The following is a 288,358-nucleotide window of genomic DNA, read 5'->3' as shown; positions in this document are numbered from 1 at the left end:
ATGTAAGCAGCTATGGATGGTATCAGAAAGCTAAGTTGTTTTTTGTTACTTTTGGGGTGGGTCAAAAGCCTTACATTGTAAACTTTGAATTTCAGGTAGATCTGGGGCGAATTGTTCTGGCCCTGCTCCCGGAAGACGACCAACCTCAAACTCGTCCCAGGCGTAGGCATCGTAGGCATGCAAGGCCCCAGATATTTCGAACACGTGTCACCCTTTTTGGAATGCCCGATGATGAGGTTTTAAGACGCTACCGTCTACCTCCCAAAATCATCATAGACACTCTCTCATTAATAGAAAGTGATCTTGAGCGGCAAATTGACAGTCCAACAGCAATACCACCACTGACGCAATTTATGGCGGTGTTACATTTCTGTGCCTCAGGATCGTTTCAAACAACGGTGGGAATAGTGGCGGGCATCTCCCAATCCTCCTTTTCCCGGATCCTGAGGGCAGTGATGGAGGCACTTTTCAAGCACCTCCATCATTTTATTAAAATGCCTTTGGATATGGGTGCCCTTAGTGTGGCCAAGGCCAATTTTTACCAAATAGCTGGCTTCCCACACATCATAGGGGTTGTGGATGGTACTCACATACCACTTCAGCCTCCAGCACGGCTGGAGGCCATATTTAGAAACAGGAAACACTATCACTCCCTGAATGTAATGGTGGTATGTGATGCCTCCCTCCAGATCCTGTCCCTGAATGCTAAATTACCCGGAAGTGCTCATGACTCCTTCGTCATCCGGCAATCAGGGATATGGCAGAAATTAACCAACCTACAAGCTGGTGATGCGTGGCTTCTGGGTAAGTGGAGACCTTTAGTACATAACAATGTTAAGCTTGATACACAGTGTTCCTGATGTGGTCTATTTTTGTTCACAGGAGACAGTGGATACCCTTGCATGTCCTGGCTGCTCACTCCTTATTTGGCTCCCACACCAGGGCCACAAAGTGCGTATAATTCCGCACTTACAGCCACCAGGCAAGTGGTGGAGCGCTGTATCGGCCTTTTAAAAGGCCGATTCAGATGCCTCCACCGCTCTGGTGGCGAGCTCATGTATGTGCCGGATATGGTGTCGAAAATTGTGGTCCTGTGTGGGATATTTCACAACATTGCCATAAGGAGTGGTGTCCCAATGCAGCCAGAGGATGCCTTACCTGAGGATGGCCCCCCCGAGGTTGGTCGAAGGTCAGTATGTGGGGGGGCCATACGCGATGATGTGGTGGCCAGATTTTTTAGGTAAGTTTGAACAAAACTACAGTGTTTATACCTAATGTGTTTGTGTTTTTTGGCGAACATCTAATTTATTTTTATTTTTCTCACCATCTTCTGTTTGTTCACATAATCTTTGGCACTCCAACGCTCACTACTTCCTGCTACCCTTACCAAACCTGGATCTGGTCCTTTTGGGCATATATTCTGGAACCCATATCGCAACGCCATGTTTGTGGAATCATGTTGGCATGGTCCTTCGTCAACCAGTTCTTGATTTTGTGTTTTTATTTAATTATTTCTTGGTATGTGTTGTATTTGAATTTATCACTGTGTATTTTTTTTGGGAGTGACCACTTTGTTTTCTCTGTTATGTTGTGAATAAATGTTTGAAGAGTGAAATGGTCTTCCTTTTTTGGGACGTTAACAGCAAGTGTAACCAGGTTAACACAAGTTACATTTGACTAAGGGGTAAACCAGTACTGACGCCAGTTGAGCAAAACTGAAATATGTTTTCAGCTTCCCAATCCACACCAAAAGGAAGCCTGGCCCAACCTTGGGATTTGTAAGATTGGCCTAAGCAGCTTGCGCACCAAGTAGGAACCTGGAAAATGTAGAAATCTGTAATTGACACTACACCCAAAAAGGGAAATGACATTGTTACTGTTATGTGTTTCTGGTGTCTGTTTGACATACAAAGACAAAACACAATCTAACTTTTAAAAAAGGGAAATCCTTGCAGGAACAGTCTACTTATGTCAGGCTAAACTATCTTGGTTTTGGTTTTTAAAAATGAGCCACAACGTATATTTGTCTGAATAAATTTATTTGGAAAATAGAACCAAAAAAAAAAAACTAATGCCGAAGGAGGCCAGACAGCCGGTCGAGGGCCACCAGAAGGCCGATTACATGTTGGCGCATCTGCCCCACAACATCCGCCACCTCTTGCCGACGCCTCTGTTCCTCTGTGGGTGAGAAAAGTGTGTGGGTTAATACAACAATAGGGAATCCACAGAAAAATTAAAAAAAAAACCCAAATCACTCCTAAACCCAAAAACAAAAATAAAAAGGGTGGGCTGGCAAAAATACAAGGCCTAGGTACAAATTCCCACAGGTATGATATGTGTATGCTTAAATCACCAGGAAGAGGTAAAGGCAAACCTTCACAATCAACAAAAGTCAAGCCACAAAAACACGAAGAAAGGCACGACACATGATTACATACAAACAGTTTGTGCTTTAAAAAAAAAATTAAAAAAACATACCGGGAGACAAATCGGGAGCTCCGGCCAAACCTCCATGATCCTCCTCGGAGGATCCGTCATTCCCCAAAGAATGGGGCGGAGTTATGCTGGACTCCGGGGAGGGGGTAATTGGAAGAGGGGTGGGTGGAGGAGAGGGGGAAGTGGGACGGAGGGGAAGGAGGCCCGACATTTCCGGGAGAGGGTCTGGGAAGGATGGGGAGGAGTGGGGAATAGGGGAAAGATTTGGGATGGAGTGTTGGCTGGGGGTTGGGGAGAGTGGGCGGGAACGCCGTCTGGACGGACGTTGACGGCGGAGTCTTGGCTGTCCCCCTAAAATATGTCAAAGAAATTGCGTTTAGTTTATGGACAAATCCGGGCAACCAAACAAAAAAAAAACAAAAAACAAAAAACAAAAAACAAAAAAAAATAGCAGTAGAATTAAAAAATCAGAAATAGAGGGGAAACATGCAGACGCAGATATGAGTACAAATAATAAATAGAACAGACAGGAAAACATGCACACGCAGATATGAGTACAAATAATAAATAGAACAGACAGGAAAACATGCACACGCAGATATGAGTACAAATAATAAATAGAACAGACAGGAAAACATGCACACGCAGATATGAGTACAAATAATAAATAGAACAGACAGGAAAACATGCACACGCAGATATGAGTACAAATAATAAATAGAACAGACAGGAAAACATGCAGACGCAGATATGAGTACAAATAATAAATAGAACAGACAGGAAAACATGCACACGCAGATATGAGTACAAATAATAAATAGAACAGACAGGAAAACATGCACACGCAGATATGAGTACAAATAATAAATAGAACAGACAGGAAAACATGCACACGCAGATATGAGTACAAATAATAAATAGAACAGACAGGAAAACATGCACACGCAGTTTGCCCCACAAACACAAACATTAAAACCACAATACATAACACTTACTTGCCAGGATCTGCATGCGAAAGCATGCCAGCAAGCGGGGCGTTCGCCGTTGCAGGTCGGACCACCTGCGCTCCAGCTGCCCGATGTTGCGGCGTGAGCCGAAGGACCGCAGGCGGGACCGTACCTCCGCATACGCGGAGCGCTTCTGCCGGTTGGTCATGGGTTGAGGCTGGCTGGTGATCCGGCGATCCATGACCTCCGTAAGCACCAGCAGCTCACGCCTGGTGAATGCGGAGGCTCTCATGATGGCAATGGTGTTTTTCTTAAAAATCATTTTTGATAAAGTGTGTAAAAATTTTCTGATTGGCTAATGTATTTTGGAAATTAACAGGAGCAATTTTATTGGTTAGTGTATGAGTCATGTGTTCGACAGGGCCAGAAATCTCTGGAGAGTTATGATAGGCTTGATGCAGTGACATGCGTAAGCAAATTTAAATAAAGAAATCAACCCAGGGAAATATGCGGGGATCCACAGCAATAGTACAATTGTTTAATTGTGGTTCACATGTTTTTTGAACAATAAAAGCGAATGTTTCATCCGTACGTATTCTGCGGGTAAACACAAACACGGACAAGAGTAAAGTTTCTTGCATTGTGTTGAAAAAAAACAAACAATTAAGCTAATTGATACATTGATTGGCATGATACGATTGATGGAGGTAGGCAGAATAAAGGAGCAGGTAATCGACATCTGACAAGGCCACTTCCTGTTTATACGTGTGCGTGCGTTCCTTTCAAGCCATTTCGGGGATGTACGCTCGCTATTTCGTACGCTCGTTAGTTAGAGGAGGGGTCGTCAGAGTTTAGGGAGGAATTTTAGATGCGAACGAAAATACGAGCGAGCCATTGAATTTAAATATTTTTGTACGTACGCCTAACGTACGTGCGCCCGCTTGCGAGTGGGTCTGAATGAGGGCCATAGGTCCTTGAACTTATCACACATTTTATGTGTTTTCTCTACCCAATCCGTGAAAACGGGATAATTAGCAGGGATTTGTTTTGTAACCACCTGAGGTCCCGAAAAAAAATCCCAGATAAGTGCTGCAGCCGGCCGCTCTTTGGGGGCTAATTGGATAGCCCGGGGGGGTCACTAACCCCACGGTAAATTACCACGACGAATTGAATTCCTCCCTGGATCTTTTCATTGTTTCACTGTTCTTTAACGTTGGTGTAAAGTAACTGCAATGATGTTTGACCATCAGTAACACTATCTATCTGCTTTTGATCAACTACTTGTGTTTTGACCCCACCAGCTAATGTTATTTAATTCTTTAGCGTGTAGGATACTTTATATCAAGTTGTGATTGTCTATTCAGTTTACTTATTATTCCCATTCAGACTTTAACTGTTGTTTATAAAAGTCACAACACTATTGCCTCTTGTGAATTAAACACTGCAGTACATTATTATATTGTGTACAAATAGGGTAATACACGTTTATATGCATGACACAGAAACACTACAGGTTTTGAGGTGGAAGTATCCATAAGTGAGTGCAATTCAACATCCATACAGAATTTCTATGGAAACTTTGGGAACACAAAATACATCAAACACTAATTTGGCCTCTTTACAATTAACATTAAGCATTAAACATTGGGATGTCTTATGTAAATCTGATATAGGAGGAAATAAGCCTTTATAGTTATGTGTATTTTGCCTTCTTACAATGTTACCATCCAAAATTTAAGGTCAATACTTTAATCACATGATTTTTTATAAATGTACATAAATTATATATTAAATGTGTTGTTAACAAAGTTTTATAAACATCAATGGAAACAGTTATAAAATGCAAGAGCCTCACACTGTTCTCATTATGGCCAGGTATATTGTCCGTTTGCCTTTTAGTAAGGGTACACCATTCACCTCATACACTAATAGTTTCCCTTTAGGAGCGGCTGTCTGTGCCATGACAATACAAGCACATGACAAACTTATGATGAGTCTGAAATTTATGCCCTGAACATAGTTATGAGAATAATAATATAAGGAAGCTATGACTAATAATAACTATCCTGTTTTTATTCAAAATAGAAAGCTGTGTCATTAATAATTCATTACTGATGTAATAATCTTTAACCCTCATGTAGCATTGTTTGTGTTTTAAATATACAAAGTTTTTCTTTAAACAAGATTAAAAAACGAAAACGATAAAAATCCCCTAATGGTAAAGTAATGACGGTGGATAAAAATATCTACCATGTCAGAGATTCCCAAGCTTTGCCATTACAGTTCAGGTTTTAAGCATATCCATTCTTAAGTACATGTGTCTTAATTAGTACCTCAGTCAATTTGATTTAACCATCTGGACTCAAGTATAGATATCTGTAAAATCTGGACTGTAATGGCGGAGTTTGGGAACTTCTGATATATGCAGGGCTGCCATCAGGGGGGTACAGTCGGTACTAATGTACCGGGCCCGGGCTCAGAAGGGCGCGCCGCGTGCAAATGATTCGGCCTGTGCACTGCTACTTCTGCCTGTGAGTACAAAGCAGTTTGCGGTCAGGATCACTGACACGCTGTGGCCCCACTATCAGTATCAGTCACGCCCCTTATATACGTCCCCTACAACTACCACCATGGAACAACACTGACCTCAGGACCTCCAGGCACAAAGAGATGGAATATAACACCAGCCCATCGACAAGAGCTCTGCTGGCGGTAAACGACGGTAAGCGGACATCGTGGCAGAGCATCTGCTCACACAAATGCATCCCTCCAGCCATTTCACCCAAGGAGGCACCTTCACTGAACTTCTTTATTCTCCTCCTCTCCCTGCTTCCATTGTATCCCTTCCTTGCCTGCTATTATCACTGCTTCCACAGTGGCACACAAAAGTTTCCTATGTGTGCCTCTGCCCCAACCCTCCAGTGTGCCTCTGATCCCCCTTCCCAAGTATGTCTCTCATGCTCATCCCTCCAGAAGTGTGCCTCTGCCTTCCCCTCCCCAAGTGTCCATCTGAGCTAACTTCCCAAGTATGCCTCTGCTCCCCCTCACCAAATATGCCTCATGTCCATCCCACCCGAAGTGTGCCTCTGCCACCCCTCCCCATGTGTGCCTCTGCCACCCCCTCCCCATGTGTGCCTCTGCCACCCTCTCCCAATTGTGCCTCAGATTTTCGCATCTCATGTATGCCTGAAACCGTCATTCCCCATGTGTGCTTCTGACTACCCCTCCCCATGTGTTCCTCTGAATCTCCCCCCTCCCCATTCACAACTGTGACATTGACTCCAATCCCCATGGCCTAGGGTTGCTGATCAGAAGTACCATGGATGAGCGTAGACAAGGTTGTGTTCAATGCAGCATAACTGAACCTAAAGATAGCAGGAAAGCACAATTTTTTGTTTAATAAGTCATTTGGACTTTTTCTCATGTTAAAGGATTACCATTGTCTATAACCCTGCTATCACCCAGGCTTTTTGGACCTCACCTTTAGGATGAGGGGAGAGACCCTGCCTCTTTAGTCTGGACTGGGCTCCATAATTTCTGATTGCAGCCCTGGATATATGTAGTAATATGAACTTGTATTTTTTTAGTGTATTGTAAACAAAAACAGGCGATTTAAAAATGTCTCCATGCACATTTTTTGGCCAGCCAGTATAAATATATAAGACTTAGTAAACACGGTATGTGAACTGTAAACAAATACTACAAATCAATAAAACATGGACTACATAATAATTATTAAAAAAAAATTCAACAAAGATACTAAGTTTTGCTGAAAACAATGCGTCAAAGCTTATAAACATTTGGGGGGTATATTTACTAAAGTGCAGGTTTTTATAAGTGGAAATGTTGTCCAAAGCAAACAATCAGATTCTAGCTATTATCTTTTAGAAAGTGCTATATAAATGTTAAGTAGAATCTGATTGGTTGCTATGGGCAGCATTTCCACTTCTAAAAACCTGCACTTTAGTAAATATACCCCTTGGACTATTTAGGCTTTGAGAGGACAAATTTTGCCAAACCAAATTTTGCCAAACCACACATTACATATTAGAATAAGATCAATAATAACATTTATACAAATGATACTCATCTTGACATTATAGAGACTGTGTAAAGAGCGCCATAGGTTGGGTGTGTGACCAATCCACTGCCTGGCCAAAGGAACCAGAAGTGACATAATTGTCGGCAGTTCCTGCAGCCAGTGTACAGGTGGTCAGCGGGTAGCTGGTGCACAAATGCAGATGCACTAATATATCTGCATGATCGGCATCGGCTGCAGGGCCAGCCTGGTATGTCTGTGAATTATGTAATTCACAGACATATTGGCTGTACACACCCACCGATGCACTACCGATATATTGTTTGTTCAAAGACCAGGCACCAACAGTTAAAGCTTCTGCTCCCAGAATGCCCTGCTTCCTCCCTCATAATATACCAGACCCCTAGCCATAGGACTTCAGTTGTTCGTTTGGTGCGGCAGGATCAAGACGCACCTTTGTAACAGGAGGACTGCTTAGAGCAGTCCTAAGCTTTTATCTTATTTTATGTTTTTTTTTGAGTTGGCAGTACCAAGCGTCTGAATTAAGATGCACGTACTGCGACTCCATCTACCTCCGCCGGGCCGCAACATCAGTAATTGTGCTTGTGATTTCGGCGGGTCGTGGCTGAGCTTAGATAGCAGCAATGCTGTGACCTGGACTGCACCGGATGCTCGGAGATGTCAGGTAAGGCTTACGAGGAATCGCGCTCAGCAGTCCCTGCTTTTGGTGTCAGAGATGCACCAGAAGCCGCTGCTGTCAGGGCCCGGGATTGTCCGCGTCCTTACTACACCAGCCGGGGCCTTATTGTCTGATGCTGGGGATTGACAGTAGACGCTATCTGCTGCCACAAGGCCATCGTAACCGGCTGGTTAACGCAGCTATGGAGAGGTAGGCGCTCCCCTGGCAGCTCTGACCCAGACGCAGCCCCTACAAAGGGTTTTGCGCATCTGGGTTGTTCTGCCTACCCTCCACGTGTATTTGAGAGGCTCATGGTCCATGCTCAGTGCACTCTGTAGCTGTGGTCTCAGGAGGATCTGGGTTAGTCTCCCTGTATACCTGTCCCTTGGTTAAGGTATATGGGGGGAGATGTACGAAGCCCAGAAACGGTATCAGCGCACGTTATGTGCGCTGATACCGCTTCTCCCCGATGTATGATCGGGGGTCTGGGCGGTAAATGACAGGGGCGCTGTGCACCCGTCATTATCGGCGCTGCTATCTATAAGATAGCAGCGCCGACGGCAGGGCCATGTACGAACGGTCATAACGTATGACCGGCCGGCTGTAGCTGTCGTTATCGACAGCTACAGCCTGGCGTTAGCCTATCCCCACAGCAGGGACAGCGCTGTCCCTGCTGCGGCGGCTGCCGGCTCCAGGGCTCCACGCGGAGATCTCGCGATACTTGTGAGATCCCGCGCATGCTCAGTGGAGCCGGCCGGGAGAGAGACACAGCGCATCAGCACTAGGCTGATGCGTTGCTGTCTCTAGCGGGTAGCGCCGGAGGGGGGAGTTAACGCTCCCCCTCTCCGGCCGTTGAGATATTTATACATCTCATCGGTAGTGCTTCCTGCTTCGCCTCGGTAAAGAGGCGAAGTGGGAAGCGTTATAGCAGCACGTTAAGTGCCGCTATAATACATCTACCCCATGGTGCTCTATGTCCTACCATTCCTCTGTGTAGTTGATTTAGAGCCGATTGTAATTATATTACATATGCATTGTATGTGACTGTTTGCTAGCGGCTGATTGACATTGTCTTTTATTTCTAAATCTGTCAATTGTAACTATCACTGTTTTCTCTCTATCCTCTTGGGGTGAAGGTTTCTTTGTGAGTACTTCACATTCATTAGGATTTTGTGAAGGCTGTCACATAACATTGCAATTATTGCCTTTACTTTGGACATGTCAAAAGATAAAGGGAAACAGGAAAGGGAGCAGCCTGTGCTGGTTTCATGTAAATCATGTATGGCTTATGTGTCCTCTCAGGAGGTAAAGGATGGTTTCTGTATTGTCTGTTATAAAGAGCCATCTCACCAGTCCAGTTTACCTGTCCCTGGACAAGAGCCGTCTTGGGTGTCCTCTTTTTCCCAGCTTATGATGAAGTATGCTGTGTTTGCACCTCGTATGGAAGGATGTTTATGACCATTCTAGTTAGAGTATTGCACCATCTATTGTTGATAACAGACCGGTAGTGACCAAAGCACCTAAGTGCAAGTTATCTTTCTATCAGTCTCCCCAACATATGGATTCAGACGCATCATCAGGGGAATCAGATGATGCACAGGGTTCCGCTCCAGGATATAGTTCTGGGGAGGAGGATCATCCATCCACGGTGGATGTTCCTTCTTTGGTGAGGGCAGTTAGATCAGTCCTAAATATTCAGGATGATGAACCAACTCATAGTAAGAAGGCTCCAATGTTTAATCACCACCGGAAGGTGGTCAAAACGGAGTTCCCTGTATCTGAACAGCTTACATAGCTTATCAAGGAGGCATGGGGTAACCCTGATAAATGATTTTATGTGAATAAAATAATAAAATCATTGTATCTGTTCCCACCTTCTGTATGTACAAAGTGGGAGGTACCTCCTACTGTGGATGCTCATGTAACACATTTAACCAGAAATGCTACATTGCTTTTTCCATCAGCGTCTTCGCTGAAGGATTCCACAGATAAAAAGATTGTAACCTGTCTTAAAGCAATATTTTCGTCATCTGGAGCAGTTGCTCGTCCAGCTATGGCTGGAGCCTGGGTAGCCAAAGCTGTTGAAGAATGGATAGGAGCATTGGAAGATTCGCTTCCAAATGCTATCACAGAATAGATGATAAATATCTCCCACATACGGGAAGCAGCTTCCTATCTGGAAGGGCTGCAGTGGATTCTGGAATTTTAGCTTCTAGGGTATCAGCAGCATCAATAGTGCCACGCAGGACCCTTTGTTTAAGATCTTGGAAAGCTGATACAGGATCAAAGAGGGCACTGGAAGTCTTACCTTTCTATGGAAAGGTACTTTTTGGAGCAGAGTTGGATAATATAATCACTACTCTGGCGGCTTCAAAATCTGCAGGTCTGCCATGTAAGTCAAATACTAAATCTAGGTAGGTTTTCTTTCAGTCTTTCCGTCCTCAGGGACAAACAAAAGAACAGTCTTCTTCTAGGCTAACTAGTTTTCGCAAGTCTAAGCGACAAACTAAGAGGTCAGGTCCGGCAAGACTTCCAGCTTCTAAGCCGAACAAGTCCTTGGCCTGATTGAGTGGGCCTCCTCCTGGGGGATCCCAGGGTGGGTGGGAGGCTGACTTCTTCAGTTTTTGGATTGTTGGCATCAAACAACAACAGATGCCTGAGTCTGAGAAGTGGTCTCTCAGGGGTATGCCCTCACTTTCAGGATACATCCCCATCAGAATTTTTTTGCACAGATTCTCCATCAGATACGGACAAGGACTACTGCTGCCTGCTACAGGCAGGGGCAATAGTCCCAGTTCCTGTGTCTCAACAAGGAAGGGGTTATTATTCCAATCTGTTTCTGGTTCAGAAACCGAATGGGGCTTATCGCCCTATACTAAATCTATAAACCCTCAACAGATTTATCCATGTACCCAAGTGTACCCAAGTGTTGTATGGAAACTCTCCGGTCAATTATTTTGGCAATAGAGTTGGGGGATTACATTGTTTCCCTGGACATTCAGGAGGCATTTTTGTTCCTATTATACCATCCCACCAACAATTCTAATGGTTTGCTGTCCTTCAGCAACATTACCAATCTCATGCTCTACTCTTTTTGGCCTATCTATGGCACCCCGGGTATTTACCAAAATAATAGCAGTCATGATGACTTATCTCAGATGTCAGGGAGTCAGAATTCTGCAAAATCTGGATGACCTTCTGATATTGGTGCAGACTTTATTTATGTTACAAAACCATCTTCAAATTACCATAGCCTGCTTACAAAGGCACGGCTGGATAATCAATTAGAAGAAAGAGTCACTTTCTCCAACACAGCAGATGGTACATATGGGAGGGTTTCTGGATTCTCGGGCACAAAGGGTGTTTCTGCCAGATAAGATTGTGGATCTATCATTGCAAATATGCAAGCTGCTACGCAAGTGAAGGGTATCCATTCTGTTAGCAATGCAGGTCCTGGGATCAATGGTATCCACCTTTGATATGGTGGGGTATGCTTAGTTCCATTACAGGCCTCTACAAAGATTGATTCTCTCCAGGTGGAATGGCCAGCATCATCTGATAAGGTCTCGGAGTATCTTTCTCACTCTGGAGGTTTGTCACTCCCTCCTCTGGTGGCTGAGAAAGGATCATCTAAACAAAGGGCACCCGTTCTGGATTCCAAATTGGGTGCTTCGCACCACAGACGCCAGCCTTCGCTGCTTGGGGGCAGTGACAGGTCATCATACCTTTCAGGGAAGATGGACATATCAAGAAATTAAATCTGCCAATAAACATTCTGGAACTGCGAGCAGTCTACAGAGCTCTTGTCATGGCACAGGACCTGCTCCAGGACAGGCCGGTCTAGATCCAGTCCGACAATGCGACTAGAGTGGCCTACCTCAATCATCAGGGAGGCACAAGAAGTTATGCAGCCATGAAAGAAGTGACAAAGTTTCTGATTTGGGCAGAACGTCATCTTCCAGGGATCTCGGCAACATTCATAATGGGCGTACTCAATTGGGAAGCAGACTTCCTAAGTCGCTAGGACATACACGCCGGATAGTGGTGTTTAGAACTGGCCTAATATTACCTGCAGCAATTGAGAAAAAAAAACTTTTCTTCTTCAGGGTCCATAGGGCTCCACAGGGAGACAATGGAGTGTGGGTGGACCTGGAGGACCGGACACCAACAGCAAAGCTTTTCAATCCCAGGATGTTCCGGTCCTTCCCCCTATACCCCGCCCACAGCCAGCGTTGGTGTCCGGATGGAGCTGGGTACTCCCGGCAGGGCTCTGAGGGGAACTAGCTACCATGCTCCCCGGACCCCAGACTGCAACCCGGAATCCAGGGGACAGGTAAGGCAGACCCCTCTTGCGGGGGCCCGAGTCTTTACACAGTCTAGGCGCTGATGTGGACACTTGTGTGTCCACAACTCCACTAGACCACTGGGGCATTAATATACTGGCGCAGGGCATATTTCGAGGACAGGGGACCCGGTGGTTAATGTCAGCACGGGGAGAAGGCACTCTCCTTGCAGCCTCTCCCCCAGCTCATGGCGTCATTGCACTGCAGTCTAGCTGTTCCCTGAGCTCCTCCTCCCTCACCTTCCATCACCTCAGAGACATGCGGTAGCCATTTTCTGCTTCACAGGTCCCCAGGTGTTCACTGCACTGTATCATACTGTGTATTTTATTATTCTTGTGTCAGGCAGAGGAAAGAATAACAAGCAGGCTGATGTCTGGTAAGTCCTGCTCAGCGGGCTTAGCCCCAGAGGACCTCATTCAGGATGGTCTTTGTATTAATTCTTACACAGCCTCAGGCCCCTCAGCCCCGGTGTCTCCTCCTCATGACCCACCCTGGGCTGCCTTTTCTCAGGTGCTGGCAAAGATTGCGGGCCACTTAGCAGTCCCTGTGGTAGCCCCCCCCGTGGGATGGCCAAAGCAGGTACTCCCTGCAAATCCTTTGCCTCCCCCATGGGTAGACGTACTGTCTACCTCAGTACAGAGTTTGGCTAATACCTCTACAGTTTTTCAGCATGCTGCAGAAGGAAAGGCCTTTACCTACTAAACTTTCTAAACATACTGTGTTATCTTCCCAGTCCACCCAGTAATTAGTTATCTGATTCTGATATATCATCTTGGGAGACAGAAGACGTAGACCTCTCTCATTCTGACTCCGTCTCAGGAGACGAGGAGCCACCACCTAAATTAAATATACTTGCTCTTGTGAGAGCTGTAAAATCTATTTTACAAATAGAAGTGGATGAACCCGCTCCTAAGAAAAAAAACAACCACTTTTTAAACGACAAAAGTTAGTTTTACCAGTTCCCTCACTCTGACCAGCTATCTGATTACATGAGTGAAGCATGGAATATGCCCGGTAAAAGGTTTCAAATTCCAAAACGTTTAAGTTTCTTTTACCCTCTTCCAGCTACTGATTGCACTAAACAGGAAGTTCCCCCAGCAGTGGATTCTCATGTAACACATCTGGTTAAGAATGCCACCTTACCCATTCATACTGTAACCTCTTTGAAGGAGACTACAGATAGACTTGTAGAAGCTTGTCACAAATCCATATACTCTCTACTATTACTTATCCTGCTAGGGCTACGGCCTGGGTGGCAAAAGCCATTGAGATTTGGGTAAGGGCCCTAGAAGAGACATTTCCGCCTGATGCTTTAAGGGACCAACTATCCTACATATCTCACATTAAGAGATGCAGCCTCCTACTTGGGAGAAGCAGCTATGGATATGGCTCTCTTAGCCTCCAGGATATCTGTCACTTCAGTAGTGGCCCGCCGTATTGTTTGGCTCCATTCCTGGAAATCAAACTCTGACTCAAAAAGGGCTCTGGAGTCTCTTCCTTATTCTGGAGAAATCCTATTTGGTCCAGAATTAGATAAAATTGTGACTACTTTGGCAGCTTTCAATACAGCGTTCCTGTCCTCTGCATATAATAAAAGTCCAAAAAAAACCAAAACAAAAACCGGGCGCTAATGATAAATATAAATAAATGATCGTAGCAGCAGTACACCCATTGAGCTTGTGAGAGCTCACTAAAATGTACAAAAACTATAACACAAATAATGGTGATGTGCTAATATAAAAAAATATACATTACACACAAATCATCTTGAGATGACAGAAATAAAAATTCAGGACACCAAGTAATAAATAATGAACAATTTTATAATCTAAAAGAATACATAAATAACCCTAATACAGTAAACATTTCAATCACATCTCTGCATATAATACAAAGCCTCGGAAATCATCCTTTCGGTCCTTTTGCCCTCAAGGAAAAGCTAAGGATCAGTCTTTTCCATGGCAGCAGGCATCAGCCAAGGCCTCCAAGCCTAGGGCCAAACAAGCCTGGGCTACTAGACATCCACCTGCCAACTCTGAGGACAAGCCTACAGCCTGACAGAGTGGACGCGAGTACACGAGGCAGCAAGAACTCCCAACTTAAACAGCGGCTCTCTGCTTAAAGCCTGGGAGAGGACACTGGGCCTGATTCAGACCCGGTCGCAAGCGCTGTGCACTCGCAACCGGGTCATGGTGGGCCAGTGCGCATGCACACGACGGAGCCGGCTCCATCGTGCGCATGTGCGAGACCCGGATAGCGACGGACACTCCGTTGCTCCGGGTCTCGCAACAAAGGGGGTGAGCTGTTGATGTTGAGTGACAGCTCGCCCCCTTTGGTGGGCGGGCCGGGGGAGTGGCTGCCCAAACAGAGGCGTTCCCATGTGAACGCCTCCGTTTGGGGGCAGCCCCACTGACATCACGAGTGATGTCAGTGGGAGAGATTTCGGCTCTGTTAGAGCCGAAATCTCTCTGGGGCTTGCGGCAACGAGACCCTACCACAAGGGTCTCATTGCAAGCCCGATGGTCGCGATGGTTTTGATCATCGCGACCATCTTCTTGGCCGCTCGCTATAGCTGTGGGTGGTCTGCCAGAGCGTCCGGCTCTGAATCAGGGCCACAGTCTGGACGAGTGAAAGCGGAAGTCAGACCAGGGATGGCGAGAGGGGGGGGCGGGTACAGATTACCCGGGCCCGGGCTTCCTGAGGGGCCCGGGTCCGGTGCCACTCCCCCCCCCTCACAGCAGCCCAGCACACAGCAACCACAGCAGTCTCCTATGCCTGTGCGGGGGAGCGATCACACTGATCGCGCCCTCCCTGGCTTTGCGCTGGGCTGAGGGGGCCCAGAGCGCCCCCCCTCACCTGCGCGCAGCGCCCGCGGCACTGCAAATCTTTTTTTTTTTTACTCGGCAAGGGGGCGTGGCCACGCCTCCCGCGATTAGGCCACGCCCCCTATTACCGGGGCCCGCCACGGCTCTTGGCGGGCCTGAGTCAGACGGGCCATTTACACAGCAGACTGAGCCTGTTCCGACTGCTGCAAGACTCCAGCAACCATCAGCTCATACCGCCGCTAGGGAAAAGTATGGTGAGTTTATCAGCAGGTGCTCCGGACACAGCCCCATTGTCAGTTACGGGAGACCTGGACTAAAACACATATTTTCACAGAAAAGAGCTATAAACACCCTTATTTAATGTTATATATTGAGTACACTGTATATTCAGACATTGCCGGTACTAGACACATTTTTAATAATAATTTTTATTGTTTTCATTGTATTTATTTATGTTTATATATTATTTCTTTTGATATCAGTTCTGACATTTCCATACCCATATCTATAGATATTTATTGCACATGATCTTCATCTTAGATGCATTGGTCAGCTAAGCACCATAGAGATTTTATTTAGTTAAATACAAGCGCGTCTATCAAATTGCATTTGCAGGTATCAATTGCCTTCCTACAAACGTACAGTTGGCTGAACAACTGGAAAAAGTGTTCCCTGACACCTTCTCAAACAATGGTTCATTTAGGAGCCCTCTTGGACTCTCGGGTTCAGAGAATCTTCCTAGCAACAGACAAGATCTCATTAATACAACACAGAGTGCGCAGACTGCTCCGCAGTCGTCGAATGTCAATTCACGCTGCAATGCAGACATTGGGATCAATGGTGTTCACCTTCGACATGGTGGAGTTTGCTCAGTTTCACTCCAGGCCCCTACAACACCTGATCCTTTCCAGGTGGAATGGGCTACCCCATCTACTTTGATTCCAGATGATGGGCCTCCCTCCAGAGGTTCGCCTGTCCCTAGCCCCTTTTGGATCCTGGACTGGGCTCTCCTCACCACAGATGCAAGCCTCTGAGGGTGGGGTGCAGTGACCAGCCAGCACTCCTTCCTGAGCAGCATGGCCCCCAGTCGAGGCCTGGTTACCAATCAATGTCTTGGAACTTCGAGCCATCTACAGAGCTCTCACTCTGGCTCAGCATATTCTTCAGGGCAGGCCAGTACAAGTACAGTCCGACAACGCTACAGCAGTGGCCTACCTCAATCACCAATGAGACACTCGAACTCGGGCAGCAATGGCAGAAGTGTCCCACATTCTCACATGGACCGAACATCATCTCCCAGCCATCTCCGCGGTATACATCCCGGGAGTTCTCAATTGGGAAGCAGATTTCCTCAATGTGCATGCAGGAGAGTGGTCTCTACATCTAGAAGTTTTTCAGCTCCTGGTGGACAAATGGGGTCTTCCAGATGTGGATCTCATGACCTCAAGACACTACAACAAACTTGCAGTATATGAAACCAGGACAAGGGACCCTGATGCAGACTTCATGGACGCATTGTCAGTGAAATGAACCTTCCATTTGGCATATCTCTTTGCCCCAATATCCCTGCTTGCTAGAGTTTGTTAAAAGTTCAAACACGAATGGGGCACAGTCCTGTTGATAGCTCCGGCTTTACCCAAACGCTATTGGTACTCCGATCTTCAAAGTCTCATCATAGACGTTCCTCTTCACCTTCTTCTATGAGTAGACCGGTTGTTTCAGGGTCCATGTTTACATCTGGACCTAGCTCATCTGTTTTTAATGGCTTGGATTTTGAGACATCCCTCCTAACGGCTAAGGGATTTTTCAGCTCTGTGGTCCAGACCATGCTCAGGGCCCGTAAACTGGCCTCAGCCAGGATTTATCACAGAATATGGTATATCTATTTCCAATGGAGTGCTCCGAGAAACTATGATCTTCAAGTATTTAGGGTGTCTAGAATTCTTGCCTTTCTTCAGGCTGGATTGGATCTAGGCCTCCGCCTAGCATCTCTGAAAGTGCAAATCTCTGCTTTGTCCATCTAGTTCCAGTGCAGACTTGCTCCTATACCGGATGTTCACACCTTCCTGCAAGGTATTCTACATATATAGCCTCCCTTTGCCCCTCCTGTGGCTCCATGGGATTTGGCAGTGGTGCTCCACGCACTTCAGGAACCTCCATTTGGAACCTTTAGAATCAGTGGATGTCAAGTGGCTCACTGTGAAGACTCTGTTTTTTCTGCTGTAGGGTATTGGATTTAGGGGCGATTTCATGTTGCTCCCTCTTTTTAATCTTTCATCGGGACAGGGCTATTCTTAGAACACGTCCGGGCTTCCTACCCAAGGTGGTTTCTCGTTTCCACCTAAATGAGGACATTGTGGTTCCGGCCTTTCAATCACCAGACCTCTCGGCAGGTGAGGCCTCTTTGGATGTTGTCCATGCTCTGAAGATCTACGTGGATCATACTATTTCCATCAGGAAATTGAACTCCCTCTTCATCCTATATGGATTCCACAAGAAGGGATGGCCAGCTAATAACTCTGGCCAGATGGATTCGCATGACTATCTCACAGGCTTACACAAAGTCTGGCCTTCCTGTGCCGGCTACAATATCTGCTCATTGTACTAGCTCTGTGGGTCCCTCGTGGGCTGCCCGGCATGGCGCCTCAGCTGAACAGCAATGCAGGGCGGCCACCTGGTCTTCTGTCCACACCTTTCTTAGGTTTTATGCCTTTGATACATTTGCCTCTCAGGATGCTTCCTTCGGGCGTAGGGTTCGTCCATCAGCTCAGGAGTGTTCCCACTCTTGAACAACTGCTTTGGAACATCCCCATTGTCTACCTGTGGAGCCCTATGGACCCTGAAGAAAAAAAGGAGAGTTATGGTAAAACTTACCTTTGTTAACTCTTTCTTCGAAGTCCATAGGGTCCACAGGGCACATGCCTTGATGCACCTGGCTTCTATGGGTTTCTTCTCTTGCCCACTTGTTTCCTTCTCTGTGTGAGAGTGTGATTCTTCAGTGTACCAGTCTTCCTTCTCTCCTCTCCTTGGGCTTGTTAACAAAACTGAGTTGTCCTCAGGCTGTGGGCGGCATATAGGGGGAAGGACCAGGGCATCCTGGGATAGAAAAGCTTTGCTGTTGGTGCCCGGTCCTCCAGGTCCCACCTACACTTCATTGTCTCCCTGTGGATCCTATGGACTTTGAAGAAAGAGAGTTAACAAAGGTAAGTTTTACCATAAGTCTCCTTTTTTTCTTCAGGGTCCATAGGGCTCCACAGGTAGACAATGGGGATGTTCCAAAGCACTAAAGAATTTTTCGCAAATATGGTCTCAAGTGCATTCCGCTCTACGAAAAACCTCAGACCGTTACAAAGTTGGAGCCAATAGGAAGAGAAGAGCGGTGCCCAGCCTAAAGGAGGGTGACCTTGTCTGGCTTTCTACCCGTAATCTTTGCCTGCACTACCTGAGAGTACTAAAGGGCTGTCAAGAGGTCCTTTAGTTGTGCAACGTTTATCACAGCATAGATGTGAGCTAGTTCCTGTGCTCCCTTGCTCCGTACTTGCTGCAGTTCCAGAGTGTCTCAGTGTTACCACCTCATAGCTCTGTACCTCGCCTGCCTCTGCGTTCCAGCTTGCCACCTGTACCCGCTACCTGCTGCGGACCAAACGAACCCGGTCACTGAGCATAGTCCGCATCCCTTCAGCGGCACCTCGCCCTCCGAGTACTCACTCACCTCATGAGTCATATTCCGTTAAGACCAGCTGCCTTTCAGTACCAACAGACAAGCCTCCATTCCGCATCCGACTCCACTCCGGGTCCAAGCCCATGCCATACCGTGACATGGAGAACTTGATGTACAAAAATATATATGTATGTGTGTATATGTATATGTGTGTGTATATATATATATATATATATATATATATATATATACATATATACATACACTGTGTATATATATATATATATATATATATATACACATACACACACACACACATACATGAGTATATATGCATTTGAAATATATAGCAGTCTCTTATTACTATACAAATTAATAATGCTCCCTGAAGAAATACACCTGAAGTTAGGATCACCTCAAAGATCACTGTCTCCTTGTATTTATTTTTTATTTTGATTAACAAATTAGTTATTACCACTGTAAAGGTTTCACATTACTAATTTTTTTATGTATTGAACCATACTCACTGTATGTCTATGTGTAGCGCTATTACTAATTACTTTTTGCATATATGCAAATCTAGCCAGAGAAAAAAAAAAATAACAAGCTCAATATCACCGATCATAATAAGCCCAAATTCACTAGTGCACAGGTTCCCAAACTCTGTCCTCGAGGCACCTTAACAGTCCAGGTTTTAAGGATATCCTTGTTTGACCCTAGGTGACTTAATTAGTACCTCAGTCAATTTGATTCAACCACCTGTGCTCAACCATGGATATCTATAAAACCTGTACTGTTGGGGTGCCTTGAGTATTGCTTTTGGGAACCTCTGCATTAGCGTAAGCTCCAAATACAATTGTATAGAGCTACACATTAATTCATCATCATAATCAATTCATTTATCCACCCCAACTGAATCTGGGATGGCTAATCTCGAAAGCTGGGCCAGTGCTGACTCTATGGGGACCTAGGTGATGGCTTGGGGTGCAAATATTTAGGGTGCACACACCACACATTGAATTAGTGGCATCACGTCACGCATTTAATGTGTTTATTTTCCTGGCGGCACTTCCACATTGTTCACCAACCACTGACATGGAGGTGCAGTAGCCAAAAGCTACATACCTGTGATACGCTTGGGAATGTAGTATTGGGCTATATTCTGACTGCCCAGTGCCACCCTCCCAGTCTGACAGAGGAGAAGAAGATGGTGTCCCTCTCCATATGTGCTCCCACAAGGGGTCTGAGACAGCAGGATGCAAAGAGTGCTAGTTAAAAGCATAGTTCTTATACTACCAAGTCATCCACATAGATGACTCTTGTTCTGTTTTAGCTAAAGCCAGGAGTCTGACTCACAAGGATATATCATATAGGCTGATTCAGTTGTACACAAACCTGATGGTTTGAGTACAACTCTGATGTTTGAAGATCTGTGCATACGCATGAACTATACTACGCAAACGCAGATCTCCTGCTCACTAGCAGTGCCCAAGTGCCGTATCCTGATTGACAGGCAACGGCCACTTGAGGGTGTTTTGGCCCCATTTCCTGGTTTGTGCTAATGCCAGTGGCTGTGCCCTTGTATGCACCTTCACTGGCTTCAGTTGCGTAAAAACACCAGCCATCCTGATTACCCAGATGACTGCAGGTCACAGAGTGATCTGAAGCTGTGTCCTCAGACGCAGCAGCAGAACACAGAAGCAGACAGGAGGCGTCTATTTACACATTGCTGCTGCATCCAAAGAGGCAGAAGTGATGCTAAGAGCGTACAACTCTGAATCAGGCCCAATACTAGCTCGGGTATGTGTAGTAGGGATGAGAGTAAAAATATGCTATAGGGCAGTGGTTCCCAAACTCGGACTTCAAGGCGCACTAAGGGCCTGATTCACTATGGATCGCTATTGCAATCACAACACTATCTTAGAGACGCCTACAACCGCTTTCTCATATCCGTAATACCTTGCAATCATGTGTATACATCAGGAACATCGAGTAACATCGGCCACTCACGCACAATTACAACAGGTCTGACCTTACTCAGAAATTGCTAACCTCGTCACTAATTTATGCACGCCCAAGTAACGGCATTCAAACGGACAGGCACGTCTCCCCCGTCACCACCCCCAAACGCTGAGCTGGCGTCACCCACTCTGCGATGGCTTTGTATTTGTGTAGGTGAACGCAGAGTGATCACAATGCTAACTCGCGCACGTACACTGTGATGCATATGCATGCGCAGTATGCAACAATCGGCCACCTATGTTCGCTATTGCAATAGCGATCTTTGATGAATCAGGTCCTAAGAGTTCAGGTTTTAAGGATATCCATGCTTGAGCACAGATGGTTAAATCAAATAGACTGAGGTATTAATTAATCCACCTGTGCTCAAGCATGGATACCCTGAAAACAGACTGTTAGGGGGTATGAGAGATGAGTTTGGCAACCACTGCTTTAGAGGTTGTTCTACCTTCCTTGCGGTTATGAAGTTGTCTTGCAAATTCTTCCAAAATGTTATAGGCCAGGATGCAAGGTGTCACGGCGCCCTAGGCAAAGTTTTTATTTAGCACCCCTCCTCCCACGAATACCCTCACAAGTGACTTTTGAAAAAAAATTATAAATCTTACCTGCTCCTGGCTGGCATGGGTGCAGTCCAGAAACATAAATGTCTGATGCAAAAAGGATTACCAGGATTAAGTTGGTCAATGGGGCGGGTGTGGCTGAAGGAGTGGGCCGGTGTGGGGTTGCGTAAAGTGACCTCTGACATCATGCTGTGCACAGCCGGGCAACATCTCAGCAAGTGCTGCAGGTGCTCAGTGCTGCCCGGCATAAAAAAAACCTAAACAGCGTGTACGATCATTAGTTCTGAAATCCTGGGATTCAAATTCCTCCAATTTTAGGCCGAAATTCAAGAGTCCGGCGTCTGCAGCGGCCCCGGTGCGAAAATCGCTGCATTTTTTTTTGGCCATGCCCATTTTCCTTGCGATTCGCGCATGCACAGTATTGCTGGGAAAATGTTCACTGCAACAATTTTCCGGAGAACTGAGCTGTCAGTGAGCTAGTTTACTCTTTTGCGCCACCGGCTAAAGAGGAGTAGGCCTGGATGGAGACTGCACCATACTAGCTGACAATCTGGCTGCTTCCTCCAGGAAGAGGCAGCTAGGTTGGCACAGTGGTGGGTGTGGGGTTTCACCCACTGATGGCTATCCCTGCTCTATTACTCACCAGGCAGTAAGCCAATATGCGATAGGGGCAGGGCTTTGAGGGTCACATCAGGGGCGGAGCTAGGCTCTGTGTTACGAGACATTGTAGAGAGAACAAAAAAAGATCGGGGACTGTGTACCATCGGCGGCCGAGAAATATTAGATTTCCGTCAGCAATGGCAAAACCATCTACCATCAATGATTAACCATCCCGGTAGCCATCCCTAGCTGCTGTTGACTGTGCTGCATCAGACATGTCAGAATGTGACATGTCTGCAGTCTCGGCAAGACAGCAGTTGATAAGTGTGGGGGCCACGGCCACGTCTTATGCAAACCATGGTCGTCGCCAGTGTGCAGTAAAATAAGAGTGTCTTTCAGAGACAACATTATTGTTGTGCTGGCAGCCTCAGTGCCATCCCCTGGGGTGCCGGCATCCTAGGTGTGCTGTGAGGTAGGGAAAGACTATAGGGCCCCATAAATCTGGCAGCTGATTCACTGATCCCCCGATCGGACTGAACCGCCGATACGCTGGTCGGAAATGCTGATCAGCTGCCATCGATGGTCGCCAATCGGTCTGGGAATTGGTCAGAATCTACATGTTATAAAACAAACTTGATTTGCTGATCATGTTAATATTTTGATTGTGATCGGCATATCCGTGAATTTTTAACATGTTATGTTTCACCGATACCCTGACTTTCAGAGATCGGGGAATTGCAGCAATTTGTCACTAGTGTATCAAGCTGAGACCCTGGGACCCTAGCACCCTGGGATAAGGTGTCAATGTCAGTTAGTAGAGTCTGAAATATACCTGCAAGTAGTAGGAGTGCTTGTAATGAAAAAAATTTAACCCTTCCGATCCAGAAAATTTTCAATCCAGGGTCAGTGCAAATGTCAATTAGCTGGAACTGGAAATGTCTGGACAACTGAACACCCACCCCTTTGTTTTGTTTTTTCATTCAGAGAATGGAATAAGTGTCATGTGATTTGAACATTTTAAATGTGTTTCTTAGAAATAGATTAGATATGCTGATGTCGCCTTAAGTCTGATAGAGCAGTTCTGCACATGTACTGTATGTGTTACTGAAAGCCTTAATATTATGAGCTGTTTAATACACTCCGGTATAGAAACATAACCAATGTACAATTGCACAGCTAATAGAGAAGAGGGCAGAATGGGGAATATAATGCAGCAATAACTACCTGAACATTGGTGTGACATTAGACTGACCCTAAGCATGTGTAACCCACATTTAGAATCATGGAACATGAATATCAATCCAAACACTGGTATAAAGATGCATGTATGAGTAAATAACAATTGGATAATTAAATAGTATAACAGAATACATACTTACCTTCTTTTAAAGAGACATTTCAGGGAGATTATCAAAGCAATACCTAAGTGTGCAGTGTTCAAGAGGGCGAGTCATAAAATTGACTTATGCCCAAAAGTAAATTAACTCCAAAGCAGACAGACCTATCTATCTATCTATCTATCTATCTATCTATCTATCTATCTATCTATCTATCTATCTATCTATCTATCTTAGAATGTAAGCTCTTTCGAACAGGGCTCTCTACCTTCTTGTGCTTCTCCCTACTGTATTTTCATTTATATCTTACTCCCCACTAGGGCAACTAACACTTGGCTGCTTATGTGGGTGTAAAGGTCACTAATATACTGTATAGCTATGTTTATTATCCAAGTCCATATCCTGAATTGTATTGTATTGTAAGTCGCTGGTTACTTATTTGTTTATGTGCTATGTAAGGTGCTGAGGAACACTTGTGGCACCATATAAATAAATAATAATAATCTTAGCAGCTCTTCCAAGTTCCAACACACCCATGAGGAAAGTTCTGGCAGGCGCATTCTGCAGTGAGGACCTCAACCACTCCATTAGGCATCCCAGGCCAATTGCCACCCCTCTGTGACGTTTTCATCCAAATCCATACAGTGGAAGGCCCAGAACAGGCTCCATGGGGTCAAAGTTATGCTCAGCATACACCAACAGGGAATGGGTATGAAATACCGCCGGCAGCATGACCGGCGGTTCGATTGCCGTCAGCGGCAGCCCGACAGGAGCAGAGTGCGACGCAGCGGAAGCCTGACAGCGCTGGAAATCCCGATCGTGGATAGGTAAGTATCCACTAACCTAACCCCCCTAACCCTCCTTAGGGGTGCCTAACCCTAACTTCCCCCCCAAGTGCCTAACCCTAATCCCCCCTCTAAGTGCCTAACCCTAACCACTCCCTTCCCCGCTGCCTAAACCTAAGTCCCCCAGGGGGGTGCCTAACCCTAAGTCCCCCCCGGGGGTGCCTAACCCTAACCCTCCCTCCCCCTAGCCTAACCCTAACCCTCCCTGGGGGGTGCCTAGCCCTAAGTCCCCCCCGGGAGCCCTAAACCTAACCCTCCCCCCCCGCGGCTGTCCGCTCGCGGCGCCCGGCATCACTACGATCGTGATGCCGGGCGCCGGTCTCCCGGCCTACATCTAGATGCCCGGCAATTTCACCCTTGCCGGGATAAGACAGTCGGGAAGCCGGCTGCCGGTATATAGGCAGTCGGCTTCCCAATTGCTACCCCACCAACAGGAGGTCCGACTTGGACTTCAACTCCCTTGTATGGCTTATGGGATTCAATGTTACCACTCTGTAAAGTTTTCGTCCAAATGGTGTGATGTCATCCAAATCCATCCAGTGGAAGGCTCAGAACAGGCTCCTGGGTCAAAGTTCTGCCCAGCATACAGCAACAGGAGGTCGGAAAGTTCAAAAAAGTTAACAAAGTCTTCTTTTTTATGTTGATCCTCTTCCACTCGTTCATCTAAGACCCGGTAGTCCGTCTCCCATCAATTTCCTCTCAAATGTGGTGTATAACCTTGGTTGTATAATCCTGATCATATGTACCTCAAAAAATGGTTATAAACAGAAAAAATCCATAGTGTAATTCTAAAAGGATTTATTTCACATATATCCCAAACAAATGGCATTTGTTTGGGATGTTGTATGTGAAATAAATCCTTTTATGATCAGGATTATACAACCAAGAATATACACCAAATTTGAGAGGAAATTGACGTGAGACGAACTACCGGATCTTAGATGAACGAGTGGAAGAGGATCAAATTTCAAACAAGATTTGGCGGCACAGTGCGGGATGTTACATGTGGCACTTGTTGCACTCAGCCACAACTATGATGTCCTAAGAACAGACTTCCTTGCAAGTACTGTAGATTAAAAACTATGTACAGTATATGCAGGATGTACAGCCATGGCCAAAAGTTTTGAGAATGACACAAGTATTGGTTTTCACAAAGTTTGCTGCTTCAGTGTTTTTAGACCTTTTTGTCAGATGTTACTATGGTATACTGAAGTAAAATTACAAATATTTCATAAGTGTCAGAGGCTTTTATTGACAATTACATTAAGTTTATGCAAAGAGTTAATATTTGCAGTGTTGACCCTTCTTTTTCAAAACCTCTGCAATTTGCCCTGGCATGCTGTCAATCAACTTCTGGGCCAGATACTGACTGATGGCCGCCCCTTCTTGCCTAATCAATGCTTGGAGTTTGTCAATATTTGTGGATTTTTGTTTGTCCACCCGCCTCTTGAGGATTGACCACAAATTCTCAATGGGATTAAGGTCTGGGGAGTTTACTAGCCATGGACCCAAAATTTTGATGTTTTGTTCCCCGAGCCACTTATTTATTTATTTACTTATATAGCGCAGCAAATTCCGTTGCGCTTTACAATTTGGGTTGTAAAAGACATACATACATACATACATACATAAAATACATATATAAGAGGGCCTTGCTTGCAAGCTTATAATCTTATCACTTTTGCCTTATGGCAAGCTTCTCCATTATGCTGGAAAAGGCATTGTTCGTCACCAAACTGTTATTGGATGGTTGGGAGAAGTTGCTCTTGGAGGATGTTTTGGTACCATTCTGTATTCATGGCTGTGTTCTTAGGCAAAATTGTGAGTGATCCCACTCCCTTGGCTGAGAAGCAACCCCACACATGAATGGTCTCAGGATGCTTTATTGTTGGCATGACACAGGACTGATGGTAGCGCTCACCTTTCCTTCTCCGGAAAAGCGTTTTTCCAGATGCCCCAAACAATCTGAAAGGGGATCATCAGTGAAAATAACTTTACCCCAGTAAATAATGACTGCACGTGTTTCCTTGCAGGTAACCATGGTTAACAGTGAAAGAACAATGAGCTTCCAGTCTGTTATTCTAACTCAATCAGCATGACAGAGTGATCTCCAGCCTTGTCCTCGTCAACACTCTCACCTGTATTAACGAGAGAATCACTGACATGATGATAGCTGGTCCTTTTGTGGCAAGGTTGAAATGCAGTGGAAATTTTGTTTTTTAGATTAAGAGTTCGATTCAGACCCGCTCGCTAGATGCATGCAGCGCTAGTAGGCAAATCTGCGATCGCACGGCAAGGCACTAGCACACCCACTATGTCTTGGCATGCAATCGTGGTGTGTATGCAGACACCCACCCACCAGCCTGTCTTAAGATGCCCACTTATGCACGTCATCTCCAGGATGAGTATGCAACCATCGGTAGCATCGAGTAACATCAGAAGGGAACGCAGCACTTGTGGTTGACCATACCCTACCGCAAACACTGTGAGTGCTTTAGTGTGTAAAACAACCATGTGACTTGTACTATGATGCTGTGTCTTATTTATGCACGCCTCTGAAACGGCGTTAAGATGCTCAGACACGCCTGCGTTCGCACCACCACTCCCCCGTTTCCATTGACCATCCCGTCTCCACTCATAAATAGCTTGTCCTGTCACCCATTCTAGTGAGCTGTCTATGTGCAGCGAGTGAACGCTTCCCAATCACATGGACTAGTTCATACACGCACACTGCGATGCATATGCATGCGCACATTGCAAACATCGGCAGGCTGCGTGTGAACGCAGCCTAGTGAGCTGGTCTGAATCGGGCCCTAAGTTCATTGTCATGGCAAAGAGGGACTTTGCAATTCATCTTCTCACACTTCATGACATTCTGGAGTATATGCAAATTGTCATCATAAAAACTGAAGCAGCAGACTTTGTGAAAACCAATACTTGTGTCATTCTCAAAACTTTTGGCCATGGCTATACATTTTACAGGAACACACAATGCTAGTCTCTTCTCTGTTAGGTGTGCACACACCTTTAAAATGCCCAAACCCCTCTGCGCTGTCTGTAATCACTGGGATTGACAGACAGCAACCCTAGCCGTGCACCTGGTGCCAGTGCGTTCCTATCCAGCGCTGCTACTGTATCTCATCGGCAGGCCCCCAGGAAGAGGTGAGCGGTCTGTGTCAGGGGATGTGGCCATGTCATGCACACCCCTCACAAAGACCCTGCGTATGTCTTTGATTATGTTCTTTTAGCATTTAATATGGTTTGGTTTATTCAGTATCTTTAGAATATACTACACTATTTATTTTGTATCCTTTTATGATACACTTGGATTCAAGGCTAAAAGTTAAGGATCAACATCTGGACACAGAGTAAAGATTTATTAGGGTCTGACTCTGTATTTGCTTTGGACACTGCTGATTAGAAATGTGTGCTTAGGTTTGTATTGACACTCCGTAATTTATACTTACTCTATTATTTGTTGGTCTGTGCGATGGCACACAGGCAGTTTTGATGTCATAATGCAACAGCGTTTCATCAGGAGGCAGTGGTTTTATGGTTGGAAAATTCATGTATTCTAAAATGCCTGTGTGGCATCATTATATTTGTGTTAAAAAATTGCAAGTTTAATTGTATTTCCTTGTCTTAACATTTGAAAATAATAATTGACAATAGGGTTTTTTTTTTCATCAAAATGTTCTATTTCTGGTAAAAAAAAATTATTTCTCTTTCACCTATATATGAATTACTGGTATAGAATAAATACACTTGTTTCCTCTGAAGGAAACAGGGTTAATATGTCTGTATCTCCCTAACAAGTACGAAAATATTTTATATAATACTGCCCTCCCTTCCAGATTTTCTGGCCCAAAGCCTAGAACACAAGACACTGAATGTATTGGTTGGAACAGACATTTGCAGTTCATAAAAGACACAATGCAGGATTATTCAGGACCGTATTAAGAAAAGTAGGGGATACTTTCTCGTCACCCTCTCTGCATTACACCAATTCTCTGCCTTAAATACAGCTGTCTCTCAGAATCCTGGATCATACTGTACATCATACTGGACTGGACACTGGTCTAAGAACAAATAACTCAGAAATACCCAGGTGAGTATTTACTAGATATAAATTCAGTTGTATTTGTTGATTGTACACAGATTGTGGAGATCACTTCAGAGAATCATTTCAACTTTTATAGACAAGTTTTCTAATAAATGCTGTTCTGTAAATAAGTATATTTTTTGTCTAACAACAAATAACATAATATTTAGTTTTAACTATTTCTGTATACAGTATGTATGAGCAAAACTCTTCTGGGTATATTACTTGTGTAGCACTTTACATAAGATAGCCCATTGTTGCTATTAATCTCTCTCATTTTGAACCTGCAGCTATATAATTATAATTATATAGTAATTAGAGTGCAATCTCTTCTTTTATGGAGCTTTCATGTCTCCTACAGCTGACAAAAGGAAACATAACCTGCACAGGTTACAACAACCTAATATAGAACACTATAAAAAACAGTGGGACAATTTAGAAAGTTTGTTGTATGATTATACATACATATTAATAATACTGTATGTGCTGAAAATTATATTCAGCATGCATAACAATATACCTCCTAACTTTTTAAAAAGCCAAATTAGGATGGTCTCATGCCAAGTGCCTGGTCTCCAGGGGGCGTTTTATAGTGCTTACAGAGTAGACACAACACACCCCAGTACATCTAAATTTGTGGTAGCTGTGCTCCAAGGGGCTGGTCTACGATGGGCATTGTTGCGGTGCTTACATGGATAGGCAGAACTTCCCCCAGTGCTTTATACAAATGTATGGTAACCCTGCTCGCCACTTTCCTGTCCTGCAACCATTTCATTGTGAAAAAAAAAGGCTGTAACCAAAGTTGCCCAAAATGCATCTCAGGGTCATTTATTCATGTTAGCGTGTAATGGTGGGGTGTGAGCTGATCGGCCCAGGCCATTTATAAACCTTGCTCCCATGTTTATACAAATGCCCAGTGAGGCTTATACCACACTGAAAAATGTATTGTCTAGCTGGAGCGGAATGGATTGCACAAACAGACCCCTCATGCCTATGCTCAGCCAGACCCTTACCCCAACCAAGAGAAGTCAAGTCAGGAGCCACCATCAAACTGTTTAAATAAATGTATTATTTTAAGTCAAAATACATTGTGGCCATTGTTTCCTTCTGCACTCACCATAATGTAATGTTTTCAAAGCAGGACCTCTATTGCCCTCTGCTAAATTTGTACTCTTTATTAAGGAGCAGTCATGCAGTCTCTGCACAAGCTTTCAGTACTTCTAAGAGATCACCACTAGATATATAGGAAACTAAGGGGGCTGTGTACTAAGCCTTTGAGAGAGATAAAGTACCAACCAATCAGCTCCTTTCACTTTACAGTCTGTACATGCGTCAAGGTATATTACCATAGTTTTTTGTAGCGACTATTTATTTACTATGATTGATGGTCAGGGAGCATTTGGGGAAGGTAACGGGGAGTGGCGGCATGGAACGCAGGTGTGTCACGACCATTTCAGTGGAGTGTCTCACCATGTGACTGCGAGCCCGTACGCACAGAATATGGCTTTATTGTTTTAATTCCCATGGCCGTTCTTCGGGACCATAGACTCACTCAGGATTGCGACCAGAGCTGTAACTAGACATTTTGGTGCCCTGTGTCAGAAGGAGCATTGGTGTGTGAGGAGAGAGAAACCAGGAGAGGGGAACAGCAGGGTGGGGTCGGGGGTGCCGCAAATGGGAGGGAGAGGAATTTGGAGCTGTTTGAGGGAGAGGAGAGGGGAACAGGTGTGGGTGAGGTTAGGGGTACCATGGATGAGGGTTTTTGAGCTGTGGGGGAGGAGCAGGAAAGAGAAACTGAGGTTGGAGAAGGGAGGAAAGAAGAGGGCGGGAAGTAATAGGAAGGAGAGGGATGGATCTGTATTCTGTAGCGATGTAGGAGGGGCCAGCCAAGAAATCAATCCACACACTGTCATGTGGCCAGCTTGTAATAGTGCAGGTCCGGACACTATGAACCTCGGCCCCCAGTCAGCCCCCTGCCAATGAATAAATATGAAGGTGGGAGGCGCCCTGGCCTCTGCTCCAATGACTCCACCCACACTACGCCTCTACCCGGCAGGCGTGGGGGGAACTGGGCCGTCCCTGCTAGTAACAACAGCACAGCAAGCGCCCGGCAAATGAAGATTACGGTGGTGGACGGTTCCGCCCCCAGGGCATCCTGCTCTCTGTGCGTTGGCACGGGCCACACCACCCTAGTTATTGTCCAGACTGCAACAATCTAATAATCTGCATTTGATGCTGCATCTTTATACCCAGACGCTGCAACATTTTATGCAGATGCTTGGAATTGCAAAGTCACAGGTGGGCGTCTCAAGACATTTCATGGCCGCTGCAAAATCTGCATATTACCTGGGCCCAGGCTGCTGGAGGGGCCCGGCGCCACCCCCCCCTACCTCTTAAATCACAGCAGATCAGCACACGCTGCTGTGTGCTGGTCTGCAGTGGGATCAGCAGCCGCAGCAGTCTCCTATGCCTGTTTGGGGGAGCAATGACGCTGATTGCGCCCCACGTGGCTTTGTGCCGGGCTGAGGGGCTCACCGCACCCGACTCACCAGCGAACCGCTGCAAAAAACTTTTAAATAACCTCCTATGGGGGCATGGCCATGCCTCCTGCAATTAGACCACGCCCCCTTTACGCGGGCCCATCCGGCCTCTCTACACCCCTGTACACAGATGCAGCAGCAGTGGCATTAGCATACAACTCTGAATCAGACCCAAAGTACGAAATACAAACTACGACCCACAATACACACTGAGGGGTCTATTTACTAGGCAGTGTTAGGAGACAGAGTGAAAAGTGGTAAGAAGGTGATAAGGTGCCAGCCAATCAGCTCCCAACTGTCATTTTTCACACACAGCCTGTGACATGACAGTTGGGAGCTGATTGGCTGGCACCTTATCACTTTCTTATAACTTTTCACTCGGTCTCCTAACAATGCTTAGTAAATAGACCCCTGAATCATCAACTCAATGGCATGTTCAACCTACAATACATGGAGATGTCACACACATTGGAAGACATATTACATACAGAAAGCATACATACTAGAGTCAAGATAAACACTACGTATAAAACTGGAAAGTGAGGTAGCTGATTGGGGTGCACTACATTGTTATATAAGTTTATATTTAAATATTACAAATCAGAAACTTGAGCTATTTTTAAAATTTTTACCCAAGAGATGTATGCAGGCACATAGAATATTACAGAAATATAGACTTGCCATCAAAATGGTATTATTGTAAGATTAATAAAGGTGCGCATCCACTGCCCGACTATGGAAAGACAGTACGATTACATCGTAATCGTATAGTCGTTCCTGATCCCCTGTAGTGCCTACACTGAATGATTAGTCGTTCAGTGTAGGCACCCTCCCTCATTCCCAAACATAGCCAATCAGTCGTTATCGGCAGATTGACCGGCATGTTCGGGTGATGATTGATGTCGGAAACGACTAGTGGGAGCGCGCATCGCTGGTCGTTTCCATCATTTTAGTGCCCGATTCATGCACGATTTATGAGCAATTGAACGGTAACTATATTGTTATCATTCAATTGCTCATTTTAATCGCCAAGTGGATACGCAGCTTAATTGTTTCTATACTTCTTAAAGAAAGGGTATATTTATCATTGGTGATAGAGGGATCAAAAAAATATAATTTGTCATCTCTATATCATGGCGATAAGAAATGATTTTAAGGATTAGTTAACAAAAACCTGTCCTGGGACAGGATAATTACCCAACATGCATGTACAGAATGGTAACATGCCAGCGGTGTCGTGCAGAATATAGTTTCTGTATGGGTTCAAATGCACACTAACATTGTTTGTATATTCCTTTTGTACCTTGGTAATGTCAATATTTTGTCATTACTGTATTAAAGGGCAGCATAGTGGCAGAGTAGTTAGCATTGCTACCTCTCAGCACTGAGTTCATATGTGTTTCCTCTCACACTCCGAAGACATACTGATTGGTTAGTAGGCTTCCGAGTAATGTGTGTAGTAGAGACTCTACTGAGAAAGGAACTGATGGGAATGATTACATATTCACTGTAAAGTACTGCGTAACGGTATATTAAGAATTAGGGATGTGCGCCGACCCCAGTGTTTTGGTTTTGGATCAGTATCTACTTGTGTTTTGGATCTGGATTTGGGTTTGCCAAAACCGCCCCTTGCGTGTTTTGGTTTTGGATCTGTATTTTTCTCTAAAAAAATCATAAAAACAGCTAAAATCACATCACATAATGTGGGCCTGTTTTTGTTCCTACAGTATTTATAATCTCAATAACATTTATTTTCAGTAATTTCCAGTCAATTTTGACCACCTCACAGCTCACAATATTGATTTAATCTAGTTTAGGCCAATAGGTTGCATCTAGCTCTCTGACTAAGCTAAGTGACAGCAGTGGGCGGCACTAACATGTGGCAGTTCAGCTTCCAACATGGCACAGAGTGGCATTGCAGTGGTAGATGGGATCTCAGTTTAATAAACTGTACGACCTCTAGGAAGTTTAAAAACCAAGAGTGCTTTCCTTAACTAGGTCAGAGGCCCGACGGAGTTGGAATATGTTTATGGACTGAAGACAGGGAAAGGACGGAAGGATTGATTAGTTTTTAATTTATTTATTTTAATGTTTTGATTCTTAAAAAAATGTATGAGGGAAAATCAATCTAGGATCAAGTTCTTCAGTTCCTACAAGACATCTTTGATCTGGAGGAGGTTTTTAAATTTTTATACATCTAATAGAAATGAGGTGGCCTTGCTTGTGGAGGTGCTGATAGAACATACTGTAAACAGATGTTACTTTGTACTCAGGGAGGTTGTTAGGGATAATGGGATGAAGACTTGCTGGTTACATCAGAGGAAAGCAGTCTGTAGTTCTCCGACCACCTGCAGAGTCACAAATACATGGATTATAAACTGCGGTCTGGCCGGCAGTGTCACCAAACAATAATAGCACAACTAGGTTGCACATACACACACACAATTTTTTTACACTGGGGAAGAGCACCCATGAACGAGGCAGCAGCCCCTTGATGAACAACACAGACAGGACCCCTTCTTTATGGACAAGAAAGCACCCCTGCCGAGTGCGGACAGACCACCTGCAGAGTCACAAATATGTGGACGATAAATTGCTGTCTGGCCGGCAGTGTCACCAAACAATAAGATCTGCATTGGTTTACTGCTTCAAATATATCTTACCTTGATACCTTACTTAACCAATATATAAATAAATAAAGACACGGACACCAGAGCTTGGCTAAAAAAGGTCACAGCTTTTTATTTATAAATTATTAATCAACCTAACCAGGGTGGCTAAGAGACGCTGCAAACTCAGTTCTAGCTTTCACGCTGATCACAATACTCGGAGGACTAATTAAAAGTCCCCCCTCTAGACGTACTAACGATGTGAGAGTCTCACTTCCCTCTAGGGCCAATCCGAGGTGCTACCGTAAAGCCAGCACCCGGGTCCCCCGTACAAAGCAGGACAAATTCGCCAGGGGCAACGAGGGTCAGTGCCCCCACAAAGTTGTCTTACGCCCTCTAAAGCCACTGAGTTGCAGCGTACTCTCGCCAAAGCCAGGCCCTAAAAGAGACTGGCCCGCCACCCAAAAATCAAAATCCTAACCTAGGAACGAGAACAAGTCCCTAATAAACAAAACTGTGCCCACAGCATTAAGATGAACCCCATCATGCCGAAAAAACTTCCCAAGCTCTCCGACCAGAAAAACATGTCTAATCGCCCCTTCCACCCAGAGACTCAACATGTCTCGTAATTGCCACATTCACCTTCTTTCGTGACCTATCCAACGCACCATGCTTGCGCACACCTCTCCAATTCAAACGCGGCAGCATATCCGACCAAACAATCTGAATCGTCGGCCATCTGACACGAATCTCTTCCAAAACTTCACGCAGCCTCACAATCAATTCAACTCCTTTCAACTGACCAAGATCATTCCCTCCAACATGGAGCACCAAGAATTTGGGAATTCCCCATTTGGAAACAGATGAAACAATCAATCCTAGCACCGACTCCACACGTAAACCTCTCACACCAATCCAGCGAGCACTAACACCCCTCGGCCACAAATCCTGACCGTGTGACATGACATGTTTTTCTGCCCCAAAAATATAAGAATGGCCCACTAGCCACACTGTCACATCTTCCTTTGCCAAATCTGTGGAAAAAGAGAAAAACCCTAACCTTAAGAACCGCGCCATACCCAAAACACAAACACAACTTTAACAACACATGGCAACTAACTAGCAGGGATGCAATTTGGGGAAACTGGAACCCGAGTGAAGAAGAAAACCCAAAAAACCTTCCCGTGAACCAAATATGGGCCAAATCATGGCTAACGGGAGGAAAAATTAAAAAATCCCTTCACACCCCCAATTGCTCAACGCTAGCCGTTGAACAATTGGCGGGTAAGCAACGCTTTCCGGTTGACGCCAGGAGCGCATCTATACCTTGTCACAGCGCACATACTTCTTAAATGCGGCCGACTTCCAACGCCCTACTTGCTGAATGGAGTCTGCTGAAGCTCCAGCGAGAGCTGCGCTAGTAGCAGCCCCAATTCGGAAGGAATGAGTACCATATTCTGACGGATCTGCCCCTAATTCAAGCAAGCCTTTCCTAAATACTGCTGCGAACTGGTATTTCGTGAGGGGTGAATTATCTGCATGTAGCAACCATTGCGCTCCCCCCGAAGGGCGCATTACCATGTAATTTGCCGCTAAGCGCACCGGACAAATATTCTGGTCCTGCTGTTGTTGCAAGGTAACCCACTTGCCCCTGCCTGTTTGATCGGTTTTAGAGAAACGAAGTCGACAAAGCACCGACGAATCTCTAAAAACGATATCGCCCAACAAAAGTCCTGAGGAATTGGACGCCTTGCTGGAAGCTACCAGCTCACTAACTCTAAATGCACCAAAAAATGCCGCTGCAAATGTAATACGAAAAAGACAAGCCTCAAAATTATCAGAGGCCACCCTCCCCATAACTGATAACAAACTTGCCAACAACTGTAAGTCCACAGGCCGCCGTGAATCCGAACGAACGGGGAAAACCTTAGCCCAACCTTTCATGGCCTTCGTTAACACAAAAGACTTGGTGGGGTCATGCAAACCCTTTAGCTTACAAAAAAAAGAAATCCCTGTAAGCGCGGATCCCATGGAGGCCCTGGACCTACCCCGCTGATATCTTTCCCAAACAAAAGAAGAAATCAACTCCTCCGCCGACTTACCCTCCTTCTCAAGGAGTGCACCATGAGTGCACCAATCCCGCCAAGCGGCCGAATAAGCCTTGAGAGTCGACGGGGCAAGCGATTGTAACGAAAAACCTTCTAAGCCGGCCTGATGATCTGCCACACAAAAGGGGGGCACACCAAACCAACGTCAGAAGCCGACGGGACAAGAGCTTTAAAGCGCGCGAACTGAAAGCGAGACAAAGCATCAGCAATCTCGTTACAGACACCCGGTACATGTCTAGCTCTAAATCTTATATTGCCCTCGAGGCAGCGCAAAACTAAATGCCTAAGCAAACGTAAAACAAAAGGTGAGGACGAACGTTGATTGTTGATGGCGTGAACCACTCCCAGATTGTCACACCAAAATACTACTTGGCAGTTACTCAGTCGTACAGACCAGAGTTCCACCGCTACGACAATTGGGAACAGCTCCAACAACAACATATTTGTCATCAGTCCCTCCCTGTGCCAATCAAGCGGCCATGGAGCAGCACACCACTCCCCATTGAAAAAGGCCCCAAAACCAGACGACCCAGCCACATCAGTAAAAAGTTGAAGCATGCTATTCGCCAACGGGGGTGAAGGCCAAATGCGTTCACCGTTGAAACTCAACAAAAAACGCTTCCAATTTCCAAGATCCTCTTTAATCTCTCCCGACAGGCGAATATACTGATGCGGCCGCGTCGCACCGACTGTGGCCCTCTCCAATTTTCTGCAGAAAACTCTACCCATGGGAATGATCCGACAGGCAAAGTTTAAGGAACCAAGAAGCCATTGAGCCCTGCGTAACCTAACTGATTCTGCTGCTAAACACGACTCAATTAGTTCCTGCAGTTTCTCAACCTTATCCTTAGGTAACCTGCAACAACCCGCTGCCGTGTCTATCTCTATGCCTAAGTACGACAAACACGCCACCGGACCCTCCGTTTTGTCATGGGCAATGGGGACACCTAACACTTTGAACAAAGCCTGCGCAGAAAAGAGAAGATCAGCACAAACTTCGCTCTATCCTGGGCCTATAAAGAGAAAATCATCCAAATAGTGCGCTATACCCATCTGACCTGTACCGGCATGCAGACACCATTGAAGAAAAGAGCTGAATTTCTCAAAATAGGCACAGGAAACCGCACAACCCATGGGTAAACATTTGTCTACAAAATAACCTGAATCCAATCTAAAACCCATGAATTGCATGGCCTCCGGATGCATCGGTAACAAACAAAATGCAGCTTCTATGTCCAGCTTCGCCATTAAAGCGCCACTACCAAAACTGCGCACTAAGTCTAAAGTAGCATCAAAAGATTCATACACTACCCTACAATAGCTCTCAGGTATGGCATCATTCACTGATCCGCCCCGAGGATGAGAGAGATGTTGAATCAAGCGAAACTTACCCGGCACTTTTTTGGGAACCACCCCCACCGGGGATATACAGAGGTTATGCAAAGGAGGACAGGGAAAGCGACCCTCCATCCTCCCCAGCAAAACCTCCGCACCCACTTTACTCCTCAACTCCCCTGGAAAATCCCTGGCGGAACGCAAATTCTGTGACGCCCTTATTCGCAAAGGCCCCTTTATAGGCAAACGAAAACCAACAGTAAAACCTTCTAACAAAAACAAAGCATCCTCTCTACAAGGATATAACTTTAGCCATCTGGTAAGAGAAACCAAGCATACCGGAGAAACGGCTTTAACCATTTCCTTTGTGACCCTCTCCTCTATCCTGGGACACACTTCCTGTACCCCGTCGACAATCCTTGGCTGGATGCTCCCCCCCGCAGAGACGACAGGAGTGGCGAAAACGACAGCCTGCACCCCGCGTACACTTGGAATCATTATAGGCGAAACATTTTCCTCTCCCCCCTCCCGGCGTCCCCTGCCTGTTGTTTGCAAGATTCTTACGAGGGGGGGGCCGACGTTGCTGCGACACCTCTAACCAAACCTCTACGTCTTTTACCCCAAATGGAATGAGGAGAGCACCATCATGCTTCTTCCGGAATTGAGAATCACATTCGCGCCAGGCCAGATTACGAGACCTGACGAACATGTCAAGAACCAAGAATAAATATCTTAGAATGTTAACATGCTCGGCTGCCCTGGTCTCCAAATAACATGTTGCGAAAATGAGCATTCCTTTCAACCATGCGTTAAAGCTGCAAAATGCATCTTCGCCAATGCAGCCCGACTTCTTCGCCTGAGTGAAACCATTTTTCATATCATCTGTGAGCGAAAAAAGGTCCACGAATTTTCCTCTACGAATCCTGTTTCTAACACTTTTACGCAAGCCCCTGAGAACCGCCGTATTTGCACAGTGCACCGTGTCAGTGCCCGCTTCTTGCTCTATTGCCCCTATCTCATCAACCTTCCTAGCATTGTTACTGGACTTTTTTGCTAAACGCCGCGCTACCATAAGGGCAATTTTGCGGGGGCGTGCAGGCGAACCAGAAGAGGAAGAAGAAGAATCAGTAGAAGACATGTCCTTGTCATACTCACCGGAACCTGATGGACCCGGAACCTCTTCGCCCACTTTATCCCTTGATTCCGCACCTGTCCCGTTCGCCGGGGTAGAGGGGTCTTACGCAGTTTCAGACAATGAAGGCATCCCAGACACGACGGTAGTTTGCCCGCTAACCACATCTGTACCTGAAACTGAAAGAGACGTGTGAGGCACCGGCAACGTGGACAAGGTAGCGATGGTGGACGAGGGCGTCGGGTCCACCACCGCAGGTGCAGAGCGGACCTTGTATAGGGGGAGCCTGACTGGTGCTATCCACAGCAGGGTTCAAAGGCAACGCATGTGAAATTGGAGGATAAAACGTCGGCCGAAGAGGGGGTGCGGCCGGGGTGGAGGGGTAGGTTTGCCATGGCGCAAGTAGGGGTAATACAATTGATGCTGTGGCAAAGCTGACAGGTAGTAAATAGGGGGTCCCGTGAAGTGAGCCCCGTACACAGACGTGGAAGGAGCCACCGCAGGGGAGGATAAAACAGGTGGGGCAACACCTGAGCTCCAGGATGCTTGGCCCCATTTAGGCCCGGACATGGAAAGGGGCATTGAAGCTGCGCTTGCCGCAGCCTGACTACCAGCTGGTGTAAACCACGGTGGCTGTTAAGCTGCCTGCGAAATGACACTAATGGGTACAACCCCACCATGAGCGGGGAACCAGCTGGGAGCTGATAAACGCGGTGCAATGCTGCTGTGCAGCTGACTGGCAGTACCGTCGAAATAAGGGGAGCCCATCCCCAAAAAGGCGCCCGGCTGTAAGATGGCCGCCGTACCTGCCGCATGAGCCAGGCCGACGGGACCACCTTGTGCTATAGAGACAGGGGAGGAGGTAAGCGGGGAAATAAGCCCAGCACCCGTGCCCGCATAAGGCCACGTTGAAGGGTCTGCTATGTGCCCGCCCGCCGCGCGGGAAACTGCCGCCGATGTGTAACTCGCGGGAGGAGCACCCGCCAGAACAGGTAAAAGAGGCGTGCAAGGAGGGGGAGAAACGCTGGCTGTAATGGCCAAACCTTGGAGCGGGGCAGGCCCTGAGGCACCGGCAGGTGAGCCCGGCGATGAAGCGGGCGTGCCGACAGACGCGGAAGGAGGACACTCCGCCATGGGACCCGAATAGTGCAAGGTATGGCAAGGAAGAGGCGCCGGGGAAGCCTGCCTGCCGGAGGGCTGTAAAACCAGGGTGGGGGCGCGGTCACAGAGGGAGAGCCTATGTGTGGTGGGGAACTGCCGGGGGGGCGATGGACCCACCCGGTGACAAACTGCCAAGGGAAGGCTGAGGAATGGGGGATGAGCCGCGGGCGGGAGCAAAGCGAATGGGGCAGGCAAAATCAGCCAGCCGGCTGGGAGGAGGAGCAGAGCGACGGGGTCGTGACATGATGGGTGGAATAGGGGAATGCTGCAAGCAACTACTAGCAATGTGGCACAATGAGTGGACAACTCAGATACTTAGCTCTGTAAGAAGATCACTAAAGAGACTGAGCTGAGTTCTGGCAGACCTTTAAATAAACAACCCCAGCTCCTCCTACTAACATCCTATAGGATAATCCACTCAATCTGACACAAACAGTTTAACCCAGCAACAAGGCTGTCTCACCCACACACAGCAGAAAACCAGCAATCTTACCTTTCCTCAATTCTATTCAAATTTCGTCCTCCATAATAGCGCAGCTAAATTGCTAACGCATACACACAAAAAAGAAAAGAAAAAAAGCACTTTTTTTACCACTGGGGAAGAGCACCCCTAATTGACAGAGCACCCCCCTTGAACAACACAACACCCCTTTATGGACTTTGCAGCCCTAGCCCCTTGATAGACAGGACAACAACACAGCACAGCTCTTATGTATAATACAGCAGCAGCCCGTTGATTGACAGGACAAGTGACACAGCAGCTGCAGCACCCACTGAAGCCCCCCTATATATACTGCAGCCCCAGCCCTTTTATGGATAGCAGCAGCCTTCAGCCCCAGACCCTGACAAGACAAGTTGGACAACACACAGACACAGACACAGACAGTGACAGTAAAATGTCTGTTCAGTTAACCATCCACAGCCGGAGTGAAAATGGCGCCGATCATGAGACCTTTATAGAATCCAAAACCCGCGAGAATCTGACACTGGGAGGATGACGACCCGAGCTGGTCTTGGATCCAACTTGGAATTGCCATGTTCGGATGGGTCCGCTTCTCAGACAACTGGACCCACTCATCTCTAATAAGAACTGGTAATAAATAATAGATTTATTTTTGCAGGATTTTCATTCTTATTATTTGTATCCCATAATCCCTTTATCAACTTCCCAAAGCCTTCGTGTCAATCTTATTGAAAGTCAGGTGTGATTATTTTCTTCAATAAGAAAAAAAGGAATTGTATCTGCACTCTAACCCTTATAGTATTATAGTTTAATCACATAGAGGACCCCAAATTAATATCAATTAATTTATTTTTTATTTTCGATTATGGGGGTGCTGCCCTATAACAACCAAATAGTACTGTAATATAAAGAAAGAGAGTCAGGGGTTATATTCTCACGGGCGCACAAAAATATATATATACAATAAAATCTAACTTTTATTATCATTGATTTAAAATAATCCCAGTAATTGGGAGATGAGCAGTGAAATATATAGGTAAAATGATAAAGAAATTAAACAAAATTGTGAATACAAAAAACAACAAAATTATTTAATTAAATACAAAAAAAATTATATAAAAGTAAAAAAGCAAACTCCAGCATTAACTCTCTACTAATCTAAAGTACTGTCTATTAATAGGAGACAAGATATGTGAAGATATCTAAGAGATAATCTCTATTGTTACAATAAAGCCTGTTGTTGGCTGGAATTAATAATTTATAATTAGTCATAGAATATGGAAGTGCATACACTGGCACTAGTGATCTCTATTCCATAATAAAGAAATCCTCCAGTAAATGATTAGTGCCCGCACAGACAACTAACAGATAGAGGGATATCTATGGTAAATTAGATCAAATTAGTGGGATTGTATGTTACAAAATACAGTCTGAATAGGTAATTCTTGAAGCAATATAGCTATATGCACTTATACATGTGTGCTGGTAGTTTCATATACCTCTCTACAGAGAGAGGGGTAGCGGCACACCTATCTAACTTAATTAAGTCTGTTGTGTGCATAAAAAAGCATATAACACTTACATGTAGCTGTTATGCTTACCGAGTATACAGGGTACTCTCCTTTACATTTAATGATGATGGTATGTTATTAATTGGAAATAGTGTTTTTATTACAAAAATGTGCCAAACAGCAAACAGGCTGTGTATGTTACTTTCATTGGAAAACATACACTTCAGACTGTTTACTGTGAGCACTAATATACTATTCACAACATAAAACTATTCCCTGGCAGTTGATATAATCATCTCCATTGAAGGCATTAATAATAAACTTGTTGAGACCCCAGCACTGAATGAATTCTCAATAGAGCTATTAATAGACAGTTTACATATTCATTGTAATTAGGACATTGTGGACATGCTGAACACCGACGCGCGCGTTTCACTGCATGTACAGCTTTTTCAAGGCTAAACCCGATTGTCTCACCCGGCAAGAAATTTAACAGAGATGACCTCCAATCACGTCATTACTCTTGATCACGTGACATGACCAGCCAATGAAAGCTTTTGTTTATCTCTATTGTGTCATAAGTCACGTGATCGATCCTTCAGTGTGATCCGACTAGATACTTGTAAGTATAGCAATGTTATGTCACGTAGCAAATTATTATCACGTGACACAGCTGTCAAGTGGAAGTCATTATTCACTTCCTTAATATCGAAGAACATATACTATAGTTTTGGTATATGTAAGGTAAATCCCGATCACATGACTAGAATATTTATATTATGGAAATTACAAAGACTTGTCCTTCAATGTGTATAATTAATATATGCCTATAACATAAGCCCCGATCATGTGACCAGACCTGCATTCATCATAAAAAGGGGTATTTATTCTCTTAATTAGAATAGTGTGAAAAGTATTCATTAAAATAAATACAGGTAAGTATTATTCCACATAGAGACATTTACATATCTAAATTCCATATATGAAACATTTCATCGGGTGTAGGAAGTTTGACAGAAAGAGCTAGTATTTATATAGATCAACATCTACGTCAACATGTTATAGCACTTCCTTCCTACACTCGAGACACTATGGATGTTTTGACCAAATTACAGAATTTGAGTGTCAACCCAGGAGTATGGCTTGTTTGTGCAAATAGCTATATTGCTTCAAGAATTACCTATTCAGATTGTATTTTGTAACATACAATCCCACTAATTTGATCTAATTTACCATAGATATCCCTCTATCTGTTAGTTGTCTGTGCGGGCACTAATCATTTACTGGAGGATTTCTTTATTATGGAATAGAGATCACTAGTGCCAGTGTATGCACTTCCATATTCTACGACTAATTATAAATTATTAATTCCAGCCAACAACAGGCTTTATTGTAACAAGAGAGATTATCTCTTAGATATCTTCACATATCTTGTCTCCTATTAATAGACAGTACTTTAGATTAGTAGAGACTTATTGGTGGATTTTGCTTTTTAACTTTTATATAATATTTTTTTGTATTTAATTAAATAATTTTTTTGTTTTTTGTATTCACATTTTTGTTTAATTTCTTTATCATTATACCTATATATTTCACTGCTCATCTCCCAATTACTGGGATTATTTTAAATCAATAATAAAAGTTTGATTTTATTGTATATATATATATTTTTGTGCGCCCATGAGAATACAACCCCTGACTCTCTTTCTTTATTTATTATTTAATTATTTTCTTAACATTTTGGGGTCTATTCACTAAGCCTTAGAGAAAGATAAAGTACCAACCAATCAACTCCTAACTATCATTTTTCAAACACAGAGGCAGATGTACTAAGCTCTGGAAAGTGATAAATTGGAGAGTGATAAACTACCAACCAAACAGCTCCTAACTATCATTTTTCAAACACAGCCTGTAACATGACAGGAGCTGAGTGGCTGGTAGTTTATCACTTTCCAATTTATCATGTTCTAGAGCAGGCTTGTCCAACCCACGGCCCGCGGGCCGCATGCGGCCCGCATACCTCTCAAGTGTCCCGGATTCAGCGGGACATTCACGGTATGTCCCGCTGTTCCGGGATTGCTCACTGTAGTCCCGGCGCCCCCAGACCACGCCCCCACGCTCTCCTTCATTCACTGTGCCGCCAGCGTAATCACCAGTGGCGGGCTGGGCCGGGGGGCAGGGTGCCATGTGCCCCCCGGGCCGCAGCGTCATGCGGGCCGCGGGCCGGTGCAGTCTGTGTCACTGTGACACAGACTGCACCGCGTGTGTAGCGCTGACCGGACGGAGTCCGGTCAGCGCTACACAGCACAAACACACAGCCGCCGGAGCCGGCAGCTTTGTGTTTGCTGTAATCAGCAGCCGCTGAGAGTCTGTCAGACTCTCAGCGGCTGCCGCTGCTCCCACTGCGGGAGCCATCTTCCGGCTCCCGCAGTGGGTAATGGGAGAGCCGTCGTCATGACGACGTCTCTCCCATAATGCAAAGCGGCCAGAGGAGCCGGTGGAAGCGTCGGGACCAGGAGCGGGAGTTTCAGGTAAGTGTTTTTTTTTTTTTTAATTAAGTCTCTCTCTACTAGGGGGGGGATTACTATGGGGGCACTACCAAGGGGGGGATTACTATGGGGGCACTACCAAGGGGGGGGGATTACTATGGGGGCACTACCAAGGGGGGGATTACTGTGGGGGCACTACCAAGGGGGGGTTACTGTGGGGGCACTACCAAGGGGGGGATTACTATGGGGGCACTACCAAGGGGGGGGATTACTATGGGGGAACTACCAAGGGGGGGGATTACTATGGGGGAACTACCAAGGGGGGGATTACTATGGGGGCACTACCAAGGGGGGGTTTACTATGGGGGCACTACCAAGGGGGGGGATTACTATGGGGGCACTACCAAGGGGGGGGGATTACTATGGGGGCACTACCAAGGGGGGGATTACTATGGGGGCACTACCAGGGGGGGATTACTATGGGGGCACTACCAGGGGGGGATTTCTATGGTGGCACTACCAGGGGGGGATTACTACTGGGGGCACTACCAGGGGGGTGGATTACTATGGGGGCACTACAAGGGGGGGGACTACTACTACTGGGGGCACTACAAGGGGGGGACTACTACTACTACGTTACTGTTATTTTATTTTATGTGCGGCCCAAACCAAGTTTTCATCTTCTAATGTGGCCCAGGGAAGGTGAAAGGTTGGACACCCCAGTTCTAGAGCTTAGTACATCTCACCCACAATTTGCAGTGTGACAGTTTGCAGCTGAATGGCTGGTATTTTATCTCTCTGCACTTTCTCGCTCTCCAAGGCTTAGTGAATAGACCCCAAAATGTCTTGGGGTATGAATCATTGACATTATGTGGATTATATTAGTATTGGAGTTTGGGATGATGTCATTGGGCAGTGTAACCAGGATAGAAATGTGCAAGAAGACTGCAAGCCAAGAGGCCTCTATATGTGCCTCTTGGTCATATCCTATTTCCTAAGTAAAAGTGTATCAGGCAAAAATAAACAAAAAACATTTTTGGAGGATAATGTTCCTTTAAATGCTGATGGTAAGGAGTGGACTCAATGAGTACTGTGCTGTTAGGTGACTGCTCCTTCCAATAATTAACCCTCAGGTTGTGGTATCCTGATTAGTCCCCAATTCATCACACTATAGGGCCGTATTCAATTAGTTTCGCACCCGCGATAAAGTTTTGCCTGCCGGACTTTTTGCCTACATCGCGTATTTTAGCCGCGGAAACTTATTGTGCGTCCCCCCCGCTATTCACCGTATTCAATTCCAAAAAATGCAAAAACGGAGACACGTGAAGTCAGAACAGGCAAAAAGTGGTATCAGAATCGGGGAAATCAGCCTGAACCCCCCAATAATCTGCAGAAACATTGGGGATCAATGTAGTAATGCACAAATAGCCCTAATAAAACTGTTTGGGGTACTTAAGTTCGCACAATTGCCTCTAATTAGCGTCATTGCACAAGTGGTGAAGAATGGCATAAAGCAGTTTTTTGTGCAGAAGAGAAGTAGTCCTGTAAAATTTGGGGCCTGAAAATGGGTGCAAGCATCTTTTAATGTCTCTAAAGTGAACTTTTAGATAAAGTGAAATTCCACCAACAAAAAAGCACCTGCAACCCCAAAACACTTGTCCCCTTCTTAGTGCACCCCCAGAACCTTATTTCGCTAGTTTGCGAACTTCTCCCCCCACTTTGCACTTTTTCGCACCCAAATTCAAACTACTTTGTCGGGGCGGTTTTTTTTTTTTTTTTTTGATGCAGCTGTCTATTGGGGGGCTGTCCCAAGGGTTCTGAGTGGTTTCCCCACCTTTGCACCCAAGAAAACAAAAATGTTGCACTTCTTTTCTTCACCTATTCAGAAGCGAATATTTTTCGCCTATTACATTGCATTGACTTTCCGCATACGCAAAAAGCGGATGGAATTGAATACGGCGATGCTTTTCCGACAGGCGAAAAGTCGCAATTGGCAATACTTTTTTGCGGCTTTTCGACTTTAATTGAATACGGGCTATGTTTGTAACATCCAGCACTATCCTCTGCAGGAGTAGAGACACAGGTCACTGCCTCTCACAAAATCAACACATTCCTATCATGAATCTCTGTGGCACTGGGACTGATATCTGATTAGTTACAGATACTTTTATCCCTGCCCACTTCAAATTTCAAAACTGTTGATAAACAAGTGAACAATAAGTAAAGAATGATACCAAGAAAGGTGCTCTAATCCTATCCAAACGCACCTCCTTAATAAATTAATATTCTGCAGTGTACAGTACATAATGCTGGGCATACACTCTATAATTATCGGGCTGATATCCGCGGATCGCCCGGATAATTGTAATGTGTGTGTGACCGACCGAGGTCTTCGATCGGTCCAGCATGCCCGTCCGATGCGATATCAGCGGCCAACAGCCAAACATTTCTCCTGTTCATTCCCATGGAACATGCTTGCCAACGCTCCCTGAAATAGTAGCGATCTCCCTGACTCCCTGAAGAGTCTAGTAATCTCCCTGAATTCATCTTAGCCCAATCATGAAGCTGTTATATGCAAATAAAAACAGAGATATATACATTCAAATGGGATCATTAATATCATTTCCCTGCATTGGGTATAAGACACAATGATCCCTATGGCTGCATGCATTTTTTTAAAAGTATCAGTGTGTTTTAATCAACAAATAGATATTACTAACTGCTCTGGGGCTCATTTACATTTGGATTCAAGTCAATTTTATAACACGCCTCTCTGATGTAGCCATACACGCCCACTTTACCACCGCGCTCATAGGTGTTACTTCTACAATCTCCCTGAAATGCTTTTTCAAAAGTAGGCAAGTATGCCATGTAAGGAACGGGGAAATGTCTCCTCCTCCAGGGTGGAGTGCAGATTTCGGGGCCAATACAGTCTGAGACATCTCACAGTGTATGCCCACAATATCTGGAGGCTGACAGGCATTTTATCTGGCAATGTATGTAAAAGTGATTAGCTGGCACTTCCCTGCGGGAGGCTCATGAGTTTTCGGGTAATCCCCGCACCCCAGGAAGAGTAAGCACTTCTCCCACACCCAGTGGCGTCACAAGGGGGGTGCGGGGGGTGCGGCCCGCAACGGGTGTCACCCTTCAAGGGGGTGACACCAAAAACAGCAGCACACACACCCGTGGGCCGCACCCCATCCACAGAGACGTCTGCCCCCTTCCCCGACACCACCGCCGATCATGGCCTTGAACGCCGCCGCTGCCGGGGATCACTTCATTCCCTCACCGCAGCCGGCGTCCAGAGCCACACATAGGCACAAAGCACAGAGTATCTCTCTGTGCCTGTGTGTGGCTCCGGACGCCGGTCGCGGTGACGTCATCAAGCATGCGGCAAGCCGAGAAGACGAGGAGCGCGCCCGGACACCTCACTGCAAACCAGCCTGGACGTCTTCAAGAAAGGTAAGTAGTAATACACAGCGGAGGGGGCACAGCATAAGGGGCATTATTGGGGGCATTCTGGGGCTACTGCATAGGGGCACTACTGGGGGTACTTTATAGAGGGCACAGTATAAGGGCACTACTGGGGGCACATCATATGGGGCACTACTGGGGGTAATGTAAAGGGGGCACAGTAAAAGGGCACTACTGGGGGCACTGCATAAGGGGAGCTCCTGGGATAGTCTATAAGGGGCACTACTGGGAGTATTGTATAAGGGGCACTGCATAAGAGCACTACTAGGGGTACTGTATAAGGGGGCACTACTGGAGGTATTGCATAAGAGCACTACTGGGGGTACTGTATAAGGGCACTGCATAAGGGGCACTACTGGGGGTATTGTATAAGGGGCACTGCATAAGAGTAGCTACTGGGGGTATTGTATAAGGGGCACTACTGATGGCACTGCATAAGGGGGCACTACTGGGGGCACAGTGTAAGGGGCTCTAATACAGGAGGCATTGCAAAATGGGCTTTAATATAGGAGGCATTGCATAAAGGGCTATAATACAGGGGGCATTGCATAATGGGCTCTAATACAGGGGGCATTGCATATTGGGCACAACTATAGGGGGCACTACTAAAGGGGGAACTGCATAATGGGCACAGCTACAGGTGGCATTGAATAAGGGGCACTACTACAGGTGGCATTGAATAAGGGGCACTACTACTGTGGGCATTGTATAAGGGGCACTACTACTGTTGGCATTGTGTATAAGTGTCAATAATATGGGTGTTGTGTAAAATGGGCACTACTGTGTGCCAGAACATAAATAAGGGACACTACTTGATGGTGTAATGTGACTCAGGAGCACTATGTGCGGTGTAATGTGGATACGATTGTGCTACTGTGTGACATAATTTGAATTGGGGATAGTATTGTGTGACCATGCCCCTTTCTTTCGAGATCACGCCCCTTTTTGTGGCACAGGCCTTAGGCGCACGCTGTCCTTTTTTTGATAAATCGTCGGGGGAGAGGGGGGAGGGGGTCATTCCACCACGTCTCAAGGACCAATTTAAGCACTGCTACCCAGAATATCGGGCGTGGCATCATCACGCCCGCCGGGTGTGCCTTGCATTCTGGGAGGAGCACAGTGTGACTGCTAGACTGGTAAGGGGGCAGAGTTCGCGGAGCTGCGCACCTTTGTCCCAACTTTTTTTTTGTGGAGGGGGGTGTCACCGTGCATTACAGCACCGGGTGACACCAACCCTAGTGACGCCTCTGCCCACACCCTGCCCTTTCTAGTGAAGTGGGCAAATTGGGGAGAATTTTCCTGGGGGTCGGTGGTCTGCGATTAGGGGACGGAGCCTAATGATGCGATTCTATAAAAATTGCTTCATTTGGACCCACCTCCTATTTAAATATATGGTATTCACGTAATTTGCAGTGTAGGGCCGGTATTAGTGATGCAAAAAAGCCCGTCCAGCTTCCCAGCACCGCCACTCTCCCGGGGACGTAAAAAAAAAAGGTAAGTATGACGTAGGGACAGGGCCTCTGAAAGGAGCCCGTTTCTGCAATGTGTTTGGAGTGAAGTGACCGCATCAACAGCTGCATCACTCCTCTATCGGGACTACTGCGCATGCGCTGTCTACTGACCACACATGTGCGGCAGCCATTGCTCTGTAATTTTTGAGAAGTGTAGCAGCACAATGCTGTCTTCAGATGGAGGGGCCATGCTTGGTAAATCTGACAGCTTCGCAACCCCCATAGAAACCTATGGGGGTTGCGATTGCTTTCTGAAATAGATGGAGCACAGCAGATATCTGCTGCGACCCCTCCATAATACATTTGGTGTTTTCATGGAATATGCCGCAAATATTTCATAATAAATAAGCCCCTATATCCCAACCATCACAGAAAGCCTGGCCCCTTACAGGCAAAGTGAAAACAGTCGAGGAGTGGACCAATGGAGAAGTTGTCCATAGCAACCAATTAGCTTCTAGCTATTTTTTTTTTTTAATTAACCGTTTCTTATAAAGCGCAGCATATTCCATTGTACTTTGCAGATGGAAACAACATTAATAGAACAACACGGGTCCTGCTCACAAGCTTACAGTCTATAGGATGAAGTAGATTCTATAAAATGATAGGTAGATGCTGATTGGTTGCTATGGGTAATTTCTCCACTGGTCCACTTATCCACTCTTTTCACTGCTTGATACATCACCACAATGTTAGCAATCATGTAAGAAAGAACACAGAGCAGTAGAGGTGAGGAGTACTCCTCTATACCACTGAGCTCCATCATATGTAAACTATACTTACCGACTTTCTTTCACTCCTTTCCGGGAGCAGTCAGAGAGGAGCATCTTCTCTCTGCTTCGGGGGGCGGGGCCAGACTATTGCCTGCATTTGGCCACGCCCCTTTTACAGGAAACCCCTTCGCGATTCGCGGATCCGCGTGGAGGGGACGGGGCTAAATGGCGCGATTCACGTGATTTAGCCCCACCCCCTCCCTAAGGACCCGCAAATTTCAAGCAAAATCTCCCCATCTTGCCCACTGCACTAGGAAGTGGGCGGGATGCGGGAGATCTGCTTACTATCCTGGGGGTGCGGGGGGCTACCTGAAAAATCGGAAGCCTCCCGGGAGAGTAGGCAAGTATGATGTAAACGTGTTGCTGTATGTAAGTTGGTTGGATTTTATGAATAATAATACCTATAGAAATGTATTTTCTAGAAAGGTCATATTTGCCACTATAATTTAAATACTGTTTGCTTTCATGCCTTATATTCTGGGCACAAATTTGTACAATATGTTGGGCACTGTATACAGCAGGGATGGGGAACCTCAGGCCCGGGAGCCATATAAGGCCTGCGGAATCATTTGGTCTGGCCCTCTGAGCTTTTTTCTGCTGGCCTCATCTGGATAGCTCTGCGCCTAGAATTGCACCCTGCAGCCAGAATCTATGCAGCAGTGCCGCCTGGAGCGTCCTTAGCCCCCCCCCCATTTTTTAAATAGGGACATAAGATAGTGCACCAGAAAAGGGCCATGGCCTCATGGGAAAGGGCCAGGAAAGAGATAGTGGAGGACAGGACATGCTGGGGATAAAGGAAGAGGAAGCTACAAGTGAGAATGATAATAAACAGGAAAATTGACAGGCCCAAACAGCGCCCCCTGCCCTGGCACTGGTTGCACTACCCTACTTATGGCCCTGTACAGGGTTATGCCTTAGGGGGGCCCAGGCACTTAAGACCTCAGAGGGGCCCTCCCCCTCTTGTAAGCACAGTGCCCCTGGCTGTGCCCACTCCGTGTGTGCCTCCTCCCCCTGATTCTCCATGAGGCAGCGGCAGCACAGGTCCTACCTGCATTCCTGCAGCGGGGGCCAGACGCCGGAGCCTCCTCTCAGACAGCGCAGGGGCTGATTCTGCTCGTCTCCAGTCTCTGCCGCCAGCGACAGCTATCCCTGTGGTACCAGCTCCGGATGGGGGGTTCCTAAGAGAGGGGGGCCCGGGGGTACTCACCCCCTGTAGGCCCAACCCCCTTAATCCGGCTCTGGGGCACTGGTATGTGCTATCTACTGGACAAAGATGAAGATAATATAATGTGTGAGAGCAGTGACAGCTCCAGAGGTGAGGCTGCAGCACAGTCCAAAATTCAAGTAGGGAGTCACACCAACTGCCAGGGAGTCCCAGCTAGTGATGTTTGGCAGCTGCTGACAGGGCAGTTTGTGTGGTTCCCCTATTTCAACTTTCTACTGCGCTGCAGCCCCACATCTGGAGCTGCCCTGAGTGGGAGTAACAGCCTATGTTAGTATGCTGCACAGTACATGCAGGTTTCCTCTCAATGCATATTTGTCCTAACTCCTTCTGGCCCCCCCCACATACTATAAAAGTGAATGGTCCAAGCTGAGCACTGCACATAAAGTAACTAAAAACATCAGATATTGTACAAAAATACTAAGAAAAGAAAGTATGTAATGTATGTAGAGATGTGCGGTTCGGTTTTCCTGTAATACAAACACACTGGTACTTAGGGGTTCCTAGTCGCTGTCAGTTCAGAACTCGGATTTAAAAAAACAAAACTCAGGTTTGCATGGCATGTGGACAGGTCCAAATTACATAATTTCACACTTTTTCATTGATTTTTTTAAAATTGATTTTTATTGATTTTTAAGGATTCCAAAACCGAATTCGAACCAAAACACTTAAGGGTGGTTTTGCCAAAACACTATTGATGAATTAGAACCAAAACCAAAACACGGGGGTCCGTGCATACTCGTATCTCTAATTTTATGTATGTAATCCATCAATACTGTGCACGAAAGGGGAAGAGACTAGCATTGCTGCATTCAATTTACATCTGAGATTTTAATATTTGCCACAAGGGGTCGCACTAATCAAGCAACTTATTCAGTAGTTTTATTTCCAGAATTATTAGTATTGTGAACAATTTAGTACAACACCATGTACTGTACTTACTTTGTAATGGTAGACTAAATATAGGCCTTTTTAGTATCTAAAAATAAATTATTATGTATTTGATTGGAACACCAAACATACGCTGAAATAAGATAGCTATGCATTACAACATTTTTCTTAGCTTTCTGCTTAAAAGCATTTAACGTATGCAATAAAGAGAACTATAACCAGCTTTTATGCTTGCAGACCACAAAAAGTGCTTCACAGAACCATTACTTATAGATTTTCAAATTATATTTAAGCTTTGTCTTTTCTCAAACTGTGAACTCATATTGGGCTCTATTTACTACAATCCGCATTTAAAATGCGGTTGTAGTGTGATATTTGCATTGTGAATTTAGGAAATATCACAGGGATTTATAAAAAATCTGTTGCAGGGACAGAGCTTGCGATAAAGCTATGGCCCTGATTCAGAACCGGACGCTCTGACAGAGCGCTCACTCTGAATCATGGCCGTCCCTCAGTTTTTTTTGAGTGGCCTCCTGGCCGCTCGTATAGCTGTGCATGACCACCCACAGCTATAGTGAGCGGAAAAAAAGATGGTCGCGATGGTCAAGACCATCGGGCTTGCGACGAGACCATTGTTGTAGGGTTTCGTCTGCCGCAAGCCCTGGAGTGCTTTCGGCTCTATCAGAGCCGAGAGCACTCCCACTGACATCACTTGTGATGTCAGTGGGGCCGGCCCCAGACGGTAGGCGTTCCCATGGGAACGCCTCCTTCTGGCCAGCCACGCCCCCAGCACGCCCACCAAAGGGGGCGTGCTGTCACTCACCATCGACAGCACGCCCCCTTTGTAGCAAGACCCGGAGCAATGGCTTGGTCGTCGCTATCCGGGTCTCGCGCATGCGCACTGGGCCAACATCGACCCGCTTGCGAGTGCTCAGTGGTCGCGAGCGGGTCTGAATCAGGCCCTATGTCCCTGCGAATACAGGGAGACTTACAGCATGCTTGCCAACTCTCCCTCATTGTCAGGGAGACTCCCTGAAATAGCAGCAATCTCCCTGTCTCTCTTGAGAGTCTAGTAATCTCCCTGATTGCATCTTACCCACATTATGAAGCTGTTATATATATATATATATATATATATATATATATATATATATATAACAGATATATACATCCAAATGGGATAATTAGTATAATTTCCCTGCATTGGTTAGAAAGCACAATGATCCCTATGGCTACGTGTATTTTCTGAAAAGTATCAGTGTGTTTTCATCAACAAATAGATCTTACTAACTGCTTTGGGGCTCATTTACATTTGGATGTAAGTCAGTGTTATGACACACCACTCAGATGTAGTAGTACACACCCACTTTACCGCTGCGCTGATAGGTGCTGCTTTTACAATCTCCCTGAAATGCTTTTTTAAAAGTAGGCAAGTATGACTTACCTACTACCGAATACCACGGCCATCCTCACGACCCCACTCAGTCACACTTACCTCCAGTGATCAGTGCTCCGGTGATGTCCTCTGGGGCTCCGGTCAGCTGGTCTCCAGTCTTCTGCACTGTGACCCAAGTCAGCTGTTCTATGCAGCAGTTGACCAGGGTCACAATGCAGGAGTTGGGAGACCAGTTGACATCACCGGAGCACCGATCACCGGTCCTTGGAATCAGGTAAGTGTTTTTTTGTAGAGATGTGCGCCGACCCCGTGTTTTGGTTTTGGATCTGGATCTCCCCTGGTTTTGGATCTGGATTGGTTTTGCCAAAACCTCACCTCCGTGTTTTGTTTTCGTGTTTTGGTTTTTCTTAAAAAAAATAAAAAAAACAGCTAAAATCACATAAAATGGGCCTTTTTTTGTTCCTACAGTATTAATAACCTCAATAACATTTATTTCCACATTTCCAGTCAATTTTGACAACCTCACAGCTCACAATATTGATTTTTTTCATCTAGTTAAAGGGCCAAAAGGTTGAATCCAGCCTGCTGGCTCAAAACTGATTGATTATTATTATTATTATCATCATTTTTTTATATGGCGCCACAAGTGTTCTGCAGCGCCTTACAAAGTACATAAACAAATAGGTTAATTTAGAGTGACTTACAGAACAATACAATACAGTACAAGGAAAATGTACATTGCTACATTCGCGACCATAACATCCAGATAAGCAACAATGCAAAGCAACCAAGTGTTACGAGCCCTGGTAGAGTGTAAGAAGTAGATGAAGGTAGAGTAAGGAGAAGCACAAGAGGGTAGAGGGCCCTGCTCATAGGAGCTTACATTCTAAAGGGGAGGGACAGACAAACGGGTTGGCACAGATGGGGTAGGCAGGGAGGATTGAGTATGCAGCAGCAAGTTAAGAAGAGAGCTGGAAGGCTTTGATGAAAAAGTGGGTCTTGAGAGCCCGTTTGAAGGATTGAAGAGAGGTGGAGAGTCTGATATAATTATTACTAGAGTTGAGGACTTTGAAAAGATGATGGTTGAGAAACCCTTGAGGATTGAAGAATTGATAGTTGGTGCAGCCCCTGGCTGTAAAATTGATAATAAATTAATTAAAAAACAATTCAGTGGTGCAGCCCCTGGCTGTAAAATTGATAATAAATTAATTTAAAAACAATTCATTGGGTGCCGCCCCTGGCTGAATAATTAATAAAAAGAAATTCATTGGTGCAGCCCCTGGCTGTAAAAATTATAATAATTTAATTGAAAAAACAATTAATTGGTGCAGCCCCTGGCTGTAAAATTGATAATAAATTAATTAAAAAACAATTCATTGGTGCAGCCCCGGGTTGAGTAATTAATAATAAAAAGAAATTTATTGGTGCAGACCCTGGCTGTAAAATTATTAATAAATTAATTTAAAAACAAATCATTGGTTCCTAAACCAACCATAACATTAATTCAAAATGTCAGGCAGCAATGCCCCAACCAGCACATAATGGAAAGGAAAAAGGTGCAAGATGGAATAGTCCTTGGGCGGAGGGCACCCACCCTTATCTTGTATACGAAACAGGACATTCACAGTTTAACAAACCAATCATTTCAGCGACAAGGACTGCCAATTGTGGCTGAAATTATTGGTTTGTTTGGACCCCCATAAAACAAGCTGCCAATGTGCATTGGACATGGAGATGAAAATGATTCCATACTAGGGGTGAGCGGGTTCGGATTTCTGAAATCCGAACCCCCCCGAGCCCCCCCGATCCGAGTCCGATCCGAGTCAGGCTCGACTTTTCCCACCTGACTCGGATCTGAAATCGAGGCAAAACGTCATCATCCCGCCTTCCGAGTCTCGCGGGTTTTGGATCCTATATAAGGTACCCGTGTCGGCGCCATTTTCTCACTCGGCTGTGGACAGTGAAGAGGGAGGGTGGGAGTTAGGGCTGGCTGGGCTGTGTAGTGTAGTGTAGTGTAGTGCTGCTGTTGTCCACTACTTCAAAGTCCATAGGGGCTGGCTGTGTTGTGCTGTGCTGCTGTTGTTAATAGGGGCTGTGTCCACAACTTCAAAGTCCATAGGGGCTGGCTGGACTGTGTTGTGCAGTCAGTTCTCCATAGGGGCTGTGTCCACTCCAAAGTCCTGTGCAGTGTCCCAGTCCTAAAGGGGTGCTGTAGTGTTGTCCAGGGGGTGCTCTGTCCATCAGGGGTGCTCCCCCCAAGTGCTAAAAAAATAATATATTTTCTGTGTTTGTGAATTGTGTGCGCAGTAGCCGCACGTGCATCAACAAAGTAGTGCCAAGCATGCGCCTGTGTCATAAGTAAAGGGCCGGCTGGCTTGACTGTTAAAGGGTGCTGTAACCCCCAAAGTACACTCCAGTCCAAACCAAAAAAAAAAATATTTTCTGTGTTTGTGAATTGTGTGCGCAGTAGCCGCACGTGCATCAACAAAGTAGTGCCAAGCGTGCGCCTGTGTCATAAGTAAAGGGCCGGCTGGCTTGACCGTTAAAGGGTGCTGTAACCCCCAAAGTACACTCCAGTCCAAACCAAAAAAAAAAATATTTTCTGTGTTTGTGAATTGTGTGCGCAGTAGCCGCACGTGCATCAACAAAGTAGTGCCAAGCGTGCGCCTGTGTCATAAGTAAAGGGCCGGCTGGCTTGACTGTTAAAGGGTGCTGTAACCCCCAAAGTACACTCCAGTCCAAACCAAAAAAAAATATATTTTCTGTGTTTGTGAATTGTGTGCGCAGTAGCCGCACGTGCATCAACAAAGTAGTGCCAAGCGTGCGCCTGTGTCATAAGTAAAGGGCCGGCTGGCTTGACCGTTAAAGGGTGCTGTAAACCCCAAAGTACACTCCAGTCCAAACCAAACAAAAATATTTTCTGTGTTTGTGAATTGTGTGCGCAGTAGCCGCACGTGCATCAACAAAGGAGCAGCGCCAAGCGTGCGCCTGTGTCCCATAAGTAAAGAGCCGGCTGGCTCATTTCTTAAAGGGTGGTGTAACCCACAAAGTGCACTACTCTCCAGCAAAAATAAAAAAATATTTTCTGTGTTTAGCCGCACGAATATATCAAATCGATATAACATAAATGGAGGACCAAACTTTCTCCGATAAAAATAAAATAGAGAAAGATCAAGAACCACTTCCTCCTAGTGCTGAAGCTGCTGCCACTAGTCATGACATAGACGATAACATGCCATCAACGTCGTCTGCCAAGGCCGATGCCCAATGTCATAGTAGAGGGCACATACAATCCCAAATGACAAAGTTCAGGAAAATGACCTTGAAAAAAACATTTAAATCATCTGAAGAGAAACGTAAACTTGCCAATATGCCATTTACGACACGGAGTGGCAAGGAACGGCTAAGGTCGATCCCTAGTATGTTCATGACTAGTGGTTCAGCTTCACATGACGATGGAAGCCCTCCTCCCACTAAAAAAATCAAAAGAGTTAAGCTGGCAAAAGCACAGCGAAGAACTGTGCTTTCTAAGAAGATATCACAAATCCCCAAGGAGAGTCCAAGTGTGGTGGTGGTTGCGATGCCTGACCTTCCCAGCACTGGACGGGAAGAGGTGGCTCTTTCCACCATTTGCACGCCCCCTGCAAGTGCTGAAAGGAGCACCCACAGTCCACTTGCTGATATGCAAATTGAAGATGTCACTGTTGAAGTACAACAGGATGAGGATACTGGTGTAGCTGGCGCTGAGGAGGAAGTTGGCGAGGAAGATTCTGATGGTGATGTGGTTTGTTTAAATCAGGCTCCGGGGGAGACAGTTGTTGTCCGTGGGATGAAAAAGCCCATCACGGTCATGTCTGGGCAGAAGACCAAACATTCCACCTCTTTGGTCTGGCAATATTTCTATCCAAATCCGGACAACAACTGTCTTGCCATATGTACCATATGTATAGGTGAAATAAGTAGGGGTAGGGACGTCAACCACCTAGGAACATCCTCCCTTATACGGCACCTGCAGCGCGTTCATAAAAAGTTACTGTCAAGTTCAGAAACTTTGGCTAAGACCGTAAGCAGTCCAGGGACACCTAAATCCCATTGTCCTTTTGTATCCAAGCGCCTGCAAACCACACCGTCAACTCCCTCCTCGTCAATTTCCTCCTTAGTCAGGATCGGAAGTAGTCCTGCAGGCCATGTCACTGGCATGACTGACTCTCCTATCCAGGATTCCTCCGGAGGATCCTGCATTGCTACGCCTCCTGCTGCCGCTGCTGCTGTTGCTGCTGCTGGGAGTCGTTCATCATCCCAGAGAGGAAGTAGGAACACCACTACTTTTACTAAACAATTGACCCTCCAACAGTCCTTAGCGAGGAGGATGAAGTACGACAGCAGTCATCCTGAAGCAAAACGTATAACTGAGGCCTTGACTGCTATGTTGGTGTTAGACGTGCGTCCGGTATCCGCCATTAGTGCAGTGGGATTTAGACAATTGATGGAGGTAGTGTGTCCCCGGTTCCAAATCCCGTCTAGATTCCACTTCACTAGGCAGGCGATACCGAGACTGTACAGAAACGTCAGAAAAAGTGTCCTCAGTGTCCTGAAAAATGCCGTTGTACCCAATGTCCACTTAACCACGGACATGTGGACAAGTGGAACAGGGCAGACTAAGGACTATATGACTGTGACAGCCCACTGGGTAGATGTATCACCTTATGCAGCAACAGCAGCAGCGTCACTAGTAGCAGCATCTCAGAAACGCCAGCTCGTTCCAAGGCAGGCTACGCTGTGTATCACCGGTTTCAGTAAGAGGCACACCGCCGACAACCTCTTAGAGAAACTGAGGGAAATCATTGCCCAGTGGCTTACCCCACTTAGACTCTCCTGGGGATTTGTGATATCTGACAACGCCACCAATATTGTGCGGGCATTACATCTGGGCAAATTCCAGCACGTCCCATGTTTTGCTCACACAATAAACTTGGTGGTGCAGAATTTTCTGAAAAGCGACAGGGGCGTGCAGGAGACGCTTTGGGTGTCACGAAAAATTTCTGGCCACTTTCGCCATTCAGCGACTGCGTGCCGAAGACTGGAGCGCCAGCAAACACTCTTGAACCTGCCCCGCCATCACCTGAAGCAAGAGGTTGTGATGCGGTGGAACTCAACCCTCTATATGCTTCAGAGGATGGAGGAGCAGCAAAAGGCCATACAAGCCTATACATCCACCTATGACATAGGCAAAGGAGGGGGTATGCACCTGACTCAAGCGCAGTGGAGAATGATTTCCGTGTTGTGCAAGGTTCTCCAGCCCTTCGAACTTGCCACACGTGAAGTCAGTTCAGACACTGCCAGCTTGAGTCAGGTCATTCCCCTCATCAGGCTTTTGTAGAAGCAGCTGGAGAAAGTGAAGGAGGAGCTAAGACGGAGCGATTCCGCTCGGCATGTGGGACTTGTGGATGAAGCCCTTCATTCGCTTTGCCAGGATTCCAGGGTGGTCAATCTGTTGAAATCAGACCACTACATTTTGGCCACTGTGCTCGATCCTAGGTTTAAAGCCTATGTGGTGTCTCTCATTCCGGCCGACACAAGCCTGCAGAGGTGCAAAGACCTGCTGGTGAACACACTGTCAGCTGAAGCGGAACGTGACACGTCAACAGCTCCTTCTTCATTTTCTCCCGCAACTGGGGCTGCCAGGAAAAAACTTAGGTATCCTAAGCAACCCGCTGGCGGTGATGCAGGGCAGGCAGGACCAAGTTTTGACATCTGGTCCGGACTGAAGGACCTGGCAACAATTTCTGACATGTCTACTGTCACTACTTATGATACTGTCACCATTGACAGAATGGTGGAGGATTACATCGGTGACAGCATCCAAGTAGACATGTCAGACAGTCCATACCTGTACTGGCAGGAAAAAGAGGCAATTTGGAGGCCCCTGTACAAACTGGCTCTATTTTACCTGAGTTGCCCCCCCTCCAGTGTGTACTCCGAAAGAGTGTTTAGTGCAGCCGGGAACCTTGTCAGCGAAAGGCGTAGGAGGTTGCTTCCACAGAATGTGGAGAAGATGATGTTCATCAAAATGAATTATCAGCTCTTCCAGGGAGACCAGCCTCCAGAACGTACAGAGGGACCTGTGGTGGTGGATTCCAGTGGGGACGAGTTAATACTCTGTGAGGATGAGGATGTACACAACACTGAAGAGGGTGAGGAATCGGTGGATGAGGAGGATGAGGATGACATCTTGCCTCCGTAGAGCCAGTTTGTGCAGGGACAGATTAATTGCCAGCTTGTTTTGTGGGGGCCCAAACGAACCAATCATTTCAGCCACAGTTGTGTGGCAGACCCTGGCGCTGAAATGATTGGTTTGTTAAAGTGTGCATGTCCTGTTTATACAACATAAGGGTGGGTGGGAGGGCCCAAGGACAATTCCATCTTGCACCTCTTTTTTTTCTTTGCATTATGTACAGTTTGGGGCCTAGTTTTTCAAACTGCCATCCTGTCTGCCACTGCAGTATCACGCCTAGATGGGTCACGTGTTTGTGCCGCCCACTCGTGTCGCTTAGCATAGTCATCCAGCTACCTCGGTGCAACCTTTTGGACATAAAAACACTATTGTGAGGTGTGAGGTGTTCAGAATAGACTGGAAATGAGTGGAAATTAAGGTTATTGAGGTTAATAATAGCATAGGGGCAGAAAAACCTACAAATTCTGTGATTTTAGCTGTTTTTATGCTTTTTTAAAAAAAAATACAGATCCAAAACACAAAACCCAGAACCCAAAACACGGAAGGGTGGTTTTGGCAAAACCAATCCAGATCCAAAACACGAAGAAAGATCCAGATCCAAAACCAAAACACAAAACACGAAAAGTGGCCGGTGCACACCCCTATTCCATACACAAACTGGCTTTACATTAGAAGTTGTCGTCGTCCTCGTCATCCCCATCAGTGTGTACATACTCTTCTTCACAGAATATTAATTCGTCCCCGCTGGAATCCACCATAGGCGCCTCTGTAATTTTTTCATGTAATGGTTGGTAGAGGTCTTCCTTGTGGAATTTGTAATTCATTTTAATGAACATCATCTTTTCCACATTTTGAGGAAGTAACCTCCTACGCTGATCACTGAAAAGGTTGCCAGCTGCATTGAAAACTCTTTTGAAGTACACACTGGAGGGTGGGCAACTTAAGTAATGCAAAACCAGTTTGTGTAAGGTACTCCAAATCGCCTCTTTTTCCTGCCAGTACTGAAAGGGACTGTCTGACATGCCTATTAGGATGTTATCTCTGAAATTTTTATTTAAAGTACCAGCAAGAAAACACAATACGTGAAATTCAACAAACCACCAAGTTAGCAAGACCAGATTTTTTTTTTTTTATATTACAAACAGCAAAGATAACAGAAATAAAAATGAAGGACTAAGGGAGGAATGGATGGAACAGCTCAAACCCAATACAGGCCCGTACACACATAACAAGACTTATATTTATCTCTCTCTTTGAAAAACAACCAATAATACCAAGTTGCTTTGAATTCTTGGTACTTATCTAGAGAGGACAACGTCAGATGGGCCATAGTCACATAAAATGCTAGGCACTGAAACCAATCTCTAATCGCTGGAGGGGATGTCAGCTTCCACTTAACTGGCATTACAGCTTTCGCTGCATTACTGAGATGTTTCAGAAGCAATTTCTTAAATTCGGGAAATCGGAGTATCTGTAATGTTCAATAGCCAAAAGCCAGGGTCAGCCTGAATATCTCTCCTTAATATAGCCATGGTGATCTCTAAGACGTCTGTCCAAAACGGGACAAGTTTAGAGCATTCCGACTATGGGCCATATTCAATTAGAAGTGAAAAGCCGAGATCCATGAAAAAGTATCGCGGATTGCGTCTTTCTCCTGTCGGAAAATTATCGCTGTATTCAATTCCATCCGCTTTTCGCATACGCGGAAAGTCAATGCAATGTAGGAGAAAGAAGCGCAACATTTTTGTTTTGGGGTGCAAAGGTGGGGAAACCACTCAGGACCCTTGGGACAGCCCCCCAAAGGACAACTGCGTCAAAGAATTCCTGGAAAAAACTTAAGAACAACCCAAAAAGTACTTTGAATTTGGAGGCGAAAAAGCACAAAGTGGGGGGACAAAATAAAAAACTAGCGAAATAAGGTTCATGGGGTGCTCTAAGAAGGGGTCAAGTGTTTTTGGGGTTGCAGGTCCTTTTATGGGGGTGGAATTTCACTTTTATTAAAACTTCACTTTACAAACATTAAAATATGCTAGCACCCATTTTCAGGTACCACAAATGTGACTGGACTACTTATTTTCAATAAAAAATACTGCTTTATGCCGTTCTTCACCACTTGTGCAAAGATGCTAATTACAGGTGTTTGTACCAACTTAAGTACCCCAAACAGTTTTATTAGAGCTATTCAGGCACTACTACATTGATCCCCAATGTTTCTGCATCTTTTTGGGGTGTTCAGACTGAGGGCCTGATTCAGAGCTGGACGCTCTAACCAGAGTGCTCGCTCTGAATCAGTGCCCTCCTACCTAAAAATGGAGCGGCCTCCTGGCCGCTCGCATAGCTGTGGGTGACCACCCACAGCATATGCGAGCGGCCAAAAAGATGGTCGCACATCTTTTCTCCTGCTATTCTCAGGCGAATCTTTTTCGCCTATTACATTGCATTGACTTTCTGCGTAGGCAAAAACCCGCTGGAATTGAATTTGGAGACAAGTTCCGACCACGTGAAAAGCCCCGTCCGTGATACTTTTCCGTGGAAAATGGTTTTTTACTTCTAATTGAGGGCCTGATTCAGAGCCGGACGATCTGACCAGAGCGCTCGCTCTGAATCAGGGCCCTCCTACCTCAACTTGGAGCGGCCTCTTGGACGCTCGCATAGCTGTGGGTTACCACCCACAGCTTATGCGAGCGTCCATGATGATGGTCGCGATGGTCAAGATGGTGGTCGGGCTTGCGACGAGACCCTGCGGTAGGGTCTTGGTGACCGCAAGCCCTGTAGTGATTTTGGCTCTATCAGAGCCAAAATCACTCCCACTGACATCACTAGTGATGTCAGTGGGGCCGGACCCAGACGGTAGGCGTTCCCATGGGAACGCCTCCGTCTGGCAGCCACGCCCCCGGCACGCCCACCAAAGGGGGCGTGCTGTCAGTCACCATCGACAGCACGCCCCCTTTGGCTGTCGCTGTCCGGGTCTCGCACCTGCGCACGACGAAGTTCCCTCCGTCGTGCGCATGCGCATTGGGGTAACATTGACCCGCTTGCGAGCGTCCTGCGCTCGCGAGCGGGTCTGAATGACCCCCAGATTTCCCTGATTCTGACACCACTTTCCACCTGTTTTGACTTCGTGTGTCGCCGTTTTCGTGTCGTTTGGAATTGAATAGGGCAATAGCCGGGACGCGCTCGATAAGTTTCCGTGGCCAAAATACGCAATGTAGGTGAAAAGTTCGGCATGCAAAACTTTTCCACGGGTGCAAACCGAATTGAATATCGCCCTATATATGCAAAGCCATGCCCAGATCTTGGTGACACTTCCAGCAGAAATCAGACACCACATGAAGCATTTTGCTCAGGACGATAGGGCACCTATACTATCTTGGCACAAGTTTATATTGAGTCTCTCTCCACCACAGAAAGACAGTGTGAAAAAGCGTATCTAAAGTAAAAAACTGTCAAAAACCCTGCCTCATCAATATCTGTTTACACTTCTCTCTCCCATGCCTTAGTAATTCCCTTTAAGGTGCTAGATTTATCTTCTACCAGAATATTGTAGATAAATGAGATTGTTTGTCTTGGCGCGGAGGGAGTGATACAAAGCTCCCGTCCCAATAATTTGTCTGTATTAGGCATTTGTATATAATGGCGGAGGTGTAAATATTGTTAAAAATTCAGTTTTGGGTAAGACAAAGATATCCTGAATGGAACAAAAGGAGTGGATGCCTTCACTACTAACCAGATGACAGGCTCTTAGAAAGGTGGCGTTGAACCAGGGGGTAAGGACAATGAATGTAGGCCCGATGGAAAGCTATTAAATTTGAGCGACATAAGTAGAGCTGGTGTTGTGGCTGACTAAGTCTTCCAACAGGCCAAGGTGGTGCTCATAGTTAAGTGAGATATTCTTGGCAGATCTGGAAACCAGGTACAGCCGCTATGGGGCAAGAAGCAAAAGCTCCTCTCTATCTCTACCCACTTCTTAGTATTTTTGGGCCTTGTCTATTCCATAATCCTAGTAAAATGTATTGCGTGATAGTACAACTTAAAATTCTGGAGTTGCAGTCCCTCATGATGCTTTCGTTAATACAAAAAATCATGGTGGAACCGTGGGCGCTTCTATTACCAGATGAAGTCACTAATCAATTTGTGTAACTCTTTAACAAAAAATGGCAGAATTAGGATTGGTAATGTTTGAGGAATATTTTGGTAAGATATTTAATGACATTTAACTTGTGGTCAATCCTCAAGAGAACTTGTGGTCAATCCTCAAGAGGCGGCTGGACAAATTCTGACAAACTCCAAGCATTGATTAGGCAAGAATGGGTGGCCATCAGTCAGTAAGTGGCCCAGAAGTTGATTGACAGCTTGTCAGGGCGAATTGCAGAGGTCTTGAAAAAGAAGGGTCAACACTGCAAATATTGACTCTGCATAAACTTAAAGTAATTGTCAATAAAAGCCTTTGACACTTATGAAATGCTTGTAATTTTACTTCAGTATACCATAGTAACATCTGACAAAACTGTCTAAAAACACTGAAGCAGCAAACTTTGTGAAAACCAATACTTCTGTCATTCTCAAAACTTTTGGCCATGGCTGTACATAGATCATAAATGCAAAAATTGGCACAACCAAATACAGTTATAAGTCTAAAGGGGCCTATCCATTAGCAGATACATTTGAACGATGAACAATATATCGTTCAGTCATTCAATTTATCTGCCATGGATAGGCCCTGAACGATGACAGATGCGCATTCCCGCAGCTGACAAATGTGTCTTTCGTCTCTCCAACATGTTGGTCAATTATCGCTTATCGCTGACAGATATTAGAAATATCTGTCAGTTTATAAGCGGTAAACGAGGAACGACTAACAATATTTTTAATGGAAATTAATAGAAACTTTAAAAAAAAATCCACTCCCTGAATGATGTCATGCAATATCGTTCGTCGTTTGCAAAAATCTGTCATGTACATGATAGATATCTATCACCGAAGCCCCAGGAATTTTCAAGGGATAAATCTTTTGTCTTTCATCGTAGAGAAAGATCTGCTAATGGATAGGCCCCTTAAGACCCGCACCAGACTTTACCAGGGATCCCCACAATATATGGGCTTTACTCATTTGGGACCCAGAACTTAGCTGGTATGAGGACTCTGGGCCTGATTCAGACCCGGTTGCAAGCGCTGAGCGTTCACAACCAGGTCGATGGTGGCCCAGAGCGCATGCGCACAACGGAGCCAGCTCCGTAGTGCACATGCGCGAGACCCAGATAGCGAGGGGCAATCCGTCTCTCCGGGTCTCGCACCAAAGGGGCGTGCTGTCGATGTTGAGTGACAGCACGCCCCCTTTGGTGGGCGGGTCGGGGGCTGCCCATACGGAGGTGTTTCCATGGGAACGCCTACCATTTGGGGGCAGCCCCACTGACATCACGTGATGTAGGTGGGAGAGCTTTCGGCTCTGTTTGAGCCGAATGCTCTCTGGGGCTTGCAGCCACGAGACCCTACCACAAGGGTCTCATCGCAAGCCCGATGGTCGCGATGGTCTTGACCATCGCGACCATCATCCTGGCCGCTCGCATTAGCTGTGGGTGGCAACCCACAGCAATGCGAGCGGCCAGGAGGCCGCTCCATAAAAAGAAAAAAAAAACGCCCTGATTCAGAGCGAGTGCTCTGTCAGAGCATCCGGCTCTGAATCAGGGCCTCTGCCTGGAAGCACCGCCTATGAAAATGCGGATATAGATGTGCTGCTGTCCAGGAGTCCGAACGGAGTTGAAACAGCACTGGAAGCAAACTATACTGAAAAGTATAGGTCTGAGACAGTAGCATCTATGAAAACACAACAGATACTCAGGCACTGTAGAAATGGTAATATGTATTAATAACTGTAGATTGAAGATAAGCTGGGTACACACTAACAGATAGTATGTGCCAATCAGATAAATGCTCCAATTTGACGGAGCAATTATCGGATGAGTGCGTACCCCAAACACACTAAGCAATTTCTTGCTCGGTGTATATTTTTTTTGAGCTCTACATTGGGATCAGGAGGTCTGTAACGATCTGACTGTTGCAGTAGCATTTAAAGCCAGTTAATGGCTTCTGGTGCTCCTGAATACATACAGCGATCCGCAGCTGCGGCCTCTCTATTTTGATTGGGCAATTCAAATGTATCAAGCTAAAAAAATCTTAGCTTTTTGATGTTTGACTCTCAATAGCTAACGTCATCTTTTCATGGCGTTAGTCAATGTGGCCTATCGGCTACAACATCTGCAACATGTTTATGAAAGGGAACCTTCAAATTCCTCTATGATAGTGGCCATTTGCATTTGAGCAACTCGATAGTCGCTCATTTGCATTACAGTACATCTGCCCGGTCCAAAACCCAGAAGTAAAGGCTTTGATGGGACAGCGATTTACCACAGCCGCTGTCCCAGCAAGACTTAAACAATGCATTACATTGGACTAATTGATGTTGAGTCCATGATGATCAACAAGCATGATCAGAATTGTTTTGCGATCATTAATACAATACTTAAGCAGGAATGTCCATGGCGTGCATGACATACCTTAAGAGAACAGGACTGCATGACAGTTGCACTTTTAATAGACATTTATATCTCAGCCTCAGTAAATTGTAACTGCACCCAAATACTGAAAAATGTGTGTTAGATGGGGTTTGAAAAGCACAAAATACAGGATGAATATTACTTGTGTTTTTCAGAAAGGTAGAATTTTATCCGTGTCAGGAACTGGGGACCCATTAAAATTGGTAATATTCCTAAATTATACGTTGCTTATCGTATTACACCCAAAACAAAGTTTTTAATTTTAGGTGGAATTAGCCTTTAACATGTTAGTACATTTTACAAATGAAAAAAATAGTCTGGTCCATTAAGGGTTAATGTTGAACTGTAGAACTTCTGGTGCATCGCCTGTAAATGTTAGAAACACATCAGGGGTTAGGTTATTATAACATTCTGTAGCATCAGGAGGTACCAATGAAACAAGATTCTCTGTTTTAGAAAGTAAAGAAAATACTGTAATTAGAATATGAGAAACAGAGAGCCAGGAAAGTAAGAAAAGAAAAGCTATAAAGAAAATATTCCTGGAAGAAGACAATGGATGGATGTACAAACAAGAAGGGGTCCCCAGACTTGCCACATGCAGTAACTAAATAATACATTCTCCATCCTGGAAAATGCTCCATAAAGTTTTAGATGAGAGATTTTCTATAGTAGCATATGGGTTAAAGACTGCATCTCATAAAGGAGGGTGGGGGGCTAGTTGGGCTGTGAGGGGAAGAATCTGGATTGAGTTTGGGGATATTAGCAGGGAGGAAGAAAGCTTTGTACAGCCCCAAATATCCATGTGTCCCCTCCCTCTCTGGAGGGACAAAATACACTTTCTGAAACAAACTGCTTGGCTCGGGTAAAACATAGGATCTAATGCTGCTGTATTCATCTGCTCAGCTGGCCTGAGGCTGGATAGGACCGTGTCAGGTATGTGGGATGCTGTGTACAGGACAGTGTGAGATATTCCAAAAGCAACAGGAGTGTTTGATGGGAGCAGTGGAACAGAACAATAGGAGGCAAATGGAATGTTTATATGGGATCAGTGCAAGTTATAGAGCAAAAAGACAGTTAAAAAAGTTATTAACTGGCACTAAATAATTTGTTATATGCAGCATGCTTTTACAGCTATGCTAATACTACACCATTTGTTTCATAAAAAGTCTTTAGAAAGACACAATAAAAAATGAATTGTACTAATGGTCAATGTTGGCTCTGCACAGGGTACAGTGTAAGCGTAGCAGTTACATTGATCAATCTTGCTGTTCAGTGTTGACTGGTGCATTGGTGGTCTGATGGCAGAGGGTGGTGAGGATGAGGGTGTCTGTGTCACGTTCCAAAGATTGTGAAGCTAAGGTGCATTGTCACCGTGCTGACCAGACAATCTGTACACATGGCGCAATGTGCTTAGCTGTAAAGTGGTATGAGATGCCATGTGGGCTACATGTGGTGCTAATAATACCTAGAGCCTGGATTACACTGTATAATAGAATATCACAATATTTTTGTATGATTTCAAAAACAGGGAGGGGAAGCATTATAGTACTGTAAGCATTGGATTGTGTCATTGTGTCATTTCTCTGGTTACTCCTAAGAAAGGGAACAATAATTGAAATGTATTTATCAACTTCTCTGACTGATATCTGCTCCTTATTACTGTTACTTCTTCCTATTTCTAGCAGCTGTGCACACAAGCACTTTGCATGTAACCAATGTGGTGCCAACATGTCTATTCATGGTATTTGGGAATGTACCAGCTATGCAGATGATTAAATCATGTGCAGCTTATTCATTTCTATCAAGTGCAGGGCATTTACTACATGTCTGAGAAATAATTTAGGTCTAGTGAATACAGAATTATTTTGGAAACGGTTTCCTTATAGTCTGAGCTTTGCTTGCAGTGGAATTACTAAGAAATGAACTTGCAGCCACGTGAATATGTGCAAAGTTCATATCTTGATGCAAAAAAGTTTTTATGTCAATGTTCAGATACAATGTTAAAATAAACCAAGCTTGTGTGTTTTGCTTAAACTGGTTCTGTCCTGGAAAATGAGGTCATGTAAGGGTGTCCTGGTCATTGGGTAAACTGCACATTGATAGAAAAAGACAAGGGCAACAGTTGTTTATTACTTTTGTCAACTAACATCTAAAAGCAGAGCCTACAAAGTGTTAAAACAATCAACCCTTCAAGAGGCGCAAGAAATGCCTGCACACCACATTGTGGCTCAGGGTTTGGTTTCATAAGCTGATCCCACGGACAGTAAGTTAGGAAAATACACACTTCTTCCCCTCCAGATGTTTTGCAGTATCAGGCAGCTGTTTGTGTCCATCCACCACCAGGGAGGCTCCATCGTCATAAGAGAACGCAGTAATACAAAGTAAAATGACAGCAACATATTTTTCGTGTAACTGGGTCAGTGATGTGTAGAGGGCGATAGTCTGGCCAGGAGATACAGTATATTTACAACATATACATAATTTATACAGTACTATCTGTAAAGCACTGCAATTACTGTTTTGTTGTGTCTTGAGTTTGTGTTATTTATTTTTGTAAAAAATAAAGTTTAGTTGCTGTGTGTTGCCATGGACTGAGATAGTCTCCACAGTAAAGATGCGTATCCACTTGCCGATAGAAGAACGACAGTATGATTACAACATTGTAATCGTACAGTCGTTCCTCATCCTGTAGTGCCTACACTGAACTATATGTCATTCAGTGCAGGCACCCTCCCTCATCCCAGAACATGCACAATCTGTTATCGGCAGATTGGCCGGCATGTTCAGGAGATGATTGATGTCGAAAACGATCAGCGGAAGCGCGCATCACTGGTCGTTTTTGACATTTTAATGCACGATTTGTGAATGATTAATGAACAATTGAACTATGTCGTTGTGCAAATCTATGTAGAGTGAGGATCAAATGCAGTAATTTGTATTATAAAAAGTAGTTACTGAAGCTGGTTTATAAACCATCAAGCAGCTGCACCTACAATGTGATGATCGTGATAATGGAAACATTGAGAAAATGGAGTCTAATAATACAGATTATAGGTAAATTATACTAGCAATATTAATAGCAAGCCATGCATATACAGTACATGTGATGGCTAACACATCACATACAGTGTACTAATACAGAGTTTGGCCATTCTGATGCCATGTTCACACTACAATGCCACTATTTCTTGTTAGGTTGAGATTTTAACTTATGATCAACCTTACTCATGTTTACCAAGACACTCCTCATGCTCACCTAAACAGTGCTGGGAGGAGAGCCTGGTGGCAGGAGTGACTGGGCTCAAGACATTGACAGCACTGGAGGGAGAAGAGAGGCTGTGTGTCTGGAGTCAGGCAGCTAGTGAGAGCTGTGATGGATTGGGGCCTCTCACTGCACTTGTGCAAGACATATATTTAGTGTAGTAGTATTATATAATAGATAACTTACACTTAAGTAGGAATTCAATTAGCTGCTATAAGATGCTTTTCTGCGAAAAATGGCCTAGCCTGCAAATTTGTTCTTATCGCACAATCATATATAAGCCGTGACTTTGCGCGGGTGCGAATTATCCATGCCATTTGCATCAAAACGTTTTCACCACCTCCTGAGTAGGTAAAAAGTTGTGAAAAATCCCTATTTTTGGCAAAAAATGTTGGGACATAGTTTAGAACCACAGGGACATCCTCCTTAATGACTAATTAGGCAAAAAGTATTTTTTTTAAAATTAGGTTAATCTGGCCAATAATGATATGTAATTTTTGATGTGGGACAGGTATATGGGGGTATATATGAGTGGGACAGGTGTTTTTTAAGATTGCAGGTGTGTACAAGATGCATTATTTCAAAGGTTAAGTATCTTTAAATGACACAAATATATACTTATAGGCATTTTTATGCACCCTAATTTAAAAAGAACATTTATTTTACCAAAATAACCTTGCTTTCTATTATTATTTCACTGTTTTAGAAACATGCATGTACTGTAATAGCCATTTGATGCATTTTAAGAACCTCAAATACTTGCATTAAGCCCCTGATTCAGACACGCTCGCTGCCGGAGGCAGCTCACAAGTCTGAAGGGCGTTTTATGTTTTTGGGGGGTCCGGCCTTCTGGCCGCTCGTTAAGCTGTGGGTGACCATCCACAGCTTTTGCGAGCGTCCAGGTAATGGTTACAATGGTCGCGACCATCGGGCTTGCGACAAGACCCTTGTGGTAGGGTCTCGCCCGCCGCAAGCCCCAGTGAGCTTCCGGCTCTAATAGAGCTGGAAGCTCACTACTGACATCACTGGTGATGTCAGTAGGGCCGCCCACAGGAACGCCTCCGTTTGTCCAGCCACCCCCCCACCCCGCCTACAAAATGGGGCAAGCTGTCGATCAACATCGACAGCCGCCCCATTTGTAGTGAGCCCCGGAGTGCACTGCCCGGCCATTGACCCGCTTGCGAGCGCTGTGCGCTTGTGAGCGGGTCTGAATCAGGCCCTAAGGCCACTAATACACTTTTATATTGTTATTCTATATCAGTTTAGCTTTTTTTGAAATACAGACAGATTTCACCATTTTAACCTATACTTGTCGCGGATACCACCATGAAAAATGATTGCACGAATGCCACTTGCATCTTTTGAAATAGAATTGCGCAAAAAACGTGAACATGCATAGTTGCAATAAGTGAAAATAGCCCAAGAAGGGTGCGATAACGTGCATTAAGTTATTGCATTATCACCAATAATTAGCATCTAATCATTTGAACTATGAACTTAGTGGAGGCAGAATTTTTGTTTGGACCTACAGAAACACACCAAACCTGGGCTACTTGTCCTACTAGGAGGCACCATGAAATAGAAAAATATTTGAATTAAGTAGTTGTTGTATGTATCACTACAATACATATGATGCAAAGACAATGACTTACGTGTGTGTGTGTCTATTAAAACAAAAGATGATGGGAGTAGTGATCAGAACAATAATAATGGACAGAAAGATATGTAAAAGATGAGGGGAGGAGTAGTAGTGTTAGGCAACGGAAGGAGGTGGGCTGCTGCACTCACGCAGAAGGCAACCGGTTACTCACACTTGTTGTGGACGAGTTGGGTATGGGATCCCGTCGATCGGGATGCTGGCGGTCAGAATACCGGCAGCGACATCCCAACAGTCAGAATCCTGACACCATCCTGTAAGTACCCTAATGCTAACCCTTACCCCTAACCCTCTCTCCCCGGTGCCTGAACCTAACCTCCCCCCCCTAATGCCTGAACCTAACCTCCTCACACCCTAAACCTACCCTTCTCCACTTAGTGCCTAACCCTAAACCTAACCCTCCCCCTAACGCAAGATGCTTACCTTCGGGATGCCAGCGGTTGGGATTCTGGAGCCAGGATTCCGACACCAGTATTTTGACCATCGGCATCCCGCAGGCCAGGATGCGGACTACCTCCCGGCAAGAAGAGGTCAGACAGGAAATAATAAACTATATTTTCAGTTAAATTAAAAGCATACCTCTGTTCCTATTTGGATTCAAATACCCACTTCGTTCTTTTTTCATAAATTGTTCCTGTTTTGGGTTGTAGATGAAATAGATAAATATCTCCTCTAGCCTGAGGTAATAATGCTACCCTAGACACTGGGTACTACACATCCCAAGAAGTTGAGAGACCAGAAGTGAACTCTGGTCCTACTACTTGCAGACAAGTTCACCTCATAGAAGAAACACCTCAGAAGTGTGGCCAGACAGGAGGGATACCCTTGCCAAACAAAGCCAAATCCACATCAGCTACTGGGAGAGTGAATACTGTGGAGAGGACAGAGGCAGATTCCATTACAGGAAAACTGATTATGGAGTGCTATAAATCCCTTCTACAAAGAGCTGCAGGACTTGTAGAAACAGCTGGCAATCAAACAAGGAGAGCTGCCAGTTTACTAGTGATGGCTGAAAGTATCACAACGGGAACTGCCAATGTCATAGTTAGAGCTGTCATTCACAGAGGGGTCTGTAAATGCCAGACATTAAACTGTCTGCGTGCAGTGCAAGATTACAGAGCTACAGTGGAAGTCGAGGTTCAATACAGAAATCCAAAGACCAGGTACAATCAAAAGGTCCATATGGAGTCCATGTTCAATCCAGATGGAGGTTAAGACCATTCCAGTTGTTTCCAGTGTCTCATTTGTTTCTAGTTGATCCAGGTGTCTGCATTTGCTACTACTCTTATCTTATGGCCTAGTAGAGACCTATTGGGGATTCATCCAATACTTTGTTCTATATTTCCAGTGCTAATCATGTCAGGGGCAGAACTATGGGAGACAATGGAGGCGCCTGCCGCCGGGCTCCAGCTCTGAAGGGGCACCCTCTTCATTGTCAACAACACATTCACCCCACTTAGGGCTGTAACTATGTACCTGGAGTGTACTGTCACAGCCGCCCAATACATGGCACCCCTTCCCGGCACCTGAGAAGCCACCATACACTAGTGGAGAGCTCCATGTCAGCTGCTGTCTTCGTCTATCTATAGCCTGTCTGCATGCGAATTGCTACATTACAGTGTCAGTGGCTGTGACGGCGGGGCACCAAATTGTAACTTGCCGCTGGGCGTCTGGGATGAACTTACGCCACTGAATCAGGTCTCTATAACTATCCAGTGTCCACAACAGGAGGTGGACAGCACCCTGGCGTGTACTATGACGCTGCGTCTTAATTATGCATGCCTCTGGAACTGCATTAAGACGCTCAGACATGCCTGCGTTTGCACCTCCACTCCCCTGTTTTCATAAGGGCATTCAAATGGCTAGGGACGCCTGCGTTTCGGCGACCAACCCCCAATCAACACCCCCAAATGCTCACTTCCTGTCAATCACTCTGCGATGGGTCTCCGTGGCCTACGTGATTGTACTGTGATCGCAGAGCTGCCTTCGAGCATACCCACTGCGATGCATACGCATGCGCAATGGCAAACATTCACTCGATCTGCATGAAAATTGTATTAGCGTCCATCTCTGAATCAGACCCAGTGTACAGAGACACTATACAATTTGGGATTGACGGGATCATATAGAAATGAACAATTATTGACTAGTGTGGACATTGGGCCTGATTCAGAGCCGCTCGTAAGCGGCCGCTCGTTCGTTCCGAGCGATGTTTGCACAACTGCGCATGCGTACGGATCGTAATACGCATGCGCGAACCAGTCAGTGCGGTCGAAAATCGTTTGTTCGCTAAATAGCGAATGCCTGCTATTTTGAGTGACAGGAGGAGGCGTATGTGGGTGGTAACGGGGGAAGGTGCTTAAAAACGGGGAATGGAGATCTGAACGCAGGCGTGCTTAAAGGTCAAAACGGGCGTTTTAAGGGTGTGCATAATTAACAAAGCAGCGTCATTGACCACGTCACTGGGTTATTTTATAGTCAGAACTGCTCGCAAGATTGCGGTAGGAAAAACCAACCACAAGAATAGCGAGCAGTTCATACACTGGTCGATGTACTCGATTAATCTAATAAATAGCTGACATGATGTAGGATGCGAGCGGCCAGGGGGCGTAGTTTTCCAAAAAACAACCGCATGTTTTGTTCGCTCGTTCAGACCTAGAGGCGTGAACAGACCGCAAAGAGCGAACGGTTCATTTGAATAGCCACCCCTTTTTCCTGAACGAGTGAGCGCAAATAGCGTCCGGCTCTGAATGAGTTCCATTGGTCGTTTTTGGGATCACTAGGGTTGGTCGGAATTGATCTGAATCGGTCAGAATCTAATATTATGTACCCAGCTTTAGGTTACATAGTACTTTATCTAAAGTAGGTAGATAGATAGAAAGGTGCCATACAAGGGTTTATTAGTGCCGTACAATTGGAGAAACAGACAGCAAAATACATATGTACAGACTAATACAGGCAGTATATAATTTCACATAGATAAATACTGGGCCTGATTCAGAGCCGGACGCTCTGACCAGAGCGCTCGCTCTGAATCAGGGCCCTCCTACCTAAACTTGGAGCGGCCTCCTGGCCGCTCGCATAGATGTGGGTGACCACCCACAGCATATGCGAGTGGCCAAAAAGATGGTCGCGATGGTCAAGACCATCGCGACCATCGGGCTTGCGACGAGACCCTGCTGTAGGGTCTCGGTGACCGCAAGTCCTGGAGTGATTTTGGCTCTATCAGAGCCAAAATCACTACCACTGACATCACTAGTGATGTCAGTGGTGCCGGACCCAGACGGTAGGCGTTCCCATGGGAACGCCTCCGTCTGGCAGCCACGCCTCCGGCACGCCCACCAAAGGGGGCGTGCTGTCAATCAACATCGACAGCACGCCCCCTTTGGTGCGAGACCCGGAGCGACGGCTTCCCCGTCGCTAGCCGGGTCTCGCGCATGCGCACGACGGAGCAGCCTCCATCATGCGCATGCGCACTAGGGCACCATCGACCCGCTTGCGAGCGCCCAGCGCTCGCGAGCGCCCAGCGCTCGCGAGCGGGTCTGAATCAGGTCCACTGTGTGCATTTGGCATAATTATGTAGAGAAGACAAAGGGGAGAGTGCCTTGCTCATATGGACTTATCATCTATAGGGGATATTGGTGGACACAATGGTGAGAAGAGGGCGGGAAGGAGCTTATAGTGTAGTAAGTAACAACAACCCAATTGGTATAATATAGTGGTAATGTGTTTACTTGTATTAAATCAAAGTGTTCTTATCTGATCTCTTGAAACATAAAAACACTCCTTCCTTCAGACCAGCTTCAATATGAGGGAACTCTCCATGTCCAATGGGTTTCATTTAAATTACACCCATTACCAAAAACACCAAACGAAAGACCCAAGGCTACCATAGTATAGTATCCATACATAAAAACAGCTTTTGTATGCTTATCTGGTGGTCATTTAAATCAGAGGAGCAGACTGTTACAATAGTCAGAACTTCACCTTGTTCTAGCTGTGAACCCTAAGTGGATGTTCTAGCTCTGACGCTGAATCAGGCGGTTCTGCCACAACTACTCTAAGTTAATTCCAAGTGTTCTGATGTAGAATTTTATGGATTATGGTAAGATATCTGTATAACTCTCCCAGACTTAAAAGAATCAACCTGCATGGGATTACATGCAAGAAAGGAAATAACGTTTCTCCAGTAACATTTTTAACTGTGGGCACACTTGCTACCCATCCTTGTTGAATTGTCTTCATTATTGGTGCACAAGTTGCAAGCAGTAACTTCTTACAACCCCTGGTCAAACGTTGGCCCTCTGAGAACACCCCTAATATAGAGCACTTAGGGGTGAAGGGAACAAAGTTAACAAGATGGAATTCTGCATATTTCCTAACTAGGTGCCACAAATCTCTAACCATGGGACAGTCCCAAAAGCAATAATTAATGTCTGCTTCAGCTTGATTGCATTTACAGATGTGTTCTCATACACTTAGCCTGAACACGCCATGATGAGTGAGGACGTCTGGAATGACTGAGCCACCAGGTCCCGTGTGACTCCAGTAACTAAGACGCACTAGGAGACTGCACTGATTAATTTGATATTTGGCACTTGTTTATCTGTGTGCAACTGAGTCTGTAGATGAAGCATAACGGAACTTGGTGTGGATGCCACGGCCGCTGCATCGGAACTTGGTGTGGATGCCACGGCCACTGCATCGTCAGTTGCACACATTCTGGCTGCCGCTCCAGGCATCCTGCTAACCAGATGCAGGGGCCGTGGGGCAGCGATGGTACCGCCCTCAGGGCTCTGTACTCTTTTCAGCTGCACTGCTCGCACACCCCTGCAAGCCCTGATCTGACCCGTCCAAATCAGGTGATTCCAGATAGGCAGATATTGAGGTACTAAGGTAGGAGGCAATCCCAACCTCCTGCACTGCAAACCCCCTCCTCTGCGGTGCTTAATAAAAAAAGGTCCAACTGCACTGATGCAGGGGGGTGGTGGCAGCCTGCTGTGCCGCCCCTACACACGTGCCTCATGGAAAACCTGCCATATATTGATATTTAAAAAAAATCTGTGTGCATGCTAACTGGGAGAGAATTGCGAGAAAACAAAAGTGCCCATTTCAAAATGAGTACCTTACCATTGTTTTTAACCATTGTTTTATTTAATCCATCAGCATTAGCACGTAACTGTGTGATAGGATGGAGAACTCGTAAAAGATAAGCTTCATAACAGGCATATCTGTAGCTGTGCCCACCTTTAATAAATAGACAGCAAGTATGTGCTGTCTATTTATTTTTAAACTCTAAAAATATCTTTATGGCCAACTCTAAAGATGCCTACACACTAGACGATTAAAATGAGCGTACGATAATCGTTAGAACATCGTTTGAAATTTGGTCTTTTAGACATATATCATCGTGCAAACATGCTGGTCAACCTGATGATATCGTCAGGTTCAGCATGTTTGCAGATGATTGATTGTGCCTGCACTGAACGACATGTCGTTCAGTGTGGGCACCCTGCAATGTAGTGAATGACTGAACAATGACGATATCGTTATTGTTCAGTCTTTTCACTGTCGGGTAGTGGATACCCGCCTTTAATGAGCCAAACCATTTTTTTGCAACAAAAGGAAAACGGGGGAACAGACCTATAATATCACCATTTGAGTTTCAACTGAACACAATCAGTTTTCCTCAGGGGCTTTGCAAATACTGTTTTGAAGCTGGCCTAAGTAACAAAAAAGGCGGCAAAACAGGCTTATTAATCAGCAAACATCTTGCACACTGTGGGCCTGATACAGACCCGCTCGCGAGCACTATGCTCTCGCAAGCGGGTCGATGGTGGCCCAGTGCTCATACGCACGACAGAGCATGCGCAAGACCCGGATAGCGACGTGCAAACCGTTGCTCCGGGTCTCGTACCAAAGGGGGCGTGCTGTCGATGTTGAGTGACAGCACACCCCCTTTGGTGGGCGGGTCGGGGGCATGGCTGCCCAGGCGGAGGCGTTAGAGCCGAAAGCACTCTAGGGCTTGCGGAAACGAGACCCTACCACAAGGGTCTAGTCGCAAGCCCAATGGTCGCGATGGTCTTGGCGTTGGCCGCGAGCCAATCACAGCTCGCGGACCAGCAGCCAATCAGGAGCGGCCATCGCAGCCACTCCTGATTGGCCGCCGGTCCGCGAGCTGTAATGCTCGTCGATGGTGCCATGTTTGAAATACCGTCGGCGGCGCTGCGCTGTTTCTCCCAGGCGGCCGAAGCCTGATTCTTCACATCTTCTGCCCTGCTGTCACCGGGTCCCCACTAGATAGTGGGGGCCCGGGACTCCAGGCCCGGCAGACCCCCCCTGATGGCGGCCCTGCTACTTTACTGCAAACTCAGGGCCTGATTCAGAGCCGCTCGTAAGCGGCCGCTCATTTGCTCCGAGCGATGTTTGCACATCTGCGCATGCGTATGGGTCGTAATGCGCATGCGCCAACCAGTCAGTGCGATCGGAAATCGAGCGCTCGCAAAATAGCGAGTGCCTGCTAATCTGAGTGACAGGATGAGGCGTTTGTGGGTGGTAACAGGGGAAGGTGCTTGAAAACGGGGAGTGCAGGCGTGCCAAACGGTCAAAACGGGCGTTTTAAGGGTGTACATAATTAACAAAGCAGCGTCATCAACCACGTCACTTGGTTTTCTCTTAGCCTGAACTGTTCGCATGATTGCGTTAGGAAACTCCTACCACAAGCACTGCGAGCAGTTCAGATGCCTTTCGATGTACTCGATTAATCAAATAAATAGCGGAGATGACGAAGGATGCGAGGGGCCAGGGGGCGTCTTTACAAAATAGCGAGCGCATGTTTCGTTCACTTGCTCAGACATAAAGGCGTCAACAGACCGCAAAAGAGCGAGCGCTCAATTTAAATAGCCGGCCCCTTTTTCTGAACGAGCGAGAGCAAATAGCGTCCGGCTCTGAATCAGGCCCTCAGTACAAGTTTGTTATATTTTTGATCTGTATGTGGGTTGAATCATGAGGCACCAGCATATGTTTAGCTAGAGAGAGTAAATGTTTTGTTTTGCTTTTTAGTATTAAAAGTAATCAGTAAACCACACATGCACATCAGAACTTTTGTAAACCTGGCAAACTTTGGTCATTTTATCACATCTTCCTTGGTAAAAAATAAACTGTTGATTGTCCAGCATGCCCGACCGAGCAATATTTAACCCTCGGTCGCCCCCCACACGCTACAATTATCGCCCCGATAATTGTAGCGTGTATGGCCAGCATTAGATGTACCACTGTTTACATTATTTAATAAAGTGAATGTTGGTTGAATAAAAAGTATCCAATGTTCTTTCATTTGCATAGCTAACCAAAACAGTGAATTGGAAAGTTGAAACATTTCTATCATTTAACCTTATATTAATTTAAAATATGGTAAAAAAAACCTGAACTAGAAACACCTGAATTAGACCTCAGGTTTTAGCCTTATTATCAGACTATTTTATTAATAAATACATAGGTGGTTCTACGGTCCTGATTCAGACCCGCTCGCTAGGATGCGTTCGCTCGTAGCCAGCCAATTTTCCCATTGTGGGCATGCGTACGCAATGCAGTGCGCGTGCTGGAACCAGTGCGAGAGACCGGAAGGCGTACGCTCGCTGAGCATGGACTACCCAGCAGAGTGAGTGACAGGAGAAGCCGATTGTGGGCGGTGACATGGGCTGACTGCTAGAAATGGGGGAGTGGAGGTGCGAACGCAGGCGTGCCTGAGCGTCTCAACGCCGTTCCAGAGGCGTGCATAATTTATAGACAGCGTCATAGAACACGTCACCTGGCTGGATTTTACACTGAAATGCTCACAGTGCTTGCGGTAGGGTATGGTCAGCCACAAGCGCTGTGACCGCATCAGATGGTACTCGATGGTTGCATACACTTCCTGGAGATGACGTGCGCAAGTGGGTGTCTTAAGACAAGCTGGGTGGCGTCTGCATACACAATGCGATCGCACACCAAGACATAGTGGGCGTGCTAATGCCTTGCCATGCGATCGCCTGCCTTCCCAAGTTTGCATACGCATCGAGCGAGCGTACGCATCTAGCGAGCGGGTCTGAATGAGGTCCTATGTTCACCGATGGAAGTAATCCATTTTCCTTCATAAACTCATCCATATGAAATTGTTTTGCACTTTGGGGTTGAAGACCCAGAACATACAGTATCCATTTTGCCTATATTAAACAAATGTGCACAACCTTCCCTCTTATGGGCTTCCATGCAGGCAGCTGTCAGAATCCCTGTTAGAAAAAGTTCAGGAGCAGATGGAGAAGTGCGGAAGTAAACACAGCTCCAGTCACTCTATTTACAGCTTAATTACAACTTTACTGAAGATCATATGGAGAGTGGGCTACATTCAGGGCTAGTGGAGTCTTCTGGTCACCTCACAACTTCCACCATTTTGGACCATGTGATTGCAGCTATACAGAAGACTGTGCAGCAATAATGGTAATGAAGAGCTAAAATCTTTAAATAGACAGGTGTAGGAAATGTAGGTCTCTCATCCCAGCTTTCTCGCTGTCATTCACTACATTAATAGTTTCTTCCTTCATGACAGTTCTCTGAATTGTGGAGATGTAGGCTATACAGCATGAAAATAATAGACAAAGGCCCTCATTCAGAGCCGTTCGCTATTTGCGGTCGTTCGTTTAAAAACAAGGGGTGGCTATTCAAATGATCCGTACGCACATTGCTGTCTGTTCACACCTCTAAGTCTGAACGAGCGTGCCAAACATACGCTCGTTTATTTCTTAAAAACGCCCCCTGGCCGCTCGCATCCTACGTCATGTCCGCTATTTATTAGATTAATCGAGTACATCGACCAGCGTATGAACTGCTCGCTATTCTTGTGGTTGGTGTTTGCTACCACAAATTTGCGTGCAGTTCTGGCTATAAAATAACCCAGTGACGTGGTCAATGACGCTGCTGTTTTAAATATACACACCCATAAAACGCCCGTTTTGACCTTTAAGCACGCCTGCGTTCGGATCTCCACTCCCCATTTTCAAGCACCTTCCCCTGTTACCACCCACATACACCTCATTCTGTCACTCAAAATAGCAGGCACTCGCTATATAGCGTACAAAGGATTTTCGGCCGCACTGACTGGTTCACGCATGCGTACTAAAACGCGTACGCATGCGCAGATGTGCAAACATCGCTCGGAACGAGCGTACTGCCGCTAACGAGCGGCTCTGAATGAGGGCCAAAGTCCTTCCATGGATCAGGAGTCATAGGGACAAGAGAGTCAGGTGGCTGAACCTGGGGTGTGACAGGAGCAGATGGTTTTCTCTTCCCTTTCAGCACTCAGCAACAGATGGCATGAGTTTGGGAAGATTGATATTGCTCTAACCTGGGGACAGCTGGTAAACAGTAGATTCTTGCCCCTGCTCTCTACTTATAGACTTGATGCAGCTCTTGAGAACTATACAGATTTCGCAACTAGGCCTCTTCTTCATTTTGTTCTCTATCAGTCTAGGCTGCAAGGGTTACACAAAGGCGACATTAGTCACCTCTCTTCTTGGTTCATTCCTGCACCTCAGGGTCATCCATCAAACCCTGCATTGAAGCTAGAGAGCTCTGTCACAAGTTTTTTTTACACCTCTAGAGTGTCTCTGGCGCTAATGTTACAATACTTGTTATTTCTGCACAAAGGGCCTGATTCAGCAAGGAACGCAAAGGAGAGAACGCACACACTAGGCCAATGTTATTGCACTACGTATGCATCGCACTGTGCGTGCACGAACTAGTATGGTACGCAGACCACACGCACAGGGTTGTCTTAACAGCAGTGTGGGCCCTGGGCAAAGCAATGCACTGGGGCCCCTACCCACCCATTCACGGGAAAAAAATATAAATGGTCAATAAAATGAAACCCTCCTGCATGCCCATCAGACCTGCCACACATGCAGAGAGACTCTGTCTGACTGGTCTGAAGCCGGCAGATGAAGTGAAACTGGGACTCGTCACCGGGAGGGATGGGGGGGGTTAGATCAGAATACAGTGCACCGGCGGCCGGCTTATAAAAATATTACAAATTTACCGACTGTCCGCAGGTGCAGGGGGGTGGGTCGGCGGTCCCCTACAAGCTTTGGGCCCTTATGCCACTGTCCAACAAACCCAATGGGAGAGATGGCCCTGTGTGTACGCAGACCCTTCCAAAATTGATTGACAGGAAGTGGCATTTGTGGGTGGTGATGTGGGGTGGTCAGACGTACGCAGGCGTTATAACACCGTTATAGGGGCGTGCATATTTAAGGAAGTGTGGCGGCATATGCAGCCATACTGTAAGCTTTATACAGGAAGCGGCCAAATTCCTGCGGCAGGTCAAGTCAACCACTATTATGCTAATGGATCCGATGGTTCTCGATGTTACCAATGTTTACACTATCTTGCGTGCTGATCAGGCTGTGAGTAAAGGGAGATGGGCGGCTTAGTATGAGGCTGGGCGTCTGCATCTTGTGCTGCGTTCTCCGTGCGTATACCTTGATTAACATACTCTCACAGCAGACTGGTGCGTGCACCTGCATCCGTGCGTTCCTTGCTGAATCAGGCCCAAAGTCACAACCCACACATAACAGATACTAACTCATGCCAGGTAATCCGAAAATGAAGTCTTTCTAATGTGAGGGAGGCTCCAGATGTTGTAAAATATCGTACCTGTGATGTTACAGCATACATTTATCACATATTGCCTCAGATGTAATGAGAGTGGTAAAAGCATATGACTATTTGTAGTTTAGTTTCCATTTTACTGCAATCATGTGACTGTCTCTCATTCCCCACCCATGAATCTGATGCTGTCTGTCCATCCATGCTGGGTACAATATTAGTGAATCCTGATTAACTTCTTACTCCTCCCCCCCTCCTCATAAAAATTATCATTACTTGCTTTTACCATCCATAGTGAATCGCTCTGCCCTACCATTCATCTCCCCAATACCCTCTAACCTTCTCCCCTGTGTTTCATTGTATAATTGTGTTAATAGTTATCCGATGTATTGATGCCTTGTTTACACCTTGTAGTCATGTAGTGCTATATAGCAGGTGTTATTGGATAATTCGATCTCATTCCAGCTTTGTTTCAGGCATTCCCTGTCATGATTATAAACATAATAACTAATTGCTGCCACCGGTGGCGGAACTAGAGAGTGGTGGGCCCAGGTGCAAGAATATGCTTTGGGCCCCCTATGCAGTGCCCCCAGTAGTGGTCCCCTTATACAGTGCCCCCAGAAGTGGTCCCCCCTATGCAGTGCCCCCAGTAGTAGTCCCCCCTGTGCACTGCCCCCAGTAGTAGTCCCCCTATGCAGTGCCCACAGTAGTAGTCCTCCCTATCCATTGCCCCCAGTAGTAGTCCCCCCCATGCAGTGCCCTCAGTAGTAATCTCCCCTGTGCATTACCCCAGTAGTAGTCCCCCCTATGCATTGCCCACAGTAGTAGTCCCCCCCATGCAGTGACTTCAGTAGTAGTCCCCCCTGTGCATTGCTCCCAGTAGTAGTCCCCCCTATGCATTGCCCACAGTAGTAGTCCCCCCATGCAGTGACTTCAGTAGTAGTCCCCCCTGTGCATTGCTTCCAGTAGTAGTCCCCCTTATGCATTGCCCCAGTAGTAATCCCCCTATGCATTGCCCCCAGTAGTAGTCCACCTGTGCATTGCCCCTAGTAGTAGTCCCCTTGTGCATTGCCACCAGTAGTAATCCCCCTATGCATTGCCCCCAGTAGTAATCCCCCTATTCATTGCCCCAGTAGTAATCCCCCCTATGCATTGCCCCCAGTAGTAGTCCCCTCTATACAGTGCCCCCAGTAGTAGCCCCTCTATGCATTGCCCCCAGTAGTAGTCCCCCCTATACAGTGCCCCTAGTAGCATCCCCCCCATAAAGTGCCCCCAGTAGCAGCCCCCCTATACAGTATTTACGAATGTATATATATGAATGGCGAATGAGACTCAGAATGGTGGAAAATTCAATAACAAGACCCTTCATGTTCACAGTGGCATTAATAGGATTTTGGCACCCATGGTACAAAACTTTGTAAACATGACATAATAACATCAGAGTTGTATGTAAAACATCGAATCAGGACCAATGTTACCATATAACCATTTTCACATGAAATATGTAAGCAACAAGGGGCCTGATTCAGACCCACTCGCGAGCGGCTGTCCGCTCGCAAGTGGGTCGATGGTCTGCACTGAGCATGCGCACGACGGAGGGAGCTCCGTCGTGCGCATGCGCCAGACGCGACGAGCGAAGGACTTTCCTTCGCTCGTTGTGTCTGATCAAAGGGGGCGTGCTGTCGATGTTGATTGACAGCACGCCCCCTTTGGTGGGCGTGCCGGGGGCGTGCCACCCTGATGGGGGCGTTCCCAAGGGAAAGCCTACCGTCAGAAGCCGGCCCACTGACATCACTAGTGATGTCAGTGGGAGTGATTTTGGCTCTGATAGAGCCAAAATCACTCCGGGCCTTGCGGTTGAAAACCTCAACCGCAGGCTCCGGCTCGCAGTGGCGATGGTCGCGATGGTCACGACCATCGCGGCCATCAAACTGCACGCTTGTATAGGCTGTGGGTGGTGACCCACAGCTATACGAGCGTACAGGAGGACGCTCCATAATTATGGAGGGCGGCCCTCATTCAGAGCGTGCGCTCTGCTCAGAGCGTATGGCTCTGAATGAGGGCCAAGGTTGTTATCATGAACCTGATGTGTAAACAGTTCTCACAGACTAAAGCTGGGTACACACTGTCAGATATATTGGCCGATCAATCGATCGGCCAATATATCTGATGCCCGTCGGCCAGTGTGTACCAGCGATATGTATGTGTTCGACGTCGTTCACAGACATATCGCTTTGGCTGTGCTGCACAGCCGATGGCAGATATATCTGCAGACATATCTGTCCATTGTATACGGGTGATCTACAGCAGCCGCAGGGAAGGGGGTGGACCCGGCCTGGGAGATTATGGTCGTTCAGTGTATCTGAACAACCATCATTTACAGATATATCTACAGATCACTCTGCATCCAGATTATACCTATCTTGTGCCGGCAAGTGGATCCCTCCTCCTCCATAGCACCATCTTCCCAGTGAAATCTTCGGGGAGGATGGCACCGCAGTGAAAGCAAACACTCTGGTACCATGCCAAAGCCTTTGCTCTCTTGCCATATTCCTAAATATCACTGTGAAGATGGGGCAGCGAAGGAGGAGGAGGCAGTTATGTGCGGTGAGGTCAATGGCTGGGGAGGCACACCTGTAAGAAGACACAGTTTTTATATCAATAATCTGGAGCATGATAGGGGAGGGAGTATGACAGGGGAGGCTCTGCCTACCCTGACTGCACGTCACCTGTGAGGAGGGACTTGCTTTTCAAGCGGCGCACAAGGTAAGATGTGTGGCTGCTCTTTGTTAAAACACTCCTGGCTGGAACGCCTGGGAGGAAAGATGAGCCAACAGGGAACGCAGGAGCACTAGCAGATGTCAGACTTCAGACCTTACCTGTCTACTTTTGAAACAGTATTTTGGGGAGATTGCAAAAAGTAACACCTATAAGCGGCGTGGTAAAGTGGACGTGTACTGCTACATCTGAGAGGCGTTCGCAGTGCAATAGTACCTAGTTATCCATTTGGGTCTATTGCACAGCCAAAGGCGCTTGTGCGATTGGTGAAACCCAAAAGTGCGATTGGCGAAACCCGAAAGTGCCGGGAACGAGGGACCGGAGGGAAGGTATTTAAACTTAAAATTGCATATGATCTGTTCACTACCCTTGAAAAAGTTCCACAAACAGGACGAAAAGCATTGGTAGCATATAGCTATCAAATACCATCTTATTTTTTATCTGACCTGTAATGGTAATTTGTATCAATTTTATAATCTGGTGCTATCATAATAAAAACTATTAACAATACTGAGTAGTGATACCATTAATCAAAACTTTAAGGTAACACACACACATATAAAGGGCCACCTTCCCCCACTCATTCTGGGTGAGTAACTTTTAACTGCCACTCTGTGCTACATATTGTCTGTTTGGATAGTGATACTGTCCTTGTCCTTAAACACGAAAGGTGCTGGTTTAGGAAGTGGATTCTGGAGGAGGTTTTAAAGGTGGACACAGTGTGTAGAGTACCTGAAGGAACTGGTGTATGGTGTATTGCAGTGTTGGCTAACCTTGACACTCCAGCTGTTATGGAACTACATAACCCAGCATGCACTGCTACAGTTTTGCTATTAGGGCATGCTAAAACTGTGGCAGGGCATGCTGGGATATATAGTTCCACAACAGCTGGAGTGTCAAGGTTAGTCAACACTTGTGTTTTGCATGGTGGGACTAATACAAGGTGTACATGTGAATATCCAGGATGGTTCTAAGACTTTGTGGTCATTTATAAACACAAGGAAAGACTATACAGGACTGAGTTGGAGGAACATCAAAGAGTACTCTGGATTATTGAGGGTACCGTAACACACTTATGGGGTTATAGCCCTAAGTACTGGATGAGCGCAGCATTGATCTGTACATTGTGCCATAAAATTGACTCACATCCAAATGTAAACGAGCCCCAAAGCAGTTAGTAAGATCTACATGTATTGTGTTTTACAAGTGGTTCCCTATACGTGTCCACAATAAACCTTATATGGAAATGCATGTAGCCATAGGGATCATTGTGCCTTCTAACCATTGGAGGAAAATGGCATTGATGATCCTATTTGATCTCTGATTTCTTTTTTTTCTTGTGTATAACAGCTACATAATGGGGCTAAGGTGCAATCAGGGAGATTGCTAGACTCTTCAGGGAGTCAGAGAGATTGCTGCGATTTCAGGGAGTCCCCCTGACAATGAGGGAGAGTTGGTAAGTATGGTTCAGATCTCCTGCAGAGCCACAGCGGGTCCTAGAGACCGCTGACTCGCGTTACCTTGCAGGCAGTGCTGAGCACTCCTCATCCAACACAAGAACTGCATAGATTACATGTTTAAAGTAGGAGAGATTGGTAGGAAAAAGTTCAGTGTGGGAAGGGGGTGCAGAGGGGGGAGTTTAATGCGTAACCTGGTTCAGATGACAGGGCCTCACATTAACATCACTAGGCTACTTAGTTATGATATGCAGCTGTTTTGTCACAGCCAGAAATTAATCCCATAGGGAAAAGAAAAAAGTTTGCAGCTATTCAGCAAGAGTAAGTGGTGTTTATATTGCTAGTATTGACCCTCATAAGTCGTGTTGCTGCCTCTACTGACTACTTATCAGACTAATAGGTTTGGGCTTTCAGTTCCATTCATTGAACAAAAAAAGTAGGTAACAAATATAAAAAAAAATACAAAATATTGTAAAAGAATGCTAAATTATAAAAGTGCTTAATTTAAATAAATGTTAATAAAATTTTTCATGAAGATTTTTGTTCTATATATCGGGAGCCGGGGCCATTCTGCGTATGGTGATCAGCAGACCACGCATGCACAGCGGAATGGAAGTCTGACGGGAGGAGATCCCAACGCTGGCTGGTAAGTATCCTAACCCTCCCCTCTCCCTCCCCTTACCCTAGCCCTCCCTTGGTGGTGTCTAACCCTAAAGCTCCGAAGTGGTGCCTCACACTAAGGGCTTGATTCAGAGCCGGACGCTCTTTGCGCTCTCTCGTTCAGAAAAAGGGGCCCGCTATTTAAATTGAGCGCTCACTCTTTGCGGTCTGTTGACGCCTCTATGTCTGAGCGAGCGAACGAAACATGCGCTCTCTATTTTGTAAAGACGCCTCCTGGCCGCTCGTATCCTACGTCATCTCCGCTATTTATTTGATTAATCGAGTACATCGAAAGGCGTCTGAACTGCTCACAGTGCTTGTGGTAGGTTTATCCTACCGCAATCATGCGAACAGTTCAGGCTAAGAGGCAACCAAGTGACGTGGTCGATGACGCTGCTTTGTTAATTATGCACACCCTTAAAACGCCCGTTTTGACCGTTTGGCACGCCTGCATTCGGATCTCCACTCCCCATTTTCAAGCACCTTCCCCTGTTACCACCCACAAACACCTCATCCTGTCACTCAAATTAGCAGGCACTCGCTATTTGGCGAGCGCATTACGACCCATACGCATGCGCAGATGTGCGAACATAGCTCGGAGTGAACGAGCGGCCTCTTACGAGCGGCTCTGAATCAGGCCCTAAGTCCCCCCGGGGCTGCCTAAACCTAAACCCCTCTTTCTGCACCCTAAACATAACCCTCCTGAGGGGTTCCTAACCCTAACCCCCCCTTTCCCTAGCCTAACCCTAACTCTCCCCGGTGGTGCCTAACCCTAAGTCCCCCCTAACCCTCTCCGCCACGGCTATCTCCTAAGATGCCCCGGACTTACCTCGTTCGAGATGGCATCTGTCAGGATTCCGGCATCAGGATTAAGATAGGCGTCGGTATTTTGGCGCCTATCTTAAGTCCTGTGTCGGGCTTAAACCGTCGGCATTTAGACTGGTGGCATCTCATCCGACGGTCTAATAACTACATCCCATGTCCAGTGCTCATTGTCGAGGAGGGTTCCAGAGAAACCATCTCCTGGTAATTTTTGCGAAATAGTAGACCATAGGCTACTGTAGGTTAATGCCATTTGGAGATGGCATTATCCTATCGGGGCCAAGCTTTGTAAATCTAACAGCTTTGCAGCTCCCTGAAAACACAGTTTTCAGGAGATATCCACAAATATTAAGGATCCCCCGATGGGTATGAATGAGAGACCCTCTATTTCCACCTATATAATACTCATGTAGTGAATGGTTACTGCAGTAAACATTCAGAAATTGCTGATCTACCTTTTAATGCATTACGTATCTCTGTTATTATGCCATGTATTGCAAATTGCAGATGAACCTTAAATCTGTCAAGCAAAACAAAGAAATGAGATCGCTTTGATGCTATCTGGCAGTGAACTTTTAATCATGTCACTAGCACCAGGCTGCTGCCTTATTACATAGTACTGACCCTTTAAGCTCTTAGGGGAGGAGAAAGATGGAGAGGAAACAGGGAAGAAAGAATAGGAAAATATATAGAGGGGAGACTGAGCACAGAGGCAAGGACCCGACTACATCTTCCAACTGTGCTCACATCAGCATCACTAAGACACATCCCTGCGGCAGAGCCATTCACTGATGGAGAGAGAGAAGGAGAAAGAACAGAAAGAAGAATAAACAGAATTATGAGATGAGGAAGAGAAGAATTGATGAGGCAAATGGGACAAATAAAAGGAGAGATGCAGAAAGGAGAAACAGGATGTGAAAGAAAAGGACATAGGGAAACATAAGACAAGGGAGGGATGCAAATTGCTGGCTGCTGTGTGTGGTGTTTAAATAGAAGAGAGGGATAGTGAGAAGCGGAGAGAAGGAGGGAGGGAGCTGTATGCAGTGGTGATGTGAGGAGGGGTCTCAGCACAGAGACGTATGTGAACAGAATAAGGCAGTGAGATAAGAGGGTACCAGATACACAGGGAGGGGAGTGCGAATGGATCATTGCTGACTGGTTGGTCTCTGCAAAGCAAGGCCAGAGCAGGGAGAGTCAGTAATAAAAAGGAAGAGAGACAGTACATGGGGTGGGAGTAATAGAGAGAGGGGCGAGAGACAGGAGAGGTGTATAAAAGAGCACAGGTGGGTCAAAAAGAAAGGGACGGTAAGAATGTGATAATGGAGGCAAATTAATGGGTAAATAGCAAGAAAACCAGAAAAAGCAGCAAATAGGAGGATGGGGATGAAATAAAATACATACAGAAGAGAAAGAGAGAAACACAGACAAATAGATAATGGGAGAGAGAGAGATAGAGCGATAATATTGGGGGGTTAAACAAGGAGGGAAGAAAAAGTACGTGACATAGAAATAAAAGATAGAAGGGAAAAGGATTGGAGCATAGGAAATAGACAGAGAGGGGGGAGCGATGGTGAAGCCTGCAGACAGACAGAGGTGATGTAAATACCTGGAGGGGGGAGCAAGGGAGCAAAGAAAAGAGGGAAGGAAAGAGAGAGGACCAGCTCCTGCTGCAGAATGATGGGGAACTCACCGCACAAACAGAGGAGCAAGAAGCATCACAGAATGCAGCCGGCAACAGGTACAAGTCTCCATCTTACTCCATCCCCACCCTACACCCACATCTGGATGTCAATATGATCATGCTGCCATTATGTTACCGACAGGAAAGGGATTAATACACGTGTGTGAAGAGATTGTAAATACTGTTATGTGAATGAAATCTGGTACTTGGAAATGCTAACACCAATGTAAACACAATATGTATGTCATTTATTATCAGACCCCCCCCCCCCCCTCCTTTCCCTCAAATGACATTATAGCAGTGTACAGTGCTCAGGTTCCTTCCTACATTTCAGGAGCTTACATACAAAATGATTTGGCGCCTCAAGCTCCGCCTCTGGAATGTCAGGCCCACCTTAAACCCACCTCTTCTTTTTGCATTCCCGCCACACAGACGATTTCACTCTTATACTTTATAAAGCATGCGGGTATATACTATCACATCAATCATACGGCGTTTAGTAAATTTACCAGTAGTAACCCAATGTAGTCACAAGAAGAACATACACATAACAACCAATGCAGTGTAAATAGAGAAATGGAAGAACGCCTATTAAACAAACTTGCATTGCATGTGTAACAATAGCAAACACACATTGTAGGAAAATTAGCATTACCCTATTATGATTAAAAAAAATATTACATTATTAATACATTTATAATTAATAAAACGCTATTGGAAAAAAAATCTGAATAAAGACAAAATGTGCTGTGACGGACAACACACTTATAATCCAAATACATATTTAACTTTGATCTTCTACCAAAACCATTTTGTCACTTGAAGTAAATGATTATGACCTACTGTAAAAGTTACAGAAATGCACAATTTCTTAATAATCCACTACAATATTTTATTTATTACTAAACAATACAGTTAAATTAAATATAGCAATTATCCATAAAGAAGGAAACAACAAGTATCTTTCATATTACTATTGAAACCCTTCTAACTGCCTCTTTTAAAAATAACTTTTTTAACTCAGGCCCTGGCCCCTTACATTCCAAATCGTCCCTTACTGGTGCCTGATACTCGTATATAGATCTGTATGTAAGTCCTTCAATTGGCTCAAAATGTGTCAGTTTACTCTCTCTATGCCATATGCTAACATTTGCTTTGGATATATTATATATATGTGGATGGTGTTGTTTTGTTGTCTTTTTAGCTGTAGATAGTTAGATGCATCTTAAGTACATCTGTATGCAGTAAAGCATGTTGATTTTATTTACTATTTTAAAAGTCTATATGATAATTTTAAAGGTTATCATATGTATGATATTGTTTGTGGAGCGTATCTTGCATGTTTAGTAGCTGATGCAGAGATGAGCGTATTCCTGTTTGTGGTGCGTATCTTACATGTTTGGCAGATGATGCAGAGATGAGTGTATGTCTGTTTGTGGTGCATATCTTGCATGTTTGGCAGATGATGCAGAGATGAGCGTATGTCTGTTTGTGGACCGTATCTTGCATGTTTGGCAGCTGATGCAGAGATGAGCGTATACCTGTTTGTGGAGCGTATCTTATATGTTTATAGCTGATGCAGAGATGAGCGTATGCCTGTTTGTGGAACATATCTTGCATGTTTGGTAGCTGATGCAGAGATGAGCGTATGCCTGCTTGTGGAGCGTATCTTGCATGTTTAGAAGCTGATGTAGAGATGAGTGTATGCCTGTTTGTGGAGCGTATCTTACATGTTTGGCAGCTGATGTAGAGATGAGCGTATGTCTGTTTGTGGAGCGTATATTGCATGTTTGGTAGCTGATGCAGAGATGAGCGTATGCCTGCTTGTGGAGCGTATCTTGCATGTGTGGCAGCTGACGCAGAGATGAGCGTATGTCTGTTTGTGGAGCATATCTTACATGTTTGGCAGCTGATGCAGAGATGAGCGTATGCCTGTTTGTGGTGCATATCTTGCATGTGTGGCAGCTGATGCAGAGATGAGTGTAGGTCTGTTTGTGAAGCGTATCTTGCATGTTTGGCAGCTGATGCAGATATGAGCGTATGCCTGTTTGTGGAGCGTATCTTGCATATTTGGCAGCTGATGCAGAGATGAGCGTATGTCTGTTTGTGGAGCGTATCTTGCATGTTTATTAGCTGATGCAGAGATGAGCGTATTTCTGTTTGTGGTGCATATCTTGCATGTTTGGCAGCTGATGCAGAGATGAGCGTATGCCTGTTTGTGGTGCATATCTTGCATGTTTGGCAGCTGATGTAGAGATGAGTGTATTTCTGTTTGTGGTGCATATCTTGCATGTTTGGCAGCTGATGTAGAGATGAGCGTATGTCTGTTTGTGGAGCGTATCTTACATGTTTGGCAGCTGATGTAGAGATGAGTGTATACCTGTTTGTGGTGCATATCTTACATGTTTGGCAGCTGATGCAGAGATGAGCATATTTCTGTTTGTGGTGCATATCTTGCATGTTTGGCAGCTGATGTAGAGATTAGCGTATGTCTGTTTGTGGAGCGTATCTTACATGTTTGGCGGCTGATGTAGAGATGAGTGTATGCCTGTTTGTGGTGCGTATCTTACATGTTTGGCAGCTTATGTAAAGATGAGTGTATGCCTGTTTGTGGAGCGTATCTTGCATATTTGGCAGCTGATGCAGAGATGAGTGTATGTCTGTTTGTGGAGCGTATCTTGCATATTTGGCAGCTGATGCAGAGATGAGTGTATGTCTGTTTGTGGAGCATATCTTGCATGTTTGGCAGCAGATGCAGATATGAGTGTGTACCTGTTTGTGGAGTGTATCTTACATGTTTGGCAGCTGATGCAGAGATGAGCGTATGCCTGTTTGTGGAGCGTATCTTGCATGTTTGGCAGCTGATGCAGAGATGAGCGTATGCCTGTTTGTGGAGCGTATCTTGCATGTTTGGCAGCTGATGCAGAGATGGGCGTATGCCTGTTTGTGGAGCGTATCTTGCATGTTTGGCAGCTGATGCAGAGATGAGCGTATGCCTGTTTGTGGAGCGTATCTTGCATGTTTGGCAGCTGATGCAGAGATGAGCGTATGCCTGTTTGTGGAGCGTATCTTACATGTTTGGCAGCTGATGCAGAGATGAGTGTATGTCTGTTTGTGGAGCGTATCTTACATGTTTGGCAAATCATGCAGAGATGAGTGTATGTCTGTTTGTGGTGCGTATCTTGCATGTTTGGCAGCTGATGCAGAGATGAGTGTATGTCTGTTTGTGGAGCGTATCTTGCATGTTTGGCAGGTGTTGCAGAGATGAGCGTATGCCTGTTTGTGGAGCGTATCTTGCATGTTTGGCAGGTGTTGCAGAGATGAGCGTATGCCTGTTTGTGGTGCATATCTTGCATGTTTGGCAGCTGAAGCAGAGATGAGCGTATGTCTGTTTGTGGAGCGTATCTTGCATGTTTGGCAGGTGTTGCAGAGATGAGCGTATGCCTGTTTGTGGTGCATATCTTGCATGTTTGGCAGCTGATGCAGATATGAGCGTATTCCTGTTTGTGGTGCATATCTTACATGTTTGGCAGCTGATGCAGAGATGAGTGTATGCCTGTTTGTGGTGCATATCTTGCATGTTTGGCAGCTGATGCAGATTTGAGCGTATTCCTGTTTGTGGTGCATATCTTGCATGTTTGGCAGCTGATGCAGAGATGAGCGTATGCCTGTTTGTGGTGCATATCTTACATGTTTGGCAGCTGATGCAGAGATGAGCGTATGCCTCTTTGTGGTGCATATCTTGCATGTTTGGCAGCTGATGCAGATATGAGCCTATTCCTGTTTGTGGTGCATATCTTGCATGTTTGGCAGCTGATGCAGAGATGAGCGTATGCCTGTTTGTGGTGCATATCTTACATGTTTGGCAGCTGATGCAGAGATGAGTGTATGCCTGTTTGTGGAGCGTATCTTGCATATTTGGCAGCTGATGCAGAGATGAGTGTATGTCTGTTTGTGGAGCGTATCTTGCATTTTTAGCATCTGATGCAGAGATGAGTGTATGTCTGTTTGTGGAGCGTATCTTGCATGTTTAGCAGCTGATGCAGAGATGAGTGTGTACCTGTTTGTGGAGCGTATCTTGCATGTTTAGCATCTGATGCAGAGATGAGTGTATGTCTGTTTGTGGAGCGTATCTTGCATGTTTAGCAGCTGATGCAGAGATCAGTGTGTACCTGTTTGTGGAGCGTATCTTGCATATTTGGCAGCTGATGCAGAGAGAGCGTATATGTCTGTTTGTGGAACGTATCTTGCATATTTGGCAGCTGATGCAGAGATGAGCGTATGTCTGTTTGTGGAGCGTATCTTGCATGTTTAGCAGCTGATGCAGAGATGAGCGTATGTCTGTTTGTGGAGCGTATCTTACATGTTTGGCAGCTGATGCAGAGATGAGTGTATGTCTGTTTGTGGTGCATATCTTGCATATTTGGCAGCTGATGCAGAGATGAGCGTATGTCTGTTTGTGGAGCGTATCTTGCATGTTTAGCAGCTGATGCAGAGATGAGCGTATGTCTGTTTGTTGAGCATATCTTGTATGTTTGGCAGCTGATGCAGCGATAAGCGTATGTCTGTTTGTGGTGCATATCTTGTATGTTTAGCAGCTGATGCAGAGATAAGCGTATGTCTGTTTGTGGTGCGTATCTTGTATGTTTAGCAGCTGATGCAGAGATGAGCGTATGTCTGTTTGTTGAGCATATCTTGTATGTTTGGCAGCTGATGCAGAGATAAGCGTATGTCTGTTTGTGGTGCGTATCTTGCATGTTTAGCAGCTGATGCAGAGATGAGCGTATGTCTGTTTGTTGAGCATATCTTGTATGTTTGGCAGCAGATGCAGAGATAAGCGTATGTCTGTTTGTGGTGCATATCTTGTATGTTTAGCAGCTGATGCAGAGATGACCGTATGTCTGTTTGTGGTGCATATCTTGTATGTTTGGCAGCTTATGCAGAGATGAGCATTTGCCTGTTTGTGGAGCATATCTTGCATGTTTAGCAGCTGATGCAGAGATGAGCGTATGTCTGTTTGTGGTGCATATCTTGTATGTTTGGCAGCTTATGCAGAGATGAGCATTTGCCTGTTTGTGGAGCATATCTTGCATGTTTGGCAGCTGAAACAGAGATGAGTGTATGCCTGTTTGTGGTGCGTATCTTGCATGTTTAGCAGCTGATGCAGAGATGAGCGTATGTCTGTTTGTGGAGCGTATCTTTCATGTTTGGCAGCTGATGCAGGGATGAGTGTATGTCTGTTTGTTGAGCGTATCTTACATGTTTGGCAGCTGATGCAGAGATGAGTGTATACCTGTTTGTGGTGCATATCTTACATGTTTGGCAGCTTATGCAGAGATGAGCGTATGCCTATTTGTGGAGCATATCTTACATGTTTGGCAGCTGATGCAGAGATGAGTGTTTGTCTGTTTGTGGTGCATATCTTGCATATTTGGCAGCTGATGCAGAGATGAGCGTATGTCTGTTTGTGGAGCGTATCTTACATGTTTGGCAGCTGATGTAGAGATGAGTGTATACCTGTTTGTGGTGCATATCTTACATGTTTGGCAGCTTATGCAGAGATGAGCATATGCCTAATTGTGGTGCGTATCTTGCATGTTTAGCAGCTGATGCAGAGATGAGCGTATGTCTGTTTTTTGAGCATATCTTGTATGTTTGGCAGCTGATGCAGAGATGAGCATTTGCCTGTTTGTGGAGCATATCTTGTATGTTTGGCAGCTTATGCAGAGATGAGCATTTGCCTGTTTGTGGTGCATATCTTGCATGTTTGGCAGCTGATGCAGAGATGAGCGTATGTCTGTTTGTGGAGCGTATTTTGCATGTTTGGCTGCTGTTGCAGAGATGAGTGTGTACCTGTTTGTGGACCATATCTTGTATGTTTGGCAGCTGATGCAGAGATGAGCATATACCTGTTTGTGGTGCGTATCTTCATATTTGGAAGCTGATGCAGAGATGAGCATATGTCTGTTTGTGGAGCATATGTTCATATTTGGAAGCTGATGCAGAGATGAGTGTATGTCTGTTTGTGGAGCGTATCTTACATGTTTGGCAGCTGATGCAGAGATGAGTGAATGTCTGTTTGTGGAGCGTATCTTACATGTTTGGCAGCTGATGCAGAGATGAGCGTATGCCTGTTTGTGGAGCATATCTTACATGTTTGGCAGCTGATGCAGAGATGAGTGTATACCTGTTTGTGGTGCATATCTTGCATGTTTGGCAGCTGATGCAGAGATGAGCGTATGCCTGTTTGTGGAGCATATCTTGCATGTTTGGCAGCTGATGCAGAGATGAGTGTATGTCTGTTTGTGGAGCGTATCTTGCATGTTTGGCAGCTGATGCAGAGATGAGTGTATGTCTGTTTGTGGAGCGTATCTTGCATGTTTGGCAGCTGATGCAGAGATGAGCGTATGCCTGTTTGTGGAGCGTATCTTGCATGTTTGGCAGCTGATGCAGAGATGAGTGTATGTCTGTTTGTGGAGCGTATCTTGCATGTTTGGCAGCTGATGCAGAGATGAGTGTATGTCTGTTTGTGGAGCGTATCTTGCATGTTTGGCAGCTGATGCAGAGATGAGTGTATGTCTGTTTGTGGAGAGTATCTTGCATGTTTGGCAGCTGATGCAGAGATGAGTGTATACCTGTTTGTGGAGCGTATCTTACATGTTTGGCAGCTGATGCAGAGATGAGCGTATGCCTGTTTGTGGAGTATATCTTGCATGTTTGGCAGCTGATGCAGAGATGAGTGTATTTCTGTTTGTGGAGCGTATCTTGCATGTTTGGCAGCTGATGCAGTGATGAGCGTATGTCTGTTTGTGGAGCATATCTTCATATTTGGAAGCTGATGTAGAGATGAGCGTATGTCTGTTTGTGGAGCGTATCTTACATGTTTGGCAGCTGATGCAGAGATGAGTGTATGTCTGTTTGTGGAGCGTATCTTACATGTTTGGCAGCTGATGCAGAGATGAGCGTATACCTGTTTGTGGAGCGTATCTTACATGTTTCGCAGCTGATGCAGAGATGAGCGTATGCCTGTTTGTGGAGCATATCTTACATGTTTGGCAGCTGATGCAGAGATGAGCGTATGCCTGTTTGTGGAGCGTATCTTGCATGGTTGGCAGCTGATGCAGAGATGAGCATATACCTGTTTGTGGAGCGTATCTTTCATGTTTGGCAGCTGATGCAGACATGAGCGTATACCTGTTTGTGGAGCGTATCTTTCATGTTTGGCAGTTGATGCAGAGATGAGTGTATTTCTGTTTGTGGAGCGTATCTTGCATGTTTGGCAGCTGATGCAGAGATGAGCGTATGTCTGTTTGTGGAGCGTATCTTGCAAGGTTTTATAGTGTGCATTCTCCAGAGCCAAGCACACACCAGTGAGAACCGTATGCATTTGATATGAATCTCCACTTGCGACTGAATGAGTGTACCTGGGTAGAAATGTGGTATACGCACATAAGTAGCGAGGTCTTTGGCCTATTTTGTTTCTATTATTTATGTTTTGTACCAAGAGTAGGGCAGGTGCAAGTGTGAATTTATGATATGATGACAGGTGTCAAACCAAGTGTACGAATAAGTCGAATATACACAATAAGTTCCATGCACGCAATGCGGCCGATGTGTACAACTCTGCATCTAGTGCAATAGTTGTTACTGTATATAAAGGGCATTGTTTTGGATAGCTTTTCTTTATATCACATTAGTGTTCTTTTCTTAACCACTGTATTTTGCTTTTGAAGGTTGTCGGCAAAGTATTTATTTATCATTTAAAAAAAAAAATCATACACAGTTTTCCAAAGATTAGATTTAAATTTGCATGGCTAGATGTGTGGCCTGATACAAAGAGCTTGCTGCGTGGAGGGGGCACTTCCATTTCCACTCCACGAATGGACTCATTTTTGGACAAGGTCTGACTTGGCAGAAATCAGGTTTTGTCTTATACTTATAAATTATAATGGAATGCATTTTACCTCTTCATTTTGACAGTGTTGTGGATTTCTAGAGGCACTTTTGCCGAATGTAAAACAGATATACCTTTTAAATGAAAGGATGGTTTTACAGTAGTAAGTGTTTCTTATGGTAGTAAGTACAACAGGTTCTACAGTAGTAAAAGGTTCTACAGTAGTAAGAGTTTCTATGGCAGTAACAGGTTCTACAGTAGTAAGAGTTTCTATGGTAGTAACAGGTTCTACAGTAGTAAGAGTTTCTATAGCAGTAACAGGTTCTACAGTAGTAAGAGTTTATATGGCAGTAACAGGTTCTACAGTAGTAAGAGTTTCTATGGTAGTAACAGTTTCTACAGTAGTAAGAGTTTCTATGGTAGTAACAGGTTCTACAGTAGTAAGAGTTTCTATGGCAGTAACAGGTTCTACAGTAGTAAGAGTTTCTATGGCAGTAACAGGTTCCACAGTAGTAAGAGTTTCTATGGTAGTAACAGGTTCTACAGTAGTAAGAGTTTCTATGGTAGCAACAGGTTCTCCAGTAGTAAAAGGTTCTACAGTAGTAAGAGTTTCTATGGTAGTAACAGGTTCTACAGTAGTAAGAGTTTCTATGGTAGTAACAGGTTCTACAGTAGTAAAAGGTTCTACAGTAGTAAGATTTTCTATGGTAGTAACAGGTTCTACAGTAGTAAGAGTTTCTATGGTAGTAACAGGTTCAACAGATGTAACTGTTTCTACAGTAGTAAGAGCTTCTAAAGTAGTAAGAGGATCTACAGTAGTAAGAGTTTCTATGGTAGTAAGAACAGGTTGAGTCTCCCATATCCAAATATTCCGAAATACGGAATATTCCGAAATATGGAATCATTTTGGCATGACTGAGATAATGAAACCTTTGATTTTTGATGGTTCAATGTACACAAACTTTGTCTAAGACACAAATTACTAAAAAGTATTGTATAAAATTACCTTCAAGCTGTGTGTATAAGGTGTATATGAAACATAAGTGAATTTCGTGTATGTACACAAACTTTGCTTGAGCCACAAGATTATTGAATATATTGTATAAAATTACCTGCAGGCTGTGTGTATACAGTGTATATAATACATAAATGCATTCTGTGTGTATATTGAGGTCCCATTTCCAAGATATTTCATTATGATATGCAAATATTCCAAATTACGGAATATTCCGTTATCCAAAATACCCCTAGTCCCAAGCATTTTGGATATGGGAGACTCAATCTGTAACAGGTTCTACAGTAGTAAGAGCTTCTAAAGTAGTAAGAGGATCTACAGTAGTAGGTTCTACAATAGTAAGAGGTTCTACATTAGTAGAAGGCTTTACAGTAGTAAGGGGTTCTACAGTAGTAAGTTGTTTTTAAGTAGTAAGAGGTTCTAATGTAGTAAGAGGTTCTATAGTAGTAAGATGTTCTAAAGTAGTAAGAGGTTCTACAGTAGTAAGAGGTTCTAAAGTACTAACAGGTTCTACAGTAGTAAGAGGTTGTAAAGTAGTAAGAGGTTCTACAGTAGTAAGATGTTTTAAAGTAGTAGGAGGTTCTATAGTAGTAAGAGGTTCTAAAGTACTAAGAGGTTCTACATTAGCAGAAAGCTTTACAGTAGTAAAGGGTTCTACAGTAGTAACATGTTTTAAAGTAGTAAGAGGTTCTCCAGTAGTAAGATTTTCTAATGTAGTAAGATTTTCTAATGTAGGAAGAGGTTCTAAAGTAGTAAGAGGTTCTACAGTAGTAAGAGGTTCTAAGGTAGTAAGAGGTTCTATAGTAGTAAGAGCTTCTACAGTAGTAAGAGGTTCTATAGTAGTAAGATGTTCTACAGTAGTAAGAGGTTCTACGTTAGTAGAAGGCTTTACAGTAGTAAGGGGTTCTACAGTAGGAAGATGTTTTAAAGTAGTAAGAGGTTCTACAGTAGTAAGATGTTCTAAAGTAGTAATAGGTTCTACAGTAGTAAGAGGTTCTACAGTAGTAAGATGTTCTAAAGTAGTAGGAGGTTCTACAGTAGTAAGCGTTTCTATGGTAGTAACAGGTTCTACAGTAGTAAGAGGTTCTAAAGTAGTAAAATGAGGTTCTAAAGTAGTAAGAGATTCTACAGTAATAAGAGGTACTACATTAGTAAGAAAGTTCTAAAGTAGTAAGTGCTTGTTCTACAATAGTAACAGGTTTTACAGTAGTAAGAGATTCTAAAGTAGCAAGATGTTCTCCAGTAGTAAGATGTTCTAAAGTAGTAAAATGTTCTATAGTAGTAAGAGGTTCTAAAGTAGTAAGTGGTTCTACAATAGTAACAGGTTCTAAAGTAGTAAGAGGTTCTAAAGTAGTAAGAGGTTTTACATTAGTAAGAGGATCTAAAGTAGTAAGAGGTTGGACATTTTATAGTGATGTTTACACTTGTGCTGTTTCCTCAATTAACCAGGTGCGGTTTGTTTGTGGAAGGGTCTTCAGAAAGTAAAGAGGTGACATGCACAATGTGCTTTATTGGTGCATGAGTGCTAAAATAAAAGCCTTATGTGACACATTAAATGGCTGATTCTGAATTGAGAGCAAAACAAAAAATGCAAGCAACTTTACACCTTGGCAAAACCATGCTGGGGTATATGTAAACTGTGCAGAGAGATTTAGGGGGAGATGTAAGAATAAGTAGTATGTGCCAAATGCACATGTGTATTCATGACTCACAAAGGGCTCTATTTATTAACATTATTTTTACTAAAATAAAGTTAAAAAGTATGTTTTCACACCCTTTTCACATTATTTTAGTATCACCTAAAATTACTACAGGGCAATTGATGTAGAATTCGTAAAATTCTACTCCAAGCCCTAATTATCACTTATTTTTAGTAAGCAGATCGCATTTCCCATAATTGTAATGGGAAATGTGATCTGGCCAAAGTTACTAAAAATAAATTGTGAAAAAATAGAGGGGAAAGCACTGTGTTAATAACGCCACCAGGGTCTCCCCTGGTTACCGGACTCCTGCTCTGCTCTAACGGGCCCAGTGATCAGCTGTATGGTCTAAACAGGCCACACGCTGATCTCTGCTAAAAAAAAAGAAAAAAAATAGTAAAAAAAAAAACTTACCTGAGTCCAGGGACCGGTGATCGGGGCTCTCGTGATATCCTCCCCCCGTCAGCTGGTCTCCCAGCCTGCACTGTTGCCCGGTCGTCACCTGACTGGGTCCCAGTGCAGTATGAGATGCCAGCTGACAGGAGCCACGGAGGACATCACCGGAGCACCGATGACTGCAGGTAAGTGTAATTAAGGGAGTGGGGTCACAGGGTGGGGGGGGGTCACAATCGTGGGGAGCGGGCTTATCGACGGTCGGTCGGCGCATGCGTCAGCACTTGTCACAGTAGTTTTTGCTAAAATACCGTGATAAGTCTGCAGATGGGATTCGCAGGGACAGAGCTTTATCGCAAGCTCTGTCCCTGCACGGGATTTGTAGTAAATCCCTGTGATATTGCCTGAATTCGCAATGCGAATTCAGTCGGTAATATCACACTACAATCTGCACTACCAATGCGGATTGTAGTAAATAGAGCCCTAAAACATTTTAAAATATCCACAGGTGGAGCTAATTATTTCACTTGTGATTCTGCGAGGAGACCTGGAAAACATGCACTGTTTGAGGTCCTGAGGACCGAGTTTGAGAACCTGTGTGGCTTCTGTGGGGATCTTGTGCATACGCAGTGGAACGCAGTGGAACTGGCCAGATGGTAACTAAGATGATGCGCTGTGTGTCTTGCATGGATCGCCGGAGGAGGGAGTTTTCTCTCTCCCACTAGGGTGGGCGAGATGTTAATATTTCTTCCTGCATCACCTCGATAAGAGCTATAGCAGCATGATAAAGGACATGTCCAAATTCAAATGTATATTGCAGTCTAAAAATAAAAATGGCCATCAATTGTTGGCTGCATGCAAAAGCAGCCAATATTTACCGTGCATGCAAAAAAAAAGAAAGAATATTTGTACCCCTTGCACTGCAACATGGTTTGTTAGTGTAAAGTTACTTGCATTTTTTGTTTTGATCCCAACTCAGAATCAGGCCCTAAGAGTGAATTATAAATAACTTAATTGATGACTTATAAAAAGGGGAATAGCCTGTTGCTGGCCATAATGGGAATTTTCTCTGGTGATAGGGCTCATTTTCACAAAATACATAAAAGGGCTTACAGCCGACGATAACATTGTTATTGTGGGTGACAACTCAGCTGGATTGGGTACGGTCACAATGCCAGCTGTCAGAATACCGTCAGCAACATCCCAACGGTTAAAATCCCGATGGATTTTGCTAAGTATTCTAACCCCAATCCTAATGCTAACATTTTAGGGAGTTATGCGGAGAGAAGCCTATAGGCTTTTATAGGCAACGTCATCTATAGAAGGTTGTCACGGCTTGGCGTGCACGTGGACCCGGAGTGGAGTCAGATGATGAATGAGGATTCGTTTGCTGGTACTTGAAAGCAGCCGGCCTTAGGGGAGTATGACTCATGAAGGAGTGGTACACGACGGGATCAGAACGAGACTGCGAGACACTGGCGGAACTCAGAGACCCGGGATAGGCTGGGTAATAGCAGGTAGTCGGGATCAGGAGACAAGTAGTAACAGGAGCAAACCGCACTAAGGCTGAGAGGTGACTCTGCAGAAACACAATGGTAATGGCACTTTAAATGAGCAAGGGAGCACAGAGAACTAGCTCACAGCATACGCTGTGATAGACGTTGCACTGACAACTAAAGAGCCTCTTGACAGCCCTTTAGTACCCTCAGGTAGTGCAGGATTGGTTGCTAGCCTCCCCAGCCCAGACTGAACCTGATTGGCCAGAAACGACATGTGACCCAAATCCAAGATGGCCGCGCCCAGTGGTCACCGCGCGGAAGCGCTTCCGGTCTCAGCCCCTCTCACCTGCCTCCAGATGGAAGCCCTTGGTCTGCGGAGACTCACAGCACCCAGCGCTGTTCTCCAGGAACCTGCACCTCTGCTGGAAACGCCATGCCACAGCGCCCGGAGCGGTAAGCACCGTGATCTCGGCAGCCTGTCACCCCTGGTCGTGACAAAGGTGTTGCCTATTGGGTACAGTCTCCGGGAGGTTTTGCTTTCTGGAGCCTGATATACTTATGGGGAATGCATTAAAATATCCGAAAACAGCAGTTTTCAGAGTTTTGACCCATAGTCACACACATATACACATACATACATACAGTCACACACATATATATAGAAATATATATATATATATACATATATATCCAGGAAAGACTAAGCAAATAGCCAAATGAGGGCACTCACCGCACTTGCAAGATAATGATAAATCAATCGGTTTTTAATAAGGCAATAGTGTATCACCATAAAAGTAGTCGACGTTTCGACTCCTGAGGGTCATTATCAAGATAGGTCATCCCATACAAATGTCCAGCATGCTGAGAGAAAGCATGCTGGACGTTTGTATGGGATGACCTGTCTTGATAATGACACTCAGGGGTCGAAACATCGACTACTTTTATGGTGATACACTATTGCCTTATAACAAACCAATTTATCATTATCTTGCAAGTGCGGTGAGTGCCCTCATTTGGCTATTTGCTTAGCCTTTCCTGGATATCTATTGGAGTACCTTTGTGGTTTTTTTTCCTCAGTGGAGCACCCTGCTGAATGACATTATTAAGGGATGTGAGTGCTGTATTTTCCGTATTTTATATATACATATATATATATATATATATATATATATATAATTATATATATATAGTACACATATATATAAATACCTAGGGGTCACTACAATTTGGTGCGAATTGCGAGTTTGTTTCATGAAACTCGCAGACTTTGCATGAATGCTGTCACCCGAGAATTCTCCAATCCAATTCAAAATGCCTAATCGCGGTACTCGCAGCGGAGGTTTGCAAATTGACTGCCAAATGCGATGTGAGAGAAGTGCATGAAAAAGTGGGGAGACAATCCTGGACCCCCGAAAATTGATTTAATTAGCAGGGGGCGGGTCTACAATGACGCGTTTCAGCAGGAAACTCATCATTGGCCCCTTCCAGACTGCCCATTTTCAGATGGTAAGTGGGGGGGGGCTCGTGGGGAAGAATGCAGGGGGGAGGCGGCTGGACCGGGAGACTTGCCCTCTAGGGAGCGCCACCCAATTACAGGGAGCCTCCAAACCATTTCGGGAGAGTCCGAAAGTGCGCCTTCTTCTTTCTCACCTTACAGGGTACACTATACACACTGTCTATAGCACAGTAGCTCCTCTGTCCCCTCCTCCCTCCAAAAAAACAAACAAAAAAATTGCTTTACCATCAATGGCGGAGAACCAATGGTTCTCTTCCATCAATGGCAGAGAGCCTCCCATGAACCCCCGCCCCTTGGTTCTGATTGGCCAGCTTTCCAGTATGTCATAGAGCAGAGATGAGCATCGATGGTTGAAACTATCAATGGTTTCCCTTTGAATGTTTGTTGTACCATCAACAATAACCACCGATAGTACCATCAATAGTGACCATCGATGGTTACATCAATAGTTACCCACTAATGGTCATCCCTACTCTCCAATGCTTCTGGCCTGGCACTGGCTGAGTGCCATGTAGCCCTGCCCCCAGCCTCCTACAGCTGCACTGCTGCTGTAATCAATGGCTGGGGGGGGACCTGAGTGAGAGGGGCCCGGAGTAACGTGCCCCTTGTGCCCCCCCTCTTAATCCAGCTCTGCCTAACCCTAATACTTACCATCTGAATCTGTCAGGATTGTGACCGCTGGGATGCTGCTGTGACCGTCGACATTCTGACTACATCCCAACTCTGCTAGTTATATAAGTTTTATCATGTGGCTATAAAAAGAAAACACAATTACAGACAACCTGAGTATCAGGATAAATGACACTAACTGCACATGCTAAATTACACTTTACAAGCCTGGTACAGACTTACCTGGAACCTGTTACAGAAGAGGAGCAGTCAATATACTATGGGCCTGATTCAGCATGGATCGCAACTGCAATCGTGGCTGCGATTAAGCAAGCAGTCTCACTGTGAAGATATGCTAATGTCTGTGATCACTATGCGGTCGCAGCACTATATAAGGACGCTCACCTTACCTTACACACATCCGTAATATTTAGCAAATCTGCGAAAAACCATTGGTAACATCGAGTACAATCGGAGCCACACGCACACTTGCACAAGCTCTGACCTTACTCGGGAATTGCTAACCTCATTGCACGCAGTGAGAGCTCAGGCTGCGTAAGGCATCGCAGTGGCTAATTTATGCACGCCCCTGCAACGGCATACAACCGCATTGACACGCCTGCGTTTCCCCGACCACCCCCACGTCACCACCCCCAAATGGTACTTCCTGTCAATCACTCTGTGATGGGTCTGCGTAGTCACTGTGATCGCAATCTAGATCACAGTGGAGTGTTCGCATCATACCATGTGCAGAACGCAACAATCAGGCCCAATGTCTGCACATGAGCTTTAGTGATCAATGATAGAGAAGTGATAGAGAAAAACTTTAAGAGCATGTGTTACAGGGCGAGAATGGGGAAACACTCTCCCTCACGAAACGGAGACAAGACAAATCTCTGGGAAAAGAACACCAGAGAAAGGCTTCTTTAAAATGAAGAATCTAACTTTGGAGAAATCTGGCGGATAAATAATAGGGGAAACGTATCAAGGGCTGTGTTAGAGAAATGACAGTTGGAAGCTGATTGGTTGCTTTGGGCAACTTCTCCACTATTTCTCTCTCCAACGCTTGAAACATCTCCGCCATATCGCTCATTCCTTATTTCAGTGCTCACTGCCCATGTACCGAAGGTGCCTGCCTAGGTTCTCTTAATGGAACTGCAGAACCTGCTCTGTATTTTCACTTTCATTTGCTTTACATTGTTCATTTATCATGTAGTGAAAGCTATATATCAATACACATTTGTTAGAAACTTGATACTTCTAATCTGTCATGTACTGTGTATTACAGTTAGTCTGATGTCTCTCCAATTTAAATTCTTCTTAATACACATATATATTAATTCCTGATTTGTTTAAACATTTATTTAATTATGCTATATATACCTCAGGCTCCGCTTCAGAATTGTACAGTAAATTTAATTATCAACAGGGTCTCCCTGGGATCCTAAATCTTTATACATATTTATAAATGGCTCCCAAGGGGCTGATATTTCTAGGCTTGCTTAACCAAGACAGGTCTGCTCGTGACAATACCCAGAGTCTTATTTTACACTTTCTTTCAGAGTAGGACTGTGACATATGCAACTAATAATGTGTTGGTTTGGGATCGCTTTAGGTAACAGGCAATTTTTTTAAAAGTTAACAAATGATTACAAAACCGATATTCAGTTACAATTGTACTGACGTGATATCTAACTACATACTTATCGATCTTTTCTTAAATGTGATGAGTATTTTGCCTTCATTTATTTCATTGTTGTGATAGAAAGGGAGGGAGAATTTGTACTGGTGACTATACTCAAAATAACAGACAATTTTTAGCTGAATTACCTGAGACGTAGCCGGTGAGACACTGCTGAGTGCCCACACAACAACCTATGCATTGTCACTTCCTGTTGTTGTGTCATTAGTTGCTCCCTTCTTGGGACACACTCACTCACAAAGACAGAAATATACACTATAACAGTCACTTCATTAACACAGATACCTCAATTCCCAGGTATAGTGTTTAGTCCAACTATGGGAACTGTGCTAACAGACAAAATTAGTGAGATCACAGGTGAAATCTGTGATTTCTTCAGTAGCCATCTTGTTAAATAAGAAGAAGCCGCAATAACCCCCTTCGTTTGACAAAAAAAGGGGATGTGACTGCTTCATAAATAGACCCCTAAGACCTGGCCCTCATCACTACTACACAAAGTCTAACCCCATGCGGGTGCCACTTTAATCCCTGCCAGTTTGTAGGTGCCACAGCACCTTGTGCATGTTCCATCAAGCCCCACCTCTTTATACCTGCTTCATGGGTGCATAGCAACGAGCTCAGTGTAAGAGGGGGTTTGTGATGATTTCATTAATGCAAAGAGGACTTTCTCTTCTATAGTGATGGCAATCGAAGACTGTACCTTCAATAGTCGATGGTTGACTGGTTAGCGCGACGTCCAAAATTCAAATAGGGGAGCCACCCCAACTGCCAGTGGTCCCAGCCATCTATGTTTGTCAGGGTTTGAAATGACAGATGGTGTGGCTCCCCTATTTGAATTTTGGACTGCACTGTAGCCTCACCTCTGGAGCATCCACTGGTTGTAAACCATCATTAGAAAACCAGCCATGGTTTAGCCATCGATGACTGAGTGCTGCGCATGGACCTCTGCTGCCGATGTTTTTTCTCAACAACGGGCACCACCCATAGATGGTCAATGGCCATTCCTACTCTTATAATATAATCCCTCCTGTTCATTAATCTCAAACACAGCTTTTCATCCTCAAAACTACATATCAAATTTATTTTTGAAATATTGCACCCCATTCCTTCCATGATTAGTGCATTAGTTATCATTCGCTACTGCCCATGTTCTTAGTTTTCCCCTCCCCAGCTGCAGCTTACCATGTAACATTCCAGGCACCTCAGAAATGTTATCTCCCTCCCACCTTCACACATCTAAAAACCAACCTTGACCAGCAAACTGTTAGACCACAGGCATGACCGGATCACTGTAGCTAGTATATAATTATTTATGAAGTAACATGGTACCTTTCATATAAGACGTCCACCCCTGGCTATAAACTACTGCGTGTGGTGTCATTACAATGCAACTCTTTTATCATACTTGTCTCATAAATGATATTTAGATACTAAAATTTACAACAAAGCCATGTTCAGTCACATACAAACAAGACTAAAGTAATGATATTAGGAATGTTTTGTTTGAAGGTTTATTCAGAAGGGAAACAAACAGACTGTAGAGGCATTTCCTCTTTATAGAGGATAATATTGTATATTTTTAATATATTATACTGTACATCTGCCAAGAGCACTATAGGTAAGGTCTATATTCTCTTTACTGTTCATTTCACATTTTTATCTATATATTCACATGTATAAATATGGCATGGTGCTTGTTTGGCTTAAAAAAAATAGAATATATAAATATGTATTATTTATTGGCAACATGATTTACTTTTTGGAGGATTGCACATACATTTTCTGAGGATTTCAACATTTATTTTTTTACATTAAAATTGTTAGTGAGAAAAGGGGGAATTTTATGGAAAAAAAAATATGAGTGAACATTTTGGATGACAGATGTACTTGATTATATATGCCATAGATGCAAGCAGATGTGTACAGTGCATGATAATGAAACAAAGGAGTATTTTTTTTGTGTGGTGTGGGGCACCTGTATTTATTATAGATAAGATGGGGTTGACATCTGTTGTTGGTAAATTTTCCTGTACTCAAAATAGATGGTGGTACCCCCCTCCCCTCCCCCTTGTGGCTCTGGCTTGCTCCAGCTCTCCAGTGTCCCTATAGCTCCAGTCAGCCTCCGTGTCTCACCAGCCAGAACCCCAAGTGTTTCTCCAGCCTCTGTCTCTCCAGCCAGCACTCAAATGTCTCTCCAGTTATCCCCCCTCATCTCTCCATTCAGACCCCGCTGTCTCTACTGCCAGCCCCCACTGTCTCTCCAGCCACCCCCCCTCTATCTCTCCAGTCAGCCACCACTGTCTCTCCTGTCAGCCGCCCTCTGCCTCTCCAGGCACCCCCTATCTCTCCAGCCATCCCCCCTCTGTCTTTCCAGCTAGCTCCTCTCTGTCTCTCCAGCCAGCCCCCATCTGTCTCTACAGCCAGCCTCCTCTGTCTCTTCTGCCAACCCCCATTGTCTCTCCTGCCAGCCCAAACTCTCTTCTGCCAGCCCCACATGTCTCTTCAGCCAGCCAGCCCCCCACTGTCTCTCCTGCCAGCCCCCACTGTCTCTCCTGCCAGCCCTCACTGTCTCTTCAGCCAGCCCCCCACTGTCTCTCCTGCCAGCCCCTAGTGTCTCCCAAACCAGCACCCTCGGTGTGTCTCTCTAAGCCATTTCCCCTCTGTTTCTCTAGCCAGCCCCCCTCTGTCTCTCCAGCCAGCCTCTACAGTCTCTCACAGGGTCCAGGGAACCACATGTTTCATCTTCAGTCACCACCACCAGCGGTTGACACAATAAAGTTTTTTTTGTTTATTGCAACTTGCTATAAACAAAAACATTTACCAGCCAGCACCGGTAGTGCCAGAAGATGAAACTGCGACTCTTTGGACCCCATTTTCTGTGGTATGGGGGACTTGTAAGTATTATAGATAAGATGGGGTTGACATCTGTTGTTGGTAAAGTTTCCTGTACTCAAAATAGATGGTGGTGCCCCCCTCCCCCTGGTGGCTCTGGCTTGCTCCAGTCCTCCAGTGTGCCTGTAGATCCAGTCAGCCTCTAGTGTCTCTCCAGTCAGCACCCCCAGTGTTTCTCCAGCCAGCACCCCCAGTGTCTCTACAGCTAGCTCCCCTCTGTCTTTCCAGCCAGCTCTCCTCTATTTCTCCATTCAGACCCCACAGTCTCTACAGCCAGCCCTTCTGTCTCTTCTGCCAGCCTCCTCTGTCTCTTCTGCAAGCCCCCACTGTCTCTAATGCCAGCCTCCACTGTCTCTCCAGCCAGTCCCCCCTCTGTCTCTCCAGTCAGCCTCCACTGTCTCTCCTGCCAGACCCCAGGGTCTCCCAAACCAGCACCCCCAGTATCTCTCTAAGCCAGTCCCCTTCTGTTTCTCCAGACAGCCCCCCTCTGTCTCTCCAGCCAGCCTCCACTGTCTCTGCTGCACGTGGTCTGGGGAACAGCTGTTTCGTCTTCAGTCACCACTGCCAGCGGTTGGTGCAATAAAGTTTTGTTTTGGTTTATTACGACTTGAAATAAACAAAAAAATCTTTATTCTACCAGCCAGTGCCGGTAGTGACTGAAGACGAAATTGCGGCTCCCTGGACCCCTGCAGTTTACTGTTAATCATCTCCTTGTGAATGAGGGGAAAAACTGACAGGAAAAATAGATACACAATTGACAGATCTGAGAAACGATCCACAATTCCTTTTTGATAGCTGAAACGATCCAGAGATCATCCGATTTCGTTCTACAAGAACGCAAAATTTCCCTAAAGATCGTTCAGGTGATGTTTTTTATATAACGACGGGAATCGGTATGATTAGCCGATGGCTGAATAGCCGCCGGCTGAAATCACGACAGCGGAAGGCCGGGTGGATCAGAACGCCGGCAGCGGTGGGTAAGTAGGTTAAGCTACCCCTACCCCCCCCAACCGTCCCTTGGTGATGCCTAACCCTAACCCCCACCCGCAGTGGTGTCTAAACCTAAGCTCCCTCCCCACACCCTAACCCTAACCCTCCCGGGGGAGGGTGCCTAACCCTAACCACACCCCAGTGGTGCCTAAACCTAACCCCCTCTTCCCCGGGGGCTTTGCCGTTACTTACCCATCCGGACGATTGGGATTCTGCTGCTTCGTGATGCCGGCATCGGTATCCTGTTTACTGTCGGGATATCGGTGTTGGTATTTTGCCAGGTGGTGGGAGGCATTCCGTCCGCCGGCAATTGATTGCATACCGTTCAGACGACGTCTACCCTACTTCTGATGTCGGAAGCGGATCTGTCAGGTTTACGAATCACAGTTGGCTCTGTGTGCTGTGTGCAATAATCAGATTCACCAGCCGAGAATTTACTAATTGGTCCAATTATTGCACAGGCAGTACCTAGCTTTACAAGAGTTGGGTACAGGATGCCAGCTCTTGGGATCCTGGTGGTCAGAATCTCGATGGCGGCATTCCGACAGAGTTAGGATACCAACACCTGTCGGTAGGTATCCAAACCCTACCCCTAACTCCACCCGTAACATTCCCTCCCCACACCCTAAACCCAACCGCCCAACCAAGTGCCTAAACTTAACCAGTGGTGGATCCAGGGGGGCGATTGGAGCGATCGCCCCCCCTAGCACAGTTTGTCCGACCATTAGCATCTCTCTCCTCTGCATCATTAAGTTCAGAGGAGAGAGATGATAATGGCTGCCGGGCTGTGCTGTGATCAGAGCTCCCCGCGTCTCCCAGTTAGGGGGATGTGTCAGTGACAGGCTGTCACCTGACCCAGGACCCGGTTAGGAAGCGATCACAGCCAGCTCCTCACACCCTGTGATCAGCTGTGTGGTCTAAATAGACCACACGCTGATCACTGCTAAAAAAAAAAAAAAATTACCTCTGTCCAGGGACCGAAGATCAGGCTCTGGTGATGTCCTCCCTCCAGTCAGCTGGTCTCCCGGCACCTGCACTGTGACCCTGGTCAGCTGCTGCATTAAACAGCTGACTGGGTCACAGTGCAGGATGGGAGAGCAGCTGACCGAAGCCCGGAGGGAGAACATCACCGGAGCAGCGGAGGTAAGTGAAAGTAAAGGGGGAGGAGGGGGGGTTGCTGCGAGGGGGGGCGGAGTTAATCATTAACTCGCTCCCCCTTAATACAACAGTCTAGAGCCGCCCCTGAACGTAACCCTTCTCCCTAGTGCCAAACCTTCCCCCTTAGTGCATAACCCTAAACCTCCCCCTAGTGCCTAGCCCGTACCCTAACCCTCCCCCTACTGTTGCTACTTACCGTCAGGATGCTGGCGCCGGGATTCCTGCATCCCGGCTGTTGGGATTTCTGCTACCTCCCATTTACAGATATCGGCACTATCTGCTGAAACATCTGGATACAGGACATGGAACCCTCACGGTTCTACTACTTGGGAAAAGCCTACACGAAAAGTACTGGTCCTAGTTTGGGGTTCTCCATCTGATGGAATCTTTTCAGTAAATATAAGGGAGAACTTACAAGTCACACAGGCCCTGATTCAGAGCCAGACGCTCTGACAGAGCGCTCGCTCTTAATCAGGGCGTCTTTTTTTTTTTTATGGAGCGGCCTCCTGGGCTCCTCCACAGCTAATGCGAGCGGCCAGGATGATGGTTGCGATGGTCAAGACCATCGCGACCATCGGGCTTGCGATGAGACCCTTGTGGTAGGGTCTCGTGGCCGCAAGCCCCAGAGAGATTTCGGCTCTAACAGAGCCGAAAGCTCTCCCACTGACATCACTTGTGATGTCAGTGGGGCTGCCCCCAGACGGTAGGCATTCTCATGAGAACGCCTCTGTCTGTGCAGCCACCCCCCGGCCCGCCCACCAAAAGGGGCGTGCTGTCACTCAACATCTACAGCACTCCCCCTTTGGTGCGAGACCCGGGGCGACGGATTGCCCGTCGCTATCCGGCTCTGTCGTGCGCATGCGCTCTGGGCCACCATCGACCCAGTTGCGAGCGCTCAGCGCTTGCGACCGGGTCTGAATCAGGCCCACAGTCCCATCATGTAACATGCACATTAGAAGACATTTCATTGCAGATTATCATAGCTCATCCCATGACATCTGTCACCAAGAGGAAGAAAAAGGTGCTGCGCTGTCTTGGGCAATCAAAAAATCTTTCCAAAAATAATTTGCTTAGATTATAATAGAAGAAAAAAAATATTAATTAAGAATTAGTTTTTCCCAAAGTGTTCATTAAGAGTTAAGGACTTAATTTATTGTAAACACAATCACAATTGTCTGCATATAAGCCACACAAATGTGTACATAATTACTCAAAACAGTAAACCAAGAAGATATTGATAAGAAGTACTATATACTATATTGCACCTAACCGGGCAGCCATCAGAAATTGTGGGGCACCGGACTGACAAAATAGACAGGACTCCACCGTGTTTCTGCAACTCTGCAAATAGATCCAGGACGCCGAGTCCCTCCATCTCAAGGGTCCGCTCTTACCGAGAGAGCAGTTCTTCTCGTGATCATCATGCTTACCGGCGTTACCAACGCAGGCATGCATGCGATGACCAGCGGAATGCACCGCATCACGAGTGCGATGCGTCATGCATCCCGCCCAATGTCCGGTTCAAGTCTCCAGTTCCACTCCAACTACTCTGCAGTTACCTTCGGTTCCAGTCCAGTTCAAGCCTCTGGCTCCACTCCAGCTACTCTTCTGTTACTTCCGCTTCCAGTCCAGTTCAAGCCTACGGTTCATCTAAAGTCTGCAAGTTATTCTTCAATTCCAGCCTGCTTATATTCTGAAATCTCCTGGGCATCTCAACTTTCAGTGCCATCTTGTGCCACAGTGACCTCATCTACTAGCAAGTCCTGCTCGTAGTATATTTCTCCTGCTCGATGCAGGTTCTAGTGGACTTTAACCTCACTGTACTTCAGTTTACTCCTGACCTGCATTATACTGCTTTACCCAGCATTGCAGCTCTCGACCTACTTTGGGACTCACTCTCACCATCAGTACCTCTAACGATGGTGGTTGTTGCCCTGTGTATCCTCTCCTTCTGCTACAGCGTTTTTTCTGTTTTTTGGCGACTTGGTGCTGGATCTAGCTTCCTCTCTGAGAATTTAGGCTCCAGTGACCCAGCTCTGATAATTGGTCTGCATCATCTGTTAGCAGATTCCAGATGGGCTAGCGAGTACCTGAGTTCTCAAACACTGGTTCCATCCCCATATCCCTATATTCAGGATAAGCAGATTTATTTCTATTCAATTGGTTCCAGGGGCAGACTGGAAGTCTTGCAGGTGTCACTGACCTCTCTGAAGGCCCCAGGCATTTACCACATGGGTATCACCCATGAGTAGTGCTTAAAGTGGTCCTAGAGACGTGGTGGAACTCACCCCCCTCCCCCCTCTCGGCACTACCTTAGTAAAGAGACAGCGCGTGCCACAAAAAGGGGCATGGTCTCAAAAGAAAGGGACATGGTAATACAATAGTATCCCCAATTAAATTTATGCTACACAGTAGTGCCCCTGATTCGCATTACACCATTGATGTCATGACACACAGTAGTGCCCATTTTACACAATGCACACATTAGTGCCCTTAATACACGTAATGCCCACAGCAGTAGTGCCCCTTATACAATGCCCACAGTAGTGGTGCCCCTTAGTGCCCCAGTAGTAATACCCTCAGAAGTAGTACCCCCAGTAGTAATGCCCCCAGTAGTAGTACCCCCAGTAGTAATGCCCATTAGTGCCCCAGTAGTGGAGACCCCAGTAGTAATTCCCCCAGTAGTAATGCCCTTAGTAGTAATGCCCCCTGTAGCAATGTTCACAGTAGTAGTGCCCCCAGTAGTAATGCCCCTAGTGCCCAGTAGTAAATCCTCCTGTAGTAATGCCTCCAGTAGTAATGCCCCCTGTAGTAATGCTCCCAGTAGTAGTGCCCCTTACACAAAATAAACAGTAACACTCACTACTTAGCTTAAGCCCTGTTTCTGTGTCTGCTGCCGTCCGACTGGCTGCTCCTCGGAACTATAGGAGAGACGCCATGACGGGATCTTAATTGTTCTTCATATTTTCTTAGTTTTTTTTGTTTTTCTATTATTTTTAAATCTCAATTTCCGATATCTAAACTCGATAAACCCGATATCTAAGCACAATCACTGACCTCCCCTAGGGGCCTGATTCAGACCTGCTTGAGAGCGCATAGCGCTCGCAAGCGGGTCGATGGTCCCCCACTGCGCATGTGCATGCTGGAGCCGGTGTGCGTATGCGTGAGACCCGGCCAGCGGCGGGCGCTCCGTCGCTACTGGTCTCGCACCAAAGCAGGGCAGCTGTCGATGGTGATTGACACCTTCCCCTTTTTGGAGGCGGGCAGGGTGGGTGGCTGGGCAAACGGAGGCGTTCCTGCAGGAACGCCTGCTGTTTGTGGGCGGCCCTACTGACATCACTCGTGATGTCAGTAGGTGGACTTCCTGCTCTGTTAGAGCAGGAAGTCCACTGGGGCTTGCGGCTACGAGACCCTACCACAAGGGTCTCGACGCAAGCCCGATGGTCACGATGGTCTTGACCATCGCGACCATCACCTGGCCACTCGCATAAGCTGTGGGTGGTCACCCACAGCTATGCGAGCAGCCAGGAGGCCGTCTTTAAAAAAATAAAGGGACACCCTGATTCAGAGCGAGCGCTCTCAAAGAGCGTCCGGCTCTGAATCAGGCCCTAGGTGTTATACTAGATTCACTATACTTTGGTATTGCACTTGTCTCCTTTTTTCACAGTATGTACCCAATTTTAAAGGCACTATATAAATTAATGCTAAAAATAGTAACATTCTAGCACTGCTCTAGCAAAATTAACTTCAACTAACACTAAATTTTAACATACTGCACTCTTTCATATATCATTATTTACTCTATATGGGCCTGAAGAAGAGCATAAACTCGCCCATTCTGAGGAAGTGTTGTAGCTCTATACATTAATTCCTTCCTTAAACATGGCAGTCTCTCACACTGCCACATAGCAATTTGTCTCATTGTCAATCGACCACGTGTATGCCTGCCTTGGGCCGTAGCAAACCTTGGGGCACACTACCCATCCCTGCCAAGCCTTTTTCCATACAGGCAGTATTACAACACTTTATCAACAGGTGCAAGAACATCTCGCCCTTATGGAATGCTCACATCTGGGTGTATGCAGACTGCAGCACAGGTGACTTTCACAGGGCTCTTGCAGGGTTAACATCCATTTGCCAGTCTATCAGCAGATCATTCAATGTCAGGTTTTATACGTTCAGTACTATTTATGAAAATACCTGGTACCTTTCATATCAGAAATACATTTCTGGTGTGCAGCAACCATGGGTTAGAACTGAGGATCTTGTGTAGAAGCAGAGAAGATGCAGACGGAATTGGTATGAAATACCGATGGACGGGATGCTGGCTGTCAGTACACTGACAGCGGCATCCCAATGTTTCAAATCCCAACAGGATCCCTCCTTTCTTGCACCCTTATACTAACCTCCCTACCCCGGAGTCTAACCCTATCCTCCCCCCTCCCACAGCCTAACCCTAAGCCTCCCCGGGCTGCCTAACCCCCCCCCCCCTCCGCAGCTGATACTTACCTCTCCCTGGTGTCCTTATGATTGGGATGCCGAGTCATGTCAGGATTTGGTGTGGTCTCAGCAATCAGAATTTCGATTCCAGGGTCCCGGCATGCGGCATCCCGGTTGTCGGGATGTTATCCGGATCCCGATGCAGACAGCCAGGAGTCAGGAATTCTGCTTTGGGAATTGGGGCCCATAGTTTAGTTTTCATTTAGTGTATTTTAATACAATTATTTAACTTCAAGGTGGAACTAAGGGGTTTGGCGCACAGGGCAAGAGAATTAGCAGGCATCCCCTTATCATTGCCACAGGCCTAATTACCCCATGGGCAGGCTCACTGAGAGCCATGCCGGGCCCCCGGGGAAAGGGTCGTGACCTAATCGCTGGTCCGACGGGCAACATCGTCAGTTGGAGCCATGCTGCTGAATGTAGCATGGCCCCAGCTGCCACGCTGTGGTTTCCGACATCGGCAAGTGTATATGCACTTGCTGATGCCGGGACCCCGCCAGGTGCCACTGTACGATAGGTCGGCTGGGTACACATTGTTAAATGTGTACCCAGCTTTACACTTACTTCACAAACCAGTGACCGGCACATTTATCAACAAGTTTTATCATACGCAACAAGTTTTAAAACTCGTTGTGTATGATAATGGTGCTGTTAAATTACAGTTGGGAGCTGATTGGCAGGAGTACCATTTATCATATATAACTCGTTGCGTATGGTAAAACTTGTTGATAAATGAGGCCCTGAGTCTTTCTGGCTGCAGCTCCTCCTCCTCCCTATGAGTCTGACAGGTGCTGCTCAGTCTCAAGGTGCCCACACACATACCGACTTGCTCCCAATCAGCCGATGTACACGATTTCCCCTGAACTCTCCCCAGGCAGTCGTGGTCATGATTTGGAGTTAAAAATGTACAATCTGATTTAGGATCTATCTTGCAGCCAATGCATTGTATCCCAGATTGGCTAATCTGCCCTACAGCGCGGCAGATCTGAAGATGCGAGGTACGACGAGCGGGGACGCGCATCGACATCGTGATCAAGAGTAGAAACTCACGATTGGGCCATTTTTTACATGATCTGTCGTCACGATTTGTCGATATCGGCCAAATTGCATGAAAAGTCGGTATGTGTGTGGGCACCTTAAGTTGCCCACCCCCATGCTCAGACGTCACTCTCTCTCCCTCACCTCTCATGAAGCTCAGACAGCCCTGCGGGAGCCGGAGGTACACTGCAGAGAATGAGCTGAGCGCAGTGCACTACTTATGAAAACATTGCAGTGAGCTCCCGGCAAATGGACTTTGCGGCCAAACCACCCTAGTTATGGTCCTGTTACCTAATTTATGCTATTGACCTTTAAAAGTGTTCAGTTGTTCATGTAAAAAAGTGATATTTTAAAATGTATTCATACAAACAAAACCTGTTGAATGTGTACAAGCATGAGCATTGTAATAAAAAACAATTATAAATTTAAGTTACCTAACACACCAATTCCTCAAGTAAGTGATGAACATCAAACAGTCCAGTACAATTTCCTAATTACAAACAAACTTTTCCCTTGTGAAGCGGAAAATCTCAAAGACAACTGAGGCTCCTATGTGTCTGTGTGCATAGATGCATCATGCACAGAGAGCAATAAGCACACGCACCGCTGCGCGTTATGCCAGTTTTACTAATGAACATGTTCAGGCGCTAGGTTTGAACCTTTATTACTTGGAAATTGGCAAATTATTAAATGGATAAGTACATATATATATATATATATATATATATATATGTATGTAAAAACAAAGTTGGGACACAAAAAGAACAAGTTGGAAACTTATAAGGCCCCTTGCCAGTTGGAGGCCTGGGGAAATTTCCCCCCTAGCGCCCCCCCCCCCCCCTCTGGTAGGGCCCGACTGGAATGACGTCCTGCAGCTAGTATCCTGAAGACGCTCCGGGCAGTGCTGCACTTACCTGTGCTGGCGTTCCTGCCCCTCTGCGTTACATAATGTGCTCAGGGAGCAGGGGCAGCACTGGGCTCTGTTATATTCTGAGTTAGTTGCCTAATACGAGAGATATCTGTGATATCTACTGTTATGGTTTTCATATATAATCCTGATACCTAAATTTGCCTATGCCATGCTAAAATGTCTGTTTCTGCGTGGTTTTAGACCACTAAGGTACTGTATATTATGTAATTTGACCAGCTGGCCTTAAGCATTGATTTTGTAAAGAATACATTAATAGCAAACCATCCCTTATAGGGATACAGTTATAGGGCATGAGTCACAAAGGATATGTAAACGTCATACATGTGTATAGAATAATGGAAAGCTGTTTTATTACCCAGTCTATGGTGAGAATAGAATGATATGATGACATCAAGGAGCAGTTGAATAATAACTGGACACTTTAATATTAAACATTAAGAATACCATGTAGGCATAAATTTGTGACTATTGAAACTTGGTCCTCAAAACAACCAGGTTTTAAGGCTATCCATGATTGAACACAATTGATTAAATCAAATTCACTGAGGTACTATTTAAACCTGTGGCCAAGGATGGATATCCTTAAAACCTGGACTGTTAGGGTGCCTTGAGGACCGAGTTTGGGAACCTCTGCTATAATGAATAGTACAGAGATCTAGGTTATATCCATTTTACACTGCCAGCAGTAACCCGGGTTACTGCACGTAAGTGCGCAGCAACTCAGGTTACTGCGCAGTGTGAAAGGGCCAGGTTGAAACAAGCTGGGTCGAGTGACCCGGAATTCCAACCCTGGTCACGAGAAGGGTTGAATGTGTGTTCGTGATGCAGTGTGAATGGATAACCCGGGTCCCGTTCTCTGCATAGGAAGAGCCGGCGCTTGGAGATGAGATCATCTCCAAGCGCCGGCTCATCACGTGTTGCAGATGACGTCATCGGCCCTGCATTAGTGCCATGTCTTGCCGCCGGTCTGTAAGTGGTCTCAGTCGTGTTGCACCCGGGATGGGCGTGTGAACGTAATCCCGGGTGTAACCCGGCAGTCAGATGGAAAAGTAGTATTAGTCTTAAATACTTCTTTTTATGAAGGTTCTTTCTGATTGCGATTATAACATATTTCCGTTTTATTTAATGGTTTACACATTGTAATGAAGCTGATTAAATCATCATCGGCGTGTTCCAGAATTGTCTCTTTACATGTAGATTTCAAGAATGAGTCTAAACACATTTCTTGGAGTGTTTGCACAAGGAACATGATACCTGGAAAATGTACAAGAAACTTCTAGAAGAAATGTCAGGTCCCAAAAGGCACTGGCCTTATGATAGCATAGTTGCTTTATTTGATTAAGCATTTGTGGCCTTGCTATCGGTATGATTTACCGCCGGACCCATGCCCGGCGGTTGGAATCCCAACAGCGTCATCCCGGCAGAGGAGGAAATCCCGATCGTCCTAAAGTAAGTACTAACTAACCTATTTCTACCCCCTAACCCTAACCTTCCCTTAGGGGTGCCTAATCCTAACCTTCCCCCCCAGTGCCTAACCCTAATCCCCCCCCCTAAGTGCCTAAACCTAACTCTCCCTTCCCTGCCGCCTAAACCTAAGTCCTCCGGGGGGGGGTGCCTAATCCTAAATCCCCCCCAGGGGTGCCTAACACTAATCCCCCCCTTCCCCTAGCCTAACACTAACCTCCCGAGGGTGTCCCTAACCCTAAGTCCCCCCCCGGGAACCCTAAACCTAATCCTCCCCTCCCCAGCGGTTATCTGCGCTCTGCGCCCGGCGTCCCTTCAATCGGGATGCCAGTGTATGTCTCATGACAGGCGTCGGCATATCGACGCCTGTCTTTAGACCATTACCGGGAAATGACAGTCGGGAAGCCGGCTGTCGGGATTAGGTCCGCCGGCTTCCCGACTGCATACCGTGGCCTTATGTTTATATTGCTGTATAGGTATAGGCAGAAATTCTGATCATGGACATTCTACCTCTGCTGAGCCAGGTCTATGATGTGCCAGAGTGGTGACCGGGCGGCACATGCTGGTGGTGACTGGGAGATGCCAGAAACTCACAAGGGCATGGAAAAGTATATTTTTAAGTATTTTTGCACTTCTCTCTTATGCTCAGGCCTTATTGCTGGGCAACAAAATGGTTATAATTGCAGCTGAAGATGTCATTATGCAGTACTTAATTTTTGTCACTTGGATTGATGAGTGCAGTTGACCCTAATGGGTTCAGGGTTGATGGCGTGGCCCTTAGATGACCACCTTCATTCCCTCTTGAAGGCTCTCCCTTTTGAAGGAACTGAAAGGTTTTAGTCTACTGGCGAATGCTCCCACTGGACTCCTTTGTGTCATGCTTCATCCACAAGATGTCATACCAGGTTTGGAAGCACTTGGAAAGGAGCAGTAAAGGTCACCATCTTTCCTATAGCCGTGAGCACTTCTCAATGTGCCAAACCACACCTCTGTGTAATGTACTCCAGTGTCCTTATCATACTCGCATGTGTGATGTCCTAACATCACCACCGTGTGCAGTGCTCCAGTGCCTTTATTATACTCCTGTGTGCCATGATCCAGTATCATAACATCTCCAATACCTTTATTATACTCCTGTGTGCCGTGATCCAGTGTCCTTACGTCTCCAATACCTTTATCATACTCCTGTGTGCCGTGATCCAGTATCATAACATCTCCAATACCTTTATTATTCTCCTGTGTGCCGTGATCCAGTGTCCTCATGTCTCCAATACCTTTATTATACTTCTGTGTGCCATGGTCCAGTATCATAACGTCTCCAATACCTTTATTATACTCCTGTGTGCCATGATCCAGTATCATAACATCTCCAATACCTTTATTATACTCCTGTGTGCCATGATTCAGTATCATAACATCTCCAATACCTTTATTACACTCCTGTGTGCCGTGATCCAGTGTCCTTATGTCTCCAATACCTTTATTATACTCTTGTGTGCCATGCTTCTGTTTCCTAACTTCACCACTGTGTGCTGTACCAGTCTCCCAAGCATAAACATGTGTGCTGTGCTCCAGTGATCTAAATATCACCACTGTGTCCTATATCCCTCCTGTGTGATCTCATGTACACTGTTCCCCAATGTCCAGACTCCAGATATACTCCTGTAGGCATCCCTGGCCACCATCTCCCCGAGTCCTCTTTACTACTGTGTGTCTACTGAGTTCCAGTTCTACACCTCCTCCACATGTCTCCACAGGTTTTAGACTACAGAGGTTCAGCCTTGTTACTGTCCATCTGCTTCCTGACTTTCTTCCATTATAGCTCAGTGCCTCCTATACATTTATACCCACAGCTGCTCCATGGTGCCTCATACCTTCTCATGCCTTTCTTCCATCCTCCCTATAGTCTCTTCTGGTATCTGCAGCAGAGCCCAAACTTCTTTGCGAGGGTCCCAAATGAAGATCAGTGCCCCTTTAGACTCCACACCTCTGGCAAAGCTACGTCAAACCAGAAGAGACATCATGAATCCCCACATTCCAGTGACATTCTGCCACTCTACCACTGAGAGTTAGGATTAAAGGCCCCTCTCTCTTTAGAGGAGCGTCTGAAGACTATATTCCATACGAGTCTAACTAGAATTTAAAACTAAGGCAGATCTTTGTGTAATCTGATTACATCTGTTAGCAATGGGATAAAGAGGATTCTAAACATTACAGATTATAGGCTGATCTCTTCACGTCCACACAGGAAAACTCACAGATACAAATTTAGAAAGCCAGAAAGAGGGTTTAAGCAGGAAATGCAGTTCCATCCTCAGTAATAATCACTTTCTAATCCAAAATTCTAAATTTATTAACGCTTACATTTTTATCCAGATGGGCCAATATTGTACAGTAAATCAAGTGTTTGCATCACAATTAACTACGGAAATTAAAAACAGTGTTTTATTTTTTCAAAGTTTCCATTTGGAATTTTAATTCATTTCAATAATTAAATTGTTTAATTTGGCAGTGACAACAATAATTAAACTGCATGATGAATTGCAGTGTGGAAAGGAACATGGACAATGGAATATTACACTATTTCCAGATTTTGAAAAGCTTTTGAAACTGTGAACCACACCGTGTTATTAAGCTAACTTCATGTTCTTGTAGAGGAAGATTTGTGCTATAGTAATTTCCTTCCTATTTATCATGAAGATCACAGTTTTTATCAACTTCTGGCTCCTACTTGAGCCATCTAGATATTACTTGTGGATCTCCTTAAAGTGCTGTACTTTGCTATTACTGTTTTACATTTTTAGACATGACCTATCAACATTCATAGAATCAGTTTCTATCCATATGTATGTGTATGATACTATCTTGTATGCACACAATCCTCTGATTTTCTCTAATTTACTCAGGTGGAACAAACTGTTTTAGAACACAGATTATAAGTAGTTGGGTAAAATGCTAAACTTGCAAACATATAAACCTATTCTACTGATTATAGCAAATACCAACATTTATCTGTCTAGATCCTAACCTTAATATGGTTTACATGTGGTCACTCTGACATAAGAGTTATTCCTAACTGGCCTTGTTCTATAGAAATAAATCCTGCCTAATCACTATGGTCAGAAAGCACATCACAAGTCTAATGGCAATTATAGATGGGATGAAGTTGACATCACAACTGTCGGGATGCTGGTGCCGGAATCCCGACACCAGTCTGAATCCCGGCGCCAGCATCCCGACGCTGGCATCCCACTGGTAAGTATTGGGGTTAGGGTGAGGGTTAGAGTTAGGTACTAGGGAGAGGGTTAGGCAGTGGTGGTGGGCAGGGGCGGTTAGGGTTAGGCTGCGAGGGGGGGTAGGTTTATTCTGCAGGGAGGGAGGGTTAGTTTTAGGGGTTGGGTACTACCTATGTCGGGATGCCAGCGTCAGGATTTTGACCTCTTGGATCCTGAGCACTGGCATCCTGTACCCAATCCATTGTAGACTATGGAGGTGCAGTTTGTGGTACAACCTCCAAAATTCACCTGGCTACCTTGTTACGCTTTGCAACTGACTCTACAGTTTGATTTGCTGTAGGACAATAAAACACGCCATTACGACATGTAATCATATCTCGTTTGGAGTATACTTGCCCTTTTGTCCTTAATTTTTTCTTCTCAACAAGTTATGTGACTACTCAGACTTTTACCCCTGCAGCTAATAACACGTGCCACCTAAAGTCTACCTCCTGGTAATGGTTTCTTAATGCCATAAGGAATCTGGATACTCTGTCTTCACTTACTTAGCTCAATCTTTTTTAATGGAGCATCCAACCTGAGTCACTTATATGGGCCACCTCTCTTTCAAAACTTCATTCAGTTTAAATTATAAACATGTTTTTGTACCAGGAGAAAATGAGGACTTTGAATATGGCAGTAAACTCTAGGGCACTAACCTAGAAGATGTTAGCAGAATAACCCGAATGCATTTTACAGCTTCCCAGACCCTTACAGGATCACACAATGGGCCACAAAAATGCAGATCTTCTACTAGAAGAAGAAGAAAAATAACTTTTTTGGCGAGGACTTGGAGGTGACCACCTCAATGCTTCACTTGTAATCTTTTTAACTTGATATTACATATGCATCAATTATATTTCTATTGCACCCACTGATATCTGATTTCTGCTCATTTTATGAAAGTGCTTCAAAAAATATATAATTGTATTAATCAAGAGATTTAATCTGGCTGTCAAATTTTTAATTGCTTTTCAAACTACTTCTCTGTAAACTTGGCTCGTGTTAAAAAGCATGGTGGAATCTGGTTATTCCCATGGAAAGGAAACTCCACACTGAATGGCTCCTTGTGGGGAACAGCCCAGGCTATCTGGTGTAGGGGCATGATGAGTATTATTATTTTCTATTTTTTGCAACAAAACAGAGTATGTTTGTGTTAGAAGTGTTTTATTAAATTCCGTTGAATAAAGTTGGAAATGTACTTCTCCATCAAAGTTCTACATAGAGGCACAAAACAGATCCATTAACATTATGGGATGAGACCTGATATCCATTAGCTCTGAGCTGGTTTAAAATTCAAGTACTTTTACAGAGCAGCAATAGCCCATGAATCCCCATGAAAGGGACATTTTCACTTCATTCAACATTCCTGTCCTCTCCCTGTGCAAACCTCTACTTTGCTCTCACTGGTCTCCATACCCTGGGGGAAAGCTAGACATTCAGTACTTGCACAATTTCAGACACATTGCAGGTCCATTACTGTTTTTGCGCTGCAGAGTGGCCTCTTTGCACTTTGTAAATAGTCTCTACTGAATACATGTTGATGTCTGTCACTGGTAAAGAGAAAAAAGTGCCATTCAGCTTCCAGTTAATTCCAGAAAAAGTGAGCAGTTCTAAATTTATAGAATGCTTATACATTGCATCATGTAACCGGACAAGTGTTTCTTGGGTTTTGTATAAAACAACAGAAATGCTATTGCTCAAATTAGTTTTTTCTTTAAAGTACATAGAAATATATGCTTTTTTAATAAAACTGCCAAAAAAGCCTTAACGCCACCCCTACCCAATGATAAAAATACATCTAAAGTATTTTGAGTACCCAAAGTAAGGACACACTTATTCTTCATTTAATAGACATAGAAACTTGCTAGACAGAGGAATTGATAATTGGCCTAATCATTAATGTGTGACTACCCTCTCGAAATGAAGCAGTCACTGTTTGTATCCCAACACACAGTACCATACTTACCGACATTCCTTCCAGGAGGGAGCTGAATGTCTGCATACAGCGCGGGGCGTGGCCAGGCAATGACTCCGTATTGGTGGTGGGGCCAAGGGCGTGACCACACAATCGCGACATCGTGGCCACGCCCCCTCTGCACAATGCTGAAAATAAAGGCATTGTGAAGTAGGGGGCGAGGTCACAATGACGCGATTCATCGCAAATTGCGTCATCGCCCCCCCTCCTCGCTGCGAGGGTTTCTATTAGGGAAGGGGTCGGAAGGGGGTCGGGAGCGGCACCCGATATTTGGGAGGCTCCCGACCAAATCGGAAGGGTAGGCAAGCCTGCGCAGTACCAATGTTTGTGCAGTTGAGTGATTATGTGTTACTGCGCATGTGTAAAAAGTCCAGGAAACCCTTACTACACAGGAGCGGACCAATGTGTGCGATGTTGTACACATTTGCGTACCATGTGCCTCTCAGGGTGGAGACTGGGAGGTGACTTAAAGTACACACAAAATGAGGAGGAGGCATGGGTGTGGTATGGGATTGGCATGGGCTTGTTTTGGCATGCTGGTTAGTTCTCTTTTGTAGCACCGCAGCCACAGTGTTATATTTTGAGAGGCTGTGCGCCAGGCAGGGGCTGCGTGAGGAGTCAATGTTGAGACCAATGGTGTGTCGATAGTAGAGTGATCGGCACCTCCAGCGTAGTTGAGCACTTTGCATAAGTGGGCGTCACATGGAAGTACACAAGAGGAATGCTCAAGGTGACATTTGCACGAAAACTTCATAAAGTGGTAACATTGGATCCCAGAAGACATGCTAAGGGGTTGAGGCCCCAGTCAGACGACCTTCAGTTAGGGCAGAACTTTGACCGGGGAGCCTGTACTGGGCCTTCCACTGGATGGATTTGGATGAAAACTTCACAGAGAGGTGGCAGTTGATCTGGAATGCCTAAAATAATAACTTGAAGATTAGGTCCCACTCGGACCTCCCAGTGGTGTACGCTGGCTAGATCTTTGGCCTGGGGAGCCAGTTCTGGGCCTTCCACTGGATGGATTTGGATGAAAACTTCACAGAGGGGTGGCAATTGGTCTGGAATGCCTAACTTAATAACTTGAAGATTTAAACCTTCAGCTAGTGCTATATGTAAAAAAAACTAAGTATTGTTTTTTATTGTTTATCAAATGATATGTTGATATTTATTATTTTGTATTGGCTTATTCTTTTAGCCTGAACTGTATTAATCTCCTATCTTGGGCAGAAGGTGTTAAATGTGTGTCTCCCATATCCAAATATTCCGAAATACTGAATATTCCGAAATACGGAATATTTTTAGCATGACTAAGATAGTGAAACCTTTGGTTTCTGATTTTTCAATGTACACAGACATTGTTTAAGTCACAAAATTATTTAAAATATTGTATAAAATAACCTTCAGGCTGTGTTTATAAGGTGTATATGAAATATAAATTAATTTAATGTATGTACACAAACTTTTTTTGATGCACAAAATTATAAAAAATATTGTATAAAATGACCTTCAGGCTGTGTGTATAAGGTGTATATAAAACATAAATGCATTCCGTGTTTAGATTTGGGTCCCATTCCTAAAAAAATTTCAATATGGTATGCAAATATTCCAAAATACGGAATATTTCGATATCCAAAATACCTCTGGTCCCAAGAATTTTGGATATGGGAGACTCAACCTGTATATTATTTACTCTATATTATTTTGTTACTGCAGTATTGTTACCCAGAAAGATAACAATACAGCGTTTTATGCACTGGAATTAGAGAGGCGCCAGGAGCACACTGAGGAGCTCATTCAGACCCGCTCGCAAGTTGCGGTCGCTCGCTAGCAAAAAGGGACCGGATATTTAAATGAAGTGCTCACACTGCGTCACGTAAGGACGCCCACTATGTTTCAGCGAGCTTCAGCCAAGTGCGCTCACAAGTGTCTAAAGACGCCCCCTTGCCACTCGCAACACACGTCATCTCCAGAAAATTAAGGATTAATCGGGGCCATCGTGAGCCATCAGAGCTGCTCGCAGCCCTTGGGGTTGCCTTAACCTTCCGCAAGCACATCGATCAGTGCTGGCTGAAATACATGCAGGTGACACGTACAATGACGCCACTTTGCTAATTATGCACTCCCTTTAAACGGTGCTTTGACACGCCTGCGTTGCACCTCCACTCCCCCATTCACAAGCACCTTCCCCTGCTACCTCCCACAAACGGCAATATCTGTCACTCAAAGCAGCGACCTGATAGTGGCTTACGAGCAACCAAAATCAGATCGCAACGAATGGATTGCGCACGCCCGCAATGCGAATTATACGCATGCGCAGATGGACGAAAATCGCTCAGAGCGAGCGGGTCTGAATCAAGTCCTGAGTGCATTGCAGTCTGCACAAGTGCAGTGCATTACTGGGAACTGAGTAAGTCCCATAAGACATCACAAAAGGTCAGAGAGGCATGTGCTGATTGGTAGAGCTCATCACATGCTTCTCTGACCCCTTGAAGGAAATCAGCAGCAGCCTCATGGGAGGATGTATCAGAGCCAGTTAGTATCTGCTGGGTCTGTGTTTCCTTTGCTGAATGCTGAGGCAGAATGCAGCCCCTGTAATGGACAGAAGCAGTGAGGTATTTACTATGTTGGAAACACATACTGTACACAGCTGTATGTAAAATGTCTGACTTATTAGCGGATAAAGTTTAAAGAAACTGCATATTTGTTTATGTTTGACCATATTGGCAACTCACAATTCATACTATTGACACTTCCTAGGACAAAACCAACTTAAATGTGCAACTAGTTATATCCTACTGAAATCTGAGTTTTTTGACTAAGAACATTTTTTGTTGATGTTGGTTTTTGGCAATTATAAGGGGAAGTCTGAGCCTGTATCCTCCTCTGGGTGTAACCAGCCCTGCATAGTGTGTGTAGTAGGGTATGATAATAATTTCCATGTGTGGCATGAATGGTGTACTGCACCTACTGTGCAAAACTTAATGCAATTTTAGTTGTTGCATAAATTGCTGGATTGGAGGGATTAAGAGTCCCTATCAGGGGCAGAACTATGGGAGACAATGGAGGCGCCTGCAGCCGAGCTCCAGCTCTGAAAGGGCACTTCCTCCATTGTCCGCAACATATTCACCCCACTTAGGGCTCTAACTGTGTACCCGGAGTGTAGCGTCACGGCCGCCCAATACATGGCATCCCTTTTCTGCACCTGAGAAGCCACTATACACTAGTGGAGAGCTCCATGTCAGAACATCAACTGCTGCCTTCATCTATCTATAGCCTGTCTGCATGCGAATTGCTACATTACAGTGTCAGTGGCTGTGACGGGGTGCACCAAATTATAGCTTGCCTTAGGGCGTCTGGGAGGAAGTTACGCCACTGGTCCCTATGTCTGTATTTGGGTGGAGTCTGACGTTGTATATGTGCATGGTCATGTCTGTACTATGCATAGGGAAGCCATATGGAACAAAGTTTGCAACGTGTATATTTGTTTTTCATCCTTTACATTTTTTTCTTGTTTTATACCTACAGAATATTGACAGTGGTGTGTGTATAGTACAGGGAATAGCAGGGTGCATACACTGGGCTGGATCCTATTAGTGCAAACTCACGTTGAATGGTGATCTCTGTAGTCCTAGAGCGAGGTTCAGTACTCTGTAGTGATAAGCTCCTAAAGCTGGGTACACACTAGACAATTTTATGAATGAATTGGCGATTCAGATGCATTGGAACGTCAAATCGTTCATATTGTCCAGTGTGTATGCACTATGTCATTGATGCAGGTCCGACGGGTGATATCGTTAGCGGGAGCCATGATGCTGGATGCAGCATGGCCTCCGTCGTACCCAAACAGATGATTTTGACGGTATGTAGTTATATTGCCGGCGGGCGTCGAAATCCCGCCGCCGGAATCCCGCCGCTCGGCATAATGCTGATGCCAATATCCCGAAGAACAGGATAGCGTTGTCGGCATCCCGAACTGCTGCAATCCCGATCGTCCGGACGGGTAAGTATTGTCCATGTCCCCGGGGAAAGGGGGTTAGGGATAGGCACTACCCGGGGGAGGTTAGGATTAGGCACCACCAAGGGAGGGTTAGGGCGGGGAGAGGGGAGGAATAGGGTACTTACCACCCTCGTGATCTTCATCTGTCGGGTTTCCAGGGTCGGGATTTGAATCGACAGCTGTTCAGCCGCTGGTATTTCATACCCATTCTGATTTTTACATTATTTTAAAAAATTATGCCAAAAATCATCTTTTAGTAAATGTATGATTTAGACCCTGAAATCAACTTTTAGTAAATATACCCCGGCCCAAATCTGTAAAATATAAATGTCATGTGCATTTAAAAAACATGCCCAGTTTATGGTATGAACTTTACTTTCCTCAATTCATTAATTGATGTAAACAGAATTTCTGAATGTAACTGTGACGGCTGACAGTTTGTGACCCCAAAGGGCAGGTTAATGCACTAGCAACAATATCATACTATGCCCTACTGATATATCAGCCAAAGTGACAGAGAAATATTTCATAGGACAAAGGGTAGTTATGAGTTAATAAGCGTTTGTGGACACAGGGCCTGATGCAGAGATGTACACTAATGCAATCACAATTGCATTCTCTCACGGATCACAGTTGCTAAAATATGCTAATGCTTTCCAAAGCACAGCCGGACATAGGGACGCCCACTGCTGTCTTCTCATATCCGTCTGATGACATACAACAGCGTAAACATTGATGCAGATCAAGCACCCATGCAGCATATGCAGAAAGTCTGACCAGCCGCAAACACTGCAGCTCTCATGACACGCAGAGCGCTCTCATGCTGCAAAGGAGATCACAGTGACTCATTTATGCACGCCCATGAAATGGCGTTTAAACGGTCAGACACGGCTGCGTTTGTCTAACAAGCCCCTATTTCCTCCCCCAAACAGTGACTACCTGTCACTCACTTTGCAAATGTATCCTCTGTGCGTGCATAATCGCAAACCAATCGCTGCGCGTACACAGTGCGGATGACATGCTTGCACAATGATAACCAATCGCTCGGTCTGTGTAAAAATCGGCATTGTGTACTTCTCTGAATCAGGTCCACAGCTCACAATGCTCAGATATTGCTTTAAGCATGTCACTTTATGAAATAGGTGTTTTAACTGGAAGTGGGCTAAATTTTCTCTGCTTGTTTTCTGGCAGTTCAATAAAGTTTATCCACATTAGTTGCTAGGATACGTATTCGATTATGGCGTGGGAGGATGCTAAGCAGGGATGTATCAGACTGAGAGAGAATGAAGTGTAAGAAGAGATGCTATACATTTGTCACACAGGGGGGAAAGGCAGAGTTTCCATCCCATGTAATGACAGTGTTATGTGTGCCGTACCCATTATAGGACATCGATATTTGTTAGACCCAAAAAAAATCATCATTCATTAGAATGAAACAAATGTCTGATGTATGAATTGTGAGTACAAGTAGTGGTATGTGACGTGATAAATGATAAGCAGTGAGTGACGAGTGGTTAGAGATGTCTGATGTATGAATTGTGAGTACAAGTAGTGGTATGTGACGTGATAAATGACAAGCAGTGAGTGACGAGTGGTTACAGATGTCTGATGTATGAATTATGAGTACAAGTAGTGGTATGTGACGTGATAAATGACAAGCAGTGAGTGACGAGTGGTTACAGATGTCTGAATTGTGAGTACAAGTAGTGGTATGTGACGTGATAAATGACAAGCAGTGAGTGACGAGGGGTTACAGATATCTGATGTATGAATTATGAGTACAAGTAGTGGTATGTGACGTGATAAATGACAAGCAATGAGTGACGAGTGGTTACAGATGTCTGAATTGTGAGTACAAGTAGTGGTATGTGACGTGATAAATGATAAGCAGTGAGTGACGAGTGGTTACAGATGTCTGATGTAAGAATTGTGAGTACAAGTAGTGGTATGTGATGTGATAAATGATAAGCAGTGAGTAACGAGTGGTTAGAGATGTCTGATGTATGAATTCTGAGTACAAGTAATGGTATGTGACGTGATAAATGACAAGCAGTGAGTGACGAGGGGTTACAGATGTCTGATGTATGAATTATGAGTACAAGTAGTGGTATGTGATGTGATAAATGATAAGCAGTGAGTGACGAGGGGTTAGAGATGTCTGATGTATGAATTATGAGTACAAGTAGTGGTATGTGACGTGATGAATGACAAGCAGTGAGTGACGAGTGGTTACAGATGTCTGATGTATGAATTATGACTACAAGTAGTGGTATGTGACGTGATAAATGATAAGCAGTGAGTGACGAGTGGTTAGAGATGTCTGATGTATGAATTGTGAGTACAAGTAGTGGTATGTGACGTGATAAATGATAAGCAGTGAGTGACGAGTGGTTACAGATGTCTGATGTATGAATTATGAGTACAAGTAGTGGTATGTGACGTGATAAATGATAAGCAGTGAGTGACGAGTGGTTAGAGATGTCTGATGTATGAATTATGAGTACAAGTAGTGGTATGTGACGTGATAAATGATAAGCAGTGAGTGACGAGTAGTTACAGATGTCTGATGTATGAATTGTGAGTACAAGTAGTGGTATGGGACGTGATAAATGACAAGCAGTGAGTGACGAGTGGTTACAGATGTCTGATGTATGAATTGTGAGTACAAGTAGTGGTATGTGACGTGATAAATGACAAGCAGTGAGTGACGAGTGGTTAGAGATGTCTGATGTATGAATTATGAGTACAAGTAGTGGTATGTGACGTGATAAATGACAAGCAGTGAGTGACGAGGGGTTACAGATGTCTGATGTATGAATTGTGAGTACAAGTAGTGGTATGTGACGTGATAAATGATAAGCAGTGAGTGACGAGTGGTTACAGATGTCTGATGTATGAATTATGAGTACAAGTAGTTGTATGTGACGTGATAAATGACAAGCAGTGAGTGACGAGGGGTTACAGATGTCTGATGTATGAATTATGAGTACAAGTAGTGGTATGTGACGTGATAAATGATAAGCAGTGAGTGACGAGTGGTTACAGATGTCTGATGTATGAATTGTGAGTACAAGTAGTGGTATGTGACGTGATAAATGACAAGCAGTGAGTGACGAGTGGTTACAGATGTCTGATGTATGAATTATGAGTACAAGTAGTGGTATGTGACGTGATAAATGACAAGCAGTGAGTGACGAGGGGTTAGAGATGTCTGATGTATGAATTATGAGTACAAGTAGTGGTATGTGACGTGATAAATGATAAGCAGTGAGTGACGAGTGGTTAGAGATGTCTGATGTATGAATTATGAGTACAAGTAGTGGTATGTGACGTGATAAATGACAAGCAGTGAGTGACGAGGGGTTACAGATGTCTGATGTATGAATTATGAGTACAAGTAGTGGTATGTGACGTGATAAATGACAAGCAGTGAGTGACGAGGGGTTAGAGATGTCTGATGTATGAATTATGAGTACAAGTAGTGGTATGTGACGTGATAAATGATAAGCAGTGAGTGACGAGTGGTTAGAGATGTCTGATGTATGAATTATGAGTACAAGTAGTGGTATGTGACGTGATAAATGACAAGCAGTGAGTGACGAGTGGTTACAGATGTCTGATGTATGAATTATGAGTACAAGTAGTGGTATGTGACGTGATAAATGATAAGCAGTGAGTGACGAGTGGTTAGAGATGTCTGATGTATGAATTATGAGTACAAGTAGTGGTATGGGACGTGATAAATGACAAGCAGTGAGTGACGAGTGGTTACAGATGTCTGATATATGAATTGTGAGTACAAGTAGTGGTATGTGACGTGATAAATGACAAGCAGTGAGTGACGAGTGGTTAGAGATGTCTGATGTATGAATTATGAGTACAAGTAGTGGTATGTGACGTGATAAATGACAAGCAGTGAGTGACGAGTGGTTACAGATGTCTGATGTATGAATTATGAGTACAAGTAGTGGTATGTGACGTGATAAATGATAAGCAGTGAGTGACGAGTGGTTACAGATGTCTGATGTATGAATTATGAGTACAAGTAGTGGTATGTGACGTGATAAATGATAAGCAGTGAGTGACGAGTGGTTAGAGATGTCTGATGTATGAATTGTGAGTACAAGTAGTGGTATGTGACGTGATAAATGATAAGCAGTGAGTGTCGAGTGGTTACAGATGTCTGATGTATGAATTATGAGTACAAGTAGTGGTATGTGACGTGATAAATGACAAGCAGTGAGTGACGAGTGGTTACAGATATCTGATGTATGAATTATGAGTACAAGTAGTGGTATGTGACGTGATAAATGATAAGCAGTGAGTGACGAGTGGTTACAGATGTCTGATGTATGAATTATGAGTACAAGTAGTGGTATGTGATGTGATAAATGATAAGCAGTGAGTGACGAGTGGTTAGAGATGTCTGATGTATGAATTATGAGTACAAGTATTGGTATGTGACGTGATAAATGACAAGCAGTGAGTGACGAGTGGTTACAGATGGTATGTTACGTGATAAATGATAAGCAGTGAGTGACGAGTGGTTACAGATGTCTGATGTATGAATTATGAGTACAAGTAGTGGTATGTGACGTGATAAATGATAAGCAGTGAGTGACGAGGGGTTAGAGATGTCTGATGTATGAATTATGAGTACAAGTAGTGGTATGTGACGTGATAAATGACAAGCAGTGAGTGACGAGGGGTTAGAGATGTCTGATGTATGAATTATGAGTACAAGTAGTGGTATGTGACGTGATAAATGATAAGCAGTGAGTGACGAGTGGTTAGAGATGTCTGATGTATGAATTATGAGTACAAGTAGTGGTCTGTGACGTGATAAATGACAAGCAGTGAGTGACGAGGGGTTACAGATGTCTGATGTATGAATTATGAGTACAAGTAGTGGTATGTGACGTGATAAATGACAAGCAGTGAGTGACGAGTGGTTACAGATGTCTGATGTATGAATTATGAGTACAAGTAGTGGTATGTGACGTGATAAATGACAAGCAGTGAGTGACGAGTGGTTAGAGATGTCTGATGTATGAATTATGAGTACAAGTAGTGGTATGTGACGTGATAAATGACAAGCAGTGAGTGACGAGTGGTTACAGATGTCTGATGTATGAATTATGAGTACAAGTAGTGGTATGTGACGTGATAAATGATAAGCAGTGAGTGACGAGTGGTTACAGATGTCTGATGTATGAATTATGAGTACAAGTAGTGGTATGTGACGTGATAAATGATAAGCAGTGAGTGACGAGTGGTTAGAGATGTCTGATGTATGAATTGTGAGTACAAGTAGTGGTATGTGACGTGATAAATGATAAGCAGTGAGTGACGAGTGGTTACAGATGTCTGATGTATGAATTATGAGTACAAGTAGTGGTATGTGACGTGATAAATGACAAGCAGTGAGTGACGAGTGGTTACAGATATCTGATGTATGAATTATGAGTACAAGTAGTGGTATGTGACGTGATAAATGATAAGCAGTGAGTGACGAGTGGTTACAGATGTCTGATGTATGAATTATGAGTACAAGTAGTGGTATGTGATGTGATAAATGATAAGCAGTGAGTGACGAGTGGTTAGAGATGTCTGATGTATGAATTATGAGTACAAGTATTGGTATGTGACGTGATAAATGACAAGCAGTGAGTGACGAGTGGTTACAGATGGTATGTTACGTGATAAATGATAAGCAGTGAGTGACGAGTGGTTACAGATGTCTGATGTATGAATTATGAGTACAAGTAGTGGTATGTGACGTGATAAATGATAAGCAGTGAGTGACGAGGGGTTAGAGATGTCTGATGTATGAATTATGAGTACAAGTAGTGGTATGTGACGTGATAAATGACAAGCAGTGAGTGACGAGGGGTTAGAGATGTCTGATGTATGAATTATGAGTACAAGTAGTGGTATGTGACGTGATAAATGATAAGCAGTGAGTGACGAGTGGTTAGAGATGTCTTATGTATGAATTATGAGTACAAGTAGTGGTCTGTGACGTGATAAATGACAAGCAGTGAGTGACGAGGGGTTACAGATGTCTGATGTATGAATTATGAGTACAAGTAGTGGTATGTGACGTGATAAATGACAAGCAGTGAGTGACGAGTGGTTACAGATGTCTGATGTATGAATTATGAGTACAAGTAGTGGTATGTGACGTGATAAATGATAAGCAGTGAGTGACGAGTGGTTAGAGATGTCTGATGTATGAATTGTGAGTACAAGTAGTGGTATGTGACGTGATAAATGATAAGCAGTGAGTGACGAGTGGTTAGAGATGTCTGATGTATGAATTGTGAGTACAAGTAGTGGTATGTGACGTGATAAATGATAAGCAGTGAGTGACAAGTGGTTACAGATGTCTGATGTATGAATTGTGAGTACAAGTAGTGGTATGTGACGTGATAAATGATAAGCAGTGAGTGACGAGTGGTTACAGATGTCTGATGTATGAATTATGAGTACAAGTAGTGGTATGTGACGTGATAAATGACAAGCAGTGAGTGACGAGTGGTTACAGATGTCTGATGTATGAATTGTGAGTACAAGTAGTTGTATGTGACGTGATAAATGACAAGCAGTGAGTGACGAGGGGTTACAGATGTCTGATGTATGAATTATGAGTACAAGTAGTGGTATGTGCTGTGATAAATGATAAGCAGTGAGTGACGAGTGGTTAGAGATGTCTGATGTATGAATTATGAGTACAAGTAGTGGTATGTGACGTGATAAATGACAAGCAGTGAGTGACGAGTGGTTACAGATGGTATGTGACGTGATAAATGATAAGCAGTGAGTGACGAGTGGTTACAGATGTCTGATGTATGAATTATGAGTACAAGTAGTGGTATGTGATGTGATAAATGATAAGCAGTGAGTGACGAGTGGTTAGAGATGTCTGATGTATGAATTATGAGTACAAGTAGTGGTATGTGACGTGATAAATGACAAGCAGTGAGTGACGAGTGGTTACAGATGGTATGTGACGTGATAAATGATAAGCAGTGAGTGACGAGTGGTTACAGATGTCTGATGTATGAATTATGAGTACAAGTAGTGGTATGTGACGTGATAAATGACAAGCAGTGAGTGACGAGTGGTTACAGATGTCTGATGAGGAACAAGTGATCAGTTTGGGCCCACTCGAGATGAAAAACACCAGTGACCAGGAAAGCATGCTCTTCATCTATAGCCGTCGGTGGGGAAGCAACCCCTTCCCCTCATACACTGTTCCCTTCCACCCCTTACCTTAGGTGCAGGGTGGCATCTTGTGCAAATAATGAACCATGAGTTTGAAAATGCACTTAATTTGTAATACAGACAAATCTTTTTAGAGCGTTGAATAATTTAGCAAGTTGCAGTATTTTTCTAACATATATTAAACATGTTTTCGTGCCAAAGGAATCTGTGCAGGAAGAGCTATATGTGCCATTTTACTGAAGCAATCACTCAGATCACTGAAATGTCTTGTGAAATTGTATGGAAGATCTATGATAGATCTAAAATAATAGTCAACAGTCAAATCTTGTTTGGAATGCTAGAGGAGGGAAGTACAGTAACCTGCTGGGAGCTTCCTTAATCCTTTACCTTTTTCTCTGTTAAAATTATATGAAAAAGTCAGCAATGAAGAATGCTATCAGCCCATGTGGCAAAGCTTCTGAGTAATGAATCGCTTTTATATGCCTATATAACCCCAAGACACGCATTGTGCAGTACTATGATTGGTTCTACTAGGTTACTGGTTACTTTCTTATTGTTGCTCCTTCCCATTGTTAGACCTTGCTTATCTGCCTGCCCTGACTATGGCTTTGAAATATTGTCTTGGACACTGTTTGATATTGTCTCTGCTTAACTGTTGTTGGCCTTGACTTAAAGCAGACCTTGCTATTACAATAGATATCATGTTGGTGATGTATTTGCCAGGCTGTTCCTGTGCCAGGTCTAAGGCTGGATAAACACTATACTGATGGACCCAACAATCGATTTTGATAAGCTTCCACACTTACCAATCGGCCGTGCTCAGACATCACAATTTTGCAGATATTTCATTTTGCCCACGCAGTTGTAATGTCAGTGTCTGCAATTCCTGTGGTCAGTGTACGGGTCGGTCAGCGGGTCGTCCATACACACAGGCAGATGCGGCTGTACGCACTGAGAGATGCACTATGCAATATATTGCTCATTGGCTGTATGGGCGATATATCGCATAGTGTGTACCCAGCTTAACACTAACCTTGGCCCTTATTCAGAGCCGCTCGTTAGCGGCAGTACGCTCGTTCCGAGCGATGTTCGCACATCTGCGCATGCGTACGGTTTTTAGTACGCATGCGCGAACCAGTCAGTGCGGCCGAAAATCGTTTGTACGCTATATAGCGAGTGCCTGCTATTTTGAGTGACAGAATGAGGCGTATGTGGGTGGTAACAGGGGAAGGTGCTTGAAAACGGGGGAGTGGAATTCGAACGCAGGCGTGCTTAAAGGTCAAAACGGGCGTTTTAAGGGTGTGCATAATTAATCCAGCAGCGTCATTGATCACGTCACTTGTTTTTTTTTAACTCAGAACTGCTCGCAAAATAGCGGTTGAAAAAACCAACCACAAGAATAGCGAGCAGTTCATACGCTGTACAATGTACTCGATTAATCTAATAAATAGCGGACATGACGTATGGTGCGAGCGGCCAGGGGGCGTTTTTATCAAATAAACGAGCGTATGTTTTGCTCGCTCGTTCAGACTTAGAGGTGTGAACAGACTGCAATGTGCGAACGGATCATTTGAATAGCCACCCCTTGTTTTTGAAAGAACGACCGCAAATAGCGAACGGCTCTGAATGAGGGCCCTTGTCTTCTGTTTCTTTGAAATTAAAGCCTGTTTTATCTCTATGATTTCTGGTGCTCGGTATTACTCAGGTTTTATTGAGTGATAATCCATTCTGCATGATTTTCTCTATATTCTGTTCATAAGTTTGGCTCTTAAAGAATGTCAACATATTTTAAAAAGGACTAATATTCCAATTACAATTTATAGTGACTATAAGGATCTGGAGTATCTGAAAGCAACATATATAATAAATTCCTGTCAAGTCAGCTGGGCCTTGTTCTGTACCAGGTCTAACTACATTGATACTTATCACCAGCACTACAGCGAGCCTTGTTATAGCCTTTCTCTGGTGTCAGTGTTGCATACCTCCCAACTGACCCAGAACATTCAGTGGGACAGTCCCGTTTTTCTGGGACTGTCCCTCTGTCCCACATGTGGGCACAGTGAACAGTGTCCTGCGGTGGGAGGGAAGTTGTGGAGAACACATACCGCTGCAGTGTGCAGAAGGTGAACAGATGCCGTGCGCATGAGCACGGTATCTGTTCACCAGTGTAGGGAGAGCCTGGGGGGTGAGGCCCGCCCCGTTCTCAAGATGCTCCGCCCATTCCAACGAAGGAACGCCCCCTTTTCGGGGGCGCACAAAATGTCCCTCTCCATGTACCATAAAAGTTGGGAGGTGTGGTGTTGTATTGTGTTACTGTCGTCTCCTGGGGTATTGTGCCTCAGTATCAGAGCCGTAATTAGACTTTTTGGGGCCCTGGGCCAGAAAAAACATTGGTGCCCCCACCACCACCGAAAAAGCGGTCTGGCCTCATGGGGTAGGGGCATGACAAATCTTATTTTTCCCTTACGGTGATGAAGGGGTACCGATCCCGTTGTACCACTGTTATCCAGGTATCACTGCCAAATACAGTGTGAATCCAATGGCTGCAGTGATGATACACAATAATTATGCTGTATAACTCACCAGTTCTAGATGTAAGAGAACGCTGGTGAAGCTGCACCTGTGGCAGGATTTGTCCCTCAGAACAGCCGTGCACAAGCCTTGAGCCGACAGTGTAGATCACTGAATAAAGGTATAGCAAGAGTGCTACTTATAATGTATAAGCAGTAAATATTAGCAGCGAGGAAGTCTGTGTATGTCCAGTACCTTGCGCCAGCAGAGCTGAACTCACCGGCAAGGTACTCGAGATGTGCTAGTAACACCTGGGTCGGGAATCAGTGGCTGTGTTCAGGGCTCCCCTCAGAAATGGTGGGGCAGATAGCTCCATGTGTAAAGTGTCTGACTGCCATGTGAGAGGTGATCAGTTTGCGACCCAGGTATGACAGTATTTTGAAATGTGTGTGTTAAATAAAACAGGATGTGACTGAAGGTGCTTGGAGAGATGGCCAGTTGGAGGAGGAGTCGGCAAGGGAGGAGACAGGAGCAGCCAGGAGATGCCGTGAATAAAAGAAGAGGAAGCTACAAGTGAGAATGATTCTAAACAAAAAATTGACAGGCACAGCCAAACAGCGCCCCCTGCCATCTGATGCCCTGTGCCATGGCACATGTCGCCCCATCCTAATTATGGCCCTGCTCAGTATTACTCTTCCCCAACTCTCTTCTCCTGTCCAGTCCTACAGCACCATTGTCCGTACTTTAGTGCCTCATACCTCCATATTTGTTTTACAGGCAGGCAGATTTGGTCCTCAGCTTAAGGACCGCAACCTGTGGGGCATTTGCATCGAAACCCAAACCTCCTTGCAGGGTCCCTGGTGAAGCTCATTGCCTCGTTAAACTCTGCCCTTTTGGGGAAGCTGTGTCAACCAGTACTGACAGAAACAAATACTGCACATTCCTGTGACATCCTGACACCTCCAGGCTGACATGCAGAGGTAGCTGTTGCTGTGATTCCTGGCTGCTATTCAGAGATTTCAGCATACCAAATATACGGCTATATATGCCATCAATGGCGCTTGGTACATTTCAGCTTCTATATTAACTTGGTAACCAGGTCATCAAGTTACCAGATGAATGAGTCTCATTACCAGTGTTAGCATTTGTTATGTCTGTAATGCATATTATGTACTAGACTTTTGGCTAACTCTTGACCATGAATCCTGCCTTATCCCTTGCTCATACTACCAGTTCCGGATTAATCCTGGTGACCTGACTAACACTTGGGTGCAGGGCAGTGCGGCCAGTGCCATCGCACAGGGCACCACTGGTCAGGGGGCGCTGTTTGGGCATGTCAAATTTCTGTTTATTATCATTCTTGCTTGTAGCTTCCTCTTATTTCATCCCCAGCATCTCCTGGCCTCTCCTATCTCTCCCCTGGCCCTTCCCCATGAAGCCATGGCCCTTTTTTGGGTGCATTATGTCCCTTTGAAAAATGAGGGGGGCGCCAATGCTCTTTCTGGCACAGGGCACCGGCTCTGCTTGGGTGCTTATGTATTAGGGTACGAGCTTATGTTGCTGCGGGAATTCATGTGAGTGTTGCTGTTTTTATTTTTAAACGGCAATCATTTTAAAGGCCAAACCAAATGGGTTTTGTCTTAAAATGATTGCCGCTTTAGTAAAACTGGAACACTCGCATGAATTCCTGCAGCAGCTCCAGATTCCATCCTATAACATAAGCCCCTTTGAGTTCACTTTTGTGTGCCAAATTATTAGCTTTAACTCTGACAATTGCTGCTGACCAGACCCTTGTAGTACAGAATACCAGACCTCCCGCTTTGCCTCTGGCCGGAACTTCTGTTAACTCCTGGGCATCTGTTCTTGGGCATTAATGGGACGTTGCAAACTGCTGCAAACTACTGTTTATCAAGTATGGCCTGCTACTGGGCCCTTTCACCGGGCTTGCATACAAAGATGAACCATCGGTCACACATCGATCATCTGAGCAACTCTATGGTTGCTCAGAATGTCTTTCTTAACTCAGAGTTGGATGCAGTGTCGATGTTTGCACAGTTGGGTGATTATTTGCATGCGTCTGAGAAACCCCTACAGCGCATGCATACGCAGAGACAGCTGTTGCCCCTTGGATTAAGATTTGTAATAGAGCTGGTGGTGGATAGCCATGGGCACTCCTGGGAGGTGTCTGGAAAGTGATCTGAAGTAAACACAGGCCAAGAAAGGAGAGTACAGAAAAGTCTGACACACACAAAGAAAATTAGATTGAAAAAAAAAAAGAGATCACACTGCAGCAACATGGGGGCATACACACATGTGACTGATGGGGCTGCATGGAGACATACACACATGTGACTGATGGGGCTGCATGGAGACATACACACATGTGACTGATGGGGCTGCATGGAGACATACACACATGTGACTGATGGGGCTGCATGGAGACATACACACATGTGACTGATGGGGGTGCATGGAGACATACACACATGTGACTGATGGGGCTGCATGGAGACATACACACATGTGACTGATGGGGCTGCATGGAGACATACACACATGTGACTGGTGGGGCTGCATGGAGACATACACACATGTGACTGATGGGGCTGCATGGAGACATACACACATGTGACTGGTGGGGCTGCATGGAGACATACACACATGTGACTGATGGGGCTGCATGGAGACATACACACATGTGACTGGTGGGGCTGCATGGAGACATACACAAATGTGACTGGTGGGGCTGCATGGAGACATACACACATGTGACTGGTGGGGCTGCATGGAGACATACACACGTGACTGGTGGGGCTGCATGGAGACATACACACATGTGACTGGTGGGGCTGCATGGAGACATACACACATGTGACTGGTGGGGCTGCATGGAGACATACACACATGTGACTGATGGGGCTGCATGGAGACATACACACATGTGACTGGTGGGGCTGCATGGAGACATACACACATGTGACTGATGGGGCTGCATGGAGACATACACACATGTGACTGGTGGGGCTGCATGGAGACATACACACATGTGACTGATGGGGCTGCATGGAGACATACACACATGTGACTGGTGGGGCTGCATGGAGACATACACACATGTGACTGATGGGGCTGCATGGAGACATACACACATGTGACTGGTGGGGCTGCATGGAGACATACACACATGTGACTGGTGGGGCTGCATGGAGACATACACACATGTGACTGGTGGGGCTGCATGGAGACATACACACATGTGACTGATGGGGCTGCATGGAGACATACATACATGTGACTGATGGGGCTGCATGGAGACATACACACATGTGACTGGTGGGGCTGCATGGATACATACACACATGTGACTGATGGGGGTGCATGGAGACATACACACATGCGACTGATGGGGGGGCCAGGCATGGAGATATAATACATACTGCGGGTGAATGGGGGGAGGGGTATACTAAGGGGGCAGGGCATATTATGGGAGTGTCACGTGCGTGTTAATGCAAATGGCTGCGTCCCCAGACACACAGCCACAAGCATTAGAGGCCATGGTCAGAAACTACACCTGCCATAGCGTGCAAATTTCAATGATGGCCGATAAGGACCGATGGTGGCGTATGAGGCCATTTCAGTCCTTGCACATTCGGCCGCACGGAAGTACAATGGGGAAGGAGTTTGTAGAGGCATTTGCATAAAGTCGCAGATGGGTGACCGCCAATAAACACAGCTGCATGCAGCTCATACTGTAATCAGCTCCACAATGAAAAAAAATGTAGGCACATTGCTAACATTATTTATTACCAGCTACTTATATAGAACACATATTCCGCAGCGCTCTACAAGGAATATTTGGCTATTCACATCAGTCCCTGCCCCAGTGGAGCTTACAATCTAAATTCCCTATTGTATGCACACACACACCAGGGTTAATTTTGTTGGTACCCAATTAACCTACCACGCAAGCACAGGGAGAATATACAAACTCCACACAGTTAGGGCTGTAGAGGGAAACAAACCCACAACCTCAGTGCTGTGAGGCAGTAACGCTAACCATTACACCTTCTGTGTTAACATGGTGTGGAGCTTACAAAAACAGGATGCAAAAAAATCACAAGTGACATCAACGTACTGTAATAAATAATAAATATAATATATTACTTTTTAATTAAGTAATCTACAATGTTCAATTAATATAGTTTTAAATAGCAAATTTAAATTAGAATCTTAAACTTTTTTTTCCTTCATTCTATTGATATATGTAAAGTTTGTTTGTTGAGATTGGATAACTAGTAGCATTTCAAAAGCTGCAAGGATATGTGATGTGTATTCTCACCTAGGTACAAATGAGGCAATTAATTAACAGTGTATCATTAATGAGATATAATGAAGCAATTGAATTTGTTTGTGCAGCTCTCAGAGTGTGAAGGGAGCGCGTGTATAACAATTCCAGCTGTTTGTGCAAATGATGTGTGGAAAATAAACTGTCCCTTGAAATGCACTACGGTGTTTTCTGGATTTGCTCATTTAGGGCCTGATTTGGAGATGTACGCTATGCTGATGTTTTCTCAGTTGAGCGATAATCAGCAATCTGCGCACGTGTCTAAGTCGCTCAGCACACGCAGCAAGGGCCATTACCATAGTCGCTCGCAGCGACTATTTATTTGATTGACAGTCAGTGAGCGTTTGAGGGAGGTAACGGGGAGCAGCAACAAAGAACATAGACATGTCGCTACTGATTCTGTTGCGTGTCACAGAAATATGGCTCCGGCGTCTCATTTCCCACATCCATTCTGCGGGACCATAGACTCACTAAGGACTGTGATAATCAAATGATCTACGGCCGATGCTGCGTCTTTGTATGTAGATGCTACAACATTTTACGCAGATGCCTGGATTTGCAAAGCCGCAGGCGTCTCAGTACATGTCCCAGCGGCTGCGACATTTGTATATATTCACATTGCAGCTGTGTACAGACGTAAACATACACAGCAGTGGCTGCGGCATTGGCCTACAACTCTGAGGACCTCATTCAGAGTCGGTTGTTGCGGCCGCACGGTCGTACACCACCGATGTTCGCTAAACTGCGCATGCGTAAAATTTGCAATGCGCGTGCGCAAACTAGCTATTACGATCAGAAATTGCTCTCTCCTTCAATTTGGCCAGGTCGTTAGTTTGAGTGACAGGATGAGGCGTTTGTGGGTGGTAACAGGGGAAGGTGCTTGTGAATGGGGGAGTGGAGATCCGAACGCAGGCGTGCCTGACTATGCAAACGGCGTTCTATGGGAGTGCATAATTAACTAAGTAGTGTTATGGCACATGTGACATGGGAGGTTTTTACACTGACTTGATCGTAGAGCTTAAGAGAGGGTATGGTCAACCTTAAGCTCTACGACCAGCTCCGATGGTTCCCGATGGTCTCGATTAATCCTTATATGCCCGGAGATGACGTGTAATGGGAACGAGAAGGGGGCGTATTTATAGTCTTACGGCCGCATCCTCCCCTCGCTCGTCCAGCTAACGATCCCATCTTAACGACGCAACTTGCGAGCGCTTCATTTTCATATCCGGCCCCTTTTACCTTACGACCGTGCGGCCGCAACGACCGACTCTGAATGAGGTCCTGAGTCTGGTCCTTAGTAGAGTTGTATCTTTATCTATTGCATGGGGGTAGTTCCACCATTGTACAGTATCTTATGGTTTCTGGCTAAGGAAATACTCTAACTCAGTATTGCGACAAAGTGATAAATGTTTCTATATTTTACAAGATAAATTGCTCATTGCAAAAGATGTCAGCAAATATCACTTTAAAGCCAGCACTGATTAGGTATGTCCTGGTTATCTGCAATAAGAAAGAGGTCACCCTATATTGGAAAGTGAGCTCAGTGTGAGACTTTATCATACATGAGGAAAACACTACGTTATGTGTAGGAAGGAAACATAGGGAGGGGGAAACAATAGTTAGGGAGAGACCTTTAATAAAACACCAGGTTCCTGCTCCCTTCCTCTCCTCCCCCCATGTTTTCTCCCACTAGCCGCTCTCAGAAAGCAGGACTGATGATCAGAGACACAAGTACAATATATATACAAGACTTTCCCTGGTTCTGTGCAGCTCATCTCAACTGATGTCTGTTGTTCAGCAAGGGCCTGGCCCTAGGAGCATCCTGCAGAACACAAGGAGTTATAGGGTCGCTGGATATGTACATGAGGTGTATGGCCAAATGGTAACATTGAGGCAGGAAACTGAGTGGACAGTAGTAGTTCTCGTTCATCCATGACTTATGTATATGTTCTGTTTACTTATACATCACTATATTTACATTTATGTGCGTTACGTCTGTCCTAACCTTTATTTCTCATCCTGTTATCCTGTTCTTCCTATCTATCTATCTATCTATCTATCTATCTATCTATCTATCTATCTATCTATCTATCTATCTATCTATCTATCTATCTATCTATCTATCTATCCATACATCCACCCCTCTCTATCTATAGCAAACACAGGAGGGTGAGGGATGTACATTTGAACAGCTGTCCTTCCTGACAGGATCCTCCTTTTGGGGATCTATCTTTGGAAGCTGTAATCAGTGAAGGAAGAGCGCTGGTCTCGGAGCTGTGGGGAAATCTTTGGAATTTTTATAGACTACAAGACTTGGATTTAGTAGGTGGCTTAAAGGATGGATAAAGCATTAACAAGTCTCTCACGTGGCAAAGGTAAGAGGCTGTCTGCCCAGTGCTAAAAGGCCTTTTGTTATACACAACTACACAGCTTCTAACAATATTTATCACACAATAGAATACATCATCATATAATAGTAATCATTTATTTCATATTATAGATAGAACAAATGAAGCTGTTTATACATTAGTATCTTCAGTATCATTACACTTCTGCTGTTCCTAAATAAGAATCACAGTGTGCAGAATATTTCATGCAGATTATATTTTTGCTTGACAGGCATCTGACACTGGAATTTTAATTACATTAAAACAAGTTATATTCAAACTAACATGGAAGCTACACTCAGTGCAAACAGCTGCTAATAAGGTCTCGGGATTCCAGCGCCGGTATTCTAAGCGCCGGCATCCCCTTTGTCGGGATATTGACCGCATCCTGTTAATATGTAGTTCTTTGATATTTAAATGAGAATAGAAGCTTAGTTGCAAAGGCTCAAATTTGGAAGATGGTATAATTGTCCAATGAGGAAGTCTTATGGGCAATTATTTGGGATGCTGGTGCACTTTCATTTACCTACACACACGTTAATGCAGACCTGAAAAAAGTTATGCTGTTATGTTCAGAAATAACTTTGTATGTGCATTAATCTGTTTTACTAGGAGAAAAAATAGCAAGATACATTCTGTGACCTGTGCTGTATATTGTATATCTGGTGCAGCAGACATCAGGAGATACAGTATATTCCATTCATTTTATTGGTGTGTTCGGTGAATACAACAGTGAAGACAAATTATGCTGACATTTTTTTTTTTACACAATGCTTGATAAACAAAGGGGAAATCTATCAAAGTATATAAATATACTATAGATCTGCTGAGCTAGTAGCCTTTATCTATGGCATTGTTATAGAAACACATCATACATCTCAGCGAGACATATGCCGAAGACATAGATACATGAGAGCTATACTGCATTTAGAGCTCTAAAGAAGGGGCTATTGTCATATATTACTGTGTCATGATCATTCTACAATGATCCAACAAGCATAAAAAGCTAATATGGTCAATACAGGTACCATGCATCAATATTTAACTACTGTTGCTTGCATTGAAACACATGGAATGAGAAGTGGGTGGAATATGTTCAGTTCATCTATTCTACAATGACATCACTAAAGCAGGATGACAGTGAAAAACAGTGTCATGTTCTGTTGCCATAGCAATACCTCAAGCTTCTTCCTGAGTTGATTTCTTATTAAACTAAAGGACACATATTTAGCAGATGTATTTTACACCAATATATTTTTTCATTTGATCTCATTTGCAGGTGTATTGCTTTCTCTCTCCCTCTCACACTAAATATATAGTGTGAGGGTCAGAAGTGACCCTAGTACTGCAAGGTGGCAGTGTTTGCGACCGGTGCCACCGCACAGAGTCGGCCCCAACCAATTTGATGCCCTAGGCAAAATTTTGGCTGGTGCCACCTAGCACTAGTTCCGCCTCTGACCCAGCACCCCTCTCCCAGCAGCACAGATCGCAGCAGCAGCCAGCAACACATTCGCCCACAGCAATACTCATCCAGCACCCCTCAACCACCACAGTGCCCCTCACCCAGCAGCAGCACCCATCACCCCTCACCCGGCCAGCACAGTGCACCCCTCACTCATGCAGAGCTGACATAAGCTGGGTACACACTTAGAGATGTGTACCCAGCGCTGATTTCGCATGCGGCTGGACCTGGCAGGGTGCCGGCATTGGTAAGTGCATACACACTTGCCGATGCCGGCAGCTACAGCGGCGGCCATTCTACATTCGGCAGCATGGCCCCCTCTTATGATATCGCCTGTTGGACCTAGAGGCCCGACGGGTGATTTCGCTGATGACATGCGGGAGCGCGCATCGTCAGCGACAGTGGAACACACTGGCCATTGTGCACGATATGTGATCCGATCCGCCGGATCGGACAACATATCGTCTAGTGTGTAAAATTAAAAACTCACTCTTATGAGTTGCCAGGCTACCTGTGACGCTGATTGCTGAAGCACAATATGAGAATGCAGCTGCCGTGCGTCCGCCTCTGCAGTTGTTTCCCAGCTCCTAGTCCTTCCTGTGCTTGGTGGTTGGCAAATACATTGCCCCCACAGGAAAAAACACACTGCCCCAAATGGAAACATTCAAACACATTATCTCCACAGGAAACATTACAAGCAAATCCCCGGCGGCAACTGCAGGAGAGGACACACTGAGAGGCGGCGCTGGGGAACAGATGATGACCAGAGGTGAGGGGAGGATCCTTCTCCTGCGGCCGGACCGCCTCCATCTCCTGCTTCATTACGGCCTGCGGCTGCCAGTGTACTATTAATGAGTCAGTCTGGCTCATTATTAGTACCTGTCAGGTGTGGCCGGCTGCAGGCCCCCTTCACAGTGGCGGTTCCTGGTGCTATGCACAGGCTGTACCGCCACTAGCTCCGCTGGACCAGAGACCAATTTAGTTGCTGTCCCCAGAGCAACCGTCCAGGTGCCCCAAACCTCCGCCTGCCCTAGGCTTGGAATGCCCCTAGGCATTTGCCTATGTTGCCTATGCCTAGGGCTGGCTCTGCCGCCACACAGAGTGCAGGGCCCTGTGGGTGTCACCATTTCTACCTAAACGGTCCCTGCAACTGGTTGGCAGGGTGCCTGGAACGGCACCATACACACAGAATCGCTGCTGTGGTGCCGCCCAGAGTGCCCAGAATCGCTGCTGTGGTGAAATCCTGAGGATGCTCCGTGCACTGATGTTCTTAAGAGCGCTGGTGGCCCTTCTCCACTAGCAATGACGGCATGTGCTCAGGGGCAGTGGCATATTCCCATAATAATATTTGTATAATAATATTTGTACCGTGGGTATTTAATGGTGATACTTCTACAATATTTTTTTACACCCATAAGAACACCTGGATGTATTTGGCCCCACCACCTTTCTAGAGACCCGGGAATCACGTCAGTAACCATTACTTCCTGGTCTGTAGCTGTCTCAGACACCACCAGAAGTCAAGTAATGTGTATGTTATGTGTATGTATATATATATATATATATATATATATATATATATATAGTTGTATATATATGTGTATATACAGTATATTTGTATACACAGTATGTGTGTCTATATATATATATATATATATATATATTATTTATATATATATGCAGTGCCGGATTAATAATGGGGCTTGTGGAGCTGCAGCTCCAGGCCTCCTATGGAAATAGGCCCTTTAAGATCCACTCCAGCGCAGATAGGGAAAAAAACATTTCTCTTGTCACCACCAACAGGACTCCAATGCCCCCGTCCATTCACCTCCTGGCTGGACAAACTCTGAAGTCCCGTTACTCTATACCTCCTTTGTATGCCCCTGCATGACAATGAAACAGACTAAAACAAGCAAAATAAAAAGACTTTAATATATATAGTGTGTGTGTGTCTATCTCCCGCGCTGGGATGAAAGAACATTGCTAATGAGTATTGAAACACTAAAAACTACTTTTGAGCTCCTGTGTTTGTGTACTAGGGGCCTGATTCAGAGATGAACACAATAGTGATTAAGGGCACAGATCGAGCGATTGTTTGCCATTGTGCATACGTATAAGAAGTACTGATCATGCGCAGCGACCGCATTGCAATTACAGACGCACAGAGGAATCCATCGCATATGGGGGCGGTAATGGGGGGTGGTCATAAAAAACGCTGGAGTATCTGATCGTTTAAAGCCATGACATGGGCGTGCATAAATTAGCCATTGTGATCTCCTATGCAGCATGAGAAGCCTCTGTGAGTCAGGAGAGCTGCTGAGTCTGCAGCTAGTCAGACCTGCCGCAAGGGCAAGATGGCCACTTGATGTGCAGGTAAGCGGCGTTGTACGTATATGTGAATGCAGCGGTGGGCATCCTTATGCTTGGATGATGCATTTGCAGCTGCGTTGCGTACAAAATCACAGCTGCGATCGCATTAGTGTCTATCTCTGAATCAGGCCCTAGATGTCCAGAGTGCCAGCCATTTATTTCTGATATATATTATAGTTGTTATAGATCTGCCAGCAGCTTGCTGGCTGATTTATCCAATTTCAGGATAAACGTGTGGCAGTGATGTCCTATGTACTTTGTGGTGGTTATTGGAGTTCTCTGTATTACAGATTGAGTTTCCCATATCCAAATATTCCGAAATACGAAATGTTTTCAGCATAACTGAATAGTGACACCTTTGTTTTCTGATGGTTCAATGTACACAAACTTTGTTTAAGGCACAAAATTATTAAAAATAATGTAAAAATTATCTTTAGGCTGTGTGTATAAGGTGCATATGAAACATAAATGCATTCTGTGTTTAGACTTGGGTCTCATCCCCAAGATATCTAATTATTGTATGCAAAAATTCCAAAATACGGAAAAAATACAATATCCAAAATGCTCCTGGTCCCAAGCATTTTAGATACGGGAGACTCAATCTGTATATGGCACTCACTGCAATGTTCTCTGTAGTGTAGTGGCGGTCAATTAGATGCCTGGTGTATTATATGGCGGACACTGATGTTCTCTATATTATTTTGTGATCACTGTAGTACTCTCTGTATTTATTGCGGTCACTGTGATGTTCTCTGTATTATCTGGTGGTTACTGTGATGTTATATGTACTATATGCCAGTCACTGCAATATTCTCTGTATTATATGGCGGTCACTGTGATGCTCTCTGTATTATATGGCGGTCACTGTGATGCTCTCTGTATTATATGGCGGTCACTGGTGCTCTCTGTATGATATGTCAGTCACTGGTGCTCTCTGTATTATATGGCGGTCACTACGATGTATTATATGGTGGTCACTGTGATGTTCTCTGCATTATCTGGTGGTTACTGTGATGTTCTCTGTATTAAATGACAGTCACTGCGATGCCCTCTGTATAGAAAGGTGGTCACTACAATGCTCTGTAGTACAGGCTGCAATACTTAGGCATTGAGTTTTGAGTCTGCATGCTCCATTGAAAAGTGTAGATAGCCAAGAATCACAGCTGAGTCTTGTCTTTGACCCGGGTAACAGAAAGCCTAACTTCACCCCTCTATGTATGTATTCCCAAACCTTCCCACATATTATAAATACCATATTTATATGCATGTGTGAAAAAAAATAAAATTATATATATAGCCAAGGAGTGGATTGCGGGAGCAAACGCCATGCGAAGATAGCAAATGTTTCCGCAGTCAAGCTCCGAAAATATTATATTTTCGGAACTTGATGAATTCTGTATGGGCACAGCGGACCATTTCAGGAGAGAAGGGTAAGCAGGAGATATCTGTGATATCTCCTGCATTACCTTCTTGATGAATGACCCGAACACTAATGGTGCATACACACGGTCAGATTTTCCTTCAGATCTGTACAATAACGATTTAAAAAATCGTTCAATCGGTCATATCTGAAGTAAAATCTGTCATATCTGACATGTTTGTGAGATGAACGATGCGCGTTCCCGCTTGTCAGATAACAATATCTGACATCTGATGTGTTTGCAGTCAGATTTGGATGTACAGGCAAAAATTGTTCAATCGTTCAAATCGTTGTTCACATTGTTGGTAAATAGTTAATCTGACATATCTGACCGTGTGTATGCACCATTAATTTCTATAATTGCAGGTGAATATGTTAATTTTCACCTGCTTTTGTAGAAATTAAGTGATGATGAATAGACTTCTAAATCATAGAACAGTAATCAATATTCACCAGCCTTATAGCCGTGTATCCCTCTGAACAGCATAAAAGATGCAAAAATATGCCCTCTATCTCATTTCATTCATTTCACTCTGAAAACTCAAATCTTCTATTCCATGGCTCTTTAAAACTACCTGCACTGCATGCTTTGACAGGAATGCCCTCACTTCACCTGGCTTCCCCCATCAGCTGGTGCACATTCCTGCTCCTCTCCAGATGCACTGTCTGTCTTTGTACAACTCTGTGCTCTAGCCGAACTCTAGGTGCACTACCAATGAGCACTTTGTGCTGTGCCTCAGCTGTTTGGAGACTCCTAAATCACCTCAGACATATTGATATATTACTAATGATGATTGCTATTGTAACATAACTTAGTGGAGTATCTATAATGGGTGCATGGTTTAAGGTACACATGGGGCCCTGGATCAGGGGGTCCCACACCATACACCCTGTACCCATTCAATATAGTTACCCTGAGCAATGCCTGTAGCCACCTCAGATGAAACCTTCTGGGTATTGTCCTGACGCAATTTTAATTTGCAATAGAGATCATCAGGAAAATGGTGCTGACACCATTTTCCCGAAGTTATGCACATGTGCAGTAGACTCCTGCACAGTGCTAGAGTCTGCCATGTGCATGTGCCAGCAAAGGGGAAGTGGCCCACTCAAACACTAGGGCCCCTTCCCCTCATAAGATGCCCCTGACATAACCTGAAAAGAAAAGCAATTATAAATACAAACACCTAACAATGATAAAAAACATCATTAAAAGGTGGAAAGTCCGTCCAGACAGTTACTGAGACAGCCCTTCTAGCTAGATTTGCCGTCACCATAGTGATATTTTTATTCTGTTTTGCAGACAATAAGATAAAAATAAAAGTATGAATCTTATGGCATGAAGTTATACGCATCACTGTACATTGTGTACAGTTACAATAGCTGAGTTCTTTCCTTCTGTTCTATATTCTTTGTCACACCTTTTCCGCGCTATGGTAACTGCACAGTGCTACACATAACTGCTGCCCTCTCCTGTAGCAAGTGCCACAAATTCTCCACATCCTCCAAGCACCTGATCTTGGTAACAGATTGAAGCAGCAGTGCTGCAACCTGCCTCTGTAGTCTTGGTGTAACTAACTGTATTCTGATGTGCGTGATATTTTGCTTTAGATAAACCATGACAACAAGACAAGTACCATTGCTTTAATGACTTGAAAATACATATATTTATATGATATACATATATATATATATATATATATATATATATACACACACACAAGAAAATGATCCACCACACTCTCCGCTAGCATCTCTGGGGTGCAAGTGGTAAGTGACCATATATCTATATACAGTATAGGACCCTGATAATTACCAGAATGAATAGAGCCCTTAATGAGATACATCTTGCAATCTATGTGCACTTCCGTTAGAAAACGCACTTAACTTTGCCCAATGTAAGGAAGGATAATAGTTCTAATATATCCACACACTCTTCTGCTCCCCTTTTCTTTTCTCATCTCCCACTATCTAACCATCTGGGAAGTGAGACCAGTCCTGCCTGTATGGCTTATATGTATGTAATTATAAATGGAACATAAGTACTCATTAACACTTTCCATGCAATGTATAATGCAGGAATTCCTTAATTCCAGGCTTAATAATTAGAAGCCATATGTGTTGCATTATATCTAACATTTCTACATTATAGCTCCAACCCCATGAAAACAATGATGTGTTCTTGTTTAAACTTGAATTACTCTGGTTTATTGTAAAAATACAGATTGTGTTATTTTCTTGCTTACCTTTATTTATAAAGCTGCTATTAATGACTATTACAGCTTGATAAGTGTCATGTGACTACCATGGCAACAATGTGACATATGGAGCAGAGATGATTAGGAACACCCTCTTCTCAATAAGCTCATATATATCGCACAAATTCCCTTCCTTTTTTCCTCTGCCACCATGTAGATGCTCGGACCCAGGCATCATGTGACTATGTTTTTGGGAATGAACTTAATGGAATGTGTCACCCACAGAGAGGTTTTACAAAGGGAGACTCAGTTATGAAGGATATCTTACAATAATGTTTCATGTTGAAAAAGTACAAAACTTGCTGTGTAAAAAAAAAAAAAATAGTATGTGTGATTGCCCCTTTATGTACAGTATCTGTGTGCTAACAAATGATCATGGATGTATATCATGCAGATTATAAGGGACAGTAGAAAATGTGTTTTGCCTTAGATACATGTCTGACTTTTCTAAGCTTTAGCAGTTTGTAGTTTCTGCTAAGCCAATGGTGCTCAACCAGGGGAACTAGTACTTCCAGGGGTACATGCTGTGATATTCAGGGGTACTTGAAAAGTTTTCTGTAATGGTCTGATGAGACATCCGGGAGATAATTAGACACATAGGGAAAGTAGTGTTTTTAGGGATCTCTAGTCCCATGCATCCCTGTAGGACCCTGATAACACAATTAAAACATATATCTCTGTAAAAGAAAGCATATAGAGGCTATAGTTTTATTGTTCATTTTAGATTGTTCATAAAGTGTAATATGTGGGAAAATATATAAAGTCAGGTCCATAAATATTGGGACATTGACAGAATTTTCAGATTTTGGCCTCTATTCACCACCACAATGGTTTTGAAATTAAACAAACAAGATGTACTTTAACTGCAGACTTTCAGATTTAATTTGAGGGTAATTACATCCAAATCGGGTGAACGGTGTAGGAATTACAACGGTTTCAATATGTGCCTCCCACTTTTTAAGGGGCCAAAAGTAATGGGACTATCAACTCAAAAGCTATTTCATGGACAAGTGTGGGCTATTCCCTCGTTATTTCATTATCAATTAAGCAGGTAAAAGGTTTGGAGTTGATTCTAGGTGTGACATTTGCATTTGGAATCAGTTGCTGTCAACTCTCAATATGAGATCCAAAGAGCTGTCACTATCAGTGAAGCAAGCCATCATTAAGCTGAAAAATCAAAACAAACCCATCAGGGAGATAGCAAAAACATTAGGTGTGGCCAAATCAACTGTTTGGAACATTCTTAAAAAGAAAGAACGCACCGGAGAGCTCAGCAACACCTAAAGACCCGGAAGACCATGGAAAACAACTGTGGTGGATGACAGAAGAATTATTTCCCTGGTGAAGAAAAACCCCCTTCACAACAGTTGGCCAAATCAAGAACACTCTCCAGGAGGTAGATGTATATGTGTCAAAGTCAACAATCCAGAGAAGACTTCACAAGAGTGAATATAGAGGGTTCACCACAAGATGCAAACCATTGGTGAGCCACAAAAACAGGAAGACCAGATTAGAGTTTGCCAAACAACATCTAAAAAAGCCATTACAGTTCTGGAACAACATCCTATTGACAGATGAGACAAAGATCAACTTGTACCAGAGTGATGGGAAGAGAAGAGAAGGAAAGGAACTAGTCATGATCCAAAACATACCACCTCATCAGTGAAGCATGGTGGCGTAGGCATGTATGGCTGCCAATGGAACTGGTTCCCTTGTATTTATTGATGATGTGACTGCTGACAAAAGCAGCAGAATGAATTCTGAAGTGTTTCGGGCAATATTATATGCTCATATTCAGTCAAATGCTTCAGAACTCATTGGACGGCGCTTCACAGTGCAGATGGACAATGACCCGAAGCATACTGCAAAAGCAACCAAAGAGTTTTTTAAGGCTAAAAAGTGGAATGTTATGCAATGGCCAAGTCAATCCCCTGACCTGAATCTGATTGAGCATGCATTTCACTTGATGAAGACAAAACTGAAGGGAAAATGCCCCAAGAACAAGCAGGAACTGAAGACATTTGCAGTAGAGGCCTGGCCGAGCATCACCAGGGATGAAACCCAGTGTCTGGTGATGTCTATGCGTTCCAGACATCAGGCTATAATTGCCTGCAAAGGATTTGCAACAAAGTATTAAAAAGTGAAAGTTAGATTTAGGATTGTTTAGTTTGTCCCATTACTTTTGGCCCCTTAAAAAGTGGGAGGCACATATAGAAACCGTTGTAATTCCTACACCGTTCACCCGATTTGGATGTAATTACCCTCAAATTAAATCTGAAAGTCTGCAGTTAAATCACATCTTGTTTGTTTCATTTCAAAGCCATTGTGGTGGTGAATAGAGGACAAAATATGAAAATTCTGTCAATGTCCCAATATTTATGGACCTGACTGTATGTACAATTCAATTCTCTCCTTGTGTCCATGAGTGTCGGAACGGGGTGGGGGCACAGCCCCTGACCGCCCATGGGCACCACTCAGATAAGAAACAGGTAAGGAGGAGGGGAGAGGAAATGCAAATGGAGTACCAGGAGGTGCCCAGGTGGAAAATGATTTGAGAACCGATATTCTAAATTATGCTAGCGCCGACATCCCTCACCAATGGAAAAGTAGACTCAGGGACTAATTCAGAGAAGTACGCAGCGTTGACATTTACCAAGCTGAGCGATTATCAGTAAACTGTACATGCATCAAGGTACTTTATCGTGACCGTTTTTGGAGTGTGTCGAGGCTTGTGTCTGCAATCCCATATACTGTACAATAAAAATGTCTCAGGCGGCCATTCTGCGCGACCGTAAGGTTACTCAGAAGACTGATAATTGAATGATCTGCACCGATGCTGTGTCCTTCTACACAGATGCTTGGATTTGTAAAGCCGCAGGTGTGCGTTGGCACAGAATTATAACACGTGTACAGATCTGTATGAACATTGGCATCGCGTGTGACTCTGAGTCCGGCCCTTTAAGACTTGACACTTTAGAGCTTTTAAAACTTTTCAGCATTTTCGCTAGAATACTGCTTGTTTCAGCTGCACCAATGGCGCAAGCTAATCATGAGAGAATGGATACTCCCATTATATCTGTCACTTTTGTGAGCTTCAAGCCTTTTATACATTGATCATTGCATTGATTTCCTTACAAAATGTTGCAGGGGTAGTTGAATGGTTCTCAGCTCACTGGCGATACTGGCTGGCAGGGCTAAGAGAAGTGTTATCACTTCACCTGCCAGTCCTGTATGCCTCTGTGTATGTGTGACCTGGCTTTGCACAACTAAAAACCTGCGCTTTGGCTTCCGCTCCAACTTCCATTACAAATGAAAATGTTTAAAAATCAGTATGTTATTTCTATGAGAAAAAAAAGTTTGATTTAAACAAAACATTTTTCCTATGGATCATCCCTGCTATCTCCATCATGAGCGAGTGGTTCTTAAATTGGGGGTAGTAACCTTAACAGATAGGGAGAAGCCCTTATGCCATTAAATAATGATGCCACTGGTGAAAGGGGTTATTTCTCATTACCAACAGTGAAATACCAACCATCGGGATGACAGCAGGCATACCGACAGCTGGCATTTCATACCCATTCCATATTTACTAATGTGCAGGTTTTAGAAGTGGAGATGTTGCCCATAGCAACCAATCAGAATCTATTTATCATTTATCTAGCACCTTCTAGAAGATAATAGCTAGAATCTGCTTGGTTGCTATGGGCAACAACTCCACTTGTAAAATTCCGCAATTTAGTAAATATACCCCTTAGAGTTTAAAAAAACAAACACTTCCAAGGGCACATACCAAATACGTGAGAATCCTTCAAACTGGAACCAGCATTACTCCTATGGGGTAAATGTAATGGCCTTCGCAAAGCAGGCATTGTTGAGTCTGCCCCAACTTTTTTTTAAAAAGGGCTACTATTAAAAAGGCAAAAATACCAGGTTTTGCCTTTAAATGATTGCCTCTTTAAAACATTGGGCAGACTTGCTGGGAACTCACTGATGCCTACATCATGCTGGCTATTACATTTACCCCCATATGTTGGTAGTATACAGCAGTGTTAGATTATTTGAGCACAGTGCAGACTGTAATTATTACTTCATTCTCCTGTAGAAGAGAAGTGCGGTGAGGAGTGACATGTTTACACAGTCTAAGTGTATAGATATAAGTGGGTATACATATGCAGACTGCAGTTTCCATGGATACCGGAAGTGATGCTAGTGTTATTGTGTTATATATTTGACAAATACTTAAAAGTATTAAATTTCTGTGTTTTTTAGATGCTTTATTAAACAGAACCTTGATCATCAGGGACACCTTGTCCAGAAATGATGAGTAGGAAGGTGTCCGGACATTAGGAAGGGTCACATTTATGCGCTCCGTGTTCTCTCTCTGTGCTTATATACTTTCTTACAGCTGATGAAAGTAGTACATTTGGAGTGCAGCAAATTTCATCACATTTCGTTGTATGCTGGAGGTGCAGTTACTCATATACTGTATATGGAGCTCCAGCCCCATCACTGTTTTATACAGTATGTGTCCACATTCCTCTAACAGGCTTTGAGTGCATGATTCACTTTATGGATCTAAAATGTTTCTTACATTGCGATGGTGTCTCCCTGTTACATGACATGTATCCAAAAGCACATATAATCATACAGTAACGAAATCTGGGCTATTTAATTGAATGAAGGGTGCGGCCACTATGCTGACAGGTGAAGGAGGGCCACCAATGCTCTTCTGTGGTGAAGTCACTGTGCATGCTCAGACAAACAGATAGGAGGCTTGCAGAGAGTGGAAGCTTTTGTCAGGCCCTAAACCTAAATATTGCTATGGGGCCTGGATGCTGAGTTCTGGACTTGTTAGCCATAGGTTTCCACAGAACACTGACCCAAATAATCATGCAAGACAGTAGACTATACTCACTGACTCTCCCGGAATGTCCAGGAGACTCCTGAATTTGGGGATGTTCTCCTCCACTCCTGGGAGAGTAGGTCAACCTCTCATACCCTGTTCATGTCCCCAATTAAATGGGTGGTTTAGGAACTTGAGAGTGCAATTCACAGCAAATTATCGTAGCTTTAGCTTCACAAAGGGCAGGGGGCTGCTGGCAATGAATCTCAACCTTCTGACATTCCATTGTTTTTTTGAAACAAAGGAATAGAAACCTCTTTTATAAAATATCCTATAAATTCAGCGCTATATTTAGCATATATGCAAATTAGGTGCATAGTCAGGATGCACTTTCTCAATGAGGCAGCATGGAAGTGGTTGTATATCACTATATTTCATTATTTTTACTTGTCATTTTTCTCTCTTTTTTAACTGCTTTGTCCTAACAAGCCAACTATCATACCCCATCAAAATAATGTACAAGGTGTGGTTTAATCAAGTTATGTAGCATGTGGGTGCGTAAATATTAAATAAGGATATTCACTCACAGTACCGTTTCCTAATAATGTCCCTGTATACAGAACTCAGACATAACCATGCATGTGGTGGTAATAACTGCAATCAAAGGCTCACTGTGCTGCCAATGACAAATTGTCACTATAAAATGGTCACTTTAAGTATATACAATAGTTCCAGGGCCTCCAAGAGTCTGGTCCAGTCCTGTTTCTGGTGGTGGTGTGGCTACAACCTGTCTGGTGATTTTTTGCATTAGCTGCAGGCTGAGGGGTTTGTGGCCACACTATCCTGGGGCAAGCCCAGGCCCCCATAGAGGCTCGGGTAATTAGAACCCCTCTCTCGCGGCACCCCTGAGTAAATGACCTTAGATTATTTATCCAGATTGCATTATGGCTCTCTGAATTGGAGAACAGTAGAAATTTGACTGTAATTAAAATAAGATTATTAAATAATGCTAGAAAAATCAGCTTTTAATTAACCTAGCAACATGCATTTTATTAGCCCAGAAGATCTAAACTTCCCAAGGAGTATTTGTAATAGTAAAAAGCCGGACCAGCGAGTCACTCCCCCATTTCAATCATGCTGGGGGCATGCTCAGTGCTCTGGGAGCATCTTGCCATCCTCTCTGCACTCAATAGACACCGCCTCATGCAATAGGCATGTAAGAGGGGGCCTCCCATCCACCCCACTTGCGGGGCACCTAGGGTGGTGGGTGGCGGGTTGATAGTGTATGTAGTGTGTAAAAAATATAAATATCATCATTGTCTTTACAGTAGAACTACATGTCCCAGCAAGCCTCCCCCGCATGCTGGTACTTGGAGAACTACAAGTACCAGTATGCGGGGCATTAAGAGCCCACTGGTACCTGTAGTTCACCTGTAAAGAAATGTGTAAAAAAAAAACACAACACACCGTGAAAGTACAGTTTTATTACATACATACACACACACACACACACACACATACTCACCTACTTTACCAGGAGTGGTCCCCTTGTCCAAAGTAGGCATCCAAGGTCTTCTTAAAACAAAAAAAAGAAAATCGCGATCCACGCAACAGATACCAACCAGGATGGTTGATATCTCCCGAATGAAATGCTCAGACGCGGCTCTAGCCTTTGTAGGTGAGCCCCCGCCTCTCTCAGCCAATGAATGGCTCCCTCCATTGAAGTCAATGGTGGGAACCGCAGAATAAACTTTAGTAACCTGCGGCTCTCCATTGACTTCAATGGAGGAGCCGCTCATTGGCTGAGAGAGGTGGGGGCTCACCTCTCTCAGCCAATGAATGCTCAGATACAGCTCTATAAAGGCAGAAGCCGCGTCTGAGCATTTCATTCGGGAGATATCAACCATCCTTGTTGGTATCTGTTGCGTGGATCACGATTTTGTTTTTTTTTATTTAAGGAGACCTTGGATGCCTACTTTGAACAAGGGGACCACTCCTGGTAATGTAGGTGAGTATATGTGTGTGTGTGTGTGTGTACTTTCACAGTGTGTGTGTTGTGCGTGTTTTTACACATTTCTTTACAGGTGAACTACAGGTACCAGTGTGAACTTAATGCCCCGCATGCTGGTACTTGTGGTTCTCCAAGTACGAGCATGCGGGGGAGGCTTACTGGGACCTGTAGTTCCACTGTAAAGACAATGTTGATATTTATATTTTTTACACACTACATCCACTATCAATCCGCCACCCACCGCCCTAGGGTGGCGGGGATAGCCCCGGGCTATCAGCCTAGGTCAGTGGTGCCCTGGAGAGGGGGACCTGTTTATTGGGGGGTCCCCAACTCCACAGGGATCCCTGGCCTGAGCTGACTAGCGGTCAGGACTGGTGCTGCGGCTGAGGGGCCCGGTGAAAGGGCTCCCTTGGCTGTGGCATCAGCCCCCCCGCTAGAAAGGGTCCGGTGCTGGTTTTAACTATAGGGGGACCCCTACTCAATTTTTTCCCCATAAATTATTACTAAGGACTGGCCCTGCAGCCTGGTGCTGATACCTAATTTACGTTGGAACCCTACACGTTTTGTTCCTCGTAATTTTAGGTAATAGGACAGGCTGGCAAGTGAGGGGCTGGTTAGCCTTTTGGGGGGGAGCCCCATGTTAATATTTTAAAACAAATTTAACCCTAAAAAGAAAAAAAAGATAACAAACAGTCTGCACATATTTCACTGATATGTGCAGCCTGCTTGTTCAGGAGAGAAATTCTGGTGGTTAAACCGGGACTTAAAAATGGACAGGATCGATAAAATACACCATTAATCAAAATGATCCTGTCAAAACCGGGAGCTTGGTAAATTCCAGATTTTTTAAGTGGAAAAAAGGCAGTTTTTGATCGAGCCTATCCGAGTTGAAAAACGGGACAAATCAGGACCAAATCAAATCTTAGTTTACTTACCCCAGAGTGAGAAATAAATGTGTTGTGTAATAGACTCATTGTTCAGAAAAAAAGTCAACTTGTTTGACTGTTTCAGCAGCATCCTGTTACGGATTCCTAGGCTGTTCCTTATAAACCCGTTGAAACCAGGATAGCAAGGTCTTCCACCACTAACAGCCACCCACTGTTCCCTTAGAACTAGAAGATGTTCACCGGTACTTAAGTGGCCGCCTGGACATAATCCTCGAAGTAGTACAGGTTTACACTGATTACCTTCGGAAACCAGAGAATAGCAGGAGCTACTGGAAACTGGGAGGAAAGTCAGTAGCTTGGCTAAGAAGCCGATGGTGCCGCTAAAGCTGGTAGTACAATTTGAAGAGTTGATGCAGTGGCTTGGAAGCCAGTGATATCTACCCTCCAACACGACACATCCCATCAGGTACAAAATGCTCTGCTCCTGGACTTCCACCTAATTTATGATTGCAGTCACCTGTGTTCAACTAGTTGCTTGATTAAGAAGGGTGTTTCAACACAGGTGGCTGCAGTCATCAGTTAAGAAGGAAATCCAGGAGTATAGCATTTTGTACCTAATGGAATGGGTCATGTTGGAGGGTCTGGCGATGTGGCTTTGAGAGCCGATGGTGTGGCTTTGTACACTGATGGTGTGGCTAAAGCCAGTAGTACAGTTTGAAGAGTTGATGAAGTGGCTTGGAAGCCAGTTATGCAGCTTTGAGAGCCAATGGTGCAGCTTGTTATGCTAATGGTGTGGCTAAAGCCGGTAGTACAATTTGAAGAGTTTATGCAATGGCTTGGAGGCCAGTGATGCGGCTTTGAGTGCCAATGGTGTGGCTTTGTATGCCGATGGTATGGCTAAAGCCGGTAGTGCAGTTTGAAGAGTTTATGAAGTGGCTTCGAAGCTAGTGATGCGGCTTTGAGAGCCGATGGTGTGGCTAAAGCCGGTAGTACAATTTGATGAGTTGATGCAATGGCTTGGAGGCCAGTGATGCGGCTTTGAGAGCCGGTAGTAGCTTGGAGGCTGATAGTGCGGCTGGAGAGATGGTGGAGCGGCTTGGAAGCCAGAAGCAGCTTGGAGGCTGATCTAGCGGCTAGAGAGCCAGTGGAGCAGCTTGAGAGCCGGTAGCAGCTAGGAGGCTGACGGAGCAGCTGGAACCCAGGGAAACAGCATAAACTACAATCAGGAGAGATGAGAACGCTGACCATGCAGCAGAGCCGAGAAATCCACATGGAACGCTATAGTCGGCGAGGCGGCAAAAGGTCAGCATGCACAGATAGGGGAGGGAACCAATCATGCCATGTTGTGGACAGCACGTGACATCCTGCTGCATCCAGATCACCTAGCAACCAATGGAACTGGAACCATATTGCCAGAAGGAGGTACACTACTAGAAAGAGAGAAATCGTGATTGCGACTTGATGCAGGGTTGAAGAATCCCCAGAACCCAGTTTGTCAGGAAAATCCAGGAAGAAAAGTCTCTTCAGCCTAGGAGCATGCACGGCATTCTCAGGAATCCAGGAGCGCTCTTTCAAGCCATAGCCCTTTCAGTGAACCAAGAACTGTAGATGACCCCTGGAAATCCTAGAATCCAAGATGTTCTCAATGTCAAATTCGTGTTGACCATGAACCACAATCAAAGCAGGTCTAGATGGAACCATGGGCTCGAATCTGACAGAGCTGAAGACCGGTTTGAATAAGGAACAGTGAAAGGTGTTGTTGATGCGGAGAGACTTAGGTAATTGAAGGTTGAAAGCTACCGGATTGACCTGAGCAATAATGCAAAAAGGGCAGATAAATTTGGGACCCAACTTGTGAAGCTTGATGTTTTTTGAAGAGAGCCAAACCAAATCACCCTTCTTGAACACACATTACCTCCAATGTCTATCAGCTGATTTCTTAGACCAGAGAGAGGCTTTCCGAAGGCTTTGGTGAACCTTGCTTCAAATGTCGAGAGACAGAGGTCAAACTGGGCAGACTGGAGTCAAACAAATTCGCTTTGGGATGTTGACCAGTGACACAAAAGAACGGAGAGACTGAAGATGCAGAATGACACAAGTTGTTAAATGTAAATTCTGCAAGAGGCAGATGAGAAACCCAGTCGTTATGGCATTTGGAAACAAAACAGCATAGGTATTGCTCCAGAGACTGGTTAACACGCTCTGTTTGCCCATCGGATTGAGGATGATACCCTGAGGACAGGCTAAGGCACCTAAAGAAGAACAGAAGACTCTCCAGAACTGTGCTACAAACTATGGGCCTCATTCAGACCCACTCGCAAGCGGCTGTCCGCTCGCAAGTGGGTCGATGGTGTGCACTGCGCATGCGCACGACGGAGGGAGCTCCGTCGTGCGCATGCGCCAGACGCGATGAGCGAAGGACTTTCCTTCGCTCGTTGTGTCTGATCAAAGGGAGCGTGCTGTCGATGTTGATTGACAGCACGCCCCCTTTGGTGGGCGTGCCGGGGGCGTTCCTGCCAGATGGTGGCGTACCCAAGGGAACGCCTACCGTCAGAAGCCGGCCCCACTGACATCACTAGTGATGTCAGTGGGAGTGATTTTGGCTCTGATAGAGCCAAAATCACTCCAGGGCTTGTGGTCGAAAACCCCGACCACAGGCTTCTGGTCGCACTGGCGATGGTCAAGACCATCACGACCATCATCCTGCATGCTCGTATGTGCTGTGGGTGGTGACCCACAGCTATACGAGCGTCCAGGAGGACGCTCCATTTTTATGGAGGACGGCCCTCATTCAGAGCGAGCGCTCTGCTCAGAGCGTCCGGCTCTGAATGAGGGCCTATGTTCCTCAGTACGACTCTATATCCACAGGTAAACCATGTAAGCAAAAGATATGCTGGAGGAATAGGCCGGAGAGTTCCTTGGCAGATGGTAATTATGCAACAGAATGAAATGTGCCATTTTGCTAAAACGGTCCAGAGCATCGAGCAGAGACTGGGAGATCGACAATAAAGTCAATGGCTATGTGAGTCCAAGGTCTCTTAGGAATAGAAAGAGGCAGCAATAGACCTGAAGGAGCTGTTCGTGGTGTTTTATTATGGGCACAGACCTCACATGCCAAGATAAATTCACGAACATCCTGATTCACTGAAGGCCACCAGACCGAGCGAGAAAGTAATTCCAGGGTCTTATTAATGCCGGGATGACCAAATGCTCGTCGAGAGTAGAAATCCAGGAAGACTGACTTCCTGAACCTTACTGGAATAAGCAACAGATCGGGGAGGTGATTCCAACTGGTACGCCTGAATGAGCTCAGCTAAACTCCGGGTGATAGCACAGTGAATATGAGAATCAGGAATAATGGGGTCATCAGAGGTAATGATTTGTTGAATTGGTACAAAACTCCTGGAGAGAGCATCAGCCTTAACGTTTTTATTGACAAAAAGAGATGAGGAATTTGAAATGGGTAAAAAACAATGCCCAGCGTGCCTGTCTAGAGTTCAGTCTCTTGGCAAATTGAATGTACAACATGTTCTTATGGTTGATAAGGAGTGTGATCTGATGTTTGGTCCCCTCCAGCCAGTGCCTCCAGTTCTCAAAGGCCCATTTAATAATGTGCAACTCCTGATTTCCAACATTGTAGTTTCGTTCTGCAGTGTTAAACTTGCGGGAAAAGAAAGCACAGGGGTGCAACTTGTTGTCAGTACAATCTCTCTGGGAAAAAATGGCGCCGGCCCCTATCTCAGAACTGTCAACTTCCAGGATGAATGGGGATATCTGGATTAGGATGACGAAGCATCGGAGCCTGTGTGAGTGCGATCTTAAGATCATCAAAGGCTTGAACAGTCTTGGGTGCCCAATTGGAGGTGTCTGCTCCTTTTTTCTTTAATTCCACAATGGGTACCACAATTGCAGAAAAAGACTTGATAAACCTTCGATAATAATTAGCGAATCCAAGGAAGCGCTGAATAGCTTTAAGGGTAGTTGGTTGGACCCACTCCAGTATCGCTTTGATCTTACTAGGATCCATAGAAAATCTCTGGGAAGAGATGATATAGCCTAGGAAAGCTATTTGAGTGACATCAAAATCACACTTTTCCAGCTTGGTGAAGAGATGGTTCTCCCGCAGCTTCTGTGGGACTTGTCGAACATGTTGATGGTGTTAGATGACAGACTGAGAGTAAATGAGAATGTTGTCAAGGTATACAACAACAAAGATTCTCAGGAATTCCCAAAAGACATCGTTAATCAAGTCTTGAAAGACCACAGGAGCATTAGCTAGGCTGAACGGCATGACCAAATACTCGTAGTATCCTGAGTGAGTACTGTTGGCCGTTTTCCACTCATTGCCACCCCTGATCCGGATAAGGTTGTAAGCACCCCGAAGGTTGATTTTAGTGAAAATAGTGGCTTGGCGCAACTGATCAAACAGAACCGAAATGAGAGGTAGCGGATAGGAGTTTTTTATGGTGATATTGTTAAGGCCCCTGTAGTCGATGCAAGGACGGAGGGAACCATCTTTTTTTTTGAACAAAAAAGAAACCCCAACCAGTGAGTTAGAGGGGCGACATATTCCTTCATAGCCTTGCTTTCAGGAATAGATACGAAATTGATGGCACAGTCATATGGGCGATGAGGAGGAAGGACATCAGCCTTTTGGTTTGAGAAAACATCAGAGAACTCCTGGTACTGGGTTGGAATGGTTGGAGAAGTTTTAGCATCTGCAGGCTGTACCGTCCGAACTGACAAGGCAAGACACTGTGAATGGGATTATGATCCCTGAACCAAGGAAGACTGAGAATGATGGGCGCTAATGGACACTGCAGAAGAAAAAATTAGATAACCTCTGAGTGTAGCCCAACTGACAAGTGGACTGGAGGTGTCTTGAATTTGATAAGACTGCTGGAGACTAGTCCCCCATCGAGGACGCAGATAGGAATATCTTGATCGAAAGAAACAGCAGGAACCCCCAGAGATTAAAAAAACAGGATATCCATAAAATTGCTGGCTGCACTGCTGTCCAAGAATGCAGAAGTAGCCAGGGTTGAACTAGTGAGTTGGATAGCTGCAGGAACTAGTACGGAATTTTTGGAGGAAATGGAAGCTAGGCCTAAATGTAATCCTCCCGGACACTTAGGCCTTGCCTTTTACTGGCTTGAGTGGGCAACTACTCAAGGAATGTCCCTTGTCCCCGCAGTACATACAGAGACCCTGGAAACGTCTCCTGCGCCTCTCTTCTGGAGGTAGGCAAATGGTACCAATTTGCATAGGTTCTTCCGGATCAGAAGACAGAGCGACCTCTTTGGAAGATTCTGCTCCCATCTCCGTTCACGAGTCGACGATCAATCCTAATAGCCTAATGCATGAGGTCATCCAAAGATTCGGAAGAGGGATGCTGGACGAGTATATCTTTGATGGTCTCAGAGAGTCCAAGACAAAATTGGCTGTGCAAGGCCGGGTCATTCCAACTGGAGTCCACTACCCACCTACGGAATTCTTATGAATAGTTTTCTGCTGCCTTTTGTCCCTGTCTGAGGGATCGCAGTTTTGCCAAAGCAGTTCTGTCTGGGTCATCATATAATAGGCCCATAGCGGGCGGTAAAGAACACATTTACTGATTGTAGTGCTGCATGTGTAGAGGACAGACCAAAGGCCAAATGACCAGACCTACTCGTTGAGACTCTGACCCAGAGGAAACGGGACGTAACCTGAAATACAGCTTACAACTTTCTCGGAAGTTGAGGAACTGTTTGCGGTCCCCAGTAAATCGATCTAGTAGGTTCATCTTAGGTTCTTTAAGAGCGACGGGAGCTGTGGAATATCGAACCTCCTCAACTTGAAGAGAAAGCTCTTGAACCTTCTGTCTGAGGACTTGAATTTGTGCAGCAAGATCCTGGCCAAGGTTCTGTGGATGTTCCATATCACCCTAATATTATTTAATTTTTTAGGCTGACTATAATGTTACTAGGCTGTTCCGTGTAAACCCCTAGAACCCAGGCTAGCGAGGTCTTCCGCCACTAACAGCCACTCACTGTTCCCTTAGAACTTGAAGACATTCACCGGTACTTAAGTGGCTGCCTGGACTTAATACTCGAAGTAGTAGAGGTTTACACTGATTACCTTCAGAAACCAGAGAATAGTGGGAGATACTGTAAACTGTGAGGAAAGTCAGTAGTACGGCTAAGAAGCTGATGGTGCGGCTAAAGCCGGTAGTACAATTTGAGGAGTTGATGCAGTGGCTTGGAAGCCAGTGATGCAGCTTTGAGAGCCGATGGTTCGGCTTTGTACGCTGATGTCGGCGTACAAAGCCGCACCATCAGCTCTCGAAGCTGCTTCATTGGCTTCCAAGCCCCTTCATCAACTTTGTATGCCGATGGTGTGGCTATAGCCGGTAGTACAGTTTGAAGAGTTGATGAAGTGGCTTGGAAGCCTGTGGTGCGGCTTTGAGAGCCGATGGTGTGGTTAAAGCCAGTAGTACAATTTGAAGAGTTGATGCAATGGCTTGTAGGCCAGTGATGCGGCTTTGAGAGCCGGTAGCAGCTTGGAGGTTGATGATGCGGCTGGAGAGATGGTGGATCAGCTTGGAAGCCGGAAAAAGCTTGGAGGCTAATGGAGCGGCTAGCGAGCCAGTAAAGCAGCTTGGGAGCCGGTAGCAGCTTGGAGGGTGACGTAGCAGCTGGAAGCCTGGAAAACAGCATAAGCTACAATCAGGAGAGATGAGAATGCTGACCATGTAGCAGAGCCAAGAAATCCACAAGGAATGCTATAGTCAGCGATGTGGCAAAAGGTCAGCGTGCACAAATAGGGGAAGGAACCAATCATGCCGAGTGGGCAGCACGTGACATCCTGCGGCTTCCAGATCGCCTAGCAACCGACGGAACTGGAACCAAACTGCCAGAAGGATGTACATTACTATAAAGAGACAAGTCGTGACCGCGACTTGTAACACATCCATATAAAAACAATATTTATAGTTGTACTGTACAGTCAAAGCAAACAAACATACAAACAAAAATATTTAATTATCTTATATTGTTGTGAGAAAGGCAGTATCATCACATCTCTGAGACCATTTCGATGTGTGACAGCCTTTTCTTTAACACCCTCAAAATGGAAGGCTTTCCACTGTGAAAAATACACTTTTCAATCCTTTATCTATTTCTATTGTGTACAGACTAATATCATAACAAGCGTGGGGTACTTCCGTGGATGTTCCGTGGGTGTTACCTATGAAAAGTTTTCCACTGTGTATTAATTTAAGCCTCCTATGTCTATTTCTATTGTGTGCGAGGTCTAGTATCATAGCACGATGCAAACATTAGGGATATTACCATTGGTGTTTTATAATAGAAGCCAAATCATTTCATAAATATAAACAGTGGTGATGCGGAGAGCATTGCAGATTAGGCACTTATACTCTTATACTCAGATACAGTAACTACGCCATCCTTATTCTGGTGCTATAAAAACTGTGCATCAAGCTAGAGGAGTTGTGTGAGGATGCCATGATAGTGGAAATAATACAGATTCCTGGAAAGAAAGACCACACGGACAATCTGTAATTTACCACCAGCAAACAGATCCAGGAATGAGGACCTTTGGATTTGTTGAATAGTTGAAGTTGAAGAGTAACAAACTCTGTTTAGTAAACCCAACCAAATGCGTAGTCTTTCATTTCCCTTGCCTGATTCGAAAAGTCAGTCTAAGCTGGGTGAATATAGTTCATTCTTCTGGCTGTTTGATAATGTTTGTTCCATGGAAAAAATACATTACAAAGGACCATATCCTACCACCTGGAGACATACCAAGTGAAGATCATTGTAGTGTGGTGTCAGGCCTCTGGTACCAACAGTAAATGAGAAATGGAACTTAAGGGCTTTTTAGAACCTTAGTGTATAACAAAGTACCCTAAAGACTGACCCATAACAACCAGTCCCAGATACCTAAGAAAGATGAAAGAGTCAAATTTCTGAGTGATTATCATTGGGAAAAAGGATATCCTGTGGAGAACAGAGCTAGAACGATTCTTTGGGTTTCCTCAATATCTCTCAAAATAACCTGGCCTCCAGGCAGAAAGTAATGGTCAGGTCCTGGATCGTCCCATTTATATGTCCCCAGTGTTTGATGCCCCTACGTAACCTCCAGCTGACCATCCATTGTCTTCCCCACAAAGAACCCTCAGTGGGGAGGATGAAAGAATGATGCAATTGATCCTATATCCTATCCTATGTGTTCGCGCACATCTCTAAAATTAATAAAGCTTGCACTGGGACAATTTGCTAGTGATTTTACTACCTGATCAAATGTGGAACTGTGGTTAGCACTGGAGTAATGAGTTTGACTACCGACCAAGACCCTAGATATGTGAAGTTTGTATGTTCTCCTTTTCTGGAAATGGCTGGAGATAACATTTATGAAGCCTCTATTGTGTGTTGCTGCAAGGGGTGTGACCAGCACTGTGGGAGTGTGGCTAGTAATGTGGGGGTATGCTGTGTGTGTATGGTCTGCACAAAAAATGTCATGTGCCTGTGCTATGGAGTGTGGTCACCTCCACGGAGGGCATAGCTAACATCAAACTTCAGCCACTTTACTTTATAGTGGAGCCACGATTTAACAAAATTATTGTTTGTTTGTTTTTTGGCGAAAGGGTGTGCACTGTATTGTCTGCCTTTCATTGAGTGCTAGAATACTTTAGAAAAAAAAAAATTGTTAATAGTTAAAAAAAAATAAAAAAATAAAACTATATATATATATATATATATATATATATATACATACAGTGTATTTAAATATATAGTTCCTCTAGTTTTTGACCCTTAGGTATGTTATTTTATATAAAGTAACTTTATTGCGGTGAGAGGGGTTGTCTCTCACCTGAATTGCCCACATTCTGGTGGAATAAGCTTCCTCCAAGGGAGAGGAAAACAAGACCAGCACATTCTGCGGTTACAATAGAGGTTTGGAATTCCAGGTTTTCTGGGCTGCACAGCTTAAAGTATATGTATGGAACTCCTTGTTTTACAGGTCGCCCAGAGCCAGCAGGAAGTCAGCAGCACAGGGAAGGTTTCAACTCTCACACACCTGTTGCTCATTACTCCTGTTTCTGGGTAAGATAGCCAGGTGATAGGCTGGGGGTGGTGGTTAGCATTAGGGTGCCAGGACCTGGAGGGTCCGCAGACATTAGCACAAAGAGTGCTGGGACCAGTAGCGGATTTACCGCTAGCCTACCAAAGCAGGCGCTTAGGGCCCGGCGGATCCCAGGGGGCCCGCAGCATCGGTGGTGCTAATGAAGGGGCCGGCAGCCAGGCAGTACTAATAATGAGTTACACTGACTCATTATTACAGTATTCTGTGAGTGACCGTTGGCCGTTAGGAAGGAGAAGCTGGCCTGGGTGGAGTAGAGGAGAGGGCCCCACCCCTTCTTATCGCTCTGCTTGTAACTAAACTGCCTGTGAGCCAGCCCCTTCCCCTGAGTCCCCGACCCCTCCTCTCTGTCTATTCTAATCTATAGTAGTCACCCTTCTATCCCAGAACGATATCCGAGACTACGCCCCCCTAACAACAAGACCCCGCCCCTTCCCCTGAGTCCCTGCCCCCTCCTCTTTGTCTATTCTAAAGACACCCTCCTATCACTGAATGAAGGTCATGCCCCCTAACACTGAGACCCCGCCCCTTTCTTTCCAGTCTAGCCCAGTGTCTCTCTCCTTGAGTTGCTTCCTTTGCTATGCCTTGGAGACCAGCAGATCCTGAGGTAAGTGCCATCTATGGGAGTGGTATATGTATGTAATGGGGAGGGGTGTATTTTTTTTTGGGGGGGTGTTGGAATGTATTTTAATATTGTCTGTGGTGGGGGTGGTGTATTAATGTAGTGTGTGTGTGGGGGGGTGTATTAATTTTCTGTGTGTGTAAGAAGTGTCTTCTTATGATCTGTTATATAACTTATATGTGGGTCACCAATGCTCTCTGCATTATATAGCTCTTACTGCAATGCTCCCTGGCGCTTACTGTGATGCTCTGTGCATTATATGGCGCTTTCTGTGACGCTCTGTGCATTATATGGCACTTACTGCGACGCTCTCTGGTGCTTACTTTGGTGCACTGTGCATTATATGGCTCTTACTGCAATGCTCTGCATTATATGGTGTTTACCGAGATGCTTTCTGCATTATATGGTGTTTACTGCGACGCTCTCTGCATTACATGGTGTTTACTGCAATGCTCTCTGCATTCTATGGTGTTTACTGCAATGCTGTCTGCATTATATGATGTTTACTGCAACGCTCTCTGCATTCTATGGTGTTTACTGCAACGCTCTGCGTTATATGATGTTTACTGCGACTCTCTCTGCATTCTATGGTGTTTACTGCAATGCTCTGCGTTATATGATGTTTACTGCGACTCTCTCTGCATTCTATGGTGTTTACTGCAACGCTGTGCATTATATGGTGTTTACTGCGACGCTCTCTGCATTATATGGTGTTTACTGTGACTCTCTGCATTCTATGGTGTTTACTGCGACGCTCTCTTCATTATATGATGATTACTGCGATGCTCTCTGCATTATATGATGTTTACTGCAACACTCTCTGCATTATATGGTGTTTACTGTGATGCTCTCTGCATTATATGGTGTTTACTGCGACTCTCTGCATTCTATGGTGTTTACTGCGACGCTCTCTGCATTATATGATGTTTACTGCGACGCTCTCTGCATTATATGATGTTTACTGCGACGCTCTCTGCATTATATGGTGTTTACTGTGATGCTCTCTGCATTCTATGGTGTTTACTGTGATGCTCTCTGCATTATGTGGTGTTTACTGTGATGCTCTCTGCATTATATGGTGTTTACTGTGATGCTCTCTGCATTATATGGTGTTTACTGCAACGCTCTCTGCATTATATTACACTTACTGTGATGCTCTCTGCCTTATATAGCACTTACTGTGATGCTCTCTGCCTTATATAGCACTTACTGTGATGCTCTCTGCATTATATAGCACTTACTGTGATGCTCTCTACATTATATGGCACTTACTGTGATGCTCTCTGCCTTATATAGCGCTTACTGTGATGCTCTCTGCATTATATTACACTTACTGTGATGCTCTCTGCCTTATATAGCACTTACTGTGATGCTCTCTGCCTTATATAGCGCTTACTGTGATGCTCTCTGCCTTATATAGCACTTACTGTGATGCTCTCTGCCTTATATAGCGCTTACTGTGATGCTCTCTGCATTATATTACACTTACTGTGATGCTCTCTGCATTATATGGCGCTTACTGTGATGCTCTCTACATTATATAGCGCTTACTGTGATGCTCTCTGCATTATATAGCGCTTACTGTGATGCTCTCTGCATTATATAGCGCTTACTGTGACGCTCTCTACATTATATGGCGCTTACTGTGACGCTCTCTGCCTTATATGGCGCTTACTGTGACGCTCTCTGCATTATATAGCGCTTACTGTGACGCTCTCTGCATTATATGGCGCTCACTGTGACGCTCTCTGCATTATATGGCGCTCACTGTGACGCTCTCTGCATTATATGGCGCTCACTGTGACGCTCTCTGCATTATATGGCGCTCACTGTGACGCTCTCTGCATTATATGGCGCTCACTGTGACGCTCTCTGCATTATATGGCGCTTACTGTGATGCTCTCTGCATTATATGGCCCTTACTGTGATGCTCTCTGCCTTATATAGCGCTTACTGTGATGCTCTCTGCCTTATATAGCGCTTACTGTGATGCTCTCTGCCTTATATAGCGCTTACTGTGATGCTCTCTGCATTATATGGCGCTTACTGTGATGCTCTCTGCATTATATGGCGCTTACTGTGACGCTCTCTGCCTTATATGGCGCTTACTGTGACGCTCTCTGCATTATATAGCACTTACTGTGATGCTCTCTGCATTATATGGCGCTTACTGTGACGCTCTCTGCCTTATATAGCGCTTACTGTGACGCTCTCTGCCTTATATGGCGCTTACTGTGACGCTCTCTGCATTATATAGCGCTTACTGTGACGCTCTCTGCATTATATAGCGCTTACTGTGACGCTCTGCATTATATGGCGCTCACTGTGACGCTCTCTGCATTATATGGCGCTCACTGTGACGCTCTCTGCATTATATGGCGCTCACTGTGACGCTCTCTGCATTATATGGCGCTTACTGTGATGCTCTCTGCATTATATGGCCCTTACTGTGATGCTCTCTGCCTTATATAGCCCTTACTGTGATGCTCTCTGCCTTATATGGCACTTACTGTGATGATCTCTGCATTATATGGCGCTTACTGTGATGCGCTCTGCATTATATGGCGCTTACTGTGATGCTCTCTGCATTATATGAAGCTCACTGTGATGCTCTCTGCATTATATGGCACTTACTGTGATGCTATCTGCATTATATGGGGCTCACTGTGATGCTCTCTGCCTTATATGGCGCTCACTGTGATGCTCTCTGCCTTATATGGCGCTTACTGTGATGCTCTCTGCCTTATATGGCGCTTACTGTGATGCTCTCTGCATTATATGGCGCTTACTGTGATGCTCTCTGCATTATATGGCGCTCACTGTGATGCTCTCTGCATTATATGGCGCTGACTGCGACTCTGTCTGTATTATATTGCGCTTACTGCGACACTTTCTGTATTAAATGGCGCTCACTGCGATACTCTCTGCATTACTAGGCAGTCTTTGTGATGTTCTACTCATTTATATGATGGTCACTGCAATGCTCTTTGTCTTAATCTGAGACTTCCCCACAAGACCATACCCCTGCACGCCTTTGGCGCCCAGATAGTCCCTTGCTTGCAGTGAGGTGGGAGCGGGAAAGCATATTGTTGCACCTGGGCTCACCACTCAAGGATTTGGCATGTTCGGACTGACTGGGAGGGGAATTGTTTGAGGAAGGGGGGCCCCAAATTGGTATCTTGCTTAGGGCCCTATGAGACCTAAACCCGTCTCTGGCTGAGACATTTACTTTATGTTGTTTGCTTATTTTCTGTTGTGTGCCTGTGTGTGCCAGGTGTAACCTCATGTATGCTAAGGTGCAGTGTCTGCTACCATTAAAAAGACACTGCTTTACCAAGTACTTGCCTGTCTGGAGTCCTCATTTCTATACCCTGTGTTACAATATATATATTTATTTATCTAAAAAACTATTTAATCTGTTATTTCCATTATGCGCTAGAGTTAGTAGAACAGATATTGTGGTGGTGCTTCCAGCAGCCATATTCCTGCTTTTCCACAGCTCTCCCAGCGCTTGATATGTAACATCATGATGATACATGTGCCGGGGGTGTTGGACGTCGGACAAAGGCACACAGTCACCCTGCTGTGGCACTGACTGGTACACTATAATTCAATTAGCTATGGGATATACCTCACAGCTAATTGATTGCGACTCGTGGGGAATAGCTATTCAATTAAACCCTGCGGCTAATTGAATTCCCCCCTATGTGTCCAGCTCTAGTTATTGTAGAATGCAGGAGTACACAGAGATGGAGGCAAGTTATAGTCCTAGCTCTATGCAGGAGTACACAGAGATGGAGGCAAGTTATAGTCCTAGCAATATGCAGGAGTACACAGAGATGGAGGCAAGTTATAGTCCTAGCTATATGCAGGAGTTGGTACACAGAGATGGAGATTAAGCTGATAAAGAGACAGAAGATGCTTGAGGTCAACAATCTGACTATGCGGACAGAAAAAGGCCAGGCTAAATAGGTCATGACAAGAAATGCTTCCTCCATGATGGGCTCCACCATCTTGATTAAGGGGTTGATCCCTCTAAAACTGCTTTTATACCGAAATTCCAGGTCTGACCAGGAGGTTGGAACAGGGTTCCAATCCAGATTAGACCCGGAATTTCCCTGGCGCCGACCCGGGATGTTTTTGAGTTGGTGTTGTTCACACCGGAGCTGGGTCTGCAGAGACCCGGCTTTTCCGGCGTTGAAGTGGACGCTTGGAGATTATGTCGTCTCCAAGCACCACTGAAGCCGGCCAATCGACAGGCTTGCGGCACGATCCAGGTTACCGCGACCCAGATCGCGACATTTACACTGCAGGGTTTCACGTGTTATTCCTGTGTTAAACCCTGCTAGTTACCTGGGTTGGATTGCCGGGTCACTCCACCCGTGAAGCCAACCCTGTCCCCTTTTACACCAAGGAGCTACCCGGGTTAACCCTGCAAGAACCCGGGTTTTAGCTCTGGTGTAAAAGGGGTATAAGATGGAAACTAGGTGGAAGCAGGATAGACCATCTCATAATGCTAAAACATACAATGAATTAGAATATAGCTAGTTTAGTTCCTGGCACAGGAACTCATGATTGACACACAGTTACCAGTCAGATAAGAGAATGTTTATTGCAAAACTCTTGTTTTCAGCACAATCTGTACCAATATTATATTACAAATACTGTATGTCATCCCACTCATTAAGACAGTTCCTCTAGTTTCTGACCCTTAGGTATATTATTTTATATAAAATAACTCATACCCCTTTCTCTTTGCAAAATTGGCTCTGACCCGGTATTTTGAACACGGGTCCAACCCAGCTGCAACCTGAGTCAGACCCCTTTCGCACTCCACCTTCGACCAGGGTTATTGCCGGGTCGGCCCCGTTCACACTGAACCCGGGTCAGCCATATAAAACACTATGGATGTCATTTAAAATTGACTTTTTCAGGCTCACAAAGATAAGATCACAAAAGGAAACACAAGGGAGGTGTGGGGACTACACATTGCAGGCATCATGGCTGATGGATTATCACTGTGTAGCCCTGAGTTCATGAGTGTTTGTGCTTTACTGCTGTTTGATTCAGCCAGTGAGAGCATGATGCAGCTTCTGACAGCATAGTGTACAGGTCACTTCGTCATCACTCCAATTAGCTATCACTGTAATGACAGTAGTGGTATTAACTCCCTCCAGGCTGCAAGAATACTGCCTCTGCTGTTGTCTACAGTGTGCTGCCTGTTTGTCTGGCTGCTGACATCATCAAGGGCTCTATTTACTACAATCCGCATATTGAATGCGGATTGTAGTGTGATATTACCGAGTGAATTCGCATTGCAAATTCAGGCAATATCACAGGGATTTATTATAAATCCCTTGCAGGGACAGAGCTTGTGATAAAGCTCTGTCCCTGTGGATCCCATCCGCACTCTAGTCGCGGTATTTTCGGAAAAAATACAGCGACTAAGAGCCCGCGCATGCGCCGACCCACCGTTGCTGCTACCCCCCACCGACGCTAAGCCCCGCCCCCCGTGATCGCGGACCCCCGCGACCCCCCCTCCCTTCATTACACTTACCTGCATCCTCCTGGCCTCCGGTGATCTTCTCCGGGCTTCCCGATCAGGTGATCTCCCATACTGCACTGGGACCCGATCACCTGATGACCGGGCCGCAGTGTACTATGGGAGACCAGCTGACCGGAGAGGAGCCATCACGGGAGGCCCGATCACCGGTCCCTGGATTCAGGTAAGTAAAAAATAAATGTTTACATTTTTTTTTTCTTTTTTTTACAGCAATCAGCTTGCGGTCTGTTTAGACCACACAGCTGATTACTGGTACCGGCTCCCGCCTCTGCTCTCCCTGTTAGAGCAGAGTGGGAGTCCGGTAACCGGGGGAGACCCTGGATAACGCCACCTCCAGGTGGCGTTATTATCACAGGGCTTCCCCCGGTATTTTTTTACAATTTATTTTTAGTAACTCATTACAATTATGGGAAATGCGATCTGCTTTACTAAAAATAAGTAATACTTAGGGGTTGGAGTAGAATTTTACTAATTCTACTCCAATTTCCCTGTAATAACTATAGGTGAAACTAAAATAATGTGAAAAGGGTGTGAAAACACCCTTTTTCACTTTATTTTAGTAAAAATAATGTTAATAAATAGAGCCCCAAGTGAGACCCAGGAACATCTAATCAGTAGTGTTTGAGTCCCAGGTTGGATAACCCGGGTTGGGCCCATTCACACTGCACATCAACCCAGCTTGTTCCCGAGTTCAACTCTGGTCGATTGCAGGGTTGAAATGCAGAGTCACCGAACCTGGAAAATTTTATGTTGACGTGTTCACAAGGCACCTCAACCCGGGTCGACTCGGCAATGTACCGGGTCACTTTTGCAATGTGAAAGGGGAATTAGTATCCCAGTACGTATTAGGAGGACATGGGAGCTGTCTGCTGCTGTCCCTCTGTTATTGATTGCAAAAGAAGTCCCCATAGGACTGTGTAATTACTAAATTTACCAAACTTTGCTTTTCGTGGCTTGGTCCCTGATGGCTAAAGCCATCTGTAGATGAGTTAGTCATTGAAGCCTGTAGGCTACAATATTGCAATTGTTTTACGTAGAGGGATCCAAAGCTTAGCTGGCTCCAAACTTGTAAGTATAGTGATGATGTGTCCCAGCGTTTCTCCCAATGGTAAATGGCTCTAAAAAAGGATCCAAATTTCTGAGATATTTGGAGATGAGGAAAGCTAATGCTTGCATTTTTAATGAATAGGCCTCTGGACCCTAAGGGCTCTATTTATTAACATTATTTTTACTAAAGTAAAGTGAAAAAGCAACTTTGCACCTTGGCAAAACCATGCTGGGGTATATGTAAACTGTGCAGAGAGATTTAGGGGGAGATGTAAGAATAAGTAGTATGTGCCAAATGCACATGTGTATTCATGACTCACAAAGGGCTCTATTTATTAACATTATTTTTACTAAAATAAAGTTAAAAAGTGTGTTTTCACACCCTTTTCACATTATTTTAGTAACACCTACAGTTACTACAGGGCAAATGGAGTAGAATTCGTAAAATTCTACTCCAACCCCTAAGTATCATTTATTTTTAGTAAGCAGATCGCATTTCCCATAATTATAATGGGAAATGTGATCCGACCAAAGTTACTAACAATAAATTGTAAAAAAATATCGGAGAAAGCCCTGTGATAATAACGCCACCTGGAGGTGGCGTTATCCAGGGTCTTTCCCGGTTACCGGACTCCTGCTCTGCTCTAACGGGGAGAGCAGAGCTGGGAGTCGGTCCCAGTAATCAGCTGTGTGGTCTAAACAGACCGCAAGCTGATTACTGTAAAAATAAAGAAAACAAATTGTCAAAATATTTTTTTACTTACCTGACTCCAGGGACCGGTGATCGGGGCTCCGGGTGATGTCTCCCCTCCAGTCAGCTGATCTCCCATAGTGCACTGCGACCCGGTCATCAGGTGATCGGGTCCCAGTGCAGAACGGGAGATCACCTGCTCGGAGGCATGGAGGACTTCACCGGAGGCCCGGATCATGCAGGTAAGTGTAATTAAGGGAGAGGGAGGTTCGTGGGGGGGGAGGTAGCAGCGGCGGCCAGTCGGTGCATGCGCGGGCACTTTGTCATGGTATTTTTTGCGAAAATACCGTGACTAGTGTGTGGAGGGGATTCGCAGGGACAGAGCTTTATCGCAAGCTCTGTCCCTGCAAGGGATTTGTAGTAAATCCCTGTGATATTGCCTGAATTCGCAATGCGAATTCAGTCGATAATATCACACTACAATCTGCATTCAATATGCGGATTGTAGTAAATAGAGCCCTAATTGAGATACAGTGATTACAAAGATTTTCCTAGCAATCTTGTATTGCCGCAATTTACTAATAAACTGTTGTTGAGGCAGTTGAATGGTACTCAGCTATCTAGTGATCCTGGTTGGCAGTGGTTAGAGGACAGTCTGAGGGGCCTATTCATTAGCGCATAAAATTTGATGGAGGTAATTAGGTTTCGAACTAGCATGGAGTTCTACCTAATTACAGGAGGAATTCATCATTCCTCCTCTCCATAACTATTCCGAAAAGCTGTCATTTTCCCTCACTACACTGCATTACCGCAGCTGGAATCCATGCTGCGCATGCGCTGTTACATTCGTAAACCCAGTGCATGCACAGTACTACTTAGAGCTGCGGTAATTTTGTACCCCCGCCACCCACCTCCCCCCGTCCTGCACTTACCTGCCGCGCAGCAGCCTCCGGCTCCGTCCTGCTGGTCTGACACGTGGTCTCCCAGCACACCACAGTACAGATAAGAAAAAATTTTTTTATTTTGTTTCCTAATCTTTATTGTGTTCTGCTTGGAGAACACAGTGGGCCTGATTCAGAGCCGCTCGTAAGCGGCCGCTCGTTCGCTCCGAGCGATGTTCGCACAACTACGCATGCGTATGGGTCGTAATGCGCATGCGCAAAACAGTCATTGCAGTCGGAAATTGTGCGCTCGCAAAACAGCGAGGGGCTGCTAATTTGATTGACAGAATGTACCGTTTGTGGGTGGTAACAGGGGAAGGTGCTTGAAAACGGGGGAGTGGAGATCCGAACGCAGGCGTGCCAAACGGTCAAAAGGGCCTTTAATGGGAGTGTATAATTAGTAAAGGAGCGTCATCGACCACGTCACTTGGTTGTCTTTTAGCCTGAACTGCTCGCAGTGATAGCGGTAGGAAAATCTTACCACAAGCACTGCGAGCAGTTCAGATGCCTTTCGATGTACCCGATTAATCTAATAAATACCGGAGATGACGTGTGATGCAAACGGCAAAGAGGCGTCTTTACAAAATAGCGAGCGCTTTTTTCGTTCGCTTGCTCAGACATAGAGGCGTCAACAAACTGCAAAGAGCGAGCACTCAATTTAAATAGCCAGCCCCTTTTTTGGAACGACCGTCCGCAAATAGAGGACGCACCAGAGCGCCGGAGGGAGACGTCAGGGGACCTGTCCAGCTGGAAGCAGGTAAGTTTCACCTGCTATTCGCCACCTCACAGTGGCGGATAGTACCTCCATCAAATTCTGAAAATACATATTTTTCGGAATTTGATGAATACCATAATTTCCACATCCCCATACTAATGTACTAATGTGTGGGAAGTGTGGAAATTAACGCAGGGGAACTTAACCAGGAGATATCAGTAATATCTCCTGCGTTAAGATACTTCATGAATACTAAGATAACGTTATTTAAGGAAAATGTCCTTAAAAACGTTAATTTAGTGTTGATGAATAGGCCCCTTACTCCTTTGTCATCCAGTTCTGCATGCTTCTTGTACATGTGTGACCAGCTTTGTTGGTTCATATAGATGCACAATGAGATGGAAGCCCAGACTAGAGCTTTCAGTTACACTTTTGACACACACATAAAAAAGGTGAATACATTTTAAATGTAAAAATGTTTTTAAAAAATGTAAAGAAATATGTATCAAGCTGTATTATTTATTTTTTCAAATAAATAATAAAGCATGTTTTCCATCATTACTTGCAGCTATTGCTACCCATGATGAAATGCAATGGGTTCCAATGTACAGGGAGAATTTTGGCTGCTTTATTGGGCAGATTTATTTTAAGTTTATTTAGTTTACTTTAGTTTATTTAGGACATGCCTTCCTCACAACTCGAAATCCATCTGCACACTTCATTTTGCAGAACACCATGGATTTCACAAGATGCCAGATGGATTTTCTCCTAATGCTAATGAGTTCAAAATGTACATCAAATACCATAAGCAGCACTACTGTAACTTACTATTAAGTTATTATTTACACCCATTACTGTGCAAATATGATAGCGCTCTCTTTTCCTAGTGCAAACTCTTTGGACGGGTGTGCTGCTTCCTTGTGGAAATTGTGAAGCTCCAGGAATTTAGTTTAAAAAAAATCTGTTTTATTTATTTATTTATTTAGAAGCACTGTTATATGAGAAACACATCACATTGTTGAACTAGCTTTTACCTGTTTATTTATTCGTTTACAAATGATATATTCAGCTTGTCCTGTTTTACGCACTGACTCATAACTGATACATACCCTCACATAAATATAACATACAGATAAATGCAGACGCACACCCTCTGTCCTTAACCACAACCACAGGGCATGTTTTCTTCCTTAACAGAGAAGGGAGGATGTGTGTTGTGGTGACTTTGAATCAGTTGTCAAGATATGGGGACAACACTCAGTTCGAACTATTGCGCTGACTCATGATTAAACACTGTAGGAGACTGTAAGAGAATAGGAAGGTAAGACCACTCTGAGCCTAACTGTAATATTTATTATATAGATGATGCAGACATTCTGAGAATTAATACTGGGAAGAAAAATCTCTTTACAGTTAAAATGTAAGAGAAGAGAAAACAACACAAAGACAATCAGGCCTCCAACTACAGTGATCTAATGAAAAGGATCAATGTCCTGTACAGCTAACTGCTGAATGACCTGTAACTGTCTATGCCATGTGTGCGCTTAGGGACTTAAAGACAGGCAGAGTCCTCATCTCTCGCAGCAGTAAAGTTTAAAGTGTAAAGTGTTTGTTGCTTTTATGCACCAAGTGTTATTGTGTGAAACAGCTGTGGTCTGTAAGATTTATTGTAGGGACTGGTCTTAACTGCTCTTCTTCTACACATTGATGGCAAGTAAAACTGTGCAAGCCTCTCACCTACTTACATATACAGCCTGTTTGATACATTCATTTACATGGAAATTACATTATATTACTGAATGATTATGACATTATATTGCTGAAAAGAAATGTATATTACATACTTACTGTATATGCTGCAAATTGCTGTGCATGACATGTAACAGGCCACAGGTAAAGGAGAAGCATCATGGGTAATCCCTGTAGGAAGTACCAGCACCATTTTGGTGTAAATTTCAATTATTGTAACTATTTCCAGAAACTAGGGATGTGCGCCGGACCATTTTTGCCGGATTTGGATTTGGTTCTAATTCGTCGTCCGGCTTTGGATTTGGATTTGCCAAACTGCGGTGACTGGCTTTGGATTTGGATTTGGATTGGATTTTTTTACAAAAATTTACAAAAAAAGCTAAAATCACATAAATTGGTCTTTTTTTTCTTCCTAGAGTATTATTAACCTCAATAACATTAATTTCCAGTCAATTTAGACCATATAACAGCTCATAATATTGTTTTAAACATTATTGGCCAAAGGTTGCAGTGAGCTGACTGGTTCCTAAGCGACAGAGCAGCGGCACAACGACACAGACACCACAGTATAAAGTACATCTATGACACATTGCCACACAGCAGTGGCAGATATGAAAAGTAGTGCACCCACCCAGTGGGGTACGGCCAGCAGAGTCACAGTACTTGTTTACATAGTGGGCTACAGCCCAAGGAGTCACAGTGCACAATCTTATTCACATTACACCGCACGTAGGGCCTGATTCACATTACACCATAAAGTAGTGTCTCTTATTTATGTTACGACACACAGTAGTGCCCCTTTTACACAATGCCCACAGTAGTGACCCTTTTACACAATGCCCACAGTAGTGCCCCTTTTACACAATGCCCACAGTAGCGGTGTTCTTTACACAATGCCCCCAGCAGTGGTGCCCCCTATGCAGTCCCCTTAGTAGTAGGATCCCCTATGCAGTGCCCCCAGTAGAATGCCCCCCAGTAGTATGCCCCCCATTAGCAGGCCCCCCCAGTAGTATGCCCCCCATTAGCATGCCACCCAGTAGTATGCCCCCCTTTAGCATGCCCCCCCATTAGCAGCCCCCCCAGTAGTAAGCCCCCCCAGTAGTATGGCCCCCCCAGTAGCAGGCCCCTCAGTAGTATGGCCCCCCCAGTAGCAGACCCCCCCAGTAGCAAACCCCCCCAGTAGTATAGCCCCCCCAGTAGCAGGCCCCTCAGTAGTATGGACGCCCAGTAGCAGACCCCCCCCAGTAGTATAGCCCCCCCCCAGTAGCAGGCCCCTCAATAGTATGGACCCCCAGTAGCAGACCCCCCAAGTAGTATAGCCCCCCCCAGTAGCAGGCCCCCCCAGTAGCAGACCCCCCCAGTAGCGCCCCCGGACCTTTGACAAGTAAAAAAAAAAAATAAATAAAACTTACCTGATTCCCCGCTCCCGCGCCGTCCGCTCTGCTGTCACACGCTGCGGAGGGAGCCGGAAGACGGAGTTCATGTGTGAGCTCCAGCCGGCTCCCTCCGTACAGCAGCCAATGAGAGTCTGTGTGACTCTCATTGGCTGCTGTGACAAACACACAGCTGCCGCTGGCGGCTGTGTGTCTGTGTCTGTGTAGGGCAGAGCGCTATCACTGCGCTCTGCCCTACACAATAGGAGCCCTGATGTCGGATTCTCTAGTGAGAATCCGACATCAGGCGGCCGCCGTTCGGCCCCGAACGGGGATCCGAGTCAGGCGGTGAACACCCGAACAGGGTTCGGGTGGACTCGGATCCCCAATGTTCGGAGCGGTTCGGATTCCACAGAATCCGAACCGCTCATCTCTACCAGAAACAGGAGGAAACTACTATAAATCTTGGTCAACTTGTAACTTTAGATGAGTACTGCCACCTTCTTGGTGTTGTTCGAGTATAATGTTTGATAATTTACCTTTTTAGGAGTCAAAAGTGTCAAATATCCGCATACCAAAAGTATGAATATATTGAGCTTATCTGTTTAGTTGATTGTCTTTGTCCTAGAGTGGTTAATTGATTTAATTATAGCACCATGTGTGTATTGGACAGCATTGTGCATGTGCCATATCCTGATGTCATGAATGAGAAACTGCATCAAATATCCTCCAAGCCACATTGCCCATGCAGTGGCCAAAAGGACTCCGCACATAAGCATTACATACAGTATTTATATAAAGCAGCAGCCATTTTGGTATTGTCCGAATCTGGAATCTAGCTCACCACCAAACAAACATAGAAGTCTCCTAGTGTAGTAATTTACAGTTTTATATTTGGACAGATAAGATTAAAAACATGTACACTATACAAACTTGACAATGTCCACTGCAGCCTGTGCTCAGAATGGCAGGAGCTCCCAATGGTAAAGACTCTTCCTAGGTGAGGGTGTCGGTATACAGGATCATCCAATGTGTTTTAAATAAACCTCCTCAGGGATCTGGACCCAGTGGGCCGTGTGCACTGCACACCCTGCACTCTTTATAGATATACCTGGTCCATGAATCACACCACCAGTAGACTAATGAAGACAGTGGGGCTTATTTACTAAGCACTTTCAGACATGTTTAAGCTTAACATTCAAAAGACAATACTTTACATTTTTGGCATAGACACATTGGGAAGCAAGCTGCCCCTTAGTAAGAAACCCCTGTGGTACCAACTGTCAAACATGGAGGAGGAAGTGTGATGGTCAGCTGCTAATTTGCTAGATCTAGAGTCGGCGACTGGCACAGAGTGACTGTCATACTAAACCAAAAAGCTACCACAGCATATAGCAGCACCATTCAACGCCCTCTGGTCTATTGTATATATAGTAGGCCAAGGGTTCTCCTATAGCAAGATAATGACCCAAAACAAACCTCCAGGTTATGTCAGAACTACCTTAGAGGAAAAGAACAAGACAGAAAGATTCATATCATGGAATAGCCAGCACAGTCTCCAGACTTAAAACAAAATGGATCTGATTTGGGATGAAATGGACAGAAGGGTGAAATCAAAGCAACCTACACATACAACTCATTTCTGTGCTCTTCTACAATGGTGTAGGGAAGAATTTCCTGAATTATATTTGATTTCCATTGTAGAAAGTATGCCACTAGTGTGTTCAGTAGTTATGTCTGCAAAATGTTGTTACTGTGATGAGTCAAAATTTTAGGTTACATTTGTTAAACAAAGTGATGTACATTTATACTAGTATTTTGGATTCCTCCTTCGTTGGTTCACCAGCTATTGTGTCTCCCCATCCTTTCCCAACTTTCTCTTCCTCCCTTTCTTCCTTCCCATCTCTATTCCTCTGTCTTTCAAAACACTCTCTGCCCCCTCCTCATTTCCTATCTTTCTCTCTCCCACTCCTCATTTCCCATCTTCTCCCCCTCTTTTCCAATCTCTCTTCTCCATCTCTTTTCCCAACTCTCCCCCCCTCTTCTTTTCTCAGTTCTCTCCCCCACACCTTCTCTTTTCTCAACTCTCTCTCTCCCCCCTCCTCCTTTCCCACCTACCCCCTCTTCCTTTCCCACCTATCCCCTCCTCCTTTCCCACCTATACCCTCCTCCCCCTCTTTTCCAATCTCTCTTCCCCATCTCTTTTCCCAACTCTCCCCCCCTCTTCTTTTCTCAGTTCTCTCCCCCACACCTTCTCTTTTCTCAACTCTCTCTCTCCCCGCTCCTCCTTTCCCACCTACCCCCTCCTCCTTTCCCACCTATCCCCTCCTCCTTTCCCACCTATACCCTCCTCCTTTCCAAAATTCTCTTCCCCTTTCCCAGCTCTTTCCCCTACTTTTCCTTTCCCAGCTCGCTCTTCTCCACTACTTTCCTAACTCTGTCCCCCTTTCCTATATCTCCGCCCTGTTCCTTTTCCACCACTCTCACTCCCCTCCTCCTTTCTCATCTCCCCCTCCTTTCCTATATCTTTCCCATCCCCTTCTTTTTGAACTCATCCTTTCCCATCTCTTTCCCTTACCCTCCTTTCGCATGTCTCCCAGTTCTCCATTTCCCATCTTACCTCTCCTCCTTTCCCATCTCTCCTCCCTCCTCCTTTTCCATCCCCCCTCCTTTCCCATCTCTATCCCCCTCTCCTCCTTTCCCATCTTTCTCAATCCTCCTTTCCAATTTCCCCCCACTTTCATCTATCATCCCATCTTTCTCTCACCATACTGCATTTTCTCTTATGCAGTATAATAGGATCACTGCAGTCATCTTATTCTCAGACTGAAACATCTCCTGGGGCTATGGCTAGTAACTCGTGATATGTGTGTGGGGGGGGGGGGGGGGAGGGGACAGTACAGTATGACTATGGGTCTTCTTCCTACGGCAAGGAGGAGCCCAGTTCAGGACCTTCTCTCTCTTGTTGGTGTGTGAGGGCCACTGTGTCCAGGTAACCAATGAGATCTGTGATGGGAGGGTGGGGGCAGGGTGCTAGACACGCTCTAAGAGATTATACTGTATAATAGATTTGTAGATTGTAGCTCTGAAGATAATCTTTGTATGTTTTACAGTACAGAAATTCTTTAGTTCTCATTTGTCAGACAGTTGAACTGAAGGAGTAGATAGAGTTCAATGTTTTCACAGAATAGCAAAACTAGACTTATGTAACACTTTTCTCAAATAAATAATAAGTCTTATATAAGAAAAGACCGAACCTATAATTGCATGCAGCAAATGACAGGCCACTGTTCCTAAAGCTCCATTTTTAATAAGTTGAGCTATGACAACACTGTATTTACAAGTATATTTCACTCAGTGATTATGAAACACTCTGTTCTGCTCCCATAAAACTGCCCTATTAGGATTCCTAGCGAGGATGTAGGCATAAATGTAGTAACTGGTGTTGTTATGGGAACTGAGAATATGGATAATGGTAGGAATAGCCTGTATACATCTGTATAAGGTTGCTGTTATCATTGCAGTTAGAGTTCAATTGTACATCAGTCTGCAACATGCAGTTCTTGGAATCTGACCAAGTACAAACAATGTTAATTCAAGGGAAATTGCCAAAACTATGTACTATTGGTATGTAGTTACCATGTCGACAATCAGAATGCCAACACTGCAATAGCGAATGGTTCAGAATAGCGACATTCAGATTATCCACTTGCAGCATGTCGCCATTATGCAAGTCTTTATAATTGAGAAAAGAGCATTAGGGTTTGGCTGCAGTTAGAGTTAGGCTGCTGTTAGGGTAAAATAGTACTGTCAACATTCCCACTGTCAACATGCACAATGTCAACATGTTGAAAATGTCGACATTATGCCAGTGAATTTCGTCATGTTAATTTTGGCGACAGTATGAGACATTTTGAATGTCAGATCATGTTAGCATTCTTGTGTCGACATTCTGAACGTCAACTTCATATACCACACCCATTCTAATATTTAGTGGGTGGTGTCCCTCTCAGTGCTAGCAAAGTCTGATAGGCTGTATGATAAACAGAGGGGGGACTTTCCTGGTCTAGCAGAGGATCTCTAGGAGCTCTTGTTAGTTCTCCCCATCTTTGTTATGTTAGTATAATCCAACTAAAATTTATCTTCGTTCTATAATTTTAGAACCTGACCAGGTTGCATAACATGAGGGATAAATTCTCAGATGTCTAAAGTGCCTAATTTCTGAGGAGCAGTTTTCCTTTTAGTATGGCCCTGCCCTAGTTGCCAATATGTTCCAACCCCTAGGACTATAGCAGTTATTGTCACCACACTGCACTGACAATGGGCTTGGGCACACTTTAAAATAGAATAGAACAGAACTGAATATCAGAGCACCATTATTGTTTTAGACCATAGAAAGAATAGAATAGAAACCCCGGATTTATCAAGCATGGGTTTTGAAAACCACTGTAAAACTGGCGCCAAACCTGCCCAAACAATAGACCTGTCGGTGGCAGGTGAGCTTGGGAGTAGCACTACACAGATCACTATGATCTGTACAGGCTTTGTTCTATTTAACCACTTAACTGGCTAATATTTATTCCAAAAATGTTGTTTATTTAATTACCAAATTATGTCAATAATAGCTATTTAACCTATATTTTTTTTTATCAAAATCAAGTTTAAATTGCTATTAGTTATATAATGTGATAATTAAAAATAAATCTACAATCTTGGGGAGATTTTGGAAAAAAATATTTTTTATAGTTAAAAAAAATAGAACACTCAGCTATCAAATCAATGCTCTCTATAACAATAGCTATCAGGCCCTCCTATGAATCTCCTCGCAAACCTCAAAGTGAAAGAGGAAGTGGATAGCCTATTTATGCATTTTTTGCTAACGTCAATTGACAGACGTTTTCACACACCAATTAAAAAGCCCCAGGAAGTGAATCTCAATAGAATGCCTTCTGAAACAGAGTGGTTTCAATAGAAACCTCCATCAAATAGAACACGCAACGGCGGATTGTCATTTAAAAACCACCGGGGATTGATAGGGGTTTCAGTTTAGAGAACAAAACCGACCTTTAGTGAATGCTGTCAGTATGACATTGAAACCACCGTCAATTGACGGCGTTTTCTAAATTACATCAAAACCGCCGCTTAGTAAATTTAGGTTGAAATCTGTACTGCACATATGCTTAATGGATTTCCTCCTTCTCCGGCGCTGACAGTGATATAGTGAACTGTGGCCCTCATTCAGAGCCGTACGCTCTGAGCAGAGCGCTCGCTCTGAATGAGGGCCGTCCTCCATAATTATGGAGCGTCCTCCTGGACGCTCGTATAGCTGTGGGTCACCACCCACAGCCTGTACGAGCATGCATGTTGATGGTCGCGATGGTCTTGACCATCGCCACTGCGAGCCGGAGCCTGCGGTTGAGTTTTTCAACCGCAAGGCCCGGAGTGATTTTGGCTCTATCAGAGCCAAAATCACTCCCACTGACATCACTAGTGATGTCAGTGGGCCGGCTTCTGACGGTAGGCGTTCCCTTGGGAACGCCCCCGTCTGGGAGGCACGCCCCCGGCACGCCCACCAAAGGGGGCGTGCTGTCAATCAACATCGACAGCACGCCCCCTTTGATCAGACACAACGAGCGAAGGAAAGTCCTTCGCTCGTCGCGTCTGGCGCATGCGCACGACGGAGCTCCCACCGTCGTGCGCATGCTCAGTGCAGACCATCGACCCACTTGCGAGCGGACAGCCGCTCGCGAGTGGGTCTGAATCAGGCCCTGTGACTGCTGACATCATTGCCTAACTTGTGCCCTAGAATGCCTTGCATACGGTATTCTGGAGCACAGATTACCTATAGTAAAGTTAAATTTAACTATTCACTGATCTCTGCACTTCAAGTGCAGGGTTCAGCAATGGAATTGATGATCAGTGCCCCATGTGACCAGTTCCTCTGCACTTTGTATGCGAGAGGGAAAGGGATAGATGAAAGACAAAGGTGGTATCCCATGCACACTGAGGGTGAAACTGGACAATGGGAGAGGGTAGGGGGATTATTGTCACAAAGAGGGGATTTATAGTCAAGGGGAGATTACTGCCAATTTGGGGGGGGTTCTTCTATAGAGATCTGTGAACATGGAGGTGAGGGGTAAGCAGGGCCGGTGCAAGGTTTCTGGGCGCCCTAGGCAACATTTTGCCCACCGCCCCTGCTCCCTCACATTCATACTATGCCACACATTAGTGACCCCAATTTATAATATGCCACACATCAGTTTCCTAAATTCATAATATACTATATAGAAATGTATCAACTAATATGCCACACAGCAGATCCCCAAAATAATACTGAGCCTCATATCACTGCCCCCAATTCATAATATGCATGCCACACATCTGTGACACAAATTCATTATATCCACCCAGCTGTATCCCCACATCATAATTATGCTATACATCAATGCCTCAATACATATTATGCCACACATTTGTGCCCCCCACTACATAATCTGAGACAGATTTGTGCCCACAATACATATGCCACACAGCTGTGCACCAAATTTATTGTATGCCACATAGCCATGAATTTTGCCACACAATGCTTCCAATACATATGCCATGCTGCTCCAAATTCTTTATATGCCATATAGTTGTGTCCCCAATATATTATATATACCACACATCTGTGCCCCAATATATGTCAGCACTCATTAACCCCCTGACACACTAACCCTTTCTGCATTCATTAACATACACACACACACACACTGCCAGCACTCATTAACCCCCCCTACACACAAACACTCACCCTGCCATCAGTCATTATGCCCCATGCACACACACACACACACACCCTGCCAGCACTCATCAAACCCACGCACACACTCATCTTGAGAGTCTGGCACCCAGAGGAAAAGAGATGAATGGAGGAGAGGGAAGGCCATCACTACTGCTGCTGTCTCTACCTCACTGACAAATGACAGTGCAGTTCTGGAGGCTGGGGGAGTTCCTGTGTCAGCCTTTGTCATCAGTAGTCCCGGCCAGGACTGAAAGAAACAATCTTAATTTTTTATGGGTGGACTCAGCAGTGTCCTCCAGTGGCTGGTGCCCCTAGGCAGTCGCTTAAAGCTGCATAATGGAAGCACCAGCCCAGGGGGTAAGGCCACTAGGGGCTGGGGAGTGACAGTCAATGCCATTGGGACATCTATTGTTACTGTGGAATCTATTTCCACTGGGAGGAGGAGGTAATATTACAATGGGGACATATGGACACCAGGGGCCAAATATCATAGGGTGAGAGTTTAGAAAATGTGAGAGTTTAGTAGTAAACTCATATTGGTCGAGTTTTATCTTCAAAATGGGAAAACATGTGGATGAGAGTTTAAATCGTGATAGTTTTTGAGTCTAAAAACTTGCAAGTTTGCATGTTCTACATTGGCCAAGTTTAAAAAGTGGGAGAGTTCACTACTTTTTTCACTAAAATATTTAAATATATTTAAAAATATATGTTTTGACTAAATAATATTTTTACAAAATGTACAATTTTTCATGTCACTTTTGGGAAAAAATAATCGTCGTTAAGTGGGTAAAAACATACATCTTGCACCTTCATAGTACACTTCAACTAATTTGTTGGCACACTTTTACTAATGTGAATCAAAGACTTAAACATGTTGTCCCTGGAGGCAGGGTTGGACTGGCCCACAGGAGCACAGGGGAAATCACCGGTAGGCCCCACTGCCTGAGGGCCCCACCCAATCTTTTAAGGGTGGAGCAGGATCATTGCTGAACTTGGGTGCTTGATTCGTTTCTATGGAAACTACATCGAGATTAGCCCTCCTGCCAATCAAAGTGAGTGGTCCCGACCAGGGCCGGCAACAGAAATCTCGGGGCCTGGTACACTGATGTCTCTCGTGGCCCACACTGACCTTCTTACCACCACCCCCAATCCCGCACATCCCTCCCCTGCATGTGTGATATGTGAAGCATGATAATGTTAACTTAAAGATATGCCAGCCTTTAAATAAAGTTTAAATACACTATGACTTACCACACTGTCTCTCTGTCACTAACGATGTAGGCTGTAGTTCTTGTCTGACTTCCCTTGCAAGATCTTCTTGATGACAGTGCTGTGGATGCCTCAGGTGGTAGAAGGGAGGGTGTCTGCAGCCAGCCATTCTCAGTCCCTCATCACCTTCCTCAAATTCAACCTCCCATCACCATCCTCAGCCTAGAAGCCCCCATCTTCCACTGCCCCCAGCCCGTGTCACCTTCTACCCCAGCACCTTCCTCTGCCCCTTTATCTTCCTCCATCCCCAGCCCCCATCACCTTATTCTGCCCCCAGCCCATGTCATCTTCTGACCCCAGCCCCATCACTCTCCTCTGCCCCAGCCCATGTCACCTTCTGCCCCAGCCCCATCACCTTCCTCTGCCCCTTCATCTTCCTCTGTCCCCAGCCCCATCATCTTCTTCTATCCTCAGCCCTCATCACACTCTTCTGCCCCCAGCCCATGCCACCTTTCTCTGCCCCCCATTACCTTCCTCTGTCCTCACCCCATCACCTTCCTCTGCCCCTATCGACTTCCTCTGTGCCCAGTTCATGTCACCTTCTGCCCCCAGCCCCTATCACCTTCCCCTTCAGCATCTTCCTTCCCCAGCACCTATCCATTTTCACTTCCATCCTCAACACTGTGGCAGCGCAGTCTGACTTACGAGCGGCAATGTGTCCTATGACTACAACGCCGTGTTGCTCACCTAAATGTCAGGCCCGGCCCGGCCTGCAGCTGAGCCATGCAGAAGAGCCCAGCACTGCCCGGGCCAGGCTGCAAGGGACTCAGGGCTGGGAGGCCGCTATGTGTCCCAGCGCCACGGCCTGCCGGCTGAAACAGGGACCGCCTTCCGCAGCCCCTTTTGTGCCTGTCCGGTCCTCGGGGCCACTCTGGGCATCGGGGCCAGTTACGGGTGTCCCCTTAGTCCCCCCCTGTCGCCGGGCCTGGTCCCGACACACCCGTCCCCTCCTTTATAAAGGGCCCTGTTCTTTGCATGTTGTCTAGTAAGGTTGGCCAAGTTCTCTGGTGGCTGGTCAAACCCCTTAAGCTTCCTGCATTCCCTGTTGGGCCCTTCATGCCCCAGTCCGAAACTGTCCAGAGGTCATCTACAAAGAGTACAGGCAACTTACAATGTATGGTCTTAAATTAACTTTCAAAGAAAATCAAAGGACTAATTCACTATAGGACATTATAGAATAATACAGTAATATAGTAAAAAGCAGCTATTAAATGTTATAAAAGTTTACTGTAAACACCCTTTCTCAATAAATATTACATGGGTAAGAATAAGAACTGCTCCTAATGCGAAAAAGAGTTGGTAAAAATGGAAAACTAGTTACATTTCTAGGGATAAATATTTAGGTAGAAGGGGCCATGGCTTTACAATATATGCCTGACCCTCAATATAGGGAACATTTCACATATCCATATAAGTGATAACACCACTACCTGTCAAATATGACAATATATTATGCAGGGATCTTTACATTGTATCACTTGTGCATTATATATATATATATATATATATATATATATATATATATAGATATATATATATATATATAGATCTAGTGCAATAGTATATAAAAATTACTTGAGCAAAAGGGGAACTACATTTTTCTGTTGGTAGTTGTTTAGATTTCAGGAAACTGCTTTTAAGGAAGGAAATGGAAGGATTGTGAAACTGAATGGCTCCACATTCGACATACTACAGCATACAGATGTGTACAGCTGCCATCTGTTTTACCCATTTCATAATGTATATCCTCATAGGACAGTGAAGCAGATTACATACATTACACTGATCAGTTGAGTTTCTAGTTAATATCATGCTTGTGACATGCAGTAATGCACAGTTCGGAAACCTCTGGTTCTCTGTTAACCCTTCCAAAGTGTATGTAGATTGCACCTATAGGACGAGTATATTTTCATGGCTTTTGTGCTCTGTTGGTTTCCTCAGAAATTGCTTTTTTGTTTCTTATTCTGCTCAAAGAAATGTCATATTATATTTACTTTTGCGCCAGGTTTGTCTGCGACTTTGTATACATTTAAAACTAATTCCTGTGCGGTTAAAGCTGCAGCTCATCGTCTCTGGTACAGTGTGAGTTGTGTTTTGCTGTATCTGCGGTGCGAATAATATGCAAATTTAAAGAAAAACTCGCTACGTTCACCACTTGGTGTGGCTCACTTGTGCCAGGCATCTGGCGCTGCATGGCGTATTGAGGCTCGGTGTAAGAGGACACACCTGTAAGTAAACAAAAATGAGAATAATCACAAAACAATGTAAATGTAAAATATGTTTCCAACGGAAACTTTACATAATTTAGGTAATCCCAGGAAATGACCCTAAAATGCATTCTTCCATTTCTCCTGACTATAGGGATGCCAAATATGGTTTCTTTTAATGAAGTTATTATAGGGGCAGATATTTTATTTACTATTTGTAAGTGTGTGGTTTTTTTACTGTTTATAAATCATTGGCGATCATTACTAGTTATCATAGTCTGCTAATAAACCCACAGTACACTGGATGTATAAGTAACCGCAATAGCAGTTAGTATTATAGCCATACTCCTCAACTATTCAGTGCGAATCGCGTCACGGGTCCCCCCTGCTGCCAGGGCTTATTGTGGAACTGCGCGGGGGGGTTACCGGTAGCCGAATGCTTACCTGCCTTTCCAGGGGGCGGGAGCAGCACCTGATTTTCAGGAGGCTCCCGGCCGAATCGGGAGGGTAGGCAAGTATGCAGTATAAGCCACCTCGAGGAGGCGGCATGGTGACTTTATCTTGGTATGCCATGTCCATGGGGGCAGGCCTATCACTTCTAAAGTGCTGGGCCAATTCCAGTACTGTTTCCACCCTAAGACAAACCCTTCAATGCTGTACACATCTGCCAATGGTACTTTCAGCATTAGCATTAAAGGGACACCCATCAGCTGTCCTGGAATTGGGACAAAAGTCCTAATTGGGACAAAGGTCCTGGCTCTTTGGAGTTACTTTATATCCATAATAGGGGCCACTTTTTGTGTTGTGGTTTTGGATCTGGATCTTTCTTCGTGTTTTGGATCTGGATTGGTTTTGCCAAAACCGGCCTTCCGTGTTTTGGGTTCTGGGTTTTGTGTTTTGGATCTGTATTTTTTTTTAAAAAAGCATAGAAACAGCTAAAATCACAGAATTTGTGGGTTTTTCTGCTCCTATGCTATTATTAACCTCAATAACATTAATTTCCACTCATTTCCAGTCTATTCTGAACACCTCACACCTCACAATATTGTTTTTAGTCCAAAAGGTTGCACCAAGGTAGCTGGATGACTGCTAAGCGACACGAGTGGGTGGCTCAAACACGTGGCCCATCTAGGAGGGGCAGACAGGATGGCAGTTTGAAAAACTAGGCCCCAAACAGTACATAATGCAAAGAAAAAAAAGAGGTGCAAAATGGAATTGTCCTTGGGCCCTCCCACCCACCCTTATGTTGTATAAACAGGACATGCACACTTTAACAAACCAATCATTTCAGCACCAGGGTCTGCCACACGACATGGCTGAAATGATTGGTTCATTTGGGCCCCCACCAAACAAGCTGGCAATTAATCTGTCCTTGCACAAACTGGCTCTAGGGAGGCAAGATGTCGTCCTCATCCTCCTCATCCACCGATTCTTCACCCTCTTCAGTGTTGTGTACATCCTCATCTTCACAGAGTATTAATTCGTCCCCGCTGGAATCCACCACCACAGGTCCCTCTGTACGTTCTGGAGGCTGGTCTCCCTGGAAGAGTTGATAATTCATTTTTATGAACATCATGTTCTCCACATTTTGTGGAAGCAACCTCCTACGCCTTTCGCTGACAAGGTTCCCGGCTGCACTAAATACTCTTTCGGAGTACACACTGGAGGGGGGCAACTCAGGTAAAATAGAGCCAGTTTGTACAAGGGCCTCCAAATTGCCTCTTTTTCCTGCCAGTACAGGTACGGACTGCCTGACATGCCTACTTGGATGCTGTCACCAATGTAATTCTCCACCATTCTGTCAGTGGTGACAGTATCATATGAAGTGACAGTAGACATGTCAGAAATTGTTGGCACGTCCTTCAGTCCGGACCAGATGTCCAAACCGGCCCTTGACTTATGACACAGGCGCACGCTTGGCGCTGCTACTGTGTTAATGCACGTGCGGCTACAGCGCAAACAAGTCACAAACACAGAAAAAAAATTGTTTTCTATTATTTGGAGCACTTTGGGGTTACACCACCCTTCGACAGACGAGCCAGCTGGCCCTTGATTTATGACACAGGCGCACGCTTGGCGCTGCTCCTTTGTTGATGCACATGCGGCTACTGCGCGTACATTTCGCACACAAACAGAAAAAAAAGAATTGTTTATTTTTTGTGGAGCGCACTTTGGGGGTTACACCACCCTTTAACAGACTTATGGGACACCGACGCACGCTTGGCGCTGCTCCTTTGTTGATGCACGTGCGGCTACTGCGCATACATTTCGCACACAAACACAGAAAAATTTCGCTTCTGGCTCAAAATAGAGCCGGAAGCTCTCTCACTGACATCACTGGTGATGTCAGTGGGGCCGCCCACAAATGGCAGGCGTTCCAATGGGAACGCCTTCGTTTGTGAAGACACCCCGCCACACCTACAAAAAGGGGCGAGCTGTCGATCAACTTCGACAGCATGTGCATTGGGCCACCATCGACCTGCTTGCAAGCGCAATGCACTTGCGAGCGGGTCTGAATCAAGCCCACAATTCACAAACACAGAAAAAAATTTTTTTTTATTTGTTTGGAGTGCACTTTTGGGGTTACAGCACCCTTTAATGGACAAGCCAGCTGGCCCTTGATTTATGACACAGGCGCACACTTGGCACTACTTTGATGCACGTGCGGCTACTGCGCACACAATTCACAAACACAGAAAAAAATGTTTCTAATTTTTTTTAGGAGTGCACTTTGAGGGAGCACCCCTGATGGACAGATCACCCCCTGGACAACACTACAGCACCCCTTTAGGACTACAGCCTTTATGGGACACTGCACAACACAGCCCAGCCAGCCCCTATAGACTTTGGAGTGGACAAAACCCCTATGGACAACTGACTGCACAACACAGCCCAGCCAGCCCCTATGGACAACAGCAGCACAACACAGCCCAGCCAGCCCCTATGGGCAACAGCAGCACAACACAGCCCAGCCAGCCCTAGCTCCCACCCTCCCTCTTCACTGTCCACAGCCGGAGTGAGAAATGGCGCCGACGCGGGGACCTTTTATAGAATCCAAAACACGCGAGATCAGGAATCAGAATGATGATGTTTTGCCTTGATTTCAGTTTCGAGTCAGGCGGGAAAACTCGAGCCAGACTCGGTTCCCGGCTCGGATCGGGGGGGCTCGGATATCAGAAATCCGAGCCCGCTCATCCCTAATCCATAATGACACACTTTGCTGTGAAACAATTATAACCCTGACCCTACTGGATGCTACGGCGAATCTCTGCACTCTGTAGCAATAGGTGGGGCCGTTATGATGCTGAGAGGTAATATTGATTTAGATACAAGTGCGAGACCCAAGGGCATGTGGGATTAGTTGGAGGACTGATTACCATGTGGAGTTTATAGGGGCATGTGAGGAAACTTTGGAGCAAGTGTCAGGTCTGAACGGCATGTGGAAGTCATTTTTAGTAGTGACAAGGTGTGCAGAGGTGTTGAAGGGAGCAGATTTAAGCTGGGTATACACTGGAGCAAACAGCATTCATTCTGACATCGGAATGAATGCGCTTGAATGGGGATTGCACATACTCACTTGAACGAGTTAATTAACGACTGAATGATAACTGTTCCATCCTTTATTAACATACCACAGGTCACTAGTGTTGTCGCTAGGTTTGACGTGCAGCACACCAAACCTAGCGACCATCGCTAGCAACTGTGGAACCATACACACTAAGCGATGTAGGCGATTTGTCGCTACGATATGCCAAATCGCCCTGACATCTCTTCAATGGAATGTGTGTGTTTAAATATATTGTTTTACTTATTACTGAGAATGAGTGTAATGTGTGTGCATCGTAAAGGTTAGTGAGTTTGAAATGTATAAGGTCGCAGACTGCTGGTGTAATATCTTGATGCCATATAATAAAGGTTGTTATTAATAATAATAATAATAATAATAATAATAATAATAGTTACCATGAGGGCATCTTTTTTTTGGCAGTATTGCAAATTTTTTTTAACAGATTTCTTTATAATGATAAAGTGTAACAGGAAGAGACAGTGTGAAGCTCCATGACGTGGCCACTTGTAACACATTTATTTATGTTCTGAATTTGCAGCTGCCTCTACTGTGGACCATTCCAAGCTGAGCAACTGGCAGCAGCAGCCTGTAAACGTGTTCCTGTCCTCTAAACGACCTCCCTGCGTAGAGGAGCTTCATCAGGAAGCTGAACTCAACCTGCAGAGTCTTCTTCAAGGTATGAATGTCAAAGTAAATATTTTCAAACTTAGGGGTCTACTTACTAAGCAGTGATAGGGGACAGAGTGAAAAGTGATAAGGTGCCAGCCAATCAGCTCCTAACTACCATCTCACAGGTGTCTGTGTCATCGTACATCGCATCGTCAGGTCGCTCCTGCATGCAGCTCAATCTGACAATCTCGTTAACGATTTCCCGTGAATCGTGCAGTGTGTACTCATTACAGGACGACCTGGCGATATGTTAACATTATATAGTCAACGATCTAACCACCAAACGATGCAAGATATATTGTTTGGCCATTTGGAAGATTTCACATTGTGTATGTACTATATCGTTTGTCAAAGGAAATCTGGGCGACCATCGCACCGTTTGCTGATCATCTAATGTGTACCCAGTTTTACAATTTTCAGACAATTTAATGAGTAGACAACCAGACAGCATGAAAATAGCTTCACTTTATGTGCAACCACACTTATACCCTGCAGTGTGCACCATAAGGCGTCTAAGTAAGAACATGAATGCAGTACGCACCTCGTGTTATGCCAGGAATGGCTAATTGCAATCTCAGCCACATCAACAGAGCCATATATTTATCTGCCACATAATCAGCTCCTCCCCTTGTGCATCAGCCGTTACCAGGGACCCCTGATATCGCTGTTCCATTTTACCACACTAATCACATCATATTCCATTTAATACATGATTTAACTTGAAACCGTAATGCTTGAACACATATAGAAAAGTTTAGGGGTGCAATCAGAGCTACAGTATAATGATTGGAGAAGCATTATGCTTTCCGAGGCTCTAGACTTTGGCCACGTTCTTAGAGTTTCAAGGATCCCTGGCTGGGATCTGGTCAGAACGACTTTACGTCGACAACCAATATGTTGAAGAGCAAAAATGGCGACATGGTTAAAATGACGACATGTTAATAATGTCGGCATGTCAAAACCAGAATGTTAACATTAACAGTATTAACATGTTAACAGTATTTTTTAGGATTAGGGTTAGGTTTAGGGGTAAGTTTAGGGTTATTTTCAGGAGTATGTCGACATTCTGGTATTAACATGTCATCAAATGGTGGACAGGTATCAAAGCTTGCAGTGTAATGATTCATGCATACATGTGTAAGAGGTCCTGTGGTCATTCCCACAGCGCAGCAGCTGGGGATATGTATGGCATATATATATATATATATATATATATATATATAATTGCACTAGATCAAGAACATCAGTAAAAATGATACACAAAGACATCAAGGGCCTATTTCAGAGGTGGACGCAGTGTCGATGTAAGTCTGCGCATGCATCTGAGTCACACAACACTTGTGTCCCTATTGTTACTGTTCAGACGCAGAACAGAATCGGACTCGGTCTATAGACCTCAGTGGGCATACCTGGAAGTAATAGGGGGGTGGGCATGTCATGGGCATGTTGCTGAAAGCGGCTGCCTCCAAATGTGCACAGCTGCTCACACAGGAGGCCATACTCAGACGGAGAAACTGCACCTGCCATAGGGTTGGCGCAGTTTTCAATGGTGCGACCAATGGTGCATCTAAAGACGCTCTCAGACAGATATGCACAATCTGAAGACGCTGAAGGTGAGTCTCAGTTTGTAGAAAATAGACAGCGGCTTAAGACACAACTACAACTGCAGCAAAAAATTCATCCGCGGCCACATCTGCATCTGACTCAGAATCAGCCTCTAAGCCTCTACTGAAGGGAATTACAGTACAATCGTATATGGGGATCGGAACTGGGGTCTAAATCTGACTGACTACTCCAGCAGTCTCAGTATGACTATGGCTGGTTCCATACGGACCAGCTGGCCAATCCTGAAGATTATTACATTTAGGGGACTGTGACTACACCTCTTCCCATCCACATGCAGGCTACTCTAGGATGGATTACACCGCTTCCCACCCACATGCAGGCTACTCTAGGATAGATTACACCTCTTCCCATCCACATGCAGGCTACTCTAGGATGGATTACACCTCTTCCCATCCACATGCAGGCTACTCTAGGATGGATTACATCTCTTCCCATCCACTTGCAGGCTACTCTAGGATGGACTACACCTCTTCCCATCCACATGCAGGCTACTCTAGGTTGGATTACATCTCTTCCTACCCACATGCAGGCTATTCTAGGATGGATTACACCTCTTCCCATCCACATGCAGGCTACTCCAGGATGTATTACATCTCTAGGATGGATTACACCTCTTCCCATTCACATGCAGGCTACTCTAGGATGAACTACACCTCTTCTCATCCACATGCAGTCTACTCTAGGTTGGATTACATCTCTTCCTACCCACATGCAGGCTATTCTAGGATGGATTACACCTCTTCCCATCCACATGCAGGCTACTCTAGGATGGATTACATCTCTTCCCATCCACATGCAGGCTACTCTAGGATGGATTACACTGCTTCCCACCCACATGCAGGCTACTCTAGGATGAACTACTCCTCTTCTCATCCACATGCAGGCTACTCTAGGATGGATTACACCTCTTCCCATCCACATGCAGGCTACTCTAGGATGGATTACACCGCTTCCCACCCACATGCAGGCTACTCTAGGATAGTTTACAACTCTTCCCATCCACATGCAGGCTATTCTAGGATGGATTACACCTCTTCCCATCCACATGCAGGCTACTCCAGGATGTATTACATCTCTAGGATGGATTACACCTCTTCCCATTCACATGCAGGCTACTCTAGGAGAACTACACCTCTTCTCATCCACATGCAGTCTACTCTAGGTTGGATTACATCTCTTCCTACCCACATGCAGGCTATTCTAGGATGGATTACACCTCTTCCCATCCACATGCAGGCTACGCTAGGATGGATTACATCTCTTCCCATCCACATGCAGGCTACTCTAGGATAGATTACACCTCTTCCCATCCACATGCAGGCTACTCTAGGATGGATTACACCTCTTCCCATCCACATGCAGGCTACTCTAGGATGGATTACACCTCTTTCCATCCACATGCAGGCTACTGTAGGATGGATTACATCTCTTCCCATCCACATGCAGGCTACTCTAGGATAGATTACACCTCTTCCCATCCACATGCAGGCTACTCTAGGATGGATTACACCTCTTCCCATCCACATGCAGGCTACTCTAGGATGGACTACACCTCTTCCCATCCACATGCAGGCAACTCTAGGATAGATTACACCTCTTCCCATCCACATGCAGGCTACTCTAGGATGGATTACACCTCTTCCCATCCACATGCAGGCTACTCTAGGATAGATGACACCTCTTCCCATCCACATGCAGCCTCTAGGATGGATTACACCTCTTCCCATCCACATGCAGGCTACTCTAGGATGGATTACATCTCTTCTCATCCACTTGCAGGCTACTCTAGAATGGACTACACCTCTTCCCATCCACATGCAGGCTACTCTAGGTTGGATTACATCTCTTCCTACCCACATGCAGGCTATTCTAGGATGGATTACACCTCTTCCCATCCACATGCAGGCTACTCCAGGATGTATTACATCTCTAGGATGGATTACACCTCTTCCCATTCACATGCAGGCTACTCTAGGATGAACTACACCTCTTCTCATCCACATGCAGTCTACTCTAGGTTGGATTACATCTCTTCCCACCCACATGCAGGCTATTCTAGAATGGATTACACCTCTTCCCATCCACATGCAGGCTAAGATAGGATGGATTACATCTCTTCCCATCCACATGCAGGCTACTCTAGGATAGATTACACCTCTTCCCATCCACATGCAGGCTACTCTAGGATGGATTACTCCTCTTCCCATCCACATGCAGGCTACTCTAGGATGGATTACACCTCTTTCCATCCACATGCAGGCTACTCTAGGATGGATTACATCTCTTCCCATCCACATGCAGGCTACTCTAGGATAGATTACACCTCTTCCCATCCACATGCAGGCTACTCTAGGATGGACTACACCTCTTCCCATCCACATGCAGGCTACTCTAGGATGGACTACTTGCTTCCCAGTCAGTGACATCTTCATCTCATTAGAGGCACCAGAATTGGTAAATCCACTTGGTTGGGCCTGACCATTATTTTCATTTATGCACATGGCCACCTTGTGCCCAGAAAGATTGAATACATTATTAGTGAAAGGCAGATACTATAGACTATTGCTATAAAAGACTATTTCATCTATAACAATGTTCCTAATAAATGAAGGGTTACTTTAGGGAAACCCACTAAAGTGTATTTAGATTCAGCTGTGTTCCCTCCTTTTAAAGCAAAAAACAGCCAGAGAGCGAAGCTATTACTAAAGTTAAAGAATTCAAGACCAGCCACAATCATCTCCCAAGAGAGATTTTTGAGTAGCTGGTAGACACCAGAGCAGCCCTTAATAAGCCACTAAACAACAACATTTAATTAGCTATTTGAAAATGCCATAATCAATATTAGCAAGAGCTCTTACATGCATACAGACATTCTATCAAAGACTGTAGAGAATAACCCTAGAGAATGTTATTCTTTCTACATAAATCTCACACAATGGGATACATTTATCAATGTGCAGTCTTATTGGCGGCTTCAAAACACTGCACATCTCCGTACATCACCATCTCTGACGGATGATAGGTTGCTGGCCATCTATTAAGTAAGCGGCAACCGGACATAACTAATTTAGGGGCCTATTCATCAACACTAAAATAAAGGTTTTAAGGACATTTTCCTTAATTACCGTTTTTTAGTATTCATTAACACACTTAACACAGGAGATATCACTGATATCTCCTGGTTAAGACCGACTGCATTAATTTCCACAATCCCATACATTAGTACATTAGTATGGGGATGTAGAAATTAGGCTATTCATCAAATTCCGAAAATGATGTATTTTTGGAATATGATGGTGTTACTATACGCCACTCTCAGCGGGTTATACTTACCTGCTTTCAGCGTGAGCATGTCCTCCTCAGCTCCCTCCGTCACTCCCTGGTCCCTCCTCCGGCTCCGACTGCTGCTCTGACACAGACTGCACATGCGCACGCAGGGGCAGTTTCTGAGTACCTGGAAACCCCCCCTGCCAGATGCTTCATCGCTGCGCAGCTGAACTATTTTTTTTTTTAAAGAGAAGCTCAGTTGAACGGACACAGAATTACCGCAGCTGTAATCAGTGCTGCGCATGCACCACTTCTGTGAATGTAACGGCGCATGTCCAGCACTAATTACAGCTGCGGTAAGTTAGTGTAGAGAGGGAAAAGTATCTAAAAATTACAGCTTTTCAGAATAGATAGTTATGGAGAGGAGGAATGATGAATTCCTCAGGTAATTAGGTAGAACTCCATGCGAGTTCTACCTAATTACGTCCATCGATTTATTTTAGTAATGATGAATAGGCCCCTTAGAGTCTGGAGCTTTGTGTCGCTGCTATGGGGACTTTTATACTTAAACAGTTGATTACATAAGATAAAGACAAGAAGAAGAGTGCACAGTAAGTACTGACTGATACCACTCCACTATAGATCATTTAGGGTGCTTTGAAAAAATCTATTGCAATAAGTATGGGGGCACTATTAATTATTAAAACCATTAAATGAGGCACTATTAATTATGAAAATCAATAAAGGGGATTTTTTATGTACAGTATCTAGGGAATCACTGTTTACTATCTTTCCTTGGTACTCAAAAGCTAGGAAGGGCCCAATGCTGTTTGGAATTGGGTGAGGCATCTCTATGTGTGTTAGGCTCAAACGCTAGAGGACCAGAACTTATGCTAAGTAGCACAGGAAATTAAGGAAAGTAAGGAATTTTTTCTTTAAAAACATTCTTTTTCTTTTAACTCAGATAATATAGCTCAAACTGCCTGCAGTTTGAGCAATCTCGCCTGTAACAAGCGTTTCTTTAACATTTTTTCAGGCGGGTTTTCCAGCAGCATGTGATAATGCAGATTAATATATCCAGCGCTTTGTATTTTTTACAATTTGGAGAGTGTTAGGTTTGAAAATGGTGGTTTTGCAGCAATTTTCTATTGGCTTTGCATTAAATAAATTGAACCGTTTTTAACACAATTAAAAACACTTTTACAAAACCACTACTTAATACATTTTCCCTAACGTCACTAATACAGAGACACTTTTAAGATAATAATCTATATAAGCACATTTGGATAAAATTGCAGCAGAAATGCAGGCTTTCTTGGCTTAACCATACTCACTGATAGATTAGGAGGACGCAATAGAATCTTCTCCAGTCAGTAAGAGCCCAGGCACTGATGGGTTTACTATCTTATATAAAAATGTTGGTGGAAAAGTGAATCCTATCCTCCTGCATGTCTTTAATAATGAGTTCTCAGAATGAACTAATTTCTCCCCACCATCACTTGAGACTCACATTATGGTTCTCATAGAGGAGTGCAAAGATCAAATATCTCTCCCATTGTCCTAGTTATAGGACATTTTGATTTCTCAACACAGAGGTCTTGCCATATCAGTCGAAGCCAATTTAGATACTGTGTATTGGGCTACCAGGTAGCAGACAAGGAACACATAACTACACTATTTGCTGTAAATTACAAAGCCAGTGGTTCCTGTCCTAAACCTCATATCCATATTCCAAACAGTTGTGAGCTTTAAAACTATAAAATTACTAATGCTAAGTCGGTGGCAGTAAGACTGTAGGTGGCACTGTATCTTCAGTTGTCTCTTAGTTGTGATAGTATACTCACTTCTAGAATGTTCTTGTTAATACTCCACTCTAAGAAGTTTACATATTCTGGTCACAGTAAACTTTATATCACAATTGATGCTTGAATAAAGAAGCATGTTCTGCAACATCCTCTATGTTGTTCAAGAGTTTACAACACAAATTCCTCTTTGCCTGGTTCCTGCCAATAATAGATACTTTCATCACTCAAATTTAATTCCATTACTAACCAAAATCCTTACAGACCTTAGATAATGGCAATCTCAAAGCTTTGCTTGGATAGGAAGGATGAATATAATGAAGATATATATATTATATCTATTGCAATCTCTCCCATTCGATATACCCATGAAGCTCATTAGCAACCTCCAAATTTTTGTCAAGGAATTTGTTTGGGAAATAGGTGGCTCAAGTTCACTAAAGGTGTCCTATGCAGAAGAAAATATAAAGGGGGCTTTACAATGACATTTATTTTTAAGCTACTACAAACCAGTTATACTCTCTTGTACCCTTGAGTGGTCTAGACCAAACCTCAACAGACTGTGGGTACAAATCAAGACGTATAAAATCTCAGCTCTAGTGGTCCCCTGGCTCATTAAAAAAACTGACATGTATATATATATATATATATATACTAGGTGCTTATTTAATTACTGGAGAGGTTTAGGGGTTAAATATATTTCTTACGACATGTTACCTATTACCTTTCTGGCTCAGACCCAGACTTTCTTCCAGATCTAAATTCAAACACCTTGAGGACACTTCAAATACCTTGAGAGCATGATTGAGGTAGAGGTTTCTTATGATTGGTTAGCTGGTTGGTTCAGAATAGATCTGTGCCTTCTCTGCTTGAAGGAGAATTTGCTCTATATGAGTGTGATTACTACAGCTATCTCTCTCTAGGGTAGGTTCACTTCAGCCCTAGCCACTGCACAGGGAGTTATCTCTGTTTGAGGATATCTCTATAACAGAAAAACACCTGAAAAATGCCATATCTACAGTGTATAGTGTACCTAACTACACGCATTCTGAGTGAGCTCCCTTAGTGAGAATCAATGGTCCAAAATATAACAGGTTACCCAAAGCAGTACTTACAGTGTATCAGTGAAACACAATTTCAAAGCCAATTGTGCAAAATGTTCACTGGAGTCTCAGGCCTATGCAGGAGATGTAATTAAACATTAGGTCAGGGGTTCCCAACCACGGTCCTCAAGGCACACTAACAGTCCAGGTTTTAAGGATAGCAATACTTGAGCACAAGTGTGTTAATTAGTACTGCAGTTATTTTGATTTAACCACCTGTGCTTAGGCATGGATATCACTAAAACCTGGACTGTTAGTGTGCCTTGAGGACCGAGGTTGGGAAACACTGCATTAGGTATTCACACTTCACATTTGGTGGGACTGACTCATGATCGTAACTTATTGCCAAAGTGTCATAAAGATAGCTGAGGCCATAATGATATGTGTGGTATCAAGTTGACCAAAATTTCGCCAATCTTCTAAAATACAAAAAAAGACACTTGAACAATGCTGCAAAACCATTATTACACACACACTGGTGAGCAATATATTAGATTATTATATGTACATGGATGGCAGATCGATATCAGCAAGATACGTAAGTACATGGAGCCAGTAGCATGTATATAAGTAATGCAATAATTTAAAATCACAAATTTGAATCACAAGCCAACCCACTGGATGTGCAGCCATAATTCTTCTGGATTCATGTATCCTTGAAACGGGTTGGGTACAGGATCCTGAAGGTCACAATGCCGACAGTCAGAATACCAACAGCGGCACCCTGACTGTCAAAATTCAGACGGATTTTGGTAGGAATTTTAACCCAATTCTTGACCATTACCCTAACCATAACCAGAGCCGGCCCTAACCAATTTGGTGACCTAGGCAAGATTTTTTCTGGTTCCCCCAGTAGATAATTCCAGGCTCTCCCCTCACAGCACCCCTCTCCCCTCACAGCACACTGCTGAAACTAAAGAAAAAAGGGATAGGTTTTAGTGGAAAGTACCCTGACAGCACTCCTCTTCCCTCACTCCACAGCACCCCTCACCTATCACAGCACCTCTCACAGCACAGATTACAGCACAGCACCTATCACCCCTCACACAGTACAGCACCCCGCTCCCAGCACCCCTCACACAACACAGATCACAACACCTATCACCCCTCACCCAACACCCCTCTCCCATTACAGCATCCCTCCCCCAGCACAGATCACAGCACATCATTCATCACCCGTCTCCCAGCACAGTACCCCTCTCCCAGCACAGGACCCCTCACTCAACACAGCACCCCTCACAGCACAGATTACAACACATCACCTCTTACCCAGCACAGCACCTCTCACCCAGCACCCCTCTCCCAGCACAGTACCCCTCACTCAACACAGCACCCCTCACAGCACAGATTACAGCACATCACACATCACCACTTACCCAGCACATCACCACTCACCCAGCACCCCTCTCCCAGCACAGCACCCCACACAGCACAGCACCCAATATGCCTCACCCAGTACAGCACCCCTCATCCAGCACAGCACCCATCATCCCTCACCAAGCACCACACCCCTCACAGCAGATTAAAGCACAGCACCCAACACGCCTCACCCAGTACAGCACCGCTCACGCAGCACAGCACAGATCACAGCACATCATTCATTACCCATCTCCTAGCACAGTACCCCTCTCCCAGCACAGGACCCCTCACTCAACACAGCACCCCTCACAGCACAGATTACAACACATCACCTCTTACCCAGCACAGCACTTCTCACCCAGCACCCCTCTCCCAGCACAGTACCCCTCACTCAACACAGCACCCCTCACAGCACAGATTACAACACATCACCTATTACCCAGCACAGCACCTCTCACCCAGTACCCCTCTCCCAACACAGCACCCCTCACAGCACAGATTACAACACATCACCTATTACCCAGCACATCACCTCACACCCAGCACCCCTCTCCCAGCACAGCACCCCTCACAGCACAGATTACAGCACAGCACCCAATACGCCTCATCCAGTACAGCACCCCTCACCCAGCACAGCACCCATCATCAGTCACCCAGCACCATACCCCTCACAGCACAGATTACAGCACAACACCCAACATGCCTCACCCAGTACAGCACAGATTACAGCACAGCACCCATCACCCCTCACCCAGCACCATCATCATCACTAGTCCACACACTGGGTCCATTCTTACCAATGTGGAGTCCACCCATGCCCATAGCAGTGTGATATCCCCCTGGGCCCCCACTCCCAATATGTTCCCACCCCCATAGCATTGTCATTAGCACCCTGAGCCCTCACACCTCATGTGTCTCTGCCTCATGCCCTCCCCCCAATAGCAGCATCATCAGGGCTGAGCTCCCACACCACCTTGTCTCTGTCTCCCGTTCCCACCCATAAGTGTCATCAGCCCCCTGAGCCCCCACATATATCTGCCTCCCCCTCCCCCATAGCAGTATCATTAGCTCCCTGAGCCCCCACTTCCCATATGTCTTTGTCTCACCCTCCAATAGCAGTGTCATCAGCCCCCACTCCTCATATGTATCTGCCTCCGTCTCATCCAGCTCTTAGCCTGTGTGGCTGGGGCAGGGTCCTGCAGCTCCGCGTGTGTTGCCGCTGCCTGGCTTCCTCTGTAGCTGCTCAGCCTCATGCAGAAAGTGAAAGTAAATACACTTCCTGCCTGTCTGAGCCTGAGCACCGGCTCTGTGTCCTGCTGCTGCAGCCTCCTGACCTCTCCTCCTGGCTGGCTCGGATTGCTGAGATAGCAATCAGCACCCAAGCCAGCTCAAAGAAAAAAAATAATCTACCGCTGGCCCTAGGCTGGGATGCCCCTCCCGCAGTCTAACCCTAACCCTCCCCCTAGTGCCTAACCCTAACACTAATACTTAACATCTGAATCACTCAGGATTGTGACCAATGGGATAACACTGTCGATTTCGTGACCATCGGCATTCTGACAGTCAGGATCCTCACTACTTCCCCCTTGAAACACTATTTAGGCAAGGAGTTCACATCTGCATACCTTCCATATGGCTTGCAATTTTAGACTTGTTCATCATTATGGAGCTCATACACAAAGAGGAACTCAATTAATTTAGTGGCTCTAGCTTTTGGTGGTGTTGTCAAATTGTACGAGGGTGGTTCAATAAATAAGGTAACAAGACCTCTCATTGCGTAAATGTATTCAACTTGTACATATATACTTATAATCAATAGTATGGCCTTGGTACATGTTTTTTTTTTCACATAGTCCCCATACTTGTCTAAGCATTTGTTCCAGTGGTACACCAAGAGATCTATCCTACTTGAAGCCAGGACATGACGGCTTGCTGAACCAGGTGCTTCTTCAATGGTCCAAAGAAATATAAATCACTTGGTGCAAGGTCAGGGCTGTAGGGGGGATGCAGAAATGGAGAACTAAGAAATGGTTCTACTCAGGCGCTGCAAAAAGTAGTGATTCCTAAGCACCTGTTTAAATTAAGGTTAGTCAGACCTTAATAAACTGTTTTTTAATGATAAATAAGTAACAAAATATGACTTACTTGCTTCTAGGATGCTGGCTACTTAGTGAGACCTCTGATGTTTTGCATGTACCCATCAGAGCTTAGCTTACGTTAAAACATGTGCTCTAACATATGCTTAGTTGGCAATTATAGACTGATATTACACGTTAACTTAGGCTGTAATAATTAAAGTGTTGAAAAAGGTTTAACTTTTTTTTTACAGTTTATACATCTAATTTTGTCCTACAGCAGTAAAAAAAAACTCCAATACAATATCAAATTACTTAGATAATTATTGTGTAAATAGTTTGTAGCTTTTAGGTCTATGGGAAACTGTATTTTGGAAGAATAATCGAAAAATGCCTTATACTACTGTAACTACATTCCCAAAGGAAGCCCTACCTGTCCTGTCCTGAGAAATACTGTTGCATAGAGTGGAAAATATCTAAGTTTTTTCCAAGGGGAAAGAGCATAATATGAAAAATGGGGTAACTTGCCGTTGGCCTATCCATAATGTGTGCATGGCATGTGGTTCACATGTGTTCCTTGGTCAAAGGGGCTCACAGTGATACCCTGCACCTAAATCAGACCCCACTTTGTGCTGTGCAGTGGGTCCTCCCCATGTAATCTGTTGGCAGTGCCATCTTTCAGATGATATCCTCAGAAAGATGGTGCCAGTCTGGTGATTACAAATATTCTGCAGTCTGCACTTAGGTCCCCTCAGCCATTAATACACTTCTGGGCACAGCTTTGGGCTCTGTATATAAGGAAGACAGAGCTTTGTTTCTGTGGGCCATCTCAAGTTCTTCTATCAACATAAGAAAGGTATTTTTCACTATTAGGGGTGCTCAATAGTCTGTGGAATTCACTGCCATAAGAGGAAGCAATGGCAGAAACACTGAACGGATATAATATGGAGTGATTCTTTCTTACAGTGAATGGTGTCAGTAGTTATAATGAGCAAATTAAGGAGTTGAGGTTATTGATAGATGGAATTAATCTTAATGTCATATATGGTGTCAGCAAGGAATATTTTCTCCTGTGAGATAAAATTGGCAGCTGCCTCTGGGAGTTCTGTGCATACAGCACTGTCACCTTACAAAACCAGGAAAATCCTGTATACAAAATGAACATGCTGCTGACCTATCAAAGCATGTAAATCCCTCCAAAGAAAGCTTTTTTTTGTAGTGTAATAATTATAACAATTTATGTTTTGATGGTACATCAGTCCTTTAGATGCTAATGGTAATGCAGTTCCAGTTGGACTTATGATAGTGCTGATCTGCTGTACTGATGATTGTCTTGGCAAAGGTTTTCATTGAACGAAATGTCAACATTGTACTATCATGTATATGTAAGCATTGAAATTCATCCTAACAAGTGAGTGCCCCTTATACTACCTGCTAAATTTCTCTGGACCGTGTCAGTGGAGCACCCCAACAATTATCTATGCTGCTGAAGATGTGAGTGCGGATCCACATTATTATGACCACCAGCTAATAGGCACAGTAACCACCCTGTGCATCACGGACAGCAGCTAGATGTGCTGGGAGTGACTCAATAAGGTGCTGGTAGGTTGGCACAGGTATCTGGAGCCATGCTGACTGCAGTGCATTCCACAGCTGCTTGAGGGTGCATGGTGGAGTATCCATAGAGGGAACACAATGATCGAGGTGGTCCCATAGATGCTCAATTGGGTTCAAGTCCAAAGAATTAGGGGGCCAGGGAAGTACTTGGAAGTCTTCGTCGTGCTCGTTCAACCACTGTCAGACATTTCTAGCTGCGTGACATGTCGCATTGTCTTGCTGGAAGATCCCATCCGCCTCAGGAAAGACAACCAGCATGTAGGGGTCTACGTGCTCTGCAAGGATAGATTCATAACCAAATTGGTTAAGAGTGTCTTCCACATGGATGAGTGGGCCTAGAGAATACCATGAAAACATTCCCCAGACCATAAAGCTGCCACCACCAGCTTGTGTTCTTCCAGCGATGGTTGCAGGGTGTTTGTTCTCCGATGTTTCTCGCTAGACACGCCAACGTCCATCCATTCTATGAAGCAGAAAATGGGACTCAACGGAGAAAGCAACCCTTTGCTAATCAGCGGAGGTCCAATTCCAATACAGGCGTGAAAATTTAAGCCTTTTCCGCCAATGTAACTTCATTAGCATAGGTGCAGTGATCATCCATTTGCTTTGGAGCCCCATACACATCAGGGTTCGCTGAACTGTTGTTTTAGACACACATCTGGTGGCCCACAGGTTCATTTTTACGGGGAGCTGCTCCACTGTAGCATGTCGGTCGGCCCTCACGCACCTTTGTAGCTGACGTTTACCTCTTCATCAATGACATGTGGTGCTCCACAGTTTCCATGTCGGTTATTCGCACTGGTGCCATTTGTCCAGTCACGATAAACCTTCACCACAGCAGCATGCGAACAGTTCACAAACTGTGCTATTTCAGAAATACTGCCACCCTTGGCCCGAAAGCCAATAGTTATCCCTTTTTGCAGCTCGGATAAATTGTCCCTTTTACTCATAACAGGAACAAGTGATATGTGTGCAGACAGCCAATCGCACACCTAATATACCCACCAAGCCAGCGCATGGCACGTCCCGTACTTCATGGGCTATGCGCTGCCGACGACAAATATAGGAGGTGGTCATAATAACTTGACATGACTGTGTGTATATATATATATATATATATATATATATATATACACATATATATATATATATATATATATATATACAGTATTTATATATGGTTTTTTTTCATCAATTGCCCATGGCCTCAATGCCTCATCTCCACCTTCCTACTGGAAAGCACGAGGAATGAGGAATGCAGTGGTCACTTACAGACTTGCTCTTTGCCTGATGAATGCCTCGTAGTGAGGGAAATGTTCTGACCAGTTTCGTCCAACAGCAGACTTTTTCAAGTTCTTTATTTGTACAATTTATAAAGTTAACCTTTATGGATTTCAGTTTTTTTCAACTTCACTAACGATTTAACTATTATTGTTGAATTCAATTAGAATATTTCCACAAGAATTTGTTTTGAGTAAATCAGGTGGAAGTGGGTCTAGTAGAGAGTGAGTATAGAGATTGCCTGTTAGACATGACTAGACCAGTACAGCATTCCCGACATTTGGATGCACAAATGGAGGTTAGAGACAGAGCTGCATCTTACCAGAGATGGATTAAGGGAAGATTCCTTTAGGAAATAGTGGTTCAAAATGTTGGTAAATAATGAGTAACTGACACAGGGAATCAAGTCTCTGTGAAAAAATGTAATCAAATGTGAGGCAAATAGGTGGATGGGCCATGGGCAAGAGAGAATTGTTTTGCTTTGAGGCACAAATTTGAAGGCAAAGATGGGCTACATGGAGAATTGCGTTCAGGATGTACAGAGTAATAGGGCTGCTGTGATTTTTTTCCTAATTCTACTTATTCAGTTTTCTACATGTATTCATTGGAAAGCATAGAACATAATAATAATAATAATAATAATTAATAATAATAATAATAACATGCAGCAATTTATGCCAGTCCTGTAGTCAACAATCCTAAATTCATTTTAATTCACCACTTTTAGATGGCGGCATAGGGGGTATTCAATAACACCAATCCCAAACTGGAAACTCTTGTTTTTGGCTTGTTTTTCCTAAATAGTATTTTGTAACTGGACATGGGTGCTGATGCCATTTTGTGGGTTAAGGAGCATGATCCTGGTGTGTGCCATTTGCACACTATTGTATGACAGCCATGCGCACTGTGTCAGTATCGCTCAGAATAAGCGCCATTGCCTTTCTATGATGGGTGCTGTAAGCAGCAAGAGGGAACATTATTTAACTCACATTTGATTTATCTTTTGTCATTTTATTTACTTTTTGTTCAGGAGGCCTATATGGAGACCAGGGCCACCTGATACTCTGTACTGCTACTTGCCACTTGTAACTGTCATTAGATTCTAAGTGGCCCATGTATAAAAGCTGTGATACAGTATTAGTGGTTTTTATGCATATTTGTAGTAGATTCTAAAAATGCAATATTAAGTAAATAATTAGTATATAATTAGCGTTAACTCATTATAAAAGAATTCTTGCTTACTGATGACCATGTTTGCATTACCGTATATTGGCACAGTGGAAAACCAGATGTTTTCGCAAACACAGACATTATACAAATCAGACCACACTAATACCACAATTTATATACACATCCCAGAATAACAGATCATTACAGTATGGTACATGGTACATTCACTGGGAGCACAAAGCACAACACACACAGCATGTCCTCCCAGGACTCTTGTACATACACACAGCATGTCCTCCCAGGACTCTTGTACACACACACAGCATGTCCTCCCAGGACTCTTGTACACACACACAGCATACCCCCCCAGGACTCTTGTACACATACACAGCATGTCCCCCCAGGACTCTTGTACACACACACACAGCATGTCCTCCCAGGACTCTTGTACATACACACAGCATGCCCCCCCAGGACTCTTGTACATACACACAGCATGTCCTCCCAGGACTCTTGTACACACACACAGCATGTCCTCCCAGGACTCTTGTACACACACACACAGCATGTCCTCCCAGTACTCTTGTACATACACACAGCATGTCCTCCCAGGACTCTTGCACACACACACAGCATGTCCTCCCAGGACTCTTGTACACACACACGCAGCATGTCCCCCCAGGACTCTTGTACATACACGCAGTATGTCCTCCCAGGACTCTTGTACATACACACAGCATGTCCCCCCAGGACTCTTGTACATACACACAGCATGTCCCCCCAGGACTCTTGTACATACACACAGCATGTCCCCCCAGGACTCTTGTACACACATACAGCATGTCCCCTCAGGACTCTTGTACACACACACAGCATGTCCTCCCAATGCCCCACAGCGTGCGCATCATCCAGCGCATGCGCAGAAGTACTCCCTAGTAATAAATCCAAAAGTCCAATTATCGCAAAGAACTGTCATTTTGGAAGAACTGTCCTTTGCATTTTTAATCGCAATTCTAGGTATATACTGGTGTTATTAACGCCGGTATGTACCCAATAAGTGGTGGGATGTACAGCATCCAAAATGCGATGCGTAGTAAATCCCGCCCTATATTTGATCTTCTCTCTGCAAATGACTTACCCTGTTCTATGTACAATATTTTTATCACAGTCCCCCAGCAATTATTGTTTTTCTGTATATACCCTATCACAGGGCCACAACTAGGGGGGCAAAGAGGTGCACGTGCACCGGGTGCCGAAATGCAGGGGGTAAAAAAGGGCTGACTCTTGTAGTGCGCGGCGACTTGGGGGCTGCAGATTCTATACGGGCTAGCCGTCCGCATGGACTCTGCTGAAAACGGCCATCCAAAAATGGCCGCTGCCAAGGAGGAGACAGATGCTAGAGGTCCTACTGGACTTCTAGTGTCTGTTAGGCCAGCGCAATGCACATAGCGTTCCCACAAGTGCCGGGAACACTGGCGCTGTCGGGAGAAGATGCAGAAAGCTGCATCTTCTCCCGTGAAACCCGCTGACAATGAGCATAAACCCCATGGCAACGAGCATGAAACCCCCTGCAAATGAGCATGTAACCCCTGGCAACGAGCATAAACCCCCTGGCAACGAGCATGAAACCTCCTGGCAACGAGCATGAAACCCCCTGGCAATGAGCATGAAACCCCCTGGCTATGAGTATGAAACACTCTGGCGACGAGCATAAACCCCATGGCAACGAGCATAAACCCCATGGCAATGAGCATGTAACCCCATGGCAACGAACATAAACCCCATGGCAACGGGCATGAAACCCCCTGGCAATGAGCATGAAACCCCCGACAACAAGCATGGAACCCCTGGTAATGAGCATAAAACCCCTGACAACAAGCAGGTAATTTAAAAGTAATTAGAAGCCTTACTGTGGGGCATAAAATGTTGTCGGGCAAATATGTAAGTGGCACTTTGGTAATAGGCATTACAGTGTGTGGCATAATGTGTAATGGGCATTATGGTGTGTGGAACAATGTAAGTCACTATACCAGGGTCGTCTGACTAGTGCACTGCCTTATGGAGGAGCAAGGACAAAATCCAGGTACGGTAAGGGAGGGGGCGCAAAATTACTGCCTTGCACCAGGTGACAGATATCCTAGTTTCGGCCCTGCCCTATCATTCCCCTCTTGTGTTTCAATACAGGATTTACATCCTCAGTGCCTGACCCATCATCCCATACATTCTTCCATTCATTGTCTTCCTCATAATATAACTTCAGTCTGGGGCAGATGTACCAAGCTCTGGAGAGTGATAAACTACCAACCAGCTCCTAACTGTCATTTTTCAAACACAGCCTGTAACATGACAGTTATGAGCTGAGTGGTTGGTAGTTTATCACTTTCCAGAACTTAGTACATCTCCCCCAAAATGATTAAGCCAGCATGTACACCCATTAGTGTGTGTTGTACAGTACCTACAAAACCAATGATGCTTTAACTATCTGTACATTGTAGTCACTGTCTTGTCTCTCAGCAGTCACTAGAAATGATCCCCAGCATTTTGTGTTTAAGTGGAATTCTTAACACATGCTATTGCTCCCTGAGGGAAGCTCATTGTTAATCACACAGGACATTTCTTCATGTTTCACCCTTCAGAGATGTTTTTATCCTTCTGTAAAACGTAAATTGGACTTTTGTTGATATTTTATCTATTGGCCTACCAGCAGTCTTCTCTCGTGTGTGCGGGCTATGAGTCATCTGTTGTTCAAGGGCTGCAGGGACCATAGGATACACAAACATGGGCTGGAAGCGGACAGCTGGATAGCCCTGTAATACTGTATAAACAATAAGTCACTCACCACACAGGGACAGTACTGCATAAAAACTAGTGCCAAAAATACAGTAATATGAGGCAAGGAGCCATAAAGTGACCTAATATATTCCATTCTCATACTCCAGCCCTTTGTCTTGCTAAGCAGTACACTGGAATACATCACAATTTACAATATAAAAATGTTCTACCTAATTGGCTTCACTGATAATTCACGTATTCATTTCCTCTGACGTGACTACATACAAATAGATAGTGGCTGAGTATTAATTTCCTATGACATGACATCATACAGATAGATAGCGGCTAAGTATACAATTCCTATTACATGACATCATACAGCTAGATAGGGGCTAAGTATACAAGTCCTATTACATGACATCATACCGATAGATAGCGGCTAAGTATACAATTCCTATTACATGACATCATACAGATAGGGGCTGAGTATACATTTCCTATGGCATGACATAATACAGATAGGGGCTGAGTATTCATGTCCTATAACATGACATCATACAGATAGGGGCTTAGTATACATTCCCAATGACATGACATCATACAGATAGATAGCGGCTAAGTATACATTTCCTATGACATGACATCATACAGATAGGGGCTGAGTATACATTTCCTATGACATGACATCATACAGATAGATAGGGGCTGAGTATGTATTTCCTATGACATTACGTCATACAGATAGATAGGGGCTGAGTATACATTTCCTATGACATGACATCATACAGATAGATAGGGACTGAATATACATTTCCTATGATACGACATTATACAGATAGATAGGGGCTGAGTATGTATTTCCTATGACATTACGTCATACAGATAGGGGCTGAGTATTCATTTCCTATGATACGACATCATACAGATGGATAGGGGCTGAGTATGTATTTCCTATGACATTACGTCATACAGATAGATAGGGGCTGACTATACATTCATGACATCACACAGATAGATAGGGGCTGAGTATTCATTTCCTATGATACGACATCATACAGATAGATAGGGGCTGAGTATTCATTTCCTCTGATATGTTTGACCACCGGACGTGAGCCCGGCGGTTCAAATCCCGACGCCGGCAGCCCGATGGAGGAGATCCCGACAGCGGAGGTAAGTTTACTATTACTAACCCTAACTCACCTTTAGGGGTGCCTAACCCTAACCTCTCCCCTTAGTGCCTAACCCTAAACCCCCCTCCTCGCACCCTAAACCTAACCCTCCCAGGGGGGTGCCTAACCCTAACCTCCCCCCCTATTACCTAGACCTATCCCCCCCTTCCCCTGGCCTAAACCTAACCCTCCCGGTGGGGGGGGTGCCTAACCCTAAATCGCTCTGTAGGATCCCTAAACCTAACTCCCCCATCCCCGGCTATGTGTATACTTTCCACCGTCGTTTCACGATCGTTCCGGGCGTCCTGTCCTGTTGGAGTTCCGGTGTCGGGATTAACACAGTCGTCGGTATACATGTCCTATGACATAACATCATATAGATAGATAGGGGCTGAGTATACATTTCCTCTGACATGACATCATACATATAGATAGGGGCTGAGTATTCATGTTCTATGACATGACATCATAAAGATAGATAGGGACTGATGTAGAGTGAGGCCTATGACAGTTTATATAGCGTAAAATACATAAAATGACATGACTAGAAACAGTGGTGTTATTAGGGGGGTGCGGGCCGCACCGGTTGAAAACATCCGACGGAGTGACACCAAAATAGCAGACCAGTCTTCCATTCATCACCTTCTCTGATGTGAATAAGATTAAACACAGTGTGGGGTCCCCCTGCCATAACATTAATCTGCCTTAAACTGGTCAGCCCAGTGCCGGATATCCTGAAAAATGAGGTTTCCCTCCTGAGGATCATCCAGCTTTGTGTTGAAAGCCTGGGGCTATTCCCCGCTCCCCTGGTGACAGTGAGTGCAGGGCTAATGTGTAAAGCATAAATTATAATATTGTTTTTTTTTTAATGGGCAGACTACAGATGCCAGAAAGCCTGCCCCGGTATGCTGGCACTTGTGTAATAACAAAAACCAGCATGCCTGGACATAAAGAGCCAACTGGCACCTGTAAAGAAAATATTAAAATAACAACAGTACAAACACACGACATGTGGAAGTATTTTATTTGAAACAAAAAAAACCCCGCACATCCTAAATACATTACTTACATACTTACTAGTGTTCACTCTAGGGCCGACGCCGGGCAGGGCACCAGACCTAGACAATGGGCATTTCTACACATGCGCCCGAAAAGGGGGCATGGTCAAGGAAAGGGGGCGTGTCTTCATGACGCGTCCCCTTTTCGTCACTCTTGGGGGCATGCACGGCACATTCGGACATGGTGGGCAGCACCAAGCGCTGCGGTCACTGTGAATGGATGCCGGGCGCATACATTCGCCGGCGGTGACCGCTGCACCGCCGTTTTCCCCACCTGCAGGAGGGGACGGCACACGCAGGCTGTTTTAGCAGGGCGCCGCGCCGGAGGGCAGGGTGCTTTCTGCCCTTTAGAAATAGGGCGCGGCGCCCTGCTGAATCAGCCTAACGAGAACGCTACTTAAGAAATTATTATTATTATTATCGTTTATTTATATGGCGCCACAAGTGTTATGCAGTGCCTTACAAAGTACATAAACAAATATACAGTGACTTACAGTACAATACAATACAATACAATACATTAAATACATTACAGGACATGGATAATATACATTGCTACATTCGCGAACATAACACCCAGATAAGCAACAATGCAAAGCAACCAAGTGTTATGTGCCCTGGTAGAGAGTAAGAAGTAGATGAAAGTATGGCAAGGAGATGCACAAGAGGGTAGGGGGCCCTGCTCATAGAAGCTTACATCCTAAGGGGGAGGGACAGACAAACAGGGGTGACACAGATGGGGTAGATGGTGAGGAAGGAGCATGTAGCAGCAAGTTAAAATGAGAGCTGGAAGGCTTTGATGAAGTAGTGGGTCTTGAGAGCCCGTTTGAAGGATTGTAGATAGGTGGAGAGTCTGATGGGGAGAGGGAGAGAGTTCCAAAGGTGGGGAGCAGCGCGGGCAAAATCTTGGAGGCGGGAGTGGGAGGAAGTAATCAATTGGCATGAAAGGCGGCGTGCATTTGTTGAACGAAGAGGGCGGACAGGAGAGTGAAGGGAGATGAGATCAGAGATGTAAATGGGAGAGGAATGGCTGAGGGCTTTGTAAGTGAGCGTGAGAACCTTAAATTGGGTTCTAAAAGGGAAGGGGAGCCAGTTGAGAGGTTGTAGGAGAGGGGAGGCAGATGCAGAGCGTTTTGAAAGGAAGATGAGCCGAGCAGCAGCATTGAGGACATACTGAAGAGGGGAGAGAAGGGATTCGGGGAGGCCAGATAGGAGGAGGTTACAGTAGTCCAATCTGGAGATGACCAATGAGTGTATGGGGGTTTTAGTGGCATCCTGGGTGAGAAAGGGTCTAATCTTGGAAATATTTTTAAGATGAAAATGACAGGACTGTGAGAGATTCTGGATTTGTGGTTTGAAGGAGAGGGAGGAGTCCAGGATAACTCCAAGACAGCGCATTTTGGGGCTAGAGAAGTTGTGCCATCAATTGATAAAGAAATGGTGGGAAGTGTGGTCATGTAGGGGGGAGGAAAGATGATTAGCTCAGTCTTAGACATATTAAGTTTAAGAAATTGCTGGGACATCCAGGAAGAGATGGCAGAGAGACAGTTGGAGACACGAGTGAGGAGAGAGGGAGAGAGGTCAGGGGAGGAAAGGTAGATCTGAGTATCATCAGCATAGAGATGATATTAGAGGTCAAAAGAACTGATGAGTTCACCTAATGAGGATGTATAGAGTGAGAAAAGGAGAGGTCCAAGAACAAACCTTGGGGAACACCTACTGCAAGAGGCTGTGGTAGAGAAGAGGAGTCATGAGAGGAGACAGAGAAGGATCGGTCAGAGAGGCAGGAGGATAGCCAGGAGAGGGCAGTATCACATAGACCAAGGGAGTGAAGGATTTGCAGAAGGAGAGGGTGGTCCACAGTGTTGAAAGCAGCAGAAAGGTCAAGAAGAATGAGCAGAGAGTAGCGGCCCTAAAGGTCATTGCTGACTTTTGTGAGGGCAGTTTCAGTGGAGTGGAGAGAACGGAAGCCAGACTGAAAAGGGTCAAGGAGGGAGTGAGAGGAAAGAAAGGTGGTAAGGCGCTTGTAAACAACACGCTCCAAGAGCTTGGAGGCAAAATTGAGGAGAGATATGGGACGGTAGTTGGAGAGAGTGTTAGAATCATGGGTAGGTTTTTTTAGTATGGGGGAGACAAGGGCATGTGTGAATGCAGACGGGACAGTGCCCAGGGCCGGCGCTTCCATTAGGCAGCTTTAGGCAGCTGCCTAATGGTGCCGGGACCTGAGGGGCAGCACGCTGAGGCTGCCATGGAGAGAGGGCATGGTCTTCCCTCTCCAGGAAGTCAGTCCTGCAGGATGCGAGACCCTGTGAATTCCCAGTGGCGGGCGCCTATCTACACCTCCCCCACCCCTGGAGAAGGCAATACACGCAGATAGAGTATAGCCTGCGGCAGCTGTGTCCGGCGCCGGCGACATCACTGGCCGGCCCACGCAACTGCTCCGCCTCCAGTCTTCAATGTCTCCTGTCCCGTGCTGCTAGCTTGGGCTGCAGGAATGTCTGGCCTCAGTCTACTCTTGGTTCCGCTGCCGTGTTTGGGGCGTAAGCAGCCAGCGGCCGCTCAGCCTGCCCTTCTTTATCTGACCCCCCTCCTCGGGATTCCGCTGCTTAGTACAGTGTAAAAAAAAAAATGCCCGATGGAGCATTTGCTCCGCCTTCAGACCCTCCGCGGCCCATCTCCAGCCTACTCCCAGACTTCTCACCAGGCAGCAGATACGATGTAGCACTGTGCCAGGCTCCCGGCGTCCAGCAGCAAACTGCCCCTGTGCTCAATGTGCTGCGGCACGTGGTAGGCACCAGCATGTAACATATTAAGTCTGTGAAATTTAAATATTATATATTAACTAATCTGGTGAGTGCCCTTGTAACTGCATATTTTAAATGTGTGGTATATTTCTATATATATATATATATATATATATATATATGGTATGTGTATATGTATATGAAAAAGGGTCGTGGTCTATACAAAAGGGGCGTGGTCTAGCGCCACGTTCCCGTTTACGTCACTAATGGGCGTGCCCAGCATCTTTGAGATGCGGGGCTGCCCACGGGATTCCTCCCCGCACTGTGAATGCGCACGGCATCTATTCTCTCTCTGCTCACCAGCAGTGCGTGTCCCCCAACTTCCACCACAACGTGGGACACTGCGGCCCGCGGGCGGGACAGCGGGACAGTCCCCAAAAAATGGGACTACAGTTGGGAGGTATGTATATATATATATATATATATATATACACAGTATATATTATAGTGATATGTGTATATATACCCAAAACAAGATGTAGTTAGCATCCCGGTGTGCAGTATGCCGTCAGGTGAAATACTGGCACCGAAATCCCGACAGCGTCAGGATCCCGGCACCAGAATCCGGACCACCGGCATCAAGAAGGTAAGTATTGGGCATTAGGGGGAGGGTTAAGGTGCGGGTTAGGGTTAGGCACTAGGGGGAAGGGCTAGGTTTAGGGTGCGGGGAAGGGGAGGTTAGGTTTAGGCTCTCGGGGGGAGGTTAGGTTTAGGCACCGAGGGGGGAGTGTTAGGGTTTGGGGAGGGGTAGGTTAGGTTTACAGTAGGCACTGGGGGGGAGGTTGGGGTTAGGCACCAGGGAGGGAGGGGTTAGGGTTAGGCTTACCTTTTGTCCTGACGGGTGTCAGGATTCTGACTGTTGGGATGCTGCTGTCGGTATTCTGACCAGCGGCATCCCAACCTCCGGGATTTTATACCCAACCCGTTATCTGGCACTCCACCTGTGCAAAGGGGGGGCAGGCAAAAGTTTTGCCTAGTACACCTAGAAGCCTTACAGTGCCTGATGAGAGGGAGAGATTAAGGAGGTGGGCAAGATGGGAGCAGGCAGAAGGAGAGAGGTTGCGGAGGAGACGTGAAGGGATAGGGTCAAGGGGGGAGGTGGAGGGGGGGGAGGACTGGATGAGGGACATGACTTCCTCTCCAGATACAGGGGAGAAGAAAGTTAGAGTTTGTAAAATGGAAGATGAGGGGTGATCTGGGAAGAGAGAGCAGGTGGATAGCAGGGGGACTGGTGGGATATGATGTCCTGACGTATGGAGTAAATTTTAGATGTAAAGTAGGTAGCGAAGTCGAGGGCAGAGAGCGAGGAGGGGAGGCGAGGAGGGGGTGGGCGGAGGAGGGAGTTGAAGGTGGTGAAGAGACGTTGGGGATTTGAGGACTGAGAGATGAGGTTCTTGAAATATGACTGTTTAGAGAGGGAAAGGGCAGCACTGTATGATGAGAGCATAAATTTGAAATGGAGAAAATCAGCCTTAGAGCGTGATCTTCTCCACTGTCGCTCGGCAGTTCGCGAACACTTTTGCAAGTATCTGGTGCATTTGGAATGCCAGGGTTGAGGTGTAAATCTGCGAGGGTGAATAGTGATCGCCGGAGCAACAGTAAGGGAGGTATTGTATAGGGAAATGGCTTGTTCAGGGCAGGAGAGAGACTTGATAGGGGAGAGAAGTGAGTCAAGCTGGGTTGAAAAATAAATGGTGTCAATAGCATCAATGTTACGCTTAGTGATGGTGGCCTTATGAGGTAGAGGAAGGTAAGGAGAGAGGGATAGGTTAAAAGAGAGAAGGTGATGGTCAGAGAGGGGGAATGGGGAATTGAAGTAATCATGTTCTCCTCTTCATTCCATGTAGGCATCCAATGGTCTTCTGTACAGGGCCTAAACCAAAATGAAAGTTCACTGCTATTGAAATTAATGGAGAAAGCGCTGATTGGCTGAGAGCATGGAAGTGCCGCTCTTAGCCAATCAGCGCTTCTTTCATTAATTTCAATTGCAGCAACCGCTAGTGACCTGTCATTGCAGGATAGGCACTGTACGCTGTAGATAGTAGATGAACCTCCTTATAAGCACACATAGATCTATTTATTAACATTATTTTTACTAAAATAAAGTGAAAAAAGGTGTTTTCACACCCTTTTCACATTATTTTAGTTTCACCTAAATTTACTAATGGGCAATTGGAGTAGAATTCGTAAAATTCCACTCCAAGCCCTAATTATCACATATATTTAGTAAGCCTGAGATTTACTAAAAGTAAATTGTGAAAAAATACCGGGGGAAGCCCTGGGATAATGCCACCTGGAGGCGTTATGATTTTCCAGGCTTTCCCCGGTTACTGGACTCCTGCTCTGCACTCACAGGCAGGGCAAATCCCGGACCCGGGCTCCAGTGATCAGCTTTGTGGTCTTAACAGACAAGACCAATAGTAATCTAGCACCTTTCGAACAGGTACAAGGATTAGACGGGTCATAGTGATTCCAAAAGGACCAAGTCATATGGACCATGAAGGTTATTCCAAGATCTCTAGTAATATAAGTTTCGACATCTGTCCAAAAGGACTGGACAACAGGACATATCCACATACAATGTAGGATATCAGCATCAGAGTTAGAGCATTTGAAACAGAATTATCAGATATGCCCACTAAAGTCTCAGTTTGGGAGTATAATATGCTCTGTGAAGTAATTTGTAGTGCATTTCGTAAGGAAGAAACTAATTGTCAATTTGACGCAGAGCTCAATGACTGCCTTTAAATCAGCTAATAGATTTATTTATAAGGTGCCACAAGCTCCGTACAAGTCAGGAAACAATTAAACAGAATAAAGCAAATAAAACATAACAGACATTAACATACAAGTCACGTGAGAACAGTTGTGCATCAGAACACGACTTATATAAATGATCAGAGTATAATCATAAAATTTCGAGCATACAAATCATGTAACGATCTTAGAGATAGCACAAAGGATGGACAGTATGCAAATAGGTAGACGTGGGGGACAGATGAGAGACAAGGCTAAGCGGGTCCTGGCTGCTCAAGAAAGCAGATGTGAATATAAATAAGCATTAAGTGAGTATACGTATACCTCCCAACAGAAACGTGTTAAAGGTAAGTGAAGGTGACTTTATAATTCAGAGCAATGCCTGTTTCTATAGAACTGGTAGATATTTTTACTGATTTCCTATCTAATCAAGGTTGTCTTTTTTTAAATTACTGTCAACCTTCTTCCATACACGTGAAAGAAGCTCAGTCTCCTCCCAATTAGGAAAGAGGTGACTCAGAAACTGTTGTGTGGTTTGTTCATCTCAGCTTTGGCTCATCCTGTCATACGTGAAGAAATATGGCTAAATGTAGCTTAGTTGAAGCCTGCATGTGCCCTGGGTGTTTCTCTGTTGTTGCTACGGCTTGATGGATCTATGCTGGCTGATTCAGGCCGGGTGCACTCCTCTGATATATCCCTGAACTCTTTTTTTGCAGTCCAAGGGGCTGATTCATAGTGAGTACTCTGCAGAGCCAGATTTACAACTCATGGGGCCATAGGCAAGATAGCAGTTTTGGGGTTCCCCTCCCTCAAACAATGCATAGCACTATATTTTCATTCCTGATTTATGCCCCTGTACAGCACCCTGAAGAAAAGGTCCGCAGCAGCACAGAACCCTTCTCCCCTCACAGCACAGAACCCCTCTTCTCTCACAGCACAGAACCCCTTTTCTCTCACAGCACAGACCCCCTCTCCCCTCACAGCACAGAACCCCTCTTCTCTCACAGCACAGAACCCCCTTTTCTCTCACAGCACAGACCCCCTCTCCCCTCACAGCACAGAACCCCTCTTCTCTCCCAGCACAGACCCCCTCTCCCGTCACAGCATAGACACACTCTCCTCTCATAGCACAGACCCCCTCTCCCCTCACCCCTCTTCTCTCACTGCACAGAACCCCTCTTCTCTCACAGCACAGACCCCCTCTCCCCTCACAGCATAGACACTCTCCTCTCACAGCACAGACCCCCTCTCCCCTCACCCCTCTTCTCTCACAGCAAAGACCCCCTCTCCCTTCACAGCACAGACCCCCTCTCCCCTCACAGCACAGAACCCCTCTTCTCTCACAGCAAAGACCTCATCCCCCCTTTACAGCACAGTCTCCCTTCACAGCACAGAACCCCTCTTCTCTCACAGCACAGACCCCCTCACCCCTCACAGCACAGAACCCCTCTTCTCTCACAGCACAGAATCCCCCTTCTCTCACAGCACAGACCCCATCTCCCCTCACAGCAGACTCCCTCTCCCTTCACAGCACAGAACCCCTCTTTTCTCACAGCACAGACCCCCTCTCCCCTCACAGCATAGACACCCTCTCCTCTCACAGCACAGACCCCCTCTCCCCTCTTCTCTCACAGCAAAGACCCCCTCTCCCTTCACAGCACAGACCCCCTCTCCCCTCACAGCACAGAACCCCTCTTCTCTCACAGCAAAGACCCCCTCACCCCTTTACAGCACAGACCCCCTCTCCCTTCACAGTACAGAACCCCTCTTCTCTCACAGCACAGACCCCCTCACCCCTCATAGCACAGAACCCCTCTTCTCTCACAGCACAGACCCCCTCTCCCCTCACAGCACAGACCCCCTCACCCCTCACAGCACAGAACCCCTCTTCTCTCACAGCACAGACCCCCCTCTCTCCTCACAGCACAGAACCCCTCTTCTCTCACAGCACAGACCCCCTCTCCCCTTTACAGCACAGACCCCCTCACCTCTCACAGCACAGAACCCCTCTTCTCTCACAGCACAGACCCCCTCTCCCCTCTCAGCACAGACCCCCCCTCTCCCCTCACAGTACAGATCCCTTCTCCCCTAACAGCACAGACCCCCTCACCTCTTTACAGCACAGACCCCCCCTCCCCTCACAGACCCCCTCACAGCACAGAGCCCCTCCTTTTACAGCACAGACCCCCTCACAGCATAGACCCCCACACCCCTCACAGCACAGTCCCCCTCTCCTAGCACAGACCCCCTCCCCCCACATCACAGATCCCCTCACAGAACAGACCCTCTCTCCTCTCACAGAGCAGACTTCCCTCCCCTCACAGCACAGACCCCCTCCCCTCACAGCACAGACCCCCTCTCCTCATAGCACAGACCCATTCCTCTTACAGCACAGACCCCTCTTCCCTCACAGCACAGAACCCCCTCCCCTCACAGTACAGAACCCCCTCCTCTCTCAGCGCAGACCACCCTCCCCACTTCTCACAGCACTTTTCTTCCCTCCCTGGCATGGCCGGTGGTTCAAATCTCGACAGCGGCTGCCAGACACAGGATTAAATCCTGATCGTCCTACAGTAAGTACTAACTAACCTAATTCTACCCCCTAACCCTGACCCTCCCTTAGGGGTGCCTAACCCTAACCTCCCCCCCAAGTGCCTAACTCTAACCCCCCTCTAAGTGCCTAAACCTTCCCCACAGCCTAAACCTAAGTCCCCCGAGGTTGGGTTGCCTAACCCTAACCTCCCCCCGGGGGTGCCTAGCCCTAACCCCCCTTCCCCTAGCCTAAACCTAACCCCTCGGGGGGATGCCTAACTCTAAATCCCCCCCGGGAACCCTAAACCTAACCTTCCCCCCGTGCGGATTTCGACGCCTGACATTAGTGCCTTGCCGGGATTAAGCAGTCAGGAAGCCGGCGGTTGGGATTACGTCCATCGGCTTCCCGCAAAACGTACCTACCGTGGATTTTTAGTATTTGCACTGCGTACCTGCATGGCAGAATGGCCATGGCTCCTCGAGTGGCTCTTCTCTGCCAGTGCCTCCCAGTCAGTGTACTAGTTGTAACCTGAGGTGATGATGCCACGTCGCCCTTAGCAATGCCAAGCCTCCTGAACGGGGATGGGGCAAGTGAGTGACAGTGACATGTGACTCACCATGACCATCTACCAGTACTTGGCCTAATGATAGGGCCAGCCCAGCCTGTAGCTCCGCCTCCTCCCCCGCCTCCTTCCGCGTGACTGTGCTGCTGCTTCCATACTGTACCAAACTTCTATACTGTGGCAGCCACAGTGTGGTTTGCGTCCTCTACCCGGCTGGTGCCAGTGCAGCAGGTTCTCTCCAGGGCCGGGTTTTAGGGGGGCCCGATCACAGGCCCCTTGGGACCTGCCGGGCCCTAGCAGCCGTTTAGGTTGCCTAGCAGTAAATCTGCCCCTGGTACTATGCCAGCCTGTGTAGACTACCTTGCGTGAAACCATGAGGCGGACGCTTTGTGATTCCTCATTATCCACAATAATAGGACGCTTCTGATTAGGTGACTGTCTATAAAGTAGGCAGGTCTGTCAGAGGTTATCTCATTTGCTTGCTTTTTTATATAATGGATTATGGCCCTGATTCAGAGCTGGACGCTCTGACAGAGCGCTCGCTCTGAATCAGGGCGTCTTTTTTTTTAATGGAGCGGCCTCCTGGCCGCTCGCATTGCTGTGGGTTGCCACCCACAGCTAATGCGAGCGGCCAGGATCCATCGGGCTTGCAACGAGACCCTTGTGGTAGGGTCTCGTGGCCGCAAGCCCCAGAGAGCTTTCGGCTCAAACAGAGCCGAAAGCTCTCCCACTGACATCACTTGTGATGTCAGTGGGGCCGCCCCCAGACAGTAGGCGTTCTCATGGGAACGCCTCCATCTGGGCAGCCACCCCCACGGCCCGCCCACCAAAGGGGGCGTGCTGTCAGTCAACATCGACAGCATGCCCCCTTTGGTGCGAGACCCGGAGCGACGGATTGCCCGTCGCTATCCGCGTCTCGCGCATGCGCACGACGGTGCCAGCTCCGTCGTGCGCATGCGCTCTGGGCCACCATCGACCCGGTTGCAAACGCTCAGCCACTGACAATGGGGATGTACACCATTTAGAGGAATGCTAAGGGTGGGTACATTAGGAGTAACAAAGGAGTTAGTAACCCAGTAGACCCTTTAGAGGTAAAAAGGGGGGTTACAAAAATGAGACTGAAACGTGACAAAGAAGGATCCAGCATACCATTTTACATTACCTATTAAACATGGGTGCAAACAGCTTTGATCTGAATGCAGCAATGGGTAACGGGTGACCTAGTATGACTAGCCTTCACCTGCGGCCCCTAGCTCTATGTCTTTGCTGAGAGTTAGGGGCCTATTTATGAAAGAATATTTGCGGGATGTCCCCCGAAAACGCACATTTTTGGTGGGCATACCAACAAATATTACTTATCCTCCAGTGGCGTAAATTCATCCCAGACGCGCGGAGGCAAGATATAATTTGGTGCCCCCCTGTCAGCACCGCTGACACTATAATGTAACAATTTGCATGCAGACAGGCTATAGATAGACGAAGGTAGCATCTGATGGTCTGACATGGAGCTTTCCACTAGTGTATGGTGGCTTCCCAGGTGCCGGGAAGGGGTGCCATATATTAGCCGGCCATGACAGTACACTCCGGGTACATAGTTACAGCCCTAAGTTGGGTGAATATGCTGTGAACAATGGAGGAGGTGCCCCTTAAGAGCTGGAGCCCGGCGGCAGGCGCCTCTATTGTCTCCCATGGTTCTGCCCCTGTTATCCTCTGAATGTATGTATGGGGATCGCAGGAAATTTTGGCCATATCTGCTTCTATACCCTTTTTTTTCTTTCACAAAAGTAGCCTCGCTAAACTGGCAGATTTACCAAGCTCCAGAATGTTTTGCATGGCATTAGCTTGTGTAGCCTATGTAGCCTCGGAAGAGCGGGAGGAAAAAGCGGAAAGTAAAGTGATCGCAAATGCAATCACTTTACTTCTTACTGATCGCCAGGATGGTCTCTCATCGGAGCCCCTGTCTCAGCTACTCAGGGGTCTTACATTGCGGCAATAAGCTATCTTTAATATCAGGGTCTGGCCGCAATTAATAATAAATATGCCCCATATTCTCTACTTTATGTCATAAAGCAGAGAATATGACTGAAAGGGAGCAGCCAGAGAGGTCACACAGTGAATTTGCGCATCACATGTAATCAAAGGAGGAGGAGAGAGTGCAGTGTACTTTGTACCACATGGTCTCCCTCTTAAGCTGGGCCATCCACTATACAATTATCTGTCAGATATCTGTGCAATCTGGCTGGTTGGAATGAAAACCTGGTAATGTATGGGAGCAAATGATAGTCGATCATATGGTTTTAAACACTGAAAAAAGGACAAAACAAATTGTTCAAATTGGTTAATTTTGTGTGTTTTAACCAATTTGTCTGAACAACCATTTTTGGCTATTTTCCAGTGTTTGTGAGCAAATGGACGATTGTCGTTTGCTCCCATACATTACCAGGTTTTCATTCCAACCAGCCACATTGGACAGATATCTGACAGAAAATTGTATAGTGGATGCCCAGTTTAACCTCTGATTGAAAAATGGAATATAGGGTCCTAAGGCCACGTTGAAGCATTTTGTGATAAGTAGAGGTTTGAGTCACCTATGGGGGCATTTTGGACAATGAAATGGCATTAGAGGCAAATGAGATCTTTTTGGAATGAATCATGTAGGCATGTCTAGGTTGTTTAGGAGCTTTTGACTATTAGAGGGTCGGCCTATGTTTTGTGCATAGTGCAAAACACAGACTAGACAGTGTAAGGTCCCTATTAGTTGCTGTACTGTGCATGTCTTTACACCAATAACTTGTATCTGTTGAATAGGATTTGGAGTAGTGAAAAAAAAGCGTTTCAATTACAGATTGATATAAGAACCGGAAGTTAACATTTTATTTTTCAAAAAGTGTTCAATAAATGTTATAGGATTCAACATCACTAGAGCCATGTTTTATAGTGCTTAATAGTAATTTCTATGTAACGGACCCATTCATTAAAGTATGTTATGCAGGTGATATCACTAGTTCATGTATCTCCTGGTTACAATTATCCCCCAATAGTTTCCACAGTCCTCATACTTTAGTACGGGGATGTAGAAATTATGCCATTCATCAAGTTAAGGTATTTTTTTTCAGAACTAGGGTAACTGTTCGCCCCATGTGAGATTTTGACTTGCATTTAATTGAATCTCACCTGTGTGTGGGAGACATATTGGAGTTCCTCCCAGAGAGATTTTAAAAAGACGATTATCATTTGTGGAACGACAACTAAGAAGAATGAGATGCATATTTAAGGGGTACTTAACATTTTTATGTTGGAGTGTTGCTTCCAGTATATTCTTTGCAACAGTTATAATATGCAGCATCATCAATGCCTACTGTCAGAAGAAAAACAATACAGTACGTAATTTGTTATTTGGATGTAAATTCCACAAATAATTGTATCTATATGTAAAATATATTTATATTATTAGTTTTCTTTTTAGCCTCCGTCAGACATCAGAAATTGGTTAAATACATGTCTCTGTCTTCATTTACAGCGGACTGTTTTGCAGAAGAATTTGAAGATCGTTATTTAGATACTAAAGTCACAGGACAGACATTTCGATACTCTGCTCTTTCACAGTCTGCAACACTTACTCCAGAAACTCCCACAAGAAGTACTCCCAAGCGCCTTGAATTTGTCTACCTGGTGAGTTCCCATAATCATTCCAAAGATTTGCATAACCAGTAATCCATACACCTATCTACTAAATCTTGTCTTGTAGGTAATTCTCAATGACTTTTAATTAGTTTTATTTGTATTATAATAGTTTTGATCGAGATTAATGATTTAACAGCCTAAGGGGTCAATATATTAGCATGCCCCCCCTCCCCGCCTATCACAGCAATGCAGTAGGTCTTAGCGCTGAAATGTATTACAAACGTATTACAGGGAGACAGACTGGAGATGTGTTACAGTAACTCAGCTCTCTGGCGATCCCTGTCCTAGTGCTCTTGCTATTTGGAGTGACTCCTAGCTGGCACCATGCACATGTGCTAGATCTCACAAAAGTGCAAGATTTCACTCTGCAATGATGGCGCACGCATGTACATTGTCTGGTGGTTGGACTTGTAAGTAACCATAACGCCATCCTCAGATGGCACTATATGGTAGTAGGCAAGCGACAAAACACTCAGCTGGAGAAATCTCTCATACAGCCATTTAATACATTTGCAGAATCTGGAATCAAGCAGAAAATAGGCTTTATTACCACATCATGCATTTACCCCCAATGTGTTAGTGGCATTTTAGATGATATATGACAGGCCACCTAATGCAGGGGTCTAAAGTTGATAAAAGTGATTCAGAGAATTTGTTGATGAGTAGTTGATGAGATCTAGTGCAACAGTGGTGAAGCTTATAGTGAAGACTCTGTCTACCCCCCCACATTTTACACACTATGCGTGACAGACACTCACTCCCACAACTTGCAGTACAGGTTCATTTTTTACAGTACAAAAATGATTTGTCTATAGTGCTAAGCAACTGATTTAAAATATACAGATAAGAATGGAGGCAGCAATTCAATCAGATGTGTGCTTGGTTTTCTCAGACAGTTCTATGGATCAGGTAGATTTTTGAATGTATCACTTATACCGCTTTTACACCGAAATTCCGGGTCTGACCCGGAGATGGAACAGAGGGCCTGATTCAGAGTTGGGAATAGAGTGAGATATCTCTCAACTTTGAACCTGAACAAACCATGTTGTAATGCAAGGGGTGTAAATACATACATTTTTTTACATGTGGGGTAAATACTGTCTGCTTTTGCATGTAGCCCACAAATACTGCACAGCTTTATTATTACTCTACAACAGTGGTTCTTAAACTCGGTCCTCAGGACCCCACACGGGTCACATTTTCCATTTCACCTAGCAGGTGCACAGGTGTAGTCATTACTCACTGACATATTTTAAAAAGGTCCACAGGTGGAGCTAGTTATTTCACTTATGTTTCTGTGAGGGAACATGGAAAACATGCACTGTTTGGGGTCCCGAGGACTGAGTTTGAGAACCTGTGCTCTACAATTTAGATGTCACTTTGGAAACACTCCTCCCAAATCTAAATCTCTGCACATTTTAAATCTGTCCCACCTGCAGTGTAGCATGGTTTCACCAAGATGATCAGTTGAGAGAGATATCTCACTCTATTCCCAAGTCTGAATCAGGAACAGAGTTCCAACCCGAATCAGACCCGGAATTCCCCCAACGCCGACCTAGGATATTCCTGAGTTGGCGCCGTTCACACCGGAGACGGGTCTGCATTGACGCCAACACCAATCGGCCGGCATGCGGAGCGCTCCAGGTAATCGTGACCCGGAGCGCGCCGTTCATACTGCAGGGTTTCACGGGTTATTCCCGTGTTAAACCCTGCAACTTAGACCAAACCAAACCAAGACGCTACACAGGTTATCCCTGCAATAACCCGGGTTTCAGCTCTGGTGTAAAAGGGGTATTAGATATTACCATACAAGTAGGTGCTCATATCTTCTGGACACTTGCTGATATAAAGAACCACAGAATATATTGCAGCATATTGTAGTTTAGCCTATACTAATATTCGAGATTGAGCCCAATCAGCATATTTGGATCTATACATTCTTTATACATGATAATGTCCATCATGCAAGTTAGGATACAGCTACTGTACCAATGACACAGTCCACACGTACACAGGAACAGAACACAAGAGAAGTCTTCCGCATACACACTGCTGGTGAGGTGCTCTGATAATTACTGCTGGTGAGGTGCTCTGATTAATACTGCTGGTGAGATGCTCTGATTACTACTGCTGGTGAGGTGCTCTTGATTATTACTGCTGGTGAGATGCTCTGATTATTACTGCTGGGGAGCTGCTCTTAATATTACTGCTGGTGAGGTGCTCTGATTATTACTGCTGGTGAGGTGATCTAATTATTACTACTGGTGAGGTGCTCTGATTATTACTGCTGGTGAGGTGCTCTCATTATTACTTCTGGTGAGGTGATCTAATTATTACTGCTGGTGAGGTGCTCAAAGCATTACTGCTGGTGAGGTGTATTACTGCTGGTGAGGTGCTCTAATTATTACTGCTGGTGAGGTGATATAATTATTACTTCTGGTAAGGTGATCTCATTATTACTGCTGGTGAGGTGCTCTGATTATTACTGCTGGTGAGGTGCTCTGATTATTACTGCTGGTGAGGTGCTCTGATTATTACTGCTGGTGAGGTGCTCTCATTATTACTGCTGGTGAGGTGCTCTCATTATTACTGCTGGTGAGGTGCTCTCATTATTACAGCTGTTGAGGTGCTCTCAATATTACTGCTGTTGAGGTGCTCTCATTATTACTGCTGGTGAGGTGCTCTCATTATTACTGCTGGGGAGGTGATCTAATTATTACTGCTGGTGAGGTGCTCTGATTATTACTGCTGGTGATGTGCTCTCATTATTACTTCTGGTGAGGTGATCTAATTATTACTGCCGGTGAGGTGCTCTAATTATTACTGCTGGTGAGGTGCTCTAATTATTACTTCTGGTAAGGTGATCTGATTATTACTGCCGGTGAGGTGATCTGATTATTACTGCCGGTGAGGTGCTCTGATTATTACTGCCGGTGAGGTGCTCTGATTATTACTGCTGGTGAAGTGCTCTGATTATTACTGAATGAGGTGATCTCATTATTACTGCTGGTGAGGTGATCTAATTATTACTGCTGGTGAGGTGCTCTAATTATTACTGCTGGTGAGGTGCTCTCATTATCACTGCTGGTGAGGTGCTCAAAGCATTACTGCTGGTGAAGTGCTCTCATTATTACTGCTGGTGAGGTGATCTAATTATTACTGCTGGTGAGGTGCTCTGATTATTACTGCTGGTGAGGTGCTTTCATTATTACTGCTGGTGAGGTGATCTAATTATTACTGCTGGTGAGGTGCTCTCATTATTACTGCTGGTAAGGTGATCTAATTATTATTGCTGGTGAGGTCATCTGAATATTACTGCTGGTGAGGTGATCTGAATATTACTGCTGGTGAGGTGCTCTGATTATTACTGCTGGTGAGGTGCTCTGATTATTACTGCTGGTGAGGTGATCTAATTATTACTGCTGGTGAGGTGCTTTCATTGTTACAGCTGGTGAGGTGATCTAATTATTACTACTGGTGAGGTGGTCTCATTTTACATGGTCTTTGTATTGTAAATTATAGCAGGACATTATTTCTATACAACACATTTAGGCCCTCATTCAGAGGCGCTCTGAATGAGGGCGGCCACTTGACTTTTCAAGTGCGGCCTCCTGGTCGCTAGCTAAGCTGTGGGTTACCACCCACAGCTTTAGCAACTGACCAGGTTGATGGTCGCGATGGTCAAGACCATCGCGACTATCGGGGCTTGCGACGAGAACCTAAGGTTGGGTCTCGGCAACCGCAAGCCCCAGGGAGCTTCCGGCTCTGATCGAGCAGGAAGCTCCCCACTGACATGACTGCTGATGTCAGTGCGGCCGACAAAACGGCAAGCGTTCCTTAAGGAACGCCTCCGTTTGTGAAACCACCCCCCGCCATGCCTACAAAACGGGGCAAGCTGTCGATCACCATCGACAGCCGCCCCTTTTGTAGTGAGCTCCGGAGTGAGAGAATTTCTCTTTCGCTCCGGGGCTTGCACACGCACAGTGCGGCCGCTGTGCGTGCGCAAACCCTAAACATCGACCCGCTTGCGAGCGGGTCTGATCAACTGAATAAAGCACTGACTTACATGTTAATATCTAGCAGACTGACACATAAATAACTTGTTAGGAGATATATAATCACTAAAGCTTCCTAAGAAAACTGGTGTGTTACAATATAAATAGAACTAATTTCTATCTATGAAGCGCAACTTTTTGCAATAACAGACACTGGGCCTGATTCACTATGGATCTCTATTCTGCTTATACGCACGCAACACAGTTGCTAATGTCAGCGGTGTCATGTAAATGTTTGCACTTGCATTGCGATCGCTGCCTGACATAAAGACATCTGTATATTTGGCTAACACAGCGAAACAATCGGTAACATCGGACAGTTAATTAAACCCAGACCTTACTCAGGAATTGCTTACTGCAGCGCACTCTATGAGGCTTCAGGCGGCATCTGGTATCTCAGTGGCTAATGTATTCATGCCCATGCAACGGTGTTGAAACGCACTGGCACGCCTGCGTTCGCCCGACCACCCCCCGTCACCACCTACAAACTGCACTTCCTGTCAATCACTCTGCCATGGGTCTGCGTACGACAATAAAGGGCTGCAGGAACTGCGATCGCAGCGTCTAGCACATGCGATGCATGCGCGGTGCGAATTAATCAACCGATTGCGTGCATATAAGCAACTGTGTTCCTTGCTGAATCAGGCCCACTGAGTCACCTGCAGCCCTTTACTGTCCTCCATTTCACCCTCACCTCCAGCCCTGGAGGCAAACAAGTCGATGGGATTGGAATACTTCATTCTCCTCACTGCACATTTACAAATCAACCAACTATTCAATCACTTCTCATTTCTGAAGTACATAATATTCAGAATTTTTACATTTTCTCTCTGCAGATTGTTGTAATCTAACAACCCACTGGACCACATCAATAACCCCTTATTTCTTATCCTCTGAAATCCTCACCATCATCATGGATGATATGAACATCCCTATCCAATCTTACTTCCTACTTTAAAGAAAAGAACAAGATGGATGTGAAATCTTATTCTCTTCTGCAAGTAACATTCTGCCCAGTTCCTCTCCTGTGCTCTGTGGAACGGTCTAAATCTAAAGACCATTACTCGCTTCTTCTGGACTTCTCTTCTGCATTTTACAGTGTTGACCACTCTCTTCTTATGTAGGGCCTAATTCAGTGGTGGACGCAGTGTCGATGTTTGCGCAGTTGAGCAGTTATTTGCTACTGCGCATGGGCAAAAAGCCGAAAAGTCTTGTAAACTCTTGAGGTGCATGCGCACCACTGAGTGTACACAGAGATCGCTGCTGGGTATAGAATTGCTCCATCTGAGCTGGTTGTGACAAAGCCATGGGCACTCCTGGGTGGTGACTGGGAGGTGGCCTGAAGTGAACGCAAAGAAAGGCCGCCTCGCGGGTGTGTTATGGGAGTGTCATGTGGCATGATCATGAGGCCTTACAATTGACAAAATATATATATGCCTTTATCATGAGGCTTTATAATTGGTAAATATATTACGTGTGGGGTGAGCATTTGGGCATAGGGCCCCCAGCGCTACTCTGGCTGGGCCTCTTCAGGGCATCACCACTTAAAACATAGGCCCTCATTCTGAGCTGTACGCTCTGAGCAGAGCGCACGCTCTGAATGAGGGCCGCCCTCCATAATTATGGAGCGTCCTCCTGGACGCTCGTATAGCTGTGGGTCACCACCCACAGCCTATACGAGCATGCAGTTTGATGGCCGCGATGGTCTTGACCATCGCGACCATCGCCACTGCGAGCCAGAGCCTGCGGTTGAGTTTTTCAACCGCAAGGCCCGGAGTGATTTTGGCTCTATCAGAGCCAAAATCACTCCCACTGACATCACTAGTGATGTCAGTGGGCCGGCTTCTGACGGTAGGCGTTCCCTTGGGAACGCCCCCGTCAGGGAGGCACGCCCCCGGCACGCCCACCAAAGGGGGCGTGCTGTCAATCAACATCGACAGCACGCCCCCTTTGATCAGACACAACGGAGCTCCCGCCGTCGTGCGCATGTGCAGTGCACAACATCGACCCACTTGCGAGCGGACAGCCGCTTGCGAGTGGGTCTGAATCAGGCCCATAGTCACTTTTCATATCACATTTTATGTTTGTTTTTTATTCATGTAATTTTTTCACATATATTTTAGCCCTTTTTCAACACTTATTAATTATTCTCACACATCTATACTTTACACTTCACTGTTACCCTTTTTCCTTTTTTCATGTGATGCCCTGGGGGCGGTCCTGGGCTGGACGATTTTTGTGGTGCCCTGTGTCCCAGACGTGAACCCCTTAGTGTTAGGGACTGCTAGTAACAGAGCAGCCGTGACGTGGCCTAGCAGCTTCCCATGGATTTGCAAATGCATGCAACAAATATCTCTGAATTTCTATCACCATATAGTCTTCATGTATTGTTGCAGGTACAATTCAGTGTGCTGAGGAACTATAGGGGGTTAAACCCCCCCTTTTTTTCTACTTGGTATGACCCCTCCCTTTCATGCACCTGAAGAGTACTGCCAGATTGATTTAAGCAGCTGCCATTTTCTGTTTGTTGGGCCATGTTAAGTAATGTGTCTTTTGAATGTCCTCTCACCAACTCAATTCCAGTCTTTCAAGTTAATTATAATCATACCAGTCAACAGAAGCTACCTATAAACTCAACCCCTATGTGGCTATGCAGGTGTTATCCAGTTGGTTTCCAAATCTTGTTACTTGTTACTTACATGTAAGAAACATTTCCAGATGCTGTAAAATCTTTGATACATGCACTCATTACATTTTGCATTGACTATTGCAATTCCTTCCATACTGGTATTCCTCTAACCAGTATTTCACCCCTACACTCTACTTTGAATGCAGCGGCGAACCGTTTCCTCGCAAAACGTTCTTTGACTGCTAGTCCGCTCTGTCAATCGCTACATTGGTTTCCACTACTTTACTTTATAAAATACTTATTTGAAATACTAAGCCATTAACAAAGCTGCTCCGACATACATCTCTTCCTTTGTCTCAAAATATCTCCCAGTTCGACGCCTTTGCTCTGCCCTAGGTTTGCGATTCATCCACACTCATTAAATGATCCCTTTCCAAAGTATGGGACTGTTGTATGCTGCAATCACTCTGTGGAATGTCCTCCATTAGGTAAGAAGACTTTCCCTTTGCCTCCAAATCTTCAAGTGCTGACTGAAAACTAATTTCTTTAGGCAAGCTTGCCAAATGCCTGAGTCACCTTCTTTAATTCTATAGACTTTTACGCTACACTACACATTAGCATTTATTATTTTCCTACTGTATATTCAAAAATTCTCTGCCCCAGGCTGGATCCACTAAGCACATTTTCCATTTGCTACTGCAGATGACTGATCCAATACACAATAAATGCACCTAGGGGCCTATTCATCATCACTTAATTTTCACAAAAGCAGGTGAAAATGCACATTTCACCTGCAATTGTAAATATTAAGTTATCGGGCCATTCATCAAGAGGGTAAAGCAGGAGATATCACAGATATCTCCTACTTACCTTCCTCTCGTGGAATGGCCCGCTGTCCCCATACACTAGTATCACAGATATCTCCTACTTACCTTCCTCTCGTGGAATGGCCCGCTGTCCCCATACACTAGTATCACAGATATCTCCTACTTACCTTCCTCTCGTGGAATGGCCCACTGTCCCCATACACTAGTATCACAGATATCTCCTACTTACCTTCCTCTCGTGGAATGGCCCGCTGTCCCCATACACTAGTATCACAGATATCTCCTACTTACCTTCCTCTCGTGGAATGGCCCGCTATCCCCATACAGTAGTATCACAGATATCTCCTACTTACCTTCCTCTCGTGGAATGGCCCACTGTCCCCATACACTAGTATCACAGATATCTCCTACTTACCTTCCTCTCCTGGAATGGCCCACTGTCCCCATACACTAGTATGGGGACAGTATTCATCAAGCTCTGAAAATATAATATTTTTGGAGCTTGACTGCGGGAGCATTCGCCATCTTCAGACGGTGAATGCTCCTGCTCCAGCATCGCAACCCGCTCCTTCCCTTTCAGATCCCTCCGCCCCTGTCCGGCTCCTTCCGCCGAACATCGGGGCTCTTGTGCGCGTGCGTGACCTGTAGGTCACGCATACGCACTCCCGTCACTGCTCCAACAGGAGTAGGGGAAAGATTCACTGCTCAGAAAAGGAGCAGTGAAGCGGCTCGCAGGGACAGCTGATATCGCATTAATCTCATTTCTCACATTCCAATTCTCTATAGCTTATAAGAAGGGCACTCTTACCTCTCTGTTGTATGATAACCACTTAACTGGCTAATGTTTTTTTCCAAAATTTGCCTACAGATTGCCAAAATTGTCAATGGTTTTTTTTATTATCAAATAATGTAAATAATAGATTTTTATACCTGAATAAGTATATATTTTTAACATACTGTATATGCAGATTTGTCAATATAATTATACTGAATCATATTTACATACATATTGTTTACATAATTTCATAATAAAAACATATTGACAATTTTGGGGACAGTTTTGGGAAAATATTTCTATACAGTTTAAAAAGAACAACTTTACTGTGTCATCTATATAGTATTTTTTTTTTAATTGTATAAAACTACCACTTCACAGTCCTGCTAGAAGAGCATTCAACCACAGGGGGTGGGCACTGCCTGGGATAGGAGGAGATTAGGATCTGGATCACCCTACTCTGTTGCCATGGCGGGAAGAAGGGAAGGTGGGGATTCGAAAGAGCAGATGGGCCTGTAGGGTCTCCTAAGCCCGGCTACTAGTGGACAATTACAGTTATTTCTTACTTCATATCCGATGCATCCATGTCAGGAAAATCCCAGTTTGGCGGGATTGCATCTGGTGCGACCATGCCCGACAAGTGGTTAATATCCAATCTTCTATTTACAGTTTATCCTTATGGTAAATCACTACAAAGTATGCTGGTGCTATATAAATAAATAATAATTGAATTCTAATAAATGAATGTTAATTATACGGTAGTTCAATTACCTATAGCGGTCCTGCACTGTTACTCATCTCATATATAACACTATATATGAATGTATGTAGTTGCATATTATAATTAAAGGTTTTTTTTATATATTTTTTTTACGTATTTTAGAATAAAATACATTGCATTTGACTTACTTGACCATTATGTATAATATACTGTATATATTATGGGATGAAGAGGCATTAGTACTGGCTATTTTTAGTTTGATATTCTGTTTTCAATTAATGTTGGTACATTATATTTAACTAGCGACCAGACCCGGCTTCAAATGGGAGCAATTTTTAATTTTTTAACCAAGGTCTTATAAGTTTTACTTTTCAGTTTTTCCTCCTGACATCAACACGAAAAGATTTAGTTTTGACTTGACATGCAAAAGGGCCACGTAAAGTTCTCCATGAGAAAAACAGTCTCCAGCCACGTTAAGTGTCTGTCCCTGTGCTTTATTTATTGTCATGCCAAAGCAGTCTGTTCCCGGGAATTGGACTCGTTTGTGATACATCTTTAACGGTTTAGGCAGCGGAAGCCAAGAAAATGTTCGGACATCCGTTTTTTCATTCGTTTCCTTTACTAAAATCGTCACTGCTCGTCTCTCTTTTGTCATACATCAACGTCTCATACACCTAAACCTTCCTCGACAAATGCTCTATAGAATAGTGATAACTGCATCATTATCTGTCCAGTAATTCTTGAGATGAGCCAAAACAAACAGACGCCTACCAAGACCTTTATTTTATACTATGATTGATTATATATTAAAATACAGGATATAGGGGCCTATTCATCATAACTTAAAATTCGATGGAGGTAATTAGGTTTAGAACTCGCATGGAGTTCTACCGAATTACCGGAGGAATTCATCATTCCTCCTCTCCATAACGATCTATTCCGAAAAGCTGTAATTTTTGCGATGACAGCTTTTCGGGAAATAGATACTTTTCCCTGCCTGCTCTAACTTACCACAGCTGTAATCAGTGCTGCGCATGCGCTGTTACATCCGTAGAGCTAGCGCATGCGCAGCACTGTCTACAGATGGGGTAATTTTGTGTGTGTGTCCCAATCCCCCATCCGCTGACCTCCCCCCCCCGTCCCCGCACTTACCTGCCCGCTGCAGCGGCTCCGGCTCCGGTGGCTGTTCTGGCATGTGTTTTTTTTTTCTAAACTTTATTGTGTTCTGCTGAGAGAGCACAGTGTCCGAGCAGACATCGGAGCCAGAGGAGGGACCAGAGCGCCGGAGGAAGACGCCGGGGGACCTGCACACGCTGACACAGGTAAGTGTCACCTGCTATTCACCACCTCACAGTGGTGGATAATAACTCCATAAAATTCCGAAAATACATAATTTTCTAAATTTGATGAATAGCATAATTTTCATATCCCCACCCATACAAATGTATGGGGAGTGTGGAAATTAACACAGGGCGACTTAACCAGGAGATATCAGTGATATCTCATGTGTTAAGTCTCTTCATGAATACTAAAATAACGTTAATTAAGGAAAATGTCCTTAAAAACGTTATTTTAGTGTTGATGAATAAGCCCCTAATTGATTAATTTTAGCTTTTATCTTTGCAGACATTTACATATGTATTACTTCCTTTCCAATATATATGAAATTGGCTGTATTGACTATTGTAATGTGTGGCACTGCTGGCATACACTGTGCCATATGTCTTCCTCAGAAGTCAGCACACATCCTACACTGTCTTATATTTTGTTAAATTTACCAGACAAAATGAATCATTCTGAAAGTAAAGGTGCCCACACACACACCGATGTCCTCACGATACGATTTTATGGCCAATTTCCTCATGAACTTTCACGGGAGCTCCCTTGCCGTCGTGATCACGATTTGGAGTTAAAAATGTCCAATCTGACTAAAGATCTATCTTGCAGCCAATGCATTGTATCCCAGATTGGCTAATCTGCCCTACAGCACGGCAGATCAGAAGATGCGATGTACGACGTGCGGGGACGCGCATCGGCATCGTGCTCGTGAGTATAAACTCACGATTTGTACTTTTTTTACCCGATTCGTCGAAATCGGCCAAATCGTGTAAAATGTCGCTATGTGTGTGGGCACCTTTACACTTACAGAAGAGACTGCTTATTAAGAAAACACCCTGGTAAAATATAATGCAAACCACATACAAGTTTTGTGTGTAAGATATGTCTCAAATCTTATTCCATGAAAACATATACATTTAAATACCAAATATTTTGGACATACATACATGTAAAATTGAATCAGTACATAGTTTACTATGAAGCTGGTCATTTTCTGATTTGGAGCCAAAATACCTCTTAAGCTGCATACACACATAAAGATTTTCTGTCCAACCATCCAACTAGTTGATTGGTTGGAATGAAAATCTGGTAACATATGGGAGTAACTGATGATCAGCAATTTGCTCCTAAATGCCAGAAAACAGAGGAAAATGGTCGTCAGACAAGTTTGTTAAATGTTTGATCTAAACAATTTGTTCAAACAACAGTTTTTGTCCATTTTCCGGCGTTTGGGAGCAAATTGCTGATTGTCATTTGCTTTCATACATTACCAGATTTTCATTCCAACCAAACAACTAGTAGGATGGTTGGACAGAAAATCTTTACGTGTGTATACACCTTAAGTGCTGAAAAATAATTCTATGATTGTCCTCAACTAATTATCTTCCATTAGATTTTTCCACATTTGCTGTTTTCTTACCTGCTGCCATCTGCTGCAATTTATGTCTTTTTACATAGACAAGAGAATTCCAGTTACTGTACAATAGTTGTCTTTAATAGGCAAATAAATACGATTTCATCTAGTTTAAAGTTATACCCCTTTTCCACCTAAATTCCGGGTCTGACCCGGAGTTGGAACAAAGTTCCTATCCGGATCAGACCCGGAATTTTGCCGGCGCTGACTCGGGATATTCCCGAGTCAGCGCCGCTCACACCGCAGTCGGGTCTGCATAGACCCGGCTTTTGCGGAGTGAAAGTGGACGCTTGGAGATGACGTCATCTCCAAGCGCCACTGAAGCCGGACCAATCGGCCGGCTAGCAGCGCACTCTAGGTCATCGTGACCCGGAGTGCGCTGTTCCCATAGCAGGGTTTCACGGGCTACGCCCGTGTTAAACCCTGCTAGTTACCTGGGTTGGATTGCCGGGTCACTCGACCCGGCGATCCAACCCTCTGCCCTTTTACACCAGGGAGCTGCCCGGGTTAACCCTTCAAAAACCCGGGTTTTAGCTCCGGTGTAAAAGGGGTATTACAGAGCACTGTGGCATCTTACAAGTCAACAAATAATATAATAATAAGAAGAAGAAGAAGGATATCTCGCATTTATACAGTAATTGAAAATGCATTCCAGAATCATGTATCAAAGGTTTTGGCGACATATTACTAAGTATACTAATACACAATTGCAGGTAGAAAGTGCCTGGAATTATTGAAACCCACCCTTTTTATGTACGTGGCACATATGTTATACAAATACAGACAGGGACCCATTCATCATTCCTTAAAGAAAGGTAAAATATAAATTTTCACCTCCTTTTGTGGGATTGAAGCAACAGGGCCATTTATTACATAGGTAACACAGAAGATATCACTGATGCTTACCTTGCAGGCCCGATGCTGTCCCCATATACTAGTATGAGGACGGTCCTTCATTCATCAAACTCATCAAAGTTTGACTACAATAAACTACACTGTGCCATCTTCAGACGGCGTTGACTGCTGAAGGCATGCTCCTTCCTATGGGAGAAATGTGGCTGCGTTCCAGGCTGGACCATATAGGCACTGAGCATTCGCCACCCAGCACTGACTAGGTGCATACATCAAACTCCATGATATTGTTTAAACATACATATTTGTCTTGTGTGGACATTGTAGGTTGCTTTAAATGTATGCAGACCGGCACTATGCTATTCTATAGCAGTCATGCTTGTTTCCATAAAGAAATGAGGTTTTTTATTACATATTTTTCCTTTTGCTTCTTGATGGTTTTTGGTACTTTTAGTGACCAGTACTTGTGTTCCAATGTTTAACACGGTGTTTTGGAGCCATTTTTTCCCAGGTGCCATGTATAAATGCAGGGGCCCGGTGAGGTTCTGTGGTGATAGGTGTCATTGGGGGGAATTACATTGTTTTATCACAGTGTTTTTTTCCCGTGCTAAACATGCGTTTAGGGGCTCTATTTACTACAATCCGCATGTGTAATGCAGATTATAGTGTGATATTACCAACTGAATTCGCATTGCGAATTCAGGTAATATCACAGGGATTTACTACAAATCCCTTGGAGGGACAGAGCTTGCGAGAAAGCTCTGGCCCTGCGAATCCCCTCCGCACTATAGTCACGATATTTTCACAAGAAAATACCGTGACTAGTGCCCGGCGCATGCGCCGACCGGCTGCCGCTGCTACCCCCCCGGCGCTAAGCCCCACACCGACACTAAGCCCCGCCCCCCATGATCGCCGACTCCTCGCAACTCCCCCTCCCTTAATAGCACTTACCTGCAGTCATTGGTGCTCCGGTGATGTCTTCCATTCCTCCGGTCAGCTGATATCCCATACTGCACTGGGACCCGATCACCTGATGACTGGGCCGCAGTGCAGCATGGGAGACCAGCTGACAGGATGGGAGTCATCACCGGAGCCCCTACCACCGGTTCCTGGAGTCAGGTAAGTGAATTTTTTTTTTCTTTTTAATTTTTTTTTGCAGTGTATCAGCGTGTGGTCTGTTTAGACCACACACCTGATCACTGGGACCGGCTCCGGGCTCTGGGCCTGAATCAGAGCCGCTCGTAAGCGGCCGCTCGTTTGCTCCGAGCGATGTTCGCACATCTGCGCATGCGTATGGGTTTTAGTACGCATGCGCGAACCAGTCAGTGCGGTCGAAAATCGTGTGCTCGCTAAATAGCGAATGCCTGCTAATTTGAGTGACAGGATGAGGCGTTTGTGGGTGGTAACATGGGAAGGTGCTTGAAAACGGGGAGTGGAGATCCGAACGCAGGCGTGCCAAACGGTCAAAACGGGCGTTTTAAGGGTGTGCATAATTAACAAAGCAGCGTCATCGACCACGTCAGTTGGGTGTCTTTTAGTCTGAACTGCTCGCATGATTGCGGTAGGAAAATGCTACCACAAGAATAGCGAGCAGTTCATACATCTTTCGATGTATTCGATTAATGTAATAAATAGGGGAGATGACGTATGATGCGAGCGGCCAGGGGGCGTTTTTTACAAAATAACGACCGCATGTTTTGTACGCTCGTTCAGACATAGAGGCGTCAACAGACCGCAAAGAGCGAGCGGTCAGTTTAAATAGCCAGCCCCTTTTTCTGAACGAGCGAGCGCAAATAGCGTCCGGCTCTGAATGAGGTCCTCTGCTCTGCCTTTTAGAGCAGAGCAGGAGTCCGGTAACCGGTGGAGACCCTGGACAACGCCACCTCCAGGTGACGTTATTATCACAGGGCTTTCCCCGGTATTTTTTTACAATTTATTTTTAGTAACTTTGGTCGGATCACATTTCCCATTACAATTATGGGAAATGCGATCTGCTTACTAAAAATAAGTGATACTTAGGGGTTGGAGTAGAATTTTACGAATTCTTCTCCAATTGCCCTATAGTAACTGTAAGTGAAACTAAAATAATGTGAAAATGGTGTGAAAACACCCTTTTTCACTTTATTTTAGTAAAAATAGTGTTAATAAATAGAGCCCTTGGTGTGATAAAATTTAGTCGCTGTTCAATTGAACATTTTTTGGTTGTGATAATTGTGATTTATCACGCCTAAATTTCAGCCTATCTGTAACATGGCCAGGGCTATTCAATTGTTCTAAATTAGGCGTGATAAAAAAATATTGGTCGACCTATTTTTCACTTTATCATCTGTCAGTTCTCACCACCCCTGTGAGTTTTGATTAAAAAGTATTTTAATATTAGAATTTTATTACAAATTAACTGGTATGCTATTTTTAAGGGTGAATATCATAGATTTAATCAAATATTTCAATAAAACGACTTTTTGTAGGGACAAAGTACAGGGAAAAAATAAGCTGAGTGGGGAGTGGGAAGGTGAGCCGGATTTAGCCGATGGATTGGGTATGAAATCCCGGCTGTCGGGATGCTGCTGGTCAGAATACCGACAGCAGCATCCCGACACCAATAAGGAATCAAGGTAGGTCTAACCCTAACCCATACCCTAATCCTCCCTCCCCGTTGCCTAACCCTAACCTCCCCATAACACCCCAATACCTTTGGGTTGATGTAGTGCCCCTGTTTACAGTACCCCTTATGCAGTTCCCCCTTATACAGTTACCCCAGTAGTGCCCCTTATGCAATGCCCCTTTATACAGTGCCCCCACTAGTGCCCCTATTGCAATGCAAACTTATACAGTGCTCCCAGTAGTGTCTCTTATACAGTACCCCCAGTAGTGGTCCCCCTTATAGTATTCCTCCAGTGCCCCTTATGCCATGCCACCTTATACAGTGCCCCTTATAGAGTGTCCTCAGTATTGTTCCCCCTATGCAGTGTTCTCTTATATAGTTCCCCCAGTAGTGCCTCTTATACAGTGCCCCAAGTAATGGTCCCCCCTATGCAATGCCCCTTATAGAGTGCCCCTTTCGGGGTCCTCCCTTTGCAGTGCACCCATTAGTGCCCCTTATAGATTGCCCCCAGTAGTGACTCTTATAGAGTGCCCTCAGTAGTCTTCCCCCTTTGCAGTGCCCCCTTATATATTTCTCCAGGTAGTGGTACCCCTATGCAGTGCCCCAGTATTGTTCCCCCTATGCAGTGCCCCCAGTAGTGGCCCTTATAGAGTGAACCCAGGTAGTGGTATTCACTATGCAGTGCCCCAGTAGTGGTTTCCCCTGTTCAGTGCCCAGCATGCCCCCAGTAGTGGACCCCCTATGCAATGCCCCTTATGGAGTGTCCCCATTAGAGGTCCTCCCTATGCAGTGCCCCTTATAGAGTGCCTCCATTAGTGGTCCCAGTAGTGTTCCCCCCTATGCCCCTATGTCAATTATAGTGCCCCCAGTTTAGGTCCTCCCTGTGCAGTGTCCCCATTAGTGCCCGAGTGCCCCCAGTAGTGTTTCCAACTATTCAGTGCCCCTTATAGTGCCCTCAGTTTAGGTCCTCTTTATGAAGTGCCCCCAATAGTGTCCCCCATATGTATAGTCCTTTAGAGTACCCCCATAAGTAGTCCCCCATGCCCGTTAGATATACACAAACAAATACAATACTTACCTTAATCCCCGCTCCTGTACCCGCCGGCCGCACCTTTGTCCTCCGTCTCTTCACCCACGGCGGGAGCTGGAAGGCTGTATCTGGAGTGAGCTCCTGCCCGTCTCCACCCGTGGGTGTTTGGCTGCTAAAACAAGTTTGTATTAGCAGCCAAGCACCTACGGGCAGAGCCGGGCTAGAGCTCACCCTTCTGGCTCCCGGCTTCCTCCGTGAGTGAAATACAATACTTACCTTGATCCCCGTTCCTGCACCCTCCGCCGCCATCCGCAACTCTGTTCTTCCACATCTCTTCACCCATGGCAGCAGTCAGAAGCTGGCTCGGGAGTGAGCTCCAGCCCGGCTCCGCCCGTGGGCGCTTGTGGGTGAAGAGACGGTGGAGGACAGAGGTGCGGATGGCGGCGGTGGGTGCAGGAGCAGGGATCAAGGTAAGTATTGTATTTGTTTGTATATTTGTACCAGGCATGGGGGAACACTTCTGGGGACACTCTAAGGAACAATACATATGGGGGGGACAGTACTGGGGGCACTAGTATGACCATTTCATAGTGAGGACCTAAACTGGGGGGCACCGGTGTTTTGGTTTGTAGTGCGCTCTGCACACTACAGGTTACCTTGCCTAACGTTGGGAAGCTGAGTCTGGCTGGACGCACATTTAACAAGGCGTGAAGAAAGGATCATTGCCGCCTACCTGTTTTACATGCCCACATGACACACAATTGAATTGCAACCTAACAAGCAGGATGGCTAGCCACGATGGCGGCGAACAAACAGGGCAGTGAAATAGCACGACCCCCAAAAAAGCAATTGAATTCCCCTCATTGATTCTATACTTGCTGATGCTGCCATGCTGTGAATATCCTGAGGAAGGTTTCTGTGCAAACCGAAAACGTTGATAAGGATGTTATCACTTAGGGCTCCATTTCTAAACAAATTTTACGGGTTTGGCAATCGCTCCGAATGATAAATGGTGCTGCAGCTATTTATGATTCCTGATAGTGCTCTGGTAATGCAGTGCTATTTCATTTTTCACATATACATTATAATTAGCAGCGTGCTGATATTTATCAATGAGCGGTATGTTTAACTTACAGCTCGTGTTATTTTCAACTCTCTAGGGTCCTTCATCTGTTAAACTGCATTTCCAATTGCTGTTGTCTCATCCGCCAGCTCCGACATCCGGGTCTATACCCATAATCCTCCCCCAGTGCACAACAGCAGCAAGTCCTCCATCCCCCCCAGTGAATAGAAGCGCCCCCCTTTTCTCCCTCCCACAGCAGCCGGAGCCCCCCCCCTTCCACCCTCCCGCAGCGGCCTAGCACATGGCTGGCTCCATCCCTGCGAGACAGCGGCAGTAGCATCTCTCCCCAGGAATGCTACAGACCCTCCAACATGACCCGTTCCATTAGGTACAAAATACTCTGCTCCTGGACTTCCCACCTAATTCATGATTGCAGACACCTGTGCTGAAACACCTGTCTCATCAATTACCTAATTCACCACAGGTGGCTGTAATCGTACATTAGGTGGGAAGTCCAGGAGCTGAGTATTTTGTACCTAATGGAACTATACATGTTGGAGGGTAGGATGCTAACACACTGTGCATGTGCCCTTTGCAGAAAAAAAAACAACTTCATTTGTCAGTGCTGTTTAGAGAGCAAAACAGCGCTGACAGGGTTTTCAACACTACCGCTTGCTGACGAGCAGGTGGGTGTTAAATACCAGCATAAAAATTAAAAACACCACTGCGAGCGCAAATGCAAGATATCGCCAAGTACAAACTTGTTGATAAATGGAGCCCTAAAGTCTGGAGAGTGCCCTTCACACTGCAACTGTAAAGTAACTACTTTATGTATGGACTGTCTCAGCACTGAACATTAAGGAGCATCCCAGCCACTACTACTGATGTGCATGAAAGTGCAGAACTTTATATATACAGGTTGAGTCTCACATATCCAAATATTCAGAAATATGGCAAATATTTTATCATGACTGAGATAGTGAAACCATTGATTTCTGATGGTTTAATTTACACAAACTTTATTTAGGTACAAAATTATGAAAAATATTGCATAAAATGACTTTCAGGCTGTGTGTATATGAAACAAAAATGAATTTCATGTGTGTACGCAAAATTTGTTTGATGCACAAAATTATTAAAATTATATAAAATGACCTGCAGGCCGTGTGTATAAGGTGTATATAACACATAAATGCATTCTGTTCTATGTGGTTGTCCAACCACTAAGTTCCTTTTTTCATTACCAGCTTGTCTCTCTTTGCACGCTACAGCTCCACCTGGTAGTAGCCCTCGGTATAACATTGTCCATAGGTTTCCATTGAATTAAGAGGTATCACACAGATACATAACAGAGGGCAGATGGGTCATATTGTTGAATATTCCTCCGAATACACAATCTACATCCAAGCACAAATCAGACATAGCACAATAAACAAATACACACTCCAGACCACACGTAACTAACCTTCCTCTCCCACTGACGACCAAAATCCTTTATTCCTGTTTATATTCATCCTATAAGAACCTGCTGCAAAGCATCTGGTTTGCTCTCTGCAAATAAGCAGATACTGTAAGTTAATTACCTGAATCATCCCCTGTGACTAGAATGGCTACTTGTGACTCTGGGGCCTATTCATTAACACATAAAATTCGATGGAGGTAATTAGGTTTAGAACTCGCATGCAGTTCTACCTAATTACAGGGGGAATTCATCATTCCTCCTCTCCATAACTATTCCGAAAAGCTGTCATTTTTGCGATGACAGCTTTTCGGGAATAAGTTAGTTTTCCCTCACTACACTGCATTACCGCAGCTGGAATCCGTGCTGCGTATGCGCTGTTACATTTGTAAACCCAGCGCATGCGCAGCACTACTTAGAGCTGCGGTAATTTTGTGTACCCCCTCCACCCTCTGCTCACCACCCCCCCGTCCTGCACTTACCTGTCCGCGCAGCTGCCTCCGGCTCCGTCCTGCTGGTCTGTCATGTGGTCTCCCAGCAGACCACAGTTCAGATTAGAAAAAATAATATATTTTTTTTCTAATCTTTATTGTGTTCTGCTGGGAGACCACATGACAGACCAGCCTCCAGAGCCAGAGGACGCACCAGAGCGCCGGAGGAAGACGCCGGGGGACCTGTCCAGCTGTAAGCAGGTAAGTTTCACCTGCTGTTCGCCACCTCACAGTGGTGGATGGTACCTCCATCAAATTCCGAAAATACATCATTTTCGGAATTTGATGAATACCATCATTTCCACATCCCCATACTAATGTATGGGGAGTGTGGAAATTAACGCAGGGAAACTTAACCAGGAGACATCAGTGATATCACCTGCGTTAAGATACTTCATGAATACTAAAATAAAGTTAATTAAGGAAAATGTCCTTAAAAACGTTAATTTAGTGTTGATGAATAGGCCCCTTAGATTTCAATAAACATACATTCCACTATCAGAAATCAGAGTCCGTATATTTCGCAGAATTCAAATATTTGAATAGGATCATATAAAAACAAAGGGCCTGATTCAGCAACATACGCAATTGCAATTATGTACGTACATCGTCAATTGTTCACAACTGCACATATGTACAAGCCGCACTGCGCCTGGGCTGCGATCACACTGTGATTATACACGCAGATAGGAATCCATCGCAGAGTGGGGAGTGGCCGTAGAAACGCAGGAGTGTCTCTCCGTTATAACGCCGTTTCATGGGCATGCATAAAATAGCCACTGTGATTGCATCCGCAGCTTGAGTACTTACTGCGAGCGACAAGACTAGCAGTTTTTGCGGCTGCTCAGACCTGCTGTAATTGTGCGTGACGGGCCGATGTCCGTCGATGGTACTGATGTATATGCAGGAGTGCGAGGTATTACGGATGTGAGAAAGCAGCACTGGGCGTCTCTATGCCGGATGAACTATGGCAGGCATTAGAATACATTCACAGCTGCGTTCCGTACTAATTTGCAGATGCGTACGCAATAGCGATCCTTACTGAGGGCCTGATTCAGCACTGATCGCAATTGCGATCGCAACTGCGTAATCGCACGCAATGAAGCTGCAAAAATATGCTAATGCCTGCCACCTCTCAGCCAGCATAGAGACGCCAACTACTGCTTTCTCACATCCATAATACCTCTCAGTCCTGCGTATACAACGGTAACATCGGAGAACATCGGCCCGTCACTCACAATTAGAGCAGTTCTGACCTGTCACAGAAATTGCAAATTTCATCGCATGCAAAAGGCTCTCAAGCTGCGTATGCAAATGCAGTGGATAATTTCTGCACAGCCAGGAAACAGTGTTCAAACGGACAGGAATGCCTGCGTTTCTGCAACCGCTCCCGTCACCAGCCCCAAACGCTAACACCCTGACACTCACTCTGTGATGGGTTCCTGTCTGCGTGCGTAATCGCAGTGCGATTGCCGTGCACACGCAGTTCATATGCATGTGCAATGGCTAACAATCGCTGGTTCTCCGTATGTAGTTGCAATTGTGATCCGTGCTGAATCAGACCCAATGATTCAAAAGATTTCTAAGTTCACACAAAGTTAAAAATGATCTATGTGGCCATGGTCAATATATACAGGTGTGTCCTTTTATACTGTGGCTTCAGTCGCGATAATAGGTAACGGGTGATTTGGCTGCGCCGGGAATCTTTTCGCTGAATTGTGCATTTTATTTGCAGAAATAAAACAAGTGAAAGTGAGAAAGCTGCATTGATAGCATATACAGACCACTGGGGCTGGCAACATTGTACAGTTATGTGCTACTGAATCTGTGTAAAAAGGGCTCCGATGCAGCAGCCACAGCTTCTCCTCACACCAAGTTCCGCTTCATCTGCAACTTTGTATGTGTGGAAAACCAATTCCTATGCAGTTAAAGTTGCAGCCCAGCATCTCTAATACACTGTGGCATTTTGCTGCGTCCGTCATGCGACTAAGGGCCTGATTCAGAATGGTACGCAAACCCGATGGTTTGCATTCAACTCCTGTTACTTTACTGCGTATGTACCAACCGGTGTCTGTGACAACGGTCACAGTGCCACTGTTGAGGGTAGGGAAGGGATGGTGATGGACAGTTTCCCAGAAACTTTTTTTCCTAGAAACATTTTCTGTGCATGCTGAAGCCAGTGACAGCGTCTTATTACGCAACTTCACTGGCCCCGACAGTGGGAATATCATGTCCATCCTGAGTAACCAAAGGGTTACTCAGATGGCCGATGTTCATGAAGTTAATCCGATGCTGCATCCTTGGACACAGCAGCCGAACAGAGAAGACGTCTATTTACACAAGGCGCCTCCTGCGGCATTAGCATAACCGTTACAGCTGCTACTGCTAAGCGTACAGCTCTGATCGGGCCCTAAGATGCAAAATTGAAAGAAAAGTCTGGAGTGCTACTCGTCTTGGAGCCTTAGTCGCGCCGTATGGTGTAAAGACGATCAGTGTATGAGGACACGTCTGCAGTTAGATGACAGAAGTAATCCTTACCTCATGTTTTAGGTTAAACTCTGTTGCCTTTCGGCACTCCTGGCACCTCTATCCTCTGCCCCTCGCTATTAGCCCATCTCTATACACTGGCAGTGCATAGTACATGTTTAGCTTTGTGTGAAGACACCCTCAAATCTGTCAGTCATAATCATATTGTAATACTATTTTGTACAGATACCTAATTTCCTTTTACCTTTTATGATTATAAAAAAATAATATAATAATCAAAGTGTGGCTAACAGTAAAGCCCCATCTCCCCCTCACACGCACACTTTAAACTAACCTTTATAAACCTAGCCTGCCTTCCTACACTAAAACTCACCAGTGGGGGGATCCCACTCTTTGCTGCTCAGTAGAGTCCTGGTAATTGTGAGGGAATACATACGGATTACCGCCGGCGGTTCAAATCCCGACAGCAGCAGACCGACATGGCTGAAAATCCCGATCGTCCGCAGGTAAGTATGAACTAACCTAACCTAACCCCCCTAATCCTAACCCTCCTTAGGGGTGCCTAACAAAAACCCCCAGTGCCTAACCCTAATCCCCCCTCTAAGTGCCTAAATCTAACCCCCCCTTCCCCGCTGCCTAAACCTAAGTCCCCTGGGGGTGTGCCTAACCCTAACCCTCCCCTTAGCCTAATCCTAACCTCCCGGGGGGGGTGCCTAACCCTAAGTCCCCCCCGGGAGCCCTAAACCTAACCCTCCACCCCCCGCGGCTGTCCGCAGCGGCGCCCGGCATCACTTCAATCGGGATGCTGGGCGCCGGTCTCCCAGCGTCTGTAAAATGACAGGCGTCTAGAATTAGATGCCTGTCATTTAACCCTCGCCGGGATAAAGGAGTAGGGAAGCCTTCTGTCGGGCTTACGTCAGCCAGCTTCCCGATTGCATACCAATTGTGAGGACACTTGTTGGTCCACTATAAAATAGATTTTTCTGCACTGAAGAATTTAATGTGATACATGTACATTGGCTTTATGAAATGGCTCCTGACAGGAAGGTCACAAGGTCATCCAATCAAGTGGCACCTGTCATTCCAGGCCAGAGTATCTCTCCCCCATGCAATCTGACATACTGTAAATACCGCAGCTGACCAGTAAAAGGTAAAGGTACGTACACATGGTACCATATCTATGAATGATAACGATATCGTTCATATAGTTCATTTTTATGCAGTGAACGACCAACGATGCACGTTCCTGCATGAATGAGAACGATATCTATGATCGTCCATACATGCAGGCCAACTTACATGATATTGTCAACTTTGGCTGTTCAGAGATGTGGCAGGATGACTTCACTGAGAGATTTCTTTGAAAGATGTCTTTTAAGTCATTGGTGGTACAGATCGTACCGGGTGTATGCAGCTTAACCCTGCTAAGTAGTGCAAATGCTGAGTGACCCCCACCAAAAACTAGGTTAGAAGGCTGGGTGGGTTCATAAAAAAAAAATAACAGTTTAAAAAGAAAACCCTTAGGAAATAAATTACACATTTTTAATATATTAACACGTACCCCGCCAATTCTTTAGGGCAGTGTCAACTGTACCTTTTGTTTGATGATGACATTGTATGTTATTTGTATACTTGATACTCTCAGATTAGAAATTACTCCAGGGCTGAAAAAGAATGTACAGATGAAGGAAGCATGTGATGGTTTTTAAAACTGAACAAACATTAGGGACTATCGCTGGGATATCCTGATCTTCTGTTTCAAAAATATGGAAGTTCTAAAGACTAGTGCAGAGTTGAACATACACGCGTTTGTGAAGAGTATTTTGGGTGAATTTGCACCTGCAAGCTACAGAAGTGGGTGCACACCAAATTTCAGCAAACCACACCCCAATTCATACAAATTATGCTGGATCCATCCAATCATACCCACTTTCTGGACAACCACATCCTCTTCTGGGGAGTCCCTACCCACTTCTCCATAAATATCCTGATTAAATCAGGTTAGCTGGGATGTATGTATATGTATTAAGTTACATTTTTCCTATTATATTAGTAGTAATAATAATTACATGTTTATGTCAACAGCCTGCCAACAGGAGAGTGAGTGAAGATGAAACTACCACAGTAGGAGTGAGACCACGGGAGACTTGTCTGAGTCTACCTACCACTCCAGATAAGCAAGTGGCCTGGATTAAAGCATTCCCCTTTCCTATACCTGAAGAGAGACGGTGGCATCAGTCTAACTCCATACAGACCAACATTGTTCCCATAAATGTATCTGGTACGTTTAAGGATTTTAGTTGTTCCATTAAGAAATATTCTTTGATGATATGCATGTTTATTTGGTATAGGATGCTAGCCTATAAATGTACAAAACTGTTGCAGCTTTAAATGCATAGGGGTCTATTTACTAAGCAGTGTTAGGAGACAGAGTGAAAAGTGATAAGAAAGTGATAAGGTGCCAGCCAATCAGCTCCCAACTGTCATTTTTCACACACAGCCTGTGAGATGACAGTTGGGAGCTGATTGTCTGGCACCTTATCACTTACTTATCACTTTTCACTCTGTCTCCTAACACTGCTCAGTAAAAAGACCCCCTAATCAGGGGTTATCACAGTGAATATATATTTCCTGCTTTGTTACTGTGGGACAGGGTTTTCTGATTGCTGCTGTTTGCTCTTATATTTTTAAAGTATAATTTTACCCCAAACTAAAATTTGAAACTCGGGGCCTGATTCAGAGCCGGACACTATTTGCGGACGGTCGTTCTAAAAAAGGGGCCAGATATTTAAATTGAGCGCTCGCTCTTTGCGGTGTGTTGACGCCTCTATGTCTGAGCGAGCGTTCGAAAAATGCGCTTGCTATTTTGTAAAGACGCCCCTTTGCCGTTCGCATCACACGTCATCTCCGGTATTTCTTAGATTAATCGGGAACATTGAAAGGCATCTGAACTGCTCGCAGTGGTTGTGGGATTTTCTTACCGCTATCACTGCGAGCAGTTCAGGCTAAAAGACAACCAAGTGACGTGGTCGATGACGCTCCTTTACTAATTATGCACTCCCATTAAACGCCCTTTTGACCGTTAGGCACGCCTGCGTTCGGATCTCCACTCCCCCGTTTTCAAGCACCTTCCCCTGTTACCACCCACAAACGGTACATTCTGTCAATCAAATTAGCTGCCCCTCGCTGTTTTACGAGCGCACGTTTTCCGACCGCAATGACTGGTTTGCGCATGCGCATTACGACCCATACGCATGCGCAGTTGTGCGAACATCGCTCAGAGCGAACGAGCGGCCGCTTACGGGCGGCTCTGAATCAGGCCCTCAGGCCCTGATTCAGAGCCGGACACTCTGACAGAGCGCTCGCTCTGAATCAGGGACGGGCTATTTTTTTTTTGAACGGCCTCCTGCCCGCTCGCATAGCTGTGGGTGACCACCCACAGCTATAGCGAGCGGGCAGGAAGATGGTCGCGATGGTCAAGACCATCGCGACCATCAGGCTTGCGACGAGACCCTAGAGTGCTTTTGGCTCAAACAGAGCCGAAAGCACTCCCACTGACATCACTTGGGAACGCCTCCATCTGGGCAGCCATGCCCCCGGCACGCCCACCAAAGGGGGCGTGCTGTCACTCAACATCGACAGCACGCCCCCTTTGGTACGAGGTCCGGAGCGACGGTTTGCCCGTCGCTATCCGGGTCTCGCGCATGCGCATGGCGGAGCAGGCTCCGTTGTGCGCATGCGCACTGGGCCACCATCGACCCGCTTGCGATCGCTCAGCGCTCGCGAGCGGGTCTGAATCAGGCCCTCAGTCCCAGTAGGTTACTTACCTAGAGGCCATCATTTACGCAGTCTGGCGGCCCACTGACATCTTGTGTTGCCCCACTGCTCAGATCATTGCTGATAGCAGCATGTTGTGGGATGAAATAGTTCCAGCAAATGCATGCTGGGACCTTCCAGCCCTGTCCCTTCAGGTACTCAGGAATGGGCAATTTTATATTACTCTGGTTTATATATTTGACTTTTTATTGATAAGTTGGCAACTGGAGGAGGTCAGTAAATTATTTGCAAATATTGGGTGCACAGTACATAAAAGCAAAATATAGAACAACCACATACAAAATGCAGAACATACAAAATGCAGAACATTTAAGATGTATAAATGCAGTTTTACCCCAAAATGAAGCTAAATACTTAAGAACTAATAGGCAATCAATAGAACAAACATGCAAAGGCAGAATATAGGTTTATATGGTGGAATTGTAGTAAACAAGAGGGGAGAGGCCTTTCTCATGAGAGTTTGCAATCTAATGTGGAGAGCAAACCTGAGACAACTGGAGGTGACACGGAGTGAGATTGTAGGCAGAGGCATCCATGCTAGGGGCTCAATAGCTGTGGCAAACAGGAGGGGGATAGTGGGCAGCCCTGTCTGGTGGGAGGATAGGTATCCGTTACAGAAGACTTGTGAGGATGAGTTGGAATAGAGAGTTTGTAACAAATTTATAAGTGACTGGGGAAACCAAATTAATCTAGGGTCTTGAACAAATGTGGCTTATAATAAGGTCAAAGGCCTTTTCTACATCTAGTGATAGAATGAGACTCTGCTCCATTTTTATTTTTTAGTCATAACTTTGACCTAAAAAATAATAATTGTATATGTAATGAAGAGACTTGGCATAGTATGTGAATTCCTTTGTCTTTCCTGTTATTCTGTCACAAGAAAACATAAAATAGTTACTATTAGGAAACTTGCACTGTTTCCTGAAACACAATCCAGACAAAATGAAAAAATACCTTCCTGTGTTTGAAATAGCATCAGTGGAGGTAATTGTTTGCTGGAATCATGGTATTTTACTACTCAAGTCACTGTGTATCTGTGCGGGCAAAGGGATGAAAAGTATCCTTGCCTGTCTCTCCTATTCCATTACACAATTAGCTGATTTCAAATGCAGATAAGAATAATATCTAATTATTTCAGCCTCTCTGCTAGTTTCAGTTCACAGTGGGCTAAATGTGAGAATGACTTAATATTATATTTAGTGTTAAGTTCGGTACTGACAGGGACGCAGCCTCTCCTGGGCCTAGACCTGCTTTTTGAGAATGTGTGGGAGCCAGAACATGTACAGTGAGGCCTAAAGCAGGGGCATACTTGCCGACATTCAGCTCCCTCCTTCCGGGAGGAAGCTGAATGCCTGTATGCAGCGGGGGGCGTGGCCGGACAATGACACTGTATTGGGGGTGGGACCAGGGACGGGGACGTGTGATTATGTCATCGTGGCCCCGCCCCCTCTTCACAATGCTGCTACGGAGGTTTCTATCATTAGTCCCAGCCGCCAGGAGGCTTGCCTGTCTTTCTGGGGGGCCGGGAGTGGCACCCGATATTCGGGAGGCTCCCGGCCAAATCAGGAGGGTAGGCAAGCCTGAGCAGGGGATGGTGAAGATGGGGGCCTCTGGAGTGCTAGGCCGCAATTGTTGGGCCTTCATCCCCATTTGCTATTGACCTGGTCATGTTCCACCCCTATCCTTAAGCCTAGCAATTATTTTTCCGATACTTCCAATCCACTATTAAAGATAGTCATTTTTAGGAATTATCTATTATGTGATACAGGTTGAGTCTCTCATATCCAAATATTCCGAAATACGGAATATTCCGAAATACGGATTTTTTTTTTAGCATGACTGAGATAGTAAAACCTTTGTTTTTTTGATGGGTCAATGTACAAAAACTTTGTTTAAAGCACAAAATGATTACAAATATTGTATAAATCACCTTCAGACTGTGTGTATGAAGCCGAGTATCCACTAAAAGATCTGAAAACGACTGCACGATTACGACATTGTAATCGGTGATTCGTTTGTCAGTTGTGTGAGGAGCCTGCACTGAACGAGCAGTCATTCAGTGCAGGGTCATCAATCATCTGGAAACATGCTGAAACAGACGATATCGTCGGGTTGACCAGCGTGTTGGAAAGATGATAGATGTCTAAACGACCAGTGGGCACGCGCATCACTTGTCGTTGTAGACACTTTTGCAAACGATTTGCAAACGATCAAACGATCGTTATCACTCAATCGTTTATAAATATCGCTAAGTAGATACCCCCTTTATGGTGTATATGAAACATAAATACATTTCATGTATGTACACACGCTTTGTTTGAGTCACAAAATTATTGAAAATATTGTATAAAATTATCTGCAGGCTGTGTGTATAAGGTTTATATAAAACATAAATGCATTCTGTGTATAGATTTGGGTCCCATTCCCAAGATATCTCATTATGATATGCAATTATTCCAAAATACCCCTGGTCCCAAGCATTTTGGATATGGGAGACTCAACCTGTAATACCATTATCTTACTCAGCAATATATTCAGAACAAATATATTTGCTATCACTAGAGATTGTAAGCTTGCAAGCAAGGCCTCAAACCACTTTGTAGGTGTGTTATTACCCAGTCTTGTTATATTACTGTTTTGTTTCCAATTGTAAAGAGCAACCTAACATGCTGGCATTACACAAGTAAATGTTAATAAATAAATAAATATCAGAATGTGTTGTCTTTCAAAATAATATCCCTCTGTGTGGAATCCAGGTATCGATGTCTATTTTACTGAGTCCTTTGAAAAGTTATTTTTAACAAACTCCCATATGTACAATGACAACCACTCACTGCAAGCCTTGGAGTGACCCATGGCAATCCTTTGTTCTTACAGATATCAGTAGTATCTTATTCTGCTGAGTTGCATTCTCCCCTGACACTTGGTTGAATCACTGAAATACAGCTGACAAAGTGGAAATTACGTTTCTTTTCAGACTTCAATCCTGTGAAATTATGAAATGTACAAATAATAGTGATAAAATGATATACTATTTTTATGAGATTTCATTTATTGGCATACATTAGTATGTATGCATCCCTGAAAAAATGGTATTAAAATATCAAAATCTCAACAAGGTAACTATAATATCAAGCAGTAATATAAGAACAGATTGTACTTACCAGATTACAGTGATACCTATGAGTACTAACGAATATTGAGAATAGTCCTCTCTCTGGACTGATGATGTCCCAGCCAATGTCACCTTCATCCTTATTCCAGCACTGAAATGTGATGCTCTACAAATTTAAGATCCATATTGTTGGAACCAAAGAACTATTACCATCATTTTTTTTATTAAGAATAATACAATGAATGTGGTCACTGTTAGCAGTATCAGCAATAGTAGGTTATTACTTTACATTTATTAGAGGAGAAGCCAAAGATTGAAAAACTGTGTTGCTACTTAATAGAAATACAATTTGATGATAAGTAAATACTTCTGTAATATGAGGCATGTGAAAGAAAAATATATTTTTGTCATTGTTGAATTTTTAGATAAGAAAGAAGAGCATATTACTATTAGTATATATTATTATTGTTTGCATTCTGTCATTGAAGATTTGAGACTGATGAATTGTATTTCCCCTGCAGGTGAACTTTTTGACAAACACGCCAGCTCCCACCACTCCTTGTTCAACACAGAGACTGCAGTAAACCCCAAAACCACTCTCAGACGTAGAAGAACAATAATTGGTTTCTCCCATCACCAAAATCAAGATCAAGAAGAGCGGCGGACATCTGCAGCTTCTGAGTCTACCCCTAAAAAGACCACAGCAGGTTTACATCTACAAATCCCAGTGTCGTTCATTATCTATTAAGCAATAGTATATAATTTTCTATAAAACTGAATTAGGTATTGCTCCCATGCTTATCCAATAATCTATACCTCTTATAATAACTATTTTTGTTGTTGCTGTTTTAAATGCGAATTACTCTGGCTGCATACTTATTTTTACATGATCTAACATTACCTGATACAATTATAAACTGACCAGTGTTAATAGGCAACAAGTAAGGCTAGTCAAACTCTTGGCTACATAGACAGAGGAATAATCAATAGATGGAGAGCTGCCTTAATTACTCTACCTTGTATTGGTTATTCTGTTTCGTTGTGCTGACCTCACCAATAGAAGTGACATAAAACTTGCACATGATATTAAGGGGTCTAGTAAACAGAAATAAAGACCCAACCAACCAGCTCTTGTCATTTTTCAAACACAGCCTGTGACATGGCAGTTAGGAGCTGATTGGTTGGGACTTTATCTCCATTCACTTTGTCTCCATCCAAGGCTTAGTAAATAGACCCCTATGTACTAAGCTTACCATGAATGATTTGGGGACATTGATGTACAGCTTAGTGAAAAAAAAGAGAAAGTGGTTGGGATTTACTTGAAACATAAAAACTGTACATTGCAGCGACAGGGGGGGTCTAAGGGTACACCTGTACCGGGCCCCAAGGTCTAGAGGGGCCCCGAGATCCACTGAGCACAAAATGGGGCAGCGGCCTCACTTCTCCGGTGGTTACAGAGCAGCCACCGCCAGGACCCATACCGAGCGCTGTACATCACACTTGTAGTCTGGCCCGGGTATCGATGGGAGCTTAGACGCGACCCGGGTTGGGCGTGACCTTGCAGTTGGTGATGCGGCGGCTTGACGTCATAGGTCACGTCGCCGGCACCGCACATCATCTGGAACAGTTGCGGGTTCCGCGATTGTCTTCAAAGGAGCATGTGTGCTTGTTGTACACAGATGCTGAGATGGCAGGCTGCGTTAGGGGCTCGGAGCTGGAGGCTGCGGAAGGTGATATGAGCTGATTATGGTGAAAGGGGCTGACTGAGGATGATGATAAAGGCTGATTGAGGATGGTGATGGGGGCTGGAAGCTGCGGAATGTGATAGGAGCTAAGGATGGTGAAGGGGGCTGATGATGGTGAAGGTGGCTGACTGAGGATGGTGATAAAGGCTGACTGAGGTTGATGATGGGGACTGGAGGCTGCGGAATGTGATAGGAGCTAAGGATGGTGATGGGGGCTGACTGAGGATGGTGAAGGGGGCTGATGATGGTGAAGGGCTGATGATAGTGATGGGGGGTGAAGGGGGCTGACTGAGGATGGTGATAAAGGCTGACTGAGGATTGTGATGGGGGCTGGAGGCTGCGGAATGTGATAGGAGCTAAGGATGGTGAAGGGGGCTGATGATGGTGAAGGGGGGTGATGGGGGCTGACTGAAGATGGTGAAGGGGGCTGGAGGCTGCGGAATGTAATAGGGGCTAAGGATGGTGAAGGAGCCTGATGAAGGTGATGAGGGCTGACTGAGTATAGTGATGGGGCTGGAGGCTGCGGATTGTGATAGGAGCAAAGGATGGTGAAGGGGGGCTGGTGAAGGTGATGGTGGCTGATGATGGTGGAGGGGGCTGATGATGGTGAAGGGGGTTGATGAAGGTGATGGGGGCTGACTGAGTATGGTGATGGGGGCTGAGCATGATAATATAGGCTGAATAACGTGAGGATGGTAATGACAAAGGTGATGGGACTGAGGGCTGAGGATGGCTGGCTGCAGACACCATCCCTCCTACCCCTGGCATCCACAGCACTGTCAACAAGAAGACCTTGGTAGAGACGGCAGACAAGAACTACAGCCTGCATCATCAGTGACAGAGAGACCGTGTGGTAAGTCAAAAGGTGCCTTCACACTTAGCTATATTTTACATGATTTGCCTGATTCCGACACATCGTGACGACAAATCGTGTCCAAATATGCCCAAATCATGAGTGTCCACTCACGATCACGATGCCGATACGCGTCCCGCAGGTCGTACATCGCATCTTCAGATCTGCCGTGCTGTAGTGCAGATCTGACAATCTCAGTCACGATGCACTGGAATAGTTAGGAGGCACGATAGGTCGTTCGTCACATTGGACAGTTTTTAACACCAAATCGTGCCCACGACTGCCGGTGAGAGTTCAAGGGGAATTCGGACACAATGTCAGATCGTGAGCACATCGCCAAGTGTGTAGGCACCTATAGTGTATTTTTACTTTATTTAAAGTCTGGCATATCTTTCAATTAACATTATCATTCTTCACATAGCAGACAAGCAGGGGAGGGATTTGTGGGTGCGGGCTCGAAGTTGGTGGGGTTGGGAGTGGTGATGAGGTGGGGCCCACAGGGAGATCAGTGTATGGGGCCCCAAGATTTGTATTGCCGGCCCTGATTGCAGGTCTTCACAATGGTCAGGTGGGAAGTACTTTCTACAAAAAGTTAAACAGTATCAAATGTATGCGGGTAGCTCTCATGCTCTGCTCCTCCTTATGTGATATCATGAACCTATGTAATGCCTTAGTACACACATAAGCATGTGCAGCACATTTTATTTGGGTGTGCACTACTAGGGGGGGGGGGGGCATGTCTAGCACTGACTTTTGAGTTTGTCTAGCACCACCCAGGTGGCATGTCTTGCACTATTTTACAATTATTAAGCAAAATGACTGACAGGTGGCTCATGGCATATTCTAATTTCTTGCTAGTTCATAGTAATACATGTAGATATGACCTCAGAGTAATACAACATCTGAAAAACCAGGTACATACAAAATGTTATCATGCTAATAACTAGTCTATACTAGAAAACTTTAATGATTGTGACTCTCAAAACAACAGATACATACCAGAAAAATTTATATTTATACTAAAATTAGTTAGCAGCCCGTCAAAATTACAGGACATTGTCGCACCCACAAAAAGTCCTGTTTGAGTCCTGAAAGTGGTCACTTTTCGGTCATTTGTGTCCAGCAGGTCGGAGGACGACAAGTAGAAATGTCAGCAGCGGCGGCTGTGTGCGCCCGAATGGAGCAACAATTAATTTGCACTGTCCCCTGTATAGTGCTGCTCCCTGTATGGTGCTGTCCCCTGTATTGTGCTGTCCACCTAACAGACCTGTCCTCTGTATAGTGTTGTCCCTTATATAGTGTTGCCTCCCTGTAAAGTGTTGCCTCCTTGTATAGTGAGGTTCTGTCCCCTGTATGGTGCTGTCCACCTAATAGACCTGTCATCTGTATAGTGTTGTCCCTTGTATAGTGTTGCCTCCTTGTATAGTGCTGTCCCCTGTATTGTGCTGTCCACCTAATAGACTTGTCATCTGTATAGTGTTGTCCCTTGTATAGTGTTGCCTCCCTGTATAGTGCTGTCCCCTGTATTGTGCTGTCCACCTAATAGACCTGTCATCTGTATAGTGTTGTCCCTTGTATAGTGTTGCCTCCCTGTATAGTGCTGTCCTCTGTATTGTGCTGTCCACCTAATAGACCTGGAGCAACAATTGCTTGAATTTCCCCCATAGAGGTGAGGAGCAGCGTTACACTGAACATTGTTGCGGTAACGAAAAGTACAGTTTTTGCGTTCAAACTGGTCACTTTTCAGTCACTTCTGCTCGCCAAAATAGCCAAATATATTAACATACTATCAGCATATAATATATCATATTGATGATAGACAGTATACGTTTAATACATACATACACACTCACTCACTCACTCACATATACTCACCTACATTACCTGGACCGGTCCTCTTCTCCCTGTAGGCATCCTTGGTCTTCATAACATATAGAAACGACCCACGAACATGGTACCAAGCACCATGGTTGATACCTCCAGAATGGAGAGCTCAGACACATCTTTTCTATTTGTATAGCCGTGTCTGAGCGTTCAATGGCTGAGAGAGGTCAGCCCCCGCCTCTCTCAGCCAATGAACGGCTCCCATCATTGAAGTAAATGGTGAGAGCCGCAGGGTTACTAAAGTTGATTCTGCGGTTCTCACCATTGACTTCAATGGTGACCTGACCATCTGCCAGTAAAATAACATCTCTACCATGCCACATTGTCCTGTTCATGTCTGGTAACAGCAGGAATGACAGGGAGGGGAGTTAAAATCCAAACTGGTATCAGCAACCACAGTTCAAATTATTTTACATTAGTATGTATTTGCTGCCAAGAAGACTCACTTTCAGCTGTCACTGAGCTGCCTGTTACTGTCTACCTCAGACAGTGTCTCACAGGTCGGCATCTTCGTGGTGATGGCGTCCTTCTCAGGCAGCGAGTAGAGGACGGCGTTGCTGTGTGCTGCTGCTCTGATTTAATTTTCTTCACAGCCAAAAAAAAGGAAGGATACAAATATATGCACCTCCAGGGGTGTAACTAGATATTTGAAGGCCCCATAGCTAGAAGTCTGTAAGGGCCCCAATGTACCACCCAATTGTGAAAAATGTATATAACACATGTAACCTTGATAAGGAAGGTGGGCCCCCTAAGCGCTGGGCCCCATAGGAGTGGCTCCTCTTGCACCTATGGTAATTACGCCCATGTGCACTGCATCAGGTTTACATGGAGCACTTACACTTTTAATGTTTTAGTTTTCCCTCTCTTCCAGGTCATCTAATATGTTTCCATTACGTTCAGCTCATGAATGATATTGGATCAATTTGCATGAATGTATGTGTTGAAATGGTAAATCAATAGTAATGTTTTTCTCTCCATTACTGCCATTTATATCGCATAAGATAACAGGTTTGCCTTAACCACTTAACTGATTAATAATTTTTCCAAAAAAGCACCCAAGCAACAGGGGACAATCCTAAGGATTGCCTATGACTCAATGCTGTCTGGGATGGGGAGAGAGCAGGGGGAGGCAGGGTTGCTGCAGTGCTGGCTGCCCAGGCTGGTGGGCGATCCTATTAAGATCGCCTGTCGCAGGCGTCCCATGGAAGCGCCTGTATGCGGGGGAGAGAAGCGAAGCCGCAGCTTTCCTGAGCCCAGGCTGCATGAAAACTGTCTGTCTTCCTGCAGCCTCAGGTGGGTGATCATCATGGGCTGGCTGGCAATTTTTATTCTGGGGGTCAAGGCCAAAGCATTGGCCCATGAGTGGTCCATCCCTAAAAGATGGTTTAGAGTTATGTATAAGGGGTGATTTATGAAACATGAAAAGCCGTTTTGCTGGCGAAAACTGATGTTTTCACTGGCACAGAAGGTTTGTGTTCTCTTTGCCTTATGGGCCTAATTCAAACAGCAGCAATTCAGAGACAGCAGCGTCGCATTGCTGGCAAGCTACATTTGTGTCAATGTACAGTAACATTAAAAAACTACATTTTAAGTATATATTGTGTATGTACATGGGGTACAGGATAAAGAAATCATTAGTCACACAGATAGGGATACACACAAATACCAGTGGAACAGAGGCACACATAGGTACAGACACGCATGGATACGGGTAGAGGCACACATAAGTAAAGGCAGAGGCATGCATGGGTAATGGCAGGCACACATGGGTACAGGTACAGGCACACATTGGTACAGACAGAGACACATATGGGTACGGACAGAGACACGCAAAAGTACGGACAGAGACATACATCGGAACGGAGAGAGGAACACATGGGTTCAGAAGGGGAACAAATGGCTACGGGCAGAGGAACACATGGCTACGGGCAGAGGAACACATAGGTACAGACACAGGTACACATGGGTATGGGCAGAGGCATACATGGATACGGACAGAGGCATATATGGGTAGAGGCAGAAGCACACATGGGTAGGGGCAGATGGAGACAAGTGCAAATACAAAATTGGTGATAAAGGGTGAAAACAAACGGAGAGAGAGAGAGAGACAGTGGGTGACAGCGACAGGCACACTGGAGGGGGGGAGTCAGGGAGAAGCAGACACAGACTGTTGGTTAGACAGACAAGCATGCAGAGGATAAAAGAGTCAGGTGTAAGCTGTGGATGAATGGGTCAGGGCAGTTGGGATCATGGTGGCCCAGCTGGGCTTGGAGAAGATGTGGACATCTGGTGACTGGTACCTGTTTAGTTGCTGGTCCTCCTGTGCTGAGTGCCATCAGTACACATTTAGAATGCATGGCAGGCAGATAAGTGGAATTCAGTCACATGGACTTCCGTGCCTATATTATTCAGTCCAACGGCCAGGCAATGGGACAGAGCAGAAGTTGAGTCACTGGCTCTTCTGCATAAGGAAGTAGAGGCGGGGGCGGGGCTGCAGTTGTGTTTGAAGTCGGACTTGGAGAGTACACTGTGCTGCTGCTATGTAACATATGTCCGCAAGCTGCCTCATTGTGGCAATAGGTAGCGCCCGGCAATGCTGTAACATTGTGTATTCCAGTTGCCAGCGGCCAGCCCAAGGTGCTGAAAATGGGACCAGCCTGGGGGGTCTGTGTGGTGAATATAAACAAGCTCTCTAGGTCATGTTTGTGATCAGTCTCTATGGGCAATGAATGAATTAGAAAAAAAAATTGAAAAAAAAGTTTGTTATTATGGACTTATTGCATCATATTTCAGTATTATTATTATTTTTTTTACAGGAAATGTCAATGGCGTGACAAGCAGGGAACCGCCTCCTGTTCCACCAGATTCTCCCCCTTCTAAGCCAGAATCATCACATGGGAGGCACCCAGGAGGCAGAGCAGCTACACCTCATCCTCAGCAACTGCCACTAAGAAAGACGTTCAGTGATCTTGGTCACATATTACAATCACCAAGCAGTATGGACAGTACAAGTGTAATGTATTCTAGCCCTCCATGCAATGGGGCCAAGGACACTGCTGCTACCACCTGGCAGGGAAGTTCTTTCAACTATATGACCCCATCTAGCCCAGTAAAAAGCCAACAGGCCCATGTCAGTGAACACACAAAAAGTTCCACCATGACCATGGCATTTCCTGGAGTTTGTAAAGGTGGAGGCTCTTTTAAAATTGGAAAAGACAACATGGCAAGGAGCAATGGAGGGAACACCTGTTCCAGTGCAACACTCCCATCACCACATGTTGAACATGCAAAGGGAGAGAAGTCTAAAACAGTTTTCTGCCCTAGTCAACCAGGATCAAGTCACATGAGTAGCTCATCAACCTTGCCAACACCTTCCAGTGAGTGCATATTCCGAGAAAGATCACTTTCAATGCCAACAGATTCTGGTTCCATGTCCTCAGTGGACATTACTTACACAGATAACAGAAGAGGAAGTGGGGATTATGCCCTAAACTATCCCAGTGGGAGCTCTGAGGAAAGTACAAGCACAGAAAATGTTTCTGCTTTAGCTGATCCAGAAAATCAGGAGAGGAGAAGATCACGAAGTATTTCCTTGAGAAAGCCAAAGAAAAAACCATCTCCTCCTGCTCGCAGTGTTTCCTTAATAAAAGACACATCTAGTCAGAAACTGCAGCCGGTAGCCACCATGCCTAAGGATCAAAGGCCTAAAAGCCTCTGCATTGCATTTGATAGTCAAGGACATAGTTATATTCAAACATCAATGCATGGCAATGCCACTATGCCAACATCAAAAAGTATGCTTTTCACTCAGAACTGGAATTTTAATGATTGCAAATCTAACAACTTGCACAGGACATTGTCTGGCTCTAGTACAGCAACAGGTACTACTGTTATAGAGTGCAAAAAGGTACAGGGAAGCTCAGAGTCATTAACATCTCTGTCCAATTCAAGGGCCACAACTCCTTCCCAAGTTTCCACAGAGACAGATTCAAAGATGTCATCACCTGGTAAACCTCAAGGCTTGATGTCCCCATCTAGTGGCTACTCCAGCCAGTGTGAGACTCCAACTGCAGTTCCATCTTCATTAATTTTAGGACACTCTCCTTACCAGAGCAATAAGGTAAGGCCTATGGTGCCTGAAAGAAAGTCATCTCTTCCAGCTGTTTCACCAATTGATAGAAGTCCTAATATTCGTCAGTCTTTTGATTTACCACTAATACCACCAGCTCATCTGGATCTTACTGGCATAAGAAAGTCTTCAAAGAATAAGCTGAGGACTAGTAGGAACCATTCTGAGTCAACTTTTAGCACTAAAAGTCAGAGTCAGAAAACGAGTCCAGTGCAGCCCATAATGCCAATGGTCACTCAGTCAGACCTACGGTCAATTCGTCTTAGATCGGTCAGCAAGTCAGAGACAGATGACAACTTCGATATTGTAGATCACATTGATGAATTGACCGATGAAGCTTTTCCATTGCCAGAAAAAAAGACAAAACCACCAGTAGCAGAAAAACCCCCAATGTCTAGAAGACCAAACAGCCTTTCTTACAGATCTTCTGCAAACACACCAGAGTCCCCTGTGATGTCTCCCACTTCACCTGGAAAATACTTTCGAGACCAAGTATCTCCTCAGGATGCATACATGGTGATTGGAACTATACGGCACAAGAAAAGTTATGATAATGAAACTCGTGTGGAGACGCCACCTTCCTTAGACTCATCTCCACCTTCAGAAAGTTACTTCCAAACAGTGTCATCAGAGGTTAGAAGCTTCTCACAGAGCAGTGCTGATGAAGATGAGCCTTCCAAGGGAAAGCAATTTCCAGAAAGAATGACCTTCCAAAGTTTGATGTATACAGATAAAAGGAGAGTAAAGGTCCCACCACCTATTCCAAAAAAGCCAAGTGTGTTACACCTGCCAGTTGCCAGTCCACCACCAAGCCAAATGGTGTCATCTTCATCTGAACAAAGGTTGTCCCCCATTGTCACTATGGGTTCCGGAGCCAGCTCATTTCCTGATATTATTGAGTTTCAGAAGTACAGTGCTGAAGAAGTCATTTATGCTGCCAAACCAGATCTTGTATCTGTTGAAAACTTTTCAGGTAGATGACATTCTGGATATTGAAGTATAAGTATGGGATCTTTAGCCAACAACTTCATGAAAAAGTTCATAATTGCTTCTGTTTTGTGATAATTCACACAGCCATGTCCATCCAGTATTGTTTCTACAAGAACATGGCTGAACAATTTAAATAGTGGTTGGAATGACAGGGGTAGTGTGGGGGTAGGATGGGCAATTTTGTAATGGGATTTAATATATTTTCACCACAATTTGCTTGTTTTGAGCAGTCCAGGGACTAAGTAAGTCACATACAGTAAAGGAAAGGAGGTTGACAGGAGAGAGAGAATAACAAGATACAAGACTGCAATAAATTTTAGGTAGCAATAGCCGGGAAGGGGGGGGGGGGGGGAATTATGGAGGGTCCTTACAGGTAAAGCCAGGAGCCCCAGATTTGGTGACATTTATCATAAAGGTGATAAGTGATCTTCACCATCATTAATCTTTATTTTTAATGTGTCACAAAGTTTCTGCAGCTAAGTTCAGGGTATGTACAAACAACAGTAGAACAAGACATGTCAATGGTAGAGTAACTTGACATATCTATGGAACAACACAGAGCAATGAACTGATGAACTAGGTAGGACAGAGTAGAGGCTAGGGTTAGAAAACTTACTGTAACTTGACAGGAAAGGGGGGTATTCAATTTGGAGCCAAAAGTCTGTGCTGGACTTTTCGCTCCACATCGGAGGTTTGACGGGGATAAAGTATCGGGTGCGTGCCCGCTTTATCCCCGAATTCAATTAGGAATCGGTGAAAACAGGAGCCGACAGAAAGGTAAGTATCGCAAAAAAACAGGAATTTTTGGGAATTGTTCCTGGGACCGACCCCCCCAAAGATGTCTAGACATGGGGGATCACTATGGGTACCCCCATTTTTTCCTGCTGAAGGAAGTCGGGGTTTGTAATTGCTGCGGCAGGTGCATAAATGCAGCATTGAAGAAGGGGTGAAGAATAGCACTTAGATTTTTTATTTATTTATTTTTTAAACTATTTCCATCAAATTTGGGGTACATGAAAATGGGTGCAAGCATATTTTTAAGTCCCTAAAGTTATTTTTCAAAATTCTTCAAAAATGCACCTGCCGCTACTACCCGCATTCTGTAAAACACCTTCCGCATACTTGGGAACCCCTCTGGAATTAATTTCGGTAGTTTAGAAGTTTGTCCCCCATTTTTTTTTCACCCCAAAATTGACACTTAACTTTTGAGGGTGTCCCGATTTTTTTTTTTTTTAAAACTTTTTTTTGACACAGATCTTTTTTAGGGGATTTTTTTTTAAGCCTGCACCCCTAAACCCCAATTCTGCACTTTTTTTCGCCATGTAAAACATGGTGAAAAGTTATCCCCGTTTTTTTACAAAGACTTTTCGCACCGGGGATAATTAAAATAGGCGAAAATGACGCCGATAACGGCTTTTTGCAGCCAAATTGAATACTGCCCCAAGTGGAGGTTAGTCGCTGTGGGGAAGGCAGCGCAGCACCCAGTTAGCCTGTACTCAATGAAGGGTGAGCACACAGAGTCACTGCAGAGGGTTAGGAGACAAGAAACAATGAGCCTGGCAGCAAGTATAGTGCAGGGGATGTACGTGAGGACCAAGGTCCCTTCCTGTGAGAGCTTACATACTAAGAGTAGACATAGTTCTGGTTAATATTGTAAAGTGTAGTGCGTATGATTCACCTATTCACTCTGATACAATCAATATCCATCCAAATGGTCATGTCCTAAGTGCCTGATTCAGAGATGGACGCAATGCCGATGTTTACACAGTTGAGTGATTATCGGTGGTTTGCGCATACATCTGAGTTGCATTGCGTCAGGTGTCATTACCAATGTCGCTCGCAGTGAGGATTTATTTGCAAATTGATTGACAGGCAGGTGCCGTTTATGGGTGGCAACAAGGACGTGGCAACTGAAACGCAGGCGTGTCGCGATCATTTTTGAAGCTTCTCTGCCTGTGACTGTGATCCCGTACGCAGTGAAATTGGCTCTGGCGTTTCAGTTCCCGTGGACATTCTGCGCAACCATAGGACTACTCAGAAGTATGATAATTGACTGATCTGCTACTGAGCTGCGTCCTTCTATGCTTTCGCTTGGATTTGTGAAGCCGCTGGTGGGCGTCTAAATACAAATCCCGGCGGCCAGTCCTGCCGGATTGTGATAAATAGGGCCCTTAAAGGTTAATAAAACTTCAATAGTTAGTTGGACATGTAGAGTAACATGATTTCATACAAAGGATTACAGGTGCGTAGTTATTTCTTTGTGGCTTAGGAGCCTGACTCTGAGTTAGACGCAAGTGCGGCTGCATATTTTCCCGCAGTCAACAACTTCATGATCTTAATTGCTTCTGTTTGGTGATAATACACACAGCCATGTCCATCCAGTATTGTTATGCTAATGCCACTGCCCATTGCATCTAAACTGAGACGCCCACTTGCAGCATCTAGACACGGCTCTTTTAAAATGATATGCAAATATAACCGCACACATCAGTAGCTATTCTCTCAAATATTTATGCTTAAAGCAAAGTCAAAAACATTTTAAGTAACGTCTAAGGGGCTGCTGTAGGGTTGAACACAAGCCAGTGTTGCAGACAGATCTTGCGTGGTTTTTGCACTGTGCAAGCTACAAAGCCCAGCTAGGCATCTGTGGAGTTCTACACAATTCATGCACATCTCCACTTGATGCTGAAAGCATGTATCTGGGTGGTGACGGAGCGTTCGCATGTAAGCTACATTTGGTAAGGGCGAGTCGATGGTGGTCAAATCAACTGCGGGCTATGCAGGGTGGTGCATATGTGAAGATGCAGCTTTTGCACAACGGATAGGACTTTTGCAAGTGATAAGCATGATGGCTATAAAAACAAGCTTATAGATAGGGGCTCTACAGTCGCATAGATGTATACAACTCTGCATATGGGCAAATATACGCATTTACTTCCATGTATGTAATGCGAGTGCATTTGAGAATTACATTTGACTCTGCAGTGGCCCCGATATCATTACAGTGGAGAAGAGGATTGTAGTAAATCATATAGTTAAATGTTAGTGCCCAACTTACTGAGTATCAGTGTTTGATTAGTGATCCCAGACTGTTTTATATATTGTAGGACATCACACAGACATACCAGGAGAGCACAAATGTGTATCAAGCAAGACAGCAGACTCCATCATTGAGGATGATGATGAGGTGTTTGTGAGTTCAAGGACCACTGAAGACCTATTTACAGTCATTCACAGGTAACAGCTCTATTGGTGTAATTAAGGATATAGCAGTGTGGTAAAGAAAACACATCTGCCTCAGTCAGAGGACAGCAATGTGGCATGTGGAACAATTTGAAGTGCTCACTGAAGGTTTGGAAGACTTAGCAGCTTGGACCAATATGTAAATTCCAGACTTAAATTTAGGCCTCAATATTTTGTAATTAAAGAATCAATTTATTTATTTACAGATAGCAAACCAACTGATTTACTTATAAGCTCGGTCTTACTAAGTTACGTGGTTTGAAATGTATTACACAGAGCCGTAATTAGGTGTGCGCGAGTGGTGCCGTCGCACAGAGAGCAGGGTCCTGTGGGTGACACCTGCATGTGGCTGCAGGGTGCCAGGAACGGCACCCTGCAGCCACTACTGCTACTGCAGAGCAGCCCGGAGGTCACTAGGTAGTCGCGGAAATCCCTAGTGGGCCCTGCTGATTCATAGCTATTCCCTCTATCGTCAGACGGTGGGGCCTACGGTAATGGCGCTGTTCACTAAAGCAGGGCGCAGTCTACAGTGCAGCTGCTTGCCGGGCAGTCATCAAGGCTGTTTTGCCTGACCTGACTGTGGCATTAGGCTGGTGGGCAGATTAATGGGGCCCGGCAGCTACACGCAGAGGACTGGGAGACTGCATATCTGGGTAAATCCCATGAGACTCTGCATAGAGGTCAGAGGAGTATGTATTGATCTCTCATTGGAGGAGCCAATCACATGTTCTTCTGACCTGTGGAGATCAGCAACAGCCCTTCTATTCCTCCTGGGTAGTGTGTTGGGAGTTTAGAACACAAATATTCCTGCTTTTCTGCACTAAGGGTTTAATCCTCCACCAAAATACTAATTATGGATTTCAAATCAACCTTATGATAACCTGTAATCAGGGGGAGGAACGTTGAGTTTGTACTCTCTCTTTTTTCATCTACTTCAACTGTGAGAGGGGAAGGTGACTCTTTCCTGAGCAAACATTGGCTGCTCTATATTTCCTGATTGATTGCACTAGAGTCTTTCCATCCTTATATCCTATAAGTACTCCTTTTAATATTCTTAATTCAGCTCTGGACTTGCGCAATTATTCTCTTTACTTCAGCCCCTCTGATGGTTAGCCACACCCCCTCAATCAGCTGGCCATATCTCTTCTGCTTTGTGCAGTGGGCCTGTACCCAGGCCCGCTGAGAGACGCAGCGGGCCCGGGTAATAGGGGGCGTGGCCTAATCGTGGGAGGCGTGGCCACGCCCCCTTCCCAGAAAAAAAAATATTTGCAGCGCCGCATCGCTGGGGAGGGGGGCGCTTTGGGCCCCCTCAGCCCTGCTCAAAGCCAGGGGGGGCGCGATCAGTGTGATCGCTCCCCCCACAGGCATAGGAGACTGCTATGGCTGCTGCTCAGCAGCCAAGAGCAGTCTCCACTGCAGCTCAGCACACGCTGTGTGCTGGGCTGCTGTGAGGGAGGGGGAGCGGCGCCGGACCCGGGCCCCCGCCGGGCCCCTCGGGAAGCCCGGGCCCCGGTAATCTGTACCCGCTCCCCCCCCCCCTCTCGGCGCCCCTGCCTGTACCATTGCATTCTCCCTGTGGGCCCTTCATGCCCCAATCCGACACTGAATACAGATCAGAAACATTGCTAGTACCATTACATAGCTACACCTTCTCCTCAAAGGGTTACACATACACATTATTTAAAATATGACCTGCGTATCATAGATGGCCATCAATGTTAAAGGAATTTTCTCACATTCAGTTTCATCTACAGTGTCTCATGTTGAACCTTTATGTGAAGGATGTATCTAAACAGAAATCCTGAAATGCATATATCTATACTTATAATACAGTTATAATGGTTGTGTCTATACATAGAATGTTTTTGGAGAAATGTACTCCTTGGGACTGGATGAACTATGGAGACAAAAAAAAATTGGGATTTTTTTTGTCTGTTCATTCCAGCATCACACAAAAGCTATGGGATGAATTTGGATTGTGTTTTCGAAACTGTATAGCTTAGCCACCTAGAAAGAAACTGAGGTATGTACAGATGTGCCCAGCTAGTTTGTTGCTCCATACACCATGTAGTGCGCCATGCATCTCGCGCCACACTACGCCATGAGTCGTGCCACACAGAATGTTTTGTAACAGAACGTAGCGTAGCACTGGAAAAAGTCATAAAGTGTAATACAAATTTTTGTCCACCAGGTGTCACTTTTCCTAAACTACACAGCGCATGCGTCAGATTTTGAAAAGCATTTTCTGTATCACCGCCCAATGATAGGCTGACAGAAGCAGTGATTCATTACAATATACTATAGTACAGCATTTTTCTCATGGAATCAGAGCTGTAGAAGAATGTCTAATAAAGTTTTAAAACATTACATTAAATGTGTGAGTCCTGTACTTTTTATAAAAATATTTCACACGCATGCACAGCTCTGTATTACACACTGACTGTGCGTTTGAAGCTGCACAGTTGCGTCAATGTCGGCGCTGTCCCAGACTATTGTGACTTCATGATTTTAGGAACTAGTAGTGGGCTCTGTTAGAAAGAGGGGTTTCTATATTACAAATTGTGCGTTTTAATACGCACAGTTGTGTCAATGTCTGCGCTGTCCCCAGACAAACACTATAGTGATTTCATGACTTTAGAAACTAGCAGTGAGCTGTTTAAAAGTGGGGTTTTAATCCACACACTTGCGGCACTGTCAGCACTTCAGCGCTGTGGTGGCAGCCAGCTCTGGGGGTTGCAATGGGATCTCTGGCGCACGCCCAATGGAGTCGCTCCATACGCCAGTCACGCTATGCTGTGGCATATGGAGGCTCACAGTACACATTGTCTGCTGTAATTCGCAGACGTCACATCACATACACGACAGGTGCAGGTCTTGATATGGCTGGTGTGTGGGCTAGCGGTTAGGTGATCACCTTGCTACAGTGCTTGTCCTGTGGGTTCGAGACCTGGAAATATATATATATATATATATATATATATTTTTTTTTTTTTTATTATTATTTTTAAATGTTCACTACATGATTAAAAAGAAATCACTTGGTGGTGTGTGAGTTCTGTCATTTATACAGATATCTGTGTTGACCAAAAAGACACACTCCCAGCATTGCATAAAGACCAAGCTATTGAAGTTCAGTATTGTTATCCATCCCTTACTGAACTCAATACATTATCTACAACTTCCCACCACCTGGCATTTCTATGCTACTTTATGCCACTGTACTGCTTGATGTATTGTGTGCTCAAGAAAGTGGTGTAGGCTCCCCAATACAGTACCCACGTAGCGCCCTGCTAATCACGCTATGGCATTTAGAGTCTCATAGTACTGCGCATACCCAGTGGGTCAGGAGTCACACACAGTGCATCTCGGACTTAGACACTATAGTGATTTCATGACATTAGAGACTAATAGTTGGCTCTGTTTAAAAGTGGGGTCTCAGTATTACAAACTGACTGCGTTTTAAAGCGCACACCTGTGGCACTGTCATCACGTCTGTGCTGTGGTGGCCGACAGCTCTAGGCCTTGCACATGGGATCTCCGGCGCATGCCCAGTAGAGCCGCTCAATACGCCATGTAGCACCCTGCTAGTCGCGTTACGCTGTGGCATATTGAGTCTCATAGTACTGCGCATCCCAGTGGGTCGGGAGTCCCACACAGTGCATCCCAGACTATCTCAATGTGACATCAGGGAGAGGAGTAATAAAGGAAAAAACAGATGCTTGACACTCGGCGTGTGCAGTGTGCAGGCTCCTCAAGCCAAAAATGACTAGATGTATATAAATATAATTTTTTTGGGACAAGTATACTTTTAAGGAATGTTTATGAACTACGGAGACAAATTGTTTACATTTATTTCATCAAAATTTACACAGACTCCTCAAGTCCAAAATGACTACATGTATATAAGTATATATATATATATATATATATATATATATAAATATACACAATATATACATATATCGCACATCCGAATGCAGTTATATATGTATGCATATAGAAATACATAGATATATATATATCTCAAGATATATTTAGCAAAAAATCCAACTACTGTATTTATTAAGCATTAATTAGGCAGCTTAACATGACTCATGAAGTTGGAGTATACATGTCAATCCAGTAGATGCAACACAAAGACAAATACTACATATCATATAGTTGCTGCCCATGTTACTTGCAACCTTTCAGTGTTACTGTAGGTTAAGTAGCAACAGATTTCGGATTTACAAATTAGGATTTGTTTGACTAAAGTGAAGTTAGACTGTACTGTGAGATTAATTGGCCCTTTAATTGGATTTTGTGGTTTACATAAAAAAGTGGATTCTTGGTTATTGGTGTACTGTTTATTATAGTGGTACAATAATGCCATCTCGAAAGAGATCGAATCTGTCCAAGATTTCCACCAAAGCTATGCAAGCTAGACTAAAGCATGAACAACCATTTAAATCGCAAAAAGTGTGCGTTGCGATATCTCAGTGTTTAGAGACTGAAGTATTGTTTACAAAGACATTTTGTGATCAATATCTACATCACAATATTAGATGCCACTACTGTTTTTGTCAAATTAGTTCCGCTGTGCAATAACAGACGTCCATGCGAGCGAAGCTGTGGGCAAACGCTAGTAAGCAATATACTGTATATAATAAATGTACAACTGGCACACTGACCTTTACTATATTTTAGCTAGGATACCTGCTCCTGACCTAAGTCATAGTGATACGAACTACTTATTATGATCCAATTTACATAAAAATTTTGGGTAGTTTAACCTTTATTGCTTTTTATTTTAGGTCTAAAAGGAAGTTATTGGGCTGGAAAGACTCTGGAGACTCTTTTAGCAGCAGACAAAGCTCAGTGTCACCAGTTAAAAATTCATCAAGTTCCACAAATAGTGATTTTACAACTGGAACCATGAGCATTAGCCGGACTTCCAGCAAAACTGAAGACTTTAAAGCTCTTCTCCAAAGGAAGGGCAGCAAGACAAGCCTGGGGTCCCGCCCATCAGCGGCAGAACTTTTAAAGACCACCAATCCTTTGGCACGGAGAGTGATGACTGAGTTTGCTCCAGAAATTGAGAAAAGTGGCAGCACAAAAACTTTGCCTTGAAGATCAGTTTTATCAGTAGTCTTGAGAGAAAACTGAGTTTAATATTACATGTAAAAAAATCTTTGCTAAAACCATATTTCAATTAATCATCAGGCAAGGACATACTATAGCTAAGCATCAGGCATTGCAATGTGCATGACGTGGGAATCACTCATCATTTTTGTTAACTAGATATTTGAAGAAAGAGTTTCTTTGAAGAACTTGTTCGTATGCTAAATAATTCTTCATCTTATTTCTGTTGAAATAACCTAGAATGTTATGAAAGAACTGGCTTAAGTCATGCTGTGCCAAACTTAGACTGGTATCCTAAGTGTAGTAATAATGTGACATCTACCACATCTTTTTCCTGGAATGTACAGGAGATACTGCATGTAACCCAGAAACCGTTTCTTAATTACTATGAGCTTTGCATTTTGTAATATATATTTCTATATATTTCATTTTATATTCATATTCACCCAGCCAAGTAGGGAGAATTGAGTAAAGCTTCAGCGCCAGCCTTGGAACCTTCTTTCTGTACCAGTCTAAGTGGTGGAATAGTCATTAAACCTAAAATCCAACGGTTTCAAATTATTAGAATTAAATGGATTTGATATAAGGCTATGTGATTAGTGTGTAAAATCTTATACCTGAGAACATTAAACTTCTTGCAAATGATAGGGAACCTTGTTGGGCCCCGAGAAGACTAGAACAGAGGAAGGCAGCTTTCACTTTGTAACAAGTGCTAACTCTCTTCTCTCATGGATTGGGACCTTGTACAAATGTATTTATATGCCCTTTAATATGAAAATTAACTTTTCAATATTAGTTGCCCTGTAAATATCAGAACATGACATTTCTTATTGGGTCAACTTGTATTCTAGGTTTAGTGACTTCAAACAATCATGTAATGGAAAATATAAGCAAACTATAATAATTGTCACAATTTGTCTTATTTTTGACAAAAAAATTGGATTAATGATGCATTCTATTTACAAAACTCTCACAGTTTGTGCAACTGTGATCTTGGTGATCTCTATGTACATGTGCCAGCTACTTCTGTAACATCATCTATCATAAAGGAGTATTTCAGGGCCATATACTTCCTTAGGGTACGACTTAAATGGAAGATATGATTGGAGCGTGTACATTAGAACCTTAAAAATCCTTTATAGAGCTGTCTCCCGGGATGGCAGTGTGTATATTACATCATCAGTGAATTGACAATCAAGAGTTTTAGGTAAAGTGCTGGTGACCGTGTAATCATACAGTAAGTTAGTACATGTGGTGCATATAAGTAGGACGTCAGGTTAATTTAAGTGACACCTACACAACACAAATTAATTATATAGTAATCAATTGTGGGGAAGTAACACAGACTGTTTGAAATCCCTCTGCTGATAGTTGACAATGAGGGGTGAATTCACATGTATGGCATGGGACCCATATAGTTCTGCTAGTTATAAAGAAGAGGATATGTTAGTTTACTCATATATGGGTGGGACTTGGCCTTGGCAGAGAGGCTGACATTAGATGTACCTCCTAGCACACTCTTCTACAGCTATGACCTTACATTACTGCACAGTAGTTTAATGGCTGCTTTGGTGTACTTTCAAAGGAAAAAAAAGCTACCTACCAAACATCACAGGACCATATCTAATGAATTGGCAACTTCCATACCACTTAATTACAACCCAATAAGCATTTATGTAATATTACTTTATTATTATTTCAACAATATTTAAACAGGAATAAGTAAATTAAAACTCAACTTCTTTAATGGTTATGACCATCCTTGTCTGCATCGTTATGGAGTCACATGTGTGTGCAAGAGGTCCAAGGACACTTAATGGACAGATACTGTACATCATGAACAGACACATCATGGACAGACACATCATGGACAGATACTGTACATCATGGACAGATACATCATGGACACACACATCATGGACAGACACTTAATGGACACACACATCATGGGGAGATACTGTACATCATGGACAGATATATTATGGACAGACACTGCATGGACATACACGTCACAGAAATACACATCACAGACAGATACTTCATGGACAGATACATTATGGACAGACACATTATGGACATACACCATGGACAGATACATTATGGACATACACATCATGGACAGATACATTATGAACATACACATCATGGACAGACACTTCATGGACAGATACATTAAGGACATACACATCATGGATAGACAATTCATGGATAGATACATCATGTACAGACACATCATGGACAGATACATCATGGACAGAAACAAAACATGGACAGAAACAAAACATGGACGGACACAACATGGACAGACACATTATGGAAAGATACATCATGGACAGACACTTCATGGACAGAAACAAAACATGGACGGACACAACATGGACAGACACATTATGGAAAGATACATCATGGACAGACACTTCATGGACAGAAACAAAACATGGACAGACACATTATGGAAAGATACATCATGGACAGAATGTAAAAAAAGAATACAGTCTTTTAGAGCCAAGGAAGGTCCCCAGTGGCCCTCCAGACAATGGGAAAGTACAGATCTATGGCAACTGGAGAGCCTCTGAAAGCCTTAAGTTGGGTACAAACCATACAACAGTGCAACCCAGTGATGTGGTAACCAATGTAACGATACATTGTGAGCGCCGTACACAATGCACTATCCGGCGTACGGTGGCGCGATGTATCATTGCATGCAGCATGTAACAGCACCACATTATTCATTGCATTGTCCAATCTGCTATGCAGCACAGCAGATGGAATAATGCAATGAACGACTATCGGAACTACGGATTGGGCATACACCCTATACGATGTGTACAATATATCATTCCAATCCGCATTTAAACAATATATACATTATCGTACGATACATTGTATATTGTGTACTCACCTCAAACCTGTTATTTCAGTTCTAGGTCACAAAAAGCAGAGCCCTTCGGATACTCTGCAAACTGCCCTGACAATCAGAATGATGTATCAATCCCCACAAGATATGGGCCAAGTGATGGCTGCCTGTTAAAATGAAATGGAATAGTCTCTGTGCTACAGAATGCACCAAATATCTAATGTATTAAACCAAATATTTCAAAGTTGCAGAATCTTATGGTAAACACGGACAACAATAAATCCCAAATCAGTCATAAGAACATTACTACTAACCTCACCACTCCGCTGTAAAAATGAACACTGTACAAATAGCTGTGGATAAAAGACCATCCTATCATACTAAAGTATGTGTAAATCCATGTCCTTGTACAGTAATGTATCTTATAAATATATATACATTATAAATATATATATATATATATACATAATTACATACACATATACAGTATATATATATATATCTCTCTGGATGTTGTACTTATGACAAGCTATCTGAATTTATATTGTAAACGTCGGAGCTTTGTGCTATGATGATGGTTTCTATCTGCTGTTTATTCATTGTTTTTCCATCATGAAAGAGGTCAGTAGTCCCAAGCCTTGTTAAGGATAAACCTTTTCTTTGCAAGGGCCAGTTCCATATTCCAGGACTGCTTCTTAATATTTGTGGATGATGATGGACAGAACTTGTGTATAACTTCAAATGTATTGATCCATATTGCCTTTTATTCTGCATCCAGGTAATAAAAATGTACCGGTTTACTAAATATATATACTGTTGTTTTATTGAATTCTGTTAATGCATGCAAGAGCTGTATCTGTTTTTCCTACATGTTTTCTAAGTAGTCAAATATATACATATATTTTTGTTATCTCATAATATGCAGACAGCTATATTCTCATTCTCTTGCCTACTTCTTTGAAAGGGACATTCTGCTTTGTGTACGAATGGAATGCCTGGCTGTTACTGGCAGTAGAGGGCTTACCAAGAGAGGAGGGGGCCCGTGTGCAGTCTCCGCCTGGAGGCCCCTCCTCCCTCACCGGCGGCCAGCAGCGCACTGAGCACAGTGCCGCAGCAGTAGACTTTGAGCACTTGTCTGTGCCCAAAGTCTACAGCGCATGCGCCATTTCCTTACTGTGCATGCGCAAAATGCCGGGAAAGGCAATTTTTACAACACTGATACCGCCGATGTGGGACTCCGGAGAGGTAAGTATTAAAAATATGGGTACCCTGCACCCATTATAGATACACCCCTGCGGCTTACATCCAGTGGCGGATCAAGACTGCTCTTTTAGGGGGGGCGATTTAATGATTAATTATGACTCCTCCTCTTTCCTGTATTGGCACCTCCCCTTTCTGTTTGTCACCTGGGGCAAGACAGTAATTTGGTGCCCGCCCTGGTAATTCCCCCATAGTAATTCCCCCTGCAGCAGTGCTCCTACAGTAATGCCCCCTGAGGTAATGCCCATATAGTAATGCCTCCATAGTAGTGCCCATATAGTAATGCCCCAGTAGTAGTGCCCATACGGTAAAAAAAAAAACAATACTTACCTTAAACCCCACGCCAGCGTCCGGCTGCTCCTCGGAACTATGAGAGAGATGTCATGACGTCTCTCCCATAGTTCCCGTGGAGAGAGCCGGAAGCTGGAGTTCAGGAGAGAACTCCATCCTCTGGCTATCGCGGCGCTGTATTGAAGGAGCCGGGCGCCTGCTGGAATAAAATCTCAGCGGGCGTCCTCTTGGAGCCTCACTGCGGTGCCGGGCTGGAGGACACTGGCGGCGGGTGCAGCAGAGCAACCGGTGCACGTGCACCTCCAGCCCCCCCCCACTAGTTGTGGCCCTATACACACCACATGACAGCCCCCAGCATTCTATATATACGCACCACGTGACAGCCCTAGATACAGAACCCCTCTATCCCCTTGCCAGCCCTAGCATCCCTCCATCCCACTGCCAGGCAGGTATAGTACCCCTCTGCCAGCCCTAGCAACCCTCCACCCCACTGCCAGGCAGGTATAGTACCCCTCAACCCCCCTGCCAGCCCTAGCACCCCACTGCCAGGCAGGTATAGTACCCCTCCACACCACTGACAGGCAGGTATAGTACCCCTACACCCCACTGCCAGGCAGACCAAGCTCCTCTTACTGCAGTGGTGTCAAACTCGGGCCCACCAGCTGCAGTGAAACTACACATCCCAGCATACACTGCCACAGTTTTGCTATTAGGGCATCCTGGGATATGTAGTCCCACAAAAGCTGGAGGGCCGAGTTTGACACTACTATCTTACAGCATCCCTCTGCCAGGCAGCCCAAGCTCCTTACTATCAGCCAGCCGGAGAGTCATTGGCTGCATCCACTCGTGGGTTCCCGCTGCTCTGCTGCCCGCATCCTCCCCCACTGGAGTCCCGCTTCCGTTCCGGGACCTGGCTACTAGCTATACAGCACGGAGCCATGGACGCCCTGTCACTTATTGTGCGTCCCGCCAAGGTGCCACTGCCTTTGGCCCCACCCTCAGCTCCGTCCATCGCCTGACATCGACAAGGTCCTTCCGACGAAGGGCATTTTCACTACCCTGCCCCGGATCATGCACTGAGCTGTTTAGCCTGTGCTGTGATTGGAGCCTGTATAATGTGCTCCCCGCGCATTGCACAGGCTCCGATGACTGAACACAGCCTGTGCAGCTCCGTGCATGATGCGGACTATGCTAGGGGGAGCGATCGCTCCAATCCCCCCCCCCTGGATCCGCCACTGCTTACATCAAATGAGCAGAACACAATTTGACAAAGTATCTCACTACTACTACCACCATTCTGCATTAACAATGTTTTCAACCATCTACTATTAATTAATGAGACATATTCACTTTAGATAGTTATTATGCAGAAAACAAGAGACGGGAATATTATAAGTGGAGGATGATCAACTTTATTTTCCATATGAATTGAGGATAGATGTTGTGGAGAATTGGATGCATTTCATGTGAATAGCTCAGGTGTAAGATGCATTAAAAGATATAATTCTACTTGTGTGCTAAGCAGGACAGACGCTACCATTAGGCAGCTGTCGACACCTAGGGGCAGATTGGGGACTAAAAGTGGCCCTGGAAAGATTTGTAGAAGTGGCCTTTCGTGGGCGGCACCGAATCAACTGTAGGCAGAGCCAACACCAAAGTGTCCCTATCCGCACACCTTAAAAAGAGAGAGTGGCAGAGCACATACTACTCGGACCTCCTCACATGTCTCCAGATGTAACTCAAACCATCCAACCTGCCTCCAATTAACACACTTGTCCCTCTGACCATCCCACCTGCTTCCACATACGAAAACACATGCCACTCTGACCACCCCACATACCACTCTGACCACCCCACATGCCTCCACATGCTCTAACAAATGCCAGTCTGACTCCAATGCATCTAGAGATAAACACCTCTATCTGCAGGACTCACCTCTTAATGCTTTCGGTTGTTGACAGTCAAAATGTCGGCAATGCAATTTTATCATAACAGTAGCCTTCACCTGAAATGCATCACTACAGTCTATCCCTTACCGCAGCCTAATCCTACCCACTCTACAGCCTAACCCTAGCCGCAGCCTAATCCAAACTCTACCCACTCTACAGCCTAACCCTAACCGCAGCCTAATCCTAACTCTACCCTCACTACAGCCTAACCCTAACTATAGCCTAACCTAACTACAGCCTAATCCTAACTGCAGCCTAACCACAGCCTAATTCTAAAGCTACCCTAACTGCTGTGTAACCCTAACCACAGCCTAACCCTAACCATAGCCTAACCTAACTACAGCCTAATCCTAACAGCAGATTAATTCTAAAGCTACCCTAATTGCAGTGTAACCCTAACCACAGCCTAACCCTAACCATAGCCTAACCTAACTACAGCCTAATCTTAACTGCAGCCTTATTCTAAAGTTACCCTAACTGCAGTGTAACCCTAACCACAGCCTAATCCTAACCGCAACCTAATCCTAACCTAACTACAGGATAACCCTAACTGCAGCCTAACCCGAACTGCAACCTAATTCTACCCCCACCCTAAGTACAAGATAACCCTAACTGCAGGCTAACCTTAACCGCAGCCTAACCCTGACTGTGGCCTAATCCTAACCCCACCCTAACCTGCTCAGTGATCGCGAAATACATGCTATAACGCGTATGTATGCATTACAGATGATGAGGGACTCCGTTTTTTAAAATGACCAGGTCCTGCAGGATGCAATGTGCGCGTGTCACAGCAGGCCAGGCGAATGACAACCTAAGCATCTCCTTCACCAATCACCACGGACGGCAGCGATTCCTCCAATCAGCATCTGAGACCTCTGTCTCCTGGTCACGTGAGGCCGCCGGGCTCTCTCTACTCACGATCTTTGCAGCTCCCGCTCCCTGACACATTGCACACATATGGCAGACAGCACTGGCTGACATGTGACTCTGTGCCTCGGGCCTCCAAACTGAGGTGTGTGGCTAGTGGCTAGGTGACACCTAAACCCCCCTTCTCCACCCGGGCCCAATTCTCTTCATGTAAGACCCCAGCTATTTCCAAGATTGTCTGCAAGAAGCACCTGGATTGTGAGTAGCCGCTGCCCGGTGCTTATGGGCTTTGAGTCGGCAGTGTGTGTTGAGATCCTTATGTGTGGTGCCAGGGTACTCCCAGTGTGTAGTGAGAGCCTTCTTTGCTGTACCACTGTGTGTTGGTACCCTTCTGTCTGGTGACAGGGTGCTGCCAGTGTTCACTGGGACCCTGCTGTGTGATGCCAGTGTGTGGTGGGGCTCTTCTGTGTGGTGCCAGGGTTCTCACAGGGTTTGTTGGGATCCTACTGTACAGTGCCACTGTTTGCTGGAATATGTTTGTGCAGTGCCAGGGTGCTGTCAGTGTGTAGTGGGACCATTCTGTGCAATGCCAGTGAAAGCCCCAAACTCCCTCCTTGGGAGTACTGCGCTAGCTGCTGTCTACACTTGACCCCTCGCCCCCACTCAGGTTCCCCTCTTCTGCTCTATCCTCACAGCTCCAACCGCACTATCCGCAGCACCCCCCTTCCCCCCACCCCCACATGGTGGGGGTTGGCTCTGTGACGGGAGAGAGAAGAGGGGCACCTGTGTGAGGGGAAAGGGGATGCCGTGGATGGGGGTGGCTGGATCTGTGAGGGGAGAGGGAGGGCATTAAATTGTAATCTGTGTGTGGCAGGGGGGTCGGGGGGTGCCGTGGATGAGGGGATGTTGGAGCTGTGAGGGGAGAGAGAGCAGAAAAGGAAGCCTGTGGTGGGGAGGGGTTTGCTGCAGAATGGGGGTTTGAAGTTGTGAGAGAGAGCAGAAGAGGGGAACCTGTGTGGGGGTCGGGGGGTGCTGTGGATGGGGCAGGGGTTGGAGCTGTGAGGGGAGAGAGAGCAGAGCTTTGAGGGGAGAGGGCACAGCAGTGCATCTGGACGTACAGTTATTATTTTTAATTTAGAAAAGTTAAGCATGTGATGTGCTAGGAATTTGGTCTTGTGGAGAAGTAGCTTCAGTAGGCTGAAACTTTGTCTAGAGCACTAAAAACCTTGCTCCAGTCCTGGTGCTGAGTGGTCACCTAGCTCTGCAGATGCACCAAGATTAAGCCAGGAAAAAAAAGTAGCAAATACTTTGAGTTTAGTCCAGGAGATGCGTCATGACGGGTTGGGTATGAATATCCGCCGGGTGAAATGCCGATGCCGGAAGCCCAAAACAGCAGAATCCCGACGGGGCAGGTAAGTATACTAACCCTACCCTTCTCCCCTGCCCCCTAACCCTCCCTTGGTGGTGCCTAACCCTGAAACTCCTGGAGCGGTGCCTAACCCTGTCCCCCTGGGGGTGCCTAAACCTAACTCTCCCTTCCCGCGCCCTAAACCCAACCCTCCGGGGGGGGGTGCCTAGCCCTAACCTCCCCTTCCCCTGGCCTAGCTCTATCCCTCCCTGGGGTGGTGCTTAACCCTAAGTCCTCCCCGGGGGTGCATAAACCTAAGCCCCCCTACCCAAACCTAATCCCCCCAGGGGAATGCCTAGCCCTAACCTATCCCCGATGGTGCTTAACCCTAACCCACTCTTTCCCAAGCCTAACCCTAATACTTTCCTCCGCCGTGCCTAACCCTAAGTCCCCCCCGATGGTGCCTAAACCTAACCCTCCCCCCACTGCTAACAGCTAACCCTCCCCGCTTACCTTCGTTCAGGAAGCCATCTGTGGGGATTACGTCGCCGGGCTAAAGATGGGCATCTGTATTTAAACACCTATCTTTAGTACTAAGTCGGGATTTCGACGCCGGGATTCGGTCAGATGGTTTCCTGTGCGGGGAGGGGAAACACAGACACACACTGTGCAGCCTATGTAACTGGTCGTATATTGCCTCTCTAATACTACAGGCAGCGTGCACTCAGAAATGCCACCCTAGACTGCCCTCCCCTTGGTGTCCCTATTGGTGCACCACCACAGACCTTGCATTCTGAGGCAAACTCTTTTGTTGCCTCTGGGAATTTCTTATCTGACTGTAAAAAAGTGTCTGTCTGGACCAAGTTATTTATAAATGCGAAATTTGCATTTACCACTTAAAGTAATAATTAATATCAGAAATGAGGGAATGACTAGGCTGGAGGTAGGGGATGCAGTTTATAGACCGGCGGACTAAATGCTGCCAGTCTATATCCCGACAGGAGAAGCTCAACGGGGGACTTAAGATAGGCATCGAAATACCGACAGCTATCTTAATCCCGACGCCGGAACGCCGAAGGACGACAGCCTGAACTAGATAAGTCAGGGGTGTACTTAGCGTTAGCTGCGGAGGGGGAGGGGAGGTTAGGGTTAGGCACCCCTAGGGGGGAGGGTTAGGGTTAATCACCCCCGGAGGTAGGTTAGGGTTAGGCAACCCCCGGGAGGGTTAGGTTTAGGGTGCGGGAAGGGGGGGTTAGGTTTAGGCATCTCCAGGGGGAACTTAGGGTTAGGCACCACCCTGGGAGTTTTAGGGTTAGGCACCCCTAAGGGAGGGTTAGGTGGAGGAGAAGGTAGTGTCAGAGTACTTACCAGCCAGCTTCGGTATCTCCTACTGTCGGGCTTCTCCTGTGGGTATTTCATGAGAGAGTATATGTATGATTAAAAGTTTAGCAGATACCTTAATAGCAATAATGAAGATCATTGTAAAGCTCTATGGAATGTTCTAGTGCAATCTAAATACATTTTAATAAAAGACATTAGGCAATGAAAAGACACAGGGCCAAATGTAATAAGTGAGATTTGTTGAAAGTGATGATTTTTCTACAACTTTATCTGCGGATACAAAATGGTGATTTTTTAAAGGTGAAACCATCCCACGACAAAATCGTTGAATAAACTTGAATGCAGTCAGCCTTGTAAACCAGCAGTGACCAATGCCCACATTTATTCAATCATCTCAGCACTGATTGTAATACTAAGCACCTGAGTAACACTTAAGACAGAGAATTGTCATATAAACCTTAAATAGTTTAAACAGCCTGAGATGCTGTGAGAAATGGTGGCAGACTCAGGGGCTGGAACAGAAACAGTGCCGGCCACTCTTTCTGTCTGAGGGCCTAATTCATTATGGATCGCTATTGCGATCGCAGTTCCGTAATTGCACGCAGGTCTGCTGCGAAAATATGCTAATGATTGATATCGCAATGCCGTTTGCACTGCCAGCATAGAGACGCCCACTACTGCTACCTCACAACCGTAATACTTTGCAAACCTTCACAAACATCGGTAACATCGAGTATCATCGGTCCCTCACACAGAATTGCAGCAGCCCTGACCTTACTTAGAAATTGCTAACCTCATTGCACGCAGTGGGAGCTTAAGCTGCGTATGGCATCGCAATGGCTAATTTATGCACGCCCATGCAATGCCGTTTAAATGGTCAGGCCACCCTCCCCCCGTCACCACCCACAAATGCTTACTGCCTGTCAATCATTCTGCAATGGCTCAGCGTGTTCTTCGTGATCGCAGTGGTGCCTTCGCATAAGCGCACTGCGATGCATACGCATGTGCAGTACGTAACAATCGCCCATCTGTTTATGCTTTAGCATTAGTGATCCATGATGAATCAGGCCCTGAGTCTGCCAGTGAGACTGTGGGTCTGATTCAGAGGTGCACACAAATGAGAGTCTGCCACTGATTCTGTCCCAACCTCTGTTCCCAATCCTGACAGGAAAGCGCTAAAAGAAAACCAAGTGGCAGGTGTTTGGATATTTCCATGAGGTAGCAAAACCTGAGGTTGATTAATATCTATGACCAGCCTGAGGAAGCAGACGTAGGATCTGAGAAACGCGTTGCTAGGTATTCAACATTAAAATCCTCCACTCATTCATTTCTCCTTTTTCTACTTTAAAGATTTTTACATTTATTTTTGTTTTATTTATTTTCTGATTTTTACATTTGTTATATATTTTAAATCTTTAACTTAAACAGAAATTGTTGTATATTTTTGAGGTCTGGCAAAATTAACAACAGTCCACTAAGACCTTTTTATCATATACCGATTAAGAAATAAAATTACTGTTGTAATAAGAAATGAGTCTATATCCACAAGTATTTTTGGATCGGGTAAAAAGACACGTAGTAATATACCAACGGACATCGGGATGAGAAAATGAATGTCCATGGCGTATAATGTATCCCACTAAAGGTGAGTTCACTGTATATTGTGTAAGATGTTGAATTTGATAAATTGACTTGTACCATGGAGGTTTGTTGTATTTATTTCCCCATTTACAACATATAATGTGTTGGATGAATTGAAGACCTCACTTTAAAGACCGGCATTGCATTCTGCAACCACCACAGGACCACGGTAAAAATTGAGTCCAACATCTATAACTCGATTCCAAAGGGTGAGTATACACTGATCTCTCACGACATATAAGACGTTGTTAAGGTTTTACACTATATATTGTTTTTTTCTTTTACATATTTTTTGAAAAAAATACCAAAAAAGAAAAGACTTTCATTAGATCTTAGGAAGCACTGGAACAACCTCACAATACAATTATTCCCTTTGAGGGGTTTGTTGAAAGCTTCTGCTGTTCCTGGTTGCATTCTGGGTCTATCGTCAGACCTCACAGGGAACGTAGCGCCAGCCACTCTGTATCCTAATATCTATAACGCAGGTTCAAAATACAACAGCAAATGCATTGTCATGGTTCTAAACCTCTTTCTATTTACAGCCCATCAGGTGAGGTGTTCAGGTGAATTTAACACATTGATAGTATAAATAAAGGCAAGGAACAATTATCGTCTTGGCTTCTCTTTTTTTCTGATAGACGTACCCATAAGTACTTTCCAGACCACAGAGGGAACACCTGCCATAGAGGAAAATGTAGGTCTAGGATACATAGATTTTTATTTTTTGTTATCGTTATTTGGGAGTTTATTTACTAAAGATCAAGTTTGGTATTTTAGTTGTTTTTTTTGTCAGTTTCCTGTCTTTTGTTTAATATATTTTTTACATGTGGAATACAGGTGCTAGGGGGCCCTTAATTTTCGGACATGTTGGCTCTTGTGGTTCAACAAGTGCCATCATGCCAGGGTAGGCCTGTTGGCCACCTGTGAAAAACAATATTATTGAACTATTTAATTACTATTACCTATGCACCCCAAGCCCAGAGCTGGTTGTCCTTGGGGAGCGAAGAACCACATTTTTTGGGAAGTCCCCACTTCCCTTAGGGATTCCAGCCCTGAGCTGACCAGTTTGGGACTGGCTGCCAGTATGGCAGGGGGACCCCACGCTGTGTGCAAGCCTGCAATAGCATCAGTCCCGACTGGTTCAGCCTACTGCTGGTATTGGTAAACATCATGCTGATTTCCCCCCCAATTTTCCAATACCAGCCTAGGCTCAAAGGTCCATGGGGGAGCCACACATTTTATTACCTACTTTCAACCATTTAACATCTTCAGCTAACAAAGCCTGCACAGCACATAGTGATCTGTGCAGGGCTTCCACTCCGCATCAGATCTGCTGCAAAATAGGGAGAAGAAATCTGATGGGTAACGTGGGATTTTAAATGACAGTCAAGACTGATGCATAATAAATGCTGTTTTGTTTTTGACTGCAACCCAACGTTGATACCAGTCATTGTCCATCAGTTTTGTAATAGACCCAGAATTCACGCTTAGTACATTTACCCCTTGGAGTCTTTGGCATCTGGGCTGAGGGTAGTAGACATCTAAGATCACCTTCTTTGAATCATAATCTTGAAAGCTTCAGATATCTCCATAGAAAGGTAAGAATTTATGGTGCTAGAACTGTAGATTCCTGGAGCAGGAGAGAAAAATATAGCACTTTTAGGGGCCCATTTATAATTCTATATTTGCAGCTATATCCCTAAAAATCCCATTTTTGGGGGTTAATTGCAAATATTAATCCCCCCCCCCCCCCGATGTATTAAGGAGGAAACTCTCCCCGGCAATGGCGGCTGTGCATGTGCAGTTAGCGGGACAGCAGCCCCGTGCAGCTCTCCGGGCACATCACAGCGACGGGCTCCTTTTGAAGCCCCTGTCCCTGCATGCGCCGGATGGTACATTCTGGCGATAGGATCGCATGTTGCAATGCGATCATGGGCGGTATTGTCATGCCCAGATCGCATTGCAATTACGATCGTGAATAAATGGAGGCCTTAGAGATTTTGGCTAGGAGTCCTTATTGAATGGATCAGGCCAGACTGGTGGGAAATGTTTAAAAAGAGGACTCTGTAGTAGTAGTAGTAGTAGTAGGAATAAAACCTATAGTAATAAGAAAAGTGTTGGGTTTTTAGAACTTTGGACAAA

At 45.0% G+C, this 288,358-nt stretch overlaps 1 protein-coding gene across 1 annotated transcript; it reads left to right on the top strand.

The window, feature by feature from the left end:
* Window positions 1-88,432: 88,432 nt before the first annotated feature.
* Window positions 88,433-278,382, top strand: NHSL2 (NHS like 2). The gene is made up of 8 exons (XM_088444265.1): window positions 88,433-88,809; window positions 195,230-195,367; window positions 227,836-227,987; window positions 251,831-252,026; window positions 257,219-257,404; window positions 263,996-266,281; window positions 269,406-269,535; window positions 274,335-278,382. Exons 1-8 carry the CDS (start codon window positions 88,746-88,748, stop codon window positions 274,648-274,650), a joined length of 3,468 nt encoding a protein of 1,155 aa, XP_088300391.1. The 5' UTR covers window positions 88,433-88,745; the 3' UTR covers window positions 274,651-278,382.
* The last annotated feature ends 9,976 nt before the right edge of the window (window positions 278,383-288,358 follow it).

This window comes from Taudactylus pleione, unplaced genomic scaffold (assembly GCF_031769625.1).
Source record: "Taudactylus pleione unplaced genomic scaffold, aTauple2 ptg000352l, whole genome shotgun sequence".
NCBI classification, from domain to species: domain Eukaryota; kingdom Metazoa; phylum Chordata; class Amphibia; order Anura; family Myobatrachidae; genus Taudactylus; species Taudactylus pleione.
Note: the sequence above shows the minus strand (reverse complement) of the source record. Positions and strands in the feature narration are given on the sequence as shown.

Coding starts and splice junctions, on each gene's coding strand:
- NHSL2 (XM_088444265.1), top strand. CDS start 88,746: ATGATGGGGAACTCACCGCACAAACAGAGGAGCAAGAAGCATCACAGA. Junction 88,810..195,229: donor CAGAATGCAGCCGGCAACAG/GTACAAGTCTCC, acceptor CTGAATTTGCAG/CTGCCTCTACTGTGGACCAT. Junction 195,368..227,835: donor CCTGCAGAGTCTTCTTCAAG/GTATGAATGTCA, acceptor CTTCATTTACAG/CGGACTGTTTTGCAGAAGAA.